Source organism: Cibotium barometz, chromosome 30 (genome assembly GCF_041138505.1).
Source record: "Cibotium barometz isolate CiBa-2024 chromosome 30, ASM4113850v1, whole genome shotgun sequence".
Taxonomy (NCBI): Eukaryota; Viridiplantae; Streptophyta; class Polypodiopsida; order Cyatheales; family Cibotiaceae; genus Cibotium; species Cibotium barometz.
The window spans coordinates 35,072,809-35,361,166 of NC_141075.1; the positions used below are offsets into that span (position 1 = coordinate 35,072,809).

General features: G+C 42.4%; 8 protein-coding genes and 1 long non-coding RNA gene across 10 annotated transcripts; 3 read left to right on the forward strand and 6 right to left on the reverse strand.

Annotated features, from left to right (window-relative positions):
• Positions 1-19,459: 19,459 nt before the first annotated feature.
• Positions 19,460-27,783, reverse strand: LOC147621416 (uncharacterized). The gene is made up of 3 exons (XM_086824160.1): positions 26,181-27,783; positions 25,453-25,602; positions 19,460-20,304 (listed from the first exon to the last, which is right to left on the reverse strand). The coding sequence occupies exons 1-3, from the start codon at positions 27,035-27,037 to the stop codon at positions 19,743-19,745; spliced, it is 1,569 nt and encodes a 522-aa protein (XP_086680286.1). The 5' UTR covers positions 27,038-27,783; the 3' UTR covers positions 19,460-19,742.
• Positions 27,784-53,978: 26,195 nt separating this feature from the next.
• LOC147621417 (ATP binding microtubule motor family protein) lies at positions 53,979-208,403 on the reverse strand. Of its 2 annotated transcripts, XM_086824163.1 has the most exons (21): positions 207,432-208,403; positions 207,007-207,206; positions 206,769-206,895; positions 206,469-206,563; positions 205,046-205,187; positions 181,314-181,379; positions 181,018-181,080; positions 180,818-180,868; positions 180,562-180,644; positions 180,255-180,354; positions 180,088-180,181; positions 179,682-179,953; positions 148,626-149,031; positions 148,381-148,436; positions 147,132-148,131; positions 133,507-133,613; positions 133,317-133,382; positions 72,666-72,826; positions 55,212-55,586; positions 54,875-54,944; positions 53,979-54,773 (listed from the first exon to the last, which is right to left on the reverse strand). In XM_086824163.1, exons 1-21 carry the CDS (start codon positions 208,401-208,403, stop codon positions 54,684-54,686), a joined length of 4,596 nt encoding a protein of 1,531 aa, XP_086680289.1. In that variant the 3' UTR covers positions 53,979-54,683. The 2 variants fall into 2 exon arrangements, with proteins under 2 accessions (XP_086680289.1, XP_086680290.1); XM_086824164.1 differs by lacking the exons at positions 207,007-207,206; positions 207,432-208,403 and having other exon boundaries at positions 206,469-206,570; positions 206,769-206,871.
• Positions 55,989-56,704, reverse strand: LOC147621418 (uncharacterized). The gene is made up of 2 exons (XM_086824165.1): positions 56,614-56,704; positions 55,989-56,508 (listed from the first exon to the last, which is right to left on the reverse strand). Exons 1-2 carry the CDS (start codon positions 56,656-56,658, stop codon positions 56,086-56,088), a joined length of 468 nt encoding a protein of 155 aa, XP_086680291.1. The 5' UTR covers positions 56,659-56,704; the 3' UTR covers positions 55,989-56,085.
• On the reverse strand, positions 56,866-58,311 carry LOC147621419 (uncharacterized). The gene is made up of 3 exons (XM_086823731.1): positions 57,898-58,311; positions 57,338-57,756; positions 56,866-57,226 (listed from the first exon to the last, which is right to left on the reverse strand). The coding sequence occupies exons 1-3, from the start codon at positions 58,309-58,311 to the stop codon at positions 56,866-56,868; spliced, it is 1,194 nt and encodes a 397-aa protein (XP_086679857.1).
• Positions 99,201-100,536, forward strand: LOC147621420 (uncharacterized). Its single transcript, XM_086824161.1, has one exon. The coding sequence runs from the start codon at positions 99,202-99,204 to the stop codon at positions 100,429-100,431; it is 1,230 nt and encodes a 409-aa protein (XP_086680287.1). The 5' UTR covers position 99,201; the 3' UTR covers positions 100,432-100,536.
• On the forward strand, positions 100,697-103,179 carry LOC147621421 (uncharacterized). The gene has a single exon (XM_086824562.1). It carries the CDS (start codon positions 101,037-101,039, stop codon positions 102,270-102,272), a length of 1,236 nt encoding a protein of 411 aa, XP_086680688.1. The 5' UTR covers positions 100,697-101,036; the 3' UTR covers positions 102,273-103,179.
• Positions 136,569-145,849, forward strand: LOC147621422 (uncharacterized). Its single transcript, XR_015269823.1, has 3 exons — positions 136,569-136,667; positions 145,145-145,320; positions 145,412-145,849. It is a non-coding gene; the product is annotated as an uncharacterized LOC147621422 (long non-coding RNA).
• On the reverse strand, positions 140,525-142,087 carry LOC147621423 (uncharacterized). Its single transcript, XM_086824162.1, has 4 exons — positions 142,062-142,087; positions 141,586-141,931; positions 141,276-141,437; positions 140,525-141,151 (listed from the first exon to the last, which is right to left on the reverse strand). Exons 2-3 carry the CDS (start codon positions 141,886-141,888, stop codon positions 141,366-141,368), a joined length of 375 nt encoding a protein of 124 aa, XP_086680288.1. The 5' UTR covers positions 141,889-141,931; positions 142,062-142,087; the 3' UTR covers positions 140,525-141,151; positions 141,276-141,365.
• LOC147621424 (uncharacterized) lies at positions 142,099-143,034 on the reverse strand (the record flags this gene model as incomplete). The annotated part of the gene is made up of 1 exon (XM_086823732.1): positions 142,099-143,034. A coding segment is annotated over exon 1 (936 nt), but the record flags the coding sequence as incomplete, so codon positions are not given.
• Positions 208,404-288,358: the final 79,955 nt, after the last annotated feature.

Genomic DNA, 288,358 nt, shown 5'->3' on the forward strand with positions numbered 1-288,358 from the left:
CAGATTCATAATGTGAAACGGAAAGGAAGGAGCATCCATGATTATGTACAAGAGATAAAGAAGTATGCAGATGCATTGGCAACAATCAATGCCCCCATGCCTGATGATGATTTGGTAGACATTGCCTTGCATGGTCTTAGCAAGGAGTACAAGTCTTTTGATACATCTATCTCGGCTTGGAGTATAGGTTTACCAGATTTTAATGAGTTGGTTTCACTCTTGCTTGTTGAGGAAATCAAACTCAGTGACTCTTTTCATGATGCATCTACTAGCCATGATGATAATGGCAGGAATCAGGCTTTCTATTCACAAAGGGGATTTAGAGGCAGGGGAGATTTGCATCACGTGGTTGTGGTAATGGTCATGGATGGCAGGATAGGTCACCACAATAGAATTTTCAGCCTACATATGGTGCTAGAGGTGGTCGTGGATATACACCTCAAAGAGGTAGAGGTAATTATCGTGGTAGAGAACGTTGGCAAGGCCAACAAACATCTATGCAAAATGTGGAATGCCATTACTGTGGAAAATTTGGTCATATGGCATGTGATTGTTTCCGCAAACAAAATGATTTGAGAGGGGGTAGAGCACAACATGGTGGACATTATGCACAACATGGTGGTGGAAATTATGCATCAAGTAGTAATGATGGTAGCGCAAATCACTTGTTTGCCATGAAACATGTTGTGGGATCTATGATGACAAATGGTGAAAGTGATGACACTTGGTATATGGACTCTAAAGCATCAAACCATATGACTTGTCATGGCAAATGGTTTGAGCATATGAAGCCTATGGATGTGAAAGGCTATTTGGAAATAGGAGATGATAACCAACATGCTATCACACATGTTGGAAGTGTACCATTGATTATGCACAATGGTGAAACAAAGTCTATGGTAGATGTCTTGTAAGTGCCTTCTATTACAAAAAGTTTGGCCTGAGTTGGTCAAATGGTGGAACAAGGTTTACAGGTTCGTTTCAACAAGCATGGTTGCTTCGTTTGAGGATTTCAAAAATGGATGTAGAGTCATTGTTTGCCAAAGGTAAGAAAGAAGGCAGGTTATTTAAGTTGGATGCTGGGATTCCTGAGTTGAAATCAGCCATGTTCTCTAAAAGTCAAAATGTGGTACAGGACATTGACATGTGGCATAAAAGGATTGGACATGTGAACATACAAAGGTTAAAGAACATGCAGACAAGAGGCATTGTTAGTGGGCTTCCTAGATTCAAGTATGATGGGAATATGCATGTCTGTGATGCTTGCCAGTTTGGAAAGCATGCAAGGTTGCCATTTCCTAAAAAAGGAAACATGAGTAGCATGCCACTTGAGATAATGCATAGTGATGTATGGGGTCCTGCACAAACCCATCCATAAAGGCACCTTGTATTATGTGACATTCATTGATGATTTCAGCACAATGACTTGGATTTACTTTCTCAGAGAGAAAAGTTAAGTGTTGGGAAAGTTTATGGACTTAAAAGCTTTTGCAGAGAAGCAATATGGCTCTTAGATAAAATGTTTGAGGACAGATGGAGGTGGTGAATACACCTCACATGCTTTTGAGAATTTCTTGAGAAAGCATGGCATAAGAAGACAGTTAACTTGCAGGTACACACCTCAGCTTTGGGCCTGCATAGACTTCAATCGTTGTATATTCACATGACCAATGCACTTGTTCCATATGTCAATATTTACAATGAAACCTGTTCCATGCGCAAACATGGTTTCCTTTACCTCAAGCATGTTCACATACAAAGTAAACATCCTGCCATTTTTGTTACCCTTTGCAAAACCAAGGGACACTAATTTTTGAAGTCTTCCACAAAACATCATTCAGGATTAAACCTCACTTGTTGTTGCAGACCCTGCTCAACCATCTATCCAATAGAAATTAGGTTCTTTGTAATATTTGAAACATGAATTACATCTACCAAGTACTTCATTTTATCATCCTACATAGACAATGGCACTTCACCAACATGCGCAATGGGATGCATAGTAGAATCATGTGTTTCTACATAACCTGTTTTTTCTATTTTTTACATGTCTCTACTCACCACGACTAGTCATGTGGTTAGAGGAGCCAAAATTCACATACCATATATCTTGAGATCCTAACACATCTCTAGTTATTGTAGAGCTGAGCATGTGCTGCATCACAAATAGCTACTCACTTCTATCATCTCACCACCCTATTTACTCAATGATGCATAGTTGCCTTGCTACAACTTTCCACTTTTAATGTCATTCTTCTTTTTATAGCAATCCTTTACCATGTGCCTTGGTTTAGCACAATAATAGCACTCTATACTATTGGCACTCTGATTTCTTTGCCATCCACCTTGGCCTCTTTGGTTTCCCCTAGCTCTAGACTAGCCTCTTCCACCTGTGTATGATTGATGCTGTTGTGAATCATTGGATTGTTGTTGTCCAGAATTATCATTTCCTTATCGGCCACCACCGCCTTGGTCTCTATCTCTGCCTCTACATGAATTAGAGTAGAAGGCTTTTTCGAATGTGTTCTTACTTTGTGAGTCTTCACCTAGAGACTTTTCTTCTATTATTAGCATAGACACCAAGTCTTGAAAATTGGAAACATTCTCTCTGAATGCAATGGAGGTCTTGAATGGCTTGTACTCTTTGCTAAGCCTATTCAAATAGACACTCACCAAATCATCATCTTCCACTGATACATTGATAGAGCCAAGGGATTCAACAATGCCCTTAATCTTTAAATTGGTAGACATGCTTTTCTTTTCCATAGTATACAGCTCTTGTTTTAGTTGTAGTTTCCTTGCCTTTGTAACATCTACACTAGGTTCTGCCATGTAACTGTTGAAGTGTTGCCATCCTATATGTGTCTTATCATTGTGTCTATGACACTGATCGAAAGCCAATACATGACTTTCCTTGCACCTTGATATCTATTGGAGTGGCATTCTCTTCAGACAACTCTAGAGGCTCCTCATTATCTCCTTCGACATAGTCCTACCCATTAAGAAATTGGTCATTTTGAACTTTTAGGCATGAAAGTTGTTCTTGTCCAGCTTCTCACTGACAATTTGATTGTGCTTGTCAGACATGTTTTCTTGCAACAAAAAATTTCTATATACAATCTATAACACAACAATATCTTCTATGACTACTACATGCACCCAATATTATCAACAATACATGTGTAAACATTATCTGCACTCCCAAAATGCACTATTGCATAGCAATAACCAGATCTTGACCAGAGACTTGACCAGAGACATTTCTCTACCATAATTTTCCAAAACTCTCGAAAATACCTTGCAGGCGACTAAACGGAGATCAAAACGCGCCCAAAATATGATTTTGGCTGGCTAAACTTTAGTATAAAGTACTATGTACCACACATACACCTCCAAGCCTACAAAGACAGCTCCTTAATCAAAGATGTGTAGCTCCCAAAGCTACTCGAAAGAGTGTTGTACCTAAACAAGAAGGGGAAGAGATAATGATGCTCTTACCCATGTATCGCTTCCTTGCTTGCTTGTTCTTACCTCTTGCTTGCCTCCTTAGCTCTCACACAAGCTAGAGCTCTGATACCATAAAGAGAATGAGGGGGAGAGAGAGATCTTGAGTTCCTTGCAAGCGCGCCCACGCCCACGCACACGCACACACACACGTACACGCACACACACAAAAGAGAGTCACAAGACATAAGAGAGAGATGGATGGCTGAATTTGCTTCTATCTTTTTCTCTTCTCTACAACCATATAACTAAAAGATAAGAGTACATACATAAAGGGAAAGTACTCTCTTACAACAACGTACAATGGTTGGTCTATAGTGTGAACCTGACTATATGAGCTAGTGCTAAAACTATGCCATAACTCTAGTACTCTAAAGTTGCTGTCATGCAGTCTATCATCCACTGGCTTAACAAGTGTTTTCAAATTGGTGAATAGCACTCACCGCCGCCACCGTCAAAGCTACATGCCACCCTGATAAGACGACCATGCCGTAGACACCTCCCCACACTTCTCCCTGCTAAGTAGCATTGTAAAGATGTCGACCACCTGCTCTTCAGTCTTCACATACTGCAAATCTGCTATACCATCCCACACTTTCTCTCTGACAAAATGATAGTGGACCTCTATGTGTTTGGTCCGCGCATGAAAAATTGGATTCTTAGCCAACTGTATGCTGCTCATGTTGTCACAATGAATGACAACCTTGCCATCAATAGGCTCACCCAAATTAGCCAAGAGACTCTTTAACCATACTCCTTCACATGTAGCAATGGATGCACCCCTGTATTCAGCCTCTGTACTAGATAAAGCAACAGTAGGTTGCTTCTTGCTGCTCCAACTCACCACTGCACTTCCAAATGTTAAGGCATAACCACTAGTAGACCTCCTGTCATATGAGCTACTTGCCCAATCTGCGTCTATGTAGCCATGTACATCCAAGCCTTTACCATGCTCATAAAGAAGACCATAATGTGCAATGGTCTTTGCATAGCGCATAATACATCTCACTGCATCCAAATGAGGTTTTCTGGGGCTCTGCATAAATTGGCTTACTAGCCCCACAGCATAACTGAGATTCGGGCGTGTGATAGTCATGTAAATAAGACTGCCAACCATCTTTCTATACATAGATGGATCATCCAACCCAAAATCAGCCCGCAGCTTCACATTCTGCTCCAAAGGTGTACTCATTGGCTTACACCCTGTCACCCCATATTTTGCCAACATATCCAATGCATATTGGCGTTGCACTAAGCATGTGCCTGCATGGTCTTTGATCACTTCAATCCCAAGAAAATATCTCAATTCACCCAAGTCTTTCATATCAAACTACCCTATCAATGCCTTCTTGACATGCATAACATCTGTAGCATGATCTCTTGTGACAATCAAGTCATCCACATAGATGACAAGTAAGACAATCCCATGATCTGTTTTCTTCACATAGAGTGAAGAATCTGCTGAAGAAACCTGAAATCCAAGGGAGATAAGATATCAGCTTATCTTATCACTCCAAGCACGAGGGGCTTGCTTCAAACCATACAATGCTTTCTTTAATCTGCATACATGAGTGGGATTCCTTGGGTGTACATATCCTTCTGGCTGTGCCATATAAACTTCCTCTTGTAAATCACCATTTAGAAATGCATTTTTCACATCCATTTGATGCATTTCCCAACCATTTGCTGCAACCATAGCAATGACTGCTCTCACTGTTCCCATCTTTGCAACAACTGGACTAAATGTTTTATCATAGTCCAAGCCTTGGGTTTGTGCATAATCCTTAGCTACCAAACCGCGCTTTATGGTGCTCAATGGAACCATCTGATTTACATTTCACCTTATAAACCCATTTGCAACCAATGACATTTTTGCCTTGTGGGTGGTAAGGCAACCAAATCCCATGTTTCATTTTCAACCAATGCGTCCATCTCAACATCCATTGCCTTCTCCCATACATGCTTCCCAATAGCTTTTGTATAGCATGCAAGCTCCACATGCTTCACCAAAGAGGTCATATATGCGTAATGCATAGCAAAGTCATGATATGTTAGCCTGTCCAACTGGATACCTGACCCTTTGGGACCTCCACAATGCATGCGGATCACTCTGAACACCTGTCACTCTAGCATGTGGAGGCACATATCTATCTTGCCTTGCACACATAGTGTGCGTAAAACTGGTATGCCAAGTTCCTCATCCAAACTTTATGAACTTGACGATTCATAACCTGTAATGCCAATTCCTTCAACCTTCATTTTCCCTTTATCCACAGCACTACTCCCAGTGCTCACACTCTCATGTCTCTAGCGTATTGACCATGAACGTATAGTAGTGCTACTCTCAGACTGTGCTAGCCTAGACATAGAAATAGAACTTGCTTGTGGCAAGTTCACATGCACATCAGCATCAATGACACCCTCATCCTTTGCCTTGTACCAACAACTAGCAAGTTCATCAAACACCACATCTCGTGAGATAACCACTTGCCTAGTTTGTGGATTGTAACATTTATATGCCTTGCGATCCTATGCATACCCAACAAAACACACTTTTCTGCCTTAGGATCCAACTTCCTCCTTCTCTCACATCAGGCACATGTACATAAGCTATGCAACCAAACACTTTGAGGTGTCCAATGTCTGGCCTAAAACCTGTAAGCCGCATCTCTGGCGTACTTCCATGTATGGCTACTGTGGGTGTCTTATTAAGTACATACACTGCGGTGGCACACGCTTCTGCCCAATAATAGTCTAGCATTGCCCTGGCCACATCACAAATGACTCTATTCTTTCCCTCAGCAACACCGTCGCTAAACCCATAGGAATGGAAACCCAAAATTTAGACCACCAACCCTAAGGAGGGCTCATGGCCAGCACTGACACATTGGAGCATCCCTCCCACCAGATGGGATCAAATAGAAGATGAAAAACCACATAGAACATGTCAGCCTACTGTCATGGGAAAACATCCCTAGGTACAATAAGTTGATCCCACCGATTGGCATCAAACAGAAGAACAACAACCATAGAACATGTCAGCCTACAGTCGTGGGGAAAACATCACCAAGTAAAATAAGTTGATTTGCCACTTCCTTGGTTTCACAAAGGCTGCATTTACAGAGACACATATAGGTATTGATATACCAAGGATCTACTGCTAGCAGGAGAACAAAGATAAGCTAGTATCGCACTATAAATTTGGTAACCACCTTGGAACCAAACGACTAAAAAGTTACAAATTGTAATCTAATTTAGATTGATGATTACCATTTGGTAACTTTGCACTAGTAAAAAATTACCAAATAATAACTCACCTTTTAAGAAAAATTACCATTAGGGTTTTTCTATAAGCCTATATGATGCATGCTTAAAAAGGCTCAAATTGATAACTTGAGGCTCACCAAGTAGAAATCACTATAATATCTTGCTATTTTTTCCAAGTTCTCTCAATAACTGATAGAAATAGCTTTAATTTTTTGAAACTCATACAACATCTAGCATGTATGAAAGAAATGAAGAGATCTTTGGAAACTTTAAGATCTAGAAAATTACCAAATTGTAACTCAAAATTTGGAATATGTTACCAATGGTAATTTTATGAAAATCTCAAATTTATACTATGGCTAGTATACAATGAATATCAAGTTAAATTTCCAAAACTACCATCACTGGCCACAAGGAGAACATATAGACGAAAATTGGATGAGGTAGGTAATGAGATTCCTTCAAGACGAGCACCACAATTCAAAAGATTTTCATGTTTATAACTCTTTTGATTTGCTTATAAAATTTTAAAGATGTAAAAATAAATAAGGAAGTCTGGCAAATTTTACGAACACCCTTGTCAATAGCTTACCTTCAACTTCACCATAGGACCAACTCATGGCCAAAATCTATGGTTACTATGAGTGAGTTAAATATCTACATACCCCCACACATGTAGACATTCGAGGAGTGCTTCTTAACAAAGTTTTTCCAAGCGGGTATGTCCAAGGTTTTCTAGCCCTTCTCTATTAACCCACTTCTCTGACTTTAAGCCCTCCACAATTTTGCCTGTCAACCCTAAGGTATTCAGATAGATGCTTCCGAGGACCGAAGCTAGTCTAGGCATAAGGATTGTTATATGTTTTCCATAAACATGATTTAATCCTCACCCTAGCTTAGGAATATCACTGTATATATGGCCAAGGGCCCAACCTGTTTAATGAAAGTTGACCATATAAGGCTTGTAAATAGAAGAGAACTAGTAATGGGTACCCCATAAGTGTGGGTGCGGTTGTGCAAACCCCATTGTATATAAGTGACTTATGGACATTTGCAAAGACATTCTGAGTAATACAATTTAATTTTGAGATCAAGCTTGGAGAGCTCCTCTACTTACATTATCTTGTGATTTCCATTTTCTTGCATGTCTATAGCTATGAATCTTGCTTGCTTGTTTGCATACTTGGGTGAGTGTGTGTGTGTGTGTGAGTGCATATTGAGAGCTTGAAGCTTGCATGGTTCAAGTTTTGTGATTGCTAGTTGTGGAGGGGGAGAGATTGAGAGAAAGAGAGAGAGAGATATTGTAGGTGGAGAGAAAGCTTTCTTGCTTCCCTCTCTTTGCAAAGATTCCAAGTATAGAGGACGCCAGTGCGCGTGCACACACACACGCATATGCACATGTGCGTGTGTGTGTGTGTGTGTGTGTGTGACACACACACACACACACACACACACACATACACACATTATGGTTTATAAAACCCTTGTTTTTAAAGGAAAACAAAAAACACTCACACTTTTAGATAACTCATTTTTTTTCAAATTCTTTCAGTTTGATTTTAAATAACTATTCTTTGGGTAATATTTAAGCACCCATTATTTTTCTAATATTTGTAAACGTATACTATACAATTTTAGCAACACATGCATTCAACTAAATAACAATTTCTTTGCTTTAAAGTTGCTTTTAAAAACCATTAAGTAGTATTTTAAATGTATTTAAATAAGAACCAACTGATGGCATGTATTACAAACAACAAGGACATTAGCAAAGAATATTGATCATCAAAAGAGCATGCTGAGTAAGGTTGATTGGCTTAGAAAATGAGAAATGGTTTTTTATATTAAATCTCCATTTGTTCTCCACTACTTATTTAATAATGAACAAACAAACTTGAAGCCTAACAAATATAAGGCTACTTTTTCTTATGCATATTGAAGCCTAACATACTTTGTCTTACTAGACATATTGCACCATGTTGAAACTCAAAGCTTGCTAGATATAAACATACATTTACATAGAGATAAACGTTTTGATTGAAAGTTTGAAAAAAGATGCATTATCTCCTTCATGTGGTGAAAAAAAAAATGTTTTTGTAGAGAGCTTAGTTGTAGATGCTTCAACTATTTTTTTGAAGGAAAGTCATGATGCTTTTTTTAGATAGGGGTGATGGTGTATAAAAGTAACAAAGAGTTGCTAAATTCACTAAGGACAATGTAGAAATTGACCATAATATGTACGTTTCTCTTTTGTGTAGAATGTCCTTAAACTATCATGATTAAGTGACAACTTGAATCATTAAATTTATGGAAGTGTATGACTTTTTGTTGTTGTTGTTGAAGTACTTACATCCAAATTTTAGGTCTTTTTTACATTGTTAATTTTCTCATGTCTTGGGAAAAAGTCATATTTTTTGTCTTTTTGAAAAATGCTTTTACTCATGAGTAAAGGATTTCTCACATTTGCTTGAAAAAACCCGAGTCCTTTTTTTTTCAAAAGCCCCTTTTGGGGGATGCAATGCAAGCATTGCACCACTCACACACACCACGGATGTCAAGGTTTGAACCCAGGTCCATTCATTTTGGGCAAGGTAGACCGGCCCAGGCTAGACCACTCAGGCTAGAGCCCGCTCTCTGCTGACACACCTGAGTCTTTTGAAGATGCCAAATGTTGCTTCTTAACGCGGGTAATATAGGCAGCAAGTGTAATTTTATGTGCATTTTGTGACAACCGGTTTGCAAACCATTTCCGAAATCGATCTCCGTGGAAATCGACCTCCCACAACCACACAAATTGCGGGTGTTTTTGTTTCAAGCTGGTGTGGAAAGAGGGCCAAAGTTAACCCACCTTTTATTTAAAAAAATAAGAGGATAGTGACTAGTCAAGATGAACTCATGGGGCAATGATTGCTCTGGGCAAGGCCCAAGGGACCCATTGCCTAGGGCCTTGGGCTTGCCACGTGGCGCTTTCTTTGCACACAAGAAGGAAGTGGCCGGTCAACTACTTCTAAACAAAAAAAAAAAAAAAATGTACATCATCCCACTCTCAGCACGAGCAGGTGCCTTTCAACGGGATTCTCATTTGTGGATCCGACGGTCCCATACCTTGGGCGGACCGCTCTCATGAGCTGATCCCACGGTCCTACACCTTGGGCGGACATTTTCTCACGCGGAATGTTGAAAAACGTGGATTCCCTTACGTCCTGAGACGCGTTTCTTTAATTCAAAATCGTCACTTGATACTTTGCATCAAACAAGTGTCAGAAATAAACTTTTTTCCCCTAACCACTCCAAAAAATGGAGGACTTTCAACCTGTTTTTATTATTGAAGAAATTTATAGGTTTATGGGTTTTTTTAACTAAAATTCTCCTTTTTTAAGCACATAGTTATATTATAAAGTAAAGAAACCAATTACATGGTTACAAACAAGTAATGCTTTTTAAAAGAAGAAGCATAACTTCGAACAGTGTTTTTTAAACTAAAATTCTAAATCTTTAAATTCAAGCCTAAACAAAATTACAACCGGTTTTTCTTAATTCAAGCCATGAAAATTACACTAACGGAAAGTTTTCTCTCACATTGAAGTTTGCATTATCATCATTTTCATATCCACCCTTGGAATATTATACCATCCATGTGTTCATGACAAGTGTGAACCTAGCCATTCCTCTAAGTGTGAACGTGCTGCTCAACTTTTCTTTATGGAGTTTTACAACAACAAGCAAAGAAAATTTTCTATTGTTGTGTGAAAAGTGATGCTCAAGAAAGTACAAAGTACTTGTCAAAATTCAAAGAGCCACTTTTCATTTACCAAAACCTCATGCAAAAGATTCATTGATATGATTTAGAACCAAAGGCTTAGTTTACTCATTACCTTGCTTTCATTGGACACATGGTGTGCTTTGCATTGGGACAAGGAGGGTGCGTGCACCATTGATAGTACCTATAAAGATGTCAATCTTTGGTAACACGCAAATACAAAGGGCTTTTATGAATTTCATAGTCCACAAAGGCAACAACTAACCTCTTTTGTGATGTTATAAGAAGAAGCACATCCATCATCACCGAAATAACCTTATGAGAGGCACATTCTGTTGATATTTAAAAAGTTATAATCAAGTTCAAAACCTCATAAAAGTCTTAAAAAAGTGTATTGAACAAGTATGCATCTAATGTTGTGCCCAATCCTTCTGCATATGCAATAAGTTAAATAGAATTCAAAATCAACTTAAACACTTCACAATCACTATTTATCATGAGGCTGATGTGCTTGAAGCATAAATTGAATGCAATCTGTGAAAAATCCTTTTGAAGGCTATGATCAAGCTATGAAGACGTGCTTTTTTTAATCAAGAGATAAGACTGTGAGAAATATTCCTCCCATATTCACAAAATTCAAATTTTGACCATGCACTCCAAGATGAAATGACCTCTAGCTAGTTGCTTTCATGTTTACATAAGCGCTTTGCATGGAAGTATTGGGTTATGATGTGTGCAACCCTTGACCACCCTAATTTATACTATTTTATTTGCTTGCTCTTTGGTTTGTTCATAAAAAAAGGCATTGCTTAAATACTTTTATAAAACATGAGAAGAAAATTTGTATCGGTAGATAAATTATGCACAATTTATGTACATGCAAGGTTTCTCATCATTTCTAGGAATAGTTTTGAAACTTACTTATAACTCAATAATTTCTTCTTGATAACCTAGATATATCTTCTTAGGTATAAACTTCGTTTAGGAAACTACAAATGATTTGTCCTTAAATGCCAAGATATGTCTACCTAAGCCACATGATTTAGTATTGATTTAAAAATCAAAGACAATAAAGATTTCTCATGTCAAAAGATTCCTTAAATGCCAAGATATGTCTACCTAAGCCACATGATTTAGTATTGATTTAAAAATCAAAGACAATAAAGATTTCTCATGTCAAAATTCACATTTTTTAATATTAGGCTTACATTAATTCCATTTGATTGGATACTTTTATTAAATATTTAGATTTTTATGCTTGAAATATTTAGTTATTTTCTTTCTTCATATTCACCCAATAGGTGAGGGATAAATCTAAAAGCACCCATATTGTTTAATTATGAGTTTCTATTAGGCATTGACTCAAGAAATAAATCTAAATGCATGCATGTTGTTTAACTATGTGTCTCTATTACCATAGACTCTTAGAGATGATGACAAAAGGACCTAAGCATGTTATGGTGTACCTAAAAGTACCGTCCATAGTACTCAAAATGGACATTATTTTTTGTACTATGGAGAGTATTGTTTGTTCATTTTATATCCACACATGCCTTCATTTTTTTTATTATAGATGTACTTATTTATGCTCATCTTTACCAACTTGACAATAGTTTAGAAGTATAAACTTAAAAAACTAGTTTTTATATAGCAATTGGGGTTATCTAATCGCTATACAAAACTAGTTTATATAGTAAGTGGATAGTATAGTATAGTATTTGCCAAGAGTATATACATTGTATTATGCCTGAATACCAAATGGACCAATGACATAGATGATAAATACATGTTGGAGTGGTTCTTATTAAATCTAATACTATCTATTTTGTTTTTTTGAGGTCATTCTAAACATTGCTTTAGTCACTATAACGCCTACTTCTCAATTCTATCTAAATATTTTGTGACCCCTCTCTTATAACATAATTCTTCAAATTAGTATGTGGATGCCTTTCAAGCAAAAACATACTTTTTAAATTAGTGGAAATATTTAAATTAGTGGATTATTTATTGAAAAGGATGTTGCATCTTTGAAAGTTCTCTTAAACTTAATCCTTTTTCCATCACTTTAAGTTCTAAAAAATTATGTACTCCCCAAAAAACAAGCAGCTTTGAAAGTAAGAACTTTGTGACAAAGGTAGGGAAAAACAAAACTAGGCCTTTAATGACCTTCACGATTACACCTCTAAAACATGAAAAAAAAAGACTATAGAGTTACAATAACAAATAACTAATTGAGTCTTAAGAATCTTCCTCACCCATAACACCATAGTTTTTATCTCATTCTCGTCCTTAGAAATTAAAGCCAAAGTGGATGATGCATCTTCCTCGCCCATAACACCATTACTTTTTATCTCATCCTCATCCGTAGAAATTAAAGCCAAAGTGGATGATGCATCTTCTTCCATAGTATTCCTAATATCATTATCACTATGCAAGCGAAGGCCTAAATGTTTCAAGAGAATTTGATCTCACTACTACATGGTTTTGAATGTGTTCCTCGAAAGCGTCTCATTACTACATAGGTATATTTTTTGTAACCTTTGCCTCAATTTGTGCACGGTTTAGGACATTGCACAAAAATGACAAGTAACATATGGTAAACAATTAGACTCGGTGGAAAGATGCTCAGCATTCATTCAATCAATGTAGCTATGAAGAATAAAGTAATTAAATACATCATTACAACTATAATTTGATGCCTACTATTATTGAATAAAGCACAACATCTTGTTTGTACAAGAAGGGACACACCAGGTCTTGTTAAAGGCAAAAGCTACATGATACTTCAAATTGATGTTGATTAGAAGTGATGCTATGTATCAAAGCTAAAGTCAAGCAACCAGTATCCAAGTTCAAGGTCCAATGCTCAATATTGAATTAAAGCAAAAGCAACTAGTAACCACAATGACAATTGATGTGTAGTATCAAATTGATATCAAAGCAAAAGCAACTAGTATATGCAAGTTCAGGGTCCAATGCTCAATATTGAATTAAAGCAAAAGAAACTAGTAACCACAATGACAATTGATGTGTAGTATCAATCAAAGCTAACCTTATCAACAAAGAGTAAACGTGATTCTTATTATTGAAAAGGAGTTGCAAGGTGTTGAAAGCTTATCATCTTAAAGAGAAAACTCAATACTCAGTATCAAAAAAGAGTTCAAAGGAGTTCATTAGAGTAGCTAACCTCCTTGGAGAGAAAATTCAATGCTCAATATCAAAAAAGAGTGAAAGGAGTTCACTAGAGTAGCTAACCTCCTTGGATAGATAACTCAATGCTCATTATCAAAAATGAATTGAAGGTGGCTATTTTATGGTCTCGTAAGATTAAAGCTATCCTAATTCTATTTTTTAAGAAGAGCATTAAGTTGTAGATCCTTGTTGTAAAAATTCTAAGAGTAAAAAAATTACAAGAAGTAATTCAATGTTTACAACCTGTTCAAGATGTGTCATCATGTTAATGCTATGTATTAAGAATTATTGTCTAGTAGGTCTTAATGTAGAAGGTTAAAGGCAGTGGCTTAGATTAGTGCAGCATGATCTTTGTGAAGATGCTTATCAATATAGGACATACGACAATGTAAAGCCCGAGAGGTGAATCCAATGTAAAATCAAAGTGAATCCAATGTAAAATCAAAGAGCAAATCCAAAGTTGAGAATCTTACAAGAGGTGGCATTGTTATGATCTATGTTATTTGATGAATGATAGTCATGTTCATTTATTATTTGACGGGGATGCCCTGAGTATTTTTACTAGTCAGTATGGATGGATTTCCATGTGTGGGTGGACTAGATTTCCATGTGTGGGTGGACTCCCACATGTATTTGGTGACATTTTGGTATTTGATTTATATTTTTTTATGATGCCTATTTCTCGTGAACGCGTTAGGATTGATTGACGTGATGTCAATTGATTGTTTATTGATGTGGTTTACGTTTATGAGATTAGGTGATGAGGTGTGCAAGGGTACCGACTTAGGTGTTGCACAGTGCGAGGGTACTCAAGTTTAATATCAAGCTTAAGACCAAGATTCCCTTTAGATTTCAATGTTTACAAGTAAGATTCACAAATTCAAGAATTATAAACCTATTCGAAGATTATAATTTTTGAATTTAGTTAGACAATTACAAGATTAAGATCAAGAACAAACCCCCAGAATTCATCAAGTTATTCACACTAATGTAACTGATTATTTTTCAATGTTAATAAGAATTTCCATTTCAACCTAATCCATTTTTGGAATAAGACCTGTAGTCTAAATTTGAGGATAGAGAAAAGTTGTGTCGGAATGAAAGTTTCAGAGGGAATTAGCTACTCCGTCTCAAACTTCTATTATTAAGGTAGTGTCGTGTGGAATAAATCTATGGTATGGGACATTAGATTGGTTTCACATGGCTACACCAAACGCATCTATGTCTTCTATCTTTCACCTGCCCAATGTTTGTATGTGGAAGGTACCTCTATGGAATGGGACACTTAGATCCGTTTCACATGTGTTCACTTGTTTGGTTTTATTTTCAGAAATTGTTTGATGTGATGATCTTGTCCTCCACTTGTGCCATGAAGCCATCCACTCAGTTATTGCACAACTAAGGACAGTTTCTTCCCAACAGGGGGGATTGTTATGATCCATGTTATTTGATGGATGATAGTCATGTTCATTTATTATTTGACGGGGACGCCCGAGTGTTTTTACTAGTCAGTAATGGATGGATTTCCATGTGTGGGTGGACTCCCACGTGTATTTGGTGACATTTTGGTATTTGATTTATATTTTTTTTATGATGCCTATTTCTCATAAACACGTTAGGATTGATTGATGCGATGTCGATTGATTATTACTGACGTGGTTTATGTTTATGAGTTTAGGTGATGAGGTGTGCAAGGGTACCAACTTAGGTGTTGCATAGTGCGAGGGTACCGATTTAGGTGTCGCACGGATGGTGGATTGAGCCGTGGCGTGTGGACAAGTCTCATTATTATATTCACAATATTTTGTGGCTATATGATTTGCGTTTGATATTATTTTGATATCATTGTGATGTGTGTGTGCGCATGCATCAATTTATTGTACAGTGTGCGTGCAAGCACTAGTTGATTTATTTTGTAAATGGCAAAGTCCAAATATGGATGTGTACTCTATTTTTGGCTCAAAGCCTACTTTTGGAAAATATCACAAATACCCACGCGAGAAGAAGCCACTCACGTTGGGGGGGGAGATTGCACCCAGCCTTGTGTTGATGGTGATGTTATTCTTTCTTTCTTACTTTATGTTATGCAAATGTGATTTGATTTTTCAATTCCATTCAAAGTCTTTGTTTTATTTTTGATATAATTTATGAGTTCTTGATAATTATTTCTTCAAGAAGATTAAATGGGTCCCGTGAGACAGGCATAAATTGTGTGTGTGTGTGTGTGTGTGTGTGTGTGTGACACAGAGAGAGAGAGAGAGAGAGAGAGAGAGAGAGAGAGAGAGATTAATTTTATACACTTGTATAATTTTTATGTGAATGATACTTTCCCTTTTATTATTCAATTTTTATCTTAGATATATTCATCTTTACATTCATGTTTATTTATATTCTGTATTTAATGTTAATGTGAATTTGAGCTAGTTGTGCACACTCTAGCACCCTTATGGGGCTGTTGTGAACACACTAGAGCTCATTGTTTTTCTAATGTTTGTATTTTAGCTAGTTGTGTGCCCCCTAGTGGCCACACATGTGGGCTAGGGTGACCACTCTAGCTATGTTCAACTTGTTTTCTTTGAACTAGTGTACACTCTATAAGCATTGTCATATATATAGATGACATTGAAAGTATTCTCTCTTTGCCTGTAGTTGAGCAAAGTAGCATGTAAATTTGGAGGAGGCAATGAGCAGAGCTCTACATTGACCCCGACTCCACATAGATGCTCTTTGATCCATGTGGCACTACCTTGAAAAGTACGTCCAATATAACTTCTGCACTACATGTGAGGTTACCATAGTTCTACCATGCTTTATTTCCTCAACATACAACCATTCTAGATCTCACACCATTCTCTAACTTTAAAACCAATAAAACAAGTATACGTTATAGTCGAACAATAATTTTAAGTATACGTTGTAGTCAGACAATGATTTTAAAGTTCATTGATTGCAAAAGCAAAACATCAAAATAATGCTTTACGATAAAAGCTATAAGTAATTTCTTTGATGTAGTTGTTCTTACAAATAATGTTTCTTATCAAAACATGCTACTTTTTAATTCGTACAGGTAAGGCATTCTCGTATAATATATAATGCAACTAAGTATGGCATTAACTATGTATGTTGGGAGCGCACTAAATATACATGTCAAGAGTGCATAGATGTTATGTATACACACATAGAGTCTATGTATACGTGCCGTGATCGGAGAGTATGCAATGAGCTAAAGTCTACTAATGGTCTCCAAAGTCTTTCGACCACATTCTCACATTGCTAAAACCATTGGTTATTATAAAAGAGAGTGATGATAAGACAAGGGCTAAGTAGAAGGTTCATAGGCATGTCATGATAGCAACTCCTCCACTCCCTTACTTTGAATCATGAAAAGATGATTACAAAGCATACGGATCCCACCGCCTAACATGTATACATAGATTGTGTGTGAACTTAAAGCGTTATTTTTGTAATTAAATTACCAAGTGCAAAGTGAACTTCAACACGTGTAAATTCATTAATTTATCCTAAGTAACTTCTTGCAAGTGCGAAGTAAGCTTCTAACACATGTCAAATTATTGCTAATATATCCTAAGTAAAAGCAAGCTTCTAGCAAATGCCAAAATATTACTTCTAATCTATCCTAAGTAGTTGGACAAGTGTGAATCAAGCTTCTAACACATGCCAAATTACTTCTAATCTATCTTAATCTTAAGCAACTTAACAATTGTGAAGTAAGTTTCTAAGACATGCCAAATTAGTTCTACTCTATCCTAGGCAAGTCGACAATTGTGAAGCAAGCTTCTTATACATGCCAAATTACTTCTAATTGAGGCAACTTGACAAGTGAGAAGTAAGCTTCCAACACATGTCAAATCACTTCTACTATATTTTAACTAGGAAAATAAAATTAACTTTTTTTTAAAAAATATTCAATTAATACTGATTTTGTTACAATCTTTATCTTTAAATTTAAATTTATCTTAAGTTTATTCAAAAATAACTAAATTAATAAAAATAAAGCATAATTACTACTTATTTAAAATTTTATTGAATCTCATAAATATAGTCGTAATCTTATAACTAGATTTTTGCTAATTTAAAATTATTTCATCCTTTTGTATGACTTCTTTTCCTTTTAAGGGAAATTAGTTTTTTTTTAAAGGTACTCTCAAAATTTGCAGAGACCAAGTAAATCTCGTACTACCAAATGACTAAAAACTGCTAATATAGGACCCGAAATGCTTTCATTTGAAATTCAATGCCTAAAATATAGGACCCTAAAGAATTTTGATCGAAATGCTTTCATTTGAAATTTAATGCCTAAAATTTATAACCCATTTGATGTGACATGTCCTATATAATACACTCGAATACAGTTGTTAAATGTGTTATTCAGGTGTTATTCATGTATAAACATATAAGGCAATTTAGTTTACCATCATTTAAGGGTTCAAAGCAAGTAACTTGTACAATAAAATAAGCTATCCCCTTACAAACCATACATTAGCCTTAAGGTTCTATGAAAGTTTATACTGCACATACATTTACTCAGCCATGTAAATTGTGGAAATGGTAGACACAAATAAATTGTTTTATGGTATATTTATCTTGATAATGGACCCATATTTAACTGTTGATTCTATGAATCATGTGATATTTAACAATTTTATGTAACGTACTTGAAAATAAAGGAATAAGGAGTAAGAGAGTAGGGAGATGGACATATATTGGTTAAATACATGTGTTCACAATATCATGAATGAGTTTTGGTGCCAAATGATTGTAAACAGCCACGTACAAGCATCTTTATAAGGGCTAGCTAATAACCTCTTCCCAGGCAGCTTAGCAAATTGGGTCATGCAAGTTGCAATTGCATTGAATGCTTGAATTTTAGTTTTGTTCTCACATTGTATCACTTTTGTTAACATGTTAATTTGGCCAAGTCTACAATGCAAATTTCAGCCTCTTTTGGCTTTGTTTCAAATTAGCTTGGCCAAGTTTTCTTACATTCCTACCCCTATCAATTCGTCCATGGGAAAGCCCTATTATGAGTTGTACTCCATGGACCCCTCAAAACCCTGTACTACAAAGAGGCAATGACCATGATATCTTATGGCGAGACATTAGTACATCCTACACATGTATGTTGTAGCTAAGTGAGTAACACGTCAACTCAAAGTTGTGTGCGAACACATGCACACAAAGTTGTGTATGTGCACATGCACATGCACACATGTTAGCATAAAATATAACCAAGCAAAGAGCCACAAAGCCTAACACACTATAGAAGCAAGAGCCTAACACACTATAGAGCCAAAACAATGTCCATTAGCCATATAGTATCATATTGACTCAACTCCTTCAAGTATCTTTGGTGTCTTCACTTTAGCTCAGCCCACAAAGTCTCCTACCTTGTAAATAAAGCCAATACTACTCATTTAACATTGCACTTTTAATAGCTAATCAGTTTAGCTCAATGAAGCCTGTGCACACCTATCAAAGTGGTGGTTGTGGGTTCGAATCCACCCTAGTGGCATGTGATTTCAATACCAAATCTTACACTTTTTTTTTTTAGCTGATCGCTCGAGGAAGATTCCAAGCCTCAAGGCACACGCTCAGGGGATATCTGATCAGCATTCCATCAGATATCCCCTGGATCATTTGTAATTAAAGTCAAAGCCAATATGCAAAGTTGTCTTAAACTTACACCTAAGAACTTTGGAATGGCAAAATCTTATGATCATTAATAAGCGTAGCATGTGCTTATTTTCTTCTTCGAACAAGAATCATATAATGCTAGCTATAATTACATGTTCTCAAGATAAAGAATCAGTAAGGCGAGCCAAAATAGGGCGAGAAAAAAAGGGGGGAAAACCCCTCGATGAACTTCACAAAAAAGAGTTCATAATGTCATTTGTACTAAAGTTTGTGGAGTTTACTCAGCCGATCGGAGACACCTTTGAGTGCAAAAGGCTCATGAAGGGTGGTATACATGCTTTGTTGATTGAGTTCACCTTAACTATCAAGGTTTTCGTAATCGGGGGAAAAATATGTCTTCGAGAAGGCCTTCATCAACAAGGTTTGAAGGGGTTTGCTGATGTTCTAGGTCAAGGTTAGGGTTGCTAAGTGTAGAGTGAGAGCTGGGGTGAGGCTGAGGGTTAGGGTTAGGGCTACCAAGTGTGGAAGGGTCACCAAAATTAGGACCAGGGTTACCAAAAGTGGGATTAGGATTAACAAGTGGCTGATTAGGGTTACCAAGAGTGGGATTAGTGAGTAGTTGAGGGTGGTTAATGATGGGTAACTCTTGTGCTTGTAATTGCATAGCAAGTTCATAGCTACTTCTTGGGAGTTGGAGGGGCAAGTGTTGGAGGGGTAGGAAGGAGAACGTGCCGCCGGCAGGTGCATGAGAAGGGTTGGCGCTGAAGGTGGCGGCATAGTGGCTCTCTGCAGATCCTCGTAGAACTGCCGGGCTGTGGTGATTGTGCTGCCCCTCATAGGTGGTGATGACCATGCTTGGATCCTGTGCAGAGCGCTCCACTCTCTTCTTCACCGAGCATTTGCTGTTTGTGCACCGGTAATAGCTCCTGCTTGCATGGATGCACCTCTTAATTAGGATTAATGATCAAATAACCTTACTTCATGCAAATTAAGGAGATGTTATGCTAATTAAAATATACGTGGAAGTTATATACTCATCAAAATATTACAGGTTATATATTTAAAGGCGCTCAAAAGACTAAATCAATGCCATCACGTAAGCACAGAAGATCTCAATGAGACAATTATCATAGTGTATACAAATAAAATAAATATTTCCTTTTTTCACAAAGAAAAAAATTCACCTTGACAACATTATGACTTGTAAGATTAAGCAATGCATATTAAGTGAGATCCAGCTTGATAGTATCATAAACAATAGGAAAGCTATAGCACATTAGCAATGAGAGAATCATAGATTAAGTAAAATTCAACTTGATAACGTCAAGAATATAAACGAAAACCCTAACATCTTAAATGCACTTTGATAAGATACGTGCCATAATTTAGAAATATAAAATCCTAATAATTTTAGTAATCAATGCATAAGCAATAACCACCTTGGTATAAAGGATGTAAATACATATTAAGAAGAATTTATCTATCGACAAATAAAATTGACTTTTCACAATAATTAAATACAGAGAGCAATGCTAAGGTTTAAATATGCTCAGGGTCTCCCTGAAGCTATGATAAAAGTAAAGCGCACACACTGTTGGAGTAATGTGCAGTCGGTGAAACTGAGTTCACGAAGCTCTCTCTCTCTCTCTCTCCTGCGATTGTCTCCAATAGCCTCAAATCGTACTCTCTCACTAGAGCCGAGATCATGTTCCCATCGCTTTAACAGTCTCTACATACGTGGTTATAGATTCATTTCGTGCAAACCCTAATTGTTCCCCTCACGACCTTATTAAGCATAGACACACAGATGTAAGACCGTGATAACGGGGAGAGAGAGACGAATGAGTATCAGAGGGAGATGGAGATATGTACACAGGAAGAGGACAGAGGGCGCGTCGAGCTAATAGACAGAGATACAGTGAGAGAGCCCTCTGAACAGCGGCCTTCGTTTGCTCGACGAGTAGCATGCAGGCTTTTAATCTGCCTCCACAGTCTCTGTGTGTGTGTGTGTGTGTGTGTGAGAGAGAGAGAGAGAGAGAGAGAGAGAGAGAGCCCGGTCGTGGTAGACACGCACCCTGCAGGGACGAGAGGCTGGGCGCGCTAGAGCCGCAGGCACTAGGTCGGCTGTGAAAGAAAAACCGTATATAAAACAAACCCCTGCAAATTCAATATTAAACCGTTGCAAATTCGACATTCCTCCCCCTCACGCTAAATCAATTACATTTTTTTAATCAATTAAATAAAATTATTATATGCTTATGAAAGTTTTAAAACGCAACTTGAGGCCCATTTATTACAGTATAAACTCGATCCACCTATATCAAAGGAGTTTGGTAATATGGACCGTGGTCCAAGCCCATGCACATAGCTAAGAAGTCCCTCACATTTCTCTCTCTCTCTCTCTCTCTCTCTCTCTCTATATATATATATATATATGTGTGTGTGTGTGTGTGTGCGCGCGCTCATCACCTCCTCTCAATGGGATAAGCGAAAATCAAGCCCACTGGGTAATCTATTTAGAAAAGAAATGAATAAAGCTATTTAATCACATGTGTCTGTAGCCTTGGCAAGGGGACTCTCTCTCTCTCTCTCTCTCTCTCTCTCTCTCTCTCTCTCTCTCCCTAGGCAAGGGGGGGGAGGGGGAGTGTCTTGGGAAAATTATTACTACCTATCTTTGGTGGTTGTGAGTGCCTTGGGCAAATTTTTACTACCTATCACTGGATTGAATGCACTTTAGCATAAGCAAGATTACCAACAAGGCAAAAATTGGGAGTTAATATTAGCCCAATGGCGGCTAATCTATAAGGTTTTTCAAAATGGTTAGACTATTTTTTATATCCTAGTTTGAGAAAGCTTCACCAAAAACTACATAACTTATAAGGGAAGAGTAGGTTTAGCCCTACCAAGTAATTAGATAACAAAGTAGGACCATATATAACTGTTTCATAGTTAGAAATTCAATGTTTTAAAATAATAAAAACCTAAATAGATGCTTTTGAGTCCATTTCCCATGCAAATGAATCCATTATAAGTTAGAGATGAGCTAATATTTTTATCTTTATACCCAAATTACAACAATTTTTGAGAAAGAATAGTTTTGCCCTGATTACCAAATAGGAAAAACCCTAATTCTTTCCCACATTCAAAGAGGACTATTGAAGCTCAATATATAAGAGGTCTAGGATTAATCAATGCCATGTTCCTTTGCCTTATTTAAAGGGATCTGATATAAAACAAGAAAATGGGACTTGCCAATTTTTTCTTTTCTTAAAAAATGGGCTTCTTAGGATCTAATGTGAGAAGGACCACTCATGAACATTTGTATGCATTCCTAACGAGATTCAACCCAATTCCCCTCCTTGAATATCCTACCCTCATCCTACCATTTGGCCTACACTTGACTTGTGCTCCCAATAAAACTCAAAAAGGGATTAGGCTAATAACCCCTCCCACAAGTATGCTAGATGAAGGTCGATGATCTTAAGTCACTTGCCACAAAAGAACAGGGCCAAGGATATTTTATCATGTCCTACTCGTAGGATGGGCCTCTGTTACGACCCTATGTTTTTCCCTCTGGACAACACGCAGGTGGGCACGGGCACAAGCACGGGATGGAGAGTATGGATTGGCATCAGTTTGAATGTGAAAAGGAAACTCATAAGTGTGGCAAGCCCAAGTGTGAAAGGGGACAAAAAGAGATTTATAAGGTTATAATGTTTTTAAACCTTTGATGGCTAAAACTATTAATATATATTTACAAGCATGCGTTTTGCAGTTGCTTTCTGGCATTTTTGATGAAAAGCGCATCGCCTCCTTATAAATCGAAGGGAAGCAGATTCGAGAGCAAGGAAGTTGCCAGATGGTTTACGCGCGCATCTCCGAAAGCTGGCACATGGTATGTACAGGCGTTGCTACACGTACCACAGGCTGCTGCGCATTCAGCTGCTGCTGCTGATGGGCGCTGTTGCGCAAGGGGGGCTGCCGCCGTTGTTGGGCGCTACTGCTGCTGCCGTCGCCGAGTGCAACTGTTGCCACTGCTGTTGTGCTGTTGCGCATGGCCAGGTGCTGCTGCCGCCGCCGCCGGATACTGCTGCTGCTGACCGCCACAGCTCTTTGGTTTCATGTGGAAAGCATGCCTTTGGATTCATGTGAACAAGTTCTAGTTCTTCTCGAGGTTACATGCAAGCTGTGACTATAGAAAGGACATGTGGTTTGGTTCTACACTACTGATATTTGGGAAAGGGTTGTGGGATCCATGGTAGAGATGGGGAAGACCTTTTCCAGCAGGAAGGTGTCGTACATGTGTGCCTTCTCTATGGAATGCTTTGCTATATTAGCGAGAGTTCTTATTTGGAAAGTCCTGGGTGAAAAGCTAAAAGGGATCCTACTGGTAAAGGATTCGACAAGTTGTACTTTGTACTCATATTTGATCAAGTAAAGAAATACCGCAAGCGGCGCCACTGCATTTTGGGGCCAGTCGGTGTCCTTGTACTATTTGCAAGAGCATTCTAGCTCCCCTGTTTGTTTTCCTTTTCCAGGTTCCCATCGGTGATGAAATGTTTTGTGTGCGAGTGTTTGTTCCACCGCCCGTCAGATTTCTAAAGGCCGGTTTTAGCCTCCCTTGTACATGTTGCATGCCAAATATATGGACACTAGAGTTTGTTTAGAACTCACGACCTCGTAGCTGGATGGGCCTCCCTTGTAAATGTTATATGCCAAATATATGGACGCTAGAGTATGTTTCAAACTTACAACCTCGCCTTCGTATTCAGCTATGCTAGCCACTCTTGCATGCACACTTTGCTTGAAAGGAAAGTATCAAGAAAAGCTAGCAATGCATGGGACGGGCCTACCAAAAAGCATGCAAGCAACTAGTGGAGCCACACCTCACACTAGACTAGACAAACGCAGGCTCCTAAAAAGATAGCATTGCATGGGGGCCCACCAAAAAGCATGCAATCAACTTTTGGAGCCACACCTCGCACTAGACTAGACAAACGGAGGCCCCCAAAATTCATCTTGAGGCCAAAGGACAAGCAAGTACCCCACACCCAAATATCCTCACAACATATAGTGAAAAGTAGTTCGAGCAGAGATATAAATTGAACATTAGTAGTTACATTCAAGGGATTCAACTTTATCTCTCTTATTTTACCAGCATTTTTTACCTTTTAAAAAGATGCATTTCTCCTTAATGAGATTGATATATTTGCTAGGGTTCAAATGAGTATTAATGTTGAAGATACACGTTAAATGATTATGACTTATTGAGATTTAGGGTACAATGATAAATAAAATAGATCTTGATTAGTTGGAAAATAAGAAGTTACACATTTAGAGGCAGATGAAGTGAAGCAACTAGGTTTGAGTAGAAAGTATGATTTAGGATCAACATAGAGTGATGAAGTTGCATATGAACTAAGGTGACATAGACAAGCATTGTCATAACATGATTTAGGATCATTGTAGTCAACATAGGTTTAGAGGCAGATGAAGTGAAGCAACTAGGTTTGAGTAGAAAGCAACACAGAGTGATGAAGTTGCATATGAACTAAGTAAGGTGACATAGACAAGCATTGTCATAACATGATTTAGGATCATTGTAGTCACAAAGGGAGCTTGAATAGCTAATAAAAATAAGATGATGCACGGATAAAATGAGGCAAGAATTGAGTATAAAATGGTTGTAATTTCAGAAAAATTGAGTTAGGATGATTAGATATTCAGATTGAAGCTTTTATTATTAGGATGAATAAAATGGGTACAACACCAACTTAGGATGACTAAATATAGAATGACACACGAAATAAGATGAATTATGATCGATGCAATGGATATTAATTAGGATGATTCATTGATAAAGGGTTAATTTTTAGGATGATTCATTGATGAAATGAAGCAATGGGGGTTAATTAGGACGATGCCTTGATGAAATGAAGCAATGGAGGCTAATTAGGATGAATAATTATTGATGCAATGAAGCGTAACCAATCGACAAGAGGAGAATGTGTGTTTAGTTTACTGCAAAGGATTTGTAACAAATTTTGTGGAAATCAGAGGAGGAGGAAGAGTACCTTGGGTAGGGGCTGTTTTTGACCGCCTTTTGCCCATATTTACGCCATCGGAAACCATCTTCGAGGTGCTCCACCTCACTCTTGGTGACCAGAGCAACCCGCGGCTCCCGGCTGCGCTTCTGCCCTTTCTTGCGAGGCTTGCTAGATGACCTGCAGCGAAGTGAGCGCCCACGTTACGAATTTCTGGGAAAAATTATACCCTAACCTTAACCCTCATGTATACTTATAATCAATTTAATAATTGTACCGAGGTCGGTGCCTATAACTATACTCTTTTCACATTTCTCTAAAAACCGCGTATACGCGCTTGCGTGCTGATGCACGAGTAAAACGCGATCAAAAATGACATGCAGCGCTATTTTAATCTTGATCTTAACGTTCATTGACACCTAAGCTACTATAATCACAAGTCATTTGATGCTGTCGAGAGGTATCTTTTGGAAATTTGCACTACAACGTAAGCCGATTTAACCCTAACTATCATGGACTCGATGGTAATCAACATTAGCGCATGAGTAAACGATGATCCATCGCACTAAAACATAAGCTGATTTAACCCTAATGAGCATCACAATGGTTATCTACAGTAAAGAATTTCGAAATATGATCATTCTTAGCCTACTTATAAAGCCAAATCAACTGAATTCAACTAAATAAGTAGATTAAACTGCTGTTAGCCCTACTTGGATTTAAACCATTGAAAGCAAGTAATTAAGTAGTTGCCTTACTGTTTCTTGCCCGAATCTGTTGAGGGTTTATCTGCGGCCGATTGATGATCTTGATCTACTTGGTCCTTGCTCTCCTCCATTGTTTCTGTTGCTGCTGTAGCTGTAGCTTTGTCATGATCCATAGCTACTGTAGCTTTAGACTCTTCGACTAAATCTTGGCCGCCATCGCTTGATGAGGAAGACATAGATGAGATTGCCTCTGCGTGGACTTGATCAGCAATAATAGAATGAATCGGAGAAGGGTAATCAAGATTAAAACCTGGTGGTACTGTTAATGGTGAAGAATTGGATGGCAGCTCCTCCATAAACTCAGATAAGGAAGATGATGGAAACCTAGTTATATGTGAAGTAGAAGGAGTAATATCTTGCTGCTGCTCTTGTTTGACTAGGCTTGTTATGTATGATGAGGAGGATGGCCCCATTGCTCTGGACATGACATCTGAGTAACCTGATACCCCCTTACTCATGCCCTCTTGCAGACTCTGTGTAAAGCTCATAAAGGTAGAATCAATAGTACTGAAGCTAGTCGTAGCCATACCTGGTGAAAAATTAGATGTATCACTAGTGCTTGGCCTCTGATGAATCTCAGTCATCTGCCATGGATTACTATATAATGGAGTGCTTGGAGCTTCCATCAGATACTGATATGGTGTCATCGGTGGATTATATATGCTTGGTACACTCCAAATTGAGCTTGAAGCTGATGATGTTTGCTGATTAACATCATAATTAATCCCCAGATTAGGGTTTATCACCCTTGACGAAGCCTGTGACGATGCCATATTTGCCCAAAATGCATCCTCAAAATCTCTCTCTGAATCACCACCACCACCACCATGCGGCTGCTGGCTTGCCATATCAATCTTGCCCTAGCTAATATTAATAATTACAGCATATATGTGGTTTTCAAGGGTTTCTACGGGGTGCTTCAGTTACAAGCTTTGGCTATAAAACCTTAGGAGAAAACTTAATGGATAATGTAATGGGTGCAATGGATAAGAAGAGTAAGTAGTATGAGGAAACGTAGAGCACAAGCTGGAAACCGGAGTTATAATGGGGCAGTAAAAGCCTTGAAAATGTGATGATGCACACAAAGGTTATGATGTTAATGAAGAAAAACCTAGTGATTAAGGAGTAAACAAAAGTTTTATGAGCTTTAAATGAGAGAAATTCTAGCATGAGAAGACTTTGACTGAGTTATACTACAATTAACGATAATACAGGATGAAGGGTTAGGGCAAGTAAAACAGTGGATTATTATTAAAAATATGAGGGAGATGAAGTCATATAATGCAAATATTCTTGAATATCAAGAGTCCTGCGGTGATGATCGATCATCGATGGCTAGAAGTGGACAAGGGTGCAATGAAGGCAACTGAATCAAATGATGAGATTAAAAAAAAGGGAGGGGGCTGTGTGTGTGTGTCTATGTGTGCATATATAAGGAAGAGCAAAACGACACTTGGGGTTGGGGAGTTGATGCGGGTATACCAAACCCTGCCGTCAAAGTGGAAAAGATATATGAAAGGGTTTTGATCAAGCATTCAAAGCTGCTAAGAAATGGGGCTCTGCAAGTAGGAGTGAGATGATAAGATGGAAGTTTATTTGATAATGTGTGTGTTAGTGTGTTATAATAGGCGAAACCGTGTGTCTGTGAGAGAGAGAGAGAGAGAGATGGGCGGTAGTCAAAAGGTTCTTTGTGCAAAACAGCCCAGATAAACTTATTATTTTAATTGCATTTTCTTTGAAAGGTATAAATTGATATACTTTAATTTCTTTTTGCTTTTTTTCTGTGGTAATCATTTTCATGATCAACGAGTTTCTTCTTTTTGGTAAATAGAATGTCGCTAATTTGTGTTGTTGCTGGCAACGTGTGCACGTGACGACCACAATTGCCGGCCTACGTGGCGCTATTGTATGGCGGTTGAGATGAGGTGGACCGTCCAGCGCCGCCATGTCGGTTGATGCGTCCAGCTCGGACGCGCCCCCGCCCCAAACTAGTGCGTGCCAGAGAGCGCCGGACATGATTAAGGCGGACGGACTCGTGTGAACGTCCTGGACTGACCATTCAAACTTCGCCGCAAAAATGCAAAAAAAAATAGATTTCATCGAATGAATGATGCCGCTTTTTATAATTATAATTTTTCATTCAGTTTTTAAAATTTAAGCGCACAAGTCGGCGCACCCGCGGAGCGCGCCGAAACCGGGCCTCCCGGTTGCCCGGACATCTGCACACTTTCTGCGGCTCGCATTCTTCACCGGGCCCAGTGGCTGCCGTCGGGCCCCGGGGTCCGCCGAGCGCGCAACAGTCCAGGCAATGTGGCCGGCCACCGTCTACCGGCATTACAGGTAGGCTGAGGTAGCTCACTTAAGACCCGCGTTCTCGTCAATGGTCAACGTATCCAGGATGCTTACGTCCGTCAACGCCCCGCCATGCCCTCTGCACTTTTCACACTAGCTTTTTTGACTGGTAGTTCACTACCTACGTTTTTAACCACCCTTTTTAATAAAATTAGCATGCTGCATCTGCACCTACATTTAAACACCCCACAAACTTAACAAGTAGCATCATCCATGACCACATATATGAACGTGTCACCTTCACTAGCCGAACCCCTAACTACAAATTAAACATCTTCACTCTAATGCTTAATAAGTTGACGCTCAACTATCACCACCTTACTTGATTTTGTTCATCCAAGGGAAAAAAAAAGGATTAGCATGTGGAGCAACACCAGTTCTCAAGCCTTAGGGCATCCCCTTTTTGATCATACATCACACCTTCCCTATGCAAGGACCACCTCTATACAAACACCCCCCCACATCCCCTTTTTAGTACTTACTTTTCACTTTAGTACATTAACCCTTGCTTTCCTTTTCTTATTCTCCATATGGCCACACTATCTCGTATCTTCCTTTTATAGCTTTCCCTTGAGGTTTGAGACATATGCACACTCCATGCACGTTGTATCTCTCAATAGCTTATCCTCATCTTGTCCATTGCACCGTCTTACTTCTCAAGTATGTACAAACATCATTACATCACATGCTACCAACTCTCATGTTTACTGAATCATTCAATTCTATCCATGTCCACTTATGTTCTTTAGTGCTCCTCCACATTCAAAGTTAATGAGTAGTTACTTTTTACTACAAAATTGACTACATTATGCATTATCTTTGCCTTCATAAAAGGCTACCAATATACCACCTCTTGACTCCCCAAAATGACGTAGCATATAAGTTCAAGTATGCATGTTTTAACCACAACACATATATAACTAGCACAATAGACAGACCATACCTTCTTTTCAAGATTATGATACGTTCACCAATAATTTTATTGATTTCAAACATTTCATTGAAAGATGGATCGCGCATTTTGTTACTTTCTATTCGTTGAGTGTACCTTATAATAAGTATTTTCTATTCATTGAGTGTACCTTACAATAAATATTTTCATACTGTTGTGTACTTCTTCTTAAAAAGGAACAAGAATACCTCCCATCTAATGTATACACTTCTTCTTTCAAAAAGCTAGAACAAAATTATAGTTTAAGGCAGTTTGTAAGCATACCCAAGGTCTTTATTCTTAATGACAAATAAAATGTGACGACATTTTTACATGTGAAAAAATATCTTGCTTAAAGGGGATGCAATTTGTTTCTATGAATTTTTTTCATTATGCGTGTGTTGTTTTCTTTTCATACATTGAAAAGATCAATACTACTTTTTTGACATTATCTAGAATAAGTGGACTAACTCCATACTACTTTTTTGACACTATCTAGATAACTAGTCTGAATCTTAGATTCTACTTAAGTAGCATTCCAACATATATACATGACTGAATAAGCAAAATTTTGATTTTAAATAGCTAAGGCTTAATTCTTCACATTAAGAAAAATGATTATCGTGATCCTTCCTTATTCAAGGTTTATAATTTTCAATGTTTGAGGCTTAAATAATATTTTCTTTCATTCAAAGAAAGCATTTAAATATGTGTGCATCATCTTCTCTCAAATTTAACCACTTCTTTCTCTTTCAAAATAATTGTCTTCTAAACCCACACTCTTTTCCTTGTATGTTTTCCATATCCTACAAGAGTGTGTAAAGTTGATCTTGGGCCTACCTTACATCACTGAAATTTACATCCATGTAGACTTATTCTTAGAGAATTAGAAAAGTGTGACACAAATTTACACTCATGTTAATTATAATGTGTGATTTACAGACCTAATCATGGAACTACTCATCTTGCTTGGTCAAACTTATTACAAAAGCATAAAGTTACTCCCATATTTCATTACCATATCTTTTATAATTGAGTGTATTTAATGAAAACCTTTTACCGTACTCTTGGTCACGATGACTTAAGTATACATGTTTAATTGATTCATCATCTTGATTTTGAAGAATAACAAGGGGAACCTCAAGCACTATATTGAATACCTAGTCAAAGTTATTGAGGCCATTTTTTCACCTTCACTAACTTACTAATGTTGCATGTTTACTTTTTTCTTACTTCTTGAAAATTTATGTTCACGTTTTAAATTTTGATTTTACTGAAAGCATTTTGGGAAAAGAGACTCACCACCCCTTGGACATTAGAAGATCCCTATGCCCCAAAAGTCATCCTATTATGTGTAAGAAGACTCCAATCTTTGTATTGGGTGCCTCCCAAAAAGTAGATGTTTTGATTAAGACAAGTATAGGATTAGCCCAAGGTTTTAGCTCTAAAAAGTTCCTCTAAAACTTAGGCAAACCTAGTCTATTCTGTGATGATAATCCAAAGAATATCATCTAGTATTTTGATGTTAAAGGAACTTAGAAGCCAATGTAATTATCTTTAATGTAATTTCCTATACTTCATGTAACTCAATCAACATGTTAATAAAATTTTCTTTTTGGCTTTGTGTAATTTTTTTCCTCAAGGTAAATATCTGATATAATGTTTTTAGTATTGAATGTAGCTTAAATGAAAGTCTTGAGGGGGTAAGCAGTCACAAAGGTACATTTTTATCACAAATTATGTTGCCCATTGGAAATCGTTTTTTGAAATAATATAGAATTCAAATTTTTTAAAAATTTCTCACTAAAAAAATAATTCTAATATTCATTTTTTATTTACACTTTGTTTCTTCAAATCATGATTACTCTATACACCCTTTAAAGTACCTAGCATTTTTTTATATTTTTTTCTAATGAGTAGGTCTTCATATAGTCTCTATCCTTCGTGTGTGCCATATGCATTTATAAGAAGCATTGTGTACTTGTATAAATTTACAGACGCATGCTGACTTACAGAGAGAGAGAGAGAGAGAGAGAGAGAGAGAGAGAGAGAGAGAGAGAGAGAGAGAGAGAGAGATGCATGTATAACTCTTCTAGAGCATCACATATCAAACAAAATATTAAAAAGAGTTTAGACACCCCTCCAATGAACGTGAAGCAAATAGGGCCATTTCGACAGCCCTAGTCGCTCCATGTTGGTTGGAGGGGTGCTTTAAATTTTTTAATTATTTATTTGATATGCCATGCTTCATAAGAGGTCTACAGTCCTTATTTAATTATTTCTCTTCTCATATATTATGTTTGACAAATGTGGCTTCATCCAAAATTTTCAACTTAAAACTAGAATCTTCTTCTACCCTTTTCTACTTTGGTATTTCACGTGCAAACAAATGAACCCTTGTGTTAATAAAGGTTCAAACCTTTAAAAAAAACTTGGGAGAATTCATGCCTCCCCTCACACACTAAACTAGGAGATTACCAAAGGAGTTTAAGGTCGTTTGTCAAACAACTACAAAAGGAGTTTGAGGTGGTTGTCAACAACTATAGAAAGAGTTTTAGACCTAGTTCAAGGTGGTTAAATAACTAGCACAAGACTTTGAGATGGTTGAGCAACTAGAGAAGGAGTATCATACTTGGTTCAAGGTGGTTCAATAACTAGCACAAGGCTTTAAGATAGTTGGACAACTAGACAAAGAGTGTTAGTAGATAAGATATTTGGAAAGAGAAAGGATATATGTATATAAGATGAAGAAGCATACCTTTCTTGCTTACTTAAGGATAGTTTTTTGTTCTTTGCAATTTTTGAGTAAGTTTGGGAGAAGAGAAATAAATTTGAGTAATGCCTCTAGAGCTTGTATGGAGCATCACATATGGAGGGGTATTTTTTAAAAATTTTGCTTGATACATGACGCTCCAATCAAGTAAATTTATAGGTTTTACATGTGTAATACAATGATTTGACTCAACCAAAGCCAAAGACTAGTTTGGGATTTATTTTTTTATTTTTTAACCTGATTTTTGTTATCCTTGAGGCATGTACAAGGTTTGTAGAGATTGGCTCTATGATCGTTGGGGGTGCGTTTGCACTTTTTTTTGTATGGTCTAACATGGTTAACTCTACATACCCTACTGTTGTTATTATATCAAGAAAATTTATAGAAAATAATAAATTACTCCCTACCTCATCAGCACAATCATGCAAGGTAGGCTAGGGACGTGGTAGTTTAAGTTGTTGGTCCCCCTCAAAGAGTGCAACCTTAAATTATACTTCATATCAAATCAAATGTATATAAATATAGATTTTTGAAGTGACCAAATTGATTGCAATACTTCCAATAAAATAAAAGGGTTACAAAGTAAGAAAATGATGAAGTGATAGAAACTTGCACAACCTAGTACACCAGGGGTGAACCTTACCCAAGACTATAGTCTTCAGCTATTTTACGAACCACACGTTGGAAAGGTGCTCTTTAACATACTTGATGATACGTTTTCTAAATTGTTCTTATCTTCCTAAGTGCTTTGACACCAAGCTTGGCCCTTCGCTTCTTCTTAATTGTTGGAGGTGCTAGTGGCTTCACTTTAAGTGTAATTGTTGGCTTCCTATTGAAGCTCTCCTTTCCCAAAAGCCTAGATGGACCAACTTCTTCTTCTGCTGCTCTCTGCTGCTATGAGGTTTTGGAGACTTCTTTTGACATTATTGAGAGACTTTCTTAGGCATTGGTGGAGGTGGTGGAGGCATCTCTTAGTCTACTGGTTGCTTTTGTTTCTTATGCGGTGTCTTCCTTTGATTCTTGAAAGGGATTTCTTTCTCTATGTGTGGAGGTAGTTCTTTCCTTTATGATCCACTCATCACTGGTTGTTTCTTTCTTGGGGACCTCCTTATGATATCTATTGAAAGCTCTTGTACTCCTTGGCCTTGCACTGGTTGCTATTGAGGAGGTTGTTCATTTGTAGAAGTAGTTTTCTATTTTTGCTTTCGCTACTTTTATAGTTGCTTTTGTGGGGACTCTTCTGGTTGCTCTGTCACTTTTTATGTCTCTTGGACTTGTCTTTGGGGGGGGTGTTAGCGTGGAAGTCCCTGGTGTGAACAACCCTACACATGGGCACTTTTTACCCTATGCTGTGGGCAGGGTTTTTTCCCCATGTGAGCACACTCTTATGTGTTAGCCACATTAGCCCTAGGTCTAGGGCTTCTATTTGTACTCTTGTACTCCACTCATTCCATATCATTATCATTGAGTACTTTCCAGCTTTGCTTTTGGCCTTTCTCTCGTTCTTCGAGCTTGATTCGACTATGTATGCATGTGTGTCTGTGTGAGTGTACAGAGCATCTTCTCCCTCATCCAACATTAGTATCAAAGCCTATGTTTACAGTGTTGAGATGTCAAGCTCAACATGAGCTAACACTCATCACGAGGCACCTGCATGGCCATTCAACATTTATATCACTAGCGGGTTTGATAGCTAGCACACCGACATATCTTCGCCAAAGATTCTACAGCTGGACTACATCGACTAGTCCACATCTACTCACTCCTCTTAGCGTGTTCACATTATGGACCGCTTGTATATACTCTATTATGTGTGTTAGTCACTTTATCTTCTTATAGACCTCTTTTGTTATGTAAAGAAGAAGAAAAAATTTCAGCCTCTCACCTTGTGTGCGAGAGGGTTTATGTGAGTGTGTGTGTGCTTGCAAGAGCTCAAGCTCTCTTCTCCCCTGCATCTTTTCATGGTATCAAAGCCTGGTTCATGCTAAGGGCTGATGAGCAACAAAAAGCAAGATAAGCGCACGAAGCAGTACGAGGGTAAGAGCTTCATCTACTCTTCCCCCTCTATGTTGGCTACTACAACCTTGTCGTCGGGAGCTCTTTGGGAGGCACCAGCAAACGAACTCCTATTGAGGAGCTTTCTTCACGGGAGGAAAGTTACAAGACAACTATACTATCCTATTGGACAAAAAAAATTCTAGAGCCGAAAACGTGTTTCGGGTGCGTCTGGACCTCCGTTTTTCAGTTCGCAGCAAGCGTTCACAAGCACTGCGGGTAAGTTTCGATTCTCTGCAGAACTCTATTTTTGAAACTTCAGGAAGGGCAATTGGTTATGCAGACACTATGTGTGCTGCAAAGAGCTCTCAAAGTTGCCATTGGGTGTATGTATGCAAAGTAAGGTCACTGGTTGTGATAGTTTGGGTGCAGTATAGTGCCGCTACGAGAATACAGCAGCTGTGCAGGTCAAGCAGCAAGAGTGCTGTTGTTGGTAAATTTGTGTTGTGGAAAAGATGTCGAATGATGGAATAAACCAGATTGTTGCAGAGAAGCTTGACAAGAACAACTTCAATGCTTGGAGATTTAGATTGAACAATTTCCTGATGGGAAAAGGTTATTGGGACTACATTGAAGGTGAACATAAGGAGGCACCGGAGATACCGAAGAATAATCAACTACTGTGCAGATATAAAAGAGTTCAAGGATTGGAATCAAGGAGCAAAGAAAGTCATGTATTGGCTTTCCATCAGCATATAGGACACTATGATTGGGCATATATAGGATGCCAAGTCACCTAAGGAGGCTTGGGACACCTTGGTGAAGCTGTATGAAACCAACACCAAGGCACAAAAAATTCGGTTGAAGAATGAGCTTCATACTATGGAGAAGAAGAATATGTCTGTGAATGATTATGCTTTGGAGATTAAGGGCATTGTAGAATCCCTTACATCAATTGTTGTTTATGGATGATGATGATAAGGTGAAAGTGTGTTTGCGTGGTCTCGGGCCACAATACAATGCGTCTAAGACATCTATTCAAACTCGGGAGAACATTCCCAACTTCACGGATTTGGTGTTAATGTTGATCATTGAAGAGAAGAACTTGGGTGAAGATCAACAGTCTTCACAAAACAGAAACAGTTCAGAGCAGCAGGCCTTCTACACAAGTGCAAGTAGAGGACGAGGTAGAGATCGTGGACATGGCCAAGGTAGTGGCCGAACAGGTAATCAGAATTATGGTCAGCAGCAATAGTCCCAGGATTCACAGAGGATTCACAACAACAACATACAGGTGGAAGAGGCCAGTTTAGAGGTAGGAGGGGGTCAACGAGGTCGTGGTAATTGGCAAAGGCAACATAATGATTAGGCTATTTTTACTATGGTAAGCCTGGGCATGTGCAGGTAGATTACTATAAGAAGCAGAGTGACATGCGAAATGGAAAAGCACAGCAAAACAACTATGCATCCTCTAGCAAAAATAATGAGGATAATGAGAGGTTGTTTGTTATGCAACATGTGGTTAATGGTGTGTCTAGAAATGATATAGTAGTATGTAAGGATGATGTATGGTATATTGATTTAGGTGCTTCGAACCACATGATAAGTCATGGTGAGTGGTTTAAGGAAATGAAGAGTCTTGAAAGACTAGGTTTTGTTGAAACAGGGGATGACACTGCTCATTTGATTGCCCATGTTGGAGATGTGCCATTGTCTATGCAGGATGGTAAAGTGAAGTACCTTGCAGATGTACTTCATGTCCTAAACATTACAAAGAATCTGGTTTATGTTGGCCAAATGATTGAGCAGGGTTTATAGGTTTGGTTTAACTCTGATGGCTGTTATATGTAGAAGACTTCAAAGATAAGTGTAGGTTGGTTGCAAAAGGCAACAGAGTGGGCAGAATGTTTACATTAAATGTAAATATGCCTGAGGTGAGTGCTGCAATGTTTGCAAATGGTTCAGGAGTTGTTGCAGATACAGACATTTTGCATAAGAGAATTGGGCATGTCAATGTGCAAACAATGAATTTTATGCAGACTAATCAAATTGTGACAGGGCTACCTAAGTTTAAAGTTGAAGATATACAGAAAGTTTGTGAAGCATGTCGATTTGGAAAGCAAACAAAACATGTATTTCCACATGACAAAAATGTGAGCAGGAATGTGCTAGATGTAGTGCATTTAGATGTATGGGGTCCTGCGAAGACTATGTCTATGGGTGGCTGCAGGTACTACATAACATTCATTGATGACCACACAAGGAAAGTGTGGGTGTACTTCATGAAGGAGAAGAGTGAAGTGTTCACTCATTTTTAGAATTTTAGAGTTATGCGGGCTGAAAAACAGACAAGAAAGCATGTGAAGTGCCTAAGGTCGGATGGAGGGGAAGAATACTTCCCTAATGAGCTCTGAATTCTTATGAAAGAATGGCATTCAGAGACAATTTACATGTAGATACACTCTGTAGCAAAATGGAGTTACTGAGCGAAAAAACAGGCACATTGCAGAGATAGCACGAGCATTGATTTGTTGAGAAGAATATGCCACATAGCTATTGGGTTGAATCTGTGTCTACAACAGTTTATATTATGAACATGACTCCTACTGTAGCCATACATGATGTAATGCCAGAGGAGAAGTTTATTGGCAAGAAACCTGATTTGTCTCACTTGAAAGTTTTTGGATGTATTGTATATGTGCATGTGCCAGATGAGTAACGTACCAAGCTGGATCCAAAAGCAAAAAAATGTGTGTTTATTGGGTATTCCCTTGAGCAAAAGGGATATAGATGTTATAATCCTGCTACACGTGAATTGAGGGTAAGTAGGGATGTATATACTCTATTGTGTGTTAGTCACTTTATCTTCTTGTAGACCTCTTTTATTGTGTGAAGAAGAAGAAGAATTTTCAGCCTCTCTCACCGTGTGTGCTCTCGTCTAGGGTTTGTGTGAGTGTGTGTGTGTGTTTGCAAGAGCTCAAGATCTCTTCTCCCCTACATCTTTTCATAGAGCAGCCAGACCTCCTTGTCCATCAGCTATGTCAGTGTCGGACCTCCTTGTCCATCAGCACGTCAGTCGACTTTGCCTAGTTCAACATTTGGCTTTCTACATTTAGCCATTTAGCTTTAGGTACTCCGCATCATCAAAGCATTCGAATTTAGCCATTCAGCTTTACGCTTTCCATGTTTCAACCATTCAGTTTGAGCATTCAGCCATTCAGCCTTTGACCTCAGGCTTTACAGCACTTAGTGTTCAACATTCAGCATTTGATTGTGGCTTCTGCGTGAGCAACTTAGCTTTCAGTCTTCAGCATGTCGACATTCAACAGTTGGCCGGGTTTAATTTCTTAGCCGGGTTTACCCATCAACAGTCGCCTTTCTGCTTCGACGCTCTGCTTTGGCATCCAAATTTTGAACTTCTACCTTCGACATTCAGCATTTGGCTTTCAACTTCCATCAAGCTGATTCAGTCAACCGATTCAGCGTTCGTCTCCCCATCAGCTAATTCAATCCGTTTTAGGTTCAACGTGTTTGTCCATCAGAGCTAGTTCTGCATTTGTCAATCAACTGATTCTGACCTGATGAATCCACTTTCATCTTTCGATCTGTTGATTCCAAGTTAGATTTCGACCTACTGATTCCATATCAACTTCCGACCTGCCGATTCCATGTCAGCTTTCGACCTGCTGACCTGTTGACTCCACGTCAACTTTTGACTTGCCAATTTCCCATTCCAATTCCACTAATTCGATGTGCCGATTTTGCCTGCAGCTTTTGACCTGTAGATTGGTGTTTTGGTATGCATTGAGTAGACATTTGAGATACTCTGAGTTACTTGAAGCTACTACTTGTGTCGGGTATACTCCAATTTGCCCATTTCTTTGCTGTGTAAAATGAATGGAAACATCAATCTAATTTGGGTGTTACGAAGCACATCACTTCATGCAAACAGCTTGAGAGATGCTCTGTCAGGTGGTATAGCTTTTGTGTGCTAATAATGTATCCTATGCCATTAAAGGCATTGGCAATGTGGAACTAACATCATGTAGTGGGTGGCAAACAGTTGTTTGCCACCTTGAGAGATGCTCCATCAGGTGGTATAGTTTTTATGTGCTAATAATACATCCTATGCCATTAAAGGCATTGGCAATGTGGAACTAACATCATGTAGTGGGGCCACATATACTCTTGCTGACACTTTGTATGTACCTGGCATCTGCAGCATCATGTAGTGGGGCCACATATACTCTTGCTGACATTTTGTTTTTACCTGGCATTCGCAAAAGAATCTAATTTCTATCTTAGCACTTGCAAAAGTTGGCCTCAAAATCTAGTTTTCTGATCACTGTTGCTCCATTTATGATAGAACTGATTCCAATGCACTTCTATTATATGGTACATTATGCAATGGCCTATATAGGTTAGCAGGTATGACAGGAGTAATGATCCTCCTATTGATTCTTTAGCTGCTTCCACATCAGCTATTATGCATGACACTAAGCTATGGCATGCTCGGTTTGGTCATTGAATTTCCCTTCTCTTATGCAGTTTACAGCATCAGGCTATAGTTCATGAGCTGCCACCTACGTAGATTCTGCACAAGCACGTATGCAACAGATGTATACTAGGCAAGATGCACCATCAGTCCTTTCCATAAGATGGCACTATGTGAGCTACTCGACCATTGTAGTTCGTACATAGTGATCTATGTGGCCCTATATGCAGGCACCATCTTTCCACGGACATTTGTACTTCATAACTTTCATTAACGATTATACTCGTTTTTGTTGGGGTATGGTTTGAAAGCCAAGTCAGATGCATTTTTTGCTTTCCATCACTTTATCCCTCTGGCTAAAAATGCTTGCAGTCATAAGCTCAATGCCAGGTCAGACACGAGCTGCCTCTCGACATGCATCTCATTTTCTTGACATAGCCCTTGTTGCTACCGCATGTAATGAGGAACCACTTTCTCATTTTAATGCATTGGAGGATGAGAATTGGGTTTCAGCCATGCATTCAGAGTTGGACTCCATTGAAAAAAATCCTACATGGGAGTTATGTGACTTGCCTGCCGACCGCCGCCGAACAAGCGTGCTATCGGCACAAAGCGGGTGTATAAACTGAAGGGGAAGCTTTATGGCTCCATTGATCGTTACAAGGCTCGTTTAGTCACCAAAGGCTATGCCCAAAGAGAAGGCATTGACTGTGATGAGACTTTTGCACCCACTTCACCATCCTCACTCTTGTTGCATTGGCCTCACATAAAGGTTGGAATGTACATCACTAAGATATCAAAACTGCTTTTTTGAATGGTGATTTGCAAGAAGAGGTTTATGTATCTAAGCCTTCTAGATTTTTTTTAAAACATGCAGAGCATAAGGTGTGTAGATTGCGTAAAGCACTCTATGGCCTAACACAGGTTCCACGTGCTTGGTATCAATAGATACACACATACTTGCTCTCTTGTCTGTTCCAAAGAAGTTCGACTGAGAGTACCCTCTATGTTTACAAACAAGGGGATCATCTCATAATCTTGAACCTTTATGTGGATGATCTGCTCATAACTAGCCCTGATGAGGGGCACATTTCAGCTTTTATAGCTCACTTACAACATGCATTTGATGTTTCCAACATGGGGCTATTGCATTACTATTTGGGTATCCAGTTTATACCAGTTGAGGGGAGCATCATGTTATCTCACATAAGATACATTCAATAGCTCTTAAAACGGTTCCAAATGACAAATTCCAAACCTATTTCTACTCCTATGGAACCAGACCTACACCTATCTCTTGAGGACTCTTCCGAGCCTTTTGATGTTGCCACTTATTGGATGCCTTATATATCTATGCATTGAGAAGATTTTTGCATTGCCACTTATTGGATGCCACTTATTGGATGCCTTATATATCTATGCACTACTTGTCTGGATATTCAATATGTAGTATCACAATTGAGAAGATTTTTGCATTGCCCTGGCACTCGGCATTAGCAAGTAGTGAAACGTGTCTTGTGTTACTTTCAAGGCACTCAGGACTTTGACACTAGGGTGTCCACTACTAGTGGTAACTGTTTCCTTCCTAGTATTTCAGATATTTCATGGATCGGCAAGAAGTAGCCAACAGTGGCCACATATAGTTGTGAAGCAGAGTACAGGGTAGCATTCACAACTATGAAGTGTATTATGGCTCACCCAAACCCTCGTCGAAACACATCCAATAAGAAGATTACCTGGCGACTATTGTGGGGATCTCTTCGATGGCCGAGCTCGTAACCCTTAAGGTCTCCAAACTCCACAACTCCTTGAGAAGCAATTCCATCATAGCCTCCCGCGTGCGTTGTCACACCTCCGCGCTACACTACGTGTCCTCACCCCTCCTCTCACCTCACTTCACTCACACACACTCATTAGCATGGATTATAGAGAGATTAGCAAGAGAATTAGCAAGAGCAAAACTCTATTGCACTACGTGTACTCATCCCTCCTCCAACCTCACTTCACTCACATACACTCACTAGCATGGATTAGAGAGAGATTAGTAAGAGGATTAGCAGGCAAAACTCTATTGCACAATGGAAGAATTATTTGTATATTATGAGAGATTTTCACTTATATACATGGCCATAAGTGTTCACACTCACTTAAACTATGGCCGACCGGGCACTTTAGGCTTATAAAAGGCCTAATTCTATTACAATGACTACTCTCATAATATATCCATGAACTACATCACTTGGAATTCATCTTAACTTGTTACCACACGCTCTTAAACTGGAAATCACTATAAGTATTCCTTCAGACCATTACGGGCGCCCGTCCAAGTTGTAGATTTGGACACAGTTGCTTCATATCTAAAATGTGTGACCTTTTGGTGTGTCTACCTTGACTCCTTGATGTAAGATAATGGCAGTAGCTCTTGCTAACCCTAGAAATGGGTTAATATTTTCCCCTCTTGATGTCGATGCATCCTCACATGATCGCGTTGAAGACCTTTATGTGGGGAGAATTGACAAGCTTTGTTGATGGCTTTTGATGTTAAGTGACGTCCAATAGTCCTTGTCCTCCGAAAGGAATAAGAAAGGCTAGTTATTAAATGAAAAGGTTAGAGATTAGCGAGAATTTCTAACAAGGTGGGGATGCATTTTTATATTTTTTGAGCTTTTTTGTGGGTATATTTTTTGCCCACTTTGTTTTTGGCAATCATAAGCAGTTACATGTTATTTGTTTTTGGCAATCATAAGCAGTTACATGTTATTTGTTTTTGGCAATCATAAGCAGTTACATGTTATTTGTGTTAGTTAGGAAACTAAGAGATGTTAATAATGGGGGAGAAGAGAAGGAAGGATCCAAAGGAATGTAGACTGTGATTCTCAGTTCCTCATCTGATTCATTCTAGCGACATTCATCACTTGGAGAATTTGGCCTTTGATGATGTCCCTTTTTGTGGTAGGATTCTTGTCAAATGTTGTAGGAGCTGTTCTTGCATGCTTCTTCCCATGTGCTTTTTATGCTTTCATGTATATTTAAATGTTCTATGAAGTAGGTATACATAAAGTACATAGAGTATTATATTGAGTTGCTACTTGTTGAAGTAGCCGCTTATTGGCGAGGCATGAAAGAATTACAGTGACTTGCGAGTTTATCGTAGACATCTTCACTAAGGATTAGAGATCGATGTGTTGTGAAGACTCTAGTTTTCATTTGGAGAGTTTTGCAATTTGAAGAAAAATTTTAGGCGATGGGTTGTACCATTAACCATGCTTTCACCCACCATGGCCCCCCCATCCAAAGATGTACCTGAAAAGTTGTCGATGGTGAGGCTATGGTGCAAATATCCTCTAGTGCATGAGTATGTATATGTACTCATGGAGCAGCTACTACATTAACTTAGCCAAAAGAATAGTAAGCTATAAACTTAACAAAAATGTATTGGCTATTGAAGATTGTTTTGGGACTTTCTTGTGATATTCCACCGTTTTTAGGTAGGCCATTTGTGTGATGCCCTTGTGTTTTTGTCTTTTTCTTCTTCTTCTTCTTCTTTGTTCCCACCTTACGAGCAACAGGTTCTTGTAGCTAGTCTCCTTTTTGAGAGACTAGTTTCTTATGTCTACCACGTAGCTTCTGCACTCATGCTTTTCATCTAGAAGGATGAAAAGAGCATTGCGATTTTTTCCTTGATGCGCTCATAAGTTCCCATTGTAGACTTGGGGATTGATTCTTGAATTTGTGGCTCGAGTGTTGTCTAGGCAGTAGGTACAACTTCTGGTTGGTTGCCATTGGTGTGACTGAACACGCAAGCTCTTGTTTATGTGTTATATGCACGAGAGGGGTTGAGTGGCTTGCTTGGTGTTGCTTGGGCCTCCATTCTTGTTGAATTTTAGGTGAAGTTATTTTAATTGGAGTTGCTTTCTTTACTTTGTTCTATCTATGATGGGATTTCCATCTTAATATCCTTCTTTGTGAAGCACATGCACCCATCCTTGATAGGAATTATGAATTGGTGGCTGGTGCTGAGGTTTCTTTCTTTGTGCATGATCAAGTGACTTCTTGATGCACTTGGGAATCCAAAATTTGGTATTACCTTGGTAGTACCCTTAAGCTTGCAGCAATCTTTTTGGTAACCACATTTGTTGAGTGGTTGGAGTTCTTTGAGGAACTCACATCGACATTTGTGGATGACGTTATGGAGCACTTTTATTCTTCCTTCGCCTTCGAGTTTTGCGTTGAGGACGAGGCTTTGATTGTCGAGGCACCCAAATTGGATTGGCACCTTCGTAGAAGTCTTGAGCTACAAGTAGTTGCTTTTCCACCCACATTTTGATACCATTGAGATACCTTAATTTTGGATGTCATGAGATGGAGTTTTCTTTTTAGATAAAGTGGAAGATTTATTATTCTCTTTCACATTGGTTGGTGCTGAGGTTGCGGGTTTGAGACTTATGGGCATTGTTGACAATAAGTTTTGAGTCTCTTATGGAGTGGTGGATGCTAATGTTGAGGCTTTTGAGCATGCAGCTTTCTGCTTTGGTTAGGTTGGTGTGGTCGATGAGGAGTTGTAGAGGTTGAGGCTTTTTCTTTGAGTTCCTTTTTAGAGATAGATGGTTGCACTTGGGGGACATCTTCAGAATAGTTTTTGATTTTGCGAGGTTTTGGCCTTAGACTTTGTTGTTGGTCGGATGGAGATGAAGGGGTAGATGCTTTGTCAAAGTTGCTCATTGATGCAAAAGTTATGTTTTCATGTAGAGGGGCTTCCGAGGAAGAGGCTTGTAGCTTTTTGCATTCAGCATCATAGAAATCCTTTAGGAATAGATCCTCTTCCTTACAGTATGGTATTGTTTGCTTTGTGTCGTTGATTATCATGATGACCCTATTGCTACCAAAGCACAATGGTGCTTAGGCAACAATAGTCCATTTATGCTGGCCTTGGTAGACCAAAACCCTGTAACAATTGTCAAGGCTTAAACTACTTGAAGAATAGCTTAGATATGGCACAATATCCTTTCCTACTTATTCCAATTGTATCACAAGCTACTGGATATTTTTTTGGTCTAGGGCGTATTTTTTTGAGTGCATTGTATGTGCATGAATTTATGTGTTTCCATTATTATCATTATATGCATACTATTTTAATATTAATATTCATCACGATGTTTATGCAAATGCTCACGTAAGGATGCTCTCACTTGTCTTAATTGAGACTATTGTTTAGGAAATGGACACATAGAGAATGATTGCTTTATGAAATTTAGAGCCCAAAACAATAGAAGGGCAGCCTTTCGTTGCCAAACCACTTGGGCCAAAAGGTGGACTCTCCTTTAAAAGAAGAGAAGGGGTCAACAAGAGCCAAGTTCTAGGCCTAGGATCTAAGAGATTTCCCCATAAGGTAAAATACCTATAAATATGATTGAGGTTTTATATCTTGAGTCTAGAGTTTGTGTCGTCACTAAGGGGGGAAGAGCATAAAACCCAATAATAAAGCTAGAAACTCTCAAATCAAATCCCAAAAGAACAACCTAGTTCCCTCCCTACCACCCATGTTAAGAAAGAATCCAAAGCTGTTGTAGAAACCAAAACCAGAGAACAAGCAAAGCAAGTCAGGGTACATGTTACAAGTAAGTTGGTCTCTTCTATTAAACATTTAAACTTGCTTGAGACCCTTAATATAGTGGAGATTACCATGTCCCTTCCCCAATTTTTGCTAGAGTGCCCAGCTATAGCCGCACGCTCAAATTTAGAGAATGTGTAGAGATATGGATAGCTCCTACCATTTAGCCTTTGGGAATCAGAAGGTGCATAAGATTGATCTAGTGTGAGTTGATAGGGAGTGTCCCTTTGATTGCACGATTCATGAACTTGTCATTCGTTAAGCCATAGTGGATGCTAGGTCTGGGGCTAATGTTTTAAGCTACACCATATTTGTTTAAATTGGGCTTAACTTTGAGACGAGACTTAGGATGGCTGATCATATGACAATCCAACCAGAAGGATTCATCCAAGGGTTACCCATTATCGTGGTAGGGGGACAATTGATGTAGAGTTCTATGTTGTTAGACTACACCAAGGGTCAGCTCAATACCATGTACTTTTGGGTCACCCATGGTTACAAAAGAGTGACTATGTTGTTGACATTGCTATGGGTCACCCATGGTTACAAAAGAGTGACGATGTTGTTGACATTGCTATGGGGCAACTCTTGTTTGGGTGAGTCCATGTTCGAATTAAAATTGATGTGTATCCTAGACTCCCTAAGAGTGAGAGAGATCTTGACACATATGATTTGGGGAAGTGAGTGGGAGTGAGTATTCTTCCAACACCCTTGCTATTTACATAGTCTATCTAGACCATACTGAGATTAGCTTTGGTGAGGAGGAAGCTAAACCCCCACTTGCACGAGAAGGCTTGGACGAGACGGTAATTTTGGGAGCATCTTTAGACTCTTCTTTGCAGGATGCCATCATCGTGGAGTTGTGCCAAAATTATCATGACATTTTAATATTCTGAGCTAGGAGGGATTCCCTTGAGTTATCCATTGCATCCCCTTGAAGCCAAATACCTAGCCGCCGGTAAGACAAAGACAATGACAGTTGCCTGAGTATTATAGAATGGGGGCATACAATGACAGTTGCCTGAGTATTATAGAATGGGGGCATACAATGAGATTAAGAAGTTGTTGACAGCAGCCTTTGTCTTTACAATTGATAACACTGAATGGTTTTTTCTCCTATTATCGTGGTTCCAAAAAAGAAAAAACAATTAAGAATTTATGTGGATTACAAATAACATGATAAGGGCACTATGAAAGATTAGTATCCCCTTCCTTTCACTGATCAAATTCTAGATTCTGTAGTAGTAGAGGGAGGGAACTCTATTCATTCATGAACTATTTTTCAGGGTATACCCAAATAGCCATTGCCAATGAGGATAAACTAAAAACTACATTCACCACCACATTTGGGACACATACATATCATGTTATGCCATTCGGCCTATGTAATGCACATGTTACTTATTATCAGCGCTTTATTCATGAAACATTTAGAGATGATTTAGCTGAGTTTCTCAAAATATTCATGAATGACCTAGGGTTGGGGAGTGAGAAGGAAAAACACCTAAAGGTCCTAGAGTATGTCTTTCAAAAGTGTCAAGAAAAATCTATTTCTCTAGACCCACTAAAGCATGTCTTTGGGGTAGAGTATGGCATTTGGTCATAAGCATGGGATAGCTATGGAAAAATATATTGCTCTAAATCCAATAAAGTGTGTCTATGGGTTAAAGTATGACATTTTGTTGGGACATCTAATTAGTAAGCATGGGATAGCTATGGATCCATTTAAAGTAGAGGCCATCATTAACACACCACCGCCCACGATTGTGAGTTAATTGAGGGGATTCCTTAGGACAGCTAAGCACTACAATCGGTTTATAAAGGATATGGCACATGTTATCGTTCCCTTGAATACTTTCTTACAAGTGGATGTTAAGTTTGTGTTGTAGAGGAACCAGCAAAAATCTTTTGTGACTCTTAAGGATGTCTTCATTAGCACCCCTATTATGAAACCTCCCGATCTTACCAAACCATTTAATCTTTATTCTTCTTGCTCTCATATGTAATTTTAGCTTGTCCAACTATAGTGGGCATGTTTAGTTATTGCTGAAGTTGTTAGGCAATTTTGCTCTTATTTGACAATGCAACACACCATCATCTATGTACCAAAAGATTCACTTAAACTTTTGTTGGAATAAACTTTCGGAATGCATTATGAGGTGGGTAGTGGAGCTACAAACCAGTGATTATGAGCTTAGAACCAAACCTCCTCCTCTTCAAAAGCTTGTGGATTGTATAGCTAGTCTTCTTGAAGAAGAAGTGGGACCACCTAGCGAGCCTTTTATTGTTGACTTGTTTCAATTGAGAGATCCCAGGAGTGGTATGACCAAATCACTTCCTACCTATTTACCTTGGAGTTCCCTAAGAGATGAGCAAAGCTGAGAAGAAAATAGTAGTCACACATGCACAAAGATTTTCTATCATTAAGGGGAAACTTTATCAAAAGGGTTTTGAAGGAGTTTTTTATCGTTGTGTTCAACAAGGTGAGATACCACACATGTTGTAGGAGTGTCATGATTCAACTTGTGGAGGGCACTTTATAGAGAAACTCATACCATTAAAGATAGAAAGGGCTCGCTATTGGTGGACAACTCTCTTCAAAGATTTGCATGAATGGTGTTAAAAATGTGACCTATGTCAAAGGGTTACACGTTTGGAGAATCATTTACGACCTAAAATTCCTATTCTAGCAGCTTTACCTTTGGAAAAATGGGGGAATCGACTATATTGGGCCTATCACACCTACCTCTAGAAGACAAAAGAACTACATCATTGTGGCCATTTACTACTTTACTAAATGGTCTGAGGCTAGAGTGGTGAGGCAAGATGATGCACAAACCACCGCCAATTTTTTTATTGAGCAAATCATGTCGTTTTGGGGTTCCTGTTGAACTTCTTTCTAATAGGGGAACACATTTTCTAAATGATGTCATTGAGGATCTCACAAAATATTTAAATATTTGTCACTCATGATAAAACCACACCGTATAAGCCATCTACTAATGGTCAAGTAGAAAGCATAAATAAGAAACTAGTTGCCGTACTTCAAAAAACCATTGCATCACATAAAAGGGATTGGGATGATAAAGTTTGTGATGCTATTTGGGCTCACGACACTACCTTTAAGGGGGCCATAAGCTTTACACTGTTTTCACTTGTGTATGGGCAAGAATGTGTGTTACCTATTGAGAGCATGAGTTGTTGAGCCTTAGATTCCTTCATGAGAACAACTTACCTTTGGAGGGGAGCTTGCAAGAGCGATTGAACACCTTAGATCATTTAGATGAGTGGAGATTGAGAGCCTACTTTCAACACAAATTCTCTAAGTAGCGGTAATCCAAACAAAGGGCTAGCAAAGAAAAAGTCTTTACTTTTGATGATATTGCAAATTTTAAGTCAATGTCTCATAAGCCTCACATTGACAATTTTGATGAAACAAAACACATACCTAGTCGTTTACAACATCTAGAGAGGAGGCCGTGGAACGGTCAAGGAGGTGACCGAACAGGTAATCAGAATTATGGCCAGCAGAGCAGCAACAACAACAGTCCCAGAATTCACAACAACAACATGCAGGTGGAAGAGGCCAATTCAGAGGCAGGGCGAGTCAAATAGGTCGTGGAAATTGGCAAAGGCACTATAATGATACACGTGGATGCTCTTATTGTGGTAAGCCTGGACATGTGCAGGCAAATTCTTATAAGAAGCAAGCTGACATGCAAAATGGAAAATTGCAGCAAAACAACTATGCATCCTCGAGCAAAAACAATGAAAATAATGAAAGGTGGTTTGTTATGCAGCATGTCGTTAATGCCATGTCTGAAAATGTTGAAGAAACACATAAAGATGATGTATGATAAGTTGATTCAGGTGCTTCGAACCACATGACAAGTCATGGGGAGTGGTTCAAGGAGATGAAAAACCTTGAAAGACCAGATTTTGTGGAAACAAGGGATGACAGTGCTCATCCAATTGCCCATGTTGGAGATGTGCCATTGTCTATGCAGGATGGCAAAGTGAAGTACCTTGCAGATGTACTTCATGTTCCCAACATAACAAAGAATCTGGTTTCAGTTGGCCAGATGATTGAGCAGGGTTTGCAGGTTCAGTTTAATCCTGAGATGATTGTTATGTTGAAGACTTTAAAGACAAGTGCAGGTTGGTTGCAAAAGGCAACAGAGTGGGCAAAATGTTTACATTGAATGTAAACACGCCTGAAGTGAGTGCTGCAATGTTTGCAAATGGTTCAGGAATTGTTGCAGACACAGACATTTGGCATTAAAAAATTGGACGTGAATGTGCAGAGAATGAAGTCTATCCAAACTAAAGGAATTGTGACAGGGCTACCAAAGTTTAAAGTTGAAGATATGCAGAAAATATGTGAAGCATGCCAATTTGGAAAGCAAACAACGCATGTATTTCCACATGACAGAAATGTGAGCAGAAATGCACTAGATGTTGTGCATTCAGATGTATGGGGTCCTACGAAGACCATGTCTATGTGGCAGGCTGCAGGTATTATGTGACATTTATTGATGACCACACAATGAAACTGTGAGTATACTTCATGAAGAAGAAGAGTGTGGTGTTCACTCATTTTCAGAATTTCAGAGTTATGGTTGAAAAGCAAACAGGGAAACATGTAAAGTGCCTAAGGTCAGATGGAGGGGGAGAGTACTTCTCCAATGAGTTCTCTGAATTTTTGAAGAAGAATGGTATTCAGAGACAATTTACATGCATAATAGACCATAGAGTGGCAGGCTGCGTCATAATACCAGTCCTGCAAATGTGATTAGTACATCACATAAAGGCAAAGAGAAAGTGATTGAGCCCCTTAGTATGCTTGACATTTCTACAGGGCATTCTCATGTTGATGGAGAGTCTAGTGGCTCTCAAAGATGAGCCTTGATGAGGATCTTGGAATACGAGGTATAAGAACACCGGGTGTAAAGAAGGCTATGGAAGCCATGAATGCAAAGTTGCGAAGATCTCGGAGAGTGAAGAATCCTATACAGAGGTTTACCTATGATGGTTATGTGACACATCACTATGCATACATGGCAAAAGTTGTGCAGGTTGTAGAGCCCACATGCATTGATGAGGCTGTTGGAAATGTGTGTTGGGAGAAAGCTATGGATGAGAAGATGGATGCACTATATGGAAATAAGACTTGGGATTTAGTGCAATTGCCTGAAGGCAAGAAAGCCATTGGATGCAAGTGGGTGTACAAAGTAAAACATAACAGTGATGGAAGTATAAACAGGTACAAGGCTAGATTGGTAGCCAAAGGATATGCGCAGACATATGGCATTGATTATGAGCAAACTTTCAGCCCAGTTGCCAAGATGGCAACATTGAGAGTTGTGATAGCAGTGGCTGCGCCAAAGCAATGAGAGTTGTGATAACAGTGAGAGTTGTGATAGCAATGGCTGCGCCAAAGCAATGGTCTTTACATTAGATGGATGTAAAGAATGCATTCTTGCATGGGGATTTGCAGGAAAAGGTGTACATGTTGCAGCCACCTGGTTATGAGGATGTGAGTCACCCCGAGCATGTTTGCAGGTTGAAGAAAGCCTTGTATGGCTTAAAACAAGCACCAAGAGCATGGTCTGATAAGATTTCTGAATATCTTGTCACTATTGGCTTTCATGTAGCCAATGTAGATTTCTCGCTATATGTGAGACACAGTGATAGAGGGGTTGTGCTTATTATCATCTATGCAGATGACCTGATCATTACGAGGGACCATGATGTAAAGATCTTTGATGTAAAGATCTTGCTTAGACAGAAGTTTGAGATGAAGGATCTGGGGGAGCTCACATATTTCTTGGGTATTGAGGTGATTAGGTGACAGTATGGCTTGGACATGTTGTCCAAGTATGGTATGACAGGCTGTAAGCCTATCTCAATGCCATTGGATCAGAATGGCAAGTTGAGTGCAAATTCAAGAGAGATTTTGTAAGATCCTTCTCTGTATAGGCGCATAGTAGGAAGCTTGATCTACATGACGATCACCAGACCAGATTTGAGCTATGCTGTTGGGTTGGTGAGTCAGTTTATAAAGGTTCCTCAGAAGCCGTATTTGGATGCATTGAGACGCATACTGAGATATGTGAGGTCTACTTTACATTGTGGACTATTTTATGAAACTGGGACAGAGATATGTGTACTGATTGGGCTGGTAGTATCTCAGATAGAAGATCTACTAGTTGCTTCATGTTTTCTTTGGGGAGTGCTGCTGTGACTTGGAGTAGCAAGAAGCAGCCTACGGTTGCTCTATCCAGTACAGAGGCCGAGTACAGAGATGCTGCTATGGCAGCATGTGAGGTAGCTTGGTTGAGAAAGCTACTTGCATATTTGGGTCTATCAGTGGATAGACAAGTTGTCATTTTCTGTGACAACATTAGCAGTATACAGTTGGCCAGGAACCCAGTTTTTTATGCTCGCACGAAGCATATAGAGATCCACTACCATTTTGTCAGAGAGAAGGTTTTGGCAGGAGACGTTGACTTTGTTTATGTCAACACTCACACAGGATCAGGTCGCTGACATCTTCACCAAAGCATTGGGTACAGAGAAACTTCGCAGATTCAGGGCTTCGCTTAGTGTACATGAGATGGAGTTGAGCTCGAGCGGGAGTGTTGAGATATCGAGCTCATCTAGTGAGGCGGTGGACACTGATGACCCGCCTGGGGGTTAGGTCCCACACTTACACCACTAGTATGGTTGGTGAGATCATGGGTGATATGCGACCAGTGGGATGACAGGAGGCTGTGTGACAGCCATTCTAGAGACTGGCATAGTTATAGCGCCAGCTCATTTAGTTGGGTTCACACTATAGAGAACCCTAGTACGTATTTGGTTGAGTACCTTTTCATATTGTGTGTACTCTTATCTTTGTATATGGTGCGTTGAGTGTTGTGTGAAGAAGAAGAAGATTTTCAACCTCTCACTTTGTGTGTTCTCTTTTAGAGTTTTGTGAGAGTGTGTGCTTGCAAGAGCTCAAGCTCTCTTCTCCCCTGCATCTTTTCAGTGGGATGGCAATAAACAAAATCAATGCATTATGGAAGTGCATGATCTTTCCTACACATACCACTTTCAATGACATTAAGGAGATTTTTGTAATAAAGAGGGTGTGCGAGACTCACAACCAAGATTGGATTGGTTCACTCAACGTTGAAAGGATTCAAATCAAAATTCATGAACTCTCAAAGTAAATTTGTTAAAATTTATTTTCAAAAATTCTTTTGATTTAACTTCCGATTAAAAACTAAAAAAATGTAAAAAATACAGATGGTTTCAAGAAAGGAAAGGAAAGATTAATTTTGATGCTAGCACTGATAAATACATCATCATAGATGATGCGAAGATTATTACATTCCTCGTGCACAATTTGGAGATGACTTCATTTCCATATTTGAAAGACAAAACTCAAAATTCATCATTAAATAATGTAGTAGAAGTTAGTCATGATTCAAGATGAATTTGAAAATTATAAGCACCCACGACGATTGATTTAGTAATTAATTAATCATTTCAAAAAAACGAATAAACTTTTTTGATGATTTGACTTTGGAAAACATCGAAGATGTGGATATAGAATCCCTACTCTTTTAGCAATGGGGATGTGTCATCGTTTTTTTTTACATGTAGCAAGTGTGACGTCGTCATCGTTTTATTTTTTTTTGCATGTTCAAGCTTGGAGTCGACAGTCTATGCTCACCTCTCCCCTTGCCCTCGCCTAATCGCCTCGTTGGACTTGCCTGCTCGACTCCACCAATCTCGTCGCCTCCATCCCTCCCAACGTGCACGAGCAATTTACGAACTCCTACACCTCTTGCACCATTGCATACACGCTGGGAACTTGCAGAAGAAAGGTGCAAGAGGTGCTTATTGCCCTTGACCGTGCGTTATGAGGAGAGGGGAAATGTGAAATGATCGACCAAAAAAAGCCTTGAGCACGGACAATCTCTTACTCTCACGATCACCGTGTGAGTGCTTATAAGCCACTATATAAACAAAAATGTAAGTCACTTATAAGGTTCTTGTATTTTGGATATGGCTTAGGAGAGATTCATACACGATTATTTTAGTCCTCACTAAGGCTTAGCCTTTGAGTCTAGGGGGAGAACCTTTCAAACATTTAAGGTTTTTTTTAATCCAACCTAACTAATAGAGAAACTTTTTGGCTCCGTATTTTTAATGCGCATTATTGGATAGAACCATAGACTAAGAGAAGTACAACTTGCAATCGAACCCTTCAAGCGCATTCATGTTTCATTGAAATATCGCTTACGAACACAAGGTGAATTTGCCTACAAACAAATAATATATATTTAGTTACATTATATTTTACACTACTTCAAATGAAGCAAGCAAACTAAACGTTATACATAGAAAAAGTAATCAAACATTGTACATACACAGTAGCAACAAAGCTTTTGTGAAGGAATCAAATCATACTCTACCAAAGAAATGCTTCAAAGAAAGCAAGCATCATCCTTTGGCAAACCAACAAATTTTCTAGTGGAGGAAGAGAGGCACATAATCTTGTCCATTTATAATTGCTTCCTTAAACTATGCAGTTTTTTCCCGAACAAACCTGTAGGTGTTGGTATAGTACAATACACAAAAAGAAAACATGGAAGTGATCATGACATTGATGAACATGAGCCAAGTAGTTGTTAAAATCCAATATTAGTTGTTGCCAAAGAGTGTTGCAAAAGAGGTTGCATAGAAATATCTTTTTGTCAGTATGTCCATGTAGAAAATACTTTCAATGTCAATGCATTGTGTCCAGTGCGAGATTTCCATCACTTTCCAAATTGACCAAGCTCGCTTTTTGTCCATACAATTACGTGTTTTTGGTATGATCCATGATGCAATAGGGTAATATTTTCTTATACGTATCATTCGAAGGAGAGTGCTTTCATGCACTCACCAAATTTTAGTATGTAATTTTTCACGAGCACATGCACACTCTAACAGATTGACTGATCATAGGTATACCTTATTCTTCAAATCTCCTTGACCATAGAGAGCACAAAGTTGTCGATCATGAGTTATTTCTTTAGGTGAAATATTATGGCCAAAAAACTTGAAATGGCCATGAGTTCTTTCTTCAAGTGAAATGTTGTGGCAAAAAAGCTTGAAATGGTTTTTGTATGGATCCTTCATACAGTAACTAAGCATACCTTCAAAAGTGTGTATGCGGATTTGATACAAACCTCTACACATCACTAGTCCTCCTTCAAGTTTGAAGAAGTCCTGTTGCATGTGACTTTATCAACTTGCCAATACTTATTAGTGAGGGTGCCATGAGAGAAATCATCGTTTGGAAATGAAGGTGGTTTAGTGTTCTGCCCTTCTCTAATGCGAAGATCCCTTTAAGACACTCCATACGAACAAACTCTGAAAGAGGCTCCCAGTGGGATACATCTATATAACCCTTTCAAATGCCCATTGTGATCTTGGTCTTCTTTCCAATGGGAAATTTTCAGCAACTGCAAATAGAAAGATCTGATATAACCTTCTTGTCTTTTGTATTGCGGGTCTCAGAAGATCTTGTGACCATGTTTGTTTAAAATACATAACCATGCAATTAGTTACGGTAACTAGACAAAACGATCATGTTTGTTCAAGACCCCAAAAAAAAAACACATAATGCGTTATGCATGCAACATAGAGTTCTATTCTTCTTAAAGAGTACAAAAAACAAACCTAACGATCTTGCTTTTCTATTGACAGCAAGCATATTGTGAATGCACGAGCGGGACCTTTAGGAGACGTGAGTATCCCTGAAGATTGACGATTTGCAGGTGGGTCTGCTTCGTGAGAGAAGACAAGCGGCCGACGATGAGCGCAGGGGCTAAGGTTCTCTACCTTAGTGGGCATTAATTATCCACAATAAGGGCATTAATACTCAACATTGATAGTCAATCAATAGCTTGTAGCCTGCTGCTGCAAGAAGCAGCACACGATAAAAAACTCACAAATTGAGTTGGTACTCAGCAAGGCATTAGCAGTTTATGTGAATTTGTAGCAGGCAACCATCGCGCAGCTATTGCCTTTGCCTGTGTGGGGAGAACCTTAGGTCCACCGTGAGTCTAGCCATACGTGAAGCGGATAGGGTAGTGCTAGAGCTGAGATTCAAGAAGCTGTAGCACAACTGACGGCAACTAAGGTGCGAAATCCTTACAAGATCATATCATCTCAATACTTGTGTTTCTTGCTGCTGCCTTCTTACTCCTGAGAGCAAAGTGCGTAGAGAGATGCACGAATATGTGCACCTAAAAATGGTATAAGTAAGACTCTTCCCATCCTTTCTTCAGATAAAGCTATTTCTTATGACGAGTGAGCAGATACGCTAATGAGCTAGCTCTGTCCCTTGATGCTGTTGTTCTTGCATGCCCATCATCTTCAGTAGCCTGCAAAACAGTAAGATGAAGAGCAATATTAATTAACACTCTTCACCACCACTTTACAAGGAAAGTAGGATTTTTGCAAGAAGCAGTTTTAGTCTCCTTACATCCACATACTCCAAGTCAGAATTTGGATCTGTGTGCAAGGAAAGGGAGGAAAGTGGCTGCAGCCTTCTCCTGAAATGAAGAAGCAATGCAAACAGTCAGTCCGCACACTTGTGCACGTGCACACACACATATGCATGTATGCGTGCACATGAAAGTCAGTACACATACACATGTACGTATGCATGCAAATATTAAAGTACATATATACATACATATATTTACATATACACACATAATACATATTATATAGATTGTTCCTTTTTTGGCGGGCGAGGTGTATTCATGCATGTGTGCAAAATTGCTTTCTAGGTAGAAGTTTGTACCAAAATCACCCACCTTTTAGCAGGAGCAAGTGACATGTCTGCTCTCCTACGTGCAGAGCAGCAATTATTGTTTTCCTTGGTATTGTGTTGAGCCTCTGTGAGCAAGCTTTTAGATTCTACAGTTGTCTTTTCATCCACTCTTGTTTTTTCCATTCTCTGCCTTTCAGTATCTCGCGAAACAATTGGATGTGCACATGCCAGGGTCACTGGGCTGTTCAAAAGAACGTCTTCCTGAAATCCAACTCGAGCATGTCCAGCAGCTTCAGCAACAGTTCGTGCTTGAATTGTTGCATAAAAATGTCTCTTTCTGGAAGAAGCATTCTCTTTTGACAATGGCAACCACTTGCCATCAACATTCATTTTGCCACATATCACAGCCAAGCAGTACCTGCTTCAAATCAAGTTGAACATGAGAGAAAAAAAGTCAAGTCACAAAAGCTGTAAGCAAAGATTCAAATAATTGCTCTGCACTCCTCTCGGTGAATCCTGTCCTGAATCTATTTAAAGCAGGAAGGAAGAACTTGAAAGAAAAAGGGCAGTAATTTTAAATGTCCTGTAATATGTGCTGCCCTAAGGACAATAGATGCGATGAAAATTATATCAAGCTATCTACATCCCCTAATATAGTCTCTCTCAGACTATCTACATCCGCAAATGCAGCTTTGGAGAGACTGTAGCCTGTAGGAGTAATATAAAATATATCACCATCCCAGAGTGTATGGTGATCTCAACCAATCTGGGGCATTATGATGCCAAGAGGGAGTCAAAGAGAAAAAAAAAATATCATGTCTACAGCTGCCAGCACATGTCCTGGTCCACAAGTGCAAAAAGCAAAACAATGAAACACTACACAGTTGTCTAGACTCTAGAGTCTAGACGCAAGAGTCTCAAATCTCATCATCAGATGAAGATGATGAGTCTTCTGAAGAGAGCATGCCTCCATCATTGATACCATTGCCCTCTTCATCGAACTCTGGCTCAACAGCAACAAGCTCCAGTGCATCCTCATCATGTGCCTCGGGAATCTGAGTGTGAATGAGTTCGACAACCTCATTTGCACGCCTCTGCTGGGTGCGACGAACTGGAAGCTTTCCCCTGCGAATGCTCTCTCGTCTCGCAGAGCCTGGATCTGGAGCTGCCGGGCGTAGAGGAATGCTGAGAGATCGTGCACGTGAGCGGGTCACACAACGATCCACGCTCTCAAGCTCTCTATGTAAAGCTCTCAAAATCTCCTCTTGCTCATCTCTAATCTGCCGATCCACAAGCTCCGGGCTGGGTTCATCTACCATTTTGAGTAGTGTTGGATCAACCTGTTTAAACATGCCACAAATTGCATATTGGACAATGGACATCCATTGAACTACAAAAAAATTTCTACTTCTAAGTTCTTATTGAGTCCAAATTTCAATGTATACCTGCTTCGGTGACCCCAAAGCATGGTAGCTTCGCACGAGCCTCATGTTAGCTCTGCAATACACCAACTTCTCTAATTGAGAAGTACTAAGGCGATTCTGAATCTTAGTGTGTATAAGGGAGTATGAGCTCCAATTCCGCTCACATGCTCCAGCTGAGCAATCCTGTGCAAAAATGAGTGCAATGCGAGCAAATTTGTAAATCTTTCAATGCTAAAACATCAATCTTCATTTCCGAAGAGTATATTTTAGAGATTAATTACAAGTTACCTGAGATAGAACACGAAGAGCAACTCGTGAAAGGTTTGGAAGACCAACCCTTCCATAAGAGTGCCACCATGTCAAAGGGAATTTCATGGCTTCCTTCCTTAATGACACAGGTCTCGCAAATGAAGCACCAATACCACTCATGTAAGTGGTGAACTCTCTATCAATCTGAAGTTGCTCCTCCTCTGAGAACATCCTTCCCACATACTCTGACTGCTTCATGCTCAAAGCAGTATTATTCCATAGCTCTGGCGACCTGTAGAGAGGATGGAGCATGGCAGCCATCGCATGGATGGGACGGCTCATGAATGTCCACCGTTTGTCTACAATGTCCAGGATCTCACCTCGGCTGAAAATGAGAGATTGAACATACATGTCTTAGGTTATAGTACTAAGAGAATCGAGAATCGAGAAGTCATAAAAATCAAAGAAAGAGGAAGAAATTAGAACTATTGCTTACCGTTGAGCAGTCATCATGGAGCACTGAGCAACATGGTCTTTCATTTGCATAAACAAATGAAAGACCAGCCCCAAAGTTGAGCCCTCCATGTCTGTAAGTCGGAGAAGGACATACACGGGCTTAAGTGCAACTGAAAGGCTATGAACTTGCTGCCAAAAATCATCATCCAGGATCCGCCTCTGCAAGTATTTTGTACGCTCATCCTCTGAATTATGCATCTGTCGCCACCTTGGATCCACAACTGTTGATGATAGTGAATCTCTTATCTTGTAGAGCCTATCCAAGACCAAGAACATGTAGGCAAACCTGGTCTTGGATGGTCTCACCATATCCAAAGGGCTATGGCTCCGAAAGATGGCAAGAGCCTGATGCTTCTTGCGCAAGAAGGTGGTGATCTTTACAGCATCTGCAACAATGGGCTGCACCCAAACAAGCTTCCCAATGTCTTCCATAAGTAAATCAAGACAATGGGCAGCACATGGAGTCCACACTATATGTGGAAACTCTGCCTCGACCATTTGACCCATTGCCTTGCAGTTAGAGGCGTTGTCGGTCACCACCTGCACAACATTGTCCTCCCCAACCTCAAGGATAGCCTGTCGAATGTGGCCATAAAAGAACTCCCCTGTGATCATGTCGCCTGCTCTCCCTGCATCCACGGCACGCAAGAAATAGGTGCCCAAGCAAGATGACACAAGGATATTGATTATGTGCCTCTTGCGAATGTCTGCCCACCCATCTGAAATAATAGTGCATCCAAACTCCTGCCAACCTGCTTTCACAGGTGTGAGCGCCTTGTCTATCAAGGCCTTTTGCTCATCCAACATGGATGTACGCATCTTCGTATACTGAAGACCTGTCCATGTCTCAGTAGGCCCTACCTGCGTAATTGCTTTCACCATTCTTTTCCATTGGTCTATCCTTAACACATTGAAGGATATATTGAACTCAATAAGAGTGCGACAAATCTCCATTTCTGCCACCCTTTGCCGCTCCTTTACCCAAGCTTGTGATGAGATACAAGAACGCAGAGTGGATTGCTTTGATGCCTCCCCTGTACCTCTCGCATCTTGTGGCAGGAGGTCCTCATCATCAGCAATACGTGCCCTCTTCCTGCCTGTGGTGGATTGGGCTGAAGCCGAAAGACTTTCACCCTCATCTACTGTACCTGAACCTGTAACATCTCCAATAAAAGCATCATGGAGAGCATCTTGCGTACTTTCACCACCTCTAACACTGCTTGCACCACCCATTGCAGGACAATTCTCCGCAATCAATTGGTCCCTCACAGCTTGTGGTATTTTATCACATGGACCACATTGATTGATGCACCCGATACCTGTCATGTGCTTGATGACGCGAGTTATGGTGCTAGTGTACTGCTCCCCGCAATACTTGCATGCCCATAGCCGAGTACCTGACCCTTGCTGAGAAGGGGTGTTAACAACCCTCAGGACATTGGTGTGGATTGCCCAGTTCGGGTTAGTCTTGCGCGGCATGATGAAGCCTGGGCGTGAGAGAGAGCGAAGAAGAGCGAAGAAGTTACTCTGCAGAGTTTTGCAGGTACACACGATTGTGCAAGTATTCACATGGACCCAAAATCTGGTCGCTTAATGCCCAAAATCTGGTCGCTTATCCGCAAGCGCATGGTCGCCACACACGTTTCGCCACGCCACGCCATTTATTATTTTATTTTTTTTTTAAAAAAAATCCGTACGGATCCGTACAGTACGGTACTGTGCCGTACTGTACGGATCCGTACGTACGTACGGAATCAACCTTGGGAGGGGCAAAATATTTTGTGTCTTTTATTGATGATGCCACACGCAAGGTGTGGGTTTATCCTCTTCGTTTGAAGAGTGATACATTCTCAATGTTTCAGAAGTTTGTTGCTCATGTTCACAGTTGCATAGAAACGCGTTTCATACAGGTTCGAAACGTACGAAACGTTTCGAAACGTTTCGTCCTGTATGAAACGCGTTTCATACATCATGCATATTTTAAAAACCTTAAAAAACGTTTCCTTTCATACATCATGCATATTTTGCATCCCCTTTGGAGGAATGAGGAGCAATACCTCAATGAGGAGCTAGAGTCAGGATGGGTCAAGTACATTACCAAGTTGGTGGGAGTGGGAGGTGATATACAGCTTATGAGAAAGCTCGAGGATGAGCTTCTCATTTCCCGCAACGGTAGCCATATGTATGGGCGAGCTACTGCATTGCTCAGGGAGACACAATTGGAGACAGCGTCTTGGTGGGAGAAATACGATATTGGGACACCCAACTTGGTAAGGTTTCTTGATTCTTGAATCTTGTGTCTTTGTCTCATGAGTCCTACTCTTTCAAAATCTACATTCAAATGCTACTCTCTTTTTGACTCTAACTTAACATTCTTTTTTGTACAATGTAGAGACGGATTGCATTCAGAGTTCTCTCACAGGATTGCAGTTCAGGGCCTTGTGAGAGAAACTGGAGTATATGGGCTCTTTTTCACACAAAAAAGAGAAATAGACTCTCCTCAGCACAATTGGAGAGGCTTGTCTTTTGTCATTGCAATCTCCGATTGCTAGAACAAAAGGGTCATCCCATTGAGCCTCGCCAAGTGAATCCAAATAAGATTGATATCATGAAGTGCAAGGAGATTCCCGACATTCCTCAGGAGGAGAGAGACATCTATTCTATGCTCTATGAGGAGATCATGGCTCCGGCTCGCACTACACGATCTTCTCTAGAGGCTAGTACTAGTGGTGCACCTGCACCTCTAGAGGATGAGGCATTTGAGGACTCGGCTACCGACAGTGACCTTGAGAGTGAGGCTGCAGAGGCAGAAGATGCAGATGAGGATGAGCATGAGGATGCAGATGAGGATGCAGATAGTAGCTAGCAGCTGCCAGTATCATTTTATTTGGACATGTTATTTAGTTTGAACTTTGGACATGTTATTTATTTTGATCTTGGATTTTGAGTCATGACTCATCACCCACGTGGTGATCCTTTTGATTTCTGTTTAGTCATCAGTGATCACCCACGTGATTTGTGATATCATCATATCTTACATGTATTTTGTTTTTATTGAAATGAATTCAATGTGGTCTCTTATAAGTTATGTCAACAGTTTTTTCTTTTGTATATTTCAAGTAAAAAATATACAGGTTTTTTCTATTTTGTATGAAACCTTTTTGTACCCTTTCTTACCTTTTATGAAACGTTTCAAAACGTATGAAACCCGTTTCATACCTGCCGTTTCTGAAACGCCTGGCAACTATGCTCATGTTGAGAATCAAACTGGCAAAACACTGAAGGCTTTGCGTTCCGACAATGGTGGAGAGTATATGTCCAAACAGTTTCAGGACTTTTGTGATGCTAAAGGCATCAAGAGGAAGCTCTCTACTCCTTATGATCCTCCACAAAACGGGACAGCAGAGAGGATGAACAGGACCATTCAGGAGAAGGTCCGTTCTATGTTATCACATGCTGCATTACCTCATGGTTTTTGGGCTGAAGCTGTTATGACAGCCGTTCATCTTATAAACAGGTCACCTAACACGAGGCTTGGTGGGAAAGTGCCAGAGGAAGTATGGACATGGAAGCCTCCGTCCTACAAGCACTTGAGAGTGTTTGGTTGTGTTGCGTACGTGCACATACGCAGGGAAATACGCACCAAACTTGATCCTAAGTCTCACAAATGCATATTCCGAGGATATGGTGACAGAGGTGAAATGGGGTATAGACTTTGGGATCCAGTGAATAGAAAGATTATACGCAGCAATGATGTCATTTTTGATGAAACATGCATGTATAAGGAGCCTGCAAGGCAACAGGAGCCTGGCAGAGTCATCTTTGATGATGATGGACATCATGGACAACAACCAAGGGCTGTAAATCAGTCATTACAGCATCAAAACCAGCCCTTAAATGGTGCTGAAAATGGTCCAAATGGACAGCCAGAGATGGCAGAAGACATCCTTATGGATATCCCACAGTTAGAGGAGATACCGGGCATGATCTTTCAACCTTATGGCATGGAACAGGAGCCACCAATAGGTGATATGCAGGCTGGACAGCAACCTGCAAATGATGATCATTATGTACGGAGGTCCACAAGACTCTCCAGACCCCCTGACGGGTTTGTTCCAGGGGTTGACTACTTGATGCTCACTGACTGTGGGGAGCCCTCTTGTTATAAGGAGGCTTTACAGAGGGCAGAAAAGGCTCTTTGGGAGCGTGCTATGAAGTCAGAGATGGATTCTCTGCACAAAAATGGAACATGGAAGTTGGTGCATTTGCCTACAGGCAAGAAGGTTTTGCCATGCAAGTGGGTTTACAGGCTCAAAGTTGCACCTGATGCAAAGCCAAGATACAAAGCCAGGTTAGTGGCTAAGGGCTTCAAGCAGGAATATGGTGTGGACTTTGATGAGATCTTCTCTCCAGTGGTCAAAATGACCACACTTAGAGCTGTATTAGCTTTGGTTGCTCATGATGATCTGGATTTGATTCAGATGGATGTGAAGACTGCTTTTCTTCACGGTGATCTCCATGAGGAGATATATATGCAACAGCCAGAGGGTTATGCAGTGAATGGAAAGAAGAAGCTTGTATGCAAGCTGAAAAAGAGTCTTTATGGGCTCAAACAGGCACCAAGGGAATGGTATCATAAATTTGATACATTCATGAAATCCCAAGATTTCAGGAGAAGTGACATAGATCACTGCTTATATACCAAGAAAGCTTCGGATGGCAGTCTATTGATCCTCATCTTGTATGTTGATGATATGTTGATTTCCGGGAAATCTCGTAAAGAGATGGATGCCTTGAAAAAGAGGCTGCATCAGACCTTTGATATGAAGGATTTGGGTGATGCAAATCACATTCAAGAATCTTGGTGCCTTTGGCTGTATGGTGGATGCCCCATCAAATTTCTTGACTCTTCTTTACTCACACTACACTTTCTTAACATCACCGCGCCCCTATTTGATTTGGCTTTCAGCTGTGATTTTGAATTCTTATTTCCTTCTCTTTTTTTCCGACTTGCCTTAGCCCCAAGATCCCCCCGTAGTTACCAATTTTTCACTACTCCCGTAGGCGATGCCGCCGAGGAAGCACCAAGGGGGGTTTTGAACCCAAGACCTCTTGGTCCTTCACCACTTGAGCTATCACGTCATTGGCTGTAGTTCTTCTTTCTTACTTAATACAAGTCTTTTTTTTGCGCACACCCCTCCCCCCACCCCAAAAAAACCATTCACATGTGTCATTTCTCTTTATGGCATTGAGCTCACTCTACATAGTTGCACACCCCTCATATTTCCTCAAGGCATTCTCAATTGTTTAGGGCTTTGAGATGTGCATACTCTGCATCGTCAAAGCATAACTACCTACTTGACTCAACACAATGGACTTGTTCTTTCTCACTACCACCCCATTTTGAGATGGAGTGTAAGCATTGGTAAGGCACCTCCGAATCCCACGGTTCTTGCAATACTACTTTATAAATTCATCAAACATGTATGAATGTTCACGACCAGTGAGAACCTTGACCTTAAGGTTATGGTCACACTATTTGTACACTTCAGCTCTCCGTTCACAGAATTTGTCAAAGGCCTTAACTTTTCTTTTTCAAAACGTTGAAAAAATCATCTATGAATTTCATTTTTTTTAATAAACTTAGTCTTTCAATAATTTAATTTTCATCTTATCACATATGTCGAAATGCACTAGCTCCAAGGGTTTCTTGGCCCTATATTAGGTCTGTTGTTATAACACCTCCCACAGTTTCTTGCCTCTCATACGCACCACCTAGACTGCAAATGGGTCTTTGATTTTGGACAACCCTTCAACCCATGAGACAGAGTACACATTGGACTTTGAGCAACCTTCCAAAGATTTAACCTTTGACTTTGGGCCTTTGATTTTTTTTGCAACGCACATTTGCAAATGTGGAATAACTCAAATCACTATACCTTTGGTGCCATAACTAAATACTCACATTGGCCTAAACAAGAAAGTTGTAAGCTTGTCGAGTCCACCAATCTCGACTCAACATTGCGAGTACTCCCCATGTGTTCCTCTGTAGCCACCAAGAGTGCCCACCTTGGACGGACCATCGTAACAGTGTCACACTGCCACACCATAACAACGTAACACCGTCACAGTCGGTCAAGCTACAGTACCACCCCGGAGCATTCAGGGACCATCGGAAGTAGAGGCGCACCACAAAAGACACAAAGAGAGATGCATGCACCGGCATTGAAGGCATCGATTGACACTCCAATGGTCATCTCCCAGAGAGGAGATTCTACCAAAGGCTGCCACCTCAAGGGCATCTACCAAAGATAGGAGATGCCACCTACTCCACCGACTCAACCCGTCTTGCCGGACTGCTTATATGGTCACTCGACTCATCCTGAAGGACATCCTTCATGCTTCATCCTTCATACCACTTTGTAGCCTTAGACTAAGTGTGCTACAATCACTTGTCCTCAACTTGAGCCGTGTGTCGTCCTCTTCACTGTGACCTCTACTGACTGTGCACGTTATAGTGAAGAACATGTAATAGTGTTCTTGGAGTAGTGAAAGTGTTCTTGTTCCTCTTGTAGTCTTGTTCTCTTGCAATGTTCCACTCATAGTCACAAGTGACGGGGGACGGTAACGGGGGACGGGGGACGGCCATATGTAGGGAACGGGGACAGGGGTAGCAACGGCACTTAAAAATTACTTTGTCAGTACCACCCACTCGCCTATACGGGCAAAGCTTGCATGTCCATGGCTGTGCACCACCTCCATGAGGGGATGGGGTGTGATTGACCTCATCCCACCATGTCCATCCCGTCGTCCTTCTACAGGTAGTTGGAACTTGAAGAGCCACTACCACAAGGAGGATGCCATGGATGATGGATGCCTCCTTGTCACTTGATAGCTTGAGAGAGAGAGAGGGAGGGAGTGAGGCTTGAGCCTTGAAAGTTGAGGGAGAACTTGAGAAGTTGAGTGTGAGGGGGGGTGGGTGTGTGGGTGTGTGTCTGTGTGTGTGTGTGTGTGTGAAGCTTGAGAGAGAGTGTGTCTTGAGAGGCTACAGCTTGCTTGTGTGAGCTTGAAACTTGAGACCTTGGCCCTTGAGGCTTGCCGCTTGAGGGAGAGAGAGTGTGTGTGTGTGTGTGAAGCTAAAGCTTGAAGTGTGAGAGGGAGTGTGTGTGTGTGTGTCTTCTTATAGGGAGGGAGGCAAGAGAGAGGCCAAGGCCCAAAGCCTCAAAGGCTCAAGGCCTATGGGCCAAGGCTAAAGGCCCATGAAAAGCCCCTCCCAACCAAAAAAAAAAGGTCAAAAATGTGACCATTGCCCAAACAGTAACCTGTAGCGTTCCCATGCAGCCGTCCCCCACAACCGTCCCCTCCTGGATCCGTCCCCGGAACGCCGTCCCTTGTGAGGGACGCCCAAGCTGGGGACGTCCGTCCGTCCCCGTCCGTCCCCGTCCCACAGTGTTCCCAGGACGGCGCCCCCCCGTTCCAAGGGTCCGTCCCATGTGACTATGGTTCCACTCCATAGTGTCTACTGTGTCGCACTGTGAGCATCGAGAACTCGTGACATATTGTCCAGAGAAGAGCCACCACTTAGTGTGCTAGGCAACCAACCCTGCTACATCCTCTCTTCTCATTTGCATAATGCATTTGAATATGTTGGTACCTTTGTTGAGTTCTCTCCAATGCTTACAATCGTAAAAATGCTCGAAGAAAGATCCTTAAACCAATCTTGCTTGTAGCTCATATGTGCAATGGCCGATCCACTATCTTCAATAGTCACCAGTGCAAAAGTCCCATGGTCTACAATGTTGTAAATATGAAAGCAAGAGCAAAACTAGAAATGAAACAAAAACAAATGAAAGACAAAGAGTTACCTTGAGATGAGTGTAGACAAGACACAAGATTGATGCTTTCATTGATGTGACACCTACAATATATAGGTGAGAAGTACAAGATTGAGTAGACTGACTTATGGGATAAATGTAGAGGTGCCACATGGCACTAGACTCAAGACACAAAGACTTAAGTGAAACTAGACTAGAAATAGTACACCTAGTGTGCACTTATTTCCAACACCCTCCTTAAGTGGACACTAGGAGGAAGACAAAAAAGACAAGACTAGAAGATAGACATAAAGACTGATAGACTGAGAGACAAGACATGAGAGACAAAAAGATCCTGAGACACCCCTCCTCAAGTGATATCCTCATATGGGTCCACAAGGGTAGGGACAAGATGGATCTAAAACAAGACACAGTCAGATTGATAGACAGATAGACAGACAACAGATAGATAGACAGACAACAGATAGATAGACAGACAAGACTAGATAGACAGAAGACTGACTGTAGACAAACAGATGGACCTTGAAGACAACCCCTCCTCAAGGGCAATCGCTGCCTCTTGGGTAGGGACAAGAGAGAGGTCAAAAAGCAGAATGAGTAAGACACTAGAACCCCTTGACCTACATCATCGGTGGTCAAAGTGGTAGACAAGAAAGGTGAAGTAATCAGAAAGCCCAGTCCTCATCATGTGAGGAATGAACAGCAAGATCTGCTGTTGTAGATGCTGCAGCAACATGTGCTGAGGCAGATGCAGGGGCTGATGTAGAGGTTTTAGAGTAGCAGTCCTTTTCCCGGTGATTATCACGGCCACAAATGGTGCATGGATGAGCCTTGAAGCAGTCCTTCTCCAAATGATTAGTTTTTCCACAATGGGTGCAAGGCTTTCTTACCTTAGATCCTCCTTTCTTTGCTAAAAATGCAGTGTCAGTTACCTTTTGTTGTTTTGTTCTTTCCTCCTCTTGGAGAGCATTGATGATACCTTCAAGAGTAGGATTATTGTGATACTTGAAGGTAGTGACAAGAGTAGCATAGGTATCAGGTAAGCTTTTGAGAAGCACAGCAATAGCAATATCTTCGGAGATGGGGGACTTCACTGAAGCAAGCTGAACCATAAGACTGCGAAAATAATTGACATGAGAGGCTATAGTAGCTCCCTCCTGCATATATAGATCAAAGAATGAGATCATAAGTGCAATCTTAGAATTTTTAGAGCGAGGTCCAAAGAGGGTATCCAAAGTGATCCATGCTCGAGAAGCAGACTGTATGTCGGAGATGTGATGAATGTAATCATCTCCAAGACCGAGCAGGATGATAGCATAGGCTTTGTCATTCTTAGCAGTGGGAGCATAAGTGATAACTTGCTCAATGTCGGAATCTTCGGGAGCAGCATGGTGAACAATGTCCCAGAGACCTTCTTTCATAAGATGGCACTTGATTTTGATTTGCCAAGTATGAAAGTTGGAGCCATTGAATTTGTCGATAGACATGAGAGAATGAGTAGAAGAGGCCATGTGGGAAGGTCTTACCTCTTGCTAAAATGCAAGGGCAGTGTCTATTCCCTTACAAGATTGCAGAAATGAATGAAAGAAGAGATCCAAACTGTTTTTAGAAGCCGGCTCTCTCACCACTTGTCAAGGCCATAGCATTTGACAGCCTATCGAAGCATGAGGAACTAGCAGTTTGCAGATAAAAAAAGGACTAATCAGCAAACTGATGGAGACAATGCACAATTACCTTGTAGACTCTTCAAGAGGAAGCGACGGTGGCAGAACCTCTTGTTGATCTGCAGCCTTTTAGATGATGCGCAACCTTGAGGAAAGCAAAGGAAAACTGCAACAGTATGGCGGGCAGCAGCAGCTCCAAGCAATAGAACAGTAGCTGCTACTGAAAAACAGGTCGGCGCAGGGAAAACAGGTTGGCGCAGGGCAGAGGGTTCACGCTGGCGCAGGACAGAGGGTTCAGGCTGGCGCAGGACAGAGGATTCAGGCCGGCGCAGCCTGTGCAGAGTGTGAATAGGCTGGTCCTACAAGAGGAGTGCAGCTAGGGAGATAGTGGCTTGAAGCTATGGCTGGCATTACAGGGCAGGAGCAGCCCGCTCTGATACCATGTTGTAAATATGAAAGCAAGAGCAAAACTAGAAATGAAACAAAAACAAATGAAAGACAAAGAGTTACCTTGAGATGAGTGTAGACAAGACACAAGATTGATGCTTTCATTGATGTGACACCTACAATATATAGGTGAGAAGTACAAGATTGAGTAGACTGACTTATGGGATAAATGTAGAGGTGCCACATGGCACTAGACTCAAGACACAAAGACTTAAGTGAAACTAGACTAGAAATAGTACACCTAGTGTGCACTTATTTCCAACATACAATCAATGCTAAGCATCAATTAGGTGATTGTAGACCATCATCAACCAATGCATGCTATGCAACCAATCTAATTGCTCCTATGACAAAGGGCATCCTAATGGGCTCACGCCTTCCGTGTCACATACCCCTATGTTTTTAATGAGCAACTAGCTCCTATAACTAAACACCACACCTCTTCACACAAACGCCAAGACCGTATTTATAGAATGAACCGGGAGCCAATGTATACAATCAAAGTATCGTTACAATACTATGAAGACACCACCAGAGCACAATGTCAAGGATGATGTTGCCAAAATGGAACAGAGCCCCATGCAAGGGATGCAAAAAGGAAGAGAAGAAGGGGATAGAAAAACACACATCACTTGCACACAAAGAGAGGTGGTTCACACGCAAAGAGAAGAGACACTCAAGACACAAGGCATGCACACATGTTCCCAAGATCATACACTTGCAACATTTCCAAGAACACAAACACACAACACACACACCTTAGGAAGAGAGAGAAACTTCACACAGCACAAGAAGAGAAGAGAAGAGAAGGGAAGAGAAGGGGGAAATGAAATGAAATGAAATGTTATATTAACGTCTTCAAAAGGCCATAATGACCTATGAGACCAAAAGTTACATCATGGTGGATCTGATACAATGTCTGGATAAAGAAACCCAGAAAATGAAAAAATAAAGATGATACTACTGGCACCTAAAAAATGAAACTGGAACTGGAAGGTACACTATGGAGGTACCTCCATCTCATAATATGTGCCGCATCGGACACTGGCGGATCTCCTCAATATCCTGTGTGGTCAGCACCCTGACTGGGTGTCTCGCATGCCTCGCAAGAATAATCCGAATCTGCCGCTGCAACATCCGTCTATGCTGGGATGCCCTCCTCCGTGGTCGTGGGCGTCTGGACCACCCAAGCTCAATCGCACGATCAATCAGTGTACCTCTGGTGTGGGCGGTATCCATGTCCTGCTGCTGCTGTGGTCCATCTGGCGCAGTGATGGCCGGACTAAAGAAGTCTGTAATGTGCCTCTGAGTCTGGCTCTCTGTGCGCCTAAGCAGGCTATCTCTATGTCTCCGCAGCTCAAGCAAGAACAATCCCAAACACCTCTGGTCCTGGTACCCCATGACTCTGGAAAGTGGTCCAAAACCCTCTCTGAATAAACAGTGGAAACGACCACGTATCTCATAGTATGCAGTACAATGGCATATATAATGCAGCTCTGTCTCTGGCTCCCCATGGCATACTCGGCATATCCTGGCCTCAGCTGGTATATGCCGAGTATGAGAGAGAGAGAGAGAGAGAGAGAGAGAGAGAGAGAGAGAGAGATGAAAATGAAATGAAAATGAAATGATATATTAACATCTCTAAGAGGCCATAATGGCCTATGAGACCAAAACTAAGAGTACATCTGAAGTTGGTGTCTCATCAAAGAGAACAACTAAATGAGACTAAAAAAGTACAATAAACTGATTGTCTTACAAATATAAGAACAGAATTGTAAGACTCCGAGATGATACTGAGTAGAAAATAATGGAAAATACTGAAAAATGTATATCAGGTAGATCCATGTATGTTGATCAGTTCAAGTGTTGCCCTCTCCTTAGATCAAATATCTCCGCCATGGGGCTGTCTAGAATGGAGAGGTCGTAGAAGCGAGCTAGGCGCCTCCGATTCTGAGCAATAATGGCTCTGATCTGGCGATGGGTGAGGATGCCATGGTCAGGATCCTGGCAGGCGTGGTTGATGAGCACGACATAAGATGACTGCTCTATCAGTGGTGACTCCCTAGGAGCGTGGTCGATGCCCTGATGGCCCAATGCATGAGGTATCAGGAGGTGTGTAGGCTAGGTTGTTGGTGCTGGTGCCGAAGAAACCTGTCAGGGTCCTCTGTCTAGGTACATCATGGCTCGGTCTCTTGTCTACCAAGAGGGTCTCTCTGTGTCTCCTGAGCTCAAGTAGGAACAATCCCAAGCATCTCTGATCCTCAAACTCCATGACCCTACATAACGGCCCAAAACCCTCTTAGGAGAGGCAGTGATATCTCCCTCGGATCTCATAATAGACTGTACATCGGCAAATGTAGTGCTCCTCTATCTCTACCTCCTAGTAGCATAGCTGACAAATGCGGTCATCCAAGATCTGATGCACATATCGCCCTGTCTCAATCCGCAGCTGGTAAGATGAGGTCCAGATCTGTCCAATGGCACAACGTATCCCATGTGATAGGTGTACATCCATGTACGACAGACGGGTGATAAAATCATCTGGTGAGAGAGAGAGAGAGAGAGAGAGAGAGAGAGAGAGAGAGAGAGAGAAAGAAAGATTTTATTAACGTCTTCCAAAAGACCGAACTTGGCCTATGAGACAAATCGGTGTACCTGTATGGGGTATCCTCTGTCTGGGTGTGCAATAAGTACAATGAGTGGGGGAGGGGATGAAGCTCTACTACTAGGAGAATGCAAAGCTATATGCATGGAGTATACAATCATGATATGCAACCTAGCTAGCTCCATCCTGTACCATATTGGGGGTATAAAATGGTATACATCAATGAAGGGGGTGTCCACAGCTCCCTGAGAACATGCCTGGGTCTGCTCTGAAGCGAGCCAGTCGCTCCGCACCCTCTTTGTGAAACTGAGCTCTGATCTCTATCATCTCTCTCTGGTATAGGCATGGTGTCCGAAAGCCAAGTGTCCTCTGTCTCTTGCGGGCTCTGAGTGTCTCTGCTCTCTGGAGAGTAATTCCCTGCCGTGTAGGGGCTGGGAGTGGGATGGATCTTTGAAAAAATGTAGTAATCTGTGTCTGTCGTCCCCCCTTTGGAGCTGTCTGAGCCTGTAATGATGTCTCTCTGTGACGCTGTAGCATCAAGAGACCATACTAAAAGAGGGAGAAGAGAAACTTTTATCATCACCACAAAGAAAGAGAGAGAGAGAGAGAGAGAGAGAGAGAGAGAGAGAGAGAGAGAGAGAGCAAAAAAAAGGGTGGAAGAGGGGGAAGCAGCTGTTTTGTTTAAAAGGAAAGGGGGCAGGTAAGGTTCAGGGTTAGGTATATTTTAATTCTTATTTTTGTATAATGTTTCTTTCTTTTTCTGCTTCTTTGCTCGATGACAGCCGTCGCTTTGCCCTCTTCTGCTTTGACAATGGCCATCGCTTTTGCTGCTTGATGGGCTTCAAGAACAGTGGCCACGCACTTTGCTCTCTCTGCTGCTCTACTGCAGCTCGATGCCTGGGCTCTGCTCGTCTTCTACTATTGAAGACGGCCGTTGTGCTCTGCTGGACAGGTCTCCACCTGGAGTAGGTGAGCGCATGGTTCTGCTATGAGCAACAGGTGGCACAGGCGATGGCCATGGTGACGTACTTTGTACTGGAGGTAGTTGGCAACATCTGGTCGCACTGAGCTGATTATACATGGTGACATACGATGGCAAGGCTAGGCGGCGACATGCTCTGTAGTGGAAGCAGTCAGTTGCAGCTAGGGGCTGAGCTGATCGTGGTGGTGGCTACTGGCTCTGCGAGGGAGGCTCTGGGCAGGAGGTGGTGACATTGGACTGGTGGCAATGCAGAGGGCGGAAGAGCAGAGCCAAAGAAGGCACTTCTACAGTGATAAGTGTGTGGGAGGGGGAGAATAGGTCGTTGCTGGGCTCTGCAATGGCAACAATGAAGAGCAGAGAGCAGGCAGACCAGGGCCCTTTAGGGAGGCCTAGCAATAAGAGATCAAGGTTGATGGGTGGAAAAGAAATGTGTTAAAAAACACACTGTCAAGTGGAGGAACAAGGTGAGGGTGGACTACAAGACCAAAGCAGAGGAGAGTGGGGGACTCCCCCCAAGAGCTCACCGCACCAAAATCTCTACATAGCTGTAGATAAACTAATTAAACCTAGCGCATTACTAATAAGGAGCTAACAAGAGTTTGCACAAAAGAAAAATGACAAGTGAAGCAGACAATGAGTGTCTATTCCATCCTTTGAGGGCCATTTATACAAAAAAAGGTAGGGCTAAGGTTTTCCCACTCAACCCTAGTATTTGGGTTTCTTTTGGTACCGACAAGTGTGGGATCATGCTGATTTGGATTAGACCTAAATGAGACCCGTTTAAGCCATCCACATTGTAAATGTGGGAAATTGGGCCAATAACTTCAGAGTTTGGGGAATCTGTGCTGCCAGAAGTTTATTCTCGACATGTCAGTACCTGTGGTGCAGAGATCCAGGCCAAAGCCGTAACTGCCATCCAGTTCATCAATGCCTACTGTGAAGAAATTTAAATAGCATATTTAGTATATCTAGCAACTTGTGCATACTCGGGTCCAGGAAACCGTGATTCTTAATCTTGTCATTCAGGCTTAACTGTCTCAGACTTAAGTAACAAGTCCTTTATTTCACAACATTTTTTAGGTCACATAAAACCATGATTCAGTTCTTACTCAATGCATATTGGCAGGCGTAGTGAAAAAGAGATATTACTGCAGAGCTAGCACTTACAATTTCAACCCTCTCCCTCTGACACCACATAATAACATCAGTAGCTTGTAGCACACATGGGCCTGTTTGTTTTTGCTCATCAACGATTTTCTAAAGCAAGAAGCATGACTTACATCACAACAAGATATCTCATCTGAAAATGTGTGAGCTGAAACCTAAGCAGACCGAAGAGACATGTAATTTTTACAAGGGGGTCTGAATCACAAACACATGGTCAACATGGAGCATTAGTGTTGGCAGGAACATGTAGAGAGGGGGAGAAGAGGAGATTAAAGGATGCAGATGGAGGAGATGATCTGTTGAGAACAGAGAAACAGGAAAGAAGAAGCCTGGGAGCTAAACACGTGGAAAGGCCTGGTTAGAGCCCTTTGCATATGCCAGCTAAACATGCTTGTATTGTTTATTCAATGGTTAGTTTAAATGACTTTTGAACACGCTGCTTGTCATTTTCTGAGAGGTAGTCAAGCTGAATCAATATTTATGACAACCTCAAAACTGGGTTAATTAATAACAGGATTTATTAAAGTGGCCATGTATTCAGAAATGTAAAAAATAGGAATAAGTAGTGCATTTGAATAATTTAACAATTAACACCCAAACCTACCAACCTTAAACAAATCGACCGTTGCTGTGAATATTTTCTTGAGAAATTGTTGATATCAAGAACAGTGCCGTTTTCTGCAAGTAGATCAGACAGTCTCGAATGCATAGCTGCTTCAGGTGTCCATATCTCCTTTTCGAGTTCTATCAAAGGAATCTTCAAGATCTCCTGGGCATTTTGATCCATTAAGTATGTGAGATCTCACAAACTGAATTCTTAACAAACTCCAAGCAGAGCAACAAAACTCATTTAAAAACTGCAGTTTTGCTAGCAGGACTTCTCTTCTACAAAAGAAGCATTTTATACAATTGGGTTGCACCAAGCTAAACGCCTTTCATGATTTCAACAGAGAAGATGAGAAGCATGTTCTGCTAGATAGACAAAGGAGTTGACAAAAGGGAATAGAAGTACCACACTGTAAGACGGGTCACAGAGTTACAACTTAGCATGGAATATCTTCCACCTACACACTAAGTACAGCTATGAATTCCCCTAATTGAGACTATGTTTTGGCTGCTCCCCCCTGCGAAGCTGCAGTCCCCCATACCCTATCCCTATCCTCGCCTAGCCCTCTGCCCTCCCCCCCAAAAAAAAAACACCTTCGTGCTAGGCAGTGCTCTCCTTGCCCTGTGCGCAGCCCCCCTTCAAGCTGCCGCCCCTGCCCTCCCGCCATTGCTGCCACCCCGGCCCTTCCAGTTGTGTGTGTGTGTGTGTGTGTGTGTGTGTGTGTGTGCGCGTTGTTTGAAATGGGGCATTTTTGCTGGAGCTTGTTTCTCTTGTCACAAGTTCGGGCATCTAGCTTCTGAGTGTCCCTCAATCCTTCATCCGCCTCCTCCAGCTGCCATTCCTCCGCCATCTAATAAAGGAGGTCAAAAGACTTATGTGGAAAAGACTGAAGCTAAAGGAGCAAAGCCTTCAGTTCCTACAGGGAACCAAGCCAATTTAGCCCAAAACAAGGATAAAGGAAAAAGCAAGCTAGTGGAAAATAATTCATCTTCTCATGAGGATGGGCAGAATGCAAAGAAGACGGTGCCTCTCAAACAAAGACCTCTCCAATCTCGCAATTGGGATGCTTCTGCTCCATCTCCTGGTCAACCTTCTACCTCTTCGGACAGCCCCATCTCAAAGGCATGGGTCAATGCAGTTAAGAAGGGTATTCCACTTTGTGAAGAAGATGATTTAGTCAGGGAATTGGATTTTGAGGGTCAGCAAGACCCTGTGGCAATGGCAGAGGCTTGATGCCTCCCTTTCTCTTTCAGGACTGTTCATCTCTTGTACATATTTTCATGCGTACTTCTCTTAAATGTTTTTCTTATAATATACAAGGCCTCTGCAATCAGCATAAATGGAGGCTCCTATGGCATTATATAAACAATACTCATCCTGATGTTGTGTGTCTGCAAGAGCATAATCAGCATTCTTTTGCTGGCCAGCATGGGTTCTTTTCAAGCTATGATATATTTTATGCAGGATCTGGACAATTCTCTGGGCTGTGCATTTTAGCCAGACATGATCTGCAGAGCCCTGTGTAGCATATAATGATCCTTGTGGCCGATGGATGATTATCCAATGCATGATCAATGGAGAGATTTTTGAAATAGGCTCCTTGTATGCCTCTCAAATTTCAGCTTCCAGAGCTCAAATGTGGGACTCCATTAACCAATATCCTTGGTCTTCAAATGCTCTACTTTGTGGTGATTTTAATAATTCCCCTCAGTGGAAGGACAATACCTGTCACCATTGAGCTATCTAATGGTCCTCTTATCTTCTTGTGTGAGCTTTGGGCTCTGGATGAGCATACTCCGTAGTGGTGCTCCATCGCTAGGACTGGCACGGCGTGATTCGTAGTGCCAGGGACAGGTGGATTGCACACGGTGTATGTTTCTGGATTACCACCGCTAGGACTGGCACGGCGTGATTCGTAGTGCCAGGGACGGGTGGATTGTACACTGTGTGTGTACCTGGAATTGACTTTCCGGTGGGCCTGTTTGTGCCCGGAAATGTCAAGTATTGTGCAAGTACATGAACGGAGATTATCCTTTAACAATGTTGCATTGTGCACTCATGTTTGCCTGCCTTTGAAATGTTTTCGCGTGAACTGGTTTTGTTTGCATGCCTGACATGTGTGTCTAGCTCAGGGGTCGGGGACGCCCTCCCGTGAGCCGTGGAATGCCTTGTCTTCTGACAGGTTTTGTGGCGTGTGAACAGGTGGGAAATCCTTATTTTAATAAGAGTTTTAAGTTATAAGTCTTATAACTTACAGGTTTCATACTTCATTAAAAGTAGGTGGACACTTTATAAGTGTGGGCACCTTCTTTTGGCCTGGGCACCCTTTTATAGCATGTGGGGTGGGGGTTGGCCACCTACCCCACCTACCACACCCAATTATGTGCATGGGAGGAAGGCGCCTCACTTCCAGCCCTCTCCCTTGCATTTTGGAGGAAGAAAACACAACTGTTGGCTGGGATTTAGAGAAAACAGGCTGGAGCACATCATTAATTGCTGATACAGCAGGTACAGCAGGTACAGCAGCAGGTACAGCAGGTACAGCAGGTACAGTACCATCATTAGTTGCTGATTCTGGTTGTACAGCAGGTACAGCAGGTACAGCAGCAGGTACAGCAGGTACAGCAGCAGGTACAGGAGGTACAGTACCATCATTAGTTGCTGATTCTGGTTGTACAGCAGGTACAGCAGGTACAGCAGCAAGTACAGCAGGTACAGTACCTTCATTAATTGCTGACTCTGGTCGTACAGCAGGTACACCAGGTACAGCAGGTACAGTACCTTCATTAATTGCTGATTCTGGTCGTACAGCAGGTACAACAGCAGGTACGGTGGCTCCAGAAGATTTTCATCGCGAAGAATGAGGAATTCTCCTGCTCTCCTATGTCTGGACTCCTCTTCCATTCACCGAGTCAACTCCGTGAGGGTGCCCCATCGCTAGGACTGGCGTGGCGTGATCCGTAGTGCCAGGGACGGGTGGATTGCACGCGAAGTGTGACTCTGGAAGGTGCTATGGACGGGGCAGCCCTTGGTGACTTCAGACTCGGCATCAACAAACATGTTTGGGTTTGATACTTTGTTTTCATTGTGCATTGCTTATTGGAAATCTGGCCTTGGGCCCGTGTACTTGTAACAAATTCTCCCAAGTAATAATATCATTTCCTTGGGGAGGGGCCGGCCGTTCCGGCCTCAGTGTGGTGTCATCTATCTATGCTCAGAGTTGTTAATTACTTTTTGCTATTTTGTCTTGTGCTATTGTCTTTTAAGAGTGTATAATAGAGTGCTAACTGGAGAGGTGAGTCCAGGAAGGGGTGACCCCTGCTTGGGTCTCGTTTCAGTGGTATCAGAGCACGGATCTTCCTTTTTCTACATTGGGAGACGATCCAAAGGCTTCCTGACCACTCTCCATTAGTGACTTTACTCTTATTATGGCTAGCCAAGCAAGTAGCAGGGAAGTGCCAAATTCAAAGGGGCACTCCAGTGGAACACAAGCAAGTGGACGGATGCCTTATGCCCGTGATCATGTATGGTTGGGACAACCGTCCCGTGGCAAGGAGAAAATGCAGGAGCAAGAGCAAGAGCCAAGTGCCATGAATGCAGAAATTCAGCGTATGCGAGAGCTTCTCCATGCCAGGGAGATGGAATTGGCCAGCCTACGTGAGGACCCACACATTCAACAAGTGCTAGATGCAAAGAAAAAGGAGGCAACCGTCTTTCAAGACTTTGAAGCTTTGGCTCGGGGATCAGGGCTGAAACCTCGTGAGCTAGCTCTTTCATTCTTAGTGGATAAGGGTGATGTATTGCAGGGCCAGGATGGGGAGCTTGTTATAAAGAGATCTCCATTGGTGGACATGCCTGGGATAGCCTCTCCAAAGCTGAAATCTGCTGTCCACAAAGAGGAGCCTTCCATTACATCCCGACGTGATTCTACCTTACATGGGAGGCATAGCCATGCCTATGAAGGTAATATTACTTCTAGAGATGATCGTTACAAGCCTCATTCTTCATCATTGCAGGTTTCTCATGGGCTTAGAGAGCACCGACATCCCCGTACTACTACTTTACCTGTTGAACTCTCCCATGAAGAGCCATTTCTTCATGCTCCCATCTCCACATCCTCTCCGGATTATGCTTATGCTGCAAGAGATAGTGGTGGGGCTACACACATGCATGCAGGTACAGCACATGCTTCACGTCCACGTATGCCACCTAAGTATGCAGGAGCATCTATGGATGCCAGGGCTGATCCACATGAACGTGGAATCAAGAGGACGCATGGGGATTATGAGCATCATGTTCATAAGCAAAAGGAATTCAAAGCCGGGGACAAATCCGTCAAGTTCGAGACATATCATGGTGAGTTTGATGCTTCCAAGGTTATGTCATTTGTTTCCCAATTTGACATTGCTTTTAGTGATGAGGATTTTTCAGAAAAGTCCAAGGTGAGGCATGCCAGCATGTTCTTGAAGGGCACGGCCGCTCATTGGTGGCTTGCAGAAAAGCTCTCAGGCACTCCCGTGGACACTTGGGCTGAATTTAAAACTAGATTCTATGTCCAATTCTTACCCCCTAATGCCAAGAAGAACATCCGCAAGAAGTGGGATTGGGTTAAGCAGAATGAAGGTGAGTCCAGGAAGGGGTGACCCCTGCTTGGGTCTCGTTTCAGTACTACTCATATGGTTGAACGCTACTTCTTTTGGCCAGGGATGAGGAAGGACATTGAGGCTTATGTACGTGCTTGCCTTACTTGCCAAAAGGTCAAGTTTGATCGTCAGAAGTCTCCTGGATTGCTTCTACCATTGCCTATTCCCTCGCAGCCATGGGAGAGTATAGCTATGGATTTCATCATGGATTTGCCTCGCACTCAGCAAGGTAATGATGCTATATGGACTATCGTTGACCGGTTTAGCAAGCAAGCTCATTTCTTGCCGGTCAAGAAAACGATCAAGGCAGATCATATGGCAAAAGTTTTCTTATCACAGGTATTCAAGCATCATGGTATGCCTAAATCTATTGTGGGTGACCGTGATCCTCGAACTACCAGTCTCTTTTGGAGAGCACTTTTTGACAATATGGGCACAAAGCTGAATTTTTCATCCGCTTTTCATCCTCAAACCGATGGTCAAAGTGAAGCAGCAAATTCAGCCGTATTGGACCTTCTCAAATGCTATGTAGCTGATCAAAAGACTTTGTGGGAAAAGTATTTGCCACTTGTGGAGTTTGCATACAATAACACGGTGCATGCTTCTACTGGGAAGGCTCCCTTTGAGATAGTTTATGGCAAAGTGGTATTGCCTCCCATCCTACGTACTAAGGATGAGATTTTTGCTGCTGATGACTTTGTCAGGGACTTGGATATTGCCTTTGCACAGGTACGGACAGCCATAGCCCGTTCTCAAGAGAAGCATAAGAAGGCTGCAGACAAGCATAGAAAGCATTTGGATGTCAAGGTAAATGATTGGGTATTGCTGAAATTCGAAAAAGCTAGACTCCGTAAGAGATCTGGTAAGGAGGGGATGTTTCCCAAGCTCTCATCCAGGTATTATGGGCCTTTCAAGGTCATTGAGCAGATCAATGAAGTTGCTTTTCGTTTAGCATTGCCATCTCATTGGAAGATACATAATGCTTTCCATGTTAGCCTCTTACGAAAGTATGTGGGTCCGGAACCAAGTCTTCCTATCATTGAGGATCCACCAGAAGTGGATGAGTTGGAAGAGATTTTGCAACCAGAGCAGATTGTGTTTCATAAAGAGCGTAAGCTATCTGCAGGCAAGCTTGTAAGACGCTATTTGGTGAAGTTCAAGAATTATCTCCCCATTGATGCTAAGTGGGTTGATGAGGACTACTTCAAAGATTATCCGCAGCTTCTCCATGACTATTTGGAAGCTTTTCAGTTGCGGACAACTGTTTAGAAGACGGGGAGATGTCACCATTGAGCTATCTAATGGTCCTCTTATCTTCTTGTGTGAGCTTTGGGCTCTGGATGAGCATACTCCGTAGTGGTGCTCCATCGCTAGGACTGGCACGGCGTGATTCGTAGTGCCAGGGACGGGTGGATTGCACACGGTGTATGTTTCTGGATTACCACCGCTAGGACTGGCACGGTGTGATTCGTAGTGCCAGGGACGGGTGGATTGTACACTGTGTGTGTACCTGGAATTGACTTTCCGGTGGGCCTGTTTGTGCCCGGAAATGTCAAGTATTGTGCAAGTACATGAACGGAGATTATCCTTTAACAATGTTGCATTGTGCACTCATGTTTGCCTGCCTTTGAAATGTTTTCGCGTGAACTGGTTTTGTTTGCATGCCTGACATGTGTGTCTAGCTCAGGGGTCGGGGACGCCCTCCCGTGAGCCGTGGAATGCCTTGTCTTCTGACAGGTTTTGTGGCGTGTGAACAGGTGGGAAATCCTTATTTTAATAAGAGTTTTAAGTTATAAGTCTTATAACTTACAGGTTTCATACTTCATTAAAAGTAGGTGGACACTTTATAAGTGTGGGCACCTTCTTTTGGCCTGGGCACCCTTTTATAGCATGTGGGGTGGGGGTTGGCCACCTACCCCACCTACCACACCCAATTATGTGCATGGGAGGAAGGCGCCTCACTTCCAACCCTCTCCCTTGCATTTTGGAGGAAGAAAACACAACTGTTGGCTGGGATTTAGAGAAAACAGGCTGGAGCACATCATTAATTGCTGATTCTGGTTGTACAGCAGGTACAGCAGGTACAGCAGCCGGTACAGCAGGTACAGTACCATCATTAGTTGCTGATTCTGGTTGTACAGTAGGTACAGCAGCAGGTACAGCGGGTACAGCAGGTACAGTACCATCATTAGTTGCTGATTCTGGTTGTACAGCAGGTACAGCAGCAGGTACAGCAGCAGGTACAGTACCTTCATTAATTGCTGATTTTGGTCGTACAACAGGTACAGCAGGTACAGTACCTTCATTAATTGCTGATTCTGGTCGTACAGCAGGTACAGCAGGTACAACAGCAGGTACGGTGGCTCCAGAAGATTTTCATCGCGAAGAATGAGGAATTCTCCTGCTCTCCTATGTCTGGACTCCTCTTCCATTCACCGAGTCAACTCCGTGAGGGTGCCCCATCGCTAGGACTGGCGTGGCGTGATCCGTAGTGCCAGGGACGGGTGGATTGCACGCGAAGTGTGACTCTGGAAGGTGCTATGGACGGGGCAGCCCTTGGTGACTTCAGACTCGGCATCAACAAACATGTTTGGGTTTGATACTTTGTTTTCATTGTGCATTGCTTATTGGAAATCTGGCCTTGGGCCCGTGTACTTGTAACAAATTCTCCCAAGTAATAATATCATTTCCTTGGGGGGGGGCCGGCCGTTCCGGCCTCAGTGTGGTGTCATCTATCTATGCTCAGAGTTGTTAATTACTTTTTGCTATTTTGTCTTGTGCTATTGTCTTTTAAGAGTGTATAATAGAGTGCTAACTGGAGAGGTGAGTCCAGGAAGGGGTGACCCCTGCTTGGGTCTCATTTCAATACCACACATAAATCCCATATGATTCCCTCTGAAATCCAGCGATGGGAACATATGACTTCTTCTCTTCATACTGCAGATTTATGGACAGCAACTCACCCTTCGGTTTTGGGATTCACATATCATCATAATGCTTTTACAGAATATTGGGCCAGGCTTGATAGATGGTATCTTATTCATGCTCAGCAATATGATGATTATACATGTCAAATGTGGACTGATTATTCTCAACAACTATCTGATCATACTCCACTTTGGCTCAACCTTTCTTTTGGTATGCCTCTGGATGACATTCAGCTCTCTTTAGTCAGACATTTGCAGGTTAATCAATTATATCTTTCTCGTGAAAAATTCCAGCAAATGATCAGATTGGCTTGTAAGCCATTGTTATCTCATGCTCAGGAGGATCTGGATTTTGCTTGGAACTCTTTTGTACATCGTATTCAACACATGGGCTGCGCTGAACTGAGTGGGACAGCTTGGAGAGAATGGCGAAAGCTCATAGAAAAAACAGGGAAACCCTAAAACCATGGCTCTGATACCATGTAGAAAATATGAAAGCTAGAGCAGACTAGAAATGAAACAAGAACAAAAATGAAAGACAGAGAGTTACCTTGAGATGAGTGTAGACAAGACACAAGATTGTTTGATTATTGATGTGACACCTACAATTTATAGGTGAGAAGTACAAGATTGAGTAGACTCACTTATGGGATAAATGTAGAGGTGCCACATGGCACTAGACTCAAGACACAAAGACTCAACTTGAAACTAGACTAGAGAAATAGTACACCTAGTGTGCACTTATTTCCAACACCCTCCTTAATAAGTGGACACTAGGAGGAAGACAAAAAGACAAGACTATGACATGACAAAAGATAAGACCAAGACAGAGAGACTAGACAAGGATTGAGAGACAAGCTAGAAGACAAGATGGACAAGACTAGAAGACAGACATAAAGAATGAGAGAGTGAGAGACAAGATATGAGAGACAAAAGATCCTGAGACACCCCTCCTCAAGTGATATCCTCATATGGGTCCACAAGGGTAGGGACAAGAGTGGATCATAAACAAGACACAGTCAAATTGATAGACAAATAGACAGATAGACAAGACTACATAGACAGAAGACTGACTGTAGAATTGACTGTAGACAAACAGATGGACCTTGAAGACATCCCCTCCTCAAGGGCAATCTCTGCCTCTTGGGTAGGGACAAGAGAGGCCAAAAAACATAATGAGTAAGACACTAGAACCCCTTGACCTACATCATCGGTGGTCAAAGTGGTAGACAAGAGAGGTGAAGTAATCAGAAAGCCCACTCATCATGTGAGGAATGAACAGCAAGATCTGCTAATGTAGATGCTGCACCAACATGGGCTGAGGTAGATGCAAGGGCTGATGTAGAGGTTTTAGAGTAGCAGTCCTTTTCCATATGATTAGTTTTTCCACAATGGGTGCAAGGCTTTCTTGCCTTAGAACCTCCTTTCTTTGCTAAAAATGCAATGTTAGCTACCTTTTGTTGTTTTGTTCTTTCCTCTTCTTGGAGAGCATTGATGATACCTTCAAGAGTAGGATTATTGTGATACTTGAAGGTAGTGACAAGAGTAGCATAGGTGTCAGGTAAGCTTTTGAGAAGCACAACAATAGCAATATCTTCGGAGATGGGGGACTTCAATGATGCAAGCTGAACCATAAGACTGCGAAAATAATTGACATGAGAGGCTATAGTAGCTCCCTCCTGCATATATAGATCAAAGAATGAGATCATAAGTGCAATCTTAGAGTTTTTAGAGCGGGGTCCAAAAAGGGTATCCAAAGTGATCCATGCTCGAGAAGCAGACTGTATGTCGGAGATGTGATGAATGTAATCATCTCCAAGACCGAGCAAGATGATAGCATAGGCTTTGTCATTCTTGGCAGTGGGAGCATAAGTGATAACTTGCTCAATGTCGAAATCTTCGGGAGCAGCATGGTGAACAACGTCCCAAAGACTTTCTTTCATAAGATGGCACTTGATTTTGATTTGCCAAGTATGAAAGTTGGACCCATTGAATTTGTCGATAGACATGAGAGAATGAGTAGAAGAGGCCATGTGGGAAGGTCTTACCTCTTGCTAAAATGCAAGGGCAGTGTCTATTCCCTTACAAGATTGCAGAAATGAATGAAAGAAGACATCCAAACTGTTTTTAGAAGCCGGCTCTCTCACCACTTGTCAAGGCCATAGCATGTGACAGCCCATCGAAGCATGAGGAACTAGTAGTTTGCAGATATGAGGATAAGAAAAGGACTGACCAGCAAACTGAAGGATACAATGCACAGTACCTTGTAGACTCTTCAAGAGGAAACAATGGCAGAACTGAATGCAGCAAATAGCTCGTTAACAGGAGGAAAGTCGATCTGCAGCTGCTTCTAGATGATGCGCACCCTTGAGTTGATGAAGAAGGCAGCCAAAGCAGCAACAGTACAGTGGGCTGTAGCAGTTCGAAGAGAGAGAACAGTAGAGCTGTATGAGCCTGAACAGGGCGGACAGCAAGTTCAGGCCGGCGGGTTGCTACAGCAGCAGGTCGAGTTATGTCCCAATGCTGTGAATCTGGCGAGGGCAGCACGTGCAGCTATAAGAGGCGACATTGGACAACAAATTCAAGTCAACGCTACACAACAAGTGTAGCTCAACGCTGGATAGCATGTGCAGGTCTACGCAGGGCAACAGATGCAGCTAGGCGGCGGCCTGAAGATATGGCGGGCAACACATCGGCTGCGCTGAACTGAGTGGGACAGCTTGGAGAGAATGGCGAAAGCTCATAGGAAAAACAGGGAAACCCTAAAACCATGGCTCTGATACCATGTAGAAAATATGAAAGCTAGAGCAGACTAGAAATAAAACAAGAACAAAAATGAAAGACAGAGAGTTACCTTGAGATGAGTGTAGACAAGACACAAGATTGTTTGATTATTGATGTGACACCTACAATTTATAGGTGAGAAGTACAAGATTGAGTAGACTCACTTATGGGATAAATGTAGAGGTGCCACATGGCACTAGACTCAAGACACAAAGACTCAACTTGAAACTAGACTAGAGAAATAGTACACCTAGTGTGCACTTATTTCCAACACCTCCTTCCTGGACTGTGTCGGCTCTGCAGCCCTCATCGCGACCTTCTAAGGGTCCTTCTCATCGTCTATCTGCTCTTCTTCCTCTCTTCCGCGACCTGTTTGCGTGTGTAGGCGTGTGTGTGTGGTGCGTGTGCGTGTGTGTGTGTGTGTTCGCCTCGCTACAGGTTACTGTTTTCCCTTCTGTGTAAGATAGTATTCCAATAGAACTGTCCCCTTTTTCTGATCTATGTCTTTCTGCTGAATCGAATAGTCTAGATAGCAGAAACAAGCAAGTATTATGTCAAGAGAGCTCTTTCTCCTGAACCTAAAAGACAATTAAGGGAATCTCTGCCCCCCATAACTCCTTCATCTGAAGATGCTTCCTATGTGTTTGATATGTTGAATGAGGATTTTCAACAAAGTAGAAGAGAATGGATACTACCTGCTCCGGAACTCACCTACAAGATGAAGTTGCCTTCTCTTGTGCATCCTCTGAAGAAGCTCTCTCAAACTGCAGTCATCATCTTTTTTCCAGGTAAAATACCCTCGGCTAATGATGTGGGACAATGGGTGAATTCTCTCCTAGGTGGATGCTATGTAGGAGTCTTTTTTGCCTCCAGAGGATTTTATGAAGTTCATCTCTTGGATGCATTGACAAAACAAAAGATGCTGGAAATGTCCCCTTTATATTTTGGTCGTCAAATGGTGCACATCATGCCTTGGTCTCCTAATAAGGATTATCAGAATCTCATCAAACATCACTACCCTGTATGGGTTGAAGTCGTTGATTTTCCAGATTACATGAGAACAGAGCTTCCAGGCTTAGCGATGACATTGGGACAAGTGATCTGTCCCCCTCGTCCTACAGGTAATAAAAATCGTTTTTGCATCTTATGGGATACTGATAGACCAACCCCCTTTTCTATTGCAGTTGAGATTGAGGGTGTTAATTTAGGAAAGAAATATTTCACTTTGAAATGGGGCATTTTGGCTGGAGCTTGTTTCTCTTGTCACAAGTTCGGGCATCTAGCTTCTGAGTGTCCCTCAATCCTTCATCCGCCTCCTCCAGCTGCCATTCCTCCGCCATCTAATAAAGGAGGTCAAAAGACTTATATGGAAAAGACCGAAGCTAAAGGAGCAAAGCCTTTAGTTCATACAGGGAACCAAGCCAATTCAGCTCAAAATAAGGATAAAGGAAAAAGCAAGCTAGTGGAAAATAATTCATCTTCTCATGACGGTTGGCAGATTACAAAGAAGACGGTGCCTCTTAAACAAAGACCTCTCCAATCTCGAAATTGGGACGCTTCAACTCCATCTCCTGGTCAACCTTCTACCTCTTCGGATAGCCCCATCTCAAAGGCATGGGTCAATGCAGTTAAGAAGGGTATTCCACTTTGTGAAGAAGATGATCTAGTCAGGGAATTGGATTCTGAGGGTCAGCAAGACCCTGTGGCAATGGCAGAGGCCTGATGCCTCCCTTTCTCTTTGAGGACTGCTCATCTCTTGTACATATTTTCATGCGTACTTCTCTTAAATGTTTTTCTTATAACATACAGGGCCTCTGCAATCACCATAAATGGAGGCTCCTATGGCATTATATAAATAATACTCATCCAGATGTTGTGTGTCTACAAGAGCATAATCAGCATTCTTTTGCTGGCCAGCATGGTTTCTTTTCGGGATATGATATATTTTATGCAGGATCTGGACAATTCTCTGGGCTGTGCATTTTAGCCAGACATGATCTGCAGAGCCCTGTGTAGCATATAATGATCTTTGTGGCCGATGGATGATTATCCAATGTATGATCAATGGAGAGATTTTTGAAACAGGCTCCTTGTATGCCTCCCAAATTTCAGCTTCCAGAGCTCAAATGTGGGACTCCATAAACCAATATCCTTGGTCCTCAAATGCTCTACTTTGTGGTGACTTTAATAATTCTCCTCACTGGAAGGACAATACCACACATAAATCCCATATGCTTCCCTCTGAAATCCAGCAATGGGAACATATGACTTCATCACTTCATACTGCAGATTTATGGACAGCAACTCACCCTTCGGTTTTGGGATTTACATATCATCATAATGCTTTTACAGAATATTGGGCCAGGCTTGATAGATGGTATCTTATTCATGCTCAGCAATATGATGATTATACATGTCAAATGTGGACTGATTATTCTCAACAACTATCTGATCACACTCCACTATGGCTCAACCTTTCATTTGGTATGCCTCTGGATGATATTCGGCTCTCTTTTGTCAGACATTTGCAGGTTACTCAATTATATCTTTCTCATGAAAAATTCCAGCAAATGATCAGATTGGCTTGTAAGCCATGGTTATCCCATGCTCAGGAGGATCTGGATTTTGCTTGGAACTCTTTTGTACATCGTATTCAAAATGTCATTAAGGAATATGGAAGATGGTACATGGCAGAAACCAGACAGCATATCTAGTGGGCAAAATCATACAAGCAGTCCTTGGTACAGATTAGCCATCAAAGGTCTCTTTCTGCTTCTGAACAGAATTCATTGTCTTGTTCTTCTTCCATAATTGATGCTAATGATAAACGCAAGTTTTCCAAATGGCAGACAAGGGCTAGAGTTAAACCCATGCTAGATAAGGGTTGCTCCTCGAAATCTTTCTTTCGAAATTTACACACGTACAAATGAAGTCAATCTATCATGAGAGTCAGGAAACCCGATGGTCTTTGGACCCAGACTTTATCGTAGCTAGAGAAACAATGTCTGGATCATTTTTAGCTTCTTTTTTCTCTACCATCTTCTTCTACACCTCAGGCTGCATTGGCTCGGAGCAGATTTATTGAGCTTGTTTCTCCTATTGTTTCTTTGCAAAAAGCTTCAATGCTGGAAATGCCCTTTCCAGATACTGAATTGGATGAAGCCCTTAAGCATTTGGGTAAACATAAATCCCCATGCTGGGATGGTTTGACGGTTGAATTTTTTGTAGCCTTCTGGGCTAAATTGAAGGGTCCGATCTTGAAGCTCATTAATGTAGCCTGGCAGCATCAACATCTTCCCTCAACTTGGAAGCATGGTCTGGTTAAGCTTCTCCCCAAGAAACCTCTGTGTGAGACAATGGATGACTGGAGGCCTATCACTTTGATGCCTGTTTTATATAAACTTATTGCTAAAATGTTGGTACATCGGATAAAGGATATCCTTCATGATGGACTTCATCCCAGGCAATATGGTTTTGTTCCAAGAAGGCATATACATGATAATATCTCCAATACTCTCATTGCAATGGAATATGCAAAATATTCTGCTCAAGATGTCTTGGTCATGCAGGTGGATGTGGCAAAGGCATTTGATATGGTACAGTGGGATTATGTTTCTCAAATCATGTCTAAACTAGGTTTTGGGCCAAAGCTAGTTAATGTCATATATTGGCTTTACTCAGATTCCACTGCTCAATGCTTTATAGGGAAACATTTGTCTGAGTCTTGGACTCTAGAACGATCAGTTCGACAGGGATGCCCTCTCAGTGCTTTGTTCTATGCTATTGCTTCACATTCTTTGCTTCTTTATATGGATCATCTGGTTGATACTAGACAGTTAGAGGGGCTTCAGATTTCTGGTTCACGGCCTTTCATTGCACAGGCTTATGCAGATGATTCATTCTTCATGCCAAAGAACAGTCCTCTGGAGCTTCACCTATTGATGGATACTCTTTCAGATTTCGGGTTGGCAACTGGTCTAAAAATTAATTTTCAGAAATCAAAACTCTTACCTCTCAAGCATTGTGACTGGCATGCTATCCTGTGGCCCGGCCAGATTATTTATCCGGAAAGCATAGTAAGACATTTGGGTTATCCCATTGGCTGGAAAATCAGAAATAAGCAACAAATATCTTGGGTGCTAAACAAAATTCAAGACAAATTAGAATATTGGAAGATCTCCACTTGGCCATTGCATGTACGGCTTCGAATTGTTCAGTCCATTATTCTAGCTTATGTCCAGTTCTACCTTCCTCTCTTACATTGGTCATCTCGAGATCTTTCTTCTTTTATGTCTCAAGCCATGGAGATTTTTTGGAAAACTAAGCTTCATAAAAAAGCTTTAAGGTTGCTTAAAATGGACCTGCTTTGCTCACCAAGAATGCATGGTGGTTTGAATATTATAAACATCAAATTTCATGTGCTGGCAAGAAAGATCACTATGCTCAAAACCTTTTTTCAACAAGAGCAGCCTTGGTCTATCATGTTGGCAATTTTGTGTGGTCAGATGCGCACAAATGCTTATGGTCGTTGCTTAGTTGATCCATCGGAAGTAGTGCTTGGCAAATTTCAAGGTACAATCCCTGGTTGTCCATTTTCTACTTCCTTGATTCAGGATTGGAAGAAAGTGCTCTCTCGCATCAAATGGTCTCCCCATCCTGCTTCTATAGCTTCCTCGCTTCGAATGGAAAGCCTACATTGGAGTGCTGTTTTTTACTCTCCCCTTGCTGTACAACAACCAATCAGAGCTTACAATCTTATGAAGTTGGGCATCCGGTTCATTGACGACGTGGTAGATACTCGAGGGCAAATTCTTTCTTTTCCGGTAGCATGCCGACAATACAATCTTGGGATGCATCATAGATCTATATGGAAAGCTATTGTTAATCTCTTACACCCTTTCATTCCGATTCCAACATTGGATGTAAGAGACAGGCTTCAAGATTGGCATCTTCAGTCTTTAAATTCTAGATTATCCTCTCAGCATTTGCATCTATTGACTTCTATACAGGCTTATCGATTGATATTACCTCCTCCATGGATTGCTCATCATGCTAATTCTCTTTGGCATCTGGATAAGTCTTTAGCTTGGTGGAAAGGAAAACTGACATTGATATGGAAGTTGAAAATGCCATTGAAGCAGAGACTCTTTCTTTGGAGATGCATTGTCGGTATTTTTCCAGTGGAAGTGAAATTAGCTCAAAGAAGGATTGCCTCTCCTCTTTGTCCAAGATGTCATCATACTACTGAGAGTATTCCGCATTTATTGTGGTCTTGTTCATATTCCAGAGACCTTCTGGACAAGATCTCCTACTTTTTATCTCTCAGATTTCCTGCACACAGGTTCTACAGGTTTTTCTCGATGTTTGGCACGTTATCAGCTTCTTTGTCACAGTATTCTCTTTTCTTCCATTGGATCAGATATTGGGCCTTATGGACCCTCTGGCTACAGCGAAATCATGCATATCTGAATTCACCCCTTCAGCACCCTTATGAGTTCTTCCGAGCCTCATTGCGGCAATCCTTATATGATGCCATACATGAGGAAGATTTGGATGTTTCTTGTGTTCAACTTTTCTTTTACTGTTTGTGATGGATAGGGCATAGGCTCTTTTCTTGAGCACTGCCCGGATCTTTGATAGAACTTTTTTACTACTGTTTTTAAGTTCTAGGGTCTAGACATCCTCTTGATGTCAAACCCTTTTGTACATTCATGATATAATGCAATGTCAACTGGATTTACTAAATAAAAAAAAAACTGCGTGTGTGTGTGTGTGTGTGTGTGTGTGTGTGTGTGTGTGTGTGTCGTGTGTGTGTGTATGTATGTTCCAATTGAGATATGGTGTGTGTGTGTGTGTGTGAGACAGCGACGAGAGCGAACCTGCGACCCTGCTCGCCTGCGGACCTGCGACTCTGCTTGCCTGCGAGCCTGCGACTCTGCTCGCCTGTGAGCCTGCGACTCTGCTCGCCTGCGAGCCTGCGACTCTCCTCGCCTGCGACTTACCTCTCTCTGTGTGTGTGTGTGCGCGCCTGCGACTCTCCTCGCCTGCGACTTACCTCTCTCTGTGTGTGTGTGTGTGATGCTCTGGTTCGCTGCGTTCTAGGGTTCACGACCTGCTGTTACGCTCGCTTTTCTTCTCCGTGTGCTCGTGTGTGTGCGTGTGTGTGTGTGTGCGCGCGCACGTGTATGAGAGAGAGGCATGTTCGCCTGAGACCCAGTTTCTCTCTTCGACTGCTCGCTTGCGATTATCGCCTGCGACCCAGCTCGGTTATCGCCTGCGATTCAGTTCACCTATCGCCTGCGACCCAGCTCGCTTATAGCCTGCGACTCCATTTGCCATCGAAGTGGCGACTCTATTCACCTGCGACCCAGGTCGCCTGTTCGACTGCTCGTAGTTCGCCTATCGCCTGCAACCCAACTCACCTACTGCTTGCGACCTTGTTCGCCTCTTCGCCTGCGACTCCTTTTGCTTCGAAGCTGCAAGTCTACTCGCCTAAATTTCAAAGCCTCCTGTATACAGCATACAGCTTTTCAAAAAAAAAAAAAAAGAGTTGTTTAGCAGTGTTGTACAGACTTTACTCTTGCAATTATGTCTGAGACTGTTGTGACCTATGCTCGCCGGGATAATGCTGCAGACAGTAACAAGAGGCAGCATGCTGCAATTGAATCTGTCACCATGATCAAGCAAGATTCGTCGGATGCACAGTTTGTATATGAGGCTTTATGTGAGGACTTTGCAGACAGTCGTGTCAAATGGAAAGACCCGCCTCCTTCTTTCAGTTATAAGATTAAATTGCCGACGATTGTGTCTCCTTTGCGTAGATACTCAGAGAAAGGGATTATTCTCTTCTTTCCAGGTAAAATGCCTTCTGCGCAAGAAGTAGCTCAATGGATTCAGTCCATTCTAGGTGGACCCTTTGTAGATGGAGTTCACTTTGCAGCAAGGGGTTTTTATGATGTATTACTGTCTGATGGTCAATATAAGCAGCAGATGCTTGAATCTTCTCCCCTTATGTTTGGTGTACAGTTGGTACATGTGTTACCTTGGTCCCCGACCAAGGACTATCAGTCCTTGATTAGGCATCGTTGTCCTGTTTGGGTCGAGGTCGTGGATTTTCCAGAATATTTGAGGGAACATTTGCCAGGTATAGCAGCCACTCTGGGCAAAGTGGTTTGTGCACCTCGTCCTACAGGAAACAAAAACAGATTTTGTATCTTGTGGGATACGGACCATGAGCAACCACCAGCAATTGCTGTTGAAGTAGAAAATGTGCGTGGCATGGGTGCACGTTACTTCAAATTAAATTGGGGAGTCTTTGCAGGTGCTTGTTTCACTTGTCATAAGTTTGGGCATATGGCTTCTGAATGTCCTTCTCTGCTGCATCCTCCGCCGTTATCTGCTGTACCTCCCATCTCAGCGAATGAGCAGCCAACTCAAATTAAGGAGATACCAACAAATCAAGCCACTCGAAATACTCAAAAGGAGAAAGAGAAAGGAAAAGCTAAAGTTTTTCCACAAGCTGTTTCTTCTTTGGCAGTGCCTAATCAACCCAAGGATAAAGGAAAAGATAAAATATCTTCGGCTGAATGGAAAACTCCGAAAAAAGGTACTATGGTTCGTCGTGCTCCCGTTCCTTCACGTAATTGGACTGCATCTGCCACTATTACACAGTCTTCCACTTCATCGACTATGCTTTCTAGAATATGGTCAGATGTAGTTCGAGGTGCTTCCTCGAGTATGGATGCCGATGTAAATGCTTTGGATATGTGTGTTGATACGAATATGCATGAGTCTCTCTTGATTCAGGGCGAGGGCTCTCTCCCTGATTCAGTTGTTGTTATGCAGCATTGATTTTGCTGGCTGTTCACTGTATATACCTTTGTACAGATCTGATGTTTGATGCTCCAATAAAATGTCTTTCGTACAATATTAGAGGACTTTGTGATCCAAGTAAATTTAGGTTGTTTTGGCACTATGTACATAAAATGCAGCCTCATCTAGTGTGTGTGCAAGAACACAATCAGCATACCTTAGTGGGTCAATCAGGTCACTTTGCAGGTTATGATATATTTTATGCGGGCACTCAGCATTACTCGGGAGTTTTTATGCTTGTTAAGCAAGATCTACAACCAATATTGGCCTACAATGATTCTGCTGGCAGATGGATGGTCATTCAATGTTTATTGTATGGACAAATTTATGAATTTGCAGCAGTTTATGCACCACAAAGCTCAGCTGACAGGGCAAATATATGGTCACAAATGTTGGCTTATCCCTGGCTCCATAATGCATTCCTTTGTGGAGATTTTAATAATGCTCCATCTCCTGAATTTAACTCCACTGGAAGAACTCATATGCTTGGAGCTGAACGCAGAACATGGAATGATTTGCTCTCTTCTTGCAATATTTTGGACCTATGGCAACATGTATTCCCTCATCTGCAAGGGTTTACTTTTAACCACAATGCTTTTCCACATATCTGGACGCGTCTGGATCGCTGGTACTTGTTACATGCTGACCAATATGATGATTTTGTTTGCAAACTATGGATTGATCGTTCCATGTTACTCTCTGATCATTCTCCTTTATGGTTAGGCCTTTATTTCGACATGCCACAAGATCTCTCTATTCTTCAGAAACATAGGCTGTTGCTTTTAAACAACAGTTATCTTGTGCATGCTGATTTCAAGGAAATGGTTTTGCAAGCCATTGAGCCCTTGCCCCTTCAAATGCATGAGGACATTGACATTGCTTGGTTTCAATTTGTTCAGCGCATGCAGGCTGTGATCTGTGATTATGGTCGTTATTACATGGCCGACTTGCGGGATCAGATCTTGCAGGCTAAAGAAACATGTCAATCCATGGCTGATCTTGCTCAGTATAGGATTTTAAATACTAATGAACAAGATTCTTTAATGCAGGCTAAGCACTTCCTCATGCTAAATGATCAGAGAAAATTGCAAAAATGGTTGACACGTTCGCGACATCGAGCTATCATAGATAAGGGTTGCTCTTCCAAAGATTTTTTCAAAAATCTACATGCTTCAAGACAAAAGGAATGCATCAGAAGGGTGAAAAAATCTGATGGTCAATGGACTCATTCTTTATCGGAGCTCTCATATATTGCTAGTCAGCATTTTGCAGCCCTTTTTGCTAAACCGCCAACTACTTCGTCTGACATACTTGATGCTCGTTATGCTTTATTGCATCATGTTCAGCCCATTATTTCTCCACAGGATGCATTGGAATTAGAATCTGCGTTCACTGATATTGAACTTAAAGATGCTTTACGTTCAATGGGTCGATGGAAATCTCCCGGATGGGATGGATTGACAGTGGAATTTTTCCATGCTTTTTGGCCTCACTTGGAACAATCATTGCTGTATATGATTAATGAAGCTTGGGCAAATGATGTACTACCATCTTCTTGGAAAGAAGGATTGGTTAAGCTTTTCCCTAAACGGGATCTTTGTGAAGTTTTCTCTGATTGGAGGCCCATTACTCTTATGCCTGTCATCTATAAGCTTCTGACTAAGATGTTGGCAAATCGTATCAAAGGATTTTTACATGATGGTTTGCATCCTGCGCAATATGGTTTTGTGCCTCGGAGGCAAATCAATGATAATTTAGCCAATGCTTATATTGCCATTGAATATGCCAAATACACTAAGCAGGATGTACTCATTTTGCAGGTTGATATTGAGAAAGCTTTTGATTCTGTGCATTGGGACTATATAGCTATGACTATGAGTTCTCTTGGCTTCGGTGCAAAGTGGCAAAATATTGTGTATTGGCTCTATAATGACAGTGATGCTTCTTTGATTTTGAGCTCTTCTCTATCAGATTCTTGGAAATTGGGACGTTCAGTTCGCCAGGGTTGTCCGCTTAGTTCCTTGTTGTTTGCTATTGCCACACATCCTTTTCTTTGCTATTTGGATTTTTTGCAAGCCACTGATGAAGTGCATGGCTTACAGCTTCCTGCTGGGCATACTTTCCTGGCTCAGGCTTATGCTGATGATTCTTTTTTTATGCCCAAGAATACGCAACAAGATCTTCAGAGATTAATGAAGGCTTTGGAACTTTTTGGTCTGGCTGCTGGTTTGAAAGTAAATTTCCGTAAGTCTACCTTGCTTGCGCTTAGTGTACAGCAATGGCATCATGTATTGTGGCCCGGTGGAATACCTCCTGCTGGACATATCGTTCGTCATTTGGGTTACCCTTTGGGTTGGCAGCTGTCATCTTCACAAATGATTCAATGGGTTATGCTAAAATTGAATCGCAAAATTGATTATTGGCAGCTTTCCACTTGGCCTCTTCATGTACGTCTTAGGATAGTGCAGGCTATTGTGATGGCTTACATACAGTTCTTTCTTCCATTGATTATGTGGAGGAAATCTGATATAGATCGGTTTATGTCTCTGGCAATGGCAATTGTGTGGAAAACTCAACATCGTAAAAAGGGTCTTCGTCTTTTGTCAATGCCAAAGATGTGTTCTCCAAAGACACATGGTGGCTTGAACATATTGAATATTCATTTTCATGTGCTTGCTCGTAAATCCACTTTGCTATTGAAATTTGCACAACAACGCCAGCCATGGGCTATTATGTTGGGTCATATGTGTATGTCTATGTCTTCACCTGCTTTTGGAAAGTGGACTGTTACGTATTGGGATGCAATTTTCAGCCATTTCAATGGAAAGATTGTCGGCTGTCCTCTTTCATCTAAGTTAATTTTTGCCTGGAAACAGATTACGCAATATCTTTTTTGGAATCCGAGGTTTAATGCGCAATCTTCTTCGCTTCGCCTTGAGAGTATTCATTGGTCGAAGGTTTTTGATGTACCACTGGCTCTACGTGAGCCTAGGAAGGCATATTTCCTTTCAAAGAAAGGAGTTTATCTTATTGATGATGTTTTGGATGCTGCTGGCCATGTGCTTTCTTTTGTGGTTGCCGCCAGGAAATTTGGTCTGGGGATGCATTATAGATCAATCTGGCAGCTTATTCGAGAGCTTCTTGCTCCTTTTGAACCAATTGCAGATTTGGATCGTTCTGATCGTTTGGTTGATTGGAGCCTTAAAAGAGAACAACCTGCACGAGGCCCTTTATCAATGGCTAAACTTTCGGTTCATTCGATATATCATTTCTTGTTGCCTGCCTCTTGGGTTCAAGAACATGCAAATCAGATTTGGCATCTTCATAAAAGCCAGGCTTGGTGGAAACAGCGGCTTCATTCTCTTTGGAAATGCAGTCTACCTTTGAAAAGTAAACTGTTTTTATGGAGATGCTTGATTGGAGTCTTGCCAGTCGGTCTTTTCTTGGCTAGGCGACTTTTGGCACCTTCAACTTGTCATAGTTGTGGTGCTTCTCAAGAGACAGTCTTTCATCTTTTATGGAGTTGTCCTCTCACCAGGACTTTATTGGATCGGATTGCTACACGTTTGAGAGCCCGCTTCCGACAGGCACCCTTTGGGAAATACTTTTGGATCTTCGGCCTTCTCCCTTCACCCCTTAGATCCTATAAAGTCTTCTTTGATTGGGTTCGCTATTGGGCTTTATGGACTACGTGGGAGTCTCGCAACAGGATAGTTTTTGCTGGGCCTCATTTGGATGCTTACTCATTCTTCCGTTGCTCTCTTCAGCAATCTTTATATGACTGTCTCTCTCTTCATGAGATAGACTCGTCTCTGTATGCTCTTTTTGCAGATTGTTTTTAGATGCTTAACTATGTTCACACTGAACATAGTGAACACTCTAGTAGTTTCCCTTGTATATGGTCTTTTTGGTGGGTTTTCCTCGTTTTGAGGTTTCCCACCTGTAATTAATGACATGAAGCTTTACAAAAACAAAAAAAAAGTGTGTGTGTGTGTGTGTGTGTGTGTGTGTGTGTGTGTGTGTGTGTGTGTGTGTGTGTGTGTGTGATAAGCGTGTGTGTGTGTGTGTGTGTGTGAGAGAGAGCACCCTGCCGCCTGCCTTCAAGACGTCGACAGAGGATACCCGCTGCAAGCTCTGCCCTGCTAAACGCGGCCTGCAGCATCCGACCATCGTCTCCCAGACTGACGCTCATCATCCTCCCTGCTCCTCGTCTGTCTGTCGCACCTGTGCTGCCCTCTTTCACTGTTTACGCTTCTGTTTTCTGCCTCACAGTTTTTTGTTCCAGTTTTTCTCCTTTTCTGTTCTGCACTCTGACCGCCAAATAGCCTTCAATCTTCCTCCCCTATCTGTCCACGTACCTGCGTATCCACTTCTGCTGATTCTGCCCTCTGCTCGAATTCTCTGTCAATATCTCATCTGCCTCCTTCGACAACCTTTCTCTCCTTTTCCTGCGTGCTTTGATTATGGCTCAAGGAATGGACGTCTGTACATATGCCAGGAAAGAAAGAAATACAGATGCGAAACGTCGCTTATCAGAGCCTCCTTTGTTGCAGGAAGAATCTACATCAGAAGCTCAATATGTATATGACACTCTTAAAGATGACTTCCAGCAGTCTCGCCAAGAATGGGGCAAACCCATTCCAGAGGTCACCTATAAGTTGAAATTGCCGTCCATTGTGAATCCCCTCAGGAAGCTCTCTCAAACTGCGGTCATAATATTCTTTCCAGGAAGAATTCCCGCAGCCAGTGATGTTGCACAATGGATCAAATCCATCCTTGGAGGATGCTTTGTAGAAGGAGTATACTTTGCTTCCAGAGGTTTTTATGAGGTGCATCTATCAGATGCTTCATGCAAACAGAGGCTTCTTGAGTTTTCTCCGCTGTTTTATGGGAGGCAAATGGTGCATGCTATGCCCTGGTCCCCCAACAAGGATTACCAAAGCCTGATACGGCACCACTGTCCAGTATGGGTTGAGGTTGCAAACTTTCCGGATTATATGCGTGAAGAGTTGCCTGGCCTGGCTGCCACTTTGGGACAGGTTATTTGTCCTCCACGCCCCATGGGAAACCGTAACAGATTCTGTATACTTTGGGACACTGATATACCTACCCCTCCTTCTATTGCAGTCGAAGTTGAGGGGGTGCAATTGGGCAAAAAGTATTTTGAATTGAAGTGGGGTGTGTTTGCAGGTGCTTGTTTTACCTGTCACAAGTTTGGGCATCTAGCTTCTGAATGCCCGATGGTTCTCCATCAGCCCCCTCCAAATGCTTTGCCACCTCAGCCCCGGGAAAAGAATGAGAATTTGCAAGCTAAGGCAGCAAATACAAATGCAGCCAAGAATGCAAAATCAGCTAATCAGGTGCACTTGCTTGTTGGAAAAGGAAAAGATAAAGGGAAAGAGAAGCTGAATGAATCTGTGGGAATTGATCAGGATGGTTTCCAACAACCTAAGAAGGTAGTTGTTCTGAAGCAACGCCCTCTTCAATCTCGTCAATGGGATGCTTCTTCTCCTTCGCCAGGACAGACTTCTACTTCAGCCTCCGCCCCTGTCCTTCAAAATTGGGTGGGGGTCTTGAAGAAAGGCATCCCCATATGTGATTCAGAGGAGGGGGAAAATGCTATGTCCTACATGAGTAGTGAAGGCAGGCAGCCTATGCAGGCAGAGGCTTAGCCTCTTTGAAGTTCTCCTTTCATCCTCACTTTTTTGTACATACCCCTTTTATGCTTCAAACACTTAAGTGCTTTACATATAATGTACAGAGCCTCTGCAATGTTTCAAAGTGGAGGCTTCTATGGAATTATGTACATAAAATGCAGCCAGATATTGTTTGTTTGCAAGAGCACAATCAGCACTCCATGGCTGGACATCATGGCTTTTTGCATGGTTATGATATATATTATGCTGGTACCGCTACCTATTCAGGTGTATGCATACTGGTGAGACATGAGTTGGAGCCTCAGTTGGCCTTCAATGACAGCAGTGGCAGATGGATTGTCATACAATGTAATGTCAATGGTGATATTTTTGAGTTTGCATCAGTGTATGCCTCCCAGACCTCGGCCATGAGGGCCACATTGTGGGACTCTATATGTAGATATCCATGGAGATCCAATGCATTCATCTGTGGGGATTTTAATAATTCGCCTCTGCCTAGGGATAACACCACAAAACGGTCTCATATGCTATCTTTGGAAAGGCAGAAATGGGATGACATGCTTCTCTCTGTGCAGGCTGAAGATTTATGGCTACTTCTTCAAGGGTCGGTCCCTGGATATACCTTTCACCATAATGCACTTACCACATATTGGGCAAGGCTGGACAGATGGTATCTGTTTTATCCACAACAATTTGCAGATTTCAGCCCTCATCTACTGATAGATTTCTCATTGGGATTGTCAGACCATGCTCCATTGTGGATGAATTTACAGCTTGGCATGCCTCTGGATGATTTGCCACTTTTCCCCAGTAGATTGTTGCATGTTAACAGCGCATATTTTCAGCACATATATTTCCGGCAGATGATTAAATTTGCTATTCATCCTTTGCTATTGCATGCCCAGGAGGACATGAATTTTGCTTGGGACAGCTTTGTCTCTCGTATGCAAAATGTCATTAGGGAGTATGGCAAGTGGCATATGACTGAATGGAGGAATGAGATTAGGGGGGCAAAAGAGACAGTGCAACAATTGACTGAGTTTTCCCAATCTAGGCCACTTACGGATTCAGAAAAGGATTACCTATCACGTGCTCAATCAAAACTTTCTGCTAATGATAAGAGGAAATTGCACAAATGGCAGATAAGGGCGAGAATGAAGCCTCTCATGGACAAGGGCTGCTCATCAAAAGCTTTCTTTCAGGGGTTGCATGCTACTCGAAAGAAAAACTCATGCTTGAGGGTTAGGAAGTTGGATGGTTCTTGGACTCATTCTTTTTTGGATCTCCAAGATGAATGCCACAACTATTTTCAGAAATTATTCTCTGCTCCTCCTTTCCCATCTAATCAAGTGATTGATGCAAGGACTGAGTTACTCCAATATGTTTCTGCAATAGTTGAGCCGGATAATGCTCTTGCATTGGAGAGACCTTTTACTCACACAGAACTGGATAATGCATTGTTCCACCTCAGTAAATATAAGTCCCCTGGCTGGGATGGCCTTACGGTGGAATTCTACATTTCTTTTTGGGATGATTTGAAAGAGGTCCTCTTGAGAATGATCAATGTGGCATGGCAAGAAAATCAGTTGCTGCATTCTTGGAAACATGGCATAGTCAAGCTTGTGCCCAAAAACCATCTGTGTGATCACATATTTGATTGGAGACCTATTACATTGATGCCGGTAATTTACAAACTTATTGCCAAAATGTTAGTGCATAGGCTTCATGGTATACTCCATGCAGGTCTTCACCCTCATCAGTATGGGTTTCTGCCGCGAAGACAAATCCATGATAATATATCCAATGCCTTGACTGCAATTGAATATGCTAAGTATTCTCGTCAGGATGTGTTGATATTGCAGGTGGATATTGCTAAGGCATTTGACAATGTTCAATGGGATTTCATTTCTCAGATTATGACAAAGCTGGGCTTTGGTCCCAAGATGGCAAATGCTGTTTATTGGCTATACTCTGACGCTACTGCTCAATGCATTCTTGGGGGCCATTTGTCTCGATCATGGATATTGGGTCGATCGGTTAGACAGGGCTGTCCTCTTAGTGCTCTCTTCTATGCAATTGCCACTCATCCTCTGTTGATGTATCTTGATCATCTAACAGACTCAGGACAGATGACTGGTCTTAAAATCCCAGGGGCTAAACCTTTCTTGGCACAAGCATATGCAGATGATTCCTTCTTTATGCCACAGAATTCTCCTACGGAACTTTGCAAGCTTATGGCCACTCTCTCATTATATGGACAGGCAGCTGGATTGCATATTAATTTTGATAAATCTAAATTGATACCCCTGAAAGAATGTGATTGGCATTCTATTCTTTGGCCGGGGCAGGTGGTGCATTCCAGAGAAGTGGTCAGACATTTGGGATATCCCATTGGATGGCATATCTCAAGAAAGCAACAACTAAAATGGATTTTCCAAAAACTCCATCGTAAGCTGGAATACTGGAAGATATCTACTTGGCCTCTTCATGTCAGGCTCAGAATTGTGCAATCCATAGTGATGTCTTATGTTCAGTTCTATTTGCCTTTATTGCATTGGTCCTCCAGGGATATTTCAGCCTTTATGTCTCAAGCTATGGAGATATTATGGAAGACAAAATCTGCTGTTAAAGCTTTGAGACTGATGAAGATGGAAATGGTGTGTTCCCCAAAGATGCATGGTGGACTCAATATTCTCAATATAAGATATCATGTACTTGCAAGGAAGGCTACTATGTTGCACACTTTCTTCTGCCAACAACAGCCATGGACTTGTATGTTAGCGTCCATGTGTGTCAACATGAGGACTTTAGCTTATGGCCATTGGATTACGGATCATTGGGAGGTTGTTATTGGGAGATTTCAAGGCAGGATACCTGGCTGTCCTTTTTCCACTGCCTTAATACTTGACTGGAAACAAGTTCTCTCTAAGGTCAAGTGGGCTCCTCGTAATTGCTTGGGGATGAACTCCATGAGGAAGGAAAGTATTCATTGGAGTGCCATTTTTGACACTCCACTTGCCTTGCAGGAACCTGTTCGGGCATACAATCTTATGAAACTGGGAATTAGGTACATACATGATGTGGTGGATGATCGAGGATATGTCTTATCCTTTCCTCGGGCCACTGCTACATATGCATTGGGAATGCATCATAGGCCAATATGGAAGAAAATTGCTGAAATATTGCTTCCTTTTTTACCTATTCCAACTATGGCTGACACAGACAGGCTCATGGATTGGCAATTGTGCTCATCTACTGCAAGCACTCATCCTGTTCCCCTTCCAGCCTTGACCTCCATCAAAGCTTATAGGATTCTTCAGCCTCCCCCATGGATTCAGCAACATGCCAATTCTTTGTGGCATATGAGAAAGCCTCTCTCTTGGTGGCGGAAGAATCTCCGCATGTTATGGAAGTGTAAAATGCCACTGAAGCAAAGACTCTTTCTTTGGAGATGTTTGACAGGCACATTACCAGTTGGGGTCACACTTGCCAAACGTCACATTGCACCATCCACATGTCTAAGATGTTCAGCTCCCTCAGAAACCTTTCTTCATCTGCTGTGGCAATGTCCTTGTTCCAGGACCCTACTCACCAGAATTTCAGGCTATCTTCGGCTCCGATTCCCGAGTCACAGATTTGGGAAACATTTTTGGCTCTTTGGCAGATTATTGCAGTCTTTGTCCCAATACTCACTATTTCTTTTCTGGGTGAGATATTGGGCTCTTTGGACAATTTGGAGTGAGCACAACATGGCATACTTGGGTAGGCTGAATCAACAGTCATATGAATTCTTCAGAGCCTCATTGCGGCAATCCTTATATGATGCCTGCCATGAGGGTGATATGGATGCTTCTTGCATAGAGCTCTTCTGTTTATGTTTCTGACATTTGGGTTCCTCTCCTTTATGGAGATCTCCCATCTTTGTAAATTTGTGAACATATAAATATACTGCACTAGACATTACCAAAAAAAAAAGTGTGTGTGTGTGTGTGTGCGTGCGTGCGCTTTCGATTCTCTTCTCTGTACATCCCCTTCTGAGTGTGTGTGTGTGTGAGAGAGAGGCATTGGTGTGTGTGTGTGTGTGTAGCTAGCAGAGGGTTAGCGCTCGCCTGCGACCCTGCGACCCTGTTCGCCTGCGAAAAAGCTTGTGTGTGTGGTGCGCTCGCCTGCGACCCTGTTCGACTGCTCGCCTGCGACCCTGCGACCCTGTTCGCCTGCGACTCTACTCGCTTGTGAGCCTGCGACTCTGTTCGCCTGCGAACCTGCGACTGTCTTCGCCTGCGTCTCTGCTCGACTCTGCTCGCCACTTACTTGTCTGATAAAGTCGGCAACCACATGTAAGAATCTGTCCAGCGACAGCCAGCATTAGGGTTTCTACTTCATTTGGGGCTTGCAGCAGATTCGGCCAGTGGTACCGCAGCAAATTCGTGTCTGCAGCAGCAATAGGGCTTACAGCAGTTCTGGGGATTATAGAAAATTTAAGGTGTGCATGATGGAATCACCTGAGCTGGCCATTTATAAGCGTCGGAAAGCAATGAACACCTCGAATTTGGATGCCATGTCTTTGATTAAGGAATGCCTGCATGAGGATTTCGAAGAAGCAAGATGTGCTTGGGAAGGACCTGCTCCAGTCACAGAAGTGCGTATTCCGGTGCAGGAGCTCATGGATCCGGTTGCGCAGTATGCATTGAATGCAGTGATTCTCTTTTTCCCGGGCAAGATGCCTAGTGCACAGGATGTGGGACAATGGGTTGATTTCTTGCTGAAGCGTCAAGCAGTCCGGGGTGTTTATTTTGGAGCAAGAGGATTCTATGAGGTCTTGTTAGCAGACATGGAAGCTAGAGATGCTTTGTTGGAAATGTCTCCCCTCTTCTTCAATACGCAAATGACTCATGTTCTTCCCTGGGCTCTTACTAAAGATTATCAGAGCCTTATTCGACATAAGTGCCCGGTTTGGGTTGAAGTGGTGGATTTTCCTCGTACTTGGCGTCATTTTCTTCCTTTGTTGGCTGCTCAATTGGGCAAAGTGATTTGCCCCCCGAAGTTGGATGCCAATACAAATCGTTTTTGTATTCTATGGGACACTGATCTTCCTGCTCCTACGGGCATTACCGTTGATTCTGGGGACACAGTGGTCGGAAAGCGACCATTCAAGCTTAAATGGGACAAATTTGCCAATTCCTGTTTTCGCTGTGGCAAATTTGGTCATATGCAATCTGAATGTTCTGAACCAAATCTACAACCCCCTCCTTCGGCTGTCCCTACCCCTCAGACTCCTCCTCCAGCGAAATCTTCCCCTGAGGCACAATCTAAAGGTGCTTCCGCATCCACATCAACAACTGGACTAAATAAAGGTAAAGGGAAGCAGTCTCAAATGCCAAGTGTTCCTGCTTCCCCGAACATCAAAGACAAGGGCAAAGAGAAGCTTCCTGCTACTCAGGCGTGGATAGTACCCAAGAAAACTGTCAAAGCACGTACTCTACCATCTTCTCGCAATTATGTGCCCCCCTTGAAGAATGTTGCTCAGCAAAAACTGCCTTGTAATGATAACTCTTCCTTGGCACAGGCCTGGGATAAAGTTGTTCGATCTTATAAGGAAGTAGTTACAGGGGGCACCGCTTCAACGTCGGAAGGCCATCACTTGTTTCCTCCACATTCGAGTTTTGATTTGGCAGCCGATGTTTCCGCGACAGATGCGGATGTGCCCATGGGCACGAGTTCTTAAGCTTTCTGTTGGTTTTCTCGCCCACTGTATATACCATTTAAGATGCATAGTTCTATACATTGCATTTCATATAATGTGCGTGGATTATGCAATCAGGATAAATGGAGGCTAATCTGGCACTATGTACATACTTGCAAAGCAGATATTGTTGTTCTTCAAGAGCATAATCAGCATAATTTTGCCGGACAAACTTCCTATTTTGCGGGATATTGGATAGCTTATGCAGGATCCGCTGGATACTCTGGAGTGCTGATGCTTGTTCGCCATGAATTATTTCCCATGTTGGTATTCAATGATCCAGCTGGCAGATGGATGGTCATTCAATGTATTATCAATGGGGAAGTTTTTGAGTTTGGTGGTGTGTATGCATACACAGCCTCTACTGACAGGGCTCGTTTGTGGCATGCCATCTCCTCTTATTGTTGGCGTTCTAATGCATTTCTTTGTGGCGATTTTAATAATGCTCCAAATCATGTGGATAATACTACTGGACATTCTCACATACTTCATGTGGAACGACAAGCTTGGGATCTCTTTCAGCACACATGTAATGCCTTGGATTTGTGGCCTCTGTTGCAAGCCAATGATCCGGGATTCACATTTCAGCATAACGCTCGATCAATGTATCGTGCTCGTCTGGACCGATGGTATCTCTTTCAGATGCAGCAGTATGATGATTTTGTATGTGATATGTGGATTGATTACTCCTTGTGTCTCTCGGATCATGCTCCGATATGCTTGAAAATACAATTCGGTTCATGTTCTGCCAATGATTCATTAACTAGAAAGAGACTTCTGCATGTCAATAATGCTTATCTTAAGCATGAGGTTTTTCGCAATCTGATTGTGGATATTATTTCGCCATTGATCTCTCAAATGCATGTTGATATGGACACAGCATGGTTTCGTTTTGCTATGCGGGTTCAATGTGTGATCCAGGATTATGGCAGACACTATTTATCGCATTTCAGAGAGCAAGTTCAACAGGCCAAAGGCACTTGTCAAAGTTTGATGCATCTGGCTAACACTTCATCTCTTACTGAAATCCAGATGACAGAGTTGCTTTCTGCTCGTGCTTTGTTGCATCGTAATGATGAGAGAAAATTGGCAAAGTGGCAGACTAGAGCTCGCCAAAAGGCTATAGCGGATAAAGGATGCACTTCTAAACAATTCTTTCGTCATCTATATCTTTCCAGGCAGTCTCAAACTATTAAGAGGATTAAACTCCCGACTGGTGATTGGACTAACTCTCGTGTGGGGCTTGCACGGGCCATGGAATCTCATTATGGCAAGATTTTTGAGGCCTCTTCTCTCACGCAGGAAGGTCGAGAGGCTCGTTGCCTGTTTTTATCTCAAGTTGCACCGATTTTATCGACGCACCAGGCTCAACTTTTGGAAGCCGCCTTCACGGAAACAGAATTGTATGCCAGTTTGTGTGATTTGGGCCGTTGGAAATCTCCCGGTTGGGATGGCCTTACTGTAGAATTTTTCTTGTCGTTTTGGCACTACCTGGATCAGCCACTATTGTTAATGATAAACAGGGCATGGGAGCAACAGGTTTTGCCTTCATCTTGGAAAGAAGGCTTGCTCAAGTTGATTCCAAAGCAAGCACTTTGTGAAGAGTTCTCCCAATGGAGGCCGATTACGCTCATGCATGTGGTTTATAAATTGCTGGCTAAAATGCTTGTCAATAGACTTAAAGGGTTTTTGCATGATGGTTTGCATCCATCTCAGTATGGCTTCATTCCACGAAGGCAAATTACTGATAATCTAGCAAATGTCATCATTGGCATGGAGTATGCCAAATACACTCGACAAGATGTATTGGTCATGCAGGTTGACATTGAAAAGGCATCTGACACTGTTCTTTGGGATTACATTGCAGATACTGTTAGAAGTCATCTCCTGTCTAGATTTATACACCAGGGCCTTTGTTGTGGGTGTGCCCGCCCTTATGAGGTGTTTTATCATTTTTCCCCACTCTCCGTATTTTTCCCCTACTTTTTCCCATTTTTCTGAGGCTTGGGAGGGCTGCCAGGTGATGCCAGGAGCACTCTGAAGCTGGCCGACTGCATCTGTAGCAGTCGTGGGCTGTCTGAGTGCTGGCCGACTTGTTCTGTGCAGACATGGGGCACCAGATGCTGGCCGACTGCTGTTTTTCAGCAGTCGTTGGTTTTGTCCAGTCGTGGGCCTCTTCCAGTGCTGGCCGACTGCCCTCTAGGGGAGTATATATAGCTCCTCAGCCCCCATGCCTTATTTGTATCATATCTCGGGATCTTCTTGTGTATATAGAGCAGAGTTACACGCCTACATCTCTCTCTTTTTGTGCTGTTTTTTCTGCCTGCGTTTTTGCTCTTGTGTTCCCAGATTTGGTCATCATTTCCGCTGCATATTTTGACATGGTATCAGAGCCCTAGGCTCTAGATAGGTCTTGGGATTTGTGTGAGCAAGAGGGGGCTGTTTTGTGGCTGATTGGTGGACTGTTTTGGACTGTTCGGGAAGAGGAGAAGCAAGAGGAAGGCGGGCTGATTTGCTGGACAGCCACTTGCAGGTATCAATTCTTCTTTGTTCCCGCCCACCCACCCTTTTCAGAGTACATCCCCGCTATGGCAGATTTGTATGAGATGGCCGAGAGACATGTGAAGATCCCGACACTCCCCACGTTTCCGGTGGACCGTCAGTTAGACGGGAGCAACTACGGCATATGGAAGGTGATGATGGAATCCGTTCTGGAGTCTTACGACCTCGCCGATTTTGTCGTTGTTGGTGTTCCACGGCCGGAAGTAGAGGAAGGGGAGTTACCGTCAACCCGAAAGGACCGGGAGGCCCAGACGCAGATGTGGGATCGCGTCAACGCCGGGGTCCGTTCGTTTATTTTCCTCAACTGCACACCACAGGTAATTAATCATGTAAAGCATATGACGCTGGCCAGAGGTATATGGCAGCATTTGGCCTCACTTTACAACAGGGTATCGCCCATGAAGAGGATTTCCTTGGAAGTACAGATGCGGGTTATGAGCCCTGCAAAGTCGTCGACGATGCGGGAGCATATTAACAAGCTGCAGGCTCTTCAGCAGGAAGTTCTTCAGGCTAGGAAGGAGATATCGTCAGAGGACATGGCCATAACGTTGCTGTCACATTTGCCCTCTTCGTACTCAGCATTTTACTCGTCGTTGATTACCAGTGGTGGCAGGCTCAGCACCATCACGTGGGAGGAGCTTGTGCCCATGGTCTTGGACCAAGAGGAACGATTTACGAACCCCCCTCAGGGTGGAGGTTCGGAGGCCTTTACTGGCCAACGGTCGAAAGGCCGTAATTCGGGCAAAGGGAAGGCTTCATCGGAGAAGTCTTCTGAGAAGAAGTCCGACGCTGACCGCGAGAAGTTGAAGGCAGAGAGGACCTGTAATGATTGTGGCGAGAAAGGCCACTACTGGAGGCAGTGTCCCAAGCGGAAGACCGAGAAGGGTGAAGACTCCTCAGCAATCACGAAGACTCCGGCTTTTGTGCACCTGGAGGTGATGGACACCGATGTTTCATTTTCTTCAGGCAGGGAGGAGATTGGAGGACTCTCCGCAACGGATACTCGGGAATGGATTCTCGATAGTGGTGCTTCCAGGCACATGACTCCTTCCCGTTCCGGTTTACAGGATCTCTGCAGGGTTTCTGGTCATATTCTTACTGGGGATACGTCCACTATCCCAGTTCACAGTGAGGGCAGGATGGAGATAGTTCCCGATGGCAGAGGGGGGAAGCATTCCTCCCAGGTGTTGTATGTTCCGGCACTTGGTTTTCATCTGTTGTCAGTGCATCAGGTGTGCAAGACTGGCGTACGGGTGGAGTTTGATGAGCATTTTGTTGCTCTCCGGGACAAAGCAACAGGCCAAGTGGTTTGGGAAGGTGGAGTGGAGAATGGAGTTTACAGGCTTTCAGCACTCTCTCTCCCAGGTCCTCAAGATTGTGATGAGTGGCAGTCTGGTAATGGCTACTCAAGTGTGGATACGCTGCAGGTGCGAGCTTTCCGAGACCAGGTGGTGGATAGCTTGCCAGTAGATGGCAGCAGTTGGCAAGAACTTTCCAGTACTGAGGTTGGTAGTTCTTGTGTTCGTGAGTCAGAGGAAGCTGAACAGGTCACTTATGCTCTGATGTCTCGTCGTATTCGGGACATAGAACTTCCAGTAGTTGAGGATGTTCTTTCCACGGGGACCTTTCAGAAAGCCAGGCAAGTGACAGGTGTTTGCTTGCAGAAGGAGGTGGTTTCTCCAGGCTTTGTGGTTCCGGATTCAGAGGGGGTGGTTGCCAAGTTTCATCAGGTTTCCAGGACTTGTTTATGCACCGTAACAGGTGTTGATCCTTGTGAGCAGTGTAATGTCTCTGTGATTCAGAAGCTGTATGGTTCATTGATCTGGTTGATGGACACCGGATTGGACGGGAGCTTCCTGATGAGGTGGTTGAGCTCTTGGTTGCAGATGTCTCTTTGTGAGGCAGGATTGCGTTTCCTGTGGTTTCTGCGACATGCGAAGGATCATGGACTCTTGTACACGGGAGGGGGATTGTTGGATGGAGTCCGACTCCACGGTTGGAGTGACTCGATTTGGGGAAGAGATTCGGACACGAGGGGATCTACTTATGGCCCAGGAGCAGTTTTACGGAGCAGGAGGAGGTTACATTGCAGGTTTGGGCTTCCACTGGAGGAACCCATGGTCATCCAGAGGCACTTTGTTCGTGTTCAGATTGTTGCTGATGACATCTTGCTGGAGTTCTGTTCGACGGAGGACAGTACGGTGGACCTCTTCACGAAGTCGCTCTCAGGATTTGCTCAGGCGGCACCCCAGCTCCCAGTGGTTGGTCACACAGCCAGGAGCTGAGAGGGGGTGTTAGAAGTCATCTCCTGTCTAGATTTATACACCAGGGCCTTTGTTGTGGGTGTGCCCGCCCTTATGAGGTGTTTTATCATTTTTCCCCACTCTCCGTATTTTTCCCCTACTTTTTCCCATTTTTCTGAGGCTTGGGAGGGCTGCCAGGTGATGCCAGGAGCACTCTGAAGCTGGCCGACTGCATCTGTAGCAGTCGTGGGCTGTCTGAGTGCTGGCCGACTTGTTCTGTGCAGACATGGGGCACCAGATGCTGGCCGACTGCTGTTTTTCAGCAGTCGTTGGTTTTGTCCAGTCGTGGGCCTCTTCCAGTGCTGGCCGACTGCCCTCTAGGGGAGTATATATAGCTCCTCAGCCCCCATGCCTTATTTGTATCATATCTCGGGATCTTCTTGTGTATATAGAGCAGAGTTACACGCCTACATCTCTCTCTTTTTGTGCTGTTTTTTCTGCCTGCGTTTTTGCTCTTGTGTTCCCAGATTTGGTCATCATTTCCGCTGCATATTCTGACATGGTATCAGAGCCCTAGGCTCTAGATAGGTCTTGGGATTTGTGTGAGCAAGAGGGGGCTGTTTTGTGGCTGATTGGTGGACTGTTTTGGACTGTTCGGGAAGAGGAGAAGCAAGAGGAAGGCGGGCTGATTTGCTGGACAGCCACTTGCAGGTATCAATTCTTCTTTGTTCCCACCCACCCACCCTTTTCAGAGTACATCCCCGCTATGGCAGATTTGTATGAGATGGCCGAGAGACATGTGAAGATCCCGACACTCCCCACGTTTCCGGTGGACCGTCAGTTAGACGGGAGCAACTACGGCATATGGAAGGTGATGATGGATTCCGTTCTGGAGTCTTACGACCTCGCCGATTTTGTCGTTGTTGGTGTTCCACGGCCGGAAGTAGAGGAAGGGGAGTTACCGTCAACCCGAAAGGACCGGGAGGCCCAGACGCAGATGTGGGATCGCGTCAACGCCAGGGTCCGTTCGTTTATTTTCCTCAACTGCACACCACACGTAATTAATCATGTAAAGCATATGACGTTGGCCAGAGGTATATGGCAGCATTTGGCCTCACTTTACAACAGGGTATCGCCCATGAAGAGGATTTCCTTGGAAGTACAGATGCGGGTTATGAGCCCTGCAAAGTCGTCGACGATGCGGGAGCATATTAACAAGCTGCAGGCTCTTCAGCAGGAAGTTCTTCAGGCTGGGAAGGAGATATCGTCAGAGGACATGGCCATAACGTTGCTGTCACATTTGCCCTCTTCGTACTCAGCATTTTACTCGTCGTTGATTACCAGTGGCAGGCTCAGCACCATCACGTGGGAGGAGCTTGTGCCCATGGTCTTGGACCAAGAGGAACGATTTACGAACCCTCCTCAGGGTGGAGGTTCGGAGGCCTTTACTGGCCAACGGTCGAAAGGCCGTAATTCGGGCAAAGGGAAGGCTTCATCGGAGAAGTCTTCTGAGAAGAAGTCCGACGCTGACCGCGAGAAGTTGAAGGCAGAGAGGACCTGTAATGATTGTGGCGAGAAAGGCCACTACTGGAGGCAGTGTCCCAAGCGGAAGACCGAGAAGGGTGAAGACTCCTCAGCAATCACGAAGACTCCGGCTTTTGTGCACCTGGAGGTGATGGACACCGATGTTTCATTTTCTTCAGGCAGGGAGGAGATTGGAGGACTCTCCGCAACGGATACTCGGGAATGGATTCTCGATAGTGGTGCTTCCAGGCACATGACTCCTTCCCGTTCCGGTTTACAGGATCTCTGCAGGGTTTCTGGTCATATTCTTACTGGGGATACGTCCACTATCCCAGTTCACAGTGAGGGCAGGATGGAGATAGTTCCCGATGGCAGAGGGGGGAAGCATTCCTCCCAGGTGTTGTATGTTCCGGCACTTGGTTTTCATCTGTTGTCAAGTGCATCAGGTGTGCAAGACTGGCGTACGGGTGGAGTTTGATGAGCATTTTGTTGCTCTCCGGGACAAAGCAACAGGCCAAGTGGTTTGGGAAGGTGGAGTGGAGAATGGAGTTTACAGGCTTTCAGCACTCTCTCTCCCAGGTCCTCAAGATTGTGATGAGTGGCAGTCTGGTAATGGCTACTCAAGTGTGGATACGCTGCAGGTGCGAGCTTTCCGAGACCAGGTGGTGGATAGCTTGCCAGTAGATGGCAGCAGTTGGCAAGAACTTTCCAGTACTGAGGTTGGTAGTTCTTGTGTTCGTGAGTCAGAGGAAGCTGAACAGGTCACTTATGCTCTGATGTCTCGTCGTATTCGGGACATAGAACTTCCAGTAGTTGAGGATGTTCTTTCCACGGGGACCTTTCGGAAAGCCAGGCAGGTGACAGGTGTTTGCTTGCAGAAGGAGGTGGTTTCTCCAGGCTTTGTGGTTCCGGATTCAGAGGGGGTGGTTGCCAAGTTTCATCAGGTTTCCAGGACTTGTTTATGCACCGTAACAGGTGTTGATCCTTGTGAGCAGTGTAATGTCTCTGTGATTCAGAAGCTGTATGGTTCATTGATCTGGTTGATGGACACCGGATTGGACGGGAGCTTCCTGATGAGGTGGTTGAGCTCTTGGTTGCAGATGTCTCTTTGTGAGGCAGGATTGCGTTTCCTGTGGTTTCTGCGACATGCGAAGGATCATGGACTCTTGTACACGGGAGGGGGATTGTTGGATGGAGTCCGACTCCACGGTTGGAGTGACTCGATTTGGGGAAGAGATTCGGACACGAGGGGATCTACTTATGGCCCAGGAGCAGTTTTACGGAGCAGGAGGAGGTTACATTGCAGGTTTGGGCTTCCACTGGAGGAACCCATGGTCATCCAGAGGCACTTTGTTCGTGTTCAGATTGTTGCTGATGACATCTTGCTGGAGTTCTGTTCGACGGAGGACAGTACGGTGGACCTCTTCACGAAGTCGCTCTCAGGATTTGCTCAGGCGGCACCCCAGCTCCCAGTGGTTGGTCACACAGCCAGGAGCTGAGAGGGGGTGTTAGAAGTCATCTCCTGTCTAGATTTATACACCAGGGCCTTTGTTGTGGGTGTGCCCGCCCTTATGAGGTGTTTTATCATTTTTCCCCACTCTCCGTATTTTTCCCCTACTTTTTCCCATTTTTCTGAGGCTTGGGAGGGCTGCCAGGTGATGCCAGGAGCACTCTGAAGCTGGCCGACTGCATCTGTAGCAGTCGTGGGCTGTCTGAGTGCTGGCCGACTTGTTCTGTGCAGACATGGGGCACCAGATGCTGGCCGACTGCTGTTTTTCAGCAGTCGTTGGTTTTGTCCAGTCGTGGGCCTCTTCCAGTGCTGGCCGACTGCCCTCTAGGGGAGTATATATAGCTCCTCAGCCCCCATGCCTTATTTGTATCATATCTCGGGATCTTCTTGTGTATATAGAGCAGAGTTACACGCCTACATCTCTCTCTTTTTGTGCTGTTTTTTCTGCCTGCGTTTTTGCTCTTGTGTTCCCAGATTTGGTCATCATTTCCGCTGCATATTCTAACAGATACCATGCTTCGGCTGGGATTTGGGCCTAAGCTATCCTCTGTGGTTTATTTCTTGTATGCTGACAGTACCTCTGCCGGTTTGTTGGATGGTTTTCTCACAGATCCTTGGCATTTGGGACGTTCGGTAAGGCAAGGTTGTCCTCTCAGTGCTTTGCTTTATGCGATTGCTACTCATCCCCTGCTTATGTATTTGGAATCTTTGACTTCGTCTGGAAGATTGCAGGGCTTGAAATTACCCTCTGGGAAACATTTTATTGCACAAGCTTATGCAGATGATTCTCTCTTTATGCCCCGCAATCACCAAGATGATGTGGAACAAATTATGCATACTCTTCATTTGTTTGGATTGGCAGCAGGCCTCAAAGTGAATTTTCGTAAATCCAAACTATTGGCTCTGACTGAGTATGATTGGCATAAGCTGCTTTGGCCAAGCGAACTTGTTCCTCCGAACATTATAGTTCGTCATTTGGGTTATCCGCTGGGTTGGACTGTATCGGCTACATGGAAATTGGATTGGGTAGCCGAGCGCTTGCACTCCAAGTTACATTATTGGAAGTTGTCCACTTGGCCGCTTCATGTGCGTCTTAGAATTGTGCAATGCATTCTTGTAGCTTATGTGCAGTTTTATCTACCTTTGCTATATTGGTCTCAATCCCGCTTAAAGTCCCTTATGTCAAGTATATTGGCGCATTTCTGGCGCACTTCATCTCGTGGAAAGGGCCTCAGATTGTTATCCATGGACAAGTTATGCTCTCCTAAGCGCCTTGGAGGCCTGAATATTTTGGATTTCAGACGTCATGTTTTGGCTAGGAAAGCTATGCTTTTGCCGGTTTTGTTGGATCAGCAGCAACCCTGGACTCTCATGGTGTCCCATTTGTGTCGGCATATTGTCACGCCGTTCTATGGTCATTGGCAACCCACATACTGGGATCTTATATGTGGAAAACTTGAAGGACACATTCCGGGATGTCCTTTCACTTCTTCTCTCATTATTGATTGGAAGGAAGTTACTTCACATATGATATGGCATGGTTCCCGATCTTTGATGGGCAATTCCCTGCGGCTAGAGGGTTTGCATTGGAGTCGTGTATTTTCTTCCACTTTGGTTGACCGTTCACCTCGTCAGGCATATTTTCTATCTCAAAAAGGAATTTGTCAGATACATCAGGTGGTGGATGACACTGGTCAGGTTCTTTCCTTCTCTGTTGCGGCGGATCGTTTTCAATTGGGATCCCATTATTCTCATCTTTGGACAGAAATTCAGCGGATGATTGCTGATATTTCTCCTTTACCTCCCTTGAATGTGGATTCCCGTCTATCTGATTGGAATCATGGAACCACTGCTATGAAATGTATTTCAACTGGGACAGTTTATGCCCTCTTGCAATCGGATGCATGGATAGTCAGACATGGTAATCAGCTATGGTCTCTCTCCAAATCTTCAATGTGGTGGAAACGTACATTGTTTCGCATTTGGAAAAGTCATCTGCCTCTTAAAGAACGCCTGTTCTTGTGGCGCTGTTTGGTTGGTGCTCTTCATGTTGGTAGCTTGTTACATGCACGTCATATTGCGCCTTCACGTTGTGTCCGATGTAAAGCTACTGAGGAGACTGTCCCACATTTACTATGGGGTTGCGTATGCTCCACATCGTTCATTCGCCGGGTCTCGACTGCTCTTCGCCTTCGTTTCCCTTCGGGCATTTTTCACAGATGCTTTTGGCTTTTTGGGGTATTACAAGCATCACAGTCTCAGTTTGTTGTATTTTTCAGCTGGGTCCGATTCTGGGTCTTTTGGACCATATGGCATGTTCGGAACAACCTCATGTTCCAAGCCAATGACATTGTTCCCTTCCATTACTTCAAGTTCTCGCTTGGTCACGCGCTTCATTTTGCTTATGATGCTGGGGACATCACTCTTGATGCTTATAGGATTTACTTTGATTGCTTCTAGGTAGTGAAGCCTATAGTTACTCTTCTTTTTCTGGGTTTTCCTCGCTTAGAGGTTTCCCACTTGTAAATAAAAATTGTGGTCTTTTTGGTGGGTTTTCCTCGTTTTGAGGTTTCCCACCTATAATTAATGACATGAAGCTTTACAAAAAAAAAAAGTGTGTGTGTGTGTGTGTGTGTGTGTGTGTGTGTGTGTGTCGCTGAGATTCTCCTGCATCATGCCCCTGTTGCGCAATTCAGCCTTCCTCTGCCCTAATTTTTCCTCAACTCTGTAGTGACCTTTCGCAGTCTTTTCTGCTATTCCTGCACCTTTTCTGCCGTACTGTTCTATTCCACTTCCCTTCGTAACCTCACAGCCTCCTTCTGTCAATATTGGCCTTTTCCTTTTCACAACCCTTCTGACCGTTCCCTTTCCGTGGTTCTATCAATGGCTTCAGCTTTAGATGTTTGTACATATGCCCGAAAAGAAAGATCTGCAGATGCTAAACGCCGCCTAACAGAGCCGGCTTTACAAGATGATGCATTTACGTTGGAAGCTCAGTATGTGTTTGATACCCTTAAGAATGACTTTCAACAGTCACGACAAGAATGGGGCAAACCAATTCCAGACGTAACCTACAAATTGAAGTTGCCGTCCCTGGTGAACCCCCTCAGAAAGTTGTCTCAAACTGCGGTTATAATATTCTTTCCAGGAAAAATCCCCGCGGCCAGCGATGTCGCACAGTGGATTAAGTCCATCCTTGGATGATGCTTTGTAGAGGGAGCGTATTTTGCTTTCAGAAGCTTGTATGAGGTGCATTTATCAGATGCTTCATGCAAGCAGAGGCTTCTTGAGTTCTCTCCCCTATTCTATGGGAGGCAAATGGTACATGCTATGCCCTGGTCCCCAAACAAGGACTATCAAAGTCTTATACGGCATCACTGCCCTGTATGGGTTGAGTTTGCTAACTTTCCGGACTATATGCGTGAAGAATTGCATGGCCATGCTGCTTCCTTGGGACAGGTCATTTGTCCTCCACGCCCCATGGGAAACCGTAACAGGTTTTGCATTCTCTAGGACACTGACATACCTACCCCTCCTTCTATTGCAGTGGAAGTTGAGGGAGTGCAATTGGGCAAAAAGTATTTTGAATTGAAGTGGGGTGTGTTTGCAGGTTCTTGTTTTGCCTGTCACAAGTTTGGGCATCTAGCCTCTGAATTCCCAATGGTTTTGCATCAGCCCCCCCCCCCCCCCCCCCCCCCCCCCCCCCAAATGCCTTGCCACCCCAGACACGGGAAAAGAATGAGAATTTGCAAGTCAAGACAGCAAATACAAATGAAGCAAAGAATGCAAAATCAGTCAATCAGGTGCACACACTTGCAAGGAAAAGGAAAAGACAAAGAGAAAGAGAAGATGAAGAAAACTGTGGGGATTGATCAGGAAGGTTTTAAACAACCCAAGAAGGTGGTTGTATTGAAGCAACGCCCCCTTCAATCTCGTCAATGGGATGCTTCTTTGCCCTCACCAGGACAACCTTCTACTTCAGCCTCTGCTCCTGTCCTTCAAAATTGGGTGGACGTACTAAAGAAGGGCATCCCCATATGTGATTCAGAAGAAGGGGAAAATGCTGTCTTTCATGGGTAATGAAGGCATGCAGCCTATGCAGGCAGAGGCCTAGCCTCTCTGATGTCTGATTCTTATTCTCAAACTCTACTGTACATACCTTTTCATGCTTTACATACAATGTACAGAGCCTCTGCAATGTCTCAAAGTGGAGGCTTTTATGGATTTATGTACATAAAATGCAGCCAGATATTCTTTGTTTGCAAGAGCATAATCAACACTCCATGGCTGGACATCATGGTTTTTTGCACGGCTATGATATATATTATGCTGGTACTGCTACCTATTCAGGTGTATGCATATTGGTTAGACATGAGTTGGAGCCTCAGTTAGCCTTCAATGACAGTAGTGGCAGATGGATAGTCATACAATGTAATGTCAATGGTGATATTTTTGAGTTTGCATCGGTCTATGCCTCCCAGACCTCTGCCATGAGGGCTTCTTTGTGGGATTCTTTACGCGGATATCCATGGAGATCCAATGCATTCATCTGTGGGGATTTTAATAATTCCCCTCTGCCTAGAGATAATACCACTTCACGATCTCATATGCTATCATTGGAAAGGCAGAAATGGGATGACATGCTTCTTTCTGTGCAGGCTGAAGATTTATGGGTACTTCTCCAAGGGTCAGTCCCTGGATATACTTTTCATCATAATGCACTTACTACGTATTGGGCAAGACTTGACAGATGGTATTTGTTTTATCCACAACAATTTGCAGATTTTAGCCCTCATCTCCTTATAGATTTCTCATTGGGCTTGTCAGATCATGCTCCATTGTGGATGGATTTGCAGCTTGGCATGCCTCTGGATGATTTGCCATTTCTCTCCAGTAGATTATTGCATGTTAATCGGGCTTATTTACAACATCACAACTTTCAACAAATGATCAGATTTGCCATTCATCCTTTGACAGTTCATGCCCAGGAGGACATGAATTACGCTTGGGACAGCTTCGTCTCTCGTATGCAAAATGTCATTAGGGAGTATGGCAAATGGTATATGACAGAATGGAGGAATGAGGTTAAATGGGCAAAAAGGACAGCACAACAGTTGACTGAATTTTCTCAGTCAAGGCCACTCTCTGATTGAGAAAAGGCATCTCAAGGTAACTCTTTGTCTTTCATTTGTTCTTGTTTTATTTCTAGTTTTGCTCTTGCTTTCATATTTTCAACATGGTATCAGAGCAGGTTGCTTCTGCCCTGTATTGCCTGCCATAGCTTCAAGCCACCATCTCCCTAGCTGCACTCAGCCTGTAGGACCAGCCTATTCACACTCTGCACAGCCTGCGCCGACCTGAATCTTCTGTCCGCCAGTTTTTTTGTTGTCCGCCCTGCGCCGGCCTGATTTCAGTAGCTGCTGCTGCCCGCCGTACTGTTGCAGCTCTTCTTTGGCTGCCTTCTTCATCAACTCAAGGGTGCGTATCATCAATGGAAGCTGCAGATCGACTGTCCTCCTAAACGAGCTATTTTGCTGCATTCAGTTCTGCCATTGCTTCCTCTTGAAGAGTCTACAAGGTACTGTGCATTGTCTCCATCAGTTTGCTGATTAGTCCTTTTCTTATCCTCATATCTGCAAACTGCCAGTTCCTCATGCTTCGATGGGCTGTCAAATGCTATGGCCTTGACAAGTGGTGAGAGAGCCGGCTTCTAAAAACAGTTTGGATCTCTTCTTTCATTCATTTCTGCAATCTTGTAAGGAAATAGACATTGCCCTTGCATTTTAGCAAGAGGTAAGACCTTCCCACATGGCCGCTTCTACTCATTCTCTCATGTCTATCGACAAATTCAATGGGTCCAACTTTCATACTTGGCAAATCAAAATCAAGTGCCATCTTATGAAAGAAAGTCTTTGGGACGTTGTTCATCCTGCTGCTCCCGAAGATTCCGACATTGAGCAAGTTATCACTTATGCTCCCACTGCCAAGAATGACAAATCCTATGCTATCATCTTGCTCGGTCTTGGAGATGATTACATTCATCACATCTCCGACATACAGTCTACTTCTCGAGCATGGATCACTTTGGATACCCTTTTTGGACCCCGCTCTAAAAATTCTAAGATTGCACTTATGATCTCATTCTTTGATCTGTATATGCAGGAGGGAGCTACTATAGCCTCTCATGTCAATTATTTTCGCAGTCTTATGGTTCAGCTTGCATCAGTGAAGTCCCCCATCTCCGAAGATATTGCTATTGCTGTGCTTCTCAAAAGCATACCTGACACCTATGCTACTCTTGTCACTACCTTCAAGTATCACAATAATCCTACTCTTGAAGGTATCATCAATGCTCTCCAAGAAGAGGAAAGAACAAAACAACAAAAGGTAACTGACACTGCATTTTTAGCAAAGAAAGGAGGTTCTTGTAGGAAATATGAAAGCAAGAGCAAAACTAGAAATGAAACAAAACAAATGAAAGACAAAGAGTTACCTTGAGATGAGTGTAGACAAGACACAAGATTGATACTTTCATTGATGTGACACCTACAATATATAGGTGAGAAGTACAAGATTGAGTAGACTGACTTATGGGATAAATGTAGAGGTGCCACATGGCACTAGACTCAAGACACAAAGACTTAAGTGAAACTAGACTAGAAATAGTACACCTAGTGTGCACTTATTTCCAACACCCTCCTTAAGTGGACACTAGGAGGAAGACAAAAAGACAAGACTATAAGATAGACATAAAGACTGATAGACTGAGAGACTAGACATGAGAGACAAAAAGATCCTGAGACACCCCTCCTCAAGTGATATCCTCATATGGGTCCACAAGGGTAGGGACAAGATGGATCTAAAACAAGACACAGTCAGATTGATAGACAGATAGACAGACAACAGATAGATAGACAGACAAGACTAGATAGACAGAAGACTGACTGTAGACAAACAGATGGACCTTGAAGACAACCCCTCCTCAAGGGCAATCGCTGCCTCTTGGGTAGGGACAAGAGAGAGGTCAAAAAGCATAATGAGTAAGACACTAGAACCCCTTGACCTACATCATCGGTGGTCAAAGTGGTAGACAAGAAAGGTGAAGTAATCAGAAAGCCCATTCCTCATCATGTGAGGAATGAACAGCAAGATCTGCTGTTGTAGATGCTGCAGCAACATGTGCTGAGGCAGATGCAGGGGCTGATGTAGAGGTTTTAGAGTAGCAGTCCTTCTCCCGGTGATTATCAAGGCCACAAATGGTGCATGGATGAGCCTTGAAGCAGTCCTTCTCCATATGATTAGTTTTTCCACAATGGGGGCAAGGCTTTCTTACCTTAGAACCTCCTTTCTTTGCTAATTCACCCCTTCAACACCCTTATGAGTTCTTCCGAGCCTCGTTGCGGCAATCCTTATATGATGCCGTGCATGAGGAAGAATTGGATGTTTCTTGTGTTCAGCTTTTCTTTTACTGTTTCTAATGGATAGAGCATAGGCTCTTTTCTTGAGCACTGCCCTGATCTTGCATAGAACTTTTTTACTGCTGTTTTTAAGTTCTAGGGTTCAGACATCCTCTTGATGTCAAACCCTTTTGTACATTTATGATATAATGCAATTTCAACTGGTTTTACAAAAAAAAAAAAAGTGTGTGTGTGTGTAAGGGTCGGTGTGTATGTGTGTTTATCGCCGAGACTATCCTGCCTCGTGCCCCCTGTTGCACGATTCAGCCTTTCTCTGCCCTACTTTTCCCTCAACTCTATAGTGACCTTTTGCAGTTTTTTCTCCCGCCTTCGTGCACCTTTTCTGCCTTACTGTTCTATTCCACTTTCCTTCTTGCCTTCGTAACCTCACAGCCTCCTTCTGTCAATATCGGACTGTTCCTTTTCACAGCCTTTCCCTTTCCGTGGTTCTATCAATGGCTTCAGCTTTAGATGTTTGTACATATGCCCGAAAAGAAAGATCTGCAGATGCTAAGCACCACCTATCAGAGCCGGCTTACAAGATGATGCATTTACGTTGGAAGCTCAGTATGTGTTTGATACCCTTAAGCATGACTTTCAACAGTCACGACAGGAATCGGGCAAACCGATTCCAGAGGTCACCTACAAATTGAAGTTGCCGTCCCTGGTAAACCCCCTCAGAAAGTTGTCTCAAACTGCGGTTATAATATTCTTTCCAGGAAGAATCCCCGCGGCCAACGATGTCGCGCAATGGATTAAGTCCATCCTTGGAGGATGCTTTGTAGAGGGAGTGTATTTTGCTTCCAGAGGCTTTTATGAGGTGCATTTATCAGATGCTTCATGCAAGCAGAGGCTTCTTGAGTTCTCTCCCCTCTTTTATGGGAGGCAAATGGTACATGCTATGCCCTGGTCCCCAAACAAGGACTATCAAAGTCTTATACGCCATCATTGCCCTGTATGGGTTGAGGTTGCAAACTTCCCGGACTATATGCGTGAAGAGTTGCCTGGCCTGGCTGCTTCCTTGGGACAGGTCATTTGTCCTCCACGCCCCATGGGAAACCGTAACAGGTTCTGCATTCTCTAGGACACTGACATACCTACCCCTCCTTCTATTGCGGTGGAAGTTGAGGGAGTGCAATTGGGCAAAAAGTATTTTGAATTGAAGTGGGGTGTGTTTGCAGGTGCTTGTTTTGCCTTCACAAGTTTGGGCGTCTAGCCTCTGAATGCCCAATGGTTCTGCATCAACCCCCCCCAAATGCCTTGCCACCCCAGACACGGGAAAAGAATGAGAATTTGCAAGTCAAGACAGCAAATACAAATGAAGCAAAGAATGCAAAATCAGTCAATCAGGTGCCCGCACTTGCAGGAAAAGGAAAAGATAAAGGGAAAGAGAAGATGAAGGAAACTGTGGGGATTGATCAGGACGGTTTTAAACAACCCAAGAAGGTGGTTGTATTGAAGCAATGCCCCCTTCAATCTCGTCAATGGGATGCTTCTTCTCCCTCACCAGGACAAACTTCTACTTCAGCCTCTGCTCCTATCCTTCAAAATTGGTGGGCGTACTGAAGAAGGGCATCCCTATGTGATTCAGAAGAAGAGGAAAATGCTATGTCTTTCATGGGCAATGAAGGCATGCAACCTATGCAGGCAGAAGCCTAGCCTCTCTGACATCTGGTTCTTATCCTCACACTCTGATGTACATATCTTTCCATGCTTCAAACACTTAAGTGCTTTACCTACAATGTAGAGAGCCTCTGCAATGTCTCAAAGTGGAGGCTCTTATGGATTTATGTACATAAAATGCAGCCAGATATTGTTTGTTTGCAAGAGCATAATCAACACTCCATGGCTGGACATCATGGTTTTTTGCACGGCTATGATATATATTATGCTGGTACTGCTACCTATTCAGGTGTATGCATATTGGTTAGACATGAGTTGGAGCCTCAGTTAGCCTTCAATGACAGTAGTGGCAGATGGATAGTCATACAATGTAATGTCAATGGTGATATTTTTGAGTTTGCATCGGTCTATGCCTCCCAGACCTCTGCCATGAGGGCTTCTTTGTGGGATTCTTTACGCGGATATCCATGGAGATCCAATGCATTCATCTGTGGGGATTTTAATAATTCCCCTCTGCCTAGAGATAATACCACTTCACGATCTCATATGCTATCATTGGAAAGGCAGAAATGGGATGACATGCTTCTTTCTGTGCAGGCTGACGATTTATGGATACTTCTCCAAGGGTCAGTCCCTGGATATACTTTTCATCATAATGCACTTACTACGTATTGGGCAAGACTTGACAGATGGTATTTGTTTTATCCACAACAATTTGCAGATTTTAGCCCTCATCTCCTTATAGATTTCTCATTGGGCTTGTCAGATCATGCTCCATTGTGGATGGATTTGCAGCTTGGCATGCCTCTGGATGATTTGCCATTTCTCTCCAGTAGATTATTGCGTGTAAATCGGGCTTATTTCCAACATCAGAACTTTCAGCAAATGATCAGATTTGCCATTCATCCTTTGCCAGTTCATGCCCAGGAGGACATGAATTATGCTTGGGACAGCTTCGTCTCTCGTATGCAGAATGTCATTAGGGAGTATGGCAAATGGCATATGACAAAATGGAGGAATGAGGTTAAATGGGCAAAAAGGATAGCACAACAGTTGACTGAATTTTCTCAGTCGAGGCCACTCTCTGATTCAGAAAAGGATTCCCTTTCACATGCACAATTTAAACTTACTGTTAATGATCAAAGGAAATTGCACAAATGGCAGATTAGGGCAAGAATGAAGCCCCTCATGGATAAGGGCTGCTCTTCAAAATCCTTTTTCCAGGGCTTGCATGCTACTCGAAATAAAAATTCATGTCTAAGGGTTAGGAAACTGGATGGCTCTTGGACTCACTCTTTCTCTGATCTCCAAGACAAATGCCACAATAATTTCCAGAAATTGTTTTCTGCTCCTGGTTCCCCATCAAATCAAGTGACCGATGCCAGGACTGAATTTCTTCAATATGTTTCTGGAATAGTTGAAATGGATGATGCTCTTACCTTGGAGAGGCCTTTTACTGACAAAGAACTTGATAATGCGTTGTTCAACCTCAGCAAATACAAGTCCCCTGGCTGGGATGGCCTTACAGTGGAATTTTATATTTCTTTTTGGGATGATTTGAAAGAGGTCCTTTTGCGACTCATCAATGTGGCTTGGCAAGAAAATCAGTTACCGCACTCTTGGAAGCATGGTATAGTCAAGCTTGTCCCCAAAAAACATCTGTGTGATCATATATCAGATTGGAGGCCTATTACTTTGATGCCTGTACTTTACAAACTTATTGCCAAAATGATTGTACATAGGCTTCACAGGATACTGCATGCAGGACTTCATCCTCATCAGTATGGTTTTGTGCCGCGAAGACAAATCCATGACAATATATCCAATGCCTTGACTGCAATTGAATATGCTAAGTATTCGCATCAAGATGTGCTTATATTGCAGGTGGATATTGCTAAGGCATTTGACAATGTTCAATGGGAATTCATCTCTCAGATCATGACAAAGTTGGGCTTTGGTCCCAAGATGGCAAATGCTGTTTACTGGCTTTATTGTGGCTCTACTGCGCAGTGCATTCTTGGGCGCCACCTGTCTCGGTCATGGATATTGGATCGATCAGTTAGACAGGGCTGCCCTCTCAGTGCTCTCTTCTATGCCATTGCGACCCATCCTCTTTTGATGTATCTTGATCATCTTACAAACACAGGACAGATGACTGGTCTCAAAATCCCAGGGGCTACATCTTTTTTGGCACAAGCATATGCTGATGATTCCTTCTTCATGCCACAGAATTCTCCTCAGGAACTTCGCATGCTTATGGCCATTCTTTCTTTATATGGGTTGGCAGCGGGATTGCATTTCAATTTTGACAAATCTAAATTACTCCCCCTGAAACAATGTGACTGGCATTCTATTCTTTGGCCGGGTCAGGTGGTGCATTCCAGAGATATTGTCAAGCATTTGGGATATCCCATAGGATGGCATATCACCAGAAAGCAGCAGTTAAAATGGATTTTCCAAAGACTTCAACATAAACTGGAATACTGGAAGATTTCTACTTGGCCTCTTCATGTCAGGCTCAGAATAGTACAATCCATTGTGATGTCCTATGTCCAGTTCTATTTTCCCTTGCTGCATTGGTCCTCCAGGGATATTTCAGCTCTTATGTCTCAAGCTATGGAGATATTATGGAAGAAAAAAACTGCTGTGAAAGCATTGAGACTGATGAAGATGGAAATGGTGTGCTCCCCAAGGATGCATGGTGGACTTAATGTCCTCAATATAAAATATCATGTACTTGCAAGGAAGGCTACAATGTTGCATACTTTTTTCCGTCAACAGCAGCCATGGACTTGTATGTTAGCATCCATGTGTGTCAACATGAGGACTTGTGCTTATGGTCATTGGATTACGGATCATTGGGAGGTTGTGATTGGGAGATTTGTAGGGAGGATACTTGGTTGTCCTTTCTCTACTGCCCTCATACTTGACTAGAAACAAGTTCTCTCTAAGGTCAAATGGGCTCCTGATAATTACTTGGAGACAAACTCGATGAGGAAAGAAAGTATTCATTGGAGTGCCATCTTTGACACTCCACTTGCTTTACAAGAACCTGTTCGGGCATACAATCTTATGAAATTGGGAATTAGGTACATACATGATGTGGTAGATGATCGGGGATATGTCTTATCCTTTCCCCGGGCCACTGCTTCCTATGCATTGGGAATGCATCATAGGTCGATATGGAAGAAAATTGCTGATTTATTGCATCCCTTTTTACCTATTCCACCCGTGGCTGACACAGACAGGCTTATGGATTGGCAATTGCAGCCATCTACTACATGCATTCATCCTATTCCCTTCCTGCCTTAACCTCCATCAAAGCCTACAGGCTTCTTCAACCTGCCCCATGGATTCATCAACATGCTAATTCTCTGTGGCATATAAGGAAGCCCCTCTCATGGTGGCGGATGAATCTCCGGATGTTGTGGAAGTGTAAAATGCCATTGAAACAAAGACTTTTTCTTTGGAGATGTTTGACAGGCACATTGTCAGTGGGGGTCATACTTGCTAAATGTCACATTGCACCTTCCACATGTCTAAGATGTCAGGCTCCCTCAGAGACTGTTCTTCATCTGCTTTGGCACTGCCCTTGTTCCAGGATCCTCCTCAGGAGAATTTCAGATTTTCTTCGGCTCCGTTTCCCGAGTCACATATTTGGGAAACATTTCTGGCTTTTTGGCAGATATATGCGGTCCTTGTCCCAATACTCACTATTTCTCTCTTGGGTGAGATATTGGGCTCTTTGGACAATTTGGAGTGAGCATAATTTGGCATACTTGGGTCGACAGAATCACCAGTCATATGAATCCTTCAGAGCCTCATTACGGCAATCCTTATATGATGCCTGCCATGAGGGTGATATGGATGCTTCTTGTTTAGAGCTTTTCTCTTTATGTTTCTGACATTTGGGATACTCTCCGCTTCGGAGACTTCCCATCTTGTAATTTATGAGCATATAAATATACTGCACTGGATATTACCAAAAAAAGTGTGTGTGTGTGGAGAGAGAGAGAGAAAGAAAGAAAGAAAGAAAGATTTTATTAACGTCTTCCAAAAGACCGAACTCGGCCTATGAGACAAATCGGAGTACCTGTATGGGATATCCTCTGTCATCCCAACAAAATGAAAAAGTACTGAATAAAAAAGCTGAATCTGGGTGTGCAGGGGATGGAGCTCTATTACTAGGAGAATGCAAAGCTATATGCATGGAGTATACAATCATGATATGCAACCTAGCTAGCTCCATCCTATACCATACTGGGAGAGAGAGAGAGAGAGAGAGACTCTGCCGTGCTGGTGGGTGTGGATGTGGACCCCCAAGCGCTTCTTGCTTGGATTTCTGCTCGGATCTCCGATGAATTTGTGTATTGGAAAGCTCAAGGGTGGCCTATGCATGTGAGGGTTAAGGTAGCTCAGGTTATTATGCTTAGCATGATTTCCTTTTTTTTGCCTTTGCTACCTTGGACGCACAAATCTCTCTTCCGTTTGGTTGCTCCCATTCGGTTTATGCTGTGGAAGAGGCAAGGAAATATTATGGGTCAAACATGGATAGCTTGGAATCACATTACGACGCCCAAAAGAATGGGTGGGGCTGCTTTACTGGATGTCCGCTTGCATATGGTGACGCGTAGGTGGGCGCTTTTTCAGGATGTGTTTGCAGGAGCAGCCTTGGGTATTCATGGCTCGTGACTTGATTGAGTTGGAGGGATTGTCACATGGGCGGACACGTGTGCAGGCTTCATGGTGGGACATTGTGAATGCGGCTCATCCTGTCCGTATTCGCTCATCACACATTTTATCGCATATTCTCCTTTCTTGGCATGAAGTTCTACTGTTGGCTCGGTGGGATCCTGGTCATGAAAGACTACTTTTGAACTCTTTGCAGTTCGAAACATTTGTGGAGTCGCGTGTTATTGTTTGGCCAGACAGAGATGCTTCACGCATACGACTCAACCGCATGGTCAGGCTAGGCTTGGTTAGAATCCGAGATGCTGTGATACCTGGTCGTGACAGGCCATATTCATTTCGTCGTATTCGGCAACACTTTAGGGTTCCTCGGACATTTCAGCCACTATGGGTTGACATCATGCATGCAGTTGAGCCTTTTACTCCATTGCCTCGGCCATCTGCAGATCAGCCTTGGCTTGATTGGACACTATGTAAATCTGGTGACTTGATATCACTCTCAGCTAACCAGGTCTATCATAAGCTTGTATCAGAGAAAGATTGGGTTTCAACCAAGGCCAATAAGGTGTGGGGATTGCACAAGTCTAAATCATGGTGGCAGAAAACTCTTATGCATGGTTGGCAGTCTAAACTCCCTTACCAAGGTAAGGTTTTCATTTGGAGGATGTTGGTGGGAGGGTTACCTAGTACCTACACGGGATCAGCTGAGCCGTCGTAAAATTACACTGGCCTCTTGCTTCTCCTGCACGACATGCACTGAAACAGTTATGCATCTGTTCATGAGTTGTCCACTGGCCCGTCAGATTTGGTCTTTTGTCTCTTGCGTTTGGGAGGCAGTAGAGAGGTCTACTGTTTCGGCTCATTAGTGGATATTTGGGATTTGTCCTCAAGTCATTACTTCAAACGGTCACCTTGTGATATTCCATTTCCTTAGATGGACAGGACTTTGGCATATTTGGACTACACGGAATGGGTTCATTTTTGATTCCTTGTCTGGAATACATGGGCACATTCTACGTATCCGCGGTTTGCTGCTTTGGCAGTTTTCTTCTCTTCTCTCAGCTCAGCTACTGGATGCAGATGTTATTTCGTTATGGTCTACGGCGGCTCGGCTGGCTCATCTTTGATGCTTTTATCTGGGATGCTTATTTGGCTAGGAGGCTTTCTTATTAGTGTACAGGTTTGCATGGTCATGATCCTTTAGAGGATCTTTTGTGGGGGTTTTGTTTGGGGCCATAGGTTCTGTGTGAGCCATGTGGCTGATGTACATTTTACATATAATATAAAACACCATTTCACGAAAAAAAAGACTCTGTCGTGCTGGTCGCCTGTCGCCTACCCTCGCTATTCGCCTGCTGCCTACCCTCGCTATTCACCTACCTAGCCTCTCGTCATCTCTGCTTTTTGTCAATTTTGCTGTTAGAACTCCTACTGTCAGCGCTTGCTATCAGCTCAACAGTCTCCTCCTTTCTTCGAGCAATGAAGACATGGCCTCTTCTTCGAATGGTGCTGCTACAGTTAATGTGTATGCTCGACGTGACCCTTCTGTGGAACCGAAACGTAGACAATTTGCTGCTCCCTATGGATGCTGCCAGTGCACCTCATGTCAGCCTTGATGCACAGTATGTCTAAGATGTGCTTCATGAAGACTTTCGGCAGAGTTATATGCACTGGGACAAGCCCATACCGGCCTTCACTTACAAGATTGCTTTGCCATCCATTGTCTCTCCTGTCAAAAAGTACTCAGAGAATGCAATCATCGTATTTTTCCCAGGGAAAATGCCATCAGCGGATGATGTTGCAAAATGGATTAAAGCTGTGTTGCAAGGACATGTGGTTGAGGGAGTATGTTTTTCTACGTCGGGATTATATGAGGTGCTCCTTACTAAGCCTAAGCATCGGAATGTATAACTGGAGGCATCGCCATTGATGTTTGGCATGCAGACGGTACATGTGTTACCGTGGTCCCCTACGAAAGACTACCAGGGTCTTATTCATCAGAACTGTCCAGTGTGGGTGGAGATGGTTAACCTCCCTGAATATATGCGAAAAGATCTCCCTTTCATTGCTGCCTCTCTTGGCAAGGTAGTTTGTCCTCATCGTCCAACAAGGAGTCGTAACAGATCTTGTATCTTGTGGGACATGGATATGTCTATTATCCCCTCTATTGCTATAGAGGTTGAGAATGTGAACATGGGTGCTAAGTATTTTGAACGCAAATGGGGTGTATTTACGGGTGCCTGCTACAGATGTCACAAGTTTGGTCATGTGTCTGCGAAATGCCCATTGTTGTTGCATCAGCCTACCGCAATCTGATTTGCCTGCATCTAACAGAGTGTCTAATGATGTGTTTGGAAATGCAAAAGGCAGAGGCAAAACAAGGAATACATCTGCTCCAGTGCAACAATCCCCACCAATGAAAAATATGAAAGAGATTGCCAAAGAGAAAGGAAAAGACAAGGTGCAACAGGATGGATGGCAAAACCCAAACAAATCGGCATGTTCTTCCACGAGGCCTCAATTATCGAAAGCATGGGATGAGTTTGAGGTTGCATCGGGTAAATCTGTAGCGCTCCGTGATGTAAATGTTGTTGGTGCCCTATGGACAGACATTGTAAAAAGGGAGTCAAATGTGGATGTTTCTAGTCACCATGGCTCTGATATGATGGTGGATAGCATGGATTATATGGCACATGATGCCTGATAATTTGCTCTTTAGACATACACCTACTACAGTTTATTTCCTTCATGTATATACCTCTTAAATGCATGTCATACAATGTCCAGGGTCTCTGTGATCCTCAAAAATGGAGGCTCTTCTGGCACTATATGTATATAAGAAACAGCCACATATTGTGTGTTTACAACAGCACAATCAACATATGTTTGTTGGCAAACATGGGCATTTTGCAGATTATGACATCTTTTATGCTGGATGTGATGGATATTCTGGTACGTTGATGATGGTCAAACGTGAACTGAATCCATGTCTTACTTTCACACATTCTGGTGGAAAATGGATGGTGGTTCAATGTCTCTTGCCTGAGGAAATATATGAATTTGCATCAGTCTATGCACCTCAAAATTCAGCTCACATAGCACAATTGTCGTCGGAGATTGCAGCTTATCCATGGCTACGCAATACTTTCCTTTGTGGAGATGTTAACAATGCACCAAATCATGATGATAACACGACGCATAGATCGGGCATGCTGAATATGGAACGCAACTCATGGGGGGTAACCTTGCCTAAGGTGAGCTAGTAGATTCTTGGAGAAGGCCTTGTGGTAAACATGGCACCAGGGTCGATGCTAGTTTTGCTTTAGGGAGGTTACCATTGTTTGTAAAAATTGTCACGTGCATAAAAGAAATAAAGGCAAAAGACTCCTATGACTCTGATGTTTCTTGTGTCCTTAGGCTCTTGGGATTATCTTGTTCTTAGAATAGACACATTGTGGTCATCTATTTATTTATTAAGCTTGGTAATTTTCCTTGACTTAGGCCAGTTGTAGACCTTGATTAACCTTCGACACCTTGCTAACTCTTGAATTACTTTCAGTAGTTTTAAACTCCTGTTAATTTGCTACGCTAGCTCCTTAATGTGACCTCTTAAACTAGGTTCTCATGGCATACTTCCATTGTGGTCTAACATGCTTGATATCTTGCATCAATGCTTTTGATATCTAGGTATTCATGACAAAGGCTATACTTTCCATCATAAGGTGCATTCTCATTATTGGGGGAGATTACACTGGTGCTACCTACTAAATGTTGACACGCATGATGACTTCACATGTGACATGTGGGTGGACCACTCAATGACCCTTTCGGATCATGCACCCCTTTGGTTGGGACTCTATTTTGGTATGAATACGTATGCATGTAGACTGCCTATGCAAAAACTTCTTATTGTTAACAAAAGCTACCTGGAGCACCAACAGTTTGCTGACATGGTAAAGGATGCAATCCGCCCTTTGCTCCCTCATTGCCAGAATCTTTGGATCTCACCCTTCCCGTCTCCAAGCTCGGGATTGGTTCCTGACAGCTCTGCCTTCTGACCTTGCTCCACACTTTCGAGATGTCAGGTTGCTTGGAAGAGGTTTCTTCCAAGAGGATTTTGATTCTGAGGACGCGGCCTCAGAGGTTTTGAAGGGCAGCCCTTTTCCATTGGGCCCGAGGAAGGTTTTTTTTCTTCCCCTCCAGCTATTTTGACCCTGTTGAGGAAGATCGGAACCGTTTCCTGATTACTCTCAGATTCCCAGGTCTTCCTCGCGCATATTGGCGTATGCTAGAGGCCATCGGATCTGCCTTTGGGCTGGTTCTTCAAGTGCCCCCCCTCCACGCTTTGCCGAAATCTTCTGCCTAGGTGGTCACTGCGTTGGCGGATGCTGTCCCCAAGGTCATGGTTCTTGCTCGTGAGACTGCGAGCTCTTTGAGGACTATGTTTTGCTTCCGGGCCCTTGTGGTCCTTTGAAGCAACGTATGGAGATTGCAAGTAAACCCGATCAGTGCCGGGTTTGTCACCAACTGGGTCACTTTGCTCGAGATTGCCCTCGGACTCGGGGTTCGCAGGAGGCCTCGCAAGCGTGCTTCTCAGGCGCCACCTCCCTTGGATCCTTCCCATCCTACAGTCCACCACGTGTGGCGAGGTTCTCGCTACACACGCAGCTCTTCACCATCAACAACCTTGTATGCGATGTACTTGCAAATTCAAAAAAAGTTAGATTTTTCATGTATGGGGCTTTTTCAGATCAAGGTGATAATCCTCTGGCACAATAAAGGGACAATAGTTCATTGTCCTCTTCAATATGGGCAGCTCTAAGGATGCCATTTCTCCTAAGTTGGTTAAAAGATGTGTTGTACACTTATATCCCATCATCTAGACGTAGACGGATTCACACATGGTCTTCACACTCACATTTCCCACAAGTTTTGGCATTCCATGCTTTAGGGAGTATGCACCCATTCTTGATTGGAGGCAAGAAACTTTCACAATTGTTCATGTTGATCTTGAGCCTGTCCTAATTTGCGGGAAAAGGAGCATTTTCGGCATTTCACTCATTTCCAGTAATCGTTTGGAGATTCGACAGTGACGCCCCATCACCCTCCTAGGAAGCACTTCCAAAATCCTTGCCAAAGCCATTAGTCGACACTTGCAACCTCATCTCCCTAACTTGATCCATGGTATCCAAACCGTCTTCATGCAAGATAGGAGCATCTTCAATAACATCTTCACCTTTTGTGAGGCGACATCTACAGCCATGCTTCGTATGGAGGACATGGTAGTTCTACTTCTGGATTTTGGGAAGGCCTATGACAAGGTTGATTGGGCTTTTTTGGAGGGCACCATAATTAGGATGGGTTTTCCAGATGGATGGATTAGAGGTGTCTCTGCCCAGTATTCTGATTGACCGGATCTCAGCTCAAACCCTCAACAGCCCCTCGACTCCCAATGTACGATAAATTTTCACGGAGGCCCGATCCCAAGGCTTGAGCACCATCATTGAGGACAAATTTGCAACGAGTTTGATGAAAGCTTGAGCTTGGGGTCACCTCAAGCGCACCCTCACCCCACCCTGCCACGACAAAGAGAGACCCCGCCAACCATTGATCTGGAACCACCTCTTCAAGATGCCCAATGATCACCCTTTGGGTGCGCGTTCACGTAGCATGGGCCCCCTCAACTCTGATCTAGCAATGTTTCTTAGCGAGTGGACTAGTTTCAATCGACTTCCTCAAGAGGCTCAAGATAGACACTAATGTGTCAGGGAAGACCTGGCTCTATACCGTGAGGAGGAAACTAGCAACCAGCACCACAACACCAGCACGAACACCAAATTAAAGCACAGGTCCACTCAATCGATGTCCCCTGATCTTGAGCTGACACATGCGGATACCTAAGCACTCTCCAAACTCTTAAAACTAACCCAATTGACTACTCCAATTGTCCTCCCAGGTCAGCTCTGACCTCCCATAGTTGTGATCTTCACTTACAAACCTTCAGCTAACCTTAGCTGACCACCAACTGACCAAAAACACTCCCAGCTGACAAAAATTGATCAGTTGCTAACTGTAATTCCGAATCAGACACCTGCTGCTGACCCTAGTCAAGAATACATCCGCCAAGCTCCCAAACGTCCTCATCAGCTACCTTCAAAAACCTGTCCTCATACATTCACAGAATCTGTCAGCACCCCCTTGCTGACTCCCTACTGACTGGAATCTGACTTATCTACCTCAGCTCACTCAGTTCTAAGTCAGATCTCAACATCCCAGTGTCCGTTGACACCTCCAATCCCTCAAAAACCTCAAATTCCACCAAGAATCAACTCCACAGACCGTAAACTGACAGCATCTTACACATAGCTGACTCCGGAATACCTTCCCCTTCAATTCCTACGGATCTGACTCCTGCTGACCGATTGAAAATCTGGCAGTCAAACCAAAACCCAAAACTTTCCCCTTCAACACAAAGAGGCCAGATCTACCCTTGTGTACCCTCAACTAACATCTTATTGATCCTCAGCTGACTCAAGATGATACCTAGCTGACCTAAAACAGCTCTCAACTGACACAAACCATCCAATCCACCACCTATCAAACTGACTTCCGACTATGCTCAGATTGTCGGCCCAGAGTTCACAAGCCTCAAACAAGACAAGATCCACTCTTTCACAACACCAACTGACTCAACCCAACACACAACTGACCATAGCTGACTCAACCAGACCGTGCTCACCCCAAAATCTAAGCTTTTTGGTTTAGACCTGACTCAACAAACCTTAGAACTTCACTCACACATATATTCTCTCAACAATATCAAACCAAACAACAAAAGTAGAGCAAAATCAACTCATCCATCCAAACACATAAGGAGCCTGTTGCATATAGATGATTAATGAGCTCATCTCAACAACCCTGAGACATGGGGTTTAAACAATAAAGAGAGAGAGCCTCAAGAATAAGGGGAATCCACCACAGAAAGTCCCACCAATACTCTTCAAGTCTTTTTCTTCAATTCCACAAGAACCAGTAACAAAGGGCTCTACAACCACACTCTGCAGGCCTTCCACTATCAACCACAGCAGCGAATTGTTGAGCAAAGCATTGAATCTACCCAAGTTCCAACAGATATGCAGCTTCAGAGATCCTAGGGCACCAACCTCCTAAGAGATCCTCTTTCACCCTTGCATCCTATGCTCTGAACAGATCAAAGCCTCCTCAATCAACTTCCTGCATCTTCTCAAACACAACACAATCCAACAGCAAGCTACCACAAAGCTGCTACACAACAAATTCGCCCTAGCTCTCACACCACTTCTCTCCACAATGCCCAATGTGCTTCTCTCACGCCGGCTCTGTAATGCTCTCCCAGCTGTTCTTATCAACTTCCCTAAGCATGCAAAAGTTCATCCCTCACTTAACACGATTGAAAACAATGAGTTCTCTTTTAGCAGGTGGCCATGCAACAGCCCCTTACTCCCTAAGGTTCTAACCATACTTCGACAATTTATTTCAGTTTCTGAGGTTTGTGGAGGCACTTAACAGGACTGACAACAATGAGTTCTCTTTTAGCAGGTGGCCAACAGCCCCTTACTCCCTAAGGTTGTAACCATACTTCAACAATTTATTTCAGTTTCTGAGGTTTGTGGAGGCACATATATTGGGCACAAAAAAACCTGTCAACGCCTCATTGAGATCCGAGGTAAAGAGCAGATAGTCATCACCGTCGACTCAGCCATCCCCCCTGACGGCCGCACCCCCCTACAAGACCCCTCGCCTCCTAGTGGCTGGGAGCATTTACACGCCACGACATCCCTCTGGCGCGATACTAGGATCAGACCGGGGACCAGCTCTCATTTTCTCAGTAGGATGTCATGGATGTCTAACCCTCTCCCTAACAAAGGACTTTAGCAGTCGCTCACTTCAAAGGATCCGGATCATCGGCTTTAATAGGAACCGCTGGCTCATCGCTCCCCCCCACCACCCCCCCCCCCTTTTCCCCTTTTCCCGCACATGCGACACAAGTAGCCCAAGATACATGTTCAAGACTCTGGCTTTGGGACGGCCGACCTTTGACTCAGATTCATTGGGACCCTGGCGAGTGGGAATGGACAAACCCCTTTAGCCCAAAGAGCCCTACCACCCCCTTTTTTCACTACTCGGCGAGGCTAGGCAGTCAAATCCAGATGCATGAGATTGACGGTACTCCCACTTCAACAGACCACTCGTCCTCCCAGGACATCTCACCTAGTTTCCTCAAAGACTACTGGAAGCGCCTGTGGGACAGCTTTCAACCTAAAAAGGTCACTCTTTTCCTCTGGCAATTAGCTCAAAGGAGTTTAGCAGTTGGCATGTGGCTAGCACGGTCATGAGGTGCAGCCACCCACAGGAGTCGCAGTGGCATTGCCTTTGGGACTGCCCCAGAGCGCAGCAAGTGTGGTCGAGGATTCTTCGACTATTCAACACCTCTCGGACTGCTTCCCACATCATCACTTGGGGATGCAGTTGCCTGGGTGACAAAGTCAGGACCCGCCCTCCACTATGAGGAGACAATAGATTGTCAAGCCCTCAGGATCACCCATTGCAGGATAGATAGAGCCTATCCCCACCCGACTCTTCAGTAGAGGCATGGTCCCCCAGCACCTGTCAAAGGTGGGAGATCATCATCAGCATTGCAGCATGGCGCATTTGGCAAGCATGGTGCAACAAGACCGTTGAGCAGCGCACCCCCCGCCCCCCGAGGCCAGTCATGTCATATGGATAGATATCATTCATACCCTCCGCGGCCAGTGGGGGGAGCTACAAGGAGATTTGGACCACATGCCGAGACGTCAAGAGGCCTTCCTACGCATCTGGTAACAGGGCCCCTTCCTCTCAGACAATGCCAGTGACCTCACTTGGGACTACAGCACCCCCCCCCCTCCCTTCCCACCCGGGGTGCCGCATATGAGGTAGTTCCCTCCGAGAGCAGCCAGCCATGGAGGGGACCCTCACCCGTGTTTGTTTTCCTCTCTTGAGGGTTCTGAGCATGCAGTTCAGCCTGTTGGCTGGCTTTTCATATAACTAATAGAAGGGTCTATTTCCCAGAACAAAAGAAAGATAGCTGACTGACCTCCACCAGGAAAGTCAGCCTAAGTAGCTTCGTCCCTGCCAAATGGTCATGGGCAGGAGACAACCTAGTTGAAACAGTGCAATGTGTTGGCTTTTATGAATGTCCTCTACACTATAGGATCAACTGAGACACCTATATCAACAGAACTAGAGGACTACTAATCCAAGAAGAGCTGCACACAAGAAAGCAAAGGGTAAGGGAGATCTATAAAATCAAATATCTTGTTATGCCAGCTTCACTCCTCATGACTTCTGTCAACATTACGTTGATTCATACAATCCTTTGCAGGGATATAAGTCTCACCTCTAAATCAAGCCCGATTGGTCCAAGTGTCTCCAAGTTGCTATGAGTACTTGAAGGATGATGCACCTGAAAAAATCATGAAACTTGTATCTTTGAGGAATGGTTATTTTGGGTGCACATTAATCCAGACAAGACAATTGTGCAATGTAAATTCTTGAATTTTTGAACCTATGCAAAAATCCCGTCTTACATGGGGGTGGCCACCTGCTGTTTCACAAGGTTTTTTGCATTCTCGCATCAAAGATAAAGCCAACAGTCTTCCTTTCTGCAAATGAGAGCTCTTTCTTTCCTTGGAGTCTGGAAAGCCATAAGGAACACAAAAAATAAGTGAAGCTGCAGTTCACTTCAATAAAGTGTGTCTAACACCAAACCATCCCTCATACACACACATACAAGGACTATTTGCTTACCCACAAGCCTCAATCATGAACCTTTACACAAAGAGAGACTTATCCTAAACCTTCACATCAAAACCAAAATGAATATTCAGAAATCAAAAGCATTGACTATATTATGTCAACATGATTGGTTGAAACACATATTTCTTTCGACCATATAAATTGCTGGTAGTTTGCACGTACTCTAGATCATGGAATTCAGCACAAAAGAGTATCTATATATGAGCCGCCGATGGTCTATATGCAGGAAAGCATGTGTGTGCTTGGCTATAGTTGTAGGAGGGATTATCATACTAGGGCTTGATCTTTCTCATGTAAGCACCAGAAGTGGCAGAGGAACAGCAGTATGCAGCCAGCCAGTAGGTGTAAGGTATGGGCAATACACTGCACGGAGTGCCCCATGGCAGCTGTACAGGTGTATATGCATGAGCAGAAGGGGCATCAAGTCTGTTCAAGTCACCAGGAGGAGGGAGAGGGCAGCCCTAGAGAAAAAGCACATGCCGGAGTAAAATATTGAAAAAGCATGAAAACTCCTTATTTTAGTTTTTTTTTTTTTAAGGGGCACTAGTATGACATCAACAAACGATATGGGTAGCATGCTTGGTCACAGTTCACTAAGACACAACTATGGTTTAACAAAACCTTTTCACATACACAAAGTTAACCCTTTATGCATTCTATAAGTCTTATAGTTTAATCGTATATGCATGCAAGCTTACCATCGGGCCAGTCGACACCATGGGGGCAATCTACCCCACATGGCGAGTCGGAGCAGTCCATGCCTTTGATAGGCACGGGTCCGAGTGGTGCAGGCCCATCACAGTATGGCTCTGATGAGCCTACTTTATAAAAAAAGCATGCATGTGCAGATCTCTTATCAAAAAGTGTGAGGAAAAAAGAGGGATTGATGGGGCTGTTTTTTACAAACATACATTGGGATTATTAATTTTTTAAGCTACACCGCTTTTTTGGAAAAAGCATACACAGCCTTTCTGGAATTTAAAGAGGGTGTGTCTTTTGGTTATTCCGATGCACACACTAGGGAAGGTTTCACCCTAGGGTTTTACTCTTTCCATAGTCCATTTTTCTCCCCCGTCGGCACAAGATGGCGATATATACACCAAACAACACGCGCGCACACACACAAATATAGATATAGATATAGATATAGAAATACACACACACACACACACACACACACACACACACACACATATATATATATGCCTCACAACCAGCCTAGATGCTTGATTCCCCATGTAGCACGCCTCCATAAAGTCACTAGACAACTGTGCGCAAACCTGGGCACCTTGGAGAGCGGAGTCAGGCAACAATATAGGACAAGCATAGTCACCAGAAACAAGAAATAGGAACGAGCCAAGCACCCCACAAAATTGGAAACAAGTAGGAAACCGAAACAAGTAGGAAATGGCACATAGACTCCGTTAATTAAATAAGTGAACCAAAACGAGCAATTATACACCATCTTATTGATTCCCATTCACCTAGACAGATCTATTCATTGTATTGTGATGCAAACGATCATAATGATGATATATGACACATGCACATGATGATATTGATACACGTGCATATGGTAATGATATTGATACATATGCACGTGATGATGATGCATGTGGCATTGATGTGTGTGAGTTAGATCATGTGGACATGATCTCGAGGGCAAGGATGGCACCAAACATTGTGGGTGATGCCTACCTACCTTCCTAGGGATCATTTAGATGCATTAGATGACCATGAGGATCTATTAGAGGATCAATTGATGATGCATTGGATACCCATGAGTATGCGATTAGTGACGTGTCCATAGTTACACATGGGTTTGATGATACTTCACATGTGGGTTTATGGGATACCTATGAGCATATGATTGACCATGAGGAGCATAGGCATGAGTTTCTTGTGTTAGATGTATTAGGCTACTTTTCTAAGATTCGTACATATAGAGGCATTCATGATTCGTCCACTACTCCTACTTCTCATAGCTTTCCTAGCAGCATTGATGCAGATATAGTTCATGTGTTTTTGTTGCCGTGAGGCCTCATAGGAAAGGCGAGATTATGCACATGGATCTTGAGAGCTTTGTATTTTATTTAGGTTCTTAGATCCAGTGATAATGGAGGTTGACCTATCAAGGGATATGGGTCATATATGGGCACCATTGATGGAGTCAGACCATGCCTATGATGATGACTTCAGAGACTTTGAGGGCAATATGGTCAGTGACTTATGGATGGTTCAGACCTACACGGTGATTCTTTTGAGCCAGGATCACTCGACATTCCGATCATGAGTTATGGATTCATTTGGTGGATACCTTGGAAGATGGCATCACACAATGGTCGCGAGGATGGGTCCGAACCAAGGGGGACTACTACTCTCCTTTGAAACCCACATCAAGCCCTTCGAGTGGAGTGCAATTCTGATAGTTCTGCTTCCCACTGCTCTTACCTATGCGGATTGTCTCATGGAACATTCAGGGTTTGGGGAGCCCACAGTGCTTCCAGAGGTGTGGTGTCCTTAGACGCGAGACATAGGGTGAGGTATGCATTTTGGTCAATGAGCAGCTTTTGTCGGCAGTGGTCAACTCAAGCACCATTGTCACTTGATAGGCTCAATCAGGCCGGAAATTTGACTCCCAATTTGGGCTTCAAGAGCCAATTTGGGTGTCAAAATATGCCTGTAGATTAATGAAAAGGTGTCAAAGTGAAATCTTTAAATAAAAGCTAAGGTGTCAAATGACACCCTATTTTTGACCCTTAGGGATCAAGGGTATATAACATATACATATATAATAATCACATAAATATGTTTATAATACATACATTATACATCTCCTTCTAAGCCAACCAATGGTTGTCCTTGTAGCGCTCGTTGGCGCCATTATCCATATCGCACTGCATGGATTCATCTGCAGCGCCTCAGAAAAAAGGTACCCTGCTTTTGCCCTGCACCTCCATCGATTCATTCTCATGCAGACGCTCAAGGCGATTAGGGTTTTCAGATCATCGGAGGCTTGAGAGTTTATACATCCCTAGGGCGGGGTTAGAATCCGGGCTTGCAGATCGTTTTAGGAATACATCTCTGGGAAAATTAGGGTTTTGCTTAGCAGGCGAATTAGGGTTTGCAGAGCAGATACATCATAGTTGTCTGCAGAGAGAAGGTACATTTCAGAGAGAATTTGCGGAGACATTTGTAAGGGCATCAAAGTGGTAGTTTTTGGTTTTTTGTTCGAATTGCTTGTCCTTGCTGTGTTTATTCTGTTCATGTGCGCATGCATGCATGAAGGTGGCCGTTTAACTGCGGCATAAAAGCAAAGGGATACGTGGTGCCGAGCAGAGTGAGATTTGCAAGCGCATCAGCCTTCAGGACTATGTCCGCAAAGAGTGAGCTAAGTATTAAGGATTTGAATGAAATAGCTAAAGACGGTAGTTTACAGCTTGACACTGTTCACTATGGTTGCCGGCTTGAAGCCCCAGATAACCATCTGCATAGAAAAAGAAAGCCCTCACATCCATTAGATGTGTCAGTCGAATCGAATGATGAGAATTTTGGAGTATCAATGATGGAAAATTTTGATGAATTATTGGGCAATGAGGGTCTGTACTCAAGTGCCAAGCGCACCCACATGGAAAAATCAGAAAATGAACTTGCTGCATCTCCTTTACTTGCAGATCAAGAGTGGCAAGCTACTCCTCAAGTAGATAAAAGTCTCCAAGTTGATGTCATGGAGCACGACTCTGAACAAAAGAACACTCATTACAAGGGTGGGACAGAGAGTGTTGAGCAGGACGATGGTCTGGTTGCAGCTTCTTTACCTACAGAAGTGTTGCAAACTACACCAAATGTAGATGAAGGTCGCCTGCAAGTTGTGGCACATGACCCTGAGTTGGAACAATGTTGCACAAGGCAAGAGAAACAAAAGAACTCTGACTCTAGGTGTGACCGAGACGTCATTGACGATCAGGACACCATGGGCATGAGTGATGATAGCTTGATGTCCTCCATGTATCATGTGGACGATCACACAAAGCTGCCGCTTGATGTAGAGAGTGGTCACCTTACAGCGGCTGCCAATGGGACAGAAATCTCAAGATATGTGGAAAATGAATTCTCTTATTCTGCTGACCAATGTGCTGCAGTGGGAATTGACCATGTGCAATGGGATGGTCTGGATGTTCAAGATCAAAATTGTGATGTCCTAAGCCAGGGAAATGCCCAAGATGATCACAGCCGTGATGCTTTAAGCAAGGAAATTTTGGTGGATAATGTTGCTACTCATCATATTGATCCCCTTGTTACCGGGGCATCACCAGTTCCACTCGAGATGCCTTTCGAAGAGAAGTTGTGGAGCAAGGAAGATCAAGTGCAGCAGCAAGAGGGCATGAATCATTCTCATCTACTGCATGAAACTAATCTGAACCTGCATGTTGTAGATAGCCCATCGAATGCTGTGGCCTCCTTGGGCACACACCCCTCTGCTCTTTTAGAGAGCCATAGTTCAAAAGATGATACTCAGCCTGTAACATGGGTAATGTCTGAGAGAGAAGATGATAGTGATGGCCAGTCCCAACTACCTTAAACCTGCAGGTTGATACTGTATCAAGGCAGTCATATCGACAAGCATTTCTTAACGTGTAGTCATACCTGCAACTCTTAACGTGCCCTTTTGACCCAGATTTTCTATCACAGAAAGCGCGGTCCACCAATCATTCTGCTCTTTTTTCTTCCTTTTTTTCTTTGGTTTAGCCTGCTGCAGTAACTACTACATAGTGCATGGCACTATGTAGTAGTTACTGCAGCAGGCCACACACACAGTGACAGAGTGTTATAGACATTCATACACACTGCATGATGTGTGTGTATGTGTTTGTCACTTCTGCTTTCGTGAGTGTATACAAAGGCTTTCCCGAGGCTATTATACTTATAACCTTAAGTACTTTTTGTGTGTATGTGTATGCGTGGAGAGATAGAGAGACAAAGACATTGGAAGCAAATTGATGGCTCATCTTACTTGTTTGCAGTTCCCATTGCCCAATATGTTTGTGTCTACTACTTTTGGTGCACCCTCAACATCCAAGGGCATGGCTAATAGCAACAAATGTGAAAAGGTAAGTTGACATGCTATTAGTTGACAAGTTGTGTTGATTGATTTTGATATGCTTTTGTGCTAATCATTAGTATTTGGGTTTTATGTTGGTCATTAAAGTACAATGTTAAAATATTTGCAGGTGTTTCAACCTACTCTTGTGCAATTCTTTGGCAACAAGAGAGTGAATAACATTATGAATGTAGAGAGACCAAAAAAGAAAAAGGTAACCGAAGAAGTCATGGAGGAGCTATTTGGTTCCAGTGGAGACTCTGAGAATGATGACGAGTATGATGATCCAGAAGTAGAGGAGTTTGAGGATGAGCTTGGTATAGATTTGGAGATTTTGGGAGAAAGCACTCAAGAGGAAGCTCTCAATGCGACTTCGATAGGCACGGAAGAGAGCAAAGCAACACAAACAGAGAAGAAAGGTTCAATACGTAAGTTTCGGCAAGAGTGGACACGTAAGTATGCTTTTCTTAAGCACATAGTCCGTGGTGGACAGGAGTTTATGAAATGCCTTCGGTGTGAGCAGTACAAACTAAAAGGTCCTTGGCGTAGAGGTAATGGCTGCAAGACGATTATGTTGAGTGCTATCAGAAAGCATAGAAAGTCTAAAGAACATGCATGGGCTGCATCACGATTTCGTAGTGAGAGTGGCGTACAATTGCCTGCACACATGGAAGTGATGACATGTAGAAATACCTCTAGAGTAATAACAGTTATGAAACTTGCATACTTCAATGCAAGAGAAGACCTGGCCTTGAGGAAGTATGAGAAACTATGCGACCTTGCTTATGCCTTGGGTTTGGAAAGCATGCCTAAACGAAACGACTCTCGTCTTACACAAATAGAGTAGCCGGAAAAAACTTCATGTTTTGTATATCTGAATACATAAAAAATCGTCATCTTGCTGAATTGCTACAGAGTCCTTTTTATGGTGTTACACTAGATGAATCAACAGACAGAGGTATGGAGAAACATTTGATTGTATATGTTTGCTTTATACCATTGAATGGAAAGGGATTGAGCAAAATAGAGTTTGCACGTCTGCTTCTTGTATCTGATGGTTGTGCACAAACCAAGTATGATGAATTGAGTAAAGTGTTGGCTAAATTTGGACTTGAGAAGCATCGCATGGTGGGCATTGCTACTGATGGCGATAGCTCCATGCTTGGTTGTAATGAAGGTTTGGTAGCAAAGCTGAAGCGTGATATTCCCCATCTTACAAGCATTCATTGTATTGCACATAGGGAAGCTCTTGCTGTTGCAGATGCAGCAAAACATTTTCGTTGTCTTTCATATATTGATAAGGTTGCTAACAAGGTTTATTCTTGGATAGCGGCTTCTAGCATACGACATTCGGAGTTTCAAAATTTGCTTAAGGAGATGAATCTGCAAGCTCTTGAGGTGCTTCAAATACATGATGTAAGATGGTTAGCAAGAGGTAATGTCATGATCAAGGTTGATGTGTACGTACTGTACGTTGTGTATATGTACGTACTGTACGGTGTTCCGTACAGTAAAAATTTTTATGTACGTAAAAATACGTACCATTGGCAAACAATAGGACATTCAACACCTTTCTACATTTAAGGTACATAAAAGTTTGAAACATTCAAGAATCAAAATAAACCAATTTGCATGTAGTATGTACTAATTTCAAAACACACATCATATCATATACTTGGCACAATGGCTGTCAAGACAAAATAGACGTAGAAAGGCTCATACTAGAGCATACAAATAACAAATGTCTGATGTCAACCTAAAAGGCTCATACTAGAGCATACAAATAACAAATCATAAATGTCTGATGTCAAGAGTCAAGACTCAAAAGTAAAAAACACTAAGCAATAACAAAGAGTCTCGACTCGACTCTCGAGACTCTACTCTCTGAATCTCAAAACTCCTCATCGGATGAGGATGATGACACTCCTGAAGAGAGCAAGTCCCCATCTGTCAGGACGTTGCCCTCTTCATCATACTCTGGCTCTGCCATCATACTCTGCTGTCCTGGATCATCATCCTCCGTAGGCTGAATGAGAGGAACAGCCTCATTTGCCCGTCTCCGAGGAGTACGGACAGGAAGCTTTCCTCGCCGAATGGTCTCTCGTCGTGAAACTTCTGGACCTGCATCTCGCCCGACTAACGGGAGACTGAGAACTCGCGCACGTGACCTCGTCACACGTCGATCCACACTCTCCAGCTCTCTGTGCAGCATGCGAATAATCTCCTCCTGATCGTTTCTCACAAGCTGCTGCTGGCTGCTGCTCAGTCTCCTCTGCACTCCCCTCCGAGACCAACTTCAATTTTGATGGATCTGTCTGTTAAAAAACAAAATGCAATTCAGTGTTCACATTATTAACAGCATAGAAAGTAGCAATTAGTAATTACAAATATTCGCTTGTAATATGTATAAACGCTAGCCCAAAGTTTCAACTTTCTAACCTGCTTGGGTGTCCCCAAAGCGTGGTAATCTCGCACAAGCTTCATATTTGCTCGGCAGTAGACTAATCTCTCTAGCTGTGCAGTGCTGAGTCAATTACGGATCTTCGTGTGAATTAGCGAATAAGCGCTCCAATTGCGCTCGCATCCACCAGCAGAGCAATCCTGCATGTCACATGTGCATTGTGACGTGTCAATGGTAACAAATTACAATGGACATTGGACATGGTCATAGACAATAGACATTGGACAATGAACCATGGTCCCAGGTCCATAACACATGTATGGAAAATGTAAAGATAGAAAACTTTACCTGTGAGAGGACACGTAAAGCGATACGAGTGAGCTTTGGAAGACCTTGTCTTCCATAACTCTGCCACCATGTAAGAGAGAACTTCGTTGCCTCCGGCCTCAATGCCACAGCTCTAGTAAAGGATGACCCTAAATTATTTTCATAGCTAGCGAGCTCTGCATCAATGTCCAACTGCTCATCCTCCTCGCAAATCAAGCCAATGTACGCATCCTTGCCCTGTAGTAGACTCCTGTCATTAAAAAGAGTTGGCTTCTTGTAGAAAGGATGAAGCAATGCAGCCATCGCATGAATGGGCCGACTCATAAATGTCCATCTCTTGTCTACAATAGCCAAGATCTCTTCCCGACTATAAAAGCATTGACGCAACATTAGTTAACAGGCTGAATTTTGATTATAGTATTTACTATTATACATTATAGTATTATACTAAATATTTAATAGACTCTAGAGTAATCATTGCAGAAGCAAGTACATACCGATCAAGCGCCAGTGATCTGCAGCCTCTGATATTGTCTTCATCTCTGAGAAGAGATGATAGACTAGGCCCATGGTGGAGCCCTCCATGTCTGTGACACGCAGCAACACATAAATTGGCTGCAATGCTACTATCATAGCCTGCACCTCCGACCAAAAGGACTCATCAAGCACCCGCCGCTGTATGTATCTAGTGGACTCCTCCTGTGCGTGATGCATCTCTCTCCACTTCGGGTCCACTACTGTCTGTAGAAGTGGATCCCTCACTGCATAGAGTCGCTGCAACACAAGATACATATATGCAAATCTGGTCTTCAAGGGCCGCACCATGTCAAGTGTACTGTGACTCCTAAAGATAGCCAATGCCTTGTGCTTTTTGCGGAAAAAAGTAGTCATTTTTGTGGCATCGGAAACAATAGGCAACACCCATGGTAACTTCCCAATGTCCTCCATCAACAAGTCAAGACAGTGAGCTGCACATGGAGTCCAAACAATGTTCTTAAACTCTGCCTCAATCATCTCACCCATAGCCTTGCAATTGGAGGCGTTGTCAGTAATAACCTGCACCACATTCTCTGGGCCAACCTCAAGTATAGCCTGCCGGATGTGCTCATAGATAAACTCACCTGTAATCCGCTCTCCAGCCTTTCCTGCATCAACAGCACGCAAGAAGTACGTGCCAAGGCAAGACGACACAAGAATATTAATGATGTGTCGCCTACGAATGTCACTCCAGCCATCTGAAATGATGGTGCACCCAAACTGCCCCCAACCTGCCTTCATTGGTACCAATGCCTTATCTATCAATGCTTTCTGCTCCTCAAGCGTAGTGGTCCGCATCTTATTGTATTCCAACCCCGACCAATCCTCTGTGTGTCCAACCTGGGCTATGGCTCTGACCATCCTCTGCCACTGCTCAGTCCTCAAGACATGAAAGGAGATGTTGCACTCAATGAGAGTGCGAGCAATCTCCATCTCAGCCACTTTCTAGCGCTCCTTCACCCAAGAAAGAGAGGCCACTCGAGAAGGCAAGGTAGTCTGCCTTGGTGCATGCATCTCTCCATCATCCTCCACTTAGTCCTGCTGCTCATGCATGGTACGAGCCCTCTTCCTACTGCCAGTGGGCTGCTCCTCCTGAACCTGTGAAGAACCACCCAAGTCTCCCAAGAGTGCATCATGGAGAGCATCCTGTGTCTGTTGACTACCTTTCACCTTTTTCCCTGCACCCATTGCTGGAAAATTCTCAGCAATCAACTTATCCCTAATGTCCTTTGGTACTACCTTGCACCCTGCACACGCGTGCCAGATCCAGCTTGCCCTGGCGTGTTGACAATGCGGATCACATTGGTGTGCTCTTGCCAATACGGGTTAGTTGGCTTAGGCATGATGGCTCTTGAGACTTTTGTCTGCACCCACCTGCCAAGTGCGCAGCACATATGCAAGAGAAAGAGATAAGACTCAAGACTCAAGAGGGAGAGAAAGAGAGAGAGAGAGGAAGATGCTCAGTTTACCTACACGCACGCCTGGCGCCAAAGTTCCAACGCTGTGGTCGCCTGGTCTTTTTCGAAAACTTTCTGCTCTCGCCTCTCTGTAACGCACGCTCTCTGGAGTCCAATAATCAAAGTTGAAAGGCCTAGTATGTACCCAAAGGCCAGCCGCCAGGCGGGCGCCCATTCATACACGCTCGTCGATTTTCAGCCAAAAAAAAAACCTCACGTACGGATCGATCCGTACGTGTACGGATCCGTACGGTACGGCCGTACGGTACGGATCAGATCCGTACGTACGTATATATCAACCATGGTCATGATTAGATTGACACAGCTGATGCCTGCAATTCTTAGCGTTTGGCAAGAAGGTGCACCTGATTGGTATGCAAAGCTAAAAACATATAAGGTTCTTTTTTGCATTCACATGCTTGCCGATGTTTTGCATGACATGAACATGTTGAGCCAACAATTCCAGGCAGATATTGTTGACATGTCTTCCATTAGTCATGCATTGATGTATGTATAGCTTCGTTGAGGAGAAAGTTTTTGCTGCAAGAGTTTGGAAAAGGTAGTCTGTACCTCAAGAAGTTCATGTCTGACACCGAAAGTGGAATTTTGCAACATGTAAATGAGGAGGGAAAAATATACGCACATGCGCTTTCTTATGCGAGAATTCCAGGCAAGGATAAAAAAGGGATTCCCTTAGATCCCTTTGCAGGTGATGTAATGACTTGTGTTGATCTTGCGAAGAGTTTTGTGCAAAAGGTCATTGATTGCATAAATGAAAGATTTCCAGATTTATTCTTGTTCAATGCTGTGAAGTTGTTTAGCCCACAATATTATCCTCGTGATGCAAAAAGGCCGCGAGAAGGTAACCAAATGGCTTGATGAATTGTTGAACAGATTTGGAGGGTTTCTTGTGGATAAGCAGGCTTGCAAGAATGAGTTATTGTCATTTACAGATGTGTTGTATTATGGTTGTGAGGGTATGAATATGATGGATGCTTGGCGTGTCTTTTCTACCAATATGGAATGGCAAAACACGTATCCAAACATGATGAAGCTCTGGCAAATCATGTTGGTGATACCAGCCTCATCAGTTTCATGTGAGCGAGGATTCTCTAAGCAAAATGTCATTAAGACATATCAACGCCAATGTTTAGATGTAAAGACTCTTGAGGCATTGATGAGAATTTCACTTCTTGGACCACATGTCAATGATGTGGATTGGGCATGTGTTCATGACATGTGGAAAGATATGAAAGCAAGGAGAGTATGTGATGGATTATGATCATTTTGCATAAGTATGCTCGTCTTTGCAATTCGTATTTTAGTTGTTGATGGTTTGATGATTTGTTGGACAACATTGAAAACATCTTGGAAAAAGTAATTGCTTCAGCCAATCTGTTGTTCTATACTTCTTGGCTCAGACTCGATATTTTCATAATGAAAAGCTTGGCAAGATTTTCACTAATTTGCTGGATTTCGACACATTTGTTGTTGTTTCTTTTATTGTCAGCATGTTTATGCTTTTGCCTCTTGTTGGTAAGAGTATTATTTGTTTTGGGAGCTGTTGTACTGGTTTGTTTTTGCAGGTTTGAGAGCGGTTGTGCTGGTGTTTTAGGAGCTGTTGTACTGGTTTTTTTGGGCCTATGGACCTATTAGTGATAATGTCGGTGGCATCGCGGAAATGGCAGGAATGAGCCACGAAATTCGTGAGCGAACTGATGCCCTGGATACTGCAGGAAACACAGCAGCTGCTATTGGAAAGGTGGGTGGTTTTGTTGTATACAGCATTGTGTTCTGTTGAATGGAGGGTGTCACCAAGCCAGATTATGCAACATGTGTGAAAATTTCTACAGATGCCTCCCTAAAAGAGATGATTCCTCCTGGTGCTTTGGTGATGTTAACATCTCTCATTGTGGGAATCTTGTTTGGAGTGGAGACATCGATAGGAGTTTTGGCTGGAGCACTAGCCTCTGGTGTGCAGGTATGTCTCATAATTTTCTGTCTTCAAATTTTCCATGTCTCGGGTTTGTTAGCAATTAGAACAGTTAGTGTGTCGAGCATTGAAATATTGTCTTCTCATTTTGGTGGGCTCATAAACAAATCTACCGAGTAGTTCTCTTCACATATTCTGTTTCTGATAGCTCAAATTTAGAATCGAGAATTGTGTACGTAATCGAAAGTGACTCGAAGCCCGTCTAGGTTTCCGAAGGCGTCATTTGATGCCTAGTATAGGTTGCTAAGTTGTCATTAAAATTTTTGTGATGCCTAGCATAGGGAGTCAAATTTCCGGCCTGGGCTCAATGGGTGACTATCAAGGTTGGAGAGGACTGTGTGGGCTCCCTAAATGTATACGTGCCGAACGCAACAACAGGCAGAGCCACCTTCTAGAGTAATGTCTGTCAGTCCCTGCCCACAGGCACATTTCTGGTGTATGAGTGGGGACTTTATCATGTTAGAGTCGACCAGCGACAGACTCGGAGGTGGCATGGCTACTTCATCAGGTGCAGAGTACTCGGCATGGGAGGAGTTGATTTTGACTCTCAGGGGACAGGACCCTTGGCATCTTCAAGAGTTTGAACGCAGTCCTGGGAGTCTGTGTCTCCAGATCTGACAGGAGGAATACCAGCCTTAACTTATCCAGACTCGGTCGGTTCTATGTTGATGACTGGGCTTGTGGGTGTGGCAGCATGATTGGCATTTTGGCTGGTACTACTTTTTCCGACCACGCTCTGCTTATTCTCTCCCTAGATGACCCCTGGAGACAGGACAGGTGGGTACCAAGATTCCAGATAGCCTCATTCAGGACCTAGAGATCTGCAGCAGAATGGAGGGGATTTGGAAGGGTAGATTTTCATTCAGGAGCCCTGGATGTAGGCCTTGGCAAGATTAGCATTCTTTGGATGATCACTACACTACTACATTCACATGCCAACACCAAACTTAAGAAACCTTATTGCTAGAGAGCATTGACTGCTCAAAATCTGGCAATAGGAATACAGAGGAGTTCTCAGTGCTACCAACTTCTAACAGTACCCTTGACTCCGTATCCTTCTTTCTTGCTTGTGACAAGAGACCACCCACTCAACCCAGTAAGTGGCAAATGTTTCTACCTTCTCTTCCAATTCCCATCTAAATACAGGCTTGCCCCCATCCATACCTTAGTAAGATAAACGAATGCCTCTACACAAGCCTTCAGATAAGACCCGCCAACTGCTCACATCTCCTAACATATGTCAAAGCACAAGCTTCTCTCAGCCCATCTGTACTGTCAACTCCCTTTAAACCCCTAAAAGGGGAAAAAAACAAGGTTGGTGCTTCAGCATTATCTTCAAGATGAATTCAACTCACTTCATATATGCATGTTTCTTATAACAATTGGCCCCTTTTACATTATGTGTTTACAAGATCCTGAAAACCAACAGATGCTTGACAAAACAATCTGTGTGTATGCCTAAATCAATGGTATTATGTAAACAGCTTAGAAGTCCAGGTAGAGTTACTGGAGGTAGATAGTTGATCACAATGCCAGAAAAAAAAATACATGTATTTTGTGGAATTAGAAGAAATGCATACCTGAAGCAGGAGATTCAGCTTCTTTGGTAGCTAACTTGGAAGTGGTCAGGCCTCCTGATGAGTTGATAGTTTCTTGTAAATGCAGAGACTGGGCTCTTTCACCATGCTCCGACATTGAGGATTTGAAATCAAGATTTTCTTCAGAATCATGTGCTTCAAAATCACCCAAATGTGCCATGTGAACCCCTTCCAAAAATGTACTACTAGCACCCATGTTTTCTTCAGCCTGCTCTTTGATCTTCACTTGCTCCTCAGTTGCCGGTAGGTCTACTTCAGGATCTCCTAGGAGCAAGGAAGCTTCCTGCCATGTACTTAAACTTCCATGTGGTGCTTTTTGCTCTTGGTGGCATTTTTCTTCTTCAATAGTTATCTGGCATGCAATCTGCCCTTCTGATGCGTTGATGATTGCTGCTAGTGGCAAAGACTCCGCTTCTTCACTATACTGCAACAACGAGGTGTCCATATCAAGATTCTCTTCAGAATCACAGACTTGAAGATCCTCTAGATGTGCATTGTGAGTGCAAACTGCTGAAAATGTATGGCTAGCACCCATGACTTCTCGTGCTTGCTCAAGCATCTTCACTGGCTTGTCATCTACTAGTGGGTCCACTTCAGCAAGGTTTAGATCTTCTGACAACAATGCTCCATTTGAAAAGTCTACCTGCTCTTCATGGCATCCCTTTTCTGAGGCCTTAACCACCGAAAAAATGCCACTTTGCACAAAAACTCCACTAGTCCTGGAGTTGTCCACTTCAAGTTTGTTCTGTTCATCGATCACTTGGTGAGCACTAAGTTCTGAATAAACAAGAGTTCCTACACCATCCATGCCATCCAGCTCTTTGTTTGACCTAGGATCAAAACAATCTGCTAAGAAAGTAGTTCCAATGGCCTGATCATGGTTTGTGTGCTCCATAGAGTGTCCAGTTTGATAGGATGAATCCAATGCAGGGATATCATCGCTTTGGTTTTCAACTTTAATTCCCATTTCTTGAATGAGGATCTGTACATCAATACAATTTAAAAAATGAAGAGACTGAGTAACAGATCACTTCCTTAAAATTCATATTATCTGCTTACCAATATTCTACTCTCAAACCTCTGGAAAATGACAAAGAGATAAAGAAACAAATGTTATTGATACATAAAATGAATGTAGGGAATCTGATAGGCATGATCAAACCCTGACTTAAGGTTAACTGGGATTTGTCTTGGAGAAAGGGCAATTAAGCTTTATTTCAGTTGAGCATACCAGCTTCTTAGGAGAGCAGCTTTGTGTCGATAACAAAGGTCTTGAGAAAGCGATATCTGCTCAAGGGACAGCAAACAGGAGGCACACCATAAAATATAAATTTCTAAGTGGAAAAACCCCAAATCGAAATTGATGTGTGAAGGCTGTAGAGGAGAAGCAAATAGCCTTCACATTAAAGACCACATGTTCAAGCAGAAAAGATACCCTTTAATATGACTAGACTTTGTCCAAACAAAAGAGAATACCTGGTACACTCTGCCCATTACCATAATCTTGAGTTTGCATGACAAGTTTATCCTTACAGATGGTCTGAATTGGGAGCTCTCGACTTGAATGCTGATGTTTTTCTTCTTTTAATTTCTGACTGCTTCCAAAAACTGAGTCTCCTTGTGGTGGCACCATCTCATCGGAATCCTCCTCTTTGTCTTGTAATACTGCCAGCCTCGATATCATTTGACCTGTATAAAATGGTGTGTCTTCCAAACACAAACCTCTTTTAAGCATTATCAACTGGTTCTCCAAGTCTTTGCAATACTTCTTCAGGTCTTTGAGCTCCATGGATAGGGCAGCTGCATGTTTTTGCTCCTTCAGTAGGTTGGTAGTCAATAGAATCATTTCTTCATGTTTCTGTTGCAATCTTCCCTCTAAATCCTGCAACCATGGATATCAACTATTTGAGTCTACAAGCTGATTGAATAGGTATCCACCCTTCCAAGAAGAAACACTTGAATCTTTTAATCTGCTATAATGGTAAAAGGCATTTTTTTATAAGAGAACACTCTATACCAATTAACAACTTTACCCTTAGCTACCTTAAGAATATTCTCATCTACTTGCCCTGACTAAAAACCAAACTTTCTGAAGAGGTTTGAATGGTGCAATGTGTTGTGAAGTGTGAGAAGAAAACAACTAAAAGCAAGGATTGGTAGGAGACTGCCCAGTATGCACTTTGAAGCAGTCCCACTAGAACATTCGTCATTATTACTGTGTTGAAGCTTGTAACTCAGCCTTGGTCCAGTATGATGGCCAAGGTCACAGATGTGTGCTAGCTTCCGGACAAGGCATGCCTATGTGTTGTTGAGTCAACAAGTGTTCATCTGTGTCATCAGATTGACTACATTCATGTTGTTGAGTCAACATGTGTTCATCTCTGACATCAGATTGAATACATTCATGTTGACTAGGGTAAAGTTGTATAGATGGATATTGGACTAGGTAGGTCAAGTCCTTAGGGTTACCTTTTTCTCCCCAAAACTAAGATCCTTCTATTAGAAAAAAGTGTACATTTAAGGAAACTGTTCAACACTCCCTTCAGCGAGCCTCTAATGAGCTAAAAGTCTGAAAGAGGATGGGGCACTCCCTTTATGGATGACCACTCTCAAAGGTAGGCATATGCAGATGTAATGGAAAGAGCCACCCTTGGCTTCAAATGCAACCAACCACCCCCCCCCCCCCCCCCCCCCCCCCCGCGCGGCGAAACCAAGAAGCGAGTCCAAACTGACAGAATGCACAACGGAAGATGGGAAAGTGGAAAATGATATATTAATGTCTCTAAAAGGCCATAATGGCCTATGAGACCAAAACTGAGAGTACATCTGAAGTTGGTGTCTCATCAAAGAGAACCAAATGAAATTGAAAAGTACAATAAATTGGCTGTCTTACAATTATAAGAATTGTAAGTAAGACTCCTAGATGATACTGAGTAGAAAATATTGGAAAATGTATAACAAGTAGATCCATGTATGCTGATCAGTTGAAGTGCTACCCTCTCTTCAAATCAAATATCTCCACCATGGGGCTGTCTAGAATGGAGAGGACATAGAAGCGAGGTGGGCGCCTCCGATGCCGAGCAATAATGGCTTTGATCTGGCGATGGTGAGGATGCCGTGCAATAATGGCTTTGATCTGGCGATGGTGAGGATGCCGTGGTCGGGATCCTAGTCTCAATATCACCAAACAAGAATACAAGTCCCGAGCAAGAGGGTAAGAAGACCTCGTATGTGAGGGACTACAGCAAGCCAATATGCAAAGGCTCGAAGGCATGCAAGAGGCATAAAGCAAGCAATGAAAATGAGGGAAGGAAGGCCCGACTAAATATATGCCCAAGTAGGGGCAGCCGACCAGCTCCTCACGACTAGGGATAAATGCCCATGACTCCATAAAATGGGAAAAAGGTGGTAAAATGATGTGAGGGGTGACCAGCCCCTCTAGCTAACATGGTCAACCCTAAAGGCTAAAATAGGACACCAGCACAACAAGGGGATGAAGATGTCTAACACCCCCTCCCAACACCGGATGCTGAGTGAACTCCAAGAAGCCAAAGACACCATCCTCGATCAAAGATGGAAGACTGTAGCAACAAGTACCAAGAAAGCTCCACAAGCAATCTCCTCAACAACTCAGCTACAAAAGCAATAGAACAAGCTGCCAAGTTCACCGCTCCTCTGGAAGAAAACAACCATGTAGGCTACAACGTGCTACTCCAAATAATGGTCCCAAACCCAAGTGTAAGAACACTCTCCGAAGTCGAATGTCGTGTTTCCAACCTAGAAAAGGTCTGAAAAACCTCAAAACCAACCAAGATCAAATCCTGTGGATAATCAATCCTGGGAGAAGCAAGCTGCTCCTCACTGGAACCCTCTGAGTCTATCTGCTCAAACTCTATAACAAGAGTTGCCAAATGTTGAAAAGAAGCATCCTCTGCAAGATGTAAAGACTCTGTAGAAAAGATGGGGTCCATCTGCTCAAACTCTCTACCGTGAGTTGCCCAATGTTGTACATAAGCACACTCCACTGAGGTGGGCATCGCCAGATGAAAGGACTCCACATCCCAACCCCCTCTGAAAAATGATGTCATCAGACTAGTACAACCTGATTCTGATCCAAATCCAAAAAACTCTGGAAGTACCATTGTGCCCTAGGCACGGCTAGCAACCACAGATCCAAAGCATCCCACCGGATCAAAAGTCCATCCTCCAAAACAACAAACTTGCACACCACGTCAAACCCAATGCAAAACTGGCAAGGGAAGGGGCATCCTCAGAAGCATCACAAAGAGAGGCAGAGGTAGACTCCTCACAATAAGGAAGGGAAGCAAGAATATAAACTGCAGTTGTAACAAAGTCCTCAAGAGCATCACTAATAGCAAAAGATTCTTCCATAAGTAGAATCAGATTCCAAGAATCAGCAACAAACAAGTGATCCATGTGAAAGAATCACCTCACAGGCAAAACACCCTCCTTTCTCTGCAAACACTGCAAAGAACAAAGGCTTGGACAAAATAAACTCTGCTCAGGATCTCTGAAAAGATCACTAATCTCATCAAGAAAGAACTATTCTCCTCAAGAATCTGTAAACTCCTGTCACAGAAGAAAGTCTTCACAGATACAAAACAGCTCCCAAAACTGATCCTCAAGTGAAGTAGCTAGAGATGAGTCCCCCCTGAGTGTAGAAAATCCTATGGAAAAAAACGCAGCCAAAAACACTACTGTCCAGCAAAAAAGCACACTCCACCACCAACAAAAGGCAAGGAACATGAAGAAACCGGGTAACTATGTAGGCCAGGAACAAAACGCAAGTATAGATGCTCCAAAATCAGCAAAACGTTGACTGAAATCAGAAATTCAGTGTCCTCCTCAAGTACCAAACTGCCACCAAAGCCACAATCCACACAAAACCCCCTTTGCAAGTGATATGTGTCCACTGGAGAAGAAAACACAGCCAACCAGAGAGCTGCAAACCTGAAAATTCAGGTCGACCAACGTCCACAACTCATATGAGGAAAAATGCTGAAGAGAAGATACCTTCGGGTCCAACTGAAGAAGCCCAAGTGAAGGTAGAGCTACCAGCAAGATCAGTCCAAAAAACGCAACAAAACAAGGCTGCAAATCTGAAAATGCAGAGGTGAAAGGGGCAGTAGATAGGGCAGAATCTGGAAACACAAAAGTGAAAGGTACCACCAAGCCTCAGATCAGCCAATCAGCATCAGCAAACAAACCTGTAGGAGGAAAAACGCAGCACATAAACTGTTGCTGCCTTGCACAGAGCAGGCCGAAAGCACTACAGGAGTCCTTGGGATAGATGCTGATGAAGACTGACAACAAAACTGCAACGGAGTAACAACAAGAAGAGGGCAAACTGACCGGCAGCAAAACTGAGACAAAAAAATGCAAGAGGGAGAGGAGGGAGCATCCAACGCTGCAAGTCATCGGCGCTCTGATACCATGATAGAATGCACAACGGAAGATGGGAAAGTGGAGACACGAGAGACAGAGAGCGAGAGAGAGAAATGAAATGAAATGAAATGTTATATTAACGTCTTCAAAAGGCCATAATGACCTATGAGACCAAGAGAGAGAGAGAGAGAGAGAGAGAGAGAGAGAGAGAGAGAGAGAGAGAGAAAACACAACAAAAGAGAAAAGAGGCAAGGAAATATTATGGGTCAAACATGGATAGCTTGGAATCACACTACGACGCCCAAAAGAATGGGTGGGGCTGCTTTACTGGATGTCCCCTTGCATATGGTGGCGCGTAGGTGGGCGCTTTTTCAGGATATGTGTTTGCAAGAGCAGCCTTGGGTTTTCATGGCTCGTGACTTGATTGAGTTGGAGGGATTGTCACATGGACGGACACGTGTGCAGGCTTCATGGTGGGACATTGTGAATGCGGCTCATCCTGTCCGTATTCGCTCATCACACATTTTATCGCATATTCTCCTTTCTTGGCATGAAGTTCTACTGTTGGCTCGGTGGGATCCTGGTCATGAAAGACTACTTTTGAACTCTTTGCAGTTCGAAACATTTGTGGAGTCGCGTGTCATTGTTTGGCCAGACAGAGATGCTTCACGCATACGACTCAACCGCATGGTCAGGCTAGGCTTGGTTAGAATCCGAGATGCTGTGATACCTGGTCGTGACAGGCCATATTCATTTCGTCGTATTTGGCAGCACTTTAGGGTTCCTCGGACATTTCAGCCACTATGGGTTGACATCATGCATGCAGTTGAGCCTTTTACTCCATTGCCTCGGCCATCTGCAGATCAGCCTTGGCTTGATTGGGCACTATGTAAATCTGGTGACTTGATATCACTCTCAGCTAACCAGGTCTATCATAAGCTTGTATCAGAGAAAGATTGGGTTTCAGCCAAGGCCAATAAGGTGTGGGGATTGCACAAGTCTAAATCATGGTGGCAGAAAACTCTTATGCGTGGTTGGCAGTCTAAACTCCCTTACCAAGGTAAGGTTTTCATTTGGAGGATGTTGGTGGGAGGGTTACCTACACGGGATCAGCTGAGCCGTCGTAAAATTACAGTGGCCTCTTGCTTCTTCTGCACGACATGCACTGAAACAGTTATGCATCTGTTCATGAGTTGTCCAGTGGCCCGTCAGATTTGGTCTTTTGTCTCTCACGTTTGGGAGGCAGTAGAGAGGTCTACTGTTTCGGCTCATCAGTGGATATTTGGGATTTGTCCTCAAGTCATTACTTCAGACAGCCACCTTGTGATATTCCATTTCCTTAGATGGACAGGACTTTGGCATATTTGGACTACACGGAATGGGTTCATTTTTGATTCCTTGTCTGGAATACATGGGCACATTCTACGTATCCGCGGTTTGCTGCTTTGGCAGTTTTCTTCTCTTCTCTCAGCTCAGCTACTGGATGCAGATGTTATTTCCTTATGGTCTACGGCGGCTCGGCTGGCTCATCTTTGATGCTTCTATCTGGGATGCTTATTTGGCTAGGAGGCTTTCTTATTAGTGTACAGGTTTGCATGGTCACGATCCTTTAGAGGATCTTTTGTGGGGGTTTTGTTTGGGGCCATAGGTTCTGTGTGAGCCATGTGGCTGATGTACATTTTACAAATAATATAAAACACCATTTCACGAAAAAAAAAGAAAACACAAGAGAGAGAAATGAAATGAAATGAAATGTTATATTAACGTCTTCAAAAGGCCATAATGACCTATGAGACCAAAAAGTTACATCATGGTGGATCTGATACAATGTCTGGATAAAAAACCAAAAAATGAAAAAATAAAGATGAGAAAATGAAACTGGAACTGGAAGGTAAACAGAAACCCTTACGGGGTGTGAATATAGTGAAGAGGGGGGGGGGGGGGGGGGGTACGCTATGGAGGTGAGTGGAGTACAGTGAGGGGATACAATATCATGCGGGACGGGGGGGTACACTATGCAGGTGCCTCCATCTCATAATATGTGCCGCATCGGACGTTGGCGGATCTCCTCAATATCCTCTGTGGTCAGCACCTTGACTGGGTGTCCCGCATGTCTCGCAAGAATAATCCGAATCCGCCGCTGCAACCTCTGTCTATGCTGGGATGCCCTCCTCCGTAGTCGTGGGCGTCTGGACCACCCAAGCTCAATCGCACGATCAATCAGTGTACCTCTGGTGTGGGCAGTATCCATGTCCTGCTACTGCTGTGGTCCATCTGGCACAGTGATGGCTGGACTAAAGAAGTCTATAATGTGCCTCTGAGTCTCGCTCTCTGTGCGCCTAAGCAAGCTATCTCTATATCTCCGCAACTCAAGCAAGAACAATCCCAAACACCTCTGGTCCCGGTACCCCATGACTCTGGAAAGTGGTCCAAAACCCTCTCTGAATAAACAGTGAATAAACAGTGGAAACGACCACGTATCTCATAGTATACAGTACAATGGCATATATAATGCAGCTCTGTCTCTGGCTCCCCATGGCATATTCGGCATATCCTGGCCTCAGCTGGTATACCTCTATATCGGCCAATCTCAATCTCAAGCTGGTGTGAGGATGTGCGAATCTGACCAATAGCACATCGTACTGCATGAGACAAGTGTACATCCATGTAACTGGGTCTGATCACAAAACCATCTGCTGTGAGCTGAAGAAAATGCTCTCTGTAGAAAGCCATCTTCGTGCCCAGCTCCTCAGTCGGTTGTATCCATGTCCTCCTAATGTCCAGCTGAACTAAATCCTGACGGATGAGTCTGGTAATCTTTGTCCGTGTGAGAGTGAGAGAGGGTGCCTCCAGAGAATACTGGAAGGGAGGCAATCTGTCCATGCTAAAACCATGTGCCTGGAACCAAGATGTCATCTATCCATACCAACAAGCCGTGTCTCCCTGTAAAGCTAACTGTCGGGAGGACTCAAGGGCGAGGCGTGCATACCTGTCTCGCGGGAGATCCCACAAGCCATGTATGTAGGAGACTGATCTCGTAAGAGCCTCAATCACCAGAGGGACAGCCGCCAGCTCTGCTCGAATAATCTCATGAGGTACCACGGCCTTGGCTCTAATAATCCTAGCAATCATAGATACCAAAGGCCTCTCCATACCTCTCCACCCGCCTGCGCTGTGATGGCCCACTGAAGGTGCTCCACGGCCTTGGCTCTAATAATCCTAGCAATCATAGATACCAAAGGCCTCTCCATACCTCTCCACCCGCCTGCGCTGTGATGGCCCACTGAAGGTTCCCATATCTGCACTCCATAAAGCATAGCTGATGTCACTAGAGTGTCAAAAAGCCAAAGTTTCATTCGAGGTTCCTGAAACTGACCCTAAGAACACATCCTCTCCAAACCACCCAGGGCTACATGTGCTCTAGTCAATCTAGTCTCTGCTGCTCTCCTCATCGAAAACACTGGCCCACTGAATACTACCCCAAGATATGTATATGCATCTGTATACTCCACAATCTCCTGTCCATATGTAAATGTGGGAGCTGATCGCCTAACCCACTGTGGCGTGGTGTTAAACACCATAACCTTGGTTTTGCCAAGGTTGACAGACAATCCACTATCATGTGCAAACTCATGTAAAGCATCCAGATGACGCTGCATACCCTTAGGGGAGTCAGAGATCAACACAATATCATTAGCATATAACAATAGTGGGATCCATGTACCTACTAGCTGGGCTCCTCTGTCCCCCAATCTCTCAATGTAGTCAAAGGCCTCATCCACATACATACCAAACAATGAAGGAGATAACGAGCAACCTTGCTTCACTCCTATAGTGGAGTGAACCAAAGTAGAGACCCCCTCTGGGGTGCGTACCTGTCCTGCAACTGATCTATATAAAGCCATAATCCTCCATATGAGCTCTGTGGGTACCCCCATCTCCTGTAATCGCCTCATCAATCTGGCTCTGGGCACTGTATCAAATGCTTTGCGGAAGTCCACAAAGCTACAATAAATCCGTCGCCCATGCGACCTGCCCTCCTCAATAATGGCCTGCAGAGTCAAGATGTGGTCAAGAGTAGAGAAACCTCTCCTGAACCCTGCATGTCCCTCTGCTCGAATGCCCTCTCTCTCTGCCCATCTACTCAACTACTGCTCAAGAATGGATGCATACAATCGTGCTAGTGTGTGACCAATCATAATAGTGAGATAATTCCCTGGCTCCATAGGGTCCCCTGACGTGAAGATAGGCACGATGGTGGACCTACTCCAAGTCTCGGGTAAGCCTTCACACATAGCACGATTGAACATCACTGCTAGAAGCTCTGCCAGCATGTCTCTCGCATGAATAAAGTGCTCAGCGACCAATCCATCATGATCATATGCTCTCCCAATCTTCATCCTATCAATGGCCTTCCTTACCATCTCTGCGGTAAAGAAAGTACATGTTTGTGGGCATGGTGCTGGTGGGTCAGGAAAAGGTGTCTGTCCAAGAACTGTATATAGAGATGCTGCATAACTACCCCAGACCTCTGTAGAAGTGATGGCCAAAGCAGGGGAGGACTCATGAAACAAACGCCAAGCCTCCCTCGAATCCTGGCTCAAGAACAGCTGGTATAATTCCTGCTCTAGCTGAGCAAGGAAGGCCCGCTTCTTCCTTCACACAAGGCGCCGGAAGGCAATACGTGACTGTCGGTGAGTAGTGACTCCCAAAGCCACCTCCCGCTGCAGTCGGACTCTTGTCTCTCTGCACTCCTCATCATACCAGCTGTTCTGGGGCATATACCTAGATTGATGTCTCTGTCCAGGCTGAGTATGTGGATATGCCTCTCTCGCTGCATCCTGTAAAGTCTCTGTCAGTATATGGGTCAGCTCCTCCAAAGGTCTCCCTGGCTCCTCTGTGTACAGACGTCTATAAATCCCATCGCTGTAGATAGCATCAGTCTCTGAAGTAAAAGTATTTCGAGTGTGATCTGCCCCTCGTGTCCTCTGAGCTGTGGTAAAGTGAAAAGAGATGGTCAATGTCAACAATGCATGCTCCACTACTTGCCCAATGGGCCGAGATCCAACTGTGAAGTCCTCAATGCATGAAACAAAGCTCGGCATAGCCATAACATAATCCACTGTGCTAGCACCATGCCTATGTGGAAAGCAAGTAAATCCAGCTGCTAACGGAAATCTCTGCAAGCCATTAAGTATGGCCAACCCATGTGCAGTCCCCGTATCTACCAAATATCTCCCATACTCTGTGCACTCCACATCCTGTGAGTGTCTGTTTAATCCCATATCCAGAGTGTCCAGCTCTCTCAGCATCTCCTCTGAGGTATCATAAAAGGCTGTCTGCTGGCGGTTGCCCATCCGGGCATTAAAGTCCCCTAACACGATGATGTCTCCATCCCTAGAGAACTCCCATATGTCATCATCTAGCACAAAGAAAGGAGACTGCCCTCTAGGTGCTGCATATGTCGATGTACTAGGAGCAAAATAGCATATAGCAATAAGAGAGAGAGATGGGAAAGTGGAAACACAAGAGAGAGAGAGAGAGAGAGAGAGAGAGAGAGAACACACGTGTATACCTTCTCTCAATATCATCAAACAAGAATACAAGTCCCAAGCAAGAGAGGAAGAAGACCTCGTATGTGAGGGACTGCAGCAAGCCAATATGCAGAGGCTCTAAGGAATGCAAGAGGCACAAAGCAAGCAATGGAAATGAGGGAAGGAAGGCCCGGCTATATATATACCCAAGTAGGGACAGCTGACCAGCTCCTCACGACTAGGGATAAATGCCCATGACTCCATAAAATGGGAAAAAGGTAGGAAAATGATGTGAGGGGTGACCAGCCCCTCTAGCTAACATGTTTAGCCCTAAAGGCTAAAATACGACACCAGCAGCAAGGGGATGATGATGTCTAACACAAGCTCCCCGTACTGCCAATCTGTGCCCTTCTCTTCTCCGCCCTCTGTGCCTCTGTTCCTCGCCTCCTTCCTGCCCGCTAGCCCCTCCCTCCCACTTGTTTTCCTCCTGTGCTGCACCATTTGACCCCCCCACCCAACTCCCCATGTGTCCTTCAGCCTCCACCCAACCCCTGCAGTCCAGCTTTGCCCTTGCTCCTTTGCATGTTTTCTTTTTCTCTCCCACCTGTCATGTTGCCATGTTTAGCCACCCATCCTCTTCGTTGCCCACTCCTCCCCTTCGTGCTTTCCCCTCCGCCTCCCTCCTCTTCACTGCCCTTTTCCTCCGCCTTGCTCAAGTACGGATTACTCTTAATCAAGGTTCAAGTCGGTCTTTTTTCTTGATCATGGCTAATCAATCCCCTCCGGCCAAGCAAACCATCCATTTCTCTCAAGATGAGCTTGCAACCCTCTCTACCGAAATCGAGAAAGACTCCAAGACAACGCTCATTGGAAAAATCTTTGGTTCTCACCCCTCACATATGCAAGCCTGTGACTGGGTGCTGGCAACATTGCCTTCCGACTTCGCGCTCCATTTTAAAGATGTAAGGCAACTTGGGAGAGGATTCTTCCAAGTAGACTTTCATGCAGAGGAGGCAGCCTCAGAAGTGTTGAAGGGCAGTCCTTTCCCTTTGGGCCCAAGGAAGATTTTCTTCCTACCCTACAGTAGTGGCTACTTCGACCTTGTCGAAGAAGACCAAAACCATTATCCTATTAGTCTCAGACTCCCCGATCTTGCCATTGTTGGAGGCCATTGGAGCAGCCTTTGAGCTGGTCCTGAAGCTGCCCACCATCCCAGCTTTTCCCACTTCTGTTGTCCATGTAGTCATTTCCTCGACTGATGTTGTTCCCAGAGTTATGGTGTTCGCTTGTGACAGTGAGCCCTTTGAAATTTTGTGCTGCTTTCAGTGACCTAATGATCCCTTGAAGCAATGTATGGAGACGTCAAGCAGACCTAACCAATTCTGGGTATGTCACCGAATGGGCCACTTTGCACAGGATTGACCTAGGGCTAGGGGTCGAGGAGGCGATGCAAACACGCTCCCCAAGTGACAACCTAATGCTCCGCCTTGGCCAACCTTTCACCAGGAGTGGTGGGTTGTTTCTCATGGCTGCCCTCCAGGTGGGAACGTTGGGGCATAGGATGAGGTCCTTCCCAAAGACACTGTACACAATGATGATGTATTGGGTCAGAGTGATGGGTTTGCATAGTCATCCTTGCAAAAGGATGTTGCATCAAGGTAGAATGACTCTGTTGAGTCCTCCTTGCTTGGGATGGACAATATACAAGATGCACTTGGTATGGATGCAGAGGACACGTTGCCATCTTATGAGGCCTTGCCGGATGTGCAATAGGATATATGCCATGATGTCCTATAGGGCACTCATGCATTGCGCACGTATGCAGAGACTGTGCAAAGTCCAAGACACAGTGAACATGCTGACTGACATTGGACTTTGCTGCTTTAAGGATTACCCCTTTCTACAGCATTATGGGAGGCGGGTCCAGACTCCAGCCAAGCGGTTGCTCACATCTGGAATCAAAGCCTCCTCTTTACCATCAGGATTATCTCATGGAATGTGCAAGGTCTAGGGACGCTTCCCACACACAGTAGGAAGCGCCTTGTTAAGGATCACCTCCACCTAACCATTACAGGTGGACCTATGGATGTGTTGCTTCTACAAGAGCACAAATTGGATATGCTTTAGTGTGGTAAAACTCGTAAGGTCCTTTCTGGACACACTTCTTGGTCTTGTGCACAAGGGACCAAAGGTGGGGTATGCATCAGTCAGCATCACTTTTGCCTCATGTTATTGACCATGGGGTTATCATATCTGCTAGAGTGCAGTGGATTATGGTTATGCACAAGGGACAGAAGATGGATATCTTGAATATCTATGTACCTAATGTACGGGGATAGCTCTGTATCCATCCGCTGAGATACGCATAAACTGATCTCTGTAGTATAGCATCTTCGGCGGTAGAGGTTGACTGGGTGTGATCCAAGTCTCTTGAGTGTATCGCTGCCATAAATCCTGCCGAAGGACTCTGTTCCTCTCACTGTGAGAGAGCTGGATGTGTGGTGCATGTATATCATACTGGAAAGGTGGCAAGTGATCTATGTCAAGACCATGCTGAGTGAGCCACTGTATCATCTGTGAATACCATGATCTCCTATCTCCACTCTCTACAAGCTGCCTAGACACCTCAAAAGCTCTATGTGAGAGTCGATCTGATGGCATATCTCTGATCGTCTGTATGAAGCAGATCGTCTGGAAGAGGGCCTCTACTAGCATAGGAGGTGCAACAAACTCCGTCCGGACAATGTCATGTGGGACAGAGGGTTTACTGCGGATCATCCGTGAGAGCATGAGAATCTGAGGCCTCTCTATTTGAGACCATGTGCAGGTGGCGAGCCCAGGTGCCCATACTGTTGCAGCATACATCAAAGCAAGGGTGACTAGTGTGTCAAACAACCACCCCTTCGTGCGGGGCTCCTAGGAGGTTAGAGAGATTTGGAGGTTTTGTGATGATCCTAACCCTTGGGAGAGACTTGCCTTGGCCCTGGAAAGGACTAGCCAGCACTATCATTCTGTTGCCTTCGCCAAGAAAGAAGAGGCTCTGGACAAGGAGCGAGCTATCAGATGCAAGTTGACTGCACTCTTCAGAGGGAACACGAGAAGCACCCTGAGTCCCCTTGGATCCCAGAACTCTTGTCCACTGTTAGAGCTATAGGTGGCCATGGATAGGCGGGCTGATTTTGCATTTCATGCTAATCAAGCATTTTGGACACGTGGGGGTGGCACATGCAACAAACTGTTTTTCTCAACACATGGACCTATGCACAATAAGGACAGTTTGAGATGCTTGCAGGATTCTTAGTGGGAATTTCATACTGATCCAAATAAGGTGAGGAGTATTGCCTCAGATTTTCATCAAACCTTACTTTCTGCAAGGGCCCACTCTTTGGATAGAGATGTTGCACAACAGAAAGTCTGGGAGCGCATGCCCAAGCTTATTACAAATGATGTGTGCACCTCTTTGGATGCCCCCTTTTCAAAGGATGAGCTGATCTATCTCCATCCTTTTGCAATTTTGGGATTACATTGGTGATGATGGTACCACTGCTCTGCAGCAGATGTACAGTGGTATGATGCCCCCTCTTCTGATGGAGGGGTCGTATCCACCTTGTCCCGAAAATTGGGGACAAGACCAATATAAGATGGTGGAGGCTCATGACTCTGCTTGGATATGCTTACAAAATCTTAGCGAAGGCAATGAGTATGAGGCTTCAGCATGTTCTTCAGAGAGTTATTCATGATACACAGAATGGCTTCCTCCAAGGAAGGAGTATTTTTGATAGCATCTTTTCATCCTGGCAAGCTGTGGAGTGGGCTAAATTTAGCCAACAACCCCTTGCCATTCTCTTGCTAGACTTGAAAAAGCTTGACAGAGCGGATTGGGACTTCTTGGAAGGCACGACGGCACGGATGGGTTTCTCCCAGTAGTGGATCAAAGGGGTCTCTTGCACATGTAGGGAGGCCCACAGCAAAGTTTTGGCCTGCGGGGGGCGTGATGAGCACTTTCAGACCTCCCGTTCCGTGAGGCAAGGATGCCCCTTAGCTCTACTACTTTACCTTATAGTAGCGGAGGCTATGAGCAAGTTTCTCAAGGTTACCCCGGGTGTTTCTCAGGCTGCCTCTTCGCACAGAGAAAGAGTTACTGGACTCAAAGTTAGCACATGATACTGCTATGTTTTTGGAGGCTTCACAAGCATGCCTCTGTGCTTCGCACTGCCTTGGAAATGTTTTGTTTGGCAGAAGGCGCCACCATCGATTGGCACAAATCGGCGGGATTCCAGATTAGTGACTCTCCACAAACAGATTGGGGTTTGGATGTGGGGTTCACTTAGGTTGAGAGAGGATGCATCGCCAAATACCTTGGCTATCAGGTTGGCATTGACATCTCTTCTGCACATCAATTTGCTCCTATGCTCATGAGCATTAAAAGCAAACTTCAGCATTGGAATAGCCAGAAGCTTGCTTTGGCCTCTAGAGCCTTGGAAGCTAACCAAATGCTGGGGTGATTGCTTGGTTTATCACACCGTGCTAGATTTTTCATAAGGGATGCATTGGTCAGCTACGTCGGCTTATTCGGGGAACTTCCTTTAGTCACAACCAGATGGCACTATACACACTAGAGCGAGAGTGGCTTGGGATACCACTACTATGCCTAAGCAAGAGGGAGGATTGAACATCATTGACCCGGAGGTGGAGTGTAAGGTTTTACTATGTAAGCTGGTAGTAGTCAAAGGATTTCTTCCTAGCATTGAGCCTTGAAAGGACTTTTTTCTACAAGCAGATTACAAGGTGCATTCCAATTAGGGGAGGTGATTGGATTTCAGCCCACGTTTTATGTTCTTGGAGGATGAGAGAATGCTTCACACCGAGCACTTGAGAGGCACTAGTCAGAGCATTATGCAAATGAATACAGCCATACCTAACCAGATCACAAGGAACTTCATGGAAGGGTCTCACCACTTATGGTTTGGGGTATTTTAAAGGACAGGGGTACCTCTTCAAGTCATGTGCCTTGGGGTCTTACTGTGAACCTTGGGAAAACCGAGGTTATGGTCTTTCACACATCGAGACAGGGCAGGAGTCAGCTGACATTCACTCTCGCAGGACGCCAGGTGGAGGTGGTGACATCATACGTGTACCTAGGGGTTACCTTCTCTACAGCAGCCACACGCTTCATCATGGGTTCAGCAGCCAGAGCTAGATTGACACGGGGATATGCAACATTGGCTATGCTAGAGAGACAATGCCACCAGGCGCATTTTCAGGAGCCTCGGACGAAGGGGTGGCTATTTGACACATTAGTCACACCTGCATTGATGTATGGAGCAGCGGTATGGGCGCCAGGTTGCTACCCATTGGTGGACACAGATAGAGAGACCACAGGCCCTCATGATGGCACGCATGATACGCAGCAAACCGTCAGTACCTCGTGACATTATCCGAGCTGAGTTTGCTGCGCCTCCTATGATGGTAGAGGCCATATTTCAGACTATATGCCTGCTAGACAGATTCAGAGAGATGCCACAGGACAGATTGTCATACAGAGCTTTTGAGGCATCTAGACAGCTGGCTAAGGCAAGAGACAGAGGATCATGGTATGCACAGGCATGGCCATTTTGATCTAGAGAGGAGTCCCTAAGCCTATCACCCTAGATGCACTGCTTGTATTTGTGCAAGGACGGTCCCTTAGTCATAAACGCTACATTGGGAGACCTTTGGTATTGCATTACCCATCCAGGTTCTTTTTTGGAGACAATCGGGAGATCCAACTGGGAGAGACACATATCCATGTTCTGGTTCCTCAAGCACTGTAGACTCCTCCCCTCCCAACCTTCCCTCACAATCAAGCTTGAAGCTCCATAGGTTGTAAGTGTTAAAAACAAAAAACCATATTTTATCGTATAGTACCCAAAAATTTCATATCGTACCAAAAATTCCCGTACGGTATCGTATTTTCATACCGTGACAACTATGCAAATGTCAATGGTGTGTAACAGAAAAAAGTGAGAAAGGATCTAAATATCTGTAGATCTAGAGATCAAGAGTAACATGGGACAATGGGAAACATGGGAAACATGTGAAGCTACTGAGAGAGAAATGAAATGAAATGAAATGTTATATAACGTCTTCAAAAGGCCAAAGTGACCTATGAGACCAAAGTTACAACCATGTGACATCTGATACACTGTCTGGAAAAGAAAAGAAAAAGGATGGAGCATACACAAAACACCTGATGGAGTCCAAGATATCCACTTAAGGGCTGCCCTCCAAAGAGAGTATTTGCATGTATTACTGCAATTGAATGAGTACAAACGAATGGGCTGAATCTTCCCAGAACATGACTGACATGGAATTAGTGTTTCGCACAAATAATTGTCCTTTTGAAGGAACAGAGAGTTAGGGTTTGCAAAGAGCTTGTAGCTATGGAGGTTCGAAGATGTCCATGGCTGAGAGAGAGAGAGAGAGAGAGAGAGAGAGAGAGAGACAGAGAGAGAGAGAGAAAGAGAAAGAAAGAAACAAAGAAAGCTGTATTAACGTCTACTAGAAGCCGAACTCAACCTATGAGACAAATCAATGTACAACTGTCAATGTCTTCTGGATGTCCAGGAAAAAAAAAGGACAAAAAGAACATGAAATAAACTATGAAGGTACTGAGCTAGTGGGGGGGTGTGATGGATGGAGCACTACTGCTAGAGGCTCAGTATGCAACCTATATGCGCAGGGTATACAAGAATGCAATGCAGATCTGTCTAGCTCCAACCAGTACCATAATGGGGGTGTAATATGTGATACAGAGGCGAGGGCGAGGCAAAAATACCTCGGAGCATGATCTCCGGGTGTGAGTGTAAGTGAGTTAGCCGCTCTTGGATATGGTGCTGATGTTGAGCCCGTATCTCTGTGATCTCCCTCTGATGTAGTTTGGGAGTCTGGTAGCCTGGTGCTCTCAGTCTCCGTCTGGCTTGGAGGTCTGCAGTGCGCTGAAGTGTAACCCCCTCCTGTGTCAGGGTAGGCACTGGGAAAGATCTCTGAAAGAAATCAGTGAGCTGGAGCTGTCGCCCACCTCTCCCTGTGGTATGAGTCCGTAGCAGTGTCTCTCTGTGGCGCTGTGTCTCTAGCAAGAATTGGCCAAATCTGCGCTGGTCTGCAGACTCCATGATCTGGCAGAGTGAGGGATGTCCATTGAAGATGGTGGTGTATCTCTCTCTAATGACACTATATGCTCTGCATCTGCATACATAATGTTCCTCACTCTCAACCTCCTCCTCGCATAGTCTGCATATCCTCTCTGTTATGGGGATCCGTGCTGCCCTACCTGCCTCAATCTCAAGCTGGTGTGATGACACTCTGAGCTGGCCAATCACCACTCGGGCACTGTGAGGCATGTAAACATCCATGTATCCAGGCCTCTGTATCCATCCGCTGAGATACGCATAAACTGATCACTGTAGTATAGCATCTTCGGCGGTAGAGGTTGACTGGGTGTGATCCAAGTCTCTTGAGTGTATCGCTGCCATAAATCCTGCCGAAGGACTCTGTTCCTCTCACTGTGAGAGAACTGGTGGATGTGTGGTGCATGTATATCATACTGGAAAGGTGGCAAGAGATCTATGTCAAGACCATGCTGAGTGAGCCACTGTATCATCTGTGAATACCATGATCTCCTATCTCCACTCTCTAGAAGCTGCCTAGACACCTCAAAAGCTCTATGTGAGAGTCGATCTGATGGCATATCTCTGATCGTCTGTATGAAGCAGATCGTCTGGAAGAGGGCCTCTACTAGCATAGGAGGTGCAACAAACTCCGTCCGGACAATGTCATGTGGGACAGAGGGTTTACTGCGGATCATCCGTGAGAGCATGAGAATCTGAGGCCTCTCTATTTGAGACCATGTGCAGGTGGCGAGCCCAGGTGCCCATACTGTTGCAGCATACATCAAAGCAAGGGTGACTAGTGTGTCAAACAACCACCCCTTCGTGCGGGGCTCCTAGGAGGTTAGAGAGATTTGGAGGTTTTGTGATGATCCTAACCCTTGGGAGAGACTTCCCTTGGCCCTGGAAAGGACTAGCCAGCACTATCATTCTGTTGCCTTCGCCAAGAAAGAAGAGGCTTTGGACAAGGAGCGAGCTATCAGATGCAAGTTGACTGCACTCTTCAGAGGGAACACGAGAAGCACCCTGAGTCCCCTTGGATCCCAGAACTCTTGTCCACTGTTAGAGCTATAGGTGGCCATGGATAGGCGGGCTGATTTTGCATTTCATGCTAATCAAGCATTTTGGACACGTGGGGGTGGCACATGCAACAAACTGTTTTTCTCAACACATGGACCTATGCACAATAAGGACAGTTTGAGGTGCTTGCAGGATTCTTAGTGGGAATTTCATACTGATCCAAATAAGGTGAGGAGTTTTGCCTCAGATTTTCATCAAACCTTACTTTCTGCAAGGGCCCACTCTTTGGATAGAGATGTTGCACAACAGAAAGTCTGGGAGCGCATGCCCAAGCTTATTACAAATGATGTGTGCACCTCTTTGGATGCCCCCTTTTCAAAGGATGAGCTGATCTATCTCCATCCTTTTGCAATTTTGGGATTACATTGGTGATGATGGTACCACTGCTCTGCAGCAGATGTACAGTGGTATGATGCCCCCTCTTCTGATGGAGGGGTCGTATCCACCTTGTCCCGAAAGTTGGGGACAAGACCAATATAAGATGGTGGAGGCTCATGACTCTGCTTGGATATGCTTACAAAATCTTAGCGAAGGCAATGAGTATGAGGCTTCAGCATGTTCTTCAGAGAGTTATTCATGATACACAGAATGGCTTCCTCCAAGGAAGGAGTATTTTTGATAGCATCTTTTCATCCTGGCAAGCTGTGGAGTGGGCTAAATTTAGCCAACAACCCCTTGCCATTCTCTTGCTAGACTTGAAAAAGCTTGACAGAGCGGATTGGGACTTCTTGGAAGGCACGACGGCACGGATGGGTTTCTCCCAGTAGTGGATCAAAGGGGTCTCTTGCACATGTAGGGAGGCCCACAGCAAAGTTTTGGCCTGCGGGGGGCGTGATGAGCACTTTCAGACCTCCCGTTCCGTGAGGCAAGGATGCCCCTTAGCTCTACTACTTTACCTTATAGTAGCGGAGGCTATGAGCAAGTTTCTCAAGGTTACCCCGGGTGTTTCTCAGGCTGCCTCTTCGCACAGAGAAAGAGTTACTGGACTCAAAGTTAGCACATGATACTGCTATGTTTTTGGAGGCTTCACAAGCATGCCTCTGTGCTTCGCACTGCCTTGGAAATGTTTTGTTTGGCAGAAGGCGCCACCATCGATTGGCCCAAATCGGCGGGATTCCAGATTAGTGACTCTCCACAAACAGATTGGGGTTTGGATGTGGGGTTCACTTAGGTTGAGAGAGGATGCATCGCCAAATACCTTGGCTATCAGGTTGGCATTGACATCTCTTCTGCACATCAATTTGCTCCTATGCTCATGAGCATTAAAAGCAAACTTCAGCATTGGAATAGCCAGAAGCTTGCTTTGGCCTCTAGAGCCTTGGAAGCTAACCAAATGCTGGGGTGATTGCTTGGTTTATCACACCGTGCTAGATTTTTCATAAGGGATGCATTGGTCAGCTACGTCGGCTTATTCGGGGAACTTCCTTTAGTCACAACCAGATGGCACTATACACACTAGAGCGAGAGTGGCTTGGGATACCATTACTATGCCTAAGCAAGAGGGAGGATTGAACATCATTGACCCGGAGGTGGAGTGTAAGGTTTTACTATGTAAGCTGGTAGTAGTCAAAGGATTTCTTCCTAGCATTGAGCCTTGAAAGGACTTTTTTCTACAAGCAGATTACAAGGTGCATTCCAATTAGGGGAGGTGATTGGATTTCAGCCCACGTTTTATGTTCTTGGAGGATGAGAGAATGCTTCACACCGAGCACTTGAGAGGCACTAGTCAGAGCATTATGCAAATGAATACAGCCATACCTAACCAGATCACAAGGAACTTCATGGAAGGGTCTCACCACTTATGGTTTGGGGTATTTTAAAGGACAGGGGTACCTCTTCAGGTCATGTGCCTTCGGGTCTTACTGTGAACCTTGGGAAAACCAAGGTTATGGTCTTTCACACATCGAGACAGGGCAGGAATCAGCTGACATTCACTCTCGCAGGACGCCAGGTGGAGGTGGTGACATCATACGTGTACCTAGGGGTTACCTTCTCTACAGCAGCCACACGCTTCATCATGGGTTCAGCAGCCAGAGCTAGATTGACACGGGGATATGCAACATTGGCTATGCTAGAGAGACAATGCCACCAGGCGCATTTTCAGGAGCCTCGGACGAAGGGGTGGCTATTTGACACATTAGTCACACCTGCATTGATGTATGGAGCAGCGGTATGGGCGCCAGGTTGCTACCCATTGGTGGACACAGATAGAGAGACCACAGGCCCTCATGATGGCACGCATGATACGCAGCAAACCGTCAGTACCTCGTGACATTATCCGAGCTGAGTTTGCTGCGCCTCCTATGATGGTAGAGGCCATATTTCAGACTATATGCCTGCTAGACAGATTCAGAGAGATGCCACAGGACAGATTGTCATACAGAGCTTTTGAGGCATCTAGACAGCTGGCTGAGGCAAGAGACAGAGGATCATGGTATGCACAGGCATGGCCATTTTGATCTAGAGAGGAGTCCCTAAGCCTATCACCCTAGATGCACTGCTTGTATTTGTGCAAGGACGGTCCCTTAGTCATAAACGCTACATTGGGAGACCTTTGGTATTGCATTACCCATCCAGGTTCTTTTTTGGAGACAATCGGGAGATCCAACTCGGAGAGACACATATCCATGTTCTGGTTCCTCAAGCACTGTAGACTCCTCCCCTCCCAACCTTCCCTCACAATCAAGCTTGAAGCTCCATAGGTTGTAAGTGTTAAAAAAAAAAAACCATATTTTATCGTATAGTACCCGAAAATTTCATATCGTACCAAAAATTCCCGTACGGTATCGTATTTTCATACCGTGACAACTATGCAAATGTCAATGGTGTGTAACAGAAAAAAGTGAGAAAGGATCTAAATATCTGTAGATCTAGAGATCAAGAGTAACATGGGACAATGGGAAACATGGGAAACATGTGAAGCTACTAAGAGAGAAATGAAATGAAATGAAATGTTATATAACGTCTTCAAAAGGCCAAAGTGACCTATGAGACCAAAGTTACAACCATGTGACATCTGATACACTGTCTGGAAAAGAAAAGAAAAAAGATGGAGCATACACAAAACACCTGATGGAGTCCAAGATATCCACGTAAGGGCTGCCCTCCAAAGAGAGTATTTGCATGTATTACTGCAATTGAATGAGTACAAACGAATGGGCTGAATCTTCCCAGAACATGACTGACATGGAATTAGTGTTTCGCACAAATAATTGTCCTTTTGAAGGAACAGAGAGTTAGGGTTTGCAAAGAGCTTGTAGCTATGGAGGTTCGAAGATGTCCATGGCTGAGAGAGAGAGAGAGAGAGAGAGAGAGAGAAAGAAAGAAAGAAAGAAAGAAAGAAAGAAATTACACTGGCCTCTTGCTTCTTCTGCACGACATGCACTGAAACAGTTACGCATCTGTTCATGAGTTGTCTAGTGGCCCGTCAGATTTGGTCTTTTGTCTCTCGCGTTTGGGAGGCAGTAGAGAGGTCTACTATTTCGGCTCATCAGTGGATATTTGGGATTTGTCCTCAAGTCATTACTTCAGACAGCCACCTTGTGATTTTCCATTTCCTTAGATGGACAGGACTTTGGCATATTTGGACTACACGGAATGGGTTCATTTTTGATTCCTTGTCTGGAATACATGGGCACATTCTACGTATCCGCGGTTTGCTGCTTTGGCAGTTTTCTTCTCTTCTCTCAGCTCAGCTACTGGATGCAGATGTTATTTCCTTATGGTCTACGGCGGCTCGGCTGGCTCATCTTTGATGCTTCTATCTGGGATGCTTATTTGGCTAGGAGGCTTTCTTACTAGTGTACAGGTTTGCATGGTCATGATCCTTTAGAGGATCTTTTGTGGGGGTTTTGTTTGGGGCCATAGGTTCTGTGTGAGCCATGTGGCTGATGTACATATTACATATAATATAAAACACCATTTCACGAAAAAAAAAAAAAAAAAAAAAGCTGTATTAACGTCTACTAGAAGCCGAACTCAACCTATGAGACAAATCAATGTACAACTGTCAATGTCTTCTGGATGTCCAGGAAAAAAAAAAGGACAAAAAGAACATGAAATAAACTATGAAGGTACTGAGCTAGTGGGGGGGTGTGATGGATGGAGCACTTCTGCTAGAGGCTCAGTATGCAACCTATATGCGCAGGGTATACAAGAATGCAATGCAGATCTGTCTAGCTCCAACCAGTACCATAATGGGGGTGTAATATGTGATACAGAGGCGAGGGCGAGGCAAAAATACCTCGGAGCATGATCTCCGGGTGTGAGTGTAAGTGAGCTAGCCGCTCTTGGATATGGTGCTGATGTTGAGCCCGTATCTCTGTGATCTCCCTCTGATGTAGTTTGGGAGTCTGGTAGCCTGGTGCTCTCAGTCTCCGTCTGGCTTGGAGGTCCGCAGTGTGCTGAAGTGTAACCCCCTCCTGTGTCAGGGTAGGCACTGGGAAAGATCTCTGAAAGAAATCAGTGAGCTGGAGCTGTCGCCCACCTCTCCCTGTGGTATGAGTCCGTAGCAGTGTCTCTCTGTGGCGCTGTGTCTCTAGCAATAATTGGCCAAATCTGCGCTGGTCTGCAGACTCCATGATCTGGCAGAGTGAGGGATGTCCATTGAAGATGGTGGTGTATCTCTCTCTAATGACACTATATGCTCTGCATCTGCATACATAATGTTCCTCACTCTCAACCTCCTCCTGGCATAGTCTGCATATCCTCTCTGTTATGGGGATCCGTGCTGCCCTACCTGCCTCAATCTCAAGCTGGTGTGATGACACTCTGAGCTGGCCAATCACCACTCGGGCACTGTGAGGCATGTACACATCCATGTATCCAGGCCTCTGTATCCATCCGCTGAGATACACATAAACTGATCTCTGTAGTATAGCATCTTCGGCGGTAGAGGTTGACTGGGTGTGATCCAAGTCTCTTGAGTGTATCGCTGCCATAAATCCTACCGAAGGACTCTGTTCCTCTCACTGTGAGAGAGCTGGATGTGTGGTGCATGTATATCATACTGGAAAGGTGGCAAGTGATCTATGTCAAGACCATGCTGAGTGAGCCACTGTATCATCTGTGAATACCATGATCTCCTATCTCCACTCTCTACAAGCTGCCTAGACACCTCAAAAGCTCTATGTGAGAGTCGATCTGATGGCATATCTCTGATCGTCTGTATGAAGCAGATCGTCTGGAAGAGGGCCTCTACTAGCATAGGAGGTGCAACAAACTCCGTCCGGACAATGTCATGTGGGACAGAGGGTTTACTGCGGATCATCCGTGAGAGCATGAGAATCTGAGGCCTCTCTATTTGAGACCATGTGCAGGTGGCGAGCCCAGGTGCCCATACTGTTGCAGCATACATCAAAGCAAGGGTGACTAGTGTGTCAAACAACCACCCCTTCGTGCGGGGCTCCTGGAAGTGTGCCTGGTGACACTCTCTCTAGCATGGCCAGAGCTGCATACCCTCGTGTGAGTCTATCCGTGGCTGCCTGTGCCATAGTAAATCTTCCTAGCGGAGTCGTAAATGTAATCCCCATGTACACATGAGTCTACCACCTCTACCTGTCCTCTTGCTAGTGTGAAGATGGCTTGTCGTCGAACCGGCCTTGAGGTGTGGTTTCAATCATGGCCTTGGTTTTCCCAAGGTTCACTGTAAGCCCCCTTTGTGTGCAGAAGTCATCGAGTGCATGGAGATGGTGCTGTATTCCCATCCGCGACTCAGAGACCAGAATAATATGATCTGCATATAGCATAATGTGGACTGTGGTACTTGAGATGCCTACCCCGTCCCCACCACCGTGACCAATGAAGTCAGCCACCTCATCGATGTATAGCCCAAATAGTGTAGGAGAGAGTGGGCATCCTTCCTTCACACATATGGTGGTAGCAATAACATCAGATAGCCCCCCGGGGCATTGTATGCGCCCAAAGACCTACTCATATAAAGCATAGATGCCCCAAATCATCTCTGATGGGATCCCCAATGACTGTAGGCGCTGGAAGAGTCTCTCTCGTGGCACCGTGTCAAATGCTTTGCAGAAATCCACAAAGCAGCAGTATAATCTCTTCTCCCGCGCCCTAGCCTGGTCAATCAGACATCTCAGGGTGAATATATGGTCAATAGTGGAGAAAGCTCGTCGGAATCCAACCTGCCCTGGTGCTCGCAGTCCCTCCTTCTCTACATATGAGCTCAACTCTGCCTCGAGCACTGTGCCATAAAGTTTGGCCAATGTATGACCAATCATGATAGTCCTGTAGTTGCTGGGGTCTAGCATGTCTCCCGCTTTGTGGAGAGGCACGATGGTGTGCATAGTCCACTCAGCTGGTAGGCCCTCCACTAGTGCCCTATTAAATAGGTGAGCAACAAAGGGTCCTAGTGTGTCAGCTGCATAAATAAGATGCTCACTCTGTATACCTGTGTGGTCAGCCGATCTCCCATGCTGTAACCGGCGGATAGCTCTCTCTACCATCGAGGCGGTAAAGAAAGTAGAGGTGGTAGGGCGGGATTCCTATGGCTGTGGTATGGGCGGCTGCTGAGGGATATGGTAGAGGCTCTTTGCATATGTGTGCCATGTGTGTGGATCCTCAATCAAGGTACGAGGGCGAGGCTCTCTCATCCTACGCCATGCAGTGGCTGCATCTCTGCTCATGAGTAGGTGGTATATATCCTAGTACTGTGCCTCCTCATATGCACGCCTCTTATGGCGTGTGAGGATCCTCATCTGTTGGCTCGCCTGTCTCTGTGTAATGGTCCCCATTGCTCTCTGGGCACGGAGGAGTCTATATATAGCTCTCTGCACTCATCATCATACCACCGATTCTGGGGCATGCTCCGAGATCTATCTGTGTGTGCAATGTGTGTATGATGGGGGAAGCTGGGGGTGGCGGCTGTATGTAGTAGAGATGACAGCTGGGTGGTGAGTGTGTCTAGAGGTGACAGGGGATCCATTTGGAATAGCCCGTCATATACATGATGCTCATTTATGTTTGCCAAGTCATGGGTGAAGTAGAAAGTTGTATGCGATGCCTGTGTGGGCTGTGTGGGTGCTGGTGTGGAGCTCGCCAGTGACAGTAAGAGGTACATGTGATCCGCACCAATAGGACAAGGAGGGGATGGTGAAAGATGTCACTACCTGTGTGGTCTCCATGGACCCCATGATGTAGTCCACTGTGCTACCCCCCCGATCATGGAAAGCATGTCAGTGTTCCTGAATCCTGCTACTGTCTTATCCCGTTATAAATAACGAGATGGTGTCGTGCTCCCAGCTCAAGTAAGTGATGACCATATCTGGTGTTATCCAGCCCCATGTCTTCTGACACCCTGCAAGCTCCCGTGTCCTCCACCTCTAGTGTGTGCATCACCTCGGGGTGCTCGAAATCATAAATGTTGCACTGTCGGCTCTATGTCCATGCATTGAAGTCCCCCATATGGAGGACTTCCCCCAAGTTGGAGTAGTGTATGATCTCATCTGAAAGGGCTGCATATGGTGACTCTCCCACTGGCCCTGTGTCCTCCTCCTCGCCTCTACTCTCATCCTCTGTTGTCATGGCATATCTCGATCCTCTAGGAGAGAAGTAGCATAGAGCAATATATAACACCCTGTCTGCTGAGAGCTGCAGTCTAATCCACATGTATCTAGCCTCCTGGTCACGTGCTACCACCTGTAGGCGCTCCTGTAGCTCTCGCTTGAAGAGTACCGCTATACCTCTAGATCCTCTCGATGTGCTCTGCCGTGTGGTCCCCCTGTATGTAAACTCCCACTGATAGCCCTCTACTTTGGGTAGCCCCCTCTCTGGGCTCTGGTGCGTCTCTGTAAGTAGTATGATGTCCCATCCCTCCATGACCTCCTCCATCCTCCCAAGATGTGTCCAAAGTGCTCCATTGCAGTTCCAAACTGCTATGTGTATCTGTGAATCTGGATCCTCCATAGCCGATGTCCCATAGGCCGTGTGGCGCTAATCGGTGGCCTTGCCATCGATGATGTGATAATGCTCAAGATTGCACGACTCAATGAGGATTGTATTGATGTGATAATGCTCAAGATTGCGCGACTCAATGAGGATTGGATTGATGTGTAAATAAAGTACACCAAGTACATGCTTTTATAGGTTGCAAACCTTATCTTTTGACTCAATCGAACACACTAGGTGACTGACACATGGCATGGCCATTGACATCACTACTTACTTCACACACATAATATCTTATCCACCTAAGGGTGGGTTCACACACATAAGCACACTTACACATAAGTGAGCATTCAGGAGCTGTTCACACACACTTTCGGGTACACAAACAAGGGTACACACACATGTACAGGAGGCTCCAAATACCCAAGAAACCCCTCGACCCAACAAACCCCCGTTTGGAGCAAAGGTGGAAGTGTGATGAGGAACTTTCAAAAGGCAAGAATACGCATGCTCCAACTTTGGTCCGAACTCGGCATGTTCTAGTTGCAGGCTCAGAGGCTCATGTAACTTGGCTCAGAGGCTGATAAGCTTGGCTCAAAGGCTAGTGAGCTTAGCCTCAAAGGCTCAACACTAGCATGGCTCAGAGGCTTATCATGCTTGGCTCAGAGGTTCATGTAGCTTATCCCCAACTCCGACTCAAGGCCAAGGTAACACTGGGAGTTAGTTGTCCATGTCCTATATTGGTAATCACAATATCCCCCCCCTTGCTTTAATAAGGGATTTATAACAGAGTGTTATTGAAGATAACTAACTCAAAGCACACGAAGAGAAAAACACACACATAGCATTTATTACAAATCTTTTTCGAGGGACAACCTGGGCACAAGACCCATGACCACACACAAAAAACTAAAAAAGGATTTCCAAGAAGAATCTCGCGATCGTAGTAGAGAGCCTTTTTGCTGCAACATTTCCAAGGCACTGCATGTTGGGGCCTAAGCACAGATGATGGTGATGACATAGAAGCTCGTGCTAGTATAAAAACATGTGCCAATGTTGCAAGGGCATTTGGTGAAGTCCAAAATAAATGCATGAAGCCAAAAATTGGCTGCGCTTTCTTTGCCATGTGAACCAATCCTTAATGATTAATCTTTAAAAGTATTTTTTAAAGACACATTATCCCCTTAAACATGGCAAGCAATAGAGATAGTGAGATTGTGTGGAAGGTAGTCGATGCCGTGTCGGTGCTAGGCACACGGTGTGTAGAGGCATGCGTTCTCAATTGGGCGGAGAAGATAACCTTGGTAGGTGCAGAGCAAAAAGCTACGAAGGCGAGCAGGTGGTGATGAGGGTGTTGCTACTGAAACTGACAAATGCTACGAAGGCGTGTAGGTGGCGACAAGGGTGTTGCTACTAAAACTGACGAGTGCTACTACGAAGGCGAGTAAGTGGTGACAAGGAAGGCTTTGACAAGCCTTACTAAGGCTTAAATGCTGTTGAAAATCATTGTGGCCAATTGCACGATAAGCGGCAAGAGTTTTGCAACACGTCGATCTGGTCCATCAAAGCCGAAGAGCAGAACAATGTGTGGCCTGCACAACTTCTCAACATCCCTGCCATTCTCATCTATTGTGCCTCACCCTCTCTAGTTCTTTATTTTCTATTTTAAATATTGCGCAACACACCAGCTGACGTCTGTCTCTCAGTTGCTTTGCCCATGTCACAGATCGTAACTCCTCTCGGGTGAGGTGGGTCCGGAGCATCTCAAGGTGGATCCACAAGATCCACTGTATCGATGTCCTCCACCTCCTGCATCCAGAATAAATTGGTAATGGTTGGTTGGCGAGGGAGGAGGCGGGGTGGCTGGGGGCAAAAGCTCTTTCAAGAAAGTGTCCCTATGTCTGCGGACCTCAAGCAAGAAGAGGCCTAAGCAATGCTAGTCCAAGAAATCAATGGTCTTGGGAAGTGGACCAAATGAAACCTCCCACGGATCCCATAGTATACTAGGCAACGGCATATGTAATGCTCCTTGGTTTCAACCTCTGTGTGGCATAATCGGCAAATCCTCTCCTCTCTGGGTCTCCGTCTGAGCTTCCCAGCTCTGAAGGCATGCTCAACTCTACCTATCTCCACTCTGAGGCGGTGGGATGAAACCCATATCTGGCCAATCGCATTCTACATGGCATGGGACGTGTGAACACTCAGGTAGCCCGACTGTTAGATGAATCCATTCTCAATGAGCATGACGAAGTGATCTCTGTAGAAGTGCATCTTCGTTTTGGGAGCTCCGAGGTGTGATCCATGTGCAATGGGTGTAGAGGCTGAGAAGTTCTAACCAGATAACCCAGTTGGTATCCTTGTGAGAGAATCGGAGAAAAGGGGAGTCCAAACTATACTAAAGGGGTGGTAGGTGATCCATGCGGAGCCCATATACTGGGGATCCATGTAACTGATGCAATGGAGGTATGTGGCTGTCTGGAAGAGTGCATCCACTACCATCGGGGCTGCAGCAAACTCTGCCTGGATAATCTGGTCTGGGACTGATGGTTTGCTATGGATCATACGGGAGAACATCATGAACTAGGGCCTCTCAACTCACTGCCAATCCTCATCGGATAAATTTGGTCCCCCAAAAGCCTGCTCCATACATCAAGGCTGGTGTGACAAGGGTGTCAAAAAGCCAACCCTTCGTCTTGGGCTCCTGGAAATGTACCTGGAAGCACTACCACTCAAGTAAGCTCAAGGCTGCATATCCTCGTCACTCTGGCATGTGTTGTGGGAAGCATGGTGAAGCGTGGGCCACTGAAAGTGACACCAAGGTAGACATAGGATGAGACAATCTCCACAGGAGCCCCTCTGTATGTGAAGCTCAATCTGGATGTCAAGGGGTGGAAAGTATTGAAGACCATTACCTTGGTTTTACCAAGGTTAACATTGAGGTCCCGCTGAGTACAGAAGTCCTATGAGGCATCCAACTGTCTTTGAAGCCCCTTGGCTGAGTCTGAGAGGAGGACGATGTCATCTGCATAAAGTAGTATGGGGATTTATATGCCTGCCACTGTGGGACCAGCCCTGCCTAACCCATCAATAAAGCTCGAGATCTCATCAATGTAGGGGCCAAAAAGAGTGGGTGATAGAGGGCAGCCCTGTTTCACCCCAATAGTGCTGGAAGTCTCTTGCGATGTACCTCCTCGCGGGCTCTCACTCATCCAGTGTGACAGAGTCATCGAGGGCGATGATGCTCCAAACCATGTCAGATGGGACTCCTCTCTCCTGTAGATGGTGTAGGAGGCAGGCTCGAGGTACAATATCAAAAGCTTTGCAGAAATCCACAAAGCAACAGTAAATCCTCTGATGTCGTGCTCTACCCTCCTCGATGATGGCATGGAGTACAGTATCAAAAGCTTTGCGGAAATCCACAAAGCAGCAATAAATCCTCTGATGTCGTGCTCTACCCTCCTCGATGATGGCACGGAGGGTGAAGATGCGATCAAGTGTAGAGTAGCTCCTCCGAAAGCCTGCCTGTCTTGGGGCTCTGCATCCCTGTCTCTCTGCAAATGAACTAAGCTCCGCTTCTAGCACCGATCCATAGTGTTTGGCCAACATGTGGCCAATCACGATGGTCCTTTAATTATTAGGATCAAGTGAATCTCCGGTGGACCAAGAGGGTGGAAATCGTTCACAAAGGGCTCTATCAGTGCCGTTGGGACCTCATGCCACTCCGCATCTTCAACATTAGCAGGTGCAACCAAGGTTGGCCAGCCATGCCCTACAAGACCTTGATTAGGCTGTAAGCTAGAGAAAGTTGGAGATCTTGGGAGCAGAGAAGCTGCTCCAAGAGCGTCTCTGGCATTCCGCAAGGGTTGGGCCTGTCACACGCTGAGCAAGCTAATGCTAAAGCTGCACAGGATGGGGAATGATGCCTCATTAGTAGTGAAGCTGGATACCGTGTCCTAGGCAGGCTGAGCATGCAAAGAAGTAGCTGGGATGGGGCTGGTGTGTTGTGGACTCTTGCCACTCCCTTGGATCCCACTACTGCAAACAGGCTATGCATCAGCTCTCCTAAACCCAAAGATGCCAACAAGGGTCCTCTGCTATCTCCGGAGGAGAACGATCAATCCACCAAGTGCAGCCATGGAATCCAACAACTCAGACTCATTATAGGATAGCTCTAAGGTCCTTGATGGCATCCTCAGAAAGGGTCAGGAGGCCTTCGTGTCCTATCAAGAAGACCACTAGGGAAAGGTCTTGGCAGAGGCCAAGGAACCACAAGGGGATGTCATGCAGAGAGAAAACAGTCACCTACAGGGGGGGAGGAGAGGAGGAACAAAAATTCAACCACTTGTGAGATGGTGGAATCAATGGTGTTGAGATGAGATCTCACCCACCATGCAGATGTGCTGTGCACTGCCGCTGCTGCTCAGCTGGATAAAGAGAAGAGACGAGATGATAGATCTATGACTGGATGATAGCCCACATCCCAAAAGTAAGATCACATGGCCAGCTGGTGCTCAGAGAGAAGGCGTGCCAAATCATTTCAGATTAAAGGCTACCGCAGATCCTTTTCCTCAGTGCTCAGAGGGCCCTGCAAAAGAGCTTGACCCAAGCTCGCAGAAGGGTAGGACAGCTGCAGCTCTGAAGAGTTGATATGTACAACCACCTACCGCAGACCCTTTTCCTCAGTGCTCAGAGGGCTTGTCCCAAGCTCGCAGAAGTCTAGGACAGCTGCAGCTCTGAAGAGTTGATATGTACAACCACTGAAGCATACAAAAATTGTTGAAGGATATCGTAGCAGGCTGGCTGCATTGAATAGAACCGAAGCTGCTTCTTCAGCTTCTTGAGTCTTGCTGCAGTTGATGGGTGTGTCTACTGTTGGCCTTCGTTTCTCCAACAAATACTCTGGTTGCCGCCTCCTTACTAAGGTAACATTCTAACTAAATTTTCATAGAAGAAACCTCCATAAATTATTCAGAATGAAGGCATCTAGTCAAGATGCTACCATTCTAGCAATTAGGGTGGAAATGTGAAAGCTCAACACACACAATGGAAATAATGAGTCTATACTCAAAAAGATACTCAAAGCATCACAATATTTGCACAAGATTCTCCCACACAAATGTGAGCTCAAGCAATATAATAAAGCCAAAAGGCTTCATCTCCATGCACAACCATTGATTTTTGGCTTGGAGGACCAAGCCAGATGCAAATATCCACCCGACTCCTAGTAACCAAGGTTCTCCATGCCTAGGAGTGCTACCCAGCACTACGAATAAAGAAAGAAGATGCTTTGAGTGTCATGCCAAATTATGAGCCAAAGGTAATCATTGAGACCGCAGGACCCAGGTAGAGTTGCCAGGTCCTGATTCTCCTAAAAGGACCAAATGCAGATGGCATTAAACACTTATCCTTGAATAATGTATGCACAAAAAAGTGACTGTAAAGGGCAATTTTAAAAATACCTCAAAGCCGTTATAATGTTGCTTTATATATTTGTCTAGAGTTTTAGAAACCGCATGAGATACTTGAACATAGTTTTCCACCCCTTTTTGAAGAAGAACTTGTTCCACCTCGGTCAAAACGCTTAGCTTCAACTCTTCTAATATATGTAAATGCAGAGAGGGCTTATTGATCGTTCCAGAATCTTGCATAACATTCTCATCAACATGGTCTGCATCTTCACCTTGGCAGGTGTCAACTTCATGACAAAGATTTTGGGCATCTGCATTTAGGTCTGCCAAAAACCAGAAAAATCCCTGGCATTTGAGTTACCCCAAACCAAATGCAATATAGGAGCAGTTGCTTCCTTAAAAACAAGATGCATGCCTTCAACTTATATCACTAAAACCAGAACAGTTGAGGCCAAACCTAGAGTGATGCTTTGAACACCCTTGCTTGTTTGAGTGGCATTGGCATTGGAGCAGCCATAATGCTCATCGTCTGCACTCTTTGGGTCATCAACCTATGCAAAACAACTTGAGAAGTCAACATAGATATCAACAGCAAACATAGTTGAGGTAAAAGGACCCTTGTACCTTTCTCTGTTTCTTCATAGGCTGCCTCTCTTGATGCAATAAACCCCTTTTTTTCAAAGCCGGCTTGTCAATGATTTCTTTAGGAGGCAACAAACTTAACCTGCAAACTCAGAATGAAATCATTTCCAGAGGATCAAAGAAGCAAGTTCCTTTAATTGCTAGATGGCCTAAAAGAGTCTGCAGATCCAAATTTCAACGTTAATATGGCAATGCCTTTTTCTTTCCATTTCCTATCTTTCATAAGTTGGGGGGAGGGGCAGGAAAGTTTAGAGATAAAGGCAAGCAAGATTGCAGGTAAGCCAATTACTTTATATTTGAATAAGGAGCAGCCTGCCTCAGCACAAAAGCAGTGTCCAGATAATCCTCCTCACATGGACTTACATTAACTATCTGCATACAAACAGCCAATGATTCTTAAGTTTGGGAAAAAGAAACGCAGATAGTATGCTAGTTGCGTGCTATGTTGAGCAGCCTTTCGATACCTTGAACCTTTTTCTAATTATGACCTGAAAGGATATTCAAATACAAAAGAAGTGAAGCACTAAAGCTCCTGAATTGTTTACCAATGTCATATTCCCTTTGGCTTCCATATAGGACTTCAGATATCTTGTAAGCTGCAAACACGACCAGAAAATTGTTTGTAATAAGCCGTTTACCAAAAGCACAACTCGATAGCAGATGCACACCCCATCTTCCCTGGCATATGAGCTGCAATATTGATATCAATGACAAACATGGACCTGAATTGGAAGCAGAAATATACCATAGAATATTGAAAGTGCTTTTGTAGTGTCTTCTTTGGATTTTTCTGATGTTCCAGCAAAGCCTGTAAAAAGGTCAACATAGGTAAATGACTGTAACTTAGCAATTGACAGGCTCTTGCCTGAGTGGATTGCTCCACGACCCACCCTATCCAAGAGGCTGTGAGTTCGACCCTGACACCTCTTGAAAAAAATACGTGTGCACATGCACGTGCATGTGCGCACAACTTTTATTTCTCACTTTTTTTCAAAAGCTTTCCCAAAACCTTGTCTATTAACAACAAGAGAAAAACCGCACCCGGAGGCATTGACCAAAGACCATTGAGGTATTGTTGATAAAATTGCTCTCATTGAGGCGAACTCCCTGCAAGAAAAATGTATTTTAAGAATGACTTTAGTTTACATGATTCAAAGATAGCTCATGAAGCTTGCAAACTGGCACACACTTGTAATTTATTTATCATTTGTGTACCGCCTTTAAAACTAGAATTGCAAACATCTCAAGAACATTTCATAGTAAAGCAGATACACCAACAGATGGGGGCCCTTCAACGGGTTTTGGGACTGAAACCAATCCCGTCAAGTGGGAAGACTCCGTTGGACACCCACACGCTTAATAGCACAACTTTAAAACCACAAATTTGAAATGGACAACTTAATTCAACTTGAAATTGAAATGAAAATGAAATGGAAAGATGGACACCAGCACTGGGGCCGGAACGAGCCGACCCCCCCTCAATATATGATATATTTATTGGGAGTATTTAACAAATACAATGCTCCATGGGTTCCAAGAACCAGATGATGTCCATGTACATATGAAAACAGTACCAAACAAATATGCTCGAAGTCGAAATTCAATGTAGATGCTCGAAGCAGAACGACCACTAGCGTGGTCCAGTCTCTACGGTCCTGTGCTTTCACTGGACTCCGCGGAGAGCGCCTCACTGGTGTTCCAAGACCACGCACAAACAGGCGCTCTTGTACTAACGCCTGGCTCTCCCGATCTCAGCACCTTTGGACCGAGGTTCTCCAATAGAGCTTGGACAACCCGGCACCGAACGGGTGTTACCGTGGGGAAATGAATCCCTTAGCAGATTTAACACACAATACTTTATTTAAATCTGAAAATTCACTTACTTGTTGTGGATGACAGAAGGAAGTCCAATACCCATGTGTGCAGTCACTTGAGAAAGATACCGAGGTATAGTAGCATGTCGAGGGAAGTGATTGCTTGGAATAGACTATAGCCTTTTGGCTACAGGAGCCCAAACATCAACAGGAGGAGCAGCAGCCACGTATGGAAGGTACAGCCGCCTGAGGAGAGGATGGGCAGCCTGCAGAAGATGGAGATGAGGCCGTTTGTTAACAAAGTTTGCAGAGTTCGGCCGCCAGTCACCTAGCTGTAAAAGCGCCGCCGCGGGAGATGAGCCCACAGCCGCCTGCTGTGGTGGGCAGCGCAGCCTATTTGGCTGCCCGTCTGGAGTCGTGTACACACACACAGGCGCTACTGTATTGGCTGCCTGTCTGGAGGAGCACAGCCACAGCCGCCTGGCTGCTTCAAGTGGGGCAGCCGCCTAATGAATAGGTAGAGCATGCGCAGCTTGTTTTGGCCGCCTGCAGAGTAAACACCTGCTGCAAGTACAGTCACCTGTACGGAGGGTAGTGCAGCCTGTGAGCAGTCCGTACAGAAGTGTAGAAGTGGTTTGCCCGAGTACAAGCGCAGCCTGAAGGAGCGAAGAGATGAAGCGCCGGTTGTCTTACGTAACAAGGTGGAAGCGGTGATCTCTACGCTTGAAGGAGAAGGTTTTTTTTTTATAAAAATTCAAGTGAAGTTTAACCTTAGTGTTTTCCACGTTTGCATGTGGGTGATTAGTGTGGGTAGGTGACCATGCCCACCCCCACACTCACTTAAGTGGGGCTCCCCACCTTGGCCCCTAAATGGGTGCCCAAAGGGGGTGCCCACTTTTAAATGAATGTGAACACTTAACCTTATAAAACAAAAGGTTAGAAATAAAATATTAAAAACAACATGTGCGATATACTTACTACCTGTTCACATGCACTAAAACTCATCAAAATACAGAGCAGACTTCACGACTCACTGGCGCTCAGTAAGTAACACGTCAAGCAGGCAAACACAAAAATACATATCATGCGAAAACAGTTTCAAACATGCAAATCATGTGTGCATGTGCAAATAGTAACATGGACATATCTCCCGTTCATGGAACAAGTACAAAATATCTGTCGGCACAAAACTGGCACGACGTAAAACATAAAAACCTAGTCTTCCTATGGAGTGACGGTCCCATAGGTAAGACGCAGTTCCAGGCACGAGTCTCCCTATGGTGTGACAATCCCATAGGCAAAACACGGCATGAATACTGGCTCTTCCATGGCGTGACAATCCCATGGGTCGAACACAGTCCAGGTCATACACGGGTGGCACCAGTCTGGCTCCCGTCCATACGACACCATCCTGCTAACACACGGGTGGCACCAGTCTTGCTGCCGTCCATGTCAACAAAATATTAGCCTCTTCACATGAGACACCGGCCTGGCCTCAAGTGAACGAGACTCAAAATCTGGAGATGGACCAAATGGTCGGCCAATTGGTGACATCCCCCCGGGCCTCTAAAGAGTTGACCTCGACTGAAAAGCCTCAAGCTATGCCTGCAACAACTGTGGGTAATCAACAAAATAATCCTCATTTACCCACTTGGCATCAATAGGCAAATAATTCTTAAACTTCACAAGGTATCTCCTGGAAAGCTTTCCTGCAGCAGAAGCAGGTAGCTTTCTCTCCTTGTGAAAAACAATCTGTTTTGGCTGGAGGATCTCCTCAAGCTCTTCAATCTCTGGCGGATCTTCTGTAACAGGCTCATCAAGATCTGGCCCCACATATTTCCGAAATAGACTCACATGAAAAGCATTGTGAATCTTCCAATGACTGGGTAAAGCAAGCCGGTATGACACTTCATTGATCTTGTGAATCACCTTGAAGGGTCCATAATAGCGAGGAGAAAACTTAGGATATGATCCTTCTCGTCCTGGCCTCTTCCGAAGCCTAGCCTTCTCAAATTTCAACAAAACCCAATCACCTTCTTTGACTTCCATGTCCCTTCTGTGCTTGTCAGCAGCCATTTTATGCTTATCCTGAGATCTTGCAATGGCTGTCCGGACCTGACCAAAGGCAACATCCAAGTCACGAACATATTCATCAGCTGCAAAAATCTCATCCTTGGTACGAAGGATGGGTGGCAAAACCACTCTACCATAGATAATCTCAAACGGAGCCTTTCCCGTGGAAGCATGGATCATATTATTGTAGGCAAACTCAACAAGTGGAAGATACTTCTCCCATGCAATCTTTTGATCTGCCACATAGCATTTCAACAAATCCAACATGACTGAATTTGCAGCTTCACTTTGGCCATCCGTTTGGGGATGATAAGCTGATGAAAACTCAAGTTTAGTACCCATATTATCAAACAAAGCCCTCCAAAAGAGGCTCGTAGTCCTGGGATCTCTATCCCCAACAATGGATTTAGGCATACCACGATGCTTGAAAATATTAGCAAGAAAAAGCTTTACCGTATGATCAGCTTTGATGGTTTTCTTGACGGGCGAGAAGTGAGCTTGCTTGCTAAACCTGTCCACAATGGTCCAAATAGCATCATTCCCATGCTGGGATCTAGGCAAATCCATAATAAAATCCATAGTAATGCTTTCCCAAGGTTGCGAGGGAATAGGCAATGGCTGAAGCAAACCTAGAGGTTTTTGCCTATCAAATTTCACCTTTTGGCAAGTAATACATGCACGTACATAAGCCTCAATGTCTTTACGCATGCTCGGCCAAAAGAAATACCTCTGAATCATGCGAGTAGTAGGCATGATACCTCGATGACCAGCATATGGTGGAGCGTGACATTCGTCCATAACCTTTGGACGCAAATCCTTTACCACGCATAGACAATTATCCTTCATAAGATAACCCTCGTTGATAACATAAGAGGCATGTGAATGACCAGCCATCAAATCAGTCCATATATGGCAAAAATCAGCATCCAAATGATACAAATCTCTCATAGCAGATAAGTCTGCATGAGAGGCCACTGAGACTGCAACAACATAAGGCCTCCTAGATAGTGCATCGGCCACCACATTTTTCTTTCCTGGAGTATGCACAATCTGAAAATGAAACATGGAAAGAAAATTGGCCATTCTCATCTGCTTCTCTGAAAGCTTTGTTTGAGATAGAAAGTATCTCAAGCTTTGATGATCTGTCTTGACTACAAATTCAACCCCAAGAAGATAATGTTTCCATATCTTTAAGGAATGAATTACAACCAAGAGCTCTTTCTCATAGATATCCATATGAAGCTCGGCATCATACAAACGACAGCTCTCGTATGCAACTGCATGTCCTTCTTGATTTAGGACAGCTCCAATACAATCACCACAAGCATCACATTCAACCACGAATGACTTGTGCAAGTCAAGAACAATCAATACTGGACCACATATAATAGCATGCTTGAGCTACAAGAAAGCATCCTGTTCATTTGAAGTCCATTTGAAAGCAGTTTTCTTCTTCGTGAGATCATGTAGAGGAGTGGCAATCATAGCAAAATGCCTTATGAAACGCCTATAGTACGAACATAATCCCAGAAAACTACGTACTTGATGTACGTTTTGCAATTCGGGCCAATTGCGAATGGTCTCTATCTTTGCAGCATAGTTGTCACGGTACGAAAATACGATACGGTACGGTACGATACCGTACGGGAATATTCGGTACAGTATGAAATTTTGGGATACGGTACGATAAAATACGGTTTTTATTTTTTACACTTACAAGCTATGGAGCTTCAAGCTTGAATGTGAGGGAAGGTTGGGAGGGGAGGAGTCTACAGTGCTTGAGAAACCAGTACATGGATATGTGTCTCTCCCGGTTGGATCTCCCGATTGTCTCCAAAAAAGAACCTGGATGGGTAATGCAATACCAAAGGTCTCCCAGTGTAGCGTTTATGACTAAGGGACCGTCCTTGCACAAATACGAGGAGTGCATCTAGGGTGATAAGTTTAGGGACTCCTCTCTAGATCAAAATGGCCATGTCCAAATGTTCTCCCTTGTGCATAACTTGAGAATCTAATTGTCTAGCCTACCTATACCAGGGATCCCCAAGTGATGTAGCAAGATTCTCTCATCCTACCAATCAAGTGTACACTACCAGTCTACCTCGCCAGATTTTTTAGGTCTCTCCACAACCCCATATGGAATACTGAGTGGACACGAAAGTTGCGAAGTATTGCGAGCATTTGGGATCTTCGTAAAGCAGGGTTTCTATTTTTTTTAAGCATTTGGAAATTTTTTTTCAAGGGGAAAAAATTTTTTGGGGAAAAAAAAAAACCTAACTCGTACCGTACGATATCGTACGAATTCGTACGATATCGTACCGTACGACTCGTACATACGAATAGGTTCGTACGCGTACGAGAAACAACTATGCTTTGCAGGATCCATTGTAACTCCATGCTTGGATACAATGTGTCCCAAATAATGAATCTCTGAAAGGAAAAACTCACTTTTCTTGGCATTTACGAAAAGTTTATATGCTTCCGCAACTCTTCGAACACTGTGACCAAATGAGTTCGGTGTTCTTGCTCATTCTTGGAGAAAACCAAGATATCATCAAAGAATACTCCTGTAAATTTGCGATGGGATCGGAATATCCTATCCATCATTCGATTAAATGTGGCAAGAGCATTAGTGAGACCAAAAGGCATTACCAAAAATTCATATAGTCCGAAGGCTGTCCTGAATGCAGTCTTATGGACATCTTGTGGCACCACGCGTATCTGGTGATAACCACTCTTCAAGTCAAGTCTGCTAAAGCAAGCTAAGCCATCAAGCTTATCCAAGATATCATCAATTCGCGGAATTGGGAATCTGTTCTTGATGGTAAGCTTGTTCAAAGCTCTATAGTCCACACACATACGGAATGATCCATCCTTCTTTTGAACAAGAAGCACAGGAGAGCAATAAGGTGAGAAACTGGGCTGAACCAAACCTTTCTCTAAAGTCAGCCTATCATTAGACATAGCATCCATATTTTGATGATTTGGCACAAGGCTATCACGTACAAGAACCAAGTACGCTGAAATACTCTTTTTCATTGCTTTATTAATTTGGATGTGTGATACAAGTGGGATGGAATCCCCTTCTTTGCCAGCATTAATAAAATGCATGCGGCCTTTATGTATAAAAGAAATCATATTAGACTTGTAGTCTTTGAGGGGCTCAAGCCTATGGTGCCACGGCTTGCCCAACAATACATCACATCCATTCAATGGAGCAACTAGAAAATGTTCATTATCAAGGTAGCCCTGGATAGTTCCATTTCAACCCTCATAGCATCAGGCTCTTGTTCAAGCATAACTGTCTTTCCTGGAGACAATTGACCCTTTGATTCACTATCATTAACCCTTAAGGGGCTTGTGTCTACCTTGCAGGGCATCAGACCCACGAGAGGCACTAGATGGACCCCTCGAATTTGGCACTTCCGAAGGGTTACCTTGGCTGTCCATTGTGTTTTAAGTTTGCTAAAAGTAGGATGTCCAGTACACACGTTCATTTCCCCACTAGGAAGAGGGAAACAACCGTGCTCTGATACCAATGAAACCAATCCCGTCAAGTGGGAAGACTCCGTTGGACACCCACACGCTTAATAGCACAACTTTAAAACCACAAATTTGAAATGGACAACTTAATTCAACTTGAAATTGAAATGAAAATGAAATGGAAAGATGGACACCAATACTGGGGCGGAACAGGCCGATCCCCCCTCAATATATGATATATTTATTGGGAGTATTTAACAAATACAATGCTCCATGGGTTCCAAGAACCAGATGATGTCCATGTACATATGCAAACAGTACCAAACAAATATGCTCGAAGTCGAAATTTGATGTAGATGCTCGAAGCAGAACGACCACTAGCGTGGTCCAGTCTCTACGGTCCTGTGCTTTCACTGGACTCTGCGGAGAGCGCCTCACTGGTGTTCCGAGACCACGCACAAACACGCGCTCTCGTACTAACGCCTGGCTCTCCCGATCTCAGCACCTTTGGACCGAGGTTCTCCAATAGAGCTTGGACAACCCGGCACCAAACGGGTGTTACCGTGGGGAAATGAATCCCTTAGCAAATTTAACACACAGTATTTTATTTAAATCTGAAAATTCACTTACTTGTTGTGGATGACAGAAGGAAGTCCAATACTCATGTGTGCACTCACTTGAGAAAGATACCGAGGTATAGTAGCATGTCGAGGGACGTGACTGCTTGGAATAGACTATAGCCTTTTGGCTACAGGAGCCCAAACATCAACAGGAAGAGCAGCAGCCACGTATGGAAGGTACAGCCGCCTGAGGAGAGGATGAGCAGCCTGCAGAAGATGGAGAGGAGGCCGTTTGTTAACAAAGTTTGCAAGGTTCGGCCGACAGTCACCTAGCTGTAAAAGCACCACCGCGGGAGATGAGCCCACAGCCGCCTGCTGTGGTGGGCAGCGCAGCCTATTTGGCTGCCCGTCTGGAGTCGTGTACACACACACAGGCGCTACTGTATTGGCTGCCTGTCTGGAGGAGCACAGCCACAGCCGCCTGGCTGCTTCAGGTGGGGCAGCTGCCTGTTGAATAGGTAGAGCATGCGCAGCCTGTTTTGGCCGCCTGCAGAGTAAACACCTGCTGCAAGTACAATCACCTGTACAGAGGGTAGTGCAGCCTGTGAGCAGTCCGTACAGAAGTGTAGAAGTGGTTTGCCCGAGTACAAGCGCAGCCTGAAGGAGCGAAGAGATGAAGCGCCGGTTGTCTTACGTAACAAGGTGGAAGCGGTGATCTCTACGCTTGAAGGAGAAGGTTTTTTTTTATAGAAATTAAAGTGAAGTTTAACCTTAGTGTTTTCCACGCTTGCATGTGGGTGATTAGTGTGGGTACACTCACTTAAGTGGGGCTCCCCACCTTGGCCCCTAAATGGGTGCCCAAAGGGGGTGCCCACTTTTAAATGAATGTGAACACTTAACCTTATAAAACAAAAGGTTAGAAATAAAATATTAAAAACAACATGTGCGATATACTTACTACCTGTTCACATGCACTAAAACTCATCAAAATACAGAGCAGACTTCACGACTCACTGGCGCTCAGTAAGTAACACGTCAAGCAGGCAAACACAAAAATACATATCATGCGAAAACAGTTTCAAACATGCAAATCATGTGTGCATGTGCAAATAGTAACATGGACATATCTCCCGTTCATGGAACAAGTACAAAATATCTGTCGGCACAAAACTGGCACGACGTAAAACATAAAAGCCTAGTCTTCCTATGGAGTGACGGTCCCATAGGTAAGACGCAGTTCCAGGCACGAGTCTCCCTATGGTGTGACAATCCCATAGGCAAAACACGGCACGAATACTGGCTCTTCCATGGCGTGACAATCCCATGGGTCGAACACAGTCCAGGTCATACACGGGTGGCACCAGTCTGGCTCCCGTCCATACGACACCATCCTGCTAACACACGGGTGGCACCAGTCTGGCTCCCGTCCATGTCAACAAAATACTGGCCTCTGCACATGAGACACCGGAGTGAACGAGACTCAAAATCTGGAGATGGACCAAATGGTCGGCCAATTGGTGACAGGGACCCAATCGGGTGTCTAGTGTATGTCATCTCTGTCATTTCTTCTCTCAATGTTTGCACGATAATAAAAGCCACGTGGAAGGCTGAAAACACATGTATGGAATGTACTGAACTCGGCAAGGAGCTGGATGGCATGAAGGCCTCCATAGGAAAGGGCTAGAAGGGGGTAAAAAACGCATGCAGGTCTCCCTAGCTCATGTTGTGAAGCAACTAAAAATTGCACTGGCAAAGACTAAACAAACTATGGCCACAGACAACCATGGTTAGTTAGTACAAAAGGTACGATACAGTACGGTACGATAAAATACGGTACTAATTGGTGCCTTAAAATTTTTTGAGGTACGGTACGATATTAGTACGTTTTTAAAAAAAATACTTCCTAAACTTAAAAATTGTAGACAAGAAGTTACAAAATAGTAGAACCATGAACATAATGTCATCATGCCATTAGAGTACAAAATTGCTACAAAAGGATAGGCCAAAAACTCATGGCATGGGCGACCGCCAACATGCGTACATACATGATACTACATACTACAATACATCATCGATGGGCTAGAAGGAGATAGATGCCCAATGCCTAGAGAGCTATAACATATCAAAAGTCTACATCATCACCAACATCTGCATGATCATCAACATGATCACTACTAGAGTGTCCATCAAGAGAGTTCTCTGAAGAGGACTCTTCGAAGGTGGACGAGACACTCTGGGGATCATTCTCGCTAAGTAGGTTGCCATCATCATCAAACAAGGGCTCTCTAGGCAATGGGGTATCATCATGAGGGGGCAATGGAATATCATCATGAAGGCGGGGATTGGAGCTCGAGGATCCCCGCCTCACATATGTGCGAAGGCCACCCTTTGCCGATGTCGAAGGCGGAGGCCTATGAACTCCAACTGCTCGGCCCCGTCCATGCTGACTCCTGGTGCTACGAGTATCTGCTGCCACAAGCTCACTATAGAGCTCCATGAAGATTGCCTCCTCCTCCTCATCAGGTTGTTGATTGACACTTGCAAAGTTTTCACTCGTCAAGGTGAAAGTGTCAACATTGACCTACACATTAAGGCACAAAAGTTAGAGTCTGTACAGTGTACACAAAACTTAAAAGTTATGAGTCATGACAAGTTAGAGTCTAGACTTGTCACTTACTTGCTTGGGACTACCCATACTAAGAATGCCCTGCATCATGCGCAAGTTAGTGCGGCAGTAGACCAACCGCTCCAACTGTCGTGTGCTCAGTCGATTGCGTATCCTCGTGTGTATGAGAGAATAGGAACTCCAGTTCCTCTCACATGCACCCGAAGAACAATCCTAGGCTAGGACCCTTAAGGTATGGGTTGGAGATGCTCTAGTCCATACCCAAAATTGTCCCACCAAAAAAGGGGCTTCACAAGTGACTCCCTCCTCCAGCAAGTGGGAGACGAAAAGGAGGTTTGACCTCTCTGATCAACATAGCAGCCCAACTCCTCTAGAAAGGCATTGTGCTCATCAACTGGCACAGCTCGAAGCATATATGCATCCCGATCTTGTCGAAGCTCCCTATCGGTGCAAACTACTGGAGACTTGTAGGCTGGATGTACCAATGCTGCAAACCCGTGGATTGGTTTGTGCATCCACCTCCATCTCTTCTGTGCAATCTCCATGATTTGTGCTCACTCCTCGGATGTAATGTCTGTGCAAGCCTCCAACTCCACAAGGGCAGCTCTAAAGAAGTGGACAAGAAGGCCCATGGTGGACCCCTCGCAATCTGTCATCCGCAAGAGCCTATAGAATGGAGTCATAGCAATGACAATTGCTCGGACTCTAGTCCAAAATCTCTCCTCTAGGCAAAAGCGTTGCATGGCTTTGGCCTCTTCAGTGACGTGCTCATCCCAATCGTTCCACATGGTGGAAACAACTGTCTGGCGAAGGGCGGGCCTCACATCGTATAGACGCTCCAAAACCAGCCACATGTAGGCAAAGCGGGTGGCCGATGGCTTCTTCAAGTCAAGCTTGCTATGCTCACGAAACATAGCAAGCACCTTCACCTTTAGCATGAAGAAGTTGACAATAGATGTAGCTTGTTGCACAATCCTCTTCACCCAGCCGAGCTTCGCCACATCCTCCATGAGTAAGTCAATGCAATGACTCGCACATGGAGTCCACACAATGGTGGGGAATTCCTCCTCAAGCAAGCGGCCCATGCGTCGACAATTTGATGCATTGTCGGTGATGAGTTGCACCACGTTTTGAGCCCCAACCTACATGGTAGATAAATCATATGAGTTGAGGGCTTTGCACAAATGACAAAATCAGCCACACTTAAGTAAAATAATGCTTACCTCTATGATCGCTTGCCTAATATGGCGGTAGATGAAACTCCCGGTAGTCTTTCTCCCCCTTCTCCCTGTGTCAACCGCACGCAAGAAGTATGTGCCAAGCGGGCAAGACACAAGGATGTTGATAATGCCACGCTTCCTTTGATCACTCCATCCATATGTGAGAATAGAACATCCATACTTCGTCCATACGGCTCGAATCGGGTCAAGGGCTCGATCAATTCTCTCCTTCTCTTCATCAATCTTCCTCGTGCGCATAGCCGTGTAAGAGACCCCCGTCCACCCCTCACATGGGCCCACATTTGCAATCGCCGTCACCATCTTCTTCCATTGCTCCTTTTGGAGTACATTGAAGGCAAGATTGCATTCAATAATGGTGCGAGCAATCTCTATCTCCGCAAGGCGTTGCCGCTCCTTAAGGAATGCAACCGAACCTCTCACACTACCCGTGACTTGGTGGAGAGAGGGTTGCACCCCTTCACGCTCCACCACCCTTTGCCTTTTGCCCGGTGCGGAGGCGGACCGTGCATCCGTGGAAGTGGTAGTGGAGGATACACCAATGAAAGAGCCAGTGGCCGCTTCATCATGTGCCGATGGTGGTGCCGGTGGTGGTGCCGGTGCGCGTGTTGATGATGCTCCTCTACTTGAATTTGAGCCGCCGCTCATCTTCCACGCAATGTCATCGGCAATGCTTTGCGGAATCTCCTTGCATGGGGCAACTTGTCCCCCAATCTTCGAAAGGTGTTGGAGAAGCCTTGTTGTTCCACTAGTGTATGACTTGCCGCAATATCGGCATGTCCAATGATGGGAGTTGGACTTCTTGGTGTCCTTCTCCACATTGAGGCAATGCAAATCAAAAGCCTCATGCTTCTCCCGAGGCATGATGGATAAGAGAAGGGCTGAAGCGTGGAGTAGAGGAGAGAGCGTAGAGAAGATGAAGTATGGGAAGAGCTTGGAGGAAGAGAACTTGGAGTAGAGGCTCAAGTGGGATGGAAGGAGCTTGGAGGAGGGTGGAGGAGGGTGGAGGAGGGGCTTGGAGTAGGGCTTGGTGCTTGAGGCTTGCTTGGAGTAGATGGAGGAGAGGCTTGGTCCTTGAGGCTTTTATAGAAGAACTCAAGAGATGAAGGCAAACAACCAAAAAAACGGGCAGAAAACGGCTAGAAAAACGGGCAGAAAACGGCTACTTCCAACGGGCAGAAAACGGCTACTTCCAACGGGCAAAAACAGGCGAAATTCGTACCTGATCGTACGGATCCGTACAGTACGGTACGGTACGGTTCGTACGTACGGACAGATCCGTACGACGTACAGAACTAAGCCTGCAGACAACCAGGGGCTGAGGAACGACATTGAGGCAACCTTCAAGTGGATGTAGATTGTCAAGAAGGCAAAGGTGGCACCCACGCCATAACAGAGTGCTATCTTGTATCATGAATGCAACACTTGAAGTAGAAAATGTTGAGATATCGAGCTCGTCTAGTGAGGCGGTGGACACTGATGACCCGCCTGGGGGATAGGCCCCACACTTACACCACTGGCATGGTTGGTGAGATCATAGGAGATATGCGGCCAGTGGGATGACAGGCTGTGTGACAGCCATTCTAGAGACTGGCATAGTTATAGCGCCAGCTCATTTAGTCGGGTTCACACTATAGAGAACCCGTGTATGTATTGATTACCTTTCATATTATGCGTACTCTTATTCTTGTATATGGTGTGTTGAGTGTTGAGTGAAGAATGAAAAGATTTTCAGCCTCTCACCTTGTGTGTTCTCTATTAGGGTTTTGTGAGTGTGTGTGTGTGCTTGCAAGAGCTCAAGCTCTCTCCCCCCTGCATCTTTTCATGGTATCAGAGCCTGGTTCGTGCTAAGGGCTGAGCTGCAAGCAAGAGAACCACAGGAGGCGGTACGAGGGTAAGAGCTGCAACTACTCTTCCCTATTTGTGTTGGTGACTACACCCTTGTCGGGAGCTCTACGGGAGGCACCGGCAACGATCTCTGATTGAGAAGCTTTCTTCGTGGGAGTAAAGCTATAGGGCAACTATAATGTCCTATCGGACAAAGTTTTCGGGACCGAAAACGCGTTTCGGGCGCGTCTGGACCTCCGTTTTTCAAAAAGCAGGCGATTTCGAGCACTGCGGGTAAGTCATCAATTCTCTGCAGAACTCTGTTTTAAGAACTGCAGGAAGACAGATTGACTGTGCAGACACTGTGGGTGTTGCAAAGAGGTCTACAGTTGCCATTGGGTGTATGTATTCACATTGAGGTCACTGGTTGTGACATTTGAGAGTACTACAGTACCGCTGGTTGTGACATTTGAGAGTACTACAGTACCGCTGTGCAGAAAATATACTCTCAAATGTCACTGGTTGTGACATTTGAGAGTACTACAGTACCGCTGTGCAGAAAATACTGCAGTTTGTGCAGAAAAACCAGAGTGCAGTTTGTGGTAAAATTGTGTGTTTGGCAAGATGTCAAATGATGGGATAACTCAGATTGTGGCTGAGAAGCTTGATAAGAATAACTTCCATGCTTGGAGGTTCAGGTTGACGAATTTCCTGATGGGAAAAGGCTATTGGGACTACATAGAAGGTGAGCATGAAGAGGCACCGGAGATACCGGATATAAATCCGACTGCTGCAGATGTGAAAGAATTTAAAGACTGGAACCAAGGCCAAGGAGCCAGGAAGGTTATGTATTGGCTCTCTATTAGTATACAAGACACCATGATTGGGCATATTCAGGATGCCAAGTCCCCCAAGGAGGCGTGGGACACCTTGGTTAAACTCTATGAAACAAATACCAAGGCACGCAAGATACAGTTGAAGAACGTACTTCATACTGTGGAGAAAAAGAGCATGTCTGTGAATGACTATGCATTGAAGATAAAGGGTATTGTGGAATCCCTTGCATCTATTGGTGTGTCAGTAGATGATGATGATAAGGTGGAGGTCTGTCTACGTGGTCTCGGGCCACAATACAAGGCGTTCAAGACGTCTATTCAGACTCGGGAAAACATTCCCAACTTTACAAGTTTGGTGTCTATGTTGATTATCGAAGAGAAGAGCTTGGGTGAAGACCAACAGTCTTCACAAAGCAAAAACAGTTCAGAGCAACAGGCCTTCTACACAAGTTCAGGAAGAGGACGAGGTAGAGGAGGCCGTGGACACGATCAAGGAGCTGGCCGAACAAGCAATCAGAATTATGGCCAGCAGCAGCAGCAACAACAACAGTCCCAGAATCAACAACAATGCAAGTCAGCAATCACAGTCTTTGAGTGGACCAAGAGAGTCCTCATCTAGTGGGTCTATTGATAGACCATGGAGTGGCAGGCTGCGTCATAATACCAGTCCTGCAAATGTGATTAGTACATCACGTAAAGGAAAAGAGAAAGTGGTTGAGCCCCTTGGTATACCTGACATTTCTGCAAGGCATTCTCATGTTGATGGAGAGTCTAGTGGCTCAAATATGAGCCTTGATGAGGAGCTTGGAATCCCAGCTATGAGAACACCTGGTGTAAAGAAGGCTATGGAAGCCATGAATGAAAAGCTGCGAAGATCAGGGAGAGTGAAGAACCCTGTGCAGAGATTTACATATGATGGTTATGTGGCACATCACTATGCATATATGGCAAAGGTTATGCACGTTGTAGAGCCCACATGCATTGATGAGGCTGTTGGAAATGTGTGTTGGGAGAAAGCTATGGATGAGGAGATGGATGCACTATATGGAAATGAAACTTGAAATTTAGTGCAATTGCCTGAAGGCAAGAAAGCCATTGGATGCAAGTGGGTGTACAAAGTTCAACATAACAGTGATGGAAGCATAAACAGGTATAAGGCTAGATTGGTAGCCAAAGGATATGCGCAGACATATGGGATTGATTATGAGGAAACTTTCAGCCCAATTGCCAAGATGGCAACGGTGAGAGTTGTGATAGCAGTGGCTGCGTCAAAGCAATGGTCTTTACATCAGATGGATGTAAAGAATGCATTCTTGCATGGGGATTTGCAAGAAGAGGTGTATATGTTGCAGCCACCTAGTTATGAGGATGTGGGTCACCCCGAGCATGTTTGCAGGTTGAAGAAAACCTTGTACGGCTTAAAGCAAGCACCAAGAGCATGGTCTGACAAGATTTCTGAATATCTTGTCACTATTGGCTTTCATGTAGCCAATGCAGATTTCTCGCTGTATGTGAGACATGGTGAAAGAGGAGTTGTGCTTGTTGTCATCTATGTAGATGACTTGATCATTACGGGGGACCATGATGCAGAGATCTTTGATGTAAAAATCTTGCTTAGACAGAAGTTTGAGATGAAGGATCTGAGGGAGCTCAGATATTTCTTGGGCATTGAGGTGATTAGGTCACCACATGGTATTGGATTACTGCAGAGACAATATGGCTTGGACATGTTGTCCAAGTATGGTATGACAGGCTGTAAGCCTATTTCTGTGCCATTGGATTAGAATGGCAAGTTGAGTGCAGATTCAGGAGAGATCTTGGAGGATCCTACTATGTACAGGCGCATAGTAGGAAGTTTGATCTACATGACGATCACCAGACCAGATTTGAGCTATGCTGTTGGGTTGGTGAGTCAGTTTATGCAGGTTCCACGGAAACCGCATTTGGATGCAGTAAGACGCATACTGAGGTATGTGAAGTCTACTTTGCATTGTGGACTATTCTATGAGACTGGGACAGAGATATGTGTACATGGGTACACAGATGCTGATTGGGCTGGTAGTATCTCAGATAGAAGATCTACCAGTGGATTCATGTTTTCTTTGGGGAGTGCTGCTGTGACTTGGAGCAGCAAGAAGCAGCCTACGGTTGCTCTATCCAGTACAGAGGCCGAGTACAGAGGAGCTGCTATGGCAACATGTGAGGTAGCTTGGTTGAGAAAGCTACTTGCAGATTTGGGTCTATCAGTGGATAGACAAGTTGTCATTTTCTGTGACAACATTAGCAGTATACAGTTGGCCAGGAACCCAGTCTTTCATGCTCGTACGAAGCACATAGAGGTCCACTACCACTTCGTCAGAGAGAAGGTCTTGGCAGGAGCTCTTGACCTTGTTTATGTCAACACAGAGGATCAGGTAGCTGACATCTTCACCAAAGCATTGGGTACAGAGAAGCTCCGCAGATTCAGGGCTTCGCTTGGTGTACATGAGATGGAGTTGAGCTCGAGGGGGAGTGTTGAGATATCGAGCTCATCTAGTGAGGCGGTGGACACTGATGACCCGCCTGGGGGATAGGCCCCACACTTACACCACTGGCATGGTTGGTGAGATCATGGGAGATATGCGGCCAGTGGGATGACAGGCTATGTGACAGCCATTCTAGAGACTGGCATAGTTATAGCGCCAGCTCATTTAGTCGGGTTCACACTATAGAGAACCCGTGTATGTATTGGTTGAGTACCTTTCATATTATGCGTACTCTTATTCTTGTATATGGTGTGTTGAGTGTTGAGTGAAGAATGAAAAGATTTTCAGCCTCTCACCTTGTGTGTTCTCTATTAGGGTTTTGTGAGTGTGTGTGTGTGCTTTCAAGAGCTCAAGCTCTCTCCCCCCTGCATCTTTTCAGAAAAGCACCAGAAGAAGAGCTCAATGTGAGGGTAGTTGGCCTCCCCAAAGGCCCCACGCCTAAGGATGATGGCATCACACTATGCGCGAAAATGGTAGTTACAGCTACCCCCTTCATCAATGCATGGCAAGTGGGGAAGGATGTAAGGAGGAAACAACCCCCCATACTATAGTTCCCAAACCAGGCATCACGGACCGTGTTTCTCAAGAAAAAAGGGTGGGTCTTCGAGACACCAAGATCTAATCTTACACCGCTGCACGTGGAGCATCGCAAGACAGCGATGGCCCCGGTGATGGAAGCCAAGAAAGAAGGTAAGTGGGAAGTCTAACATAATGGAGGGTCATCATCATGGATAAGCGCCCCACATGAGACCATAGATGCATTGAGAATGACAATATGGAACTGCAATGGAACGCTATGGTCAGACACAAGAGGCTTCCCAGAGACTTATACACATAGAGATATTATCATTTACACATAACCCATCAAAGCCCTGAGAGAGGGCTGCTCGAGGTGGCTGGTTATACATGGGAATCAGCCTTCAGAGGACAGACACACACCACTGGAGATACGCGTGGTTTAGGAGTGGCATGTTTGTATTGTAAACATCACTTGTATTACTTCCAAGAAGTTGTTACATGCCCTTCACTGCACCGTGCACACACAGTGAGATGGACAATACACATGACAGTGACTATAGGACTCAATGAACAAGATGAGATGACAATGATGGAGCAAACTGAGCTGAAAAGATGTATGTATAATAGGATACAGTGACTACAGGACTCAATGAACAAGACAAGATGACAATGATGAAGGGGACTGAACTGAAAAGATGTAAGTATAATAGGATGCCCCAAAGGTTTCATTGATGTGTTCTTTAACGCTCTGGAGAGTCATACCATATCCAAGGATGCTGTCGGTGAGTATCTCCTACCTTTGGAAGATACCAATTGGCATGACACTGCTGTACGTGCTGATGTGTGCACCTCCCATGCATCCATTGGTGTGCTTCTTGGAGATTCTTTGGAGATTCATTGATGTGGTCGCTGGATGGTCCAGCCAGGATGGCCCAAGATGACCCAGCAGGATGGTCCAACTGAACCAGACTAGAACACTGCACACTACACACCATGTGCACCCTTGGTGGTGTCTACAAAGGGCCAATCAAGATATATGGAACGCAACAGCATATGTTAGACACTTCTTGGAGATGGGGACCATACAATGGCTGGTTATATATAACGGGATGTCCAGATGGCGACAATCGGATGACCTTACATGTTTCCCACATCGTGGTGGATGCTCTAGTCATGAGGTCTCTGTTCTCATACCACATATCCTAGACTTCGCCCATACGAGCCGACTACACATACCACTTCTCAAGGTGGTTAAGTACTTTAGATACTAGGTACAATGCCATATGGTACGGGAAATTCAAGGGAATCGTGAAAATTGAGGAGAACTACACAGGCTTGGAGAAATTGAGGAAGTTTGAGAGAATTGGGGAAATTAAAAGACATTGGAAGCCTTAGGGAAAATTGAGGCAATTGGGAGCAATTTGGGGGTATTTTCAACTCTAGAAAATTGGGATAAATTGGGGAAAATGGAAGATATTTGGGAAATTCTTCTGTGCCTCCACCATCACATCACAACTCTCCTCCATCCTCCATGACTCTGCCCATACCAGCTTTCTCTATATCACATGCTCCTCAACAAGTTTTCCAGTGAGTTCCCAGCCCCAAAATGGGTGGTATGATGAAGAGTGCCAAACCACCAAGCTCTCCCTTTTTCGCAAGAGGGAACTCTTTCAACACGTGAGAAGGAACGCATCTTCCAGAGACCCACTTGTCAAAAGAAGCGCACGTTTCTCACCAAACAAGAACAAGAGTTATACCGGCTCTTCTTGGGCAACAATAACTCACGAGCTTGGCACATTCTTAAGGAAAAAACAACCCCCGGACCTATCACAAAACCTAACCTCTAGGAAGCCTATGCACGACAATTGTATACCAGCCTATACCACAAATGTCACATTTTGCTCAGCCCACATCATCTTACCTCTTTGATGCTCTCAATATTACTCGGGCTCTTAAAAGCTGCATAATGGGAGAGCAAAAGATCATGATGCTCGGAAGAAATCCTCTAACTAAGAAGCTAAAGCTCCCCCCTACACGTCTGATCCTGCCCTCCCCTCCTCCTTCGCATGTGGGCCCCTACCTCGCCTAGCTCCAACGCGCCCCCGCACCCCCCCCTTGCTTCTTCCTTTTCTTTTTTCTTTCTTCATAATCCTTCCCCTCCCCCTTCCTCCTCACTCTCCTCAGCCTCACCGCTTCCCCATCTTCCTCCGGTTTTTTCGTTGTCCTTTCTGTCTTCTTCCGGAAGCATCTTCAACTCTTGGGTTTTTATCATTAGGCAAGTCTCAACCTCTTTTGGTCTTTACCCTCAGGAGGACTATGGCAACCGCTCCACCATCCCTGACCGAGGCCACCATAACTTGCTTATCTTTCTCTAAAGCAAACCTTCAACTTCTCGCTACGACTGTTGCATCCCTAGAGGCCTCCACTCTAGTATGCAAGATTGTCGGTAGCCGCCTTGCGCACGGACAACTCAGAGATCTTCTGCAAGGGAGGGCGAGGACAGTTCATGGGGGCTGCTGCGATGGTGGCAAGTACAAGAGGATTAGAAATGAGTGGTGGAAGGTAGGTCACTTGAGGAGTGGGTTGGCAAGGGGGAGGTGTAGCAATGTGGAAGATTTGTGGAACGGCAAGGGCAGCTATAGCATAATGGGCTAGGTTGGGAGCTGTCTAGGCGAGGGAAGGAGTTTGTTGCTGATAAAGTTGATAGAACCCCTTCAGGTAGTAGCAATCTTTGTCTTCACGTCCTTTTTTATAAAAGGAGCAGTACCTCCTTTTTGGGCATTCTTGGATGGTATGTCTAAGTGACTAGCATATAGCACACCAAAGGCCCTTCTTGGCTTCTTGTTGAGTCTTCAATTCTTCAATCTCCCTTTTGAGTTGGAGCAAGGTACTTTCCTCGCTTGGAGATTTTTGGCTCACTTTGAGTGCCTCGAGTTCCCGTTTGAGCTGAGCCACCGAGCCAATCCAGTGGTGTCACTGTTACATGTACAAAGCCCACATCACACTCAAACATGAGTCGTACATTTTCAAGTTGAGAGGCTAGCTGTCACTGTTGCATGTACAAAGCCCACATCACACTCAAACATGAGTCGTACATTTTCAAGTTGAGGGGCTAGCTCCTGAAATTCCAACAATGTAGTTGGTGGGGGTCGACTCTCCCCAATCTCCTGGAAACATTGCCTGAAAGCCTTTCCTAGTATGCCCCAAGTGGCACCCGACTGACAAGATTGTCATTCCCCTTGGGTCTTGTGGAACACCACCAACCAACCTCCTGGGAACTTCTTCCATGTCTTGTGTTACTCTCCTTGGATTGTGCACCTTCATTTGGGACTAAATCAATGTTTAGCCTTGATGCTCTGATACCAATGTAACATGCGAAAGCTCGGTGCATAGAATTGGTAACCTCAATGTTCAAAATTCAGCAATCTTTCGTGACAAAGTTAACACACAACATAGAGAGAGATGTCAGAAAGAGAGAGAGAGAGAGAGAGAGAGAGAGAGAGAGAGAGAGAGTTATATTAACATCTACGGAAGACCCCAAGGGCCTATGAGACCAAAAATAATAAATGAAAACATCTAACAGTACATGTGATCGGATCCTGTGTAGAGTCGTACATTTTCACGTTGAGAGGCTAGCTCCTAGAATTCCAACAATGTAGTTGGTGGGGGTTGACTCTCCCCAATCTCTTGGAACCATTGCCTGAAAGCTTTTCCTACTATGCCCCAAGTGGCACCCGACTGACAAGATTGTCATTCCCCTTGGGTCTTGTGGAACACCACCAACCAACCTCTTGGGAACTTCTTCCATGTCTTGTGTTACTCTCCTTGGACTGTGCACCTTCATTTGGGACTGAATCAATGTTTAGCCTTGTTGAGCTTGATGCTCTGTTACCAATGTAACATGCGAAAGCTCAGTGCATAGAATCGGTAACTTCAATGTTTAGAATTCAGCAATCTTTCATGACAAAGTTAACACACAACATAGAGAGAGATGTCAAAGAGAGAGAGAGAGAGAGAGAGAGAGAGAGAGAGAGAGAGTTATATTAACGTCTACGAAAGACCCCAAGGGCCTATGAGACCAAAAGTAATACAATGGTACCATGAATATACTCAGCCATGGAAAACTGAAAGAAAAAGTAAAATGAAAACATCTGACAGTACATATGATCAATAGACGATCCTGTGTAGAGTGAGATATGCTGTGATCAGCTAATGACGATACCCGCCTCAGCTAAACCGATCTGATGGTGGAGTGAATGTCAAGGCTCTATGATGGGAGCGTGTCATGTCGGCAGAGAACTTCACGAATCTGTCTCTGTGTGGTGGAGGGTCCTGATGCTCTAGGTCGGGGACGTCTGGCTCGTAGAATGGATCGAGCTCTCTCGCTAAGAACTCCTCTGGGGCGTGGAGCTAGAGCGTGGGTACGGGTGGTGGGCTCTAATGTCGTAGTAGAGGAACTATTGTGGGCAATGGATTCCGATGTGAGAGAGGGAGAGAGGGAGGCGGAATCGAACGCAGTATTGGGTCCTGAATACCCTCTGTAGGGCCCCCATCACGAATGGTGTAGTTGCTTTATTAGAATGATGTACAAATAAGGCAAATCAAATCTGGTTCTTGACCTGCACTCTTCAAATTGGCTCAGAGCTCCCCTTGGCTGTCCTGACCCTTGGAACACACAACCCCTTGTGAATAAGGAGATGCTTGATTGAAATTCTGGCTTGGCTTTTTATAGCCCTTCTAGGTGCTGGTCTGCTGGCTCAAACAGGAGTCAGCCTGCTGCAAAATCCAACGACCAGGTATGCCCTTTATTCAAGCGACTGTTTCACACCATGCTTTGCTGTTGGCCGCCCTGCGCTTGCAGTCTAGGCCTGTGCTGACTGCTGGGCAGCCCATATGCCCTGGCCGCCTTCAGTCCTGGCTGCCCCATGGGCTAGCCGACTGGCTGGGCTGGCCTCTAAGGCATCTCAGCCGGCCGGCCAAGCCCTAATGGACTGGCCGACAGGGCCACAGCCTCCTTGGCTGGTGGGCAAGGCCATGGGCCATCTTGGCCAGCCTACCCCATGCCCAAGTTCAAGGGATTCAATCCCTTTTCTAGGGTAGCCCTAAGGGCTTCCCCCCTTCTACATGCAACTACATGCTTCTCCTACATATGCCCGGTGTCCAGTTGCAAACCAAACACTCAGAACACCTGACATCATTCCAAGGGAGACTCACAGTACAGACTGGCACTGCTTCATGTGTAGGACAATGCTCACCTGACCAAGACCATGTACGGGACTTGTACACCTGACCTTGGACTCTTAGAGTGGAACCCTAGCTGACTCGTCCCGAACAAGGGTTCACATGGGACCAGTTTCCACTCCAAGTCTTGCACCTTGATATCAGATATGTCCACGTGGCATCCAAGTGCGGGATGCACGTGACATCCCATTAAACATCTCCCATGGGTTCCAATAAGTGGGAATGGTTTGATGCAACCCATGCCTTGAAGAGTTGTCTTTCTTCAATTACACTGTGAGAAATGCCCGACTATTACTACTCGGACAGATTCAGAGGATTCCTACCCTCAAGCCACACTGAGAAATCTTTGGGATTACTCTGTTGATTCAAAAGTGGTTTTGGCATCGGCTTTGGCACTCTTACAAGGAGGATCCCTTTTTTTTTTGTTACTGCTACACCATGGTCTCCATGTTAACATGTGGAGAGCTATCTTTGGTGCGGATCCAGCTTGCCCTAGATGCTTGATTGCCTTTGAGACTATAAATCATTGTCTTTGGGGTTGCTGAGTTGCTTAGAGGATATGGAGCTCCATAGCTCAGCTGAGGAGAGGTACTATATACATCACTTGGGGCTCTATTACCTAGCTCACTCAATCTGGACCACAGGTTTTCTTTGAGGGTGAGGACCATGACTCCGCCATCATGATCCACAGAGGGATGGCCCAAAGAGCTACACACTTAAAGATATTCCTCGATCACATGCCACTGTGTCCCACCTGGGAAATTATTGCCAGCATCACTCGCTGGCAAATATGGACGGCTAGATGTACTGTGGCAATTGAGGGTACCCAGATTTATGACACTCGGTGCATTTGTACCATTTGGGGAGATATTATTCATACCCTAATGGCAACTTGGGCCCATATACAAGGACCTTCTAGAAGTGCAAGCAAAGCACGTATTCTTCATGGAGGAGTGGGATCATGGGACTTTCTTCTCTTTGACTCCCAATGGACTCTTTTGGCATCACCGCACCCCTAACTGGCTGTGACTACCTTACACTCTATGATAAGGATTTCCGGCTTCTAGCCATGATTTTCTATTGACTCTTTCATACTTAATAGAAGTCTCTTTTTTGCTAATTAAAAATTAAAAATGATTTAGTGATGCCAATGGTGGTTGCCTTAGAGCAAATAGCATGGACAACCTGCAGCCAATGAGCCTTGAGGATTAGACGCTTTGTGGTGCTGGGTTGTGGTATTACTATGGCTAAGCTTCTTGTGGTTGTGCACGCCCTTCAAAAGTGATGACATTGTCTAACTGAGGCTGAGTATCACAAACGCATTGATCACTAGTCTCTCAAGTATACAAATATATTCAAGCCAGCCCCCATACAGGACCCTAGAGTGCCCTATGAATAGAGAAGGCCTCTCCTTGCTTCACATCAATCAAATATTCAGCCTTTTTCAATGTTCGAGCAACCAAGAAGTGCCCACCTGGAAACCTGAAGGAGGATTTCAGCAAGAAATTGTCAACGACTCATCAACTTGGGATTTTTTTTTAATCAACTTGTATTTTCCAAACAGTTGCAAGTTTACTGTATAATTAAGCTTGGGTTCTCGGGATTTGCATTAGCTGCTGGGAGTATATACTTGTGTGTGAGATTGCATGCGCATGTTTGTGTAAGTCTTTCTGCTTTAATTCTCTGTTAACACTCTCACAACATCATGTCTACAAGTAGATCACAGTGCTTTTCTAGCACCTGCTAGGTTAAGTCAATTGATATTTCTTTGTTGCAATAGCATTTAGAGGATGCTCTAGGCATCTTCTATTCAAATAGTATACAAAGTGTACTTTTTGGTCTCATAGGCCGTTTTGACCTTCCGCATACATTAATCTTTCTTTCTTTCTCTCATGCCCATGCAGCCAATTTCCTACTTGGCTTCATTTAAATGAGCAAAAAAATAACTGTAGCACACATTTTGAAACGAACTCAACAAACACAAATAGCTCAAAAGCAACCTCAAAGTATCTAGAAAGGTGCCTTGCTAACCTGATTTCCTGTCTTTCTTTCCCTCTCAAACCCTGCTAGGTCTGCAATTGTCAAAGTTGCTTGTTTTGTGCTTAACATGGCATGATCATCCTCAGAAAGCCTCACTTGACTTGTAGAGATGTTGATGATGCAATGTGATCGACTGTCATCAAAAATTGAAGAGATTTGAAAGGTTTTGTAACAACATTCTCATGAAAGGTAGAGCGACTGTTGACAGCAGGGTTTGTATACTTAGCAAAAGTCTTCTTTTTGAAAAAAAAGTCCTAAAGCTCAACAAGGTAGAGGTTTTTTATCTTTCTTTCCCAAATCCATGGAGAAGAAGCAGTTTTGGGCCTTACACTACAGGTGCTAGTAGACTGTGGCAGTTAGTTGAGCCTATTCGGTGTACAATGGAATGATGCCCATGGTTTGTAGCGATAAAAAGACCTAGCATAGCCAATGAGGTGATAACTCAAGTGGTGAAGGTGTTTGCCTAGGACCAAGAGGTCTTGGGTTCAAAACCCCCCTTGGTGCTTCCTCGGCAGCATTGCCTACGGGTGGATAAATAAGCGCCTACAGGCAGCTGTCTACAGACAGTGAAATTTGGTAACTATGAAAGGATCTTGGGTCAAAGGCCAGTTGTGGGGAGGGGGGGGGGGGGGTGGGGGGGGGAAAGAAAAAAAAAAAAAAGAAATCCGGACCTAGCATAGGCTACTTTTAGGCCCTGACTTGGGGCATTTAAGGCCGGCCATTTTCAAGGCTCTCTATAAGGGCCCCTCCACCTTTCATAGATTGTCCATCACCTCCATTGTGCATTGTGGCACGGCCAAAACTCCCTTGTTCTCAGCATCACAGCCTCTGTCAAAGCTTTTCAGTAGCCATTCGAGCTTCAAACAACAAGTGCATAGCGCGGAGGTTGCAAGCCATCTCTTGTCTCAGCAGGGTAAAATCGTTATTCCTCCAAATCATTTGTGTGTTATCTTGAGCATAATTCATGTGATGAAAGATCTTGTAAGTGATTGTAAGATTGGTTACAACACATACTTGTGTTTTCTAACATTTAAGCATGATATACTTTCCCTAGTCGAGATTTCAAGGTATTTAAAAAGTCATTGAGCAGCTTACACTTGTCCACTGAAATGAGAATGTGAGCAAAGTTCTATTTGAAGGCTTGATTGATGTGACAGATGTACTAATTCCCTTTTAAGCACGCCTCTAACTAGATGTGCCTTTTTTACGTAAAGCCTTTTCCAATCATGAACAAGTTTAAGGCTCAGATGATAAGCTTTTATGAAGAAAAACTTTTTAGATAATTCCCAAGAAAGAAGATAAAATATCACAATGTCGCTGCACCATTATAGCCGTACAAGCACCGGCACACAAACCTCTGAAATGAATCAACTGAAATGAATCAAAATGACCCACTTTTTGCAAAGTAGCTTACCTAGATCGATCATTGGCTGCTGTACTAGCTGTTGTCCTTCTTTGTAAACCACTTTCAAAAATAGTATCTGCTTCTTCTACTGTGGAAGCAATGGCCTGCATCCTTGGCATATCATCATACATATCTACAGGTTAAGCAATCACGTTGACATAGAAAAAGCATACTAGAAGAAGTAAACCCTTGAAAAAAGTGGAATACTACTCATACCGTGTTTTATGGCCAGAAAACAACCTTCATCCTCATATGGACTTAATGCAGACTACAAGACACAAAATTTAGTAAGGTCGGCTTCATCCTTACCTCATGCAAACCCTTTATTTTAGACTGCTGCAAGCTGAGCTCTGCTCCATCTTGCAACAAGTCCAAGATCTTTTCAGATCTGCCTACTTGCTCTGAATAGATTTCAAACATAGATATGATTATCTTCCTGCATTCAAACAAGAAGGTAGGCAAAAGTAAGGACTAAAAGTGCATGGCATGCATGCGTGCATGTAGGTATTTCTTAATGTGACCAAATGAGGCAAGAGGCTTTACTGACATGGTCGTTGAGCAGCTTTCTGGTGGACTGGCACCAAGCAAATATTGAAAACTCCGTGGAAGCAAACCAGGATCTCCAGGATGACCTAGCATAGTGTAAGTTTTACCAGCACTTGTCGGTCCCATCGCAACCACCAATGAACTTTCTCCTTTAAGCAAATCAACCAGGCGAGGAGCAAGAATTGTGTCGAACACATCTTCCTAGAAGAAAGCATTCATAAATATCCTCAATAAGCAAGTAGATTGTCTGTATGTATGCAATTATATATGGAAGTAAATAGGTAGGTATGAATGAATCGTGTAGATGTATCTGCCCATTTATGCATGCATGGTGAATTAATGTGTTTAATACTATGAGTTTATTCATCTACATGATGGTCTCCCCTTAAATTCATCCACCACATTGCTTGAATTCCAATTTCCCACCTGGGTAGAATCAGGACTGAAAATATATGAAAAACCATTAAATTCTTCTGCTTTAGGCTTGCGGGGTCCTGAAAACGATGCAGGTGCAACAAGGGTGACACAATCAGATGCTTGAGCGAGCAGGCACACATCAGGCACATCCAAAGGCGGCATCATCTCGGCTGGATGCAGCCGCCTCCTATTCTGTAAGCTTCTGTTGGTGAACTCTGCCACTTTCTGTATTTTTTTTGCAGGCTTGCCAGCCCTAACAACTCGGGCAGGTCGGATGCGGAGGAAAACGCGCAATTTCTCAGAAGCAGACTTGGCAATTGGCTTTGCAGGGGCATCACAGTGAGGGTTTTCTGCTTCGAAAGCAACCATAGAAGAAGGTGCAATCTGCTCGGCAGAGGAGTTGAAATTTTCTGCTTCAACTACATTCTTAGGGTTCGAGATGATTTGCTGCACAGAAGGGTCAAAATCATAGTTTCTTGCCACAAATGCATCCTTAGGGTTTGCAGAAATCTGCTGTGTAAAGGAGTGAAATGTAAGGTTTTCTGCATCCTTAGGGTTTGTGGTAATCTGCTGCAGAAAGGAGTCTAGATGAAGGTTTTCTGCTTCAAAAGTTCCTGTAGGGTTATCATGTTTCTGCTGTTCCGTTCTAGAGATCTCTTCTGCGGCTGTGAAGGATGGCATGAGAGCTTTGCCTTCTGAGAAGAACTGTTTTCGCCTGCTAGGGTTATTCTTGGCTGTGCTCTTGTCGGTGGAAGACAGCTTGGCCTTCCTGGGAGGATTTCTTCTGATGGTAGTGGGTGTCTCCATGGCGTAAAATCCTGTCGTGCCAGGGCAGCGGGAGACAGAAAGATCGGTTAAGATACTCCCCCACTCTGTGCGTCGTCCCTCACTCTTTTGTGCGTTTTGGGGGCGGGGCGGGGCGGGGCGTGTGGGGGTGTGTGTCAGAGAGAGAGAAAGAGAGTGTATAGGGGGGACGAGCATTGTGTGTGTGTGCGCGCGTGTGTGTGTGAGAGAGAGAGAGAGAGAGAGAGAGAGAGAGGGATTCAAATGATGGCGGGACTGGCACATATATGTTTAGAAAGTCGACATTTTTCAAATTTTCGAATTTGGAAATTGGCAACCTTGGAAAATTATTCAAATCTCATAATTCCACGTGTCTTTATTCATACACCCTTTTTATTTTAACAAATTTTGAGAAGTTCACGCACTTGGAAAGTCTCCGAAGTACCTTTGGAGAAGTATCCGATGAAAGCTAGATTCGAACTCAGGCAGATCCAGTGTTCACAAGAAAACATTTCTCCAAACAATTAAAAAAACCTTCAACCTCAAATTTTCGTAGGTTTTTTCTTAAATTTTAAAGGTTTTTAACAAAATTATAACTAAAATCCCTTGAAATTTGTCGGTTTTTATGAGTTGTTATTTTGAAATTTGAAGGTTATTTTTCAAAATTTGCCATTCACTTCACACTAAACCTCGGTTTTCGTGAACACTAGGCAAATCCAAGCCTTTTTTTAGGCTCTCGCACTAGCCACTTGCGCTACAAAAGGGTAATAAAATAACTCATTCTTCCATTAAACATTTTCCTTGTACTTCCACAAACACGCCTCTTTCTTCTAGGATATAGCAAGACTTTGTATCAGAAAACAAGGAACAATAATCCTACATCGAGTAAATTTAAAATCATGCAACTCAAGGTAATACATTCACAACCTTTCAAAATTGGTGGCATGTTAAAATCCATCGTGATCTTGTAATTCTAGTTTTTGACATATATCTTAGTCTAGGAGTGTATATTTAAAGGTTCTCAAAAGGTCTTCTTAACGATGCAAGATTTAAAGGTTATTAAAAACTAGAAAGGATATACTTTTCCCAAAATAATATACATGAGTCTTGTAAGAGGGTTGTGGAAAAGTGTAGAAGAGAGTCTTTTTGGAGTCCTTTAAATTTATGTAATCCTTAACTTAATAATGTAGGTCTTTTAACAATGTTTATGCTCTACTTTTTATGTGATTTTTTTCCATTAGTATCTTAATTAAGCTAAAGCTATTGTATAAACTCTTTCACAATCTTTCCACTAATTTGCTATAATCTCAAATAAAAATCTTTGATTTGAAATGGTTTCATTTTTAGCAATAAGTGTGTTTCTTAAATTATTTGTTCTCTTGCTCCTTCATGCAAGTTCATTACTATTTTCTTTGTCCATTAAGCCCATGAACTTTTACAACTAGCATTCACAAGGTAGCTCATAGGAGATTTGCAATTTTTCTTAACACTCTTAAAACTAAATTAGACACATATTCCTTACACTATTCACAAATTTTGAGCTTCAATGGACTTTCAATTAAGCTAATTAGTGGGTTATTTTGGGTAGCTAAAAACAAATATCTTGGTGCCACAAAATGTTGAAAACAAATACTCAATAAGAAGCTTAGTGCCACAAAATGGTGAAAATTATGGCTCACTTTCTTCTACATATGATCTACTCAACAACAAGCTCAAATGAAGAAGCCACAAGCTCCACACAAAACTCTAATTTTACTGAAGATTTTAACAATGTATCTACAACAATAAAAATTTATCATTGCATTCAATTTAAATGTGATCTAATATGCTTCAAAATGTCAAATTATTTATCTCTTGCAAGGACAGACACAAAATCCCCTAATTTCTTACACACATCATGAGCATTGCGTTATTATTGCTAAAATTGATGTTGATTTTGTAATCTTGGATTGGATAAGGAGGAGCATATAACCCGGTCTAGAAGTTCTCTTTGTAAGGGTGCAAGGATTTCAAGATTAGAAAAGTTTACGAAGTGTCAAAAGCTTTTTTCAAAATAATTTACTTGTAAATTGATGTAATCCTTCACGCAATAGTGTAAGGTCTATTAGCAATATTAGACTCTACTTTTTGAAATTGTACTTTTTCTTCTTATGTGAATTTTCATAAGTATCTCAATCAAGTTTAAGCTATTGCATAACCTCTTAAAAAATGCTTTCGCTAACTAAGGGAGTTTAGATAGAACTCTATGATTCATCACCTCTAATGCCTTCAGCACCCTTCACTCGATAGGTTCACTATAAAGATCAACGATCACTTAATCTAGGCAATGGTAAGCAAATCATCACCTCTAATCCCTTTAGCACCCTTCACTCAATAGGTTCCCTATAAAGATCAACGATCACTTGCATTCTAGGCAATGGTAGGCATATATATACACAAAAACATAGAGCAGGAAAAATCAGTAGAGGAGAATTTTGACAATAAGAGAGTTCAACATTAACAATGATCAGGTCGCTCTCCCACACACACATAACTCTAATTAGAATAGCTACAATTTGGGTGGAAGAGAAGATGCTAAAAGATAATTTACACCAACTCTCTCTCTCTCTCTCTCTCTCTCTCTCTCTCTCTCTCTCTCTACACACACACATACACACATATATATACATATATACACACACACGTATACATACATATATGTGTGTATATATATATACACACACACGTGTGTGTGTATATATACATATATATAGATGAAAGTGTGTGTGTGTGTGTGTAGATGTATATATATATATATATATATATATATATATATATATATATATATATATATATATATATATATACATATGTGTGTATTTATACATACACACATACATGTATTCACACACACACACACACACACACACACACACACACACACATATATATATATATATATATATATATATATATATATATACATACATACATACATGTGTGTGTGTGTATACGTGTGTGGGTACACACACACACACATATATATATATACATACGTACATGTGTGTGTGTGTGTATACGTGTGTGTGTGTGTGTGTGTGTGTGTGTGTGTGTGTGTGTACACACACATACCCTCCCCCACACATATATATACATACATACATACATACATGTGTGTGTGTGTGTGTGTACCCACACACACACACACACACACACATACCCTCCCCCACACACATATATATACATACATACATATATACATGTGTGTGTGTGTGTGTGTGTAGCCACAAAGGGTGCTGACACTGGATTGTTCCAGTGTCGGACTCACTCTGTTTGATCCTTTTTTCACATGTTCCACCCTTCTTTCCACACTTTTGGCCATTTCACATTTTTTCTCTTGTCCACCCTCATTTCCTTGAGCCACACCCTAACTCTTGATAGTGGTTCACACGATGTGGTCATACCTTAAGTGTTCACAAGCTTTGTGCATTGTGGAGGTTGTTCACACGTATTTTTAAGTTGTTGGGACACTTCTACATTGTTTGGGATTTGTCATACATTGTGTGACAAGTTCCGACACATTGGGCATTTATGAGCATTGTGGTGGTGTTTACATACTTTGCCCTTTGTAGGGGAAACCCTAAAATTGAAATGATCAAAAGTAGTAGGTGACATATTTAGGCTAGATGTAACACTCCCCCTTCATGGCCATCTATAGCAGTAGTCTCGACTTGTACAAAATTGTGCTTCAAAACTTACCCAGCACAGCATGCAAACTAGCCAGCAGGCCGTGTACCATAGTCAAACAGAGGGAGTTCTACACGGCCTTGGGGACCTCACAATTAATGGAAGTCCCTACACACAGTACTCTATATCGAGACACTTGCAGAGACAGGGAAGCTTTTTAGCATTAGGTCAAGAGAGAATACATAGCAAGAGATTAACCATCTATAGAAACTTGGAGCTTTTCGCCTCTTTAGCGGCCGTTAGTCATGTGATCCAAAATGTAAGATACAACCACATGTAAATTGCCCTCACCTACTATGGTTCTTCTTTTGAGATCCTCACCATTCTTGGATGTTGGTAGTCCACATGGATTTTATTAATAGCCATGGGCTCCTCATCTGTGGGTTTGAAAACCCTAATGATGGTGTAAACCCAAACTCCTCTGCATATTGATGATTTATAACAGCATAGCAATGCGGGTATTATCCCTTGTGTGATGGTGGGAGCGGTACTCCGCAAGACAAAGTTGAAGGGGCTGGATCTAGGGCTAAACCTACAAGCAATGCAGCACGAGGCAAACGAGGAGAAGCTAGATGTCGTAGACCCAAACCCCTCTCCATATTGATGATCTATAACAACATAGTGATGCGGGTACTATCCCCTATGCAATGGTGGGAGAGGTACTACATAAGGCAAAGTTGAAGGGGCTAGAGCTAGGGTTGAAGCTACAGGCACGATGCACGAAGCAGAAGATAAGGATAAGTTAGATGTCATAGGGGGCAACATGGGGGATGGAGGGGGGTTTTCTCTCTCGAGGCATGAAGCTAGGGTTTTTTCTCTCTTTCCACATGTGAGGTATGAGGCGATCCATGTAGACAATTCACTTTCTACACAGGCAATCCAAGTGCCACATCACACTTCCTAGACAATTCAACTTTCCAAACGATCCAACCTTTTTTAATCATCAATCTCACTTCTAAGATTGCAATTTGACCTCACCGATCTCACATTTTGAATTTGTTAAAAGTTGGATCGTGGTGATTCGACCCCCTAAACGATTCAATATTTTTAATCGTGGTGATTTGACCCCCTAAACGATTCAATATCTTTAATCGTCTATTTTTTTATCATTGGTGATTTGACTCCTAGACAATTCACTTTCTTTGATTGTCAATTTTATTTCTTAAATCACGATTTACCCTCATTGGTCTCTCATTTTAAATTTGCCGACCTTGGATCATGGCAATCTGACCCCTAGATGATCCCACTTTGTAAACGTTTCAACTTCTTTGGTCATTAATTCTTGGATCTTGGTGATTCGACTCCTAGACGATCCCACTTTTCAAATTATTCCACACCTTTAATCGTTGATTTTCCTTGTTAAGTTGTGATTTGACTTTATAGATCTCACATCATGAATCGTCAATTCTACTTCTCAAATCACGATTCAACTTAACAAATCTCACATCTTGAATTGTTAATTCTATTTCTCAAATTGAGATTCACCCCTTGAATTGTCATGATTCAACCTATATCCATCTGACTTTAAATAGGATAGTAATTAGGCAATCAAACTTTTGAGATCGCAAATTTGAATCTCTCTTATTTACGATCCTTGATATGTTTCTGGGTTTTTGAGTTTTTTATCATTCTCGATGAAGGTAGTGATTGTACAATTGTGTGTGGGGAGGCTATGTTACATATGTACATGTGTGATATGGTTTGATGCTTATCGTGTGTTACTCAATGGGCCAAGGCAGAGAGTTGCTTACCCATCCACGATGAAAATCTTGGATGTTATCAGGGACAATGATCGGCCTAGCTAGTTTGGTTGTCTAAACTATGGCATTCCAAATGGAGAGCCTACTATTTGCGATGTGGTGCACATGGGTGTTGTGGGGTCATGTTGATCTTTTTGAGCCCTAGAGTTACTTGACGGTGCCACAAAAGTGTGCACGATTCTCTTTGGGGTTTGGCACCATGATTGGCTCTTCAAGATTTGGAGCTATTTCAAATGAAGCCACCACAGTGCACGAGCTTGGTGGCATGACCAAGGGTTCTTCCATCAATTCATTAGTGGTTCTGCCATGCATGCGTGCACGTCGAGGGTGCTACTAGTGATCTCCATTCCTATTGATACTTTAGGGGTGGTGTTGGAGGCAGGATCTTGGGTCTCCACACCCACTTAGAGTTGACATTTGAGGGTGTATTTGCAAAGATCAAGAGCATGGATTTCTTTGATCTCAGCAACACTCAGATGTGGGGATTTTCTTTAAAGAATCCTTGTGCTTCTAGAAGTTTGGTCGTGATCCAACAAGACTTGGGTGGTATTAGGTATTGAGGCCATCACCTAGATCTTTTTAGTTTCTGTGTTTGTGCGGATGATAAGGCTTTTGGGACCCAGACAAATGGGTTCCCTTCAAGCAACTTGATGGGGATTTAGCGAGGTAGCTCAGGGTTTGGGGTTTGTTACACCTTTATTAGGTAAAACTTTCTTACACCTTTATTGCTTGGGGTTCTCCATCTGGAAGATCTCTGCTCATTGTTAAGCTTTAGGCCAAATGGTGGCTGCTTTTATAGGGGCGTCATACTTTCCCTGACTATAGCTAAGGTACCCATGCCTTCTTGGTCCGCCTCCCTGTGATGATAGGTTATTGAGATTAAGGTTTGGAAGGTGGTCTTCTTTTTTGCCAACAAGGTTTTGGATATCCATAATGGTTTAAGGGGTGGTTGAACATAGCAAGACGAGAATGAGATGTGGCATTAGATGTTACCTTATAGTGGCAACATGTAGTTAGAGGATGAGGCTTGGGATATTGGGTGACCTTGTTCACCAAGGGTATAGTAACCATTTTGACAGGAAGTTTGCCAAGGGTATGGTAACCATTCCGAAAGTAAGTTTGAGCATCACAATCCTTCTTTGCTACTAGTAGCTAATGATGCAATGATTGGTGGTGATCCATCCCCATCCCAGGGATGATGCTCTCTTTTAATGCAGGGGTGACATAAAACTTGCACAATGCAGGTCTAGATCCAATTAGAAACACCATTTCAAAACAAGCAATAATCATAGATTAGGAATTATTTATCACGCTATAATGGTTGTTGTGAAAGGTGTGAGGTGTGGGGTAGCTTAATGAGGTCCATGTCTCCTAAGACAAAACATCATGGCTATCTCGACATCAACTAAGGCTAGCGATGCCACTAAATGGCCTTCTTGGGGGAGCACACATGTTTTTATTATGTTGTTTCATGGGATATTGGCTACACCTCTCGCTTCTCCTACTTTTTTCTTATGGATTTGGAAGCGCATGTCCTGGGTGAGAGGTCAATAGTTGAATTTCAGCTTTTGCTACCATTAAAGTAACCTTCCATCTCAATCCCATCTAGGGTCTCTTTATTTACTATTCCTTGAGGAGCAATCAATGTCACTCTGTAGGGACCTTGGCCCTCTGTATTAAGTTTTTGTTTGGTGTTCTTGACAATGTACATTAGCACCATGTCGACTACCTCCATACACTTGTCCTTGAGTTGGATGTCAAACCACTACTCATGCCTTAGTTTCTCAACCATAAATCCATAAGCAGATCACAGGCCTTTCCTCACTAAGTTGCTCAAAAGTAACTAATCACTTCATAAGAGTATTTCCCTTAAGGTTATTTCTGGCAACAATTCAAAGGCTAATGGAACCAAGTGTTCCATTAGCATGACTATGTCAAGCCTGAATGCGAGTTGGAAAGATGTGTTGTTGATAGCCACTTTGTATGTCGTGCAGTAGGCTCGTAGATTCGAGTGTAGCTTATGCTCCCAATAGCTCCTCTCAATGATCATAATCATTACTCTTGATGCTTCTATTATATTGGTGAGAATAGTGCACAAAGTTTTCTTTGTGCTTTTGGCCTGGCTATTTTTTTGTGGGTAGTAAGGTGTTAACTTTATGTGGAGTACCACAAGGAATTCCTTGAGCAAGAACTCCACCATTTTATTGATAAACCGTGTACTATGATTGCTCGCTTTTTCTAATGGGCAACCAAAATGGGTAATCACATTCTCATAGAGAACCTTGATGGTAGCTCTCACGTCAGCTTTTTGCATTACTTTAGTCTCATCCCATTTTGTGAAATAGTATATGGCTTAGGTTCTTCACCTAGGCCAGTAAGGTTTATTTCATGGACCTTGTAGGACCATCATATGAGGCATGTATCTCTCTACCCAAGCTCTAAGTGGTAGGCTACTCTAGGCCTCCCAGCAATCCTTGGTGATTATGTTGTCACTAGCACCACCATCCAAGATCGCGAGACCCTAAGTCCCTTGTAGATGATAGGCAACATTGTGCTCATTTTGTCACTTTCAAAAGAGTGTCCTAGCTTGTTCATGGGCACTTTGGGCTATCTAGTTTTGGCTATGGAGGAAGGGTGCTCAATGGGGCATAGTTCATCTTCTTCATTTTTCAACTCAGGCTCAACTATGTGGGCTCTTAAATTCCCATTCATCCACAGTTAGATAAGTCTCTCCAAAGGTGATAATTCCCTTATAATAAAAGGGAACTTATTGGAATTTGGACCTCCAAGGATAAGAACGTTGTGAGGCTTGCTATGTCCTATGGGCGATACTCCCGCTCTCATTGGGCTCATACTCACTATGAGGTGGGCTAGGACCTATTCATGTGTAAGTTTTATGCACCGATCCTTCCCTAGGAGGTGGTGCCTTTGAAGGGGAGAAGAAAAAATTGTCATTGCAATCACCTTAAAAAAGATGTTGCCTAAGCTATGGTGAGCCACGGAAGGCTTTTAAAAAAAAATTATCACCTGTAATCACCTCAAAAAAGATGTTGCATAGGCTATGGTGACCCATGGAAGGCTAACTTTCACTCCCACTGAGTCCTCCCATGGAAGGACTCAGTGGTGACCCATGGAAGGCTAACTTTCACTTTATCTCAAAAAAGATGTTGCCTAGGCTATGGTGAGCCATGGAAGGCTTTTAAAAAAAATTTATCACCTGTAATCACCTCAAAAAAGATGTTGCATAGGCTATGGTGACCCATGGAAGGCTAACTTTCACTCCCACTGAGTCCTTCCATGGTGACCCATGGAAGGCTAACTTTCACTTTATCTAGCAATGTGGGGCTTGGTTGGATTGGTTCTAGAGGCAGAGGCTTCAGAATTGGTTCTGTTTACGGCCTCTTAAGAATGGATATGGGTCTGTCTGAGGCCTTGGAAAAACTCTGAGGATCCCTCATTGGTTCTATAATTGGCTATGGAGTATACTCACATGTAGTTAGTGAGTATGCTCATTGGTTCTATAATTGGCTCTGGAGTATACTCACATGTAGTTAGTGAGTACTCGATTGCTTGCTCTAACTCTTGTTCTGATTCAACCTGTACCTTCCTCACAACTCTTGGTCTTGTTTCATTCTCTCTTTCTCCAACACTAGGTTGGGGTAATCCTTAAGTTTATCAAAAGGTTTACATAGTCTATGAGCTTATTTTCTTTGGGAAGATCGGGTTTGAGGAGGAGATCATTGGTTGTCTCTCCACTTTGTAGCTTATGTCTGAACCACTTTCAATGCTCATAATGTCGTTTCCCTTAATAACTAATCATGCCTTGCATTTATGTGTGCTCTTCTTCAAGGTCTTCTTCTTTTGGATCTCTGGTTCTAGTTCAATGGCCTTTTTTAGGGACTAGTGTGCAGGTTTTGGGGGTTACACCTCTGGCTCTTTAGCTACTTGCTATAAAGTTGAAGCCCATGCTTTCTTCTTATTGGCAGCCTTGGATATTCTTGCCACCCCTTTTCTTAGCTTGGAGCCTTGTAATTAAATTAAGGGGGACTATGTGAATGAGTCTTCTTTGTATGCTGAAAGTGAAGGTAGATGCTTCTACCATAGGGGCAATTGTCACCTTGTTGGGATAAATCCTTTTGGGCATGGTTGAATCCGCACTTATAGCATGTGTCCCCATAAGGAATTACATTAGGGTTGGGCAAAGGGAATCGGAGTGCTAGGAGCATGCGAGGGATTTGGTGTAGGGTCTTTGTGAGGGCATTCTATAATACAATGATGTGGGTCTTTGCATCGGAAACATTACATCGGTGGCCTATATACTATATTATTGAGGTCTCCTTTGCTCTTTGTTTACCCATGGATTCAAACACAGAGGTGTAATCTATCCTTGTCATCAGGATAACCATAGGGATTGTACTATTGCTCCTACTTATATGGGTCTTATTAGTCATAAGACTCATATCTCTCTTGTTCTTGGGTTTCTATTTATGTGGCAAGCTCATCGAGTATTATTGTGTGTATTGGTGTAGTTCTTAGAGGAACCAGCTAGGGTCAAAGTACCAAAGGTGGATATAGCAATTGGGGTGGTCTATACATACCTTGTGAGATAAAGGGTTTTGATATGTAAGCACTCGAGTTTGTGCTTGTTGAGGAGTGGTTGGTGGGGCTGGTAAACCCAACGGTTACCTTAGCGCAAGGAGCATCTATTTTGGTGCTGCCGAAGTTCACCCTCTCCTAGGTTTCCTTAATACCAACAATGAGCTATATTGTGGTTTCCATGGTGTTGGTAAATGAGAACAATATTATTGTTGGTCTAGGCCTTAAAATTAGACACTCTGTGTTTATTTGATTCTTATAGTAAATTTGCACCAAAAGATATGGGTGTCTTAATTTTGAGGTGTTGGCTGGGGTTGGTTTGAGGTTGCCCTTAAGGCCACTGGTGGGGGCTTAAACGATTGAGTAGATTCTTTGCCAACTTTTCCATGCTCATGTCCTTGACTAGGACTCTAGCTGGTGTTGGTTGGGTAACCTTGGTCATTGATGATGAGGCTTTGGATGATGCGTCCCCTATCTCTTGGTTCGGGTGGATGATCCCTACATCCTTGTCTTACAATTTGTCTACTAGGTCTATTGTCTTGTGTGGTAGCATCATCAAAGATGTAGTGCCTAGACCTATAGAGATGGTCATAAAGCCTGTTTCTCTTAAGACCGATCATAAATCGACCAATAAGTGATAGATCATCTAGTCTTTTGTGGGTGTTGCATCTCATGTGGAGATACTTGGCTTTAGCAATGTAGTCCCATATGGTTTCTCCCTCCTCCTGCTTAAGGTTATAGATCTCTCTGATGGGGCTCCATCTAGATCCGTTGGGTGAGAATCCCACTTTAAAAGTGTGTCTCAATACCTCATAGTAGCCGGTCTTTTCAAGTGGGTTTAGTGACCTAAACCATCGGCATGCTTTACCTTCAAGGTAAAGTCCAAATGAACATATCTTGGTGGGATCACCAATCCATCCCATGGCCTTGTAAATCTGATTGAGCTTCTCTAGATACTGAATGGGATCTCCAGTTCTATCAAATTATTTGGTCATCATCCTTGAGATGTAGATTAGCTTGGTTTTGCCCAACTCTAAGTCTCTAAGTGCTATGTTGGTTGCAAACCCCCTTTCCATTTCAAACACCATCCTAAGCATATCTTCTGTGTATTCACATGGTGATAGAATATAAGGATATAGTTAAGTGAGACCCTCTACTTTAGGGTACAAGATCTCTTATCCTATGGGGTTGAGCTGCTTGATTTCTAATAGCATATTTATCCTCTACTAGCCTAGCCTTGAGGCCATAGGCTGACACATTCTGTGATTGCCCTTGCAATTCCCCTTGTAAGAAGGTAGTCCCTCACGTTGTGGTTGAGGACATGTTCTATTATCACCCTTATGGTTCCATTTGTGAGTGAGGAGGTAGTTCCTGACATTGGCTCTTGGCCCTTCTCTGTGTTACTTGTTCCTGGTCCAAATGGAGAAGAATTGAAACTTAGTTCCATGCTAAAGGCACTTCTGTAGTGGACTCCCATTGGATAGTAGGACTCCTACTTTGCTACATGCACTTGCTATGAATAATGGGACTCTTGTGGATAGTGGGACTCCTACTTTGTTATGTGCACTTGTTGTTGTGTGTATTGTGGAACATTTGTCCTTACTGGTTTGGTAAAAGAGACATGTCTTGTTTATAGTAAATTGCAATTGTTGGGTTACTTGCTAGTCATGTTTTGCTTCGGATGAACCCAGCTTAGGATCGACATCGAATAGTTGAAACATTATGGCATCATTAGACATGGCTTGATCGCTTCGTGTGGGATCAAACCTTGAGGTTCCAGATCATGATTTCGCTCCTTCATTGGAGTTGTGTCCAAAGATAGGGTGGTTAAACACCTTCATAAAATTTAAGGCACTAGTTGGTGAGTCAAAAGTTTGAAGGATCGTGGCAGGGCTCCTGTTTCTAGGTGCCACCTTCTTAACTAGGGATCACTCATTAGTCTCATTTGTTGGGAACCAAAAGCGTGGTGGGTTTGAGGAGTTTTGATTTTATGCAATGTAATTGATTGTATTATCGTTTCCAAGAATTAGTCTAGATCATGTTTGCATTAAAGGTCTTGGGTGCTTCTAAATCGGTTCTAAGAGTGGTTTTGAACAAGTTTTTTTTTTTGTTAAGCTCAGGTGTCTTGGTTAACGCATATAGACTCACATGTCCAAGTTCACGTGTCTTGGTTCATGCCTATAGACTCACGTGTCTTGGTTCACACTTGTAGACTCACGTGTTCAAGCTCACATCTGTAGGTTCACTTCTCTTGGCTCACATGTCCAAGTTCACACCTCTAGACTCACGTCTCTAGTTTGCAAGTTCATATCTCTTGGCTCATGCATGTAGGTTCACATATCTAGGTTCATGTTTGCAGGCTCACGCCTTTTTTGTACGAACTTGTCTCACATAGTTCCCTCGTTGAAATAGGCCTATCTGGGGTACAAAAATCTAGGAACAAGGCCTATGATAGGATTGGTATACACTTAAGTGTACTTTATTCCCTAGTAATTCTAAAGGACATGAATTTTCATTAGAATTTATAGTCGTATAGATTGTATGACAAGAATATCTTCCAAGGACATGGGTAGATGTGTTCGTACGGGTCTTTATAGATATAATAATTGATACATACTATATTAGGTATGCCTACCTCCAAGCTCACATCTACAAGTTCACGTGTCCAAGCTCACGATTCACATATCATGGCTTACGTGTCTAGATTCACATCTTTTTGCATGGGACCGTGAGCTCACATTCCCTACTCGAGAGCTAGTTTGACTTGGTTGGTGATTTTTGTGGTTTTTTAACTTGATGGGGTGTGCTTAGTAGTCTTAATCCTAATTAAGGATTGTGATGTAATTAATCAAGCATTTTTTTATTATTTTTAGATGATTTTACATGCTTCTATTATGCCAATTTATGAAATGCATGAACAAAAATTAACACGTCACTCTAATTTCAACCTAATGGACATGTTTTCGAAGTGGATTTCACTCCTAATCACAATTGCCAAGCTAATTCTTGGATCAAAGCAATGATATCTAAGCCTTGAGGGCTTGAATTCCACGTAGATCACTAAAAAATCAAGGTTTTATTCTGCCAATAGATGAAATAAATGCCCTTATATGCAAAATAAACCTTAAATCAAAATCAAACACATCCAAGGCTTCAAACCATATGTTTGTTTGAGTGTGACCTCCTAATCAGCACTGGGTAGCAATATTAGGTGATTCCAATTGGAAGGATATAAAAACAGAGCTAAGCCCTAGGCTAGTCCTTAGTAGCAACACCAAATATGTTCAAGTTAAGAGCTTACCTTAGCCTTTCTGAAGCATATGTCATTGGGTCTTGCATTTGAGCTAACTTCCTATATGGGTGTGCTAGTTGGTCCATCGCATCCTCACTCTGTTATATCACATCAAGAGGGTAGGCATAGGAACACAACTTAAGTGTGCAAATAAGAACCTATCAAAGTTTCTATGGTATTTTGATACGTTGGGTGGAAGAGAACTTGTTCAAATGTACAAAATATGAATGGGAGAATCTACACCAACATCTTTTCTCTTTAATTTAAGAAGGGCATTCAGTTATCATTGGGCATATTCATCAAAGATAGATCCAACTCAATGTTCTAAAATTAGGCAAGAAACAACCTTTGAAAATGTTAACATTTTCACCATGGTGAAAATCTTTCTCACGGCCATGAAACTATCATAGGGAAGGAAATGAAACTCATGGACATCTAAAATCATAGTTACCTCTTCTCAGCTCAAATCCACCTAAAGTGACCTTCATGAGATTTGCACGCAGCAAAAATCACCATTGTTTTCATGATGTGAAAACTAGCTGAGTTTCTCATGCCAATTAAAAAAACATAAAACTTCTTATCAACAAAAAGCTAATGTGCTAGGGGAATAATTCCACATCTCAATTAACCATTCCCCTAATAATTTCATGCCACAAAAAACATTAGCTTTTCACTCCATAAGAAAACCAAAGTGGTCCTTCAATGTCAATCATGGAAGAAACACCAAAAACATTGATCACACTTCTATATGGCTTACTAAATATCAATCAATTAGTCATCACACTCAGTAGGGAAGAAGTCTTAGCATCATGAAAAACTATGTTTTTTCTTGCCATAAAAAAACTACCCTTTTTTCATACCACACCTAAGCTTAATGTTTAGCATCCACACACTTATCTATGATACCAATATGTCATACTAACATGGGATCATGCAAATATCACCAAAAGAAGCGAGTTGGTTCACTGTAAAACTTTGTTTTTTTATGTTGTGCTTTGACACCACATAAGAAATAATAACATCATCAAGAAACCTCCATAAGTCATGCCTAAGGTAAGGAGATTAATATTTGACCACATGATAATTTCATGAAAAAATATTGGTTTTTTATGCCCGTGAAAGTCTCTAGTTTTCACGCCCAAGAATAAGTCACTTAAACCACAAGTCTACAAGAATGAATAGATTACATACTCATCAATAAACTACTAAGCTTCTAAATCGTCCAAGTGCCAGCCATATCAATGGGCCAACAACAATTGCTCCATGAGTAAACACAACCCACCAACAAAAGAACTACAGAGTTTATAAGCACCATAGTGTCACCATTGACATCCTTCTAGGTATATCTCTAGATGTGGGGGCATGGTGAATGGAAGCCTAGTCCATGGTATGACCCATCACATGTATTTCTCTTGAAAGAAGGTGCAAGCACAATAAGTTATCTTTACTATTACCGCTATTTTCTATTGTATTCGACAACCCATAAATTTTGAGCAATCAACAACAACCTCTTCACCATAGAACCCCGCATTCCACCCTTGGGAATAGTGAAGTCCCCCATTAGCCTCACAAGTCGGCTTAATTCTCCAATAGTGAAGAAGTTCTCCATTAGCCTCACAAGTTGACTTAATTCTTTTATTAGTCTCTCCAAGGGTTTTACAATTAACAACTACGTCAAGAGTCTAAATGGCTCACCCACATTCCACCCTTAGGAATAGTGAAGTTCCCCATTAGCCTCACAAGTCGACTTAATTCTCTAATAGTGAAGAAGTTCTCCATTAGCCTCACAAGTCGACTTAATTCTTTTATTAGTCTCTCCAAGGGTTTTACAATCAACAACTACGTCAAGAGTATGAATGGCTCACTGTTATGTAATTCATTGTATATCTACTTGTAAGAGCACTGCACTTAAGAAATAAAAAAGCACATGGGAAAAAGGATGCAAGGACATGTTCTCCTCCTAACATTCACATGACAATAATCTTGTACAGGCACCAAGAAACTACTACCTTACATTGCTGTAATGTATGAAATGAGGAACTGAGATTCACACTCTTATTTTGATAATTATGTCTATATTTATTGGGACCCCTACCTCTTCTCCTCCATTACTATAACAAGACTTAGAACCTTTCCAACCTTAATAATAAAACATTGTAACCATGCTTGTGACAATAATCAAGCCAGCATGACAACATATCACGAGGTTGTATGATGATGTAAAGCTTTTTAAAAGAAGAGAGGGTTGCATCCACCATTATGGCATATTCCCAAGTTCCCCATAATAAGTCATGTGTCCTTATTTCCACTATGAATAAGAGAAAGAGCTGGAGTGGGCCGCCATAACACCATCATCAAAATATTCAATGTTGGAGCCTCCCCATAGACTAGAATCTTACATATCTTCCAACCTCATCAAGTTATTTGGAAAGGAATCCACATAATCATGCAACACACTCCAAACATTAATATATGAACTAACACCACACGCTACCATATTAAAACCTGTGACCACATTGACATGCATCTAAGCCTCCATGTATATACTACCTTCATTGTCATAACCAGTCCAATCCAAACAATGGTCATGTAAGTGCAAAGAAGGATTGTACAAAAAAATGTAAATAAACAACTAGCTAGGTGCTTTATCATGGTCCTTTTCTACTTACTTTTTGTAAATATCCTTAGTTTTTGAAGAGAAATAGCTGAAGACAAGTTCTAGAAGAGGGGGAACATGAGTTCATACTATTTTGGCAGCATGGGCATCACACCTGGCTGACATGTTTACAACACCCATGTATGGGTATTAAATTCTAAAAAGAAAGCAGGCTCTTACAGGTCAAGGATAACGATGACCTGATCATGGAACACATCGACATGTACTGGTGGAAGAGATCTTCTCTCTATTTTCCTAGTTTTTTTTCGGAATTTTGATCTCTGATCTGAAGTTGATCCATGAAGTGGCTGTTATGCAGTCTCTCCCAAATCTTTCCTCGCCCTGGAGGAAGCTGTTGAGCTTTTGGTATGCTGAGAATAGATGATATATGTGACTATGTAACAATTCAAGATTTTTCAGGTTTTAAAACTAGAATTTACATTGCTGATCTGAGCTAGAGACTTTTCTTGGGGACAGAGTTTCCTTTTGAGTTGTTTTCATGAGTCTACAATCTCAAGCTTGTAAATCATATCATATACAAATATCATCTTTCTTGAATTTATGAAATTCTCTCTGTAAGTGTCCGAATTAGTTTTTGATTTGGCCAATCCTTTTCATGTGATATTATATGGGCTATGTAAGTGGTGAAGAGAGAGGAGCTGCTTTGGAAAGGACACACACACACACACACACACACACACACGCACGCACGCACGCATGCACATGCACACACACACACACACGCATGCACACATGCACGCGCACACACACACACACGCATGCACACATGCACGCACGTGCACGCGCACACACACACACACACACACGCATGCACGCATGCATGCACACACACACACACACACACACACACACACACACACACACACACACACACACACACACACACACACACACACACACACACCAATGGACACCACATCCACCCAAAAATTGACACACCGTGCACGAATTGGACACTTTACATACCACACACCCCAATTCGACAGATTTTTAGTGAATAATTATAGAGCCAAGACATTGCACTTTGATTACAAAAAGGTGCATGGATTTGAAAAGGTGAACTTACAAAAAGCGATTACAAAAAGGTAATATAATTCCATAAAAACATGAGAACAAATGTTTTTACTATCCAACCTACTCTCTAAACTCTTGCGTTATATAGACGTGGTTGTGCTAGAATGAAATGGACATTTCATTCTTGAAGTGTTGGTGGCTGATGTATGATCATGTGTGCTGGTTTTGGTGTAATTCCAAAGACACGAATATTGATAAAATACATTTGTTTGCATGTTTACTATCCAACCTACTCTCTAAACTCTGGCTTTATTAGACATGGCTGTGCTAGAATGAAATGGACATCTCATTCTTGAAGTGTTGGCTGATGTATGATCATGTGTGCTAGTTTTGGTGTAATTCCAAAGACACGAATATTGATAAAATACATTTATTTGCATGCCAAAAATGGTTTGTTGGTCTCCTCTCTTTTTGGAAGTCTGGGCACGTGCAATATGGCTCTTCTTTGATTTGCACTGCATAAGACCCATTTGTAAGAAGGCGAAAGATGACATGTCGATTTGTTGTAACAGTGGTCTTCTCTAAAAGCATTACATTGAGATCATTGGCATGAGCTATCTTCTTCTCTACCTCTTTTTAGATTCCATGTCTCCTTTTTTTGCTCCGCTTGCTAGATGGACGAGACACATCTTCTGAATCCGCAACTCCTTGAACATGTGTCTATGTTTTGTGCAACACAGGTGATGGAAAAGCATCTTCAATGTGAATCCAACCTCTCTTAGTGTGTCCATATCATCATTGGTTATGTTTGTCCCACTAGCAGTAGGCCATACCCTGGGCAATTTGAGGGGTAGTCTTCACTTTCTTAGCCATGTCCCGCATGCGCTCAACATCATGATTGCAAGACCACATCCATTGGGAGATTCGTTTTCCATTATACTCTCTTGCTAACCAGAAACATGGTGTAACCTGTCTGGGAGACCTAATTTCTATGTAGGATGGGCACTTTTTCTTGCTCACAACTCCAAACCACTCACGTTTGAAATGGATCATCATTCTTTTGATGGCTCACATTGTTCTATGTATATTCTCCTCAATTGCCATTTTCTCCTCCATATCAATTGCTATGTAGACTCGCCATGTCCTTTATTGTCATGGCCCACATTGTTCTGTGTATATTCTCCTCAATTGCTATGTAGACTCGCCATGTCCTTTATTGTCCTTGCTATGTATAGTCTCCTCCCTTTGAAGCACATCCTCCTCTTCAAAGTGTACTTGCTCGTCGCTTTTAAAACTGATTTTCCTTGGCCTTGCTCGAGGTTTGCATTGTCTTGACTCTATCACATAGCCTAACTTATGCAAGCTAGCTGCAATACTCCCTCTCCTCTTTCATTGAACCATCTCTTTGTCTCCATTAAGGTTAGGCTCTTCATACATAGGAGTCCCTACAAACTGCTGAATGTATCACTCAACCATATCAGGCGTTGGAGTTCTTCCTGTGCCGACACTCGATGTAGTCTCCATATTGGGCTCTATCCCAATGTATCTTCCAGTCTCAAAACTAAGATTCTATGCACATTGCATGTAAGAACTTATCACATCGGTTACACAAGCATCAAATAGGGATATTTTTCTAGTGCCTCCTTCTCCAGCAAGCCAACTAGCATGCACACTCTCTAAGAGATTTGTGTTGGGGATTTTTGCTCTTTCCCATGGGCTCATGGTAGCCTATGCAATCCAAAGTGAACCTTACACATGTAAATAAATATTTCTACTTTTTCTAAGTTTAGAAAAACAATGACACAATTGTGGTTTCACTAACCTCATGTAGGCTCCCCGAATGAGCAATTCTCTAGTGCCACCACGAAAACCACCACCTCAACAATTTAATATTTTCTTTTGGAATAGTACCTTCAACCCATCAATTCTTAATTAGGGAGGCTTGCATAGCTACAGCCTCATGCGTTTGAGAAAGCCTCCATGATTCGCACATGTGAAGATGTGTTCTTCTATGTTTTGTTGGCACCAAATTTTTGTTGTGTTTTTGTAGACTCTTCTCCCAAATGAAATAAACAAGAATGCTCCCTACCTTGCAATACATTATTTTGACCTCCAATTAGCACCAACCTTGTCTTCCATAAATCCTGCAAAGTGCTGGGAATCCTTGTTTCAATCATCACATTGTTTAGATTCTCCCAAAATAGAATTTGTGATTCCACATCTTCCTCCTTTGTTTCACATATCGCCATCAATCCTTTCAAACTACAAGAACAAACATATTGTTAAAAATCAGAGTAGACACTAGGAACAAAGAAGACGAAACATCTAATTGCAAACCTTGCATCATAGATGGAACATGACATTGTGGCCCACCATCTATTCTATGGGTGTGGCCAAAATGTACCCAAGAATCATGCAAGTCACCACTACCAGTTCAACGCATATGAATCACAAGATCCTCTCCAGAAACCACACCTTTGGTAGACATTTTGAAGAGAAAGCACTTGTCCGAGGCTTTACCTTGACTCGAAAATCGATTGCCATGAAAAAAAGGGAACATAAACCTCTTTTTGAGTTGTAGGATGTTGTCATAGCCATCCTCGATAAAAGCATGGACTCATTTGTTTTCTCATATGCAACAATGCTCTTGAACCTGTATATGAAAAAAATTATGCGATAATGCTCTTGAACCTGTATATTTGTTTTCTCATATGCGACAATGCTCTTGAACTTGTATATGAAAAAAATTATCAATATTCATAGAACATATTTGGCTGGATGAATGAAATGCATTAAAATGAAGGGAGATCTATAACCTTTGTATCAACTCTTCGAGAAAGTTGTTTAGCTCTATATCCCCCATATTTTCCACATGATCGACAATGAGTCCATTAAAAGTTACCATGCCACGTGCATCTGTATTTTTCTTGGTCTAGTACCTCTGTTCACCTTGATGATAGTCCTAACTAGCTTACTTAATCTCTCAATAGAAACCCTTGATGTCCCAGGTTGGATCAGATGCTTGTGTTCACCCTTGTGTATCATTAGATGTGTCATGGCATTATCATTTGGAATGAATTAATAGACCAAACACTTGCAAAAGGAATGCTTGCAAGTATAAGCACAATGCACAATCTTGTTATTACAGTAATGACACGTTATATGTGTCCTTTCTTCTTCTTCTGGAATCCATGGAAATATGTATAATTGAACCTCTTATTATTTCTATAAAAAATACAAGAATTTATTTGACACTGTAGAGACCCAAGACAATAAACTAAGTTTGACTGTGCATTGCACAAACATTGATTTTCTTTGGCCTTGACCACAAATGACAAAAATCATATTTTTGTTGCATCTAATCCATACTTGGAACCTGCCCAAATGTTGGAGGAAACATTCCCATCATATTGTCTGGGTAGCTCTATGACTACGACTATGTAGCATTATATGGTAGTGATATGTGTGAACACACTTAGGACCGTCGGGGCACATTTTCCCTCACTAGGAGGTTTTTATCCCGTGCGTATGTACACCCTTTTATCTACTCATTTTGGGGTGTGTACTTATCTTTGTTATCTGGCACACATTTGTTCATTCTAATCTAGTGATTTTGTGTGCTCTCAAGCTTATCTATCTTGTGTGTGTGCATTGTTGCGGGGGATTTTTTCTTGCGAGCTTTTTTTTGCCGAGCTCTTTGGAGCAATGAACAAGGAGTCCGAGCTTTGCAAAGGACCATGAACTTACTATGAGCTTTGTAAAGGACCAAGAACTTACTTACATATAAATAACAAACTTTGAAAGATCAACAATATAAATTTTAGTCTTTTGATCCACATCATACTTATTGATATAATTACATATATTCATAGATGTAACTAAATTCATGCACCTCATACATATACACATACAAAATATACATATACATACATATATGCAAGAGCTACCTACATACTAACATATATACATACATACTTTCTTACTTACTTAAATATAAAAAACAATCCTTTAAAGATAAAAAATGTATATATTGATCTGTAAAGTTTCAAACCATGAAAATCTCGATTACAAAGTCTTTTGATCCACATTATACTTATTGATATAATTATATATATACATATATCTACCTAAATTCGTACACCTCATACATATACATATACATACATACATACAAGGGCTACCTACGCAGCACTAACATATATACATACATTACATACATACTTTCTTACTTACTTAAATATATAACACAATCTTTTAAAGATCAAAAATGTATATATCGATCTTTAAACTTCCAAACCATGACAATCTCGATTACAAAGTCTTTTGATTCACAAATTATAGCATTCTTCTACGTGTCATCCTGACCTAATGAGAAATCTCCCAGACATGCTTTGGCTACCTCCATGTCATTCTCTATCCCCATATAGTGCCTTTTTAACTCTTGGCATGCACGTCCCAAGCCTCCACATCCCGCAAAAACATCCAAGACACCATCTCCTTCACTTGAGAAGGTCTCCACTATAATGAAATACAATCATAAACGTGCATCTAAGCATTTTGAAAAAGTAGCTATGAAAACGAACAGAACGAAAATTGTCTCACCTAAAGAACATAGGAGATCTTTCTGCACCACCTTGAATGTAGCGCTCCAAGACCATCGTGCATTGGAATGGATGCTTCTTATTCTTCTCAAAAATGAAATTTTGTTGAGCGTTGAATAACTTCTTTGAAACATTTTGCCCAACCTCACGATCAATAATAGGGACATGGCAATTTACTCGATAGAACATACTAAGCGGCGCCAATGTATCCACCTACCATAACGAGAAAACATTATGTTTGGATATCCATACGACATAACATGTATACACAAAGGGAAATATTTGAGAGATTATGACTTACCTGTTCTCCATTGTCATACAAATAACTTGATTCCACATGAACAGACATTGTTCGCCAATCCAACTTTCTTTCCCATGGAATATATTTTAGGAAGTTGATCCATTAGACTCAAACACACAAACCAACCCTCATCAGCCAGAAATAAACCAACAAAACTGAGTGTGGCACGTATCAATGATGAAGAAACTTGATTCCATGAGGGACACCCATCTGTATCTACATCAACAACTTGTAGGAAATTCAGCCCATACGAGGCAAGCCACTATATCTGAGGGAGCACCTCTATGAGATAGAGCCTTGGGAATCTTCATCAAGAATTCTTCCACACTACATAAAAGATTTATGATGTTTGGTTTTGGTAAGTATAACTTGGAAAACTAATTATATGGTGAAATTACTCTTTTTACCTTTCTGAGCCCTCCGAAAGAGTGTGGACGTCTACCAGCAATATGTGTGAAAACATCTCTCATTTGACAAAAAATGAGATGCATTTCGAAAGCACACACTTCTCAAAATAAATTTGCGATGGAAAGTACTCTTACTAGTCATGTCCATGATGTCACGTTGTCCTGACACCTCCCCCTCTTGAAGATGCTCTGGAGGGTCCCTCTCTTGATCTTTATTTGTGGGGTCTCCCTCTTGAACATCATGCATAATGTCAAGACGTCTCTTTGTTTGCCTCTCACGTTGCACTTGAGACGATGTAGATGTATGCTCTTGGTGTGATTGTGGCACTCGTGACAGTGGTGTAGATGGTTTTGGGGCCACGCGCTGTCGTGATGCGTGCGGTCTAGCCGGGAACACACTGGGTGTCTGGATGTGAGAGTTACGTTGATTTGCATTCACTTGATTTGATTATTCAGAGAAAATAAATCCCGCCAAACCTCCTCCCTCCTCTCTCAGAGACGCATGTACAAGGGGGAAAAGGTATCTCTCTTGGCTAAACACCAAACCATCATGATCATCAAGTCTTCAATTAAAGCAAGAACATGGCCCAAACACCGTCAGCACCCATTACACATAGCTTCAAGAGCAATAAGACACCAAAATCTCAACAACAACACGATCATATAATGATAATACCTCAGACATACCAGCAGCATGCCCACATTGTCAACAAAGCTGCACTGTAAGGCTATCGCCATCAACTCCAGCAACAAGAATCATCAAGGAGTTTGCCACCTCCACAAGCTTAAGCTTCCAGCGCTGAGATCACCAATCTCTCTTTCTCTCTAGCGCCTCCGCCCTCTGCTCATCAACCCCCCCTCGATGCTGGCTCTCTACGCCCACCCCAGCTGCCTTCAGAGCCCCGTCGTCCTCTTCTCAACGAACCGGCACTCCGTGTATACCTGCAGATGCGCACGGCTTCAGCTGCTCCAAGGGTAGCCTTCACCTCTCTGCTCCTCTTCTGTACAAATACCCAGCCCTCTCATCGTCGCCAGCAGCTGTGCCAGTCGCCACCTCCCTCTCCCTTTGCTTACATCAGCAGAGACTGCGTGCTACCAGCTCCCTTGCTTCGCTACCAACTCCCCTGCAGCAAAACAGCGTGCTTTTTCCTTCTCTTCCACAATCAGCCTTCCTTCTCTATTTACAGGCGCCTTACTCCACACGTCGGCACCGCTTGTCTCCGTCACCACTAGCCTTTTCTGGCGTCAAGGCTTCTTGCCCTCCACTTTTTTTTGCTACCAGCTTTTCCCGACTCGTCATCTCTATCTGTCACTGCTGCACCAACCCACCTGCTCACCGGCTTTTCTCCACTCTGTCGCCAGCCACCACAGCAACCACCTGGCGCCTTGCTTGCTTCCTTTTCCTTTTGGTTGCCAGAGGTGGCTCTCTAGCCTAGCCACAGTCTGCAATCGACTAGCACCTCCCAGGCCGCTTCCCAGCAAGTCGCCTCCTTCTTTTTTCTTCTCTCGGGTCCTCTGTTTTTCGAGAAGCATCGCCCACGCCAACCTTCTGGAGGCCCTTTGCTGGCTATCGCGCAAACAGCCATGTGGCCCCCTTTATAGGTTGGCCACCTTATATATATATATATATATATATATATATATATATATATATATATATATATATATATTATTTGGCTACACAATGCTTTCACACCAAATCTTTTGGCCATTACCTTCCTAATTGCCCATGCCTCAGAATACTGACTCACGAGTGCCCATTGTATTTAGACGCGCCCACAAATTCAGACGACCAAGCAGCTGATCTCACCTCCAGTGAACCTTACTCCAGACAGGCTTGTAACAAGCTCAACACCAAACCATTTCACCTGTACACCTGGCGACGCCCTCAAAAGCAAAACCCTCCACACGCCATACATCCCATATGTTCACAGGCACTTAATCCCATGCATCTGGATTTGGATTTAATGGCCTCACATGCATGGTTTCACACCATAGACGTGCCGTGGCACGACATCCACCCCCTCTAAACCTGCACATCCTCTGGTATGTGCCACACAGGTCCTGGAATTCAGTGTCCATGCATTATTTGCACACCAACATTGGTATATGTACAAGCATCCAACTAGGCGTCTTAAACCCTGTCAAACCTGACCCAGTTGGTATCACCCTAGTAAACATGAAACAGTAGAAGAATATACATAGTGCCACTCACAAGGGGTTATCCTTTGTTGAAACATAGCATGACATCTTAACCTACCCCCCCTAGCCTGCAAGATATTTATATCTTAGCAATCACATCTGAATGGTTCTGCTTTCCCACCTGGATCAAATACCAACCGCTTTTGGCATATGTGCCATATCCTTTGCTCATATGAAGCCCTATTCTCATTTAGATTTCCTGCATATGCATAATTACCCTCATCATTCAAAGTGGGATGCTCTTCAAAATGATTTGCTTCAAAATTTTCCTCAGGCCATGTTTGAAGCCTTTGCACCACATATTGTATGGCCACACCAAATAACAACTGCATTAACAGCATGGAACACACACTTGGTAACATCCCATCCAAATCTACCTTGCCTGGATCCAGCTCACCCACTGACAAACATTCATTCTTCTCATCCAAAGACGGAAAAGCATCAACACATACAAAGTCCAACAAGGCATCATCGAGAATAGCCTCCAGCTCTGGATCAATCTCATCACAATCATTTGGCTTACATAACACCTGCTCATCCTCACTTGCAACCAACAGTTGACTAGCATCAAGCATAGAAGAGCCCAAAGCTGATGGGGATCTATTATATACCATGAAATCATCCAATGCATCATCTAAGATAGCATCCAATCCAGGATCAATCACATTGAAGCCATTATCATCTTGCAATCCCACATGTTGATTATCATGAACATTCATACCCCCATAGCTATATCCATTTGGTTGCTCATATGTAGCCTCTTGAGGCTCTGTGACCACACTTTGCATATCCTGCATGTTATCTCCCAGTATTTCTTGATACCTGTCTGCAGATGGGCTTAGAATTATGGGTCCCTCACCCAAGTACCCTTGAATCTGTATGTCATTGAACCCTGTATGATCCAAAAAGACAGATTCAATTTCCCTCTCCAAATCATCATCATAAACAGGCTTCCAAGCTCGAGATTGTTGCTCACAAATGTGGTTGCAAGGTAACCCTGACACTGATGACATAGCATCACCCTGTTTATTGTTGGAACACCCTGTTAGCATTCCAGAATAACCCAAATCCAAAGAACCTTGGCAACCAGCTTCAGAAACAACATCACTGTTGGAATCACCCATATCACTCACCCCCTCTAAATCAATCACACATACTTGTGGCCCATCTGCATATTCATGTACATCATCCTGCTTATAAGCATCATAACCAGATAAGAATGCAGTAATGATAGCATCTTCTTCTTGTCTTAGATCTTCAAACTCTGCAATCATGCTTTCAGCAAGAAGCATTGGTTCCTGCTGTTCTTCACACATATGATACGACACCTGAGGAATACCCTTCAAATGAGCACTTTCGTCATGAGAATCCTCATGTTTACACAGCTTACATGCTTCACAGTCCTCTTTCTCATGTACTGGGTCTTGAGCACCTGTCCTGAAGCTCTCTGAATCAAGTGTCTCCTTAAGCATAGGCATACACACATCATGTGATATGATTATAGGACCCTGTATGTCTGCACCCAAGGAAAACAGATTATACTTGCACAGTTCACCCATTGCATCTTTTTGAGGTTGTAGCAAAGCATCACTTTTGACACTGTGAAGGCCTTGTTGCTCACTAATGGCTTTTTGTAGTCCCAATTTAGCATAAACAGCCTCCACAATCTCTGTATCAGCCTTGAATAGCAATTGATTATCCTCCATAAGACATGCATCTACAACCGCTTCTAAATTGGCTCGGATTGTTGCTGGAACACTATCACAGCTCACATTATACCTGGAACTCGCATAAATAAGTGCATCTGCAAAATCACTCCATCGTTTGGAGTGATACTCTGCTAGTTCCAGCACTGCATCTTTTAAATCAGGACTTATAAGGTATGCAAAAGATGCAATCATCATATTTTCTGGAACCCCTTGATTCTCCATCTCTGTCTCGTAACACATTAGATAGCTTTCTGGATCGTAACCATCAAATATATTGACCCTGTCATATACCAATTGCACCGCAATTTCCACTGCTTCTTGATTTCGCTTTTCTTCTTCAATCTTCCTGAACCGCTCTTCAAGCTCTTTCATCTCTGCATATAAATGCTCCATTTTGCTAGCCATCTCCACGTACTCTCACCCCAGCGGTTTCACATCGGGTTCACCAAAGATGTCGTGACGTGTGCGGTCTAGCCGGGAACACACTGGGTGTCTGGCTGTGAGAGTTACGTTGATTTGCATTCACTTGATTTGATTATTCAGAGAAAATAAATCCCGCCAAACCTCCTCCCTCCTCTCTCAGAGACGCATGTACAAGGGGAAAAAGGTATCTCTCTTTGCTAAACACCAAACCATCATGATCATCAAGTCTTCAATTAAAGCAAGAACATGGCCCAAACACCGTCAGCACCCATTACACATAGCTTCAAGAGCAATAAGACACCAAAATCTCAACAACAACACGATCATATAATGATAATACCTCAGACATACCAGCAGCATGCCCACACTGTCAACAAAGCTGCACTGTAAGGCTATCGCCATCAACTCCAGCAACAAGAATCATCAAGGAGTTTGCCACCTCCACAAGCTTAAGCTTCCAGCGCTGAGATCACCAATCTCTCTTTCTCTCTAGCGCCTCCGCCCTCTGCTCATCAACCCCCCCTCGATGCTGGCTCTCTACGCCCACCCCAGCTGCCTTCAGAGCCCCGTCGTCCTCTTCTCAACGAACCGGCACTCCGTGTATACCTGCAGCTGCGCACGGCTTCAGCTGCTCCAAGGGTAGCCTTCACCTCTCTGCTCCTCTTCTGTACAAATACCCAGCCCTCTCATCGTCGCCAGCAGCTGTGCCAGTCGCCACCTCCCTCTCCCTTTGCTTACATCAGCAGAGACTGCGTGCTACCAGCTCCCTTGCTTCGCTACCAACTCCCCTGCAGCAAAACAGCGTGCTTTTTCCTTCTCTTCCACAATCAGCCTTCCTTCTCTATTTACAGGCGCCTTACTCCACACGTCGGCACCGCTTGTCTCCGTCACCACTAGCCTTTTCTGGCGTCAAGGCTTCTTGCCCTCCACTTTTTTTTGCTACCAGCTTTTCCCGACTCGTCATCTCTATCTGTCACTGCTGCACCAACCCACCTGCTCACCGGCTTTTCTCCACTCTGTCGCCAGCCACCACAGCAACCACCTGGCGCCTTGCTTGCTTCCTTTTCCTTTTGGTTGCCAGAGGTGGCTCTCTAGCCTAGCCACAGTCTGCAATCGACTCTACAGCACCTCCCAGGCCGCTTCCCAGCAAGTCGCCTCCTTCTTTTTTCTTCTCTCGGGTCCTCTGTTTTTCCAGAAGCATCGCCCATGCCAACCTTCTGGAGGCCCTTTGCTAGCTATCGTGCAAACAGCCATGTGGCCCCTTTATAGGTTGGCCACCTTATATATATATATATATATATATATATATATATATATATATATATATATATATTATTTGGCTACACAATGCTTTCACACCAAATCTTTTGGCCATTACCTTCCTAATTGCCCATGCCTCAGAATACTGACTCACGAGTGCCCATTGTATTTAGACGCGCCCACAAATTCAGACGACCAAGCAGCTGATCTCACCTCCAGTGAACCTTACTCCAAACAGGCTTGTAACAAGCTCAACACCAAACCATTTCACCTGTACACCTGGCGACGCCCTCAAAAGCAAAACCCTCCACACGCCATACATCCCATATGTTCACAGGCACTTAATCCCATGCATCTGGATTTGGATTTAATGGCCTCACATGCATGGTTTCACACCATAGACGTGCCGTGGCACGACAGTGCGAGGATCCAACTACTGGAGACTGAGTCAAGATTGTTGGCTGCGGGGAAGGTATTCTAGAGTCTTCTTGAGTTGGGGGCTCTCTTTCAAGCTCAGATTGGCAATGCTTAAATTCTTCAAGAAATAGATCAAGATAATTAGTAAAAAGGTAAAAATCCCCATACCTTTTTGTATATGTATATGTATGTAGATGTATATGTATCTATGTATATGTATATGTATGTGTATGTGTATATGCATATGTATATGTATATGTATATGTAGATGTATATGTATCTATGTATATGTACATGTACATGTATGTGTATGTGTATATGCATATGTATATGTATATGTATGTAGGTATGTATCTATGTGTATGTATATGTATGTATATGTATATGTATGTAGGTATGTATCTATGTGTATGTACATGTATGTACATGTATGTACATGTATGTAGGTATATGTATCTATTTATATGTATATGTATGTAGGTATGTATATATCAAAACTTAACAACATTTCTTTAAAATTTGATATGCCAAACCTTAAATGTAACATGAACTATGTATGTACGTATGTATGTATGTAAGTACAAATTTGCACAAAATTTGGACAGCATCTCCTTTGCATTCTCCTAAAATATCCCAAAATAAACTTCAAGTACTTAACAATGTTTCTTTAAAATCTAACATGCCAAATCTTAAATGTAACATGAACTTTGTATGTAACATGCCAAATCTTAAATGTAACATGAACTTTGTATGTATGTAGGAATTTAGTATATAATTTAGTGTATGTATTTGTTAAAGCTGTAGCTTCAACAAGGAATACACAAAATGATAGAAACGACTCTCAGTGTTTACTGCTTATCACATCTTCCATAAACTTTAAGGGACTTCACACTTAGACTTTCTGACAAACTATTTGACAAACTAAATGACAACGCTGGTGACAAATGGATTGACAACTAATTTGACAAGTAGATTGACAAACTGCATCTTGCATTCAGAAATCCGCCCAACTACATAGAAAATCCACCTAGTATCAAGAACGTCCATAACTGAAAAGCCTTAAGTGTTGAGGGCCACAACCCCCAATAGGAAAAATGACATACACGAGAGACTCTCAAAACAGCATACACAGAAATTCAAGAGAAAGAGAGAGAGAGAGAGAGAGAAAGAGAAACTGAAAACTGGAACTGATTATTCAACTTCCCAATTTCATGCACGATTACAAGAAGGCTATGCCTTTAAAAAGACTCCTAGGCGACTCTAACTGACTAACCAATTCTTTAGTGACTCTTCATATTCCAACCTAATGACACTTCCGACGACAACTTAAATGACACTTTTGATGAGAACTTGAATGACACTTTTGATGACAACTGTGATGACAATGTGATGACAACTGTGATGACACCCACTATGATGACAACTGTGATGACAACCACTATGATGACAACTGTGAATGACACTTTTCTGCACCCTTATACACTGGGACGCCCGAGGGAACAGTTGCGTAGCAATTGAGAACCCACAAATTCCCTTGATTAGAAGTCAAGTGCCTTTGAAAATCTTGCTTTGGCATTAATTCACCAAAAGACTCCTCCATCAGCTTTTCCAAGATTCGTGCTTCTTGCCGGCTTTGCATCGCTAGGTAGAACATCCGATCTTCTCTTTGTCGGTATGCCTCCTTTGGAACACTCCATCCTTGCAAAAATCATCTTCTTGAATCCGCTTCAAAAAGCTCCTCTTGATGTCGACACTTTGAAAAACTTCTCCTAAATCTGATTTTGCCTTCTTAATCTGATTTTGCCTCCTGAATCTGATTTCGAAACAGCATCTAAATCTGATTTTGCCTCCTGAATTTGATTTTGAAACAGCATCTTCGATTGCATTGTAGAACTTGCCAGCAAACAGGAGAAAGGGATCACCACCGTTGATCGTCGCCAAGTGTTAAAGCTGTAGCTTCAACAAGGAATATACAAAATGATAGAAACGACTCTCAGTGTTTATTGCTTTATCACATCTTCCATAAACTTCAAGGGACTTCAGACTTTCTGACAAACTATTTGACAAACTAAAAGACAGCGCTGGTGACAAATGGATTGACAACTAATTTGACAAGTAGATTGACAAACTGCATCTTGCATTCAGAAATCCAAGAACGTCCATAATTGAAAAGCCTTAAGTGTTGAGGGCCACAGCCCCCCAACAGGGAAAATGACATACACGAGAGACTCTCAAAACAGCATACACAGAAATTCAAGAGAAAGAGAGAGAGAGAGAAAGAGAAACTGAAAACTGAAACTGATTATTCAACTTCCTAATTTCATGCACGATTACAAGAAGGCTATGCCTTTAAAAAGACTCCTAGGCGACTCTAACTGACCAACCGATTCTTTAGTGACTCTTCATATTCCAACCTAATGACACTTCCGACGACAACTTAAATGCACTTTTGATGAGAACTTGAATGACACTTTTGATGACAACTGTGATGACAACCACTGTGATGACAACTGTGAATGACACTTTTCTGCACCCTTATACAGTATTTATGTATGCATATGTATATATACATTATAATTCAGCAGAAAGCAAAAAAGTACCTTTTTCTAGGAGCTCCTCACTTGGAGGCACATGATTTAGAGGATAGTCCAACCACCAAGGACATCTCTTAAATTCCCAATCAGAAACCCCTCTCTCAACCCATTCCTTCGGGTACATTGTTTTCGAGGAATTTGGATCTACCCATTCTTTGATTGCTTCCATCTCTTCGTCCATTAGACCTTGGCCAATGAGTAGCTGCACCCACCTACATATCCAAAATAAAACAAACAGCACTAAAATATTTTTTTAAATGCGTATATGTATTTTCTACAAAAATGTAATGGCATTAGAAGATATATACCTGTAGACAACCCTCTTTGCGGCATTCTCCACCTCAGGTTGCTTTTGGCCTTCCTTCACTTTTCCAATCTTTGCCCACACCTCATGGAAGGCCCATGGTATGTGTTTCGATCGCTCCTCTTGCACCCATTGCATAAATGGTGGGACATAGATAACATCATCATATACCAATAAACCCTCCAAAAGAGAGTCCGCCTCCCCTATTAGCTATTCCCAATACAACTCTTTCTTCATATGCAGCAACGTTTTTTTGTTATCCCCAGACATCTCTGAAATTACCTTGTCCTTGCCCTCCCGGTCATAAGCATTTGAAGCAATTCCGTCTTCCTATTTCAGCATCATACCAAAACCATAAGAGATTAGATGTTAAGGTTAGTTTATGTTAAGGGAGGTTTATTGACATGTCACATACCTTTGAGTTGAAATCCGATTGTGTAGAGCTTTTCTTTGGTCAGAGCAACCAATCCCTTCTTAGACCAATCATAGTTATATACGAGTTGAAAGAATGCATCACCATTGGATGGGTTTGCAATTATGAGCATCACCATTGGATGGGTTTGCTATTATGAGCATCTTGTACGCTCTATCTCGAAATGTTTGCTCTACACCGCGTCTGGCTTTCTCACATTTTGTCTCATATTCTTGCAACCCCATGGCATGTCTATCAATGCATGATATACCTTGCTTCATCGCATTTTCAAACGATGTCTACGTATAACGAAAAGGACTCATTATCACTCACACAATTAAAAAACATTGATAATACGTTTATTAATAAAAGATGGGAAATGCAAACAATACCTTCCACACAAGCTGTGCCAAGATTGTAGCTGGAGCATTGTACCATTGCTCTCCACTTTGTCGCTCCAAACTAAGCTCCATTAAAGCCCACCTCCTTACGTCTTCACCAAGGTAGTCCAATATGGATGATTTGTCCTTCCAAATCGTTGAAACATGAAGATCTCATGTGACAATGTGGGTGTAACACTAGTGCGCACCAATCTATTGTAAAGAGTCACAATGAGCCAAGAACTTAACAATGAATTCACAATGTCCGTAATTAAGTAGAGAGAGATCACTTACTCATTTTGAGATCGTAAAGCCAATAGCAATTCTCCTTCTTGCTTATTGTCCACAACCAAAAATTGACATTTGACCTAGACATGGCGTGAGGGGCTTTGAGACCAAGCTAGAGAAAACAAAATAAAGATATTACAATATATTACTTTTAATGTTGCACAAAACCACTCTATGGCATTCAAAAGAACATACCTTCATGCACTCGAGACATCCATGCCTTCACACGATGATTGCCATCCCAAACAAGAAACTTCTTACCACTGAGATCCTCCCACTCAGTTCCTCTGATTTCATCCTCAAATCTATCATGTTGTACCACCCAGTTTGGTCCCCATTCTTGCAAGTCTATTTGTGTGATCGCGAAATACATAGAGCTTCTGGGACGTGTAAGTGAAACTAAAAAAGGAGGAGATGCTTCGACATAACCATGGCAGTCAAAGGAATCACGAAACACCTCAAGTTGGCTAGAAACTGTACGGATGGCTTCATTTGGAATCAGCCTGCATAAAGGGACCAATGGGGTAGAGGAATTGCGTTGCACAAAAAACTTAGTGAATACATCACCAAGCAATCCCAATTCAATAGATTTTCCAAGAAGCCTTCTATGGGTCTCCCCTTGACCAGTACTAGATTCAGGAATCTCCGTGTGAGTTGGAGGAGGTGAGCTCATTTCGTTCTCTAACACAAGTGTTTCTTCCTCATGAACAAGAGAATTATGCGCTTCTGTTTCCTCTCTAACAGGAGATACATGTGAGGACACAGGTGTCTGGGATTGAGCTTCCTCGCTAAGAGTCAAACAAACACGCCCAGATCTAAGTGAGTATCCCCTGTTGTCTGTAAGACACACACACCAAGCCCAAATAAGCATATCTAAAACATTAAAACACAATCTCAAAATAATCTTGACTATTCACATCATATACCTTTCTTAGTCTTTGCCTGTTGTTTTCCTGCTTTTCTTGGAGCCATCTCTCTCTCTTTTGCCCTGAATATGAGTAGCAAAACAGTTTGAGCTGAATGACATATAGAGATGATCAACCTCACACATAAACCCTACTTCATGTCCATAGGAAAACATCAACCTCACACACAAACCTTACTACATGTCTAAGAAAACATTCAGGATGGTGAAAGCTCTAGAGGCTAGCACACAACTTCAAAGAGTAGATAAGTAAGCTCACAAGGCCGGATACCAAAACCAAGATCGGGCCGTAACTATAGGCCCTATTCAAAGAAAGGTACCTCTAGGAAAGAAACATTCACCCATCATCAACTTGAGGAATATGATCACAATCGTGCCCATTTGTAGCTTGTAAGGCATATCTCTTCATGTAATCTTCCCACGATTACGTGTAGCAAATAAACTAACTATATGTGCAGGGTTATACGGCTTAATCAAATAAGGCCATGAGTAAGGGGTTTAGAGGTGCAGCTATACGAACCCCGTGGATCATCCACACGGGGGGGGGAGAAATCCAAAAAAATAAAAACCGACAAATCCATGATACTATAAAGAGGGAAAAAAACTAATAAACATGCCTTGATTACACCCTAATGACTCCTTAATCCCACTCCCATTGCTAGATCTAATCGTCCTTTCCACACCACCAAATCTATAATGGAAAGCTAACCTACACACAAAAATCAAAATGAAAAACACCCTTCAATATCCTTCTCTTGAAATCCCTTCCTCTCACACCTTATTGGAAATTCACTTTGCATGGTTTTGCATAGAATGAGGCAACATGGTGGGAAAGACTAGTTTGCCAAACAACTTACACCCAGGATTATATGAAGCAATTGTGCTTCATTTGGCAATGCTACCAATGCTAACTCCTCTATGCAAAATCCCTAGCACATGCTCAAAAGTGTAGCTCCAACACAATAGCCTATAGAAATCAAGGAGAGGAACGAAGTGTTATGTCCTTAAGATGTCACAAAGAAGGTATTTAAAACTTGAAGAAGACTCTATGGAGAAGTTCCTCCAATTGCTAGAGGAGCAAAATCAAGGTGAAGCTTTAATAATTACTAAGTATGAAAAGTATCACTTGATACCATGTATAGGAGAGCGAATGAATTATAAAGTATCGCAACTCAAGTTGTGGTGCAATGTTGGCCCAAACAACTAGGTTAAGATGCTTTAAAACTGGCATGAGGTTGACATAGTCGAAACTTTTTGCAACCATATACCTTACACATTACCTTACTACTACATTAAGGAGCTCTTAAAGTCAATACTACACCAAGTAACTCTTTAGAATACCAAGAGATTGGGTGTGCACATAAATGCCCTTGTGAGTGTCAATTGCATGTGCAATGCATGGGCATCAAGGTCGACATGCACATTGAGTCGATCCAAACATGAATGGGAGAAAGTTTATATGAGTAAATTTTGATGGACTTGCAATCCACATATGTATGAATGCACATCTATAAGCATTTCAAGAAGGATATTGTCAAAAAATATTCCAGGTTGTATTACATAAATTTCACAATGTAACAAAAATATGGAAAAAGAACCCTTTCAATGATGTAATTTATTATGCAAAGTCAAAGTGTTCTTGTCACAGAAGGTTGTGTAACATACAAATCATGAGATCATTTACTTTTTGTGAAAGAATATGTGACATGTACATTATGAAACCCATTACTTTACTTCTTTATAAAAGCTGGTTTTTTAGAAACGGTTTTTGAGCCATTGTAGTGCTCGTGTGTCTCCCTCCTACAGTCCATGCCTGTGTCCAGTAAAGGAGGTGGAGGCGGAGGCTGGAGCATGGGAGCAAGGGATGCTCCCCCTCCACCTCCTTCACCAACTCTGCCTCCGCCTCCACCTCCACCTCCACCTCCTCCATCTCCTTTACTAGCTCCGGCTTCATGCGCCTACACTTCACCTCCTCCACCGGCTCCGGCTTCGCCTATGCCTGCATGCGCCTAAACTTCAACTCCTCCACCGGCTCCTTTACTGGCAAATTGGGCGGAGACCAACGCACCCCTTGCTCCCATGCTCCAGCCTCTCCAGTCCCCCGAGAGAGCCGGGGGACTGGAGAGGCTGGAGCATGGGAGCAAGGGATGCTCCGCCTCCACCTCCTCCATCTCCTTTACTGGCTCCGGCTTTGCCTCCGCCTGCATGCGCCTAAACTTCACCTCCTCCACCGGGCTTCAACTCCTCCACCGGCTCCTTTACTGGCAAATTGGGTGGAGACCAAGAGTCGGGGGACTGGAGAGGCTGGAGCATGGGAGCAAGGGATGCTCCGCCTCCACCTCGTTCACCAACTCTGCCTCCGCCTCCGCCTCCACCTCCTCCATCTCCTTTACTGGCTCCGGCTTCATGCGCCTACACTTCACCTCCTCCACCGGCTCCGGCTTTGCCTCCGCCTGCATGTACCTAAACTTCACCTCCTCCACCAGCTCCGGCTCCTTTACTGGCAAATTAGGCATGTACCTAAACTTCACCTCCTCCACCAGCTCCGGCTTTGCCTCTGCCTGCATGTACCTAAACTTCAACTCCTCCACCGGCTCCTTTACTGGCAAATTAGGCAGAGACCAACGCACCCCTTGCTCCCATGCTCCAGCCTCTCCAGTCCCCCGGCAGAGCCGGGGGATGGTCTGCGCCGCCCGCTAGGCCGGGGGACTGGAGAGGCTGGAGCATGGGAGCAAGGGATGCTCTGCCTCCACCTCCTTCACCAACTCCGCCTCCGCCTCCACCTCCTCCATCTCCTTTACTGGCTGCGCCTGCATGCGCCTACACTTCACCTCCTCCATCGGCTCCGGCTCCGCCTCCATCGCCTCTTCCTCCACCTCCTCCACTGGCTCCAGCTCCGGCTCCGGCTCCGCCTCCACGTCCGCCTCCTCCATTAGCTGCGCCTCCCTCTATCTCCTCACCTCTGTCGACACCCGAACCAGGTTGCCGCCGGCGCTAACAAAAACAAAAGCACAGAGAAAAGAAATGAAAAAGCAAAATACCTCTTTTCCTCCTGCATGCGTTCGCCTGCGTGTTGCTGTGTTGAGAGTATCCAAAACGTCTTTTCCTTCATGTACCCTAAAATATGTGTACCACATATGTTTGTGTGGCCTAAATTATATATAGCCTAAAGATAGATATATACACACACATATATATGGCTAAAAATGAATTAAGCTATATGAACACACACACACATATATATATATACACACACACACAATTTCAATAATATAAATAATAGAAAAGTTTAAAAAAAGTATGCCACACATATTGGACCATTGAAAAACAATTTCAATAACTTAAATATTAGAACGTTTTAAAAAAGTGTGCCACACATATTGAACCATTGAAAAATGTGTGTGTGTGTGTGTGTGTGAGAGAGAGAGAGAGAGAGAGAGAGAGAGAGAGAGAGAGAGAGAATATGTGATTTACAAAAAAGAGAGAGAATATAGTTTAGGCTATGTATATATGTACATATATATATATTGATGTATATATATATATATATATTTTAGTCTAGGTATTTATTAGGTTACACACACACACACACACACATATTAAGGTATATGTATTTTAATAAATGCCTAATAGATATATAGTCTAATAGATATATAGATCCTAAAATAGATAAAAGGCTAGTCTCTTTGTAAATACACACACACACACACACACACTAAAATACATATATCCTAATAGATTCTTAGCCTAAAATATATACAATATAATATATAAATATAGACATGTGTGTGTGTGTATTTACAAAGAGACAAGCCTTTTATAAAAATAATACTTAGAACCAATAAATGTACATATTTGTGTATTTTTTTATATATTTGTAGATACATATATATCTGTATATTTTTTATAAAAAAAATTTGGTCGTGACCATTCTCAATCGTGATTGCTTCACCTTGTTTTATCATTTCAACCGCCTACATTCTCAATCGTGATTGCTCCAGCTTGTTTTATCATTTCAACTGCCTTTATTCTCAATCGTGATTGCTCCACCTATTCCTTCGTTTTTATATTTTCATTTCACATTTTCGTCTCTCCTATCCTTTCTGCATCTTCGTATTGCCTTCCCTATGGAGCACACTGTCACCTTTGAGTGGGATCTTGATGGCTGCTACGGCAAAAAATCTCAAACTTTAATACTTCTCCACCAGACCACGCTTGTCAGTCATGGATATCTACAAGGTTTACTGCCTTCATCACACGCCCTTTCTGGAGTGAAAGCTACTAGGACTGATGGAAGCCTACAGGAAATCATCGCTCATTATGATATGGAGGGCAATAAAAACTACCTCGTAGATATTACTCAAAGTAAAACATATATGCTACAATGTAGTCCTCTCTGTGCTGCTGCTGATAGTCTTGATTCTAGTGCTAATGACATTGCCCAAGATGCACGACATTTGGAGACTTCAGTGGATAAAGAATTAGGGACACAAAACACCCATGTTCATATCTCGAGCTCCTCCTCTGAGAGTGACTTGAATGGCTCAGCAACTGTTTTGCAACTAGGTGAAGGCACAAGCAATCCAAAAGGTTCAAAGCACAAGATCTCTGAAGATGAATGTATTGCTTTGGAGAGTATACTTTCAGTTCTTCGTAAGAAGGAGCAACCTTCTCTTCTACGTTCACTGTTGGAAAAAGTTACTCGAGTCATCCAAGTCTAGGAGGTGCCAAGACAATATGATGGTGATTCCATCCTAGAGTTTCCACCAACATATGGCAAAATAGGAAATATGGATGGAATGGAGCAAAAATATGATGGTCACCTATGGACACGTCTAGTAACATCAAACATGTCTGTAAGTTGTACCATGCGTATTAGCTATTGTGTTGGTACTTTGGAGTGCCATAGGCTCAGCTATCCTTTTTACTTGAATTACTTGAACAATAAAAGGTATAACAACACTTTCTTTCATGGACATCTGACAAAAAAGATTGCAGTTGGACTTCTGATAGAGGATGAGAAAACTAAAATAGTTTGTCACTTTTGTCGCAAAACTGCACACTGTGTGCAAGTGTGTAGATGTATTGTGTATTACGTAATGCCTCGTGACAACTATTTTTACAAGAATGATGCTCCACACTGGGCTGCATGAACATCCAATTCAGCCAGGAACGTCAAGGTCAATGTTGGAGCGTGTGAAAATGTTTGTTTCTCAAGTGTTGAAAGCCCAGAGAAGTGCAGGTCCTCGAAAAATACAGATGGATATTGTGAAGGATATGCTGTTTTCCTCCATGATGAATCAAAATGATGAGCTACCTACAAGTATTGGGGATCATGAGCTCTGCAAATTTTTGGAGGAGTTGAGTCCTCTTGTGGAAAACCAGAGGTGAGTATTCATTCCGTAACTTAATTATATTTGGATGTATTTTTCTACATTCGGTCCTCTCTTTATTGTGAAATTATGTTTTTTAGGTTTAGATGCATTGTATCCCAGGAGAAAAGAAAATTGATGCCGGCAGGAGAGGGCTTTGATAGCATCCTTCTTATACAGAGAAGTTCTCGCTATTCATTTATACAAGGTAGTCGTTTCCGAGGACAAGGTGGCCTTGATGACAAATGTTATGTCTTTAAGGCGAGGACCAGCATCAGTGTGAATCGCATGTGGTGTGATAGTGGAGGTGACTTGTCAAAGTCTTGGGTTTTGTTTGATCACACTCATCGAGTTTTTGGTTGGTCAACAATGGTTTGTCATGTTTACGACCCAAGGTGAGACTACGTACTTCAATTTTTTTCTTTCTTTCATTTACCTCGATTTACCTTGAATGATAGCTGATTGAAAAAATTTCTCTCCAAAATCCTATAGTGTTCAAGAGCTGTTGACAATTGCCACATGCGAAATGAAGGAGGAGGGTACAAAAAGCCAAGTACTATTTTGGGAAATGCTGAATAGCACAATGGAGCGATGTGGTTATGCACCCGCACACTTCTATGGGTTTATGGTGGGTGGCTGATGAAGCAGGGTCCAATTGGTGTGCAGTTAGGACCGTTTTCAATGGGGGTCCGCACAACATTATGGAGGACAGGGAGCGAACGTGCTTATTCCATTGGAAACAAAGTTTGATGAAGCATGCTAAACAATGCGTGAAGGCAGAAAGTCGACAACACCATATTGACTTGTGTGAAGAATGGAGATTGGAAACCAATAAGGAGTTAGCTTTCTTAAAAAGTAAAGAGATTCGTGAGTGGTGGAGAAATGGACATGTTCATGAGGAAAAACTATCATTGATGGATACATGGATGAGTTGGTGGGAAGTACGAATAGCACATTGGGGCAACCTCATGTCAAGGGTGAGGAATTTTATGGAGAAATGATATGTTGTATGGATGTATTTGCATTGGAGTCAATTTTGTGAATTCATGTATGAAACCTCTTGTGTGCAGGTGGTCTTAAGCTCGGTGGATTTAGCACAAACCCCTCGAGCAAACTTATTTGAAAGTGTACATGGGAGTTGGCTTGCTGGTGAAGGATACAAGGAAAAGGTTAGCTTGTATGATGCGTGCATTTCAGATATGGCAAACGCTTTACTACAAAGTGCAAAGCAATATGCATACCAGATGGGGAAGCACAAAGGTGAGGGACCAAGCTTGAGCAAGTTGCTGGATAGGGTGGCAGCAAGGTCAAGACCAACACCACCACAAGTGGCTCGCATGGTCCATGAAACAGTAGCTAATACTCCTATGTATGAGGAATCAAGGCCTCTACATGGAGATAAGGAGACTATTCAACGGAAGAGGGTGAGGACAACGGAAGTAGACCAATGCTCACATCGTCCAGGTTATGTCATGCAGAGCAGACATCGTCAAAACTGGGGAACAGCAAGAAGAGTAAGTTTTGGAGATAGAGCAAGTCCCGCTTCAAGGGGAGGACCAAAAAGTCCAATGACTGGAGGAAACAAAGATGTCGGACAAGAAGAGCCTAAACAACATTATGGCACAATGAGCGGAGGACAAATGCATGTAAAGGAAGAGGCCGTTGGATGCACAATGTGGGCCATTAGACGAACCCCATTGAACTCAAAAGTTAAATGTTTGGGAGGTATTGATGGAAGACTTAAGTGCAACTCATACATACAGGGAAGCTCTATTGGAGTTGTTGCCCCTAGCTTCTACTCAGAGCGACGACATCCTGGTCCGGGAGGGCCAAAGGCTCAAATGATGTGGTTTTGTCCTTCAGATGTTTCACACACATGGCATGTAGATCCAAACATAATATACAAGCCATCATACCCAGATATGTGGAAAGTGGATGTTGGGACCAACATAACCAGCCAAGAGGTAGAGAAATTAGTAAAGGCAGGGTTCAAGTTAGATGTTACTCATGAAGAACCTTTTGTGTCGGGGGTGGGAGAAACGTCCAGACAAGCAGCGAGCAACAAAGAAAGTGACAAGAGGCCACATGATGCTACACAGAATACAAAGAGATCAACCAAGTGGAGGCATTGGATTTCCAAAGAAGCAAAAAATAGGATTGGTAGTGTCGAGGCCATGACAGCGATAGTCCTTAATGAGAGTGCAATGCAGCCATCCCCCTACTCTATTTTTCATTTGGCATGTGAGAGTGGAGAGGACTATTTTATACACATCAAGGTACAACCTTGGTGTACATGTCCTGATTTCATGCAAAGAGAATCTAGAGGAAAGTCTTACGTTGCATGTAAGCATATCTATTTTGTCTTCTTGCGAGTTTTGGGATTACATAAGAATGAGGATATGGTAATGCATCAACCGACACTATCACCAGAGGAAGTGGACAATATACTATCACGTCCTCGAAGAAAGGATGTTTGTGCCTATACTTAAGCTTTAATCAAGCCTCTCATGTTTGTGCCTACTTAATCTTTAATCAAGCCTTTCACGTTTGTGCTTACTTAAGCTTGTAAGGAAATGTGAAGTCAATCTTTTTGTAAGAAAATTTGAACCAATATTATTTTTGTCTTGCTTTGGGATGGAGTATACTGTCACGTACTCTAAAGTCTTATTGTAGGTAGCTTGCGACGCTATGGTAAAGGAGTTGTACACCATATATCTTCTTGTAAGGAAATGTGAACTCCATCTTTTTGTAAGAAAATATGAGCCGGGTATACTTGTTTTTACTTGTGTTGAAATAAACATTGGAAGAAAGGTACATAGATAGGTATTTTTGTGCCTATATTTAAGTTTCTTAGACATAAAATGTGTGTTTATATGTAGGAAGGTAGGTATGTAGGTATGTATGTATGTATGCATGCATGTATGTATGTATGTATTTTACAAATGTGTGTATATATGTAGGAAGGTAGGTAGGTAGGCAAGTAGGTAGGTAGGTGTGTTTGAGAATATACATGTATATATGTATGTATGTATGTGAATGTATTTATTTCTCTTTCATAAATACTTACTATATAAAAGCTCACCAAAATGTATCATTTTTGAGAATATACATGTATATATGTATGTATGTATGTTTTGTAACTACCAGTGCAACTAGGTGCTGCAGGTACTTCTGAAGTAGAATCTGATACAGATGTGGTTCCTTCACATACACCACCAGTACCTCCCGCTGCTCAAATGAGATGGGATGGAAGAGATGCACATGCACATGCATTGCTTGCACTTTCTATGAAGCGAAGCATTATTCCTCATATTCAGTCAAGTAAGACTTCAAAACATGCATGGGATGCACTTGCTGCATTATACCAGGTGCGCAATGAAGCATGTGTCGCATATCTATGCAAACAGTTGGAGTCTGAGCACATGAATGAGAGAGACTCAATGGAAAGCTTCTTGATCAAGATCAAAGATTTTAGGGAGCAACTCACTAGTGTGGATGAGATATATCTTGATAGTACATTGGTTCCCACAGTTCTCAATGTATTGCCATATTCTTATCAGAGTTTTTTCTCTACCGTTAGACTCATGAGATGAAGGGAAATCCAAATGTCCTTATATTTGATGAACTGGTTTTAATACTCTTGCAAGAAGAGCAGTCTAGGCAAAAAAGATCTGTTATGCGAGTTCCAGGCATTAAGAAGAACTTGCTGTCAGTTTCAACCTTAGCCTTGTCAAGCTTGACGGCAAAATTTGTGGATGACAGATGTACAGTTCAGGATAGAAATGATGGTTATTCTATCATTACCTCAAGTACCTTGTTTCATGGCCTATACAAGATGGATGTATTTGAGAAGTTGCAGCATGATGCTTGCTCAGTCTCTTTACAACTCGTGCTATGAGTGATGCAGAATTATGGCATGCACAATTTGGACATCTGAATTATGACAGTTTGTTACGCCTTCAAAGGCATGATATGGTGTCTGAGTTCCCAACGTTTGTGACCCCTGCTAGACATGTATATGAGGGACGTATTCTTGGTAAAATGCATCGGGCATCATTTCCAAAGGATGGATCTGTGAGAGCTGTTAAGAAATTATAGCTTATACGTAGTGATGTATGTGGTCCTATGAGGACACCATCTATTGGGGGATATCTCTACTTTGTCACTTTTATTGATTACTCCAGATATAGCAGGGTGTATTCTTTAAAGCAAAAGTCAGATGTTTTTATGTGCTTTAGGCACTTTGTATCCATGGTTGAAAATGTATGTGAATGTAAAGTTGGCACCCTTCGTTCAGATCAAGGGGGGAGTGTATGTCCAAGGAATTTCATGCATATAGGGCTGAAAAAGGCATAAGGCATCAATGTACAGTGCCATACACACCTCAGCAAAATGGTGTGGCTGAGAGGAAGAACAAGTCTCTCATGGAGATGGCATGATGTATGGTGAAAGCCCAAGATTTACCTCATGGTTTTTGGTTAGAGGCAACTATGTGCGCAAACTATGTGGTGAACAAATTCCCTACCAAGGCCGTGTAGTCTAAAACTCCTTATGAAGCTTGGCATGGCAGGAAGCCTTCTGTGGCTCATTTGCGTGTTTTTGGTTGTCTTGCTTATGCTCTTGTGCTTGAGCAACAACGCAGTAAGCTTGATGATAAGGCAATTAAATGCATAATTGTGGAATACAGTTTAGAAAGCAAGGGATATATAGACTCTTTTGAGTAGAGATGTTATTTTTGTATCCAGCCTCAAAGCGGATTTTGGTAAGTAGAGATGTTATTTTTGTTGAAAACTTAGTTCATCCCATGCTTTTATGTAAAAAACAGCAAAATGTATGCTCACAGGAAATGTTTGATTCACTCCTACCTTTGTTTAATGGAGTGTAGCCATATGTAGAGCGATTGAATGCTCAACCAAGTGCTGAAATTCAACCTTTGCAGGTGCAAATCAACCTTCTGATGAGGCAATTATTGAGGATGTAGTGGATGAGGAGAGAGCAGCCATAGAAGAATCTAGGTGTATGCCAAAATGGCTTGTGCAGACATTGAAGGATAGCAAGTTGGCAGCTCCTTTACCAGAAGAACTCGTGCAGGTTCTCATCATACAGATTATTCTCATGTGGATCATGTTCTCATTTCTACTTTATGTAATGAGGAGGAACCTGTTTCCTTTGAGGAAGCACAGGATGATTATCATTGGATGCATGCTATGCAGGATGAGTATAACTCTATACTCATCAAGAATGACACTTGGTATTTGACAGATCTACCTCATGGCAAGAAGGCCATTGGTAATAAGTGGGTTTACAAGTTAAAACACAAAGCAAATGGTAGCATTGATCGCTATAAGGCTAGACTTGTTGCAAAGGGGTATGTCTAGCAAAAGGGCATTGATTATGATGAGACCTTTGCACCCACATCTCGTATGACTATCATTATGTGTCTCATTGTTTTGGTAGTAAATCATGGGTGGAATGTACATCAGTTAGACATTAAGACTGCATTCTTGAATGGTGATTTACACGAGGAGGTGTATGTATTGTAGCCTCCTGGCTTTACTGTGAAAGGAGAAGAGTCTTAAAGTATGCAGGTTGAAAAAGGCTCTTTATAGCCTTAAGCAGGCTCCTAGAGCATGGTATGAGAAGATTCATGCATACTTGGTTGCAAATGATTTTTGCAATAGTCCAATAGAGAGAGTACCCTCTATGTGAAGAGGAGTAAGGACACATTTTTGGTCATCATTCTATACGTTGATGACATGCTTCTCACGGGACCCAATATAGATCAGATTTCAGCCTTTAAGGCTGATTTATACTCATCGTTAGATTTGGGGCCCTTGCATTACTATTTGGGAATTTGGTTTATATGCAGTGCAATGATGGCATTATTATGTTATAGTCTAAATATATATAGAAGCTATTGAAGAGGTTTAATCTTGAAGACTGTAAACCTATGGCTATACTTATGGAGATAGGTACTCGACTTAGTCTTCAAGATGCAGGAGACTCTTTTGATGCTAGTTTGTATCAGCAGGCTGTTGGATCCTTTCTTTATGTGTGCAACATGAGGCTAGATATACAGTATGCGGTCTCACAGAGTTAAGAAGATTTATGCATAGCCCAAGTACAAAGCATTGATAGGCTATTAAGTGGGGTTTCCACTGTTTACATGACACTCACAGTATTTTGGATTATTTTATCCAAAAGGGGATGAGTCATAGTTGCATGCTTTTAGTGATTCATATTGGGCTGGATGTTATGACACACGACTAGTGGGTTTTGCTTTCGCCTTGGTGATTCATGTATATCATGGCTCAGCAAGAAGCAGCCTATAGTGACCACTTCTAGCTGTGAAGCTGGGTATAGGGTAGCTTTTACAGCCACAGTTGAGTGTGTGTGGCTTAGATGTCTTATGGCTGATTTGGGTGTTGGGGATAGTCGTCTTATGGCTGATTTGGGTGTTGGACAGTCGTTTAGCACTATGATTTTCATTGACAGCCAGAGCGCATTAGCAATTGTTGTGAGAAACCTATTATTTCATGCTTGCACTAAGCACTAAGCACATTGAGGTGCATTACCACTATGTCAGGGAGGAAAGACTCTTTGCAGCACATATCAACTTGGTCTATGTGCCTACACATGACAACATGGTAGATTTATTCACGAAGGCTCTTCCTCGTGAAAAGTTTGAGGCTTTTTGTAAAGCTTTGGGCTTACTGCCTTTTTAGGATTGATCGGCCATACCCTGTACAAGTTCACATCATCATACCCTGTACATCATCACTGTAGGGGGGATTTGTAGCATTATATGGTAATGATGTGTGTGAACACACTTAGGACCGCCGGGGTACTTTTTCCCTCACTAGGAGGTTTCTTTCCCCGTCGTGCATATGTACACCCTCTTATCTACTCATTTTGGGGTGTGTACGTATCTTTTGTATGTGGCACACATTTGTTCATTCTAATCTAGTGAGTTTGTCTGCTCTCAAGCTTATCTATCTTGTGTGTGTGCATTGTTGCAACCCTAACCCTAATTCCAACAAACTGGTCTGCCTGACTATGCTATAAGAGACTTCATGCAATTACTTTTAGCATTTTTGTAGAAGCCATGGCACCACATGTTTGACTAAGTTGTTAGCCCTCTCATCATCACCATCTACATCAAGCTTATAGTTTTCATCCAACTCCAAGTGAATGAGCTTGTGGATTGACTATCCTACAGTGACTATGGTTTTTAATTTCACCTTCATCTTGTAGACTTTCTATTGATCTCCTTGGAGTGCTCTCTAAGTCTATCACTTCAGTGCGAGCACTACTGTGCCCTCTGATTCTTCCCGACCCATAGGATTTCATTTTCATCTTCACTGTCTACAACATGTTGCCCTCTCATTCTTCTCTCAATGCATTGAATTTCATTTTCATCTTCACTGTCTACACCATGATGGGATTCTTCACAATGCATAAGGCGGTACTCTCACTAGACAAAGATGAATCTATCATGAAGTGCTGAGGTCCATCAAGATCCCATTGAGATGGCAGCTCTACCTTTGTCTTGACAGCACCATGTTGCACAATAGCATGCATGGCAACAAGTCTGTATGCAGGTGGCAACATACTCTGCAAGAAGTAATGGCTCACTACTAATAGCTTTCCATCCCTCAACTGGATTGGATGGGTAAGAGTGCTCTTGCCTACAATGTCCAAGAAATAGTAGCTTCATCCATCATAGAAGCAAGGGATTTGAGAATGGGGTTGACAGAGTCTCTTGAGGTCTCTTCTTAAAGTAAAACAAGTAATTTGAATGCCCCATGGACCATGTACAATATTCTTTTATTTAAACAAATAATTAAATAAAAGAATATTGCCTTGATTTAATATTTGAAATAAATAGCCACATTTTTAAAGTAATCATTGTTGACCTTCATTAGTGCAACCAATGTTGCTAATTTTTTAAAATGAAAATTTTTAAAGAAAGAAAATAGTGAAAAGTAATATAGTTGTTATTTATTTTAAGATATTAGAAAGATATCTTTATTTTTAAAATATTCAAATACCTAATGTGCGTATTTTTTTTCTCACATTCATCTTGAATTCATGCTTAGATTTTCCAACTCATTGCCTTGATTTACTTTTTTAGACTCAATTTCTTGATTTTGAAAAGAGATCTCAAATAAATATATGTGCTACACATCATTATCCTAGAAGCTGTTTTCAACCGTTTTAATTAGACGTATATTCTACCCGTCATATCTTTGGTATCAAATCTTGGAAATGCCAAAAAGGTACTTCTAACATTCTCTTTAATCTCTCTTGCCCATTTCCACTTGCAATCATTAACCAAATAAACATTACGCCCCCAATTCTCTACAATTTTCCTCCAAACCCCCTTCCCAAACCCCTTTCTAAATATGCCCCTTCCCAAACCATTTTCATTTCTAATTAAGCCCCTTCCCAAATCCCTTAATTAGTTAAGCCCCTTCCTAAACCCCTTTCTAATTAAGCCCCTTCCCCTTCATCTCCTCAGGTGCCCTTCAATTTCCCCTTTTGCTTCATCTTGGCAAGGAGCCTCCCTTCATCCCAGCAGTGGAGCTTCCTCTTCTCCATCATCTCCATTCCAGGAACGCTCTGTTCCTTCTCGTCTACTACGTGTGTGTATGCAAGGTCAATGTGTCTACTTCATCCCGACGGGGAGGGTTCTCGACCCACTCTATGGCACACATACCATGTGTGTGCGCCATAGAGCGGGCAAGAGAAAACGTGGCCATGATGAAGGCTAGCACCAAAGAGCAAAGCCAACATAAAACTAAACTATACATGCATACAGGATGCAAGCCAGCAAAACAGGAAGGAAAATCCTGCTAAACAACTATCCATTTGTGATTCTCAATGGTAGCCTTCACTACTAACTGGTGAAGCCTCCTTACAAAGTGTTGAACTATGTTATGTGAAAATTCAACTACCAATATTGTCAGTACCAAAGTGTGCAGAGATATACATTACGCTTAGAACTAGCATTGCAATAATCAAAGCATGATACTTCTAAAAGCAAAGAAGATAACATTGTTAGTACCAAAATGTGCCAAGATTTTAATCTCCAATACATTATGCTCAGAACTAGCATTGCAATAATCAGAGAACAAATCTTCAAGCATAAAATAACCAAAGAGTTGTAGCGATCTACCTTGCATACCTCTTTACATGCTTATCATGGAGAATTTTTCCATAAGGGTTGTTGGTCCCGGGATTGATAGACTTGTAAATAGATTTGAGAAATCAAGCTATAGTGTGTTGGGATCTCCATTTGTAGTCTCCTTCAAGAAACCTGGCCATTATCAAGAAATTGTGTTTGAAAATGATTTGAACGAATGGGGTCTAGTGCAAATCCGAAAAGAGGTCAAGGGTTTTTCTCGTTGCTATTCAATTTGGGGTTAAAGATAAAGACATGGTGGGGTTGACCAAGGACAAAATTCTCTCATTGGCTACAGTCAAGATTACTCCCAAAAGGTGGGATTAAAATCAAATATTTCTTTTTGTTTATGTTGGTAAAGCTTGAGTAGTCATAGGCTTCTTGTTCTTACATGCAATTGCCACCCACAGAACAAAGGATTTTCTCCACTCCTTTTTAAATAGTAGATTGGATGACCCTATTTTTAAGTGGTATAGCAGCGCTCAAAAATTTAGAATGCATCTAAGGAAGGAGTGGTGTTGGAGGAATATTCTCATACAATGTCACAAATTAAGATTGAATGTGGTGGAGGAGTTTCTCGAAGGTTTTGACAAATGGTTCTCTAACCAAATAAGAGACCATATAGATAATGCTTTTTTGAGTTATGGAGCCACCTCAACACAAAGGAGTCAGATTAGAAAAATCCCAAGCTCATGGAGTCTTCAAAAAGAGTTTTCTACAGGTATCCTTGTTCTTCTCTATCCCTAACTCTTGTTTGTATCTCTTTGTAATTTATATGGCATGATAATTTTGTATACTCTCTTGATAGATGGCTGGTGAAGCTACACGATGAGAACTCTATTGAGGATATGCAAGATTTTGTGACGGAGTGGATATATTGTTCTTAAAAGACGGGAAGGAGATTGTGTAGGTCATTGTAAACTAGAGTAAAAAGAAGTACATAATAACTAAAAAGAACATTACGAGGTACAAAGTACACACCAAATGAAGGGTGATTAACATGTTTAAATAATGTGGACATTTTTAATCAATCGTTTTAATATGATTTATTTTTCCTCATAACATAATCTTAAAAAAAATAAAAATTTATTGATACACACACACACACACACATATTTACACACACACATATATATTTACACACACACACACACACACACACACACACACACACACACACATAAACACATAGGTGTAAGAATGGATTGGTAGTATAAGAAGCATTATCTTTGACATTCCTTTCCAAGTGTTTTGAAAAGAGTGGGAAAATAATTAAATCCCTTTTTTATTTTGTTTACCAAAATAACCTTTTCGTAACTGAATCTTGGAGACGCCATCATGTGTGAGCACACCCCTCTAGAATCATGACATTGCTCTGTGTGTGTGTGTGCATGCACACGCATGCATGCGTGCAAGGATGGAGCTATAAATCACTTCTTAGATTTGGTAACTGAATCTTGGAGACACCATCGTGTGTGGACCCCTCTTTGTAGAATCAAGACATTGCTTACTCTCTCTCTCTCTCTCTCTCTCTCTCTCTCTCTCTCTCTCTCTCTCTCTCTCTCTCATGGGGGCCTACCTTTTCTCTTTTCTTCCTTCTCCTTCATGTGTTTTTATCTTTACTATTTACACTATGGAGCTATTTGTTTAGCTCCAAAACTCTCTCTCTCTCTCTCTCTCTCTCTCTCTCTCTCTCTCTGTGGATGGATTATGAGTTCTTTATTTTTTGAATGAATATTTTAGGTTACATGAATGCAAGAATGTGGATGCATAGGTTAATGCGGTTCATATTCGTCTTACAAAGTCACACGACATATGAGGGAATACTAAGATTCAAAGAAAAGGGAGCAAAGAAGAAAAGAAAAGGAAATGCAAAGGTTGGGAGAGAGTACTCCGGGTGATGAAACTAAAAGAAAGAATATGCACAAAAATGCTTTGATGGAATGTGTGCTCAATGTGGCATAAAGAGGATGATGCTATGTCCTAGTGAGATTTCTAAGAATAGCTTATTAGTCTTAGTCAAAGTCTTTGTAGACATAGAGACATGCCATGTTGCTCAGGATGGAGTAGTGAAGAAAAGAAAAGATCTTGTAGTTTGTTAGATTAGATGTAACGAGTTTATATCCTCATTTATAGACCACATCACAAGTTTCATCAAGCATAACTTCATCTACAGATGGCAGGCTCAACAATTTAAAGATTGTTTACTAAAGTTTTTAAATGATATGGTGGTGTCGGTAGTTAACTTTTGTAGAGAATTATTCATTTAAAGAGAAGAATGAATAACAATCAATGCACTGATATTCTAATAATGTGACCACCCTTGTTCATATCTCATATGTTCACATGATGTTTGATGATGTCAAGAAGACCATACATCTTTGATGATAAGATGCATGACACGCTATTTGTGCATCATTGTTTCCTCTTACATGAAAAGTGGTGGTAGTAGTTGAAAGATCAAGGCTTTGTTCTAAGGGGACATTGGGTGTGGTTGGATGGAGATGCATAACAAGTCAAAGCAAATGATCCATTCTTCTTTGTTGCAAGGTTCTTCAAACTCACTGGTATCAAGATGATGCATAACTTCTTTTCTTTAGGATATGGAAAAGGTGAGCATAATGGAGTAGAAGTAGTCATCTCAAGAGGACACTTACACATGAACAATTAAAGCTAGATGGTTAGCCTATAAAGTGCACAATTGATGTGGTGGGTTTTCTGGATGCCACATTTAAGAGTAGAGACCATATGCGAGACTTGCTCATGTACTAGAAGGGAGGTGAATAGGGTCTTTTGGGAAATCAAGGAGGGTGAGGTACAAAGAGCTCCTAAGTGGGATTGTAAGCATGTGAAGGGTTCACACTTAATGCATTACATAAATGGGACAAACACGTGTGCTTTGAGATGTAGAATGCTCTCTTACATTTGTGATTCATGTATGCAGGGGCAGTGGAGAAGATGCAAGAATTGAGCACATGTAGATGGGTGGGAGTATCGTACCAATTGTTCTATTGGCTGAGGATGAAGATTCAAATGATTACTCCTATTGTTGTGCCCATGTATGCTGGTCACCATTATGCTTTGAGTGATGCATTGTGTGTAGCAAATAACTTTGCAGTTTAATGTTGAGGAAAAGAACAAGGATTTTTACATTATGAAATGTAGTAAGCCAAAGTGGTTGAAAACTAACACACAAAAGGATGCATGGTATAATCGTATTCTCCGAGGATCTTATGTGGTTGAAGGACACTTTTATGATAAAGTCTAGGGTCACAATGATCTATACACCCTCCTTGAACCTCTTTCTCTCATATACTCACACCTAGTTAGAGCTAAGTTTCCCATAGAACCAATACCAGGAAAGAGAAATCTATTCATGTTATCTAGTGAAGTTCATAAGAATATCTACAATAGCATGCCATTTGATGACATGTTGAACTTGTAATCTTTGTTCCTGAATACAAACGCAATCAATGTGCTTACTTGTGTGTGAGGTGATCCAGTTTATAAAGTGTACATTCTCCTCCCTCTCCTTTTGTAACCGCTTGGTATTATTGCATACTACACTTCAATGTGCCTGAATACAAATGCAATCAATGTGCTTACTTGTGTGTGAGGTGATCCAGTTTATAAAGTGTACGTTCTCCTCCCTCTCCTTTTGTAACCGCTTGGTATTATTGCATACTACACTTCAATGTGCCTTATAATGCTCTCTAGTAAAGTAATGTAAGCCACTATATGGAGTACTATAAAGTACTATAAGCCACTTCAAAGTACTGTAAAATTTTTTTGTAAAGTTTTATAAAGTTCTGTTAAGTACTATAAAGTACTGTAAAGAACTATAAAGTTTGGCAAAGTACTGTAAAATACTGTAAAGAACTTTAAAGTTTGGTAAATTACTATAAATTACTATAAAGAACTATTAAGTTTTGTAGATTTTTATAAATTATTGTAGACTAATGTAAAATACTATAAAGCACTATGTAGAGTACTATAAAGTACTATAAGCCACTTTAATGCACCCTTACAAGGCAAAGGAAAAGCATTGTGAAGAACTTTGAAAGCGGTATAAATAACTTTTAAAGAATTGTAAAATAACTACTAGAAACTTTAAACCATTGTAAACCTTGAGACTTACAAATTTCTTACAACTCTATATATTTTCTTATCAAAAAGGACCAAGTACAAAAACACGACGTAGCGCCAAGAGTTATAGAAAAGGCACTTCATACTTCTAAAAAAAATAGGGTTGACTTGTATTATATCAAAGTTTGGTACAACTTTTTGGGTTTGTATATTCCGTGTAGATACATACATATAAAACAAAACCAGTAAATATCTAGTTATAGGCTATATGTACCCTACCACAATTTCATTAAAAACTTTACATATATTAGATTTAGTCACTGTATAGTAATGAAGTCCTTCAACCCCTCCTCCAAGTATCGTGTACCCCATCACCATTTCATAAAAAACTTTACATATATTAGATTTAGTCACTGTATAGTGGTAGGCTATATGTACCCTACCACTATTTCATTAAAAACTTTACATATATTAGATTTAGTCACTGTATAGTAATGAAGTCCTTCAACCCCTCCTCCAAGTATCGTGTACCCCATCACCATTTCATAAAAAACTTTACACTGTACAGTAATGAAGTCCTTCAGCCCCTCCTCCAAGTACCTTGTTCTCTCTGCTTCGTGTGGTAGCTTTTTCCTTCTCCATCCACTCAATATAATTTAGCTACACCCCTTGGTGGGGGTAATGTATTGCACAAACTCCCCCTCCAACAATGCCATAACACATTTGGATTTGAGTTCTCTATGGTCTTCAAAAACCAACCATTTATGAAGCCAAGGGCCTAGCTCTTTGACCAAGAAATTACTTAATTGAATGTTGGTCTATGCACTAAACTTGGGCAAGATAACAAAGGTTCCTTTTGGGTTTAAACTGCACTTGTAGAGGTTGTCATCTAATAGCAAACTATTTCCCTCATTGTATCTTTGTTGGAAACACTCTCTAGAAATTATGTAGATTCTTAAAAAAAAAAATCTTTGATGATGATGGATGTGTGAATGAAGCAACATCACACATCTCTTGCCCAAACCATCCACAAGCACACCTCAAGCCTATGAAGATTCTTTTGGATGCCAACAAATCCAAATGTACACATTTGCAAACATGCTGGCTAACAGGAGAAAGGCATCTACATCCTTTCGCACAAAGTGAAATGCCCAACCATCCTACTGCACTTTCCTAAAATGACATATGATATGTTTGGGGCATCTCTATTATTATGTGTATCATGTGTTAGCATTAACATCCCATTCAAATCCACAATTAGTATAGGATCATTTGCTTTTTCTAGATCAGCCCAAACGAGTGGATGTTTATACACAGGCAACACCCTATTGATCTCTTCGATTTTAGGGATGTTAGCTCTCCTTTTGACGACTTGAGCCTTCGAACCCCAATTGAATATTACAAGGCATACATGAAGTTCATAATAACATCGAGATGAGGGATAATCATGAGTTATAAAATCAACAACTTTACATGTGGTACAAACAACCAATTCAAGATTCCATGCAAAAGAGGACACATGAGTGAAGTAAGGGATATAAGAGGTTAGCTAATACAAAGTGAGATAACAATAATTGAACTCCTCATTAGTGTAATTGAACATTACAAGGTTGGTAACAAGTGACGATACAAAGCTGAGGTGGATATGTAGCATGTTCATAATTTTTTGCACATGTTAGACTTGGGAGGGTGAGAGGGGGGGTGCCATAGGATCGGTAGGTGAAGTACTTGGGGTTTTCTTTGGTGGGGTATGCCCTTGTCCATTAGCTACAACACCATTCGTGTTATCTCCTTCCTTTTGAAGTCTTGGTTTTCTTACACACTTTACCTACTAAAAGATACAAAGAGGTCATTCATTATTCTCAACACCATGATAAAACAACTAGCATTGTGGCAAATTTTGAGATAAACTCACCCTTTCCATAATCATAGCTTCCAACACTTGGGTGCTTTTTTATAAGATTATATGCCCTTGCATCTAGGGTGATGCCATTTGCCCCCTGTGATTGGTCAGTTCTCTCCAAATGGGCCTTGAAGGTGGCATCCATCCTGTCGACATCCATAGTCTTTGCCTCATCAGGTTGGAACTTTCATCTCCCTTTGTATGTGTTTGATCAATAGCTTTTGCATCAGTTGTGCCATCCTTGCTCCCTTTCTCCTAGTCTCCAACATCATTATGTATTTCACCACCAACATAAAGCAAGTTGAGGTTAACATGCACATAGTAAGAGTGGGGACTGAAGTACTGGTAAAGTCAATGTTAAGGTTAGTTCCCATTCGTTCATCTTCTTCACTTACACCTCTAGCCTTGCTCCCTTTCTTTTCTCCAATTAGCAAGTGTGGGGACTAAAGTACTGGTTAAGTCAGTGTCAAGGTTGGTTTCTGTTTGTTCATCTTCTTCACTTACACCTCCAGCCTTGATCCCTTTCTTCTCACCGTTATCTATTTTAGCAGCACAAAATCAGTTGAAGTTAACATGCACAAAGCATGTATGTACAAGTTGGCAAGAGTGGGAAAAGTCACTGTCAAGATTGGTATCCATTCATTGGTGACTATGGACATCTTCACTTGTTGCATGAATCCCTCCAACACAACAAGCACATGATTTTATTTCTTTGATTTAATTTTAGTACATACAAATTAGGCTAAGAACAACAAACATTTTTCCTCACCAGCTAAGTAAGGGTAGCCAGACACCTAAAACTTAGTGATCTCAGGGATCTCCTCATCACAATCAGCAACCCACTACACACACCGATTTTGTGGCATAAGTGATGAAAAAATATAGAGGGTGGTATTGATGTTTGCAGCCCAGCATCAATGTCCCAACTACATATAGAACCTCCAACTAATTGCCACACACACTGCACATGTACCGTGGACCAAGATAGTGTCAGTTAACCCTGCGAACGACCATGTCTCATGGGGTGTGGAGACTAACATGAATTTTGCACCTGGCTTCACTTGTTGAACCAATATGTCGATGAATTGGCAGTGGCCACCTGCATGATCCATTTCAAACTCCAATAAGTCATGTTACCTCTACATATTATTCTGAAAAGGCAGTGGCTAGCTACATGATCCACTTCAGACTCCAATAAGTCATGTTACCTCTACATATTATTCTGAAAAGGCAGTGGCTAGCTACATGATCCACTTCAGACTCCAATAAGTCATGTTACCTCTACATATTATTCTGAAAAGGCAGTGGCTAGCTACATGATCCACTTCAGACTCCAATAAGTCATGTTACCTCTACATATTATACTAAAAAGGCATTCAAACAAAGTTAATCAAAGATAAGCAAAACATAAAGCTACCAAATATCAAAAGGATTTAGGGAGGTAAAAAATAGCTACCAAATGACTATCAGAGCTTAATACAATAGAAAGCACATGAGAGTACAAAAAGTAGAAACAGTTACTAGAACATACTTTAAAGTAATTAACAAAAGCTTTCAAATGCTTAACATGGGCTTTAACGTACTGAACATGAGCTTACTAAAACTGTATATACTTTAAAGTAAAGCTTTCTACTTAATGAAATTATGAAAGTAATCAAAAGTGATTGAAAGTTAGTTCTTGAAGTACGTTTTAGTGCTTTTTCAAGTACTTATAAAAGTATTTTTTAGTAAGTATTGTTTAGTACTTTCTAATGCAAAGCAAAATTACTGATAAAAATGTACTTTTGAGTACTTCTAGAAGTACTTTTCAGTGTTTTCAAAAGTACTTTTCAATAAAGTAATATTGAAAGTGTATTTAGTACTTTTAAAAGTACTTTTTTTAAAAAGTATGTGCAATAGTTTTATCATTACTTTAAAAATTACTTTGAAAATAACTTTCCATGAAAGTATATGCGAAAGTTTTATCAATACTTCAAAAGTTCTATTAAATATTTTCAAAAGTACTTTTGAGTACATTCAAAAGTAATTTAGGAAAGTATGTGCAAAAGTTTTATAAGTACTTTAAAAGTTCTTTTTAGTACTTTTAAAAATACTTTTTAGTAAAGTACTTACAAAAGTTTTTTATTACTTTTAAAAGAGCATTTTAGTACTTTCAAAAGTACTTTTCAGTATCTTCAAAAGTACTTTCTATGCATTTGAGGTGCATTCAAAAGTAACGGAAGCATAAAAGTGTAGATGCAATCAAAATCACTTATTTACAAGTAATAAAAAAAGTGCATATTACATGTAAAGAGTGTATACCTGTAATGATGCTTCTTATTCCTTCTTTTCAATTAGGTCATCATGACTCCAAGCCGACAAAGCCTCCATTTGCAAGCATTGATATCCGCTTCCACATCTTGCACCTTATCTTCATGAATGGCCGGCCTTTTTCACTTGCTTCTGATCAGGGACTTGGTGATGGGCGATCATTGTAACTCCTTAAGTTGTCACATCAAGTTGTCAATATCACTTTATAGTAGAGAATCCCTCTTCTCAAGGAGCTCTTTTTTATCTTTACAAGCTCCTCTCTTTTTATTATAGATGCTCTTACTAAGGTTTTTGTTTCCATTGCCTTTGCCATCTTAATATATGCCATGGATGGTGGTTGTAGCTTTCTTAGGCCTCTTCCATAGTCTACTGTTGTTGACATTCCTCTTCCATAGTCTACTTCTCGGTGACATTGTGCTTTGACCTACTACACTTGGTTGCACATTGCATGGTCCATTTGCTTTCCTCCAATTAATTAGTTTCCTTACCAACTTACCTTGTTACGATCTACAAGTCTATAAAACATTTTCTCCAAACTTCACCCATGCAATCCGGTGCTTGGGTGGTCACCCTAGGTTACTTTTCATCTTTCAAAGCCCCAAGAAAACTTGGAACTAATCTAATGATTTGATGGGAGATCGTGATAGAGGATTGCTCTACAAATTTTGGCAACACATTGTTGAGATAGATCTTGCTCTTATTTTGGTATCTTATTTTGAACATTGTCAACCATTCGTCTTTCGGAAGATCTACTTCGGATAAATATTTAGGAAGATTCCCCTCCATGCTGAGCCCATACTCTAAATGGAGCTCCTTTACCATGTGACAAAAATTGGTAGCTTTAGATACTCTTCCATTGCAGCCTTCCTTGCAACAACATAGTGCACTTTCTTTAACAATACCTACACCTGATTGTGCATGAAATTTACTATTTAAAGTGCATCAAATCAACATTTAGAAGATAACTTCCATTTTGAAGAGGCATATGTCATCCATTTCTAGGAGGTAGGTAGCTTACATTTTGAAGATGTTTTAGACGAAGACTTGACTGTGTAGTTGTTATCCAATGCAGATACTTTAGATAAAGACTTGGCTATCTGGTTATCATCCAATGGAGTCTCTTGTGATAATGCCAAGAGATTTTCTTGTCTAGCCTTAAAATTTTGTGTTGGTGTCTTCATCCTACCCCACTGAAAAGAGGGAAAGGGGAAGGGGAATATGAAGGGAAGATAAGTGTTTGGTAGATCTTCACCTACTAACTTGCCCACATAAATGAGGGGAAGGGGGGGCACTAGTGGGGGGGAGGAAAGAGAGGGGTATGTTAGAATAAAAAGAGATAGAGAGGAGGGAGGGGAAATTAGTTGTGTTGTGGTGCACGCTTGAACAATGACATGGTTTGTTCCATGTGAGTGTGATTATTTAGGGAGTTTCTCATTTATAGCTTTTTCCACAAACAAACCAAAAATTAGAGTTTTTTCAACACATTCTCACTCCCTTCCACAAAAAATAGAGTGAGAGTGTGAGTTGAATTGCACCGCTATGATCCTCAAAAAATTTGGGAATTTTACCTTTTTGAACAGATGCAATCCGGCATTGTTAACGATGCACATCCATTATCAATTCCCTTCACGAGACGAGCGACACGTTGGAAAACATCGTCTGGAGCCATTTTTGGGCTGTCGAGAAACCATGAAGGAAAGGTCCGATAAGACCAACACTCCGTACGAGAGTAGTCCTTTGTATGGTCTATGTCCCTACTTAGATGTCATGTTAAAAGCTTTTAAGCTCTTAAAATGGTGCATTGTCAGAGTTGGCACTTGAGTAAGTTTGCCTAAGATGGGGCTTTGCAAGCATGCAGAGAATAATCCTTGAGACTTTTTGGCCCACTAGATCTCACTTTGGACCATCCACCCAAGAGATATGGCTGATATTGTGTCCGCACGTAGGTGCCAAAGCGGCTCTGATCCAAAGTCATTGTGGCCCTTCAAAAACCAAACAAACGATGTCGGATGGGGACGGAGCCCTAGATCTTGTACGAGCATACCATGACCAATACATATACTACGACGTTTTGGGTTTGGACACGAGTAGGTCAAATTAGGCCTTGATTAGAGAATCTGCCAATTTTGGGCCACCAAGAACTACGCTACCAAAGCAAGGACTCTCCATCCACAAATAATTCTCAATGTTTATGTCAAATTTGGATTGCACGACTCTGATGATCCTCATGAAAACCAATTAAGATGGGGCTTTGTAGGCATGTGGAGGATACCTCCTTGAAACTTTGAAGCCCACCTAAGAGATATGGCCGATATTGTATCCGCACAAGTGCCAAAAGTGGCCCTGATATAGTCACTTCAACACTCATGGAATAGTTTTGAAAAAAAGCTCACAAAATCCCCTTGGATTCCAAAAAAGCTTGTAAAATCCTCTCGGATGCCAAAAAAGCTCACAACAAGGAAATGCTCACAAAAAAATAAACCCCATCCATGTCACACACATGTAGATGAACAATGTCTCCTCTCACCTTTATAATTGAAACATAAATAGATAAATGCCATAAACGACAATCCGTGGTATAACATAATGAGAACACCAAAAATCTGTTCAATATACCAAAACCAAAAGAAGATATTGCATCCCTCCCTAAAAGTACCTATCAATCCAAAATATATCCAAAGTCAAGAGGGGAAAATGCATCCCTCTCTAGATAAATCTCTCCATCCAAAATGTATCCAAAACACCCTAGACCTCTAAACATGGATAGAACCAATATAACCATGAAAGAGTACATGAAAAAGCCCCACCAAAATAACCATACACAAGAGTCCATTGTATAACAAGATGAGACCACTATAAAGTTGGCTAGTATAAAAAAAAATGGAGGTTGGGACTCGAGCTCAGAGAGGTCCCAATAGGTCTTTGCATTGTCACCAGTTGCCATGCTAGGTTGTGCATGAGGAGCAGTACTAGCCTCATATCCTCAAAATTCCTGAGATGGCTCTCATAAACTTGTGTATCATTATCAATACACAAGCAATGTCGATGTAGCTCTGCAGATGCAACTCACATCTTGTATTTGCATTTTACACAACAAGAAACCATAGAGCATGTATGAGTGATGGCTAATGACATTAAAAGTTTGCAAGGTACCCTCCTTATATACTGGCCACATTCCATACTTGAAACCATCACAAAACAACATACATCAATAAAGTTACCCTCCTTATATACTGGCCACATTCCATACTTGAAACCGTCACAAAACAACATACATCAATAAAGTTACCGAGTCTACATAAATGTTTTCAACCAAGCAACTTGTTGGAAAGAACAGAGAGACAACATCTGTGATGTCCTCACCATTACGAATTTGACCTTTGGCATCTACTCTACATAGAAAATGCACAATCTTGCCACCACCACTAAGGACAAGTAAATACCATATGAAACTTATGCCAAGTAATTTCTAGCTCAAGTGAAACCATTACCTTGACTCCTCACACAGAAAGAGAGATCCAAGATGTTGAGCAAGGAGCAAGCAATAGGGACCTGAAAGAAGGATCTGTAGTTCTCGAGGCTACAAAATAACTGGTGGCATATATTCATGTGCATGCTCCAAAAAATCCCCCAAATAAAAGGGTAAAGAGCATGCCTCGCCGGCCTCATCATCTTTCCCCAAACACCTCAGCTCATGCTGTGGGGGCCAAGAAAGCATCGCAAACAAAAGCCTCAAGCCCACCGCCACCATCTTCTCTAGTCCCATAGGAGCCCACTATCCTAGAAGTACATGCAAATGTCATGGAACCAAGCATGCCACCCCAAGAGTTGACCATAGCAGATGACCCAGCCTGTCTCTACCCCACCATCAGATTCCCTTTACTCCACCTCAAGAGATTCAATAGAACCCTTCAAGCTAGAGGACCTCATTGCATGAGTCCAAACCTAAGCCTCCCTCTAGGCCTCCTCTTCCAAAAAGCATGCAAGAGATACCATTCATGTAAGCTTTGGAGAGGATGCAGAAACTGCAGCTAAGCGATAGAAAAGAGAGGCCTCCCAAAGTGATGAGGAGCCATACAAACCACTCTCTGCAACCTCCCAACATGAAATCGATGATGTCATAGCAAAGCAAGTGATAGTTCATGAGCTAGAGAAGGGCATTTTGCACTGTTTGAAGCCAAAGTATATCCATGTAGAGGAGTACCTAAAGCAGGTGGTAGTTCATGAGCTAGAGAAGGGAATTTCGCATTGTTTGAAGCCAAAGCATACCCATGTAGAGGAGTAACTAAAGCAAGGGGAGCGGGAGGACTACAAGTCCTATGTGTCCAACCTGAATATCCTCTTTGCCTAGATGATGGAGTGCAACTTTCACATGCAGGCCTCTACCAATCACTTTATTAAAACAACATATAAGCGTCACTACAAAATTGAATATGCAACCATGACAGGAGATGGATTAGATTATAAAGGATGCAGAGGAAGAGTGAAAAGGGATAAGTAAGGTCAACACAACTCTCTGTCAATAGGTGCAAGAGCTTCTCAATCAGCTCAAATCCCAAAGAAAGGAAAGCATGGAGGAAAAGGCCCACACTACATAATTGCAAATTCAAGCGGAGAGCATGGAGGAAAAACACAAAGCAGAAGTGGCAGAGCTACAAGCTAAGGTGCACAATGAGGTGCTAGATCTGTAAACCAAGCTCTCTAATGCAAATGATGATCACCAGGTACTAGATCTCCACACCACGCTCTCTAATGCAAGTGGCAGAGCTATATGCTAAGGTGCACAACTAGGTGCTAGATCTCCAGACTAAGCTCTCTAAGACTTGGAGCACCATTTGGAAGAAAAAGATAGGGAGTTAAAGGACACTGAAGCTAGGTTAAAGGCACACATGGAGGAATTACAAGGGTAGTTGGAGAAGGCCAAGGATATATATATAATCAGCTGACCAACTACTATGACATATAAGTTTAGGACCTAAAGGTGATAATGCAGGACGGTGACTATGTCGAATAGCTACCAAATAAGTCATCTCTCATCTTAATGATCAAATAATGGATGCCCATGTCGTGATAGCAGGATTACAAGATGTGTTGTAGCAAGACAAGGAGGGCCTCTTGCTCCAAACTCTCCAATCTTTAGAAGCTTTCCACCAAAGGGAGTTGTAGATTGTCCATGATGTGCAAGCTCAAGAGGCTCAGCTTACTAGCCACAATTAGAACTCGCTACACCAAAAGAGGATGATCCATACAATAAGCTCGTGGTGGATAGGGCAACCCCACTGGCTAACCTTCTAGTGGCTCCTTGTTGGGCCCCTTAACAAACTTTCTCCCTATTTTTTGCTTCACTAACACTCTCTTTTTATACCAATACAATATTAACTAAAGTGATGAACTAATAGGGGGGACTTAGCACTAATACAACAAAATACTACTTGATATGTTGATCCCACCATTATCATGTGGCTATATTCACGGGGGCCCTCAAACTTAATGAGGGCCCAATCCATGTATATCTACCCCTTACACCTTATAATGCTAAATTTTTTATCATAGTGCATAATTCTAATTAATTCTATGAACTTTAGCAAGGGGGAGGGGCTTATTGACTTCATCTATTCCCAACTCTTTTGTAGTTCCCCTTCCTAAACTTCAAGAGAGACTTACTTGGATGTTCACACCCACCAACACCTTCTCTTACATAACAATAACTTTATCATCCTTATGGCATTATTTGTCTTTTTGATATTATTTATGCACACCTATAATCTTTATTAACAACATTAGTATATGACTTTAACCAGGTGCACATAGAATATCCCACAGTCCCTAAGGAAAACAATTTACATGAATTACATGATTTCTTTATCACCAGAAAACCCTTGCCACCTTCCAATACTGGGAATGGAGAATCGAGATAAACGGGATGATGTTGAGGACAACACCTACCCAGTGTTTAGTCCTATAACTTCTTACTTATCTACTCTTTATGAAAATAAAAATAAGGATGCCACTAACCCACCTACATGGTGTTCAGTCCTATAACTTCTTACTTATCTACTCTTTATGAAAATAAAAATAAGGATGTTAACCACATCGGTTAACTTAACCTTTCGCGTGGCTACTATGCCTTTTTGTAACTCATGTTTTTGTAACCGTGCTAAGTGCTTATTGTAAAAGAGACATGGGATGACCGAGTTTATGACTTGTGTAATGCTGGTCATAAGGAATTGATGTACATAGAGAAGCAGTTTTTGTAATTGGGCGGTCGGACGTTATAAATATGAGCTCATGTATATAAGACATTTTATGAAAAATGAAAAGAGACAATCCCATTTGTCTCAATTGAGTCTTGCCTTCTCTCTCTCTCTCTCTCTCTCTCTCTCTCTCTCTCTCTCTCTCTCTTTCTTTTGAGTTTATGGTTGCTTGCTTGCTTGTGTTGTGGCTTGTTTGCTTAGATTGTTAGTGTGTGTAAGCAAGAATGTTAGTGCTCCCATTTCTCTTCTCTTTTACCTTCTCATTGCTTATTTTTCAATCTTAATTCCCTAGGTGGAATTATGGTGAAAATTTCGCTTTTGTCATTAAAAATTAATTCAAAGCTTTCTCTACTTAAATATCATAAAAATTCTTCTTTTAATTAAATACAAATATCCATTTTTTAAAATAAGCTTAAGATTCCTCTTTCTCTCATTTAATGAGTGCAATCCAAATGTCATGGGAATTCCTCTTTTATCATAAAATAAATCTATCTAAAATTTCTCTTTAAATTAAATAAGAATATTAAATATTCTAATATACCAAAAATTCCACTTTTACCATTTAAATGATTGAATTCCAAATATGATGGGAATTCCTCTTTTATCATTTGAATTTTTCTTATGCATAAAAATAAATTTAACTAAAATTTCTCTTAAAATTAGATAAAAATATCCATTAATTCCATTATACTAAGAATTCCACTTTTCTTATTTAAATGATTGAACTCCAAATATGATGAGAATTCCTCTTTCATCATTCAAATTTATTCATGCATAAAAATAAATTTAACTAAAATTACTCTTTAATTTGCTTATTCTAATGTAATATTGGCATGGTCTAGTTCACATATGAGAATACAAAAGAATAAGGGTCTATTTATAGGTGAGGGAGGCCACTAGCTGAGTCGAACTAAGTTCTAGAATTTTCTAACTTCAGTTTGGCTGAGACAAGATTTGGACCAGTTTAGCTCCCTTTTTGATCCAGTTTGATCTGGGAGAGAGGAGAGATAAAAATATCTTAATATTTTTTAATTTAAAACTCATTCACATGTGTGAAATAGGTACCTCCTTGAAGTCTCTCCCTTTCCTTACCAAGGTGTCAAAATTGTATGATTACTCCAAAATATCTCATTGTTTTAGTAATATCTCATAGTTTTTAACTAATAAATCTTGTACTCAGTCAACTCTTCATCTTATGTGGACATTTACTCATTTTTGGGTATTTTCTTTTATTCATTGGATTTATCTCATCCCAACACTTGGATTAATCTTATTGGTCCATACAGACCTTAATTGGACCATAATCCAAGAAAATCTTGACCCTTAGGCTAAGGTCTTTTAAATCATTTTTAATTGATTCCTAATGTACCTTGGAAAGTTTATTTTGAATTTTTGTTTCAAAAAAATATATTTTTGATATAAGGAGAGTTTGTATATCCAAAAATGTCTCAATATTGAATTATCTCTCTCTAGAATTTTTTATCTCTCTAGTAAAAACAAGGAAAAATAATATTTTCTTGTATTCATAAATAGATTACAGGAGGGGATTAAAGTAAAGCTCATTATTCAGGCTCAGGAGGAATCTTACATCCTCTCCCACTTGAAAAACGCGAGATGTCCTCATCTCGCAAAGTGGGGCTAACTCTTCTTCTTTCTCCCATGTGGTGTCTTCTAGAGGGAAGAACTTCCACTTTACTAAAAATTCTGTGAGGACTCTGCTCCTGAGAATCTTCTCCCGAACATCAAGGATTTCCTCAGGTTAGAGTACCATCTAGCCTTGAGTGTCAGAGAAATCAATTGTTCATCATCCTCAAGCACGTGACTCGAGCTGGGTACATACTTCTTAAGCAAACTGACATTGAATACATTATGTACCTTGAGATGGGGAGGCAGAAGAAGTTTGTACGCTAGATCGCCCACTTTCTTTATAACAGCATATGGCCCACAGTATCTGGGAGAGAGCTTCTTGTACTTCCCTAAGGATAAGGAACTTCTTTTTGGTCGTACTCAAATGAAGACCATATTTGATTCTTCAAAATCTCTCTCTGATCTCTTTTTATCTGCATATTGCTTTTGCCTATCTTGGGCTGCCTTTATATCTTTACCATTTGCTAGTCCATGCCATCAAGCATTTGTCTGGACATCTCGACTATGATCAATGGGTCAGACCAAGTCAACGGTTGGTGTAAGGCAATCTCGCCTATACAAAGCTTTGAAGGACTCATCCCAATGCTTCGATGATAAGAAGCATTGTAAGCAAATTCAACCAGATGCAAATGGCTTAACCACTTCTTGGGTTCCTTGTCACAGCATGACCGAATGATATCTTCTATTACCTGGTTCACTCTTTCAGTCTGGCCATCTGTTTTGGGGTGATAGGCTGTGCTGAGATCCAAGAAAGTTTCTACTGCTTCAAAGAATGCAATCCAAAATTTTGATGTGAATTTGGGATCTCTGTCACTTACTATCCTCCTGGGGGTAAGCCGTGCAATCTGAAGATCTCTTTAAGGAAAAACTATGGCGACATTCACTGTAGTGTATGTTTCTTTCACTGGAATCAGATGGGCAACTTTGGTTAGCCTGTCAACTTACCACAAAAATGGAGTTGTAAACTGATTGCACTGAAGGTAATCTAGTGACAAAGTCCATACTGATACATTCCCACTTCATCTGAGGAATGTGTAGAGCGTGCAGTTTCCTTGGCACCTTGACTCTCTCTGCCTTGACTCTCTGACACATTAAGCATTTTCGTACATGATAAAGTACATCCTTTTTTGAGTCCTGGCCAGAAGAAGCTTTTCTTCACAGACATATAGGCTTTTATAAACCCTAGATGTCCAGCTATCAGGCTATCATGGGATTCTCTCAGAATTCTTCCCTTTATTCCCTCCTCATTGGGAATACATAGCCGATTATTATAATACATGCATCCTTCATCCAATTTGTACCCAAAAACTCGACTCATTTCCTGAGGAGTCTTACTTTCCTGCATTAGAAGGGTAGCAATCAGGGCAAAGAATTTGTCCTGCATGATTTTCTCCTTTGCTTCACTGATCAATGGATTCGACACCACTGTAGTTGCAAGCAAGGAGGCTTTTCTACTGAGCGCATCCACCACATTTTCTTTCCCTGGTTGATACTTAATTTTAAAATTGAATTCCTCAAGGTCTGCATCCATCTCCTTTGACGCATGTTGAGATCCCTTTGGGTGAAGATCCACTTCCGACTTTGATGATCTCTCATCAAGGTGAACCAATGTCTCCACAACTTCAGAGCATAAACTATTGAGAGTAACTCCAAGTCATGGGACGGCATAATTTCTCTCATGTGTTCTGAGTTTTCTGGATTCATAGGCCAGTGCATGACCTTCCTGCATAAGAGCACCACATAAGAGCACCACATAAGGCAAACCCATTAGCATCAGAGTAACTACCTCAAAGGGTTTGGTAAAATCTAGAAACTTAAGGACAGGGTTGGTTACTAAGGCTGTTTTTAGCTTGTCAAAGGCACTCTGACACATTGCAGTCCACTGAAAAATGGTACTCTTCTTGAGAAGGTTATTAAAGGGGATGCTATCTGAGCATACCTAGGTATAAAGATCATATGCCATCCAGTTAATCCTAGGAATCCTCTGACTTCCTTTACTGTCTTGGGTTCTGGCCATTCTATGACTGCTTGGATCTTTGCGGGGTCAGGAGAAATCCCATCCTTTGACACTATGAATCCTAAGTATTCCAGCTGGTCAACAGAGAAAGAACAGTTCTTTTTTGCAAAGAGTTGGTGTTTCCTTAGGATTTCCAGGACCTTGCGCACATGATCTTTATGATCTGCAACATTCTTTAAGTATACCAAGATATCATCAAAGAAGACATGAAAAAAATCATCCAAGTATTCTCTGAGAATATCTTGCATAAGATGATTAAATGTCGTCGGGGCATTAGTCAATCCAAACGGCATGACTGTGAACTCATAATTCCCATAGCAAGTATTGAATGCTGTCTTCGGGATGTCATGTTCCTTGATTCTGATTTGGTAGTACCCGGATTTGAGATCTATCTTTGTGAACATTTAGGTCCCACTTAACCGATCTAGAAGTTCATCAATCCTAGGAATAGGATACTTATTTTTAATTGTTAATTGATTCAGTCCTCTGTAGTCAATATAGAGTCTTAACGTTCCATCTTTCTTCTTTTGAAAGAGAACGGGCATACCCCAAGGTGAGACACTAGGTCTGACGAATCCTTGCTCTAACAGTTCTCTTAACTTCTCCTTAAGTTCATGGCTTCCGGGACTGGCATTTTGTATGCACGCTGGGCCACTGGCTGAGCTCCAGCAGGGGGTTAATGCGATCTCATGATCTATCTCGCGAGACGGAGGCATCTCAGTCAGCTCTTCAGGAAACACATCTACATACTCACTTAACCACTCTCTGGTTCTTTAGCCTTGCATTTTATGTCTACTAGATTCATCTTAATGACATAAACAGCTTGCCTCTTTCTGAGCCCTTTTAATAATTTGGAAGCCTTGACTAATTATAGCACTGGGGATCTGGAAATTCCAGTTCCTTGAACTTTATTCCTGTGAAGGTCAAGGAAAGAGATTGTTCCTTTGTGACAATGAATATCAACTTCATTCTTGGAGCCAATCCACTCCAAGGATTCCATCATAGACTCCCAAAGGTAGGACTTTGAATTGGCACTCTGTTACATTCCCATCTAGACTAAACTGAATAAGGTCTATCTCTCAAGGTGTGTGAAAAGAATCTTTCCACTGGCCAATTCCACTTGCATAGGTTTCCCTGATTTTTGATTTAGGACTAATTTATGCAGACATCTTGGGGAAATGAAAGAATGAGTGCTGCTTGAATCAATTAAAAGCTTGAATTGCTTACCCTGGTACTCTGCTAGAGTCTGGAGGACTGAAAGTTGACAGTTAGTCCCTTGATACTCTATTGTTGCATAGATCTGTCCTTTTTCTTCCTAGCTATAGTGACAGCTCTAGCTGCTACAGTAGTCTGAGGTGGAACTCTCTCTCTTTGGTTACTCCAATTCTGGGAGGGAGTTCGGAGACTGCTTTGCATGGAGGCTGCAGGCTGAGCTGGCACTCTTTTGGGGTTACCTTGATTTTGGCACGGGGACCTTGATTGGACTAATACGAAGGAGTCTGTCTTTGAATTCTGGGACCCTGGCTTCCTTGGCCCATAGAAGGAGATGGGAAATCCTTGAGTTGGTGCCCAAACCCTTGACATCCGAAGCACCTATTCTCACTTCAAAGATCTTCCCTTTGCATTCTTGAGAGAGCCAGAGTTCCTGAGAAAGTACTTCGAGGGAAAGGTCTTCCTTCATTTCTGAAACTTCCTGACTCCAACATCTGGTTGGGACCTTGGTGTCTCTTTGGAGGTGGAAGGTTGGAAGAACTTCCCGGTGTCTGAAATCTCTTGAAGGATGAGGGAGTTGGCTTTGGTGGGACTTTCACGATGAAGGCTTTGGCGAAGTCCTTCGCCATTTTGAGAGCTTCTGCCATGGACACTGGCTTGGCATTCTTGACCAGTGTGTCTAAGGGTTTTTTCATTCCCCGAATGAACCTGGCCATAAGTTGCTCTTCGTCTAGAGGTGGTGAATACTTGAGTAGAAGAGCAAATGCGTGGTGATATTCTTCGATGGTTTTGCTCCCCTGATTTAGCTCTAAGAATTCATTCATTTTGGTTTCTAAAAACCCGGGGGATAAAATCTCTTCCTTAAATAGGTTTTAAGATCGTTCCAGGAGTGGGTATTCCTATCCAGATGGTTGGTGTCACAATGGTTCCTCCATGCCACCCTAGCTGTTTTCACAATTTTCAGCCTGGCAAGAGCCATTTTGCTCCGCTCATTGTAGTCTATGACATCAAAATACTCTTCCATAGCTTCCACCCATTTCTCCACAGCCTCGCCCAGGTTCTCCCCTTCTCCTTTGAAGGGTCTGACTGACGGCCACGGTTTCCTCACCTCATGATTATGCCAAAAATGATATATTATTAAATTTTTATTTTGATATCGTCCACGAGATCTTAAGACTTAAGAGGTTCAAAAATAATTTCTTAAACAAGATAAATGATCTTATTGTTGGAGATCTATGATATATGTCCAGTAATAGATTTTTCTTTATCACTTCATCCATAAACAATCACTTATACAATAGGAAATTTTTCTTCACAAAACATTTCTATGTTTATATAAAAGTTGCAATATGTACATAGAGGAGCTCGGCTCCAGAAGTCAAAATCTCCTCGAGAGACGCATAAGACGACGGTACTGGGCTATAGACATACCCTGATACAAATGTTCCCTTACTGCCAAGGGAGCTACTATCTTCTCCTTAGGAATAAAGGGACTAAGGAGTTTGTAGATTTGGCAGGAAAGTTTAAAATTTTGAGGCCTTGAATGATATAAAATAACACCATGTATCACTTTCAGCTTCATCAGCATCATGCTCAATGAGAGATTCTACCTAAGCATCGCATGTGCTGGTCGCAAGAGGCGTGGACATACTGCCCTGCAAACCACTTGTGCTGCCGTCTCTCCGCTCGGTCAGGGAAATATAGATCCTCAAAATGGCCTGTGAGTCTAGCGCGACTCGTTCGAGTTGTAGCAAGCGGAAGAGATGAGATGCTTGAAGGCAAACGCAGTCATGTCTTGTGACTGGGTGAGGTCGAGAACACCAGATAAGTGTGGAACTTCCATCTATAAATCAAATTCTTTGATTAAAAATCTTTATTAATAAAGCTTAAGGAATGAAAATACAATATGTTAATGCTCTTTCTGAGTTTTTATTACAATTTTTTGATAAGAATTCATTTGTCCTTATTAGCTTTCAACAAAGCTCTGATACCGGCTATAAGAACCCCGCCGAGGGCACTGGCGCGACGGAAGCAGTGTCAGCCTCTCACGCAGAGCGGGGATGACGGAAGCAGTGTCAGCCTCTCACGCAGGGCGGGGATCCACACTCAGGGCCTCGCCTGCGGATGTCTGGACAAGAGACTAGCCCGGCAGTTCCTCCGAAACCAAGCTCGAAAAAACTTCCCTCGCTCGGAAGGCATAGGCAATTCTGCTGTGGAAAAATCTTCTAAATAACGGCGGGGGGGATTAATCTAACGAGTTAAAGTCTTAACTAGTTAAACTGATCTGACCGAACCTGAAGTTACATGGTCAGATCAAAGAAGAGACTTGCAATTGGTCCATACAATCACCGTTTTTTTCCTCCTTTAACGAGGCACAGCCGCCAAACTGATTCCCTCCCACAGAACAAGGGTCTTCTTAGGACTTAATCTAACGAACCTAACTAATCATATCTTAATTGTTTCGCAGGAATCCCCCGATCAAGCCTAACCCTAACCACCAGCCCATGGGTTAGCCAACCACCCAACCACTTTATAAAGATTTGGTTATGTTTTGCCCGGGTACCGAGAGGAAAAGAGTTCCCAGGGCCCCTAGCGGCGGCTTTCAAGCAGAGATTAAAGTAGGCATACCACGTACACATCTGATATGAAATTACCATTTATATAACAGATTCGACTGTCTTTAAAACAATCCTTTAATGAAAATCGTAATATTACTGATCATCATCCTCCAAAATTATGAGTCCATTGTATTACAAAATGCGTCCTCTGGACTCTCTGTTGAAGACCAGCTGGCCAACTAACGACATCCAATATCAAAATTTGATTCACAAAATTGATTCTTCTTAGTCCATCCGAATCTTCCTCAATGGACGCATGGGTGTTCTAGCAACCGTGAGCCCGTGCATCGCCTGGTCAGAACCCTCTAGGATCCTCCTTAGGTGTCCTAGCATTTCACTTAGGGACTGCTTTGTCGGTCCTCGCCCATCGTACCGAAAGTGCACCATTTTAACCTTACCGAGACTGGTCAAGACCTCGGCAGGCTTTGCTCTGCGAGCCATGTCCCTCGACGACTCCCCCGCCAGCTGTTGCAAACAAACCTTCTCTTAGTAAAACACATGCCAAATCCTTCCTCCACCAGCATTTTGTCGTAAAACAGTCCTTTAAATGAAAAACAGAGGTTCTATGCAAGTAAAATTCCCAATTTGAGATTGGTTCCACAAAACCCCTTTTTCATTAATTCCCAATTTCATAATGACAATCCTTGATCTCTCATCAGGGTAATCTACCCATCATTTGACTGATTGTCCAACTAGATTCTTGGTGATTTCGATCAAAGGAAAACTAGTTTAATTCAACGGTAGTCTATTCTTTGTATTTAGGAACTGGAATTGGTCACGAAGCTTTTGCTCAATTCAGATCGAGAGATGGACAAGTAGGTTTACTGTCCATCCCTCTTGTAGTCTAATCATTCGGTTTAGTTCTAACATTTCAGATAAACATATATTTTTGGGTAAATACCAATTTAGTGATTTAACCACATAAAATTTCTAAAGATATTCTTTCTACCATTTAATTTCTTATAGGTGGAATTATGGTGAAAATTCCTCTTGTCATTAAAATTTAATTCAAATCTTTCTCTACTTAAATATCATAAATTTTTTTCTTTTAATTAAATACAATTATCCATTTTTTTAAATAAGCTTAAAATTCCTCTTTTTTTCATTTAATGAGTGCAATCCAAATGTCATGGGAATTCCTCTTTTATCATAAAATAAATCTATCTAAAATTTCTCTTTAAATTAAATAAAAATATTCAATATTCTAAATATACCAAGAATTCCACTTTTTCCATTTAAATGATTGAATTTTAAATATGATGCAAATTTCTCTTTTATCATTTGAATTTTTCTTATGCATAAAAATAAATTTAACTAAAAGTTCTCTTAAAATTAGATAAAAATATCCATTAATTTCAATATACTAAGAATTCCACTTTTCTCATTGAAATGATTGAACTCCAAATATGATGGAAATTCCTCTTTCATCATTTAAATTTATTCATGCATAAAATAAATTTAACTAATTTTTTTAATTTTAAATAAAAATATTTATTATTTTAATATACCTATTTTTCTCTCTCCATTGAAATACATGGATCTCCATTATCATGGGAATTCCTCTTTTATCATAAAAATAAAATTACTAAAAATTTCTCTTTTTCTCTAATTAATTATTTATGCATAAATATTAAAAATTAATTTTCCATGGATATGATGAGAATTATTCTTTTAACATAGGATGACTAATCCTAGAATATGGTAGGAAGTCCTCTTTTCACATTATGCATAAAAACGATTTATGTGTTAATTTCTAAAAAAATTGCCATAGCGCCGCTGCTATTATTTACTGATAATTTTCAATAATTCTGAAAAGCATGAGACTTAGTAATACACTTATGATAGATTAACTATCAATAGATCTAAATCTAATTCATGGATCTAAATCATAATTTTATCATAATTTATGTAACATAAAAGTATTAAAAATCTATTTCTTTAGCCTTTAGCTTGACTAGCATAGAGTTTAATTTAGAATTAAGAATTGCTCCATGAGAAGCATCATTTGAATAGAGAATTGGTCATAGGAATGACCATTCTTTGGGGGAGAGAGAGATATACTTAAAAAACATCCTAAATTAAGCATAAATATAAACTTTTTATGATTAGAATTCATTAGAGAGCTTCATTTGCATTGAAAAACCATTCATTTGAATACTTCTCAAGCTTGAGAGGGGTTGAGAAGTGAAAACATTTAGAATATGAGAGAAAAAAACCATAAAGTCACATCTTACCTCTTGTTTTGCTTGCTTCTCTATTCTCAGAAGAGGCCCCCAACCAATCAATTGGTTAGTATGTTGAGAGGAAAGCTCCAAGGAAGGTTAAAGAGAGAGAGAAGCTCCAATCTCTCCAAAATGTAGATGATTTTTAGGGGATAATAGAAAATATGCTTATTCTAATGTAATATTGGCATGGTCTAGTTCACAGATGAGAATACAAAAGAATAAGGGTCTATTTATAGGTGAGGGAGGCCACTAATCGAGTCCAACTAAGTTCTAGAATTTTTCAGCTTCAGTTTGGTTGAATTTGGACAAGATTTGGACCAGTTTAGCTCCCTTTTTGATCCAGGAGAGAGGAGAGATAAAAATATCTTAATATTTTTGAATTTAAAACTCATTCACATGTGTGAAATAGGCGCCTTCTTGAAGTCTCCCCCTTTCCTTTACCCAGGTGTCAAAATTGTACGATTACTCTAAAATATCTCATTGTTTTAGTAATATCTCATAGTTTTTAACTAATAAATCTTGTACTCAGTCAACTCTTCATCTTATGTGGGCATTTACTCATTTTTGGGTATTTTCTTTTATTCATTGGATTTATCTCATCCCAACACTTGGATTAATCTTATTGGTCCATAGGAACCTTAATTGGACCATAATCCAAAATTTTCAAAAAATCTTGACCCTTAGGCTAAGGTCTTTCAAATCATTTTTAATTGATTCCTAATGCACCTTGGAAAATTTATTTTGAATTTCTGTTTCAGGGAAACATATTTTTGATATTAGGAGAATTTGTTTATCCAAAAATATCTCAATATTGAATTACCTCTCTCTAGAATTTTTCATCCCTCTAGGCAAAAACAAGGAAAAAAAATATTTTCTTGTATTTAGAAACAGGGAATGATTACAGGGGATTGAAGTAAAGCTTATTCATTATTCAGGCTGAGGAGGAATCTTACAGGTTGGCTAAGTGCCATTCACCGAATTCTACCCTTGCATGCACCTTTCTCCTCTTCTTTTTCTTGTGTATGTGAGGAAGTATGTTATCCATTAACATTTTTGGTGGCGCTCTTGGGGAAGGCATTTAACTTAGGGTCCTTCACTTGATTCATTAGATAGAGTCTTTGAATTAGCCCAGTTGGAGTGCAAATCCACCGATAGGATGATTAACATTGTTTTGTTTTCTAATTTTTTGGAGATTACCTGAAGTTTGGATCGTTGATTGAGCATCGAAGCATTTGAGTCTTCACTGAGAGCGGGGAGAAGTAAGTAAGTGCCCCTATTTGCCCTCAACATTGAAGTAATTTTTAATTTCTATGTTTTTTTCTTCATGTTTGCATTTTTATTTAAACATTCAATTAATCTCAATCCATTAGCTTAAACCATGCATTGTAGGTATCAATAAGTAGCTAGATACTAGCTCTAGCTCCTTGTAAAAACAAAAACATCAAAAAACCTTGGGAAGGTGCCTGAATCAGTTTGATTGGAGAGGTTCCTAGGAAAAATTACATTCTGCTAGGCTTCTCTGAGAAGCATACGTCCATGGCAAGTTCAGGGAACACCCATCCCAACTCTGGAATGCCCTGCAAATCTAGTAGATTTTGTGCCTAAATTTGGTAAGAGAATTATAATGAATTTAATTGCATTTAATTGGGCCTTATATGCATTGAAGTGCATTCAATCTAGGCGTATTTTGTATTGTCAGAGGATATCTAGGGTGGCTGTCAGACCTGCAGTCATTAAGACCAGGCAATTTCTGAAAATTCCCTATCTGACAGTGCCACACCCGTTTGCTCTCAAGAGAACGTCTGTTCCAAACCTTGCCACACCTGCATCATCTCTTTTCCTTCAATTTCCAAGCGAACGTATGTTCCCTTCCCCTAGAAGCACATGCCCATTTTGTCCCTTCACATTGCCACGTCCATTCCGATCCACACTGAATCTCGCACGGCCCTATCTTCTCTATTTTCTTGCATGTGTATGCCCGTTTCAATTCATTTTTGAAGCGCATGCCTGTGGCATAACATTGCCACACCCGTTCCAATCAGCACATCGCTTCGAACGCCCTTTCCCTTCCTGTCTGAAGAGAACGCCCGTTCCACACTGCATCCAACTTCAAAGGATCGTTCCTTATCTTCTTGAGAAGCGCACACTCGTTCCATCTCGTCATCTCTGAAGCGCACGTCCGTTCCTTATCTCCCTTAGAAGTGAATGTTCGTTCCATCCCTTCGTGTGTGCGTACGTCCGTTTGGACACAAGTGTATGCCATTCCTTAAAAAAAAAACTTTCCTTTCTTAGAGGGGTTCTACACATCACTTCCTTATTTCCATGCACCTACGCTTGGGTAGGTTGGTGCAAAATAACCCCCTCTTTCACAAGCTAGATCAGACCTCTCGTGGAGTCAAGCAGTGCTTGTCTTTGATAGTACTAGTGAGAGTGAGGACTTCCCCAGTAGTGGACAAGAGACTCCAGACCCCAAGCAAGAGAGTGTGAGACCCCTCTGCCCCCTTTGCACACCGGTTGCTAGCAGTGGAAGTAGTTCCCTCTTGTGTGGGGCAGGGTTTCCCACTCGGGGCCTCGCCCTCGAATGTCCCGACATGAGACTAATCTGGTGGTCATTCCAAAACCAAAATTGGGAAAATTTTCCTTGCCCAAAAAATAGGGACGATTCCACCTTTTTGATTTTCTTGACGAATTTTCTAACGGGTTCGAGAGATTAAACTATCCTTCACCTGATTAAACCAGATAGAAGGAAAACTATCACTGACTTAATTTGAAGAAATCAACGCCTTTTCCTAACCAAAATCAGGCATAGCCGTTAATCTAATCATATGAGAAAATCAACGCTTTTTTCCTAATCGAAATCAGGCACATCTGTTGATCTACTCATTTGAGAAATTCTTCAGGGTTTTATTTAACTACTTGAATTGTAAGAGTATTCCTATTATTTCCATTTAATTATTAAAACTCCACTGATTCTAGTCTAACCCCATCTGGCCCATGGGTTAGCCCACCACCCAGCCCACCACCCAACCACTGGAATCGGTAGAACCAAACAATTACTCACCCACCCATAATTGAATGCCTTTCTTAACTTTTACTTCCGAATACAGATACACACACACTCCTCTTTAAAACTTTAACATATAAAATAATCCATTAACAAAAAGTTATTGGTTACAGATATCATAACTCAAAATTTCCATCTAATACCTTGTTTCTCAAAAAATAGTATCACTCTAGTTGAGACCCACTGGTCATAGTTAGATAGTGCTAGTGATAATTGACCTTTAGTGCCTAAAATTAGAAAGGACAATAATTTTAGTGCCTAAAATTAGAAAGGACAATAATTTTCCTTATAAATTGGTGTTGGTATAGATGTAAGACAAAAAAGCTTTATGGGACATGGATAGGTAAGTCCTTACACATCTTCAAGGTAGGTTTAATTGCCTGTAATGCAATATCAACTGCAACTACCACTATGCTCATGTCATGTCCTAGACTAGGATCATGCCATGTTTGTCCATGCTCACCTCATGTCTTAGACCAAGATCATGCCATGTTTGTCCATGCTCACATCATGTCCATGTAGGCTCATGGCATGTCAGGTCCCAGACTAGGATCACACCATGTTTGTCCATGCTCATGTCACATCCATGTAAGCTCACGAATGACACGTGCTTGTATGCTCATGTTATGGATTATAAAAATTATAAAAATATTTTTATGGTATATTTCTCATAGATATTTATTTTTGATTATTTGTCACATATGGTCAGTGCTTACCACTAGGTAATGGCCCCATCGTGTAAGGTCGATAGTCACTGGATATAATCTTGTGCATGTGTTTTTGATAGCAAATCAGTGGGGCAGGGCTAGTGCGGGTAGCATGATGATGGTTACACCTTTTTGGCATGCATATTGGATGCACATTTTGAATCACTATGTTCATGGTGGCGACATTATATTTATATGATATTTTATGTAGTGGCTTGGTGGCCATCATTATCTTGTACATAAAATGGCAACACACATATTTATTATATGCACATTTGTTATAGGGACATGTTTATTCAATTTGTTTGTTTACTCTTAGTAGATGGCCCATATTAATTCATACATGACACTTTGCTAAAGTCAAGGCCCAAAGATGGTTCACATTACTTCATGCATGACACTTTCCTAAAGGTTAGGGGAAAGGTCGAAAGTGGAGTGTAAAAGTCATTTTTAGCTCACAAAATAATATATCTAAATACACTTGCTTGAAAGCGTGAGCCATCAAGCAAGTTGGAGGATATTGTACCCAATGTGTGCGCCATGCATCTTCTCTTCTTTCATGTTCATGCAAGTTTATTTCTCAATAAGCTAGGGTTTTTTTAGAGAGGTAAAGTGTAAGATTCCTCCCTAGTCTCTCAGGATGTCCAGTATCTTCCCTTGTAGTCAAATCCCTCTTCAGAAATATAAAAGATCTTGTTTCTACCAGTTTTGGCCTAGAGAGAGAAAATCTTCTAGAGAGTGGTAACTCAGTTTTTAAATATTTTTGGATGGAAAAATATCTCTTCTTATTAAAATAAGTTTCCCCGAAACAGAAGTTCAAAAAGATTTTCAGAAGGTGCATTAGAAATCAAGTATAATATGTTCAAGAGGTCTCCTGAGGGTCAAGATTTTTTCAAAATTTTAAATTAAGGTTCCTATAGGCCAATAAGATCAATCCATGTGTGGGGAGGAGATAAATCCAATTTGTAAAATAAAATACCCAAAAAATGAGTAAATGCCCACATAAGATGAAGAGTTGACTATGTATAAGGGTTATTAGTAAAAAACTACGAGTATTACTAAAAAAATGAGATATTTTGGGTATAATGATTCCATTTGGACACATGTGTAAGGACTCCCCTACTTCAGGTGGCGCCTACTTCACATGTTTGAACAAAAATAATGTGATATTTTTATCTCTCCTCTCTCTTGGATCAAACCGAATAAAAAAGGAACCAAACTAGGTCCAAATCTAGTCCAATAATGTGATATTTTTATCTCTCCTCTCTATTGGATCAAACCGAATCAAAATCGAATAAAAAAGGAACCAAACTAGGTTCAAATTCAACCAAACTGAATCTAGAAAATTCTAGAAATCAGTTGGTCTTGGTTAGAGCCCCTCTCCTATAAATAGAACCTGAGTCCTTTGTAAAAAAATAGGAGAAATATACTATGCCAGAATTATGCTGAAATAATGATAATTTTTACTATTCTCTAAAATTCTTTCTAAATTGAAGAAATTGGAGCTTCCCTCCTTCTTCAATCTCCATTGGTGGCTCCATCAACACACCAAACCAATTGATTGGTTGGGGGCCTCTACCGTGATCAAAGAATCAAGCAATTTGTAAGGTAAAGTGTGAATTTTGATCTTTTCCCATAAATTCTCAATGTTTCTCTCTTCTCAACCTCTCTCAAGCTTGAGAAGCTTAATTGGAATGGCTTTTTAATGCTATTGAAGTTAATTGATGAATGGTAGTAAGAAAATACATAAATTCCCATTTATGCTTAATTTTAATGGTTTTTATGATTTTTGTCTTCTCTAAAATGAAAATGATGTTATGCCTCATTGAAAAAGGCATTCCCCTCTCTTCTTTAGTAAATCCAACCATTCTTTATCCTAGATGAATGATTAATGGATAAAATCAAGTTTTTCATAATGTTTCTCTTAAATTAGTAGAAATTGTTTACATTAAAATGAATTAAATACTCTTGGTGAAATTCTAGTTGATTTTAGAAAGTTAAAAATTAAAAAATGGTCAGCCATACAAAGGAGGTATGGCAAAATTTTCTAAAATTGCGTAAAAATTAAGGTTTACTTTTTTATTCTAAAAGTGTAATTCCTACTAAATTAAGGTTTACTTTTTTATTCTAAAAGTGTAATTCCTACTAAATTGGATTTATGCATGGATAGATGCATAAAGAATTTAAATTAATCCAAAAAGTGTTATTTTCATCAATTTTTATTTTATGCATAGAAAGATGCATAAAGAATTTTATTTTTAATTCAAAAGAGTGATTTTCATCATAAATGGTTTTAAGCATAAATTAGATGCATAAAAGAAATTCTTTTATATTAAAAGAGTGATTTTCATCATAAATGATTTGTATGCATAAAAGATAAATTTTTATATTAAAAGTGTGATTTTCATCTGATTTTATGCATAAATTAGATGCATAAAAGAAATTCTTTTATATTAAAAGAGTGATTTTCATCATAAATGATTTGTATGCATAAACATATGCATAAAAGATATTTTTTTATATTAAAAGTGTGATTTTTAGCATAAATAATTTTATGCATAAATTAGATGCATAAAAGAAATTCTTTTATATTAAAAGAGTGATTTTCGTCATAAATGATTTGTATGCATAAACATATTTCATCATAAATGATTTGTATGCATAAACATATTTTTTTATATTAAAAGTGTGATATGCATAAAAGATATTTTTTAATATTAAAAGTGATTTTCATCATAAATGATTTTATGCATAAAAGAAATTCTTTTATATTAAAAGAGTGATTTTCATCACATAAATGATTTGTATGCATGCATAAAAGATATTTTTTAATATTAAAAGTGTGATTTTTATCAGAGTTGTTGTAAAGAGAGAGAGCTCCAAGCTCCCAAGAGAGGGGAAATTTTAAGGGATAATAGAAAATATGATTATTTTAATATAATACTGGCATGGTATAGCTCCAATATGAAAATATGATTATTTTAATATAATACTGGCATGGTATAGCTCCAATATGAAAATACAAAGGCATGAGGGTCTATGTATAGGTAAGGGAGGCCACTAACCAAGTCCAACTGGGTTCTAGAGTTCTCCAGGTTTAGTTTGACTCAATTTGGACAAGATTTGGACCAGTTTGGCTTGCTTTTTGATTTGGTTTGATCCAAGAGAGAGGAGAGACAAAAATATCATAATTTTTTTGAATTAAAAACCCTTCCACACATGTGAAAGAGGCACCTACCTCAAGATTCCCCCTTGTCTTACCAAGGTGTCAAAAATGCATCATTATTCTAAAATATCTCATAATTTTTAACTAATAAACCTTGTACTCAGTCAACTCTTCATCTTATGTGAGTATTTACTCATTTTTGGGCATTTTCTTTTATTCTTTTAGATTTATCTCATCCTAGCACTTGGATTAATCCAATTGGCCCATTTCTCACATATCACATCTATCCCAATTTACATCACATCTCATTCACTCACATTCCAATTCACATGACATCACATCTCATTCATTTACATCCCGATTCACATCACATCACATTTATTTACATCACATCCATTTACATCCATCACATCACATTCATTCATATCCATCACATTCATTGATTCATATCCACCACATTCATCCTCATAACCATCCCATCACATACATTCTATACACATTATATCACATCACTTCTATCCACATCATATCTCATTCATACACATCTCATCTCATTCATCCACATCCATCCATTTGTTCACATGTACAACTACTCACATCTATTCATACATTCATATCTATCACTTCACATCCACATATATTCTTGTCACATCACATCTCTTTACATCACATCACATTCTTTCATATACATATCCACATCCATTCTTTCACATACATCTACATGCATTCTTTCACAGACATCCATTGTTTCACATACTTATCCACATCCATTCTTCATCACATCCACATCCATTCTTCACATACACATTCACATCCATCCAATCATTCACATCTATCTGATTCACATGACATCTCATCACATCTATTCACATCACATCTCATCACATCTATTCACATCACATTCCATCCATCCATTCATTCACATCTATTTGATTCACATGACATCTCATTCTATGCAAGATTTCAGTTTGATTTTCTTTTGAATACAAGGAGTATTTCTTGAATCAGTATCCCCAAAACTTCTTGATCGAAATTCTGAATTTCATACCAAAATTCCTCGAATTCTATGGCCTTGATCCACATATCAATTTGAAGGGTCT

Coding starts and splice junctions, on each gene's coding strand:
- LOC147621416 (XM_086824160.1), bottom strand. CDS start 27,037: ATGGCAAGCCAGCAGCCGCATGGTGGTGGTGGTGGTGATTCAGAGAGA. Junction 25,603..26,180: donor ACAGATTCGGGCAAGAAACA/GTAAGGCAACTA, acceptor ACTTCGCTGCAG/GTCATCTAGCAAGCCTCGCA. Junction 20,305..25,452: donor AAAAACAGCCCCTACCCAAG/GTACTCTTCCTC, acceptor CCATGCAAGCAG/GAGCTATTACCGGTGCACAA.
- LOC147621418 (XM_086824165.1), bottom strand. CDS start 56,658: ATGAGGCTCGTGCGAAGCTACCATGCTTTGGGGTCACCGAAGCAG. Junction 56,509..56,613: donor CTTTGGGGTCACCGAAGCAG/GTATACATTGAA, acceptor ATGTTTAAACAG/GTTGATCCAACACTACTCAA.
- LOC147621419 (XM_086823731.1), bottom strand. CDS start 58,311: ATGGAGATTTGTCGCACTCTTATTGAGTTCAATATATCCTTCAATGTG. Junction 57,757..57,897: donor GGGAGGACAATGTTGTGCAG/GTGGTGACCGAC, acceptor GTTTGGGTGCAG/CCCATTGTTGCAGATGCTGT. Junction 57,227..57,337: donor TCCATGATGACTGCTCAACG/GTAAGCAATAGT, acceptor TCTCATTTTCAG/CCGAGGTGAGATCCTGGACA.
- LOC147621420 (XM_086824161.1), top strand. CDS start 99,202: ATGGTGTGTTCCCCAAAGATGCATGGTGGACTCAATATTCTCAATATA.
- LOC147621421 (XM_086824562.1), top strand. CDS start 101,037: ATGATGGAATCACCTGAGCTGGCCATTTATAAGCGTCGGAAAGCAATG.
- LOC147621423 (XM_086824162.1), bottom strand. CDS start 141,888: ATGAGTCGGCCCATTCATGCGATGGCTGCATTGCTTCATCCTTTCTAC. Junction 141,438..141,585: donor CTTTACGTGTCCTCTCACAG/GTAAAGTTTTCT, acceptor TGTGACATGCAG/GATTGCTCTGCTGGTGGATG.
- LOC147621417 (XM_086824163.1), bottom strand. CDS start 208,403: ATGCTCGTCCCCCCTATACACTCTCTTTCTCTCTCTCTGACACACACC. Junction 206,896..207,006: donor GAAAGCTGCTCAACGACCAT/GTCAGTAAAGCC, acceptor GTTTGAATGCAG/GAAGATAATCATATCTATGT. Junction 72,827..133,316: donor CAATCGGGCTTGATTTAGAG/GTGAGACTTATA, acceptor CAAAATGCCCAG/GAGATCTTGAAGATTCCTTT.